The 288,358-nt window shown below is 39.6% G+C and overlaps 7 protein-coding genes across 38 annotated transcripts in view; 5 read left to right on the top strand and 2 right to left on the bottom strand.

Annotated features, from left to right (window-relative positions):
- Positions 1-49,467, top strand: part of JADE3 (jade family PHD finger 3) — a 64,002-nt gene extending 14,535 nt beyond the window's left edge. For 6 of the 12 annotated variants that reach the window (XM_021546699.4, XM_021546700.3, XM_021546701.3 and 3 more), the window contains 11 exons: positions 3,110-3,162; positions 16,991-17,050; positions 18,159-18,241; positions 28,800-28,957; positions 30,798-30,988; positions 33,110-33,321; positions 35,906-36,073; positions 41,677-41,793; positions 42,246-42,719; positions 44,421-44,538; positions 46,037-49,467. In XM_021546699.4, coding sequence (XP_021402374.1) covers positions 17,002-17,050; positions 18,159-18,241; positions 28,800-28,957; positions 30,798-30,988; positions 33,110-33,321; positions 35,906-36,073; positions 41,677-41,793; positions 42,246-42,719; positions 44,421-44,538; positions 46,037-46,929 — 2,463 coding nt within the window. In that variant the 5' untranslated portion in view covers positions 3,110-3,162; positions 16,991-17,001 and the 3' untranslated portion in view covers positions 46,930-49,467. Of the gene's footprint in view, positions 3,163-3,592; positions 3,675-16,990; positions 17,051-18,158; positions 18,242-28,799; positions 29,059-30,797; positions 30,989-33,109; positions 33,322-35,905; positions 36,074-41,676; positions 41,794-42,245; positions 42,720-44,420; positions 44,539-46,036 lie in introns of those variants that run through there. The other 6 variants (XM_021546707.4, XM_077781523.2, XM_021546706.3 and 3 more) reach the window with 4 other exon arrangements.
- Positions 49,468-56,537: 7,070 nt separating this feature from the next.
- Positions 56,538-68,036, top strand: LOC110479365 (regucalcin). 4 transcript variants are annotated; one of them, XR_014949564.1, is made up of 8 exons: positions 56,538-56,634; positions 56,874-57,039; positions 59,804-59,986; positions 61,269-61,484; positions 62,937-63,068; positions 64,070-64,239; positions 66,725-66,879; positions 67,620-68,036. XR_014949564.1 is itself a non-coding variant. In XM_021546630.3 (7 exons), the coding sequence occupies exons 2-7, from the start codon at positions 56,877-56,879 to the stop codon at positions 67,668-67,670; spliced, it is 900 nt and encodes a 299-aa protein (XP_021402305.2). In that variant the 5' UTR covers positions 56,538-56,630; positions 56,874-56,876; the 3' UTR covers positions 67,671-68,036. The 4 variants fall into 4 exon arrangements, 3 of the variants coding, with proteins under 3 accessions (XP_021402305.2, XP_021402303.2, XP_021402304.2); XM_021546630.3 differs by lacking the exon at positions 64,070-64,239 and having other exon boundaries at positions 56,538-56,630; XM_021546628.3 differs by lacking the exon at positions 64,070-64,239.
- Positions 68,037-68,287: 251 nt separating this feature from the next.
- LOC110479384 (regucalcin-like) lies at positions 68,288-89,542 on the top strand. Of its 4 annotated transcripts, none has more exons than XM_021546657.3 (7): positions 68,288-73,037; positions 76,346-76,514; positions 76,956-77,138; positions 78,354-78,569; positions 79,989-80,120; positions 80,737-80,891; positions 82,553-89,542. In XM_021546657.3, exons 2-7 carry the CDS (start codon positions 76,349-76,351, stop codon positions 82,601-82,603), a joined length of 903 nt encoding a protein of 300 aa, XP_021402332.1. In that variant the 5' UTR covers positions 68,288-73,037; positions 76,346-76,348; the 3' UTR covers positions 82,604-89,542. The 4 variants fall into 4 exon arrangements, with proteins under 4 accessions (XP_021402332.1, XP_085413453.1, XP_085413444.1 ...); XM_085557327.1 differs by having other exon boundaries at positions 68,288-73,088; XM_085557318.1 differs by lacking the exon at positions 82,553-89,542 and having other exon boundaries at positions 80,737-82,513.
- A 14,259-nt stretch (positions 89,543-103,801) lies between these two features.
- Positions 103,802-121,428, top strand: PLCXD1 (phosphatidylinositol specific phospholipase C X domain containing 1). 2 transcript variants are annotated; one of them, XM_085557338.1, is made up of 8 exons: positions 103,850-103,962; positions 107,517-107,659; positions 108,855-109,676; positions 110,900-111,036; positions 114,262-114,390; positions 114,937-115,092; positions 118,535-118,718; positions 119,953-121,428. In XM_085557338.1, the coding sequence occupies exons 4-8, from the start codon at positions 110,914-110,916 to the stop codon at positions 120,246-120,248; spliced, it is 888 nt and encodes a 295-aa protein (XP_085413464.1). In that variant the 5' UTR covers positions 103,850-103,962; positions 107,517-107,659; positions 108,855-109,676; positions 110,900-110,913; the 3' UTR covers positions 120,249-121,428. The 2 variants fall into 2 exon arrangements, with proteins under 2 accessions (XP_021402310.1, XP_085413464.1); XM_021546635.3 differs by lacking the exon at positions 108,855-109,676 and having other exon boundaries at positions 103,802-103,962.
- A 214-nt stretch (positions 121,429-121,642) lies between these two features.
- Positions 121,643-132,950, bottom strand: GTPBP6 (GTP binding protein 6). Its single transcript, XM_021546658.3, has 10 exons — positions 132,611-132,950; positions 129,775-129,912; positions 129,285-129,355; positions 127,629-127,759; positions 126,859-126,929; positions 126,253-126,411; positions 124,595-124,803; positions 123,115-123,263; positions 122,652-122,804; positions 121,643-122,355 (listed from the first exon to the last, which is right to left on the bottom strand). The coding sequence occupies exons 1-10, from the start codon at positions 132,948-132,950 to the stop codon at positions 122,214-122,216; spliced, it is 1,563 nt and encodes a 520-aa protein (XP_021402333.2). The 3' UTR covers positions 121,643-122,213.
- An 18-nt stretch (positions 132,951-132,968) lies between these two features.
- Positions 132,969-191,397, top strand: LOC110479395 (cohesin subunit SA-2). 8 transcript variants are annotated; one of them, XM_021546678.3, is made up of 33 exons: positions 132,969-133,122; positions 133,246-133,413; positions 137,591-137,675; positions 138,287-138,433; positions 139,865-139,961; positions 140,974-141,050; positions 145,048-145,119; positions 146,840-147,044; positions 148,108-148,259; positions 149,561-149,634; positions 150,066-150,189; positions 154,167-154,265; positions 156,305-156,384; positions 164,767-164,874; positions 166,800-166,908; positions 167,726-167,840; positions 168,691-168,794; positions 169,228-169,320; positions 169,407-169,496; positions 170,498-170,701; positions 172,248-172,324; positions 173,287-173,374; positions 174,403-174,480; positions 176,189-176,281; positions 176,943-177,108; positions 179,620-179,765; positions 180,636-180,737; positions 182,026-182,180; positions 182,283-182,411; positions 186,299-186,489; positions 187,586-187,760; positions 188,759-188,843; positions 190,377-191,397. In XM_021546678.3, exons 2-33 carry the CDS (start codon positions 133,370-133,372, stop codon positions 190,383-190,385), a joined length of 3,573 nt encoding a protein of 1,190 aa, XP_021402353.2. In that variant the 5' UTR covers positions 132,969-133,122; positions 133,246-133,369; the 3' UTR covers positions 190,386-191,397. The 8 variants fall into 8 exon arrangements, 5 of the variants coding, with proteins under 5 accessions (XP_021402353.2, XP_085413232.1, XP_085413224.1 ...); XM_085557098.1 differs by lacking the exon at positions 132,969-133,122 and adding an exon at positions 136,844-137,050 and having other exon boundaries at positions 133,264-133,413; XM_085557106.1 differs by lacking the exon at positions 133,246-133,413 and having other exon boundaries at positions 133,052-133,122.
- Positions 191,398-192,676: 1,279 nt separating this feature from the next.
- PPP2R3B (protein phosphatase 2 regulatory subunit B''beta) lies at positions 192,677-245,589 on the bottom strand. 7 transcript variants are annotated; one of them, XM_085557265.1, is made up of 15 exons: positions 244,756-245,589; positions 244,192-244,278; positions 243,127-243,489; positions 208,348-208,533; positions 206,560-206,663; positions 205,912-206,014; positions 205,103-205,177; positions 201,407-201,493; positions 200,805-200,961; positions 199,430-199,478; positions 198,240-198,329; positions 197,359-197,534; positions 195,322-195,440; positions 195,107-195,213; positions 192,677-193,867 (listed from the first exon to the last, which is right to left on the bottom strand). In XM_085557265.1, the coding sequence occupies exons 3-15, from the start codon at positions 243,472-243,474 to the stop codon at positions 193,723-193,725; spliced, it is 1,746 nt and encodes a 581-aa protein (XP_085413391.1). In that variant the 5' UTR covers positions 243,475-243,489; positions 244,192-244,278; positions 244,756-245,589; the 3' UTR covers positions 192,677-193,722. The 7 variants fall into 7 exon arrangements, with proteins under 7 accessions (XP_085413391.1, XP_085413363.1, XP_085413381.1 ...); XM_085557237.1 differs by having other exon boundaries at positions 244,192-244,838; positions 245,533-245,589; XM_085557255.1 differs by having other exon boundaries at positions 243,127-244,278; positions 244,756-244,838; positions 245,533-245,589.
- Between the last annotated feature and the right edge of the window lie 42,769 nt (positions 245,590-288,358).

Genomic DNA, 288,358 nt, shown 5'->3' with positions numbered 1-288,358 from the left:
AGGGGCTCCCCTGGAGAGGCTGAGGAGCCTCTGAAATGCTGAGTCTGAGTTCTCAGTCCTAACTCGCTGTCCTTTTTCAGGACCCTGGCTGATCTTTATTCTGTGACCATCTCTTGTTTTTGCAAATAGCAGAGCAGTGTGTGGGATGGTTGATGAGAAAAGCACAAAGCTCTAATTTTCGACCAGTCCAATTCTTGTTTTGGTGGCTTGGCTGTTGGTAAGCACTGTGGTAAATTAGAGAGAGAGTGATAGTATAGCAGTAGTGATAAATGCAAAAATAGATCTGTGTTCCAAGTAGCCTTCTGTTGTTATAAGTTGTATTTTAAGAAATAAATCTTGCGGATGCTTTTTTCCCTGGTGACGCTTAGTTTCCAGGCAGTATTTATGAAAAGCTACTGTGCATTTCCAAGTTTGTTTTCTGTGTCTACACTGTCCTTTAGCTCCTATAATTTTTTTTCTGTTTCTTCATGCCACAATTTCTGTTGCTGGCCCATTACTTTTTCAAATGCATGTGGAGAGTAGGAGTTAAGTCTATTGGCAGTCTGTGTGGAAGAGAGGGTGAGCATCTTCTGTGCATTCTTTACCTTGCTCCTGAACTTGCTGCTCACGGGGAGGTTAGTGTTCTTCCATTTTTTGTAATCTGTTGAGGAAGAACCCTCTGATCATTAATTTGAGGTGACTTAATTTAGTGTTTCTCAATCAATATGTTAAGACGTCTTTTAAATCTTTTAAAACCAGGAGGGGGAAAATAGTATTTTGTGGAAACAACTGTATTTTTCATCCCATTTTGCATATTTGTTCATGGTTGTGAAATAAGTAAAGTTGGGGCTGAAGATTATGACTGTATACTGTAAGGATTAGAGAAAACAATTTTTAGTTGAACCTTCCAATATTTCAGAGTTCATTTTGGCATTTGATTGAGCAAATAAGTGTGTTTTTAATGAAGAGTTCAAAAATATATTAGTTTTGTGGTTCAGCTGAGAGGCAAAAGCTGTGGTTTTGTTTGCACTTAAAAGTTGTAGGCTGTGTTGCATTTTAATGATGTCATTTGAGCTGCCACAACCAGGGCTTTGCTTGTGTTTCTGTGGAAAACTTATATTAAATGGGTTCAATCGGGGCATTAAAGAATTATCCCATAATTAAATATGTCATAAGAAAAATTCATTCAAAGTCATGTTTGGAAAACTTAGCCAGCCATTTATTAATTATTTACTTATTTTCTTCACTTGCTGTCCCTCCTCCATTGCATTTTGTGGGTGAGGCTCTTGGCATTTCTTAGCTGGAGGGTAGAGGCAGAGTAGTACCAGGCAGAGCAGCAGTGGGCTGTTTAAGTGAGCCTCTCTGGTCGCCCCCACTCGCTGTGTGCCAGGTGTTTCTGCTGCTCCTGAGCTGGATGGAGCCAGGAGGTTCCTGCACGGACCCTGTGGATTGCTTCGGGCCATTGTGTGGTGGTGGTGGTGGTGGCCAAGCGTGTTTGCTTATCTCAAGTTAAAAACCCGACCCACATAGTGTGATTCATGTTTCAATAGCCTTGGCTCTGGTGCTGCTTTCATCTACAGATCTTATTGTGTTGCTCAAAGTTAATTGCTTAATGTGTGGTATAGCCAGAGAATGTCAGGAAGATGGGAAGAGGAACTTAGGAAGAGTAAAAAAAACCGAAACAAACCCCCAGACCAACCAAGCACCTCTGCTGTTGACTTCCCCGTCCTTGCAAAAAACCCAAAACAAAATACCAAACACAAACACAAAAAAAGCCCAAAAGTGAACCTTTAAATCAAAGAGACTCAGTACCACCAAAACGTCAAAATTTTGCAGTCAACAGACAGGAGTTGTAATATATAATGTGTTCCCCTTCTCTTTCCCACCCCCTCCACCCCCTCATATTGTAAGGAAATGTTTTCTTTTGATGCCACAGCCTAAGTTGAGCAACAATAGTTGTAATAAGTAATGGGATCTGTGCCACTCCTCAGTGGATGGGTGGTTGTATCTTTTTCTTGTACACCAGATGGGTGGAGGAGTGCAGATGTTAGAGTATGGTGCTGACACTTTGGCCAGAAACTGCCTTATTTCAATTAGAAAAACACTGTCATATCCTCTTTTTAAATTATTTTTCTTCTGGCAGAGTATGCACTTATTGCTTCCTTGGTTTTTACTTGCAATTTTGCTCTCTAATACTTTCTTCCACACCTCTTAGCTGTCCTGTTTTTGTTAACTTTTTGCTCCGAGGCATGTGGCAGACTGCCTGCCAGGACAGCCCTTGGTCGGGCTGCTGACATCTCTGAGGAGTGCTGCAACTCATCTGCTGGGTGTGACGGCTTTAATGCCTTTGCCATGTGCATTACAATAGTGTACAAAATATACATGTGCATGATCCTGCAGGAGGGGAATGTGGGCAGTTGGTAGAGGGAAAAATTCCTTCTATTCCCATATTTAATATTGCTCAAGGCTCAGGACTAGATTAAAAAGGGCGAGTAAGCAGAATCCCTGCCAGGGAAGCTAAGCTATTCGGGATTGTCAAGGAGAGGTCTGGAGGAATGTTGTGGTGAATTAAACAGGAGCCACATGGAGCTTTCCCTCTATGCTTATTTTGTTGGCCTCCTGTGAATTTCTAAGCATGCGTGGTTCATAGAAGACCCTCTTGAATGAAGAAAGCATCGTGTATGAGGAGAAATCAACACGTTAAGCCAGCTGAATAAGTGTGCGTCTGTCTGAATGTGTTTGTTGAAGTGTTTTATTCCCAAAACAGAATAGAGAAAATACTAATTAAAATTTCATTTTGTTGGTACTGTTAAAGTTGGTTTCCATTCATGTTAAGAGGATGGCAAAATCAACTTTGAGCATATTCTTATAAATTTGTTTTTAGCTGTAGTATTTACTGCATTTCTATCATAGTATGTGCAGACATAGCTGATACATTTCATTTTTCCACATATCAAATGAGAATTGTGGAATTTAAGGCTTTATATTCTGGGCATATAATTTGCTTGGGAAAGTCGCAATAAAAATTTAATACAACCTTCACTTACTTGCCAAAAATTAAAATGTAGCTCAAACATTAAATGCCTGATATCACTCCTACTACCTAAAAGCACTCCTTTCATTTTTTTAGGAGCTTGTGATGTCATCAGCTGAAGCGAAAACATCTACCTCATGACCTGGCATGTAAGTGAAGGAGGAACTGATACTTAAAAATAAATGAATAAATGTGTCTGTTGGTGTTTACAATGTGTAAATTGAATCTATATACCTTCAACTTTCAGATATCACCTTTTGAATGAAAGCTTTCTGAACTTTAAAGGAATATAAAGTCTTTTAAAGGGGAGGAAGTCATAAAAGAAACTGTTAACAGTAACATTTCAGCCTGCAGGTCTCCTTAATAATCTCAGTTAAAATCTATCTTATGTATCCCATAATGCTTGAAATGCTGGTAGGCATTGATGGAATAATTTTATCTTACCTCAATGTTTACATATGCTGCTTCTACTCCTTTTTGTTCTGTGATCCTTTTCTGGATATAAATATTGATAGTTGTGATGAATGCTTATTATACATGGTGATACCCTTCCTAAAATTAAATACTCTTCTTGTGCAGAAGATTTAGATTCTCGATATACTCAAGATACTTCACAGTGAACTTTCTGCAGCTTTGTGACTCTTCTATTTTATTCCTTTAAGTAAGCAAAAATATTTCAATCCTCTGCAGATGCGTTTTTAGATTTTTTTAATCTGCCCACTCTGCTTTTCTTTTATGTGGCTTAGAGGATTAAAGTGCAGTCAATGCTTTGAGGGGCCAATGTCAGCGGTGAGCTGAGTGTTCCTAATTGGTGCCAACACCTGTCCCTCATTATGAAGCCTTGTTCAAGCTGTCCGGTGAACCGAGGTAGCCGGTCTCCCTTGCATGTCTCTAATGTGATTATAAAGCCCTCTCCTCATGCAAGTTTTATTACTTATTCAACTTTTGGACTGATGTGGAAAGTAAAGCTAAGCTGAGCCATTTGGCTGGCTACCAAAGATTATAAGGAGTGGCAAAGAGAAGGGATTCACTCGTCTCAATTTCAGGAATTTTAGATCAAAGCTTACTTCTGTTTTGACAGTTTAAAATTCTTTTTTAATGGGGGCAGGACTGTTTTTTGGGGTTTTTTTTCTAGTTTTCAATGTCAAATACTCTGAATTTAGAGACCAGATCTACAGACTCCAGCTGAGTTGTGAGCATCTAAGTGCAGCTGCTATTGTGCATAACCCATTGGTTTTTTTGCAAATAGAGCTTTGGCCTTGACTACTCTTGCACCGTCGCTTTGTCTTCGTGGGGTCATGGCTTAGCAATTCTTTTCTACACAAGTTGGTGCATCAGCCTTTCCTCCCACCTGATTCTGTACTGTTAGCAGGGCTGTGATGCATTGTGCTTTGCCATTGCAGTTGGAAAAGACGACATCAGATAGATTTCACCGATGAAATGAGTGGCTCAGATGAGATGGATCACTAACGTGTTTGGGCTTTACAGGCAGAAGTTTAAGCATGGTTACATTTTTTCCAAGTAGATTATGTAGGTTTTCAAGTGTTTAGCTTGCAGGATTCAAGTGTGCAGTAATACAGTGGTGGCTGAAATTTTTGGGTTATTTCCTTATGAAGGAGGAGAGAGGCAGAATAACTTCAGATGTGCATCTTGGAAAGGTTTGAGATACTAAACCTGTAAGAATCACATGACAATACTGTTAGTTATCCAGATTGGAAAAATGTAAGAAAATGAAAGTGTAGTGTATTCTTAAACTTGAGACATGGAGTTGGAAGTCTAGTTATTAAAGGGCTTGAATCTCTGCAGAATAGAAGAGAACCCAAAAGAAAATCCCAAGTGGACAGGGCCCTAAGGTTATAGGGTAGGCTGTTTTTGTACAACTGTTTATTTGATTTCTCCTTAGAAAAGAAAAACTAAAAATCAACAACTTGAGTAATCTTTTACTTAATAATTTTGGCCAGAATAGTTCTGTGAACAGCAATCAACAAATTTAATGGCAACAGTATGTCAGGTGTCAGAATCTCTACTGATTGTGCTCATCATAATCAAAATCTTATCAGATAAACATACTCTATTCAATATTTATCACGGTCTTATAGACACCCATCTGATCTGTTGTCCACAGAAGTCAGGTTAGGAAGTGATGAATTAAAACACAATTAAATCCGTAGCACAAGAAGAATTAATGGGTTACGAGTGTCTCTGGTAATGGTCAGTAGTGGATACCTCAGGAAAGAAAGCATTACAAAGTTCTGTTGATTCTGTTTCTCATAAAATTTTGATTTTGGGATTTCCAGCAGATTGACATGACATTGTGTTTAATAGCCCTTGTTTTCCATTTTGCCTATTTTTCTTCAATCTGTTTGCTTTCTAACTTCTGCAATATGCCGTAGCATTTTGTATATAATGACTTTTTTTTTTTTCTTCATTTAATTACTTTCCCTTGAAGTTTCCTCTGTAACTTTGTTTTCCTTATCTTCTGGGCCATGAGAAGCTGTATGTAGTCTCTTCAATCTGTTGCTTCTCTTTGCCACTTAAAACAGCTCTCCCCTCTTCTACATCCTCCTTTCACAGATAGTCTGTTTCATCTCTTACTCTAAAGCCATGGCAAACTTTCCTTAGAGCTGTAGTTGGGGGTTCACATTTTACAAATACTTCTCCAACACTGTTGAGGGAGCTAGAAGATCCTGCCTTGCACTTAGCCTGAATGAGTGACCCACTAAGGTTGTTCATCCATAAAGCTTTCTCTGTGTTGCTGCGTGGGTGTAGCAAATGAAACCAGACAGGCTTGTGTTGTTGCTTGTTGCTCCTGCTCCTGGGCCTTCCCAGAAGCATGCCTTTCTTGCATCAGTGTGCTGTTCTCCTACAGCAGTTTGCTACAGGTGATTTGGGAATGTCCAAGTACTGTATTTTTAAAGACATTCAATTTATGTGTGTTTTCATCTCCTTCAGACCCAGAAGTGTCTCACAGATGTGATACACTGTTGTGTGGCTGTGTATGTATTAACTAGAAACCACAGTCAATGCTGGAATAGGCCAATAGCACTCTGCCTCACTGGCAGGGATGGCTGCGGGAGCAGCTGCATGTGCCTGATCTGTGATCTGCTACCATATCACTGCTTCTCTGGGAACAGCCAGTCACTTTTGGTGTTGCGGAGCTGGGGAGGTGGATGGCCAGAGTCTGGGGTGGCAGTTTTATTCTGCCCCAGTCCACGTGCAGGCTTGATTGTGCCTTCTCTCCTTTGCAGAGCCCCTGGTAACTTGTACAGCTGCAGTCTGCCCCATGTCCTGCAGCTAGGTGAGGTAAGAGCCTGCAGAGAAGGCAGCTTCTTTGCAGGTCTATCAAAACCTCCCTGACCAGGTGGAGTGGCATGTACAAAACATACCAGCTGCAGGTTTTGCACTGCATCATGGAGTTTTAAGAGTGATGCTGCTGTAAATGTGGTTTTGTTAGTTTTGTTAAATTTCGTAGTTGTACTTTCAGTTGGAACTATTTTTCCCGTTTCTCAGCAGAGATTTTAGTACTGCTCTTGACAGCATGGGATTCACTTGCAGCAGCTGCAGCATCTTGTAGCTTTTATCATAGGAGTAAACATGTAGTGAAACACCTTCCTACTTCCATGGCTTGTAGGCATTTCCATTCTTGACAGTACAGGAGTGCAGACAAGAGACCTGCTCTGGAGGCAGACTCATTACCTCACACCTTGGCAGCTTTGGAAGGTCAGTTGTGATAGCTCCTTATCCCAGGTGATGGAGTGTGTTCTTCTCTACTTTGAGTCCACCCATTCAAGTCCCTATGTTCTTTGTGATCCACCTTGTAGGCTGGCATCTTTTCTTCTGTACCAAAAAAGTCACCTGCATTAGCTCAGCTTCAGCACAGCTTGGGAAGGACATGTTTTCTACTAGGAACAATAGAATAGTGATGGTCTAGTCTTATTTGTTTCAATCTTGTTTATTTCCACAGAACAGAAGAGGAAGGAGGAATTTAAAGGACTGTTAATGGTTAGTCCTGATCAGTGTGTCCCCTCATTAAAAATATGATAGCACTTTGGCTTCAACTTGGCCATTTGTTGGGAAATTGAACCTTACATGGTTTTCAGGATGCATCTCTTGACTGCTTTCCCAAACAAGATGTGTTATTTTTGAGACCTTAGGCAAACAGAATCGTCCTTTCCTCTTTCCAGGGTAGATCAGCCCTAGTGAACAAGTCTGTTACTTGTTTAGTCATTGCTGCAGCTTGTGTTATGACAGAGAAAAAGACTTTTCCCCACCTCGGTTTGGTGATACAGAGAAACCTGGAATGGTATTTATTTTTATAAATCTATTTTAAATTTTTGACTTAAAGACCTTCTGTGTCCTCTGATGTGTTGTATATTGCAGATTGTAGTACATAATATTAATTTAATTACTGAGACATTAAAATTGATTTTAAATCATTAGTTATTATGACAGGTGTTTTATCTCTTCAAAAGGATTTTTTAAACTAAAAAGTATTTTAAGAAACCTTACAATAAATGTTTTATCATGTTTGATGTTTTGAAATGGAGAACCAAATTAATAATGCAATTGCGTATATATATGTTGTGTGAAATGAAAATGTAGAAGAATGTTAGTGTTCAACCAGAGATTTGAAATATTCCAAATACTATTTAGAGTTCTGGCTGTGACAGTACATTCCCTTTATTGTTCCTATCCAATGATCCCCTCAGTGCACTCTTTTTATGTGACGAAAACTTTAGCATCCAGATTGTTTATTTCAACTTGTAAATGACAGCCATTTCTTGTCAATAAGGAAAGAAATTATCAACCTAATGGTTCCTGCAGGAAAATATTTGTGTTCTTACTTTCTTTGAGTAGGGTATAAAGATACATATTGATGTTTTTTGCCTTTTACAATCCTTCAGGTTTTGTTGGTGATGCAAAATTTTGCAGTGAAGTGGTTAGCCTCTTCAAAGCATTACAAGTAAAAAAATGAGTTGAAACAGATAAAATATTTAATGCAGGCTGCTGTTGTTGATTCTTTTATTTGAGACTTGAACAAAGCAAGAACAGCGAATCCTACTTTAATATATTTATTAGCAAGTACAAAAATTTAAATAATTATTTTAAGCAAGTGTTTTGTAGGATATAAGAACTCTTGCCTGTGCTATTAATAGAAAAGTTGTTTTTTATTATCCCAAATAGCACATACATTTCTAGATCCTTCCTTCTTTGATAGTATTTCCTGCCTGTGATCCTAGCTGCAATACTAGTTCTGCACCTGTATTTTGTCATGAAAGCATGCATCAGTAAAGCTGAAGAAAAGAAAAAGATAAAAGTGGGCAACTGCTGGCAGCATCAGGCAGATTGGGCAAAGTTCAGCTTTACTTGAACTAGTATAATACTGGTTATTGCTTAATTTTCCATTAAGTAATGACACTTCTATAGGGTTTTTTTTTGTCCCCATCTCCCCTCTCCCTGCAGTTTCATCATTGTCCAACAGCAGAACAATACTTAGTGCATCACAGGGATTTTTTGTTTTTTTCTACATGTGCATAAGCACAGGAAGAGCAGTGAGTGGCAAGGTCACAGAATATGTACTTGGGAGACCTGGATGCAGCTGCTTGCTGATGCTGGAGGCTCCAGTGTGATGTATGGCTGCTCTGCACTGCAGCTCTGAAATGTCAGGGCTTTTAGTGCTTGCTTAGTATGAGCTTATCATGAGGGTAGATATGGTGAAGACTGAAAAACACTTAGAGCCAAGGTAACGTGAATCATACCAGTTCTTAAAATAGAAAGACCAGCTAAGCACTTAGAGGTTTTTCTGCTCAGTCATATTGGTGGAGCTGCTGGTGTGCTGCTCCTGTTTCTTGCCAGTGCTTGGCATGCCCGTGGCTGCAGTCTCCTTGCAGATACAGGGCTTGTGGCTGTGTTTGGTTGTTGAACCCCCTGGGCAGCCAGTCCCTTGTTTGCTTAGTAGAGGGTGTGATGCCCTGTTCTGGTCCATTTTCAGTAGCAGTGCTCCCACATCAGTGTTTCTTCAAAGCAGATATTGTCCTTAGTTTCATTTAGTAAGTGGGCTTTGTGGGGTTTTCTTTTCTTTCGTTTCTTGGTTCTTGCATGTCTTAGTGTTGAGTCAGGTATGAGTTTTCTTCTAAAGAATCCATGTAAAACAGACAGAACATGTTCAGTATCTGTGGCTCGCTCCCCAGCTGAGGGCTCTTCTGAGCAGATGAGCTTCCAGAGCATGAGTAACTGGGGTGGGTGCTTTTCCATGGCATTTGGTGCAGTTAGAGGGCTGTATGTGAGCTGGCCCCTGCCTCCTGGGCCTTTCCTTCAGGGATCAATTATCTGCTGTGTTGTTTCCAGCAGCCTGACAAGAGACAGTTTATGTGATGCTGAGCAGAGGAAGTGAGAGCTGTAGTGGCGTCCCTCTGTTTGCAATGTCCTGCTGGTCACCTCGGCAGGTGGTGGTGCTTGTTTGTTCAAAATCACTGTGACTTTCCGGTTGGGAACTTTTTCCTCATTTCATCGTGCTGGGGACCTCCTTGCTCCCCCAGGAAAGGACCTAGAGCAACAAGATGGAGCTGGCTGGGGTGGGCAGGCACGGTACCCTGCTAAGGGCCGGGACTCCCTTTTCTGTGGGATGTACCCTCATTTTAGCCTTTTCCCTGCCTGGGAGTGATACCAGGAGGAAGGTGAGAGGAGCTGGGAGGTGGGTGTGAGGAGTGTTCACCGAGCTGGAGCCAGGCAGACGCACTTCAGGCGTGTAAGCGTGGCGATACCAGGCAGCACCAGACTGGTTCTAGGGAAGGAAGGGATTTTGGTTTTTTAAAATTTTATATTAAAAGCAGACTTGCATTCAAATGCAATATGGTGTTTTGAAGGAAATAATTTTGTGTGTCCAAATCTCTGCTGCTATTTTAGGAAAATTATAGTCCTGTTAATAAACAGCTGGTATAAAAACAGTGTTGTGCTCAGGAGTAGAAAACTGATAATGAGGACTGAAGCAGAGAGTAGCTCAGAAGCATGTACGCAGTGATGTATTTGCTTGAATTAATGACAGTCTGATGTTCATTTTTGTTTTAGTTGACTCTGCCCAGATCAGTATTATTTTCAGGATGCTAATGCTAAAACTGCGTATTTAATGGACAGAAATATTTCCATGTCAGCCTGGCCCACCTAGCTGTTCTGTGTACAGGCCAACATGTGTAGCTTCCCTCAAAGTTGAAAGTAAGGCCACTAAGTCACTTCTAGGTGTCAGGAAAGCACTAGGAAGACTGTGCAGTGTAATTTACTTTGTTGCCTCTTGGAGAGTTTCTGCTGAAGTACTGCTGGCGCTGCACGTGCTGCTGGTGATTTGTTCTTCTGAGGATTTCTGGTTTTTAACAAGCTGCTTAGTGTGAGGCTTGTTAGAAGGCCTCTGGTGTAAATCTATCTACTCCCCTGCCCTCACAGTGGGTCAATACATTGATGTGGTATCAGAAATTAAAAACTGTACTGTTTTCAAGGTAAGAAAAGTATTTGGGATGTGCTGTATTTTATCATTTTGTCAAAGCATGTTATTGATGTGAAGTAGCATCACTTAGCTCTTTTTATACTCTGAAGGCAAAGCGATGGTCATTGAGTACTTTGCACTAGACTGAATGATGGATCGTTGTGGTAGAAGGGCAAATGAAATGATGTCAGGGTTCCCTTTTGGCCCATAATCCACAATGAATGTATGTGTGTGATTATATTTGGGGTTTCTTCATCCTAGTTTTATGATTTATCAGATGACTGCAGTCCAGAATCTAACAATTTCAGGGGGCAAGTCATGTTGGAATGTGGTATTTTGGGCTTTTTTTTTTTTTCTCCTTTTTAAACCTACTGTACCTTTGAGGCAGATGCTGAATTGTTTTATATAAAGATGTAACATACAAGGAAAATAGAGTTTGAGACCATGTCTTGTTGCTACTGCATTTCATATAGACCCATATTATTAGCCAGATTCCTGTAATGTGCACTTCCTTGCTTGCTGCAATTACTTATTGCCTAATGACAAAGGAATTGGCTTTTGCTGGTGCTGCTGCTTCTATAAGCTGGTACATTTCTCCTTTGTTGAAGTACAGATTATTATGTTAATCAAGACTTAGTATGGAATAGTAGCAAGAAAAAATTTTGTTTGTGGTGGGCCCAGAACAATCTTCGCAATATAATTCATTAATTTATTTTGGGAGTTAGGAGAGACTAGGATAGATGTGGTCACTCTATTATGGACTTCCTGAGTAGAGTAGGTGTATACTATAAATTTTTAAAAATTTTCTGGTTAGAGTGAAATAAAAAAGCAATTGCAGAATTGTTAAGGTTGTTATTTTGTTTGCTGATCATCTTATTCTGTGAATTGATTAACCTTTCAAACCTTTTCAGTGTAGCAAATATTGCTGCACCAGGTTCTAAGTAAATTTTTTTTTTCAGTTTATATAGCCTTTTTGTGAGATTGGATAGGATAGTAAAATAATAATAAAAACCACAAACACGAGGGATCTCTCTTCCTCTAGTTATTTGAAAGGTTGTATTAACTCTATTCATATTTTGTAATTTCCCTGGCAGTTGACTATGAAATCTGACCTATTTAAATGGTTTTACTGTATTACATTTCCTGGAGACCTTTCAAGATAATTTGCTTCCTAATCTAAATTTAACAGTTACATAAACCACATTTTGGAGGCTTGGAAATTGCTACCTACTGCCTCTGCCTTTTTTTTTTTTTTTTTTTTTTTTTTTGACAAGCCATATTGTAAAAATGTAAGTACATAATTTTTATCTGAAATTTGCATGTAGCCTGTCATTTGGTTTTCATACATAGATGCTGGTTTTCTTTTTAATAAAATAAAGTAGGTTACTTTTTGTCCCACTTGAAAATTTCCATAGTGTTGTGGCCAATTCCATTTTTGTCAGGCTATTTTAAGATGTGAAGAAATAAAATCTCACAGGTCTAGGATATATTTGCTTAACCGTTTCTTGAATTTTCTGGTTCTGGTTTTTCCATCTCTGTAGGTCCTAACAGGTACTGAGTAGTGTGTATGGATGTGTTTAACCTTTGTCTGCAAGAAACTGAAGCCAGGGAGCACCGCTATTCCTTGGAGATCCTGTTTTGTTCAGAAATCTTGGCTGGCTGTAAAGATTGATTTTGTCTGCTTGTCACTGATGTCTTGCCTAATATGCTGTACAAATTCAGACTCTGTGATATCATCCTTGTGTCTGCTGTTACTGATGAACTATTCAGAGGAATGCATTAGAAAAAGAAGCTAAATGTAATAGTTTATTTGGTAAACTTAGTTGTTTGATGCAAATTGAAAATGAAAAAATATCTGTCTTGTTTCTGCAGGTATTTGAAATAGGTTTTTGTTTTGCATAAGGCTCTGAAATTTTTTTACCTGTCTGCTACCTACATGTGCTGCTTGAGTGATTTTTTTTTTTTTAGTAATCCATGGTAACTAGCTTTGAAAAGTGAGAAGTGCCTTAAGTCAGTGCTACATTGATTTTCCACAGGGGCAGGAGAGAATGGTGGTAGAGGCAAGTGGCTGCTGCTTGTTAACTTCAGCAGTGCAAATACTTGTGAATATTCAAAAAGGAACAAGCATAACTTAGAAATCACAAATTACAAAACATATCCCTTAGATTTTTGCCAATATCAGTGTTACTGTCTTAAGATTCTTGCATGTGCTGGCTGAGGAATTGATTCCTCTTAGCTTGGGATTTATGTTTTAATTTCAGCCAGGTGCTTGTAGGATGGCTTTTCCTGGCTTTCCTTGAAAGTGCAGCGATGTGTTGGATACAAGCATTGGTTCTGTCTGCAGGGCAAAATTCCTAATATGTACAGCAGCCTTGTGGAAGCTGGCAGTGTAGTGTTGCTGTCTGTGGCTGAGGCTTTCCTGGGGTTGTTTTCTGCTTAAACACACAAAAAGGTTCAGGGCATCTTGACATGCTTTCAGTTGTTAAGATGACTGCAAGGCAGTGATGCTGATTTCTCTTTTTTAAAGTTGCAGCTCATGTCTTAAACTGTTTCAGGCAAATTGGGCATAAATGTGCAGCCATGGCTTGGCAAGTTAGAAGTGCAATAGGTGCAGAATATGGTTCAAGTTAAGGAATAACTCTAGTAATTCATATTAAAAATGATGCCAGAAAATGTTTCATTGCAGTAATTGCCTGGAGAGTTGGACATCTTTTTCCTTGTGACATGATGATTTCTTACTGCTGCTTCTGTTTTTCAGTTTTCATTTAGAAGATCCCTGAAGGTGGGCATCTTTAGAATTTGTATGTGTTGTCATACAAGTAGATGAATAAGATGTTAGTCCCTCTGTAGATTAAAAAAAAAAAAAGGTGAAAAACAATATATTATGTTTGTATTTTTAATGATAATTTTTGAGGTATTCTGTGCTTGCTTGTAATGCCTGTGCACTCTTCAAGTCCATAGCCAAAGCACCCTACTTACTTTCTAAGGTAGTGAGAATCATGATCTAGTGATGAAGAAACAAGATTTTCTCCAGGCATTTTGGGGGGAGCGGGGCGGAGCCACATCTCTTCTGCTCTGCAACAACATTTCAGGCTTGGGTTGCTTTGCACTCCCTTAGCTTGTACATTGAAACTGCTTCAAAGTGTCAATGTTAAAACTTAAGTCTGTTCAATCAAGAAGTTCCGTGTTCCCATTTGCAAAGTGCCTGGACACAATGAAGGATGCCAGTCTGCTTTGGGGATTTTGGACTGAAGCTGGGAAAGGTTGGCATCAATTTTCATGGGTGGGGAGGGGAGAAGGAGATGTCCCCTGGTTTTCTGAACTGAGCATCTTCTGAGTCTTCTCCATTCTTCAAAGGCAGGTGAAGTGAGGTAGGAGCTTTCCTGCTGAATGGATGTTACTTTGGGATCCCTCTCTAGTGTCTGGGGAATGGAAACATCATTATCAGGGAGCCTTTTTGATGAGCCCTCATGGTTTGGGGTGGAAGTGAGCTAGTAGTTGTGTGGCAGTCCCAGTGTACAGCAAAGTGGCTCTCTGTTAAAAAGAAAAGTGAATCCTCCATAGAGGTGGTCTCTGCTGAATGGTGCTGAGGCTCTGGGTCCTCCTGCATTATGTGGAGACATAGGATGAACTTGTAGCCTGTTAGGCACTTAAATAACCTGACTTACTGTTGTAATTCTGTGGATTTTTATACACTGTTGATGTGGTTAATATTGCTGAAAAAAATCAGGCAGGAATCCAGTACTATTACTATTCAGGGCTTTTTGCCCTCAGTGACTACTTTTTCTGTTTCTGTCTGCTATCATGGAGGTGTAAGTCTCTTGCCTTAGCTGCTACAAACCGAGTTCTCAAATAACAGCTTGTTACTTTTGTGTAGTGTGTGTTTGTTTTTCTACTCTCACGGAGGTTTTGGCAGAGGTGTGCTTTCTGTTCCAAAGGTTTTGTTACACTTGACATTTCTATGTAAGCTGTCTTTGAAATGTAGGCATCTCTGCTCTTCTTTCCGAGTTGCCCAGGCAGAAGTCCAGGCTTCCTGGGTGTTCTGTCCTGTAGTTGTCACTCTCAGCCTCATGTTTGACCCTGCTTTAATGGAATGCTCATGTTATACTTTGCAGATAGCTGTCCTTAGTATAAAATGAAAAGGTTTTATTGCTGCATGTTTATATAGACTCTAAGAGAAGGGAAATACCTGCCATAAGCTTTCAACACCTTTTAACAATTGCTCAAAAATTCACCTGAACATAAAACCAAAGCAAATAGCAAGCACTTCCATTTCTTGCTAGGAAATGAAAGTGCTTCCTACTTGCTAAGGAATGGAAGTGGGGAATACTGCTTGGCTCACCTAGACATTTCTTTTTGTTGTTTCCCAAGGTCTTCTAACATACCTGAGGATCTTTAAGCCAGGAAGTGAAACCTGCCAGCAGAGCCTGCGTTTTGTTAGTTTAGCCCCTTGCATGTTCCAAGGGGCTGGGTTTGGCCTGGAGTGCAAGCTCTCAGATGGGCAGTAGAATTTTATTTGCTCTTGAGTAAAATCCATGCCTTTAAATTTTACAAGTTGCCAATATGAAAGTAGCCTTTCAGACCTGCCTGCAGTACCCTGCAGCAAACTTCAAGCTTGGTGCCCCCTAAACATGTACAAAGACCAGTCAGTCCTTCTGACCCTAGTGCCTTCTACATGTCAAACAGCTTTTGTCCAAGAGCTTAACGGAAGTTTCTTCATCTGTAACCAAGCTACATTACATTGGTTGCTGGAAGCAAATCCCTGTGGTGTTTTGAGTATTTAATTTTTGATGTCTTTTCTTGGACACTGGTCTGCACATATAGCATAGCTGCCTTGTCTCCTCTGTGTGCCTGAGCTGTGAGAAGGTGAATTAATATGAAATTACTCATTATGTAATGGAATTTTATACCTTGCTTAAGTGATGATGCAAATGACCAATGACCTTTGTCCTTTGTCTTTCTGTCTTGTCGTGTGTGTCGTCATCATCGTTCCCCCCCCCCCCTTAAATACCTGACTCAGAAATTTTGTATCTGCTTTCTTGATAACTGGAAGCATCACTTCCTTTGTCAGCTTTCAGGAGTGTGTCTTTTTTTATAACAGGTTGAAGGGATTGATTTAAACTTCGAGTGATCACTGCATTTAGATTCAGTAAACTCACTATTGTAAATACAAAGACTGCTATAATTTTCCACTAAATTAAACACTTGTGCTGTAAACAATTCAATTTCAATCTCTTCAAAGCCTTTGGGCAGGCTTCTCTTATCTGGAGATCTTGTTTATCCCGTGGTATTTGGATAATCTGAAGACCCATTGTACAGTAACTGATGTGGAGTGCTTATCAAGTGGGATATTCAGCTGTGTTGGTTTTTTTTCATGGCATGTGGTTATGTTTAAGCAATGAAGGTGCTTACACTTCAGGTGTAGCCAAGCTGGCACTGAGAGTACTGCAGACATTTCAGGTTCAGCTCTGTTATCTACTTGAGCATATCTTCTGCTTAAAAACAAGCAAAAAAAGATAGAGTTCTTGTATATTCCTGCAGAATTTCTTTCTACTTATTTTCTTCATTGATTTTCTCATTCAATCCATTACAAACATAGGGGCGATTTTTATTTACTGCTATTAATTGTAAATTGTTATTGAACCTTAGTTAACAAATGTAATGTTGAATATTATAGAGTGGCAGGACTAATAAGATATATATGGATTTTTCTTGGCACTTGTTTAGAGCATATAGCCGATAACTGTTTTGATTTTTCTTTTATTAAGTAGAGGGGCAGAAAGTTCTTCATCCCCTCTCTCTGTAGCATTACATGCTCAAAAATGAATTTGAAAAAGTTCAAAAACCTTTTTTAATGCAACTGGTGCAGTGCCATGAAGTATTTCTGAGTGATACTCTTGTACGCTTCTTAAGCTTCTGAAAACCACATTGCTTGTGAAATAAGTGATCAGATGACTTAAATGGCATCAGTCACTGCTTTCTATGATTGTCGCTATTTAAAATCTGCTTTTTGCTTTGCATGGATGCCTTAAGGTTTCTTTGTGTTTTGACTGTTTAGATTTTTTAAAGGTGCGTTGTATTTCTAAATCCTTGCTTTGCTGTGCATCCACCTTATTTCCTGGCCTCCACCCGTCTCTCAGCTAGCTACTGCCACCATGGCAACTCTTCCTCCAGCTGAACAGATGGGACATTGAGTGGAGCAGTGCACCACTCATGCCCTGCCGAGAATCAGCTGGCAGGTTGCACTTCTTTCTGCAAAATTAAAAGCAGGCTCTGCCCAGCAGAGGCCACGCTGGTTTTGGGGTGCTCAGTTTCACAAATAGTACTCTGATCTAATAGTTGCTTGCAGAAATAAAACATAGTGACTGAACTAGCATTATTTGTGTGCCTGAGACCTCTTCAGAGGAGCTTTGCCTTTAGTTTGAAGAACTTGGCATCAGCCAGGAGTCAGTGATTTTCTGGTAGAACGGTTGTCATCAACTTGGTTTTTTCCTCTTTAGGATGCGTCAGGATGAAACGCCACAGGCATCTAAGCACCAGTGACAGTTCAGACAATGAGAGTAAGTAATACCTGCTAGTTTTTTTTTGGTCTATCACCCCCTTGTGGTTTCCCTCTGTGGTTTGGAGGCAAACTGTTTCACCTCTTAAAATTTGAAAGAAAATGTTTCTTGATTGAATTCTTTTGTGGTCTTTGGTGTTCTGAATCATGTTACTGGAGGAAAATAAGGTAAAGAATCTTACAAGGGGAGTTTTGAGTATACTTAGAATTTCAAGAGAAACTTGTATATGTTTCTCATTCATAGTTGGCAAGAAGAAGTCTGTAAATCATGAGAAATTTTACTGCCCAGGGTTCTATTTTGATTATATTTTAAAAAATAATCCTGTTGTCTTATGGTATGCAGAGCTTCAACATTAAAACAGTTGGGGGTGGCAAGTTACTTGAGCGTTAATGTGTTAGAATTATAATCAGTATATTGATTGTTGTGTTATCTCATACTGATTCTTGATCTACTCCACTTCGATCTGTTCAACAGTGTAGTAAAGTTACACTTTGTTTCTTGGCAGACATCCACCTAAATATCTTCCCATTTTATCTGCAAGAAACCCAAAACAAAACAAACAAGGGTCTTGTTTGTTTCTTATAAACCTGTGCCCATCTAGTAGCTCTATATATAATAATGATTCATTGTCATATTCACTGTAAGTCATTGATGTATCCTCTGCTGAAATAATATTTTGCCAGAAACATCTAAGATTCCACACTGGGTTTTTTGCATGTCTTATACATTTTAGTATCATTGCTTTGTTCTTCAGGGTTTGTTTTTTTTTTTAAGCATTTTCAAGCTCTGTTTTACTCTTCCTTCCACTTTGTTTAAAGGGAACTAAATGAAAAAAAGCAGTCTGTCTGTGTGTTTCTGTTTACTCATGCTTGTATTGGGCACAGCAGAGTGTACCCATAAACTTGGTGTGCTGTGGTTTTATAAAGAACAAGTGGAACAGGAGGAGCTGAAATTAAACCTACAGACTGCCTAACAGGTTTTTTTTGCCCACATCTTGTCAAAAATTATAATTTAAGTGATTGGAGTGCCTTGTTTCACTGGAAAAATTAAATAAATTGAACTGAGCTATAATGATCCTTTTTTATTTCTTCTTTTTTTTTTCTAATAGGTCCTTCCACTTCCTTTTCTTCTTGTTCTAAATACAGGAGCAAGTCAAAAACACCAGCAAATGAACAAAAGAAGCCTGCTGAGGTAAGAACTGGGTTGGTCACTGGTAGTTTTCTTTCATACAGTTTTCATGTTTCTGAGCCTTGAAGATCTGAGCTATGAATCTAGTGCTGGTGAGTCCTTTTGTCACCTTTCAATTTCTCTGTGAACCCTCATTTTCCTCACCATGTGAGTGTTGTAGGAACTCTGATGTTTGATGAACCAAAATGACTTAGGACATTTGCAGATAGTAACACCTTTCCCTGGAATTTTAATATCATTTTGAAATCGGCAAAAGCTGGTATGTTCTTAAAATTTGAGAGGATGGTACAGAAAAGTGGCTCATATATATGCTTTTGGGAAGGATACTGTCTTTCTGCTTCAGGATGAAACAGTGGGACACTTTAGTGGGTAGGATATGTATATGCAGTGTTTGCTACTTCGTTACTATTGGCTTTTTACTTTCAGAGTAGCTTTTTTGTTTACTCTGCCATCTCCACTTGTTAGAACCTCAACACTTAGCACCACTGTCACTCAACCTGTACTGACCTATTTAATAAATTCACATTTATGCACAATCCAGTGCCCAAAGCCATCCTGTTGATCATTCCATTGGTAGCCCCTCTTACTGGAAGATTTGTTGACTGCCTTCTCCAGACTTTAGGCTTGCTTTCTTAAGGGCTGAAGTCATATACTAACTGCAAATTTAGGAACTATTTCTTGTAGCTAATTCCCCTTACTTGTTATCACATTGCCTCTGAATGAAACCTTCAGAATTTTAGCATGACTGCTGAAAAACGACTGACAAACCCCACTTTATTTCTATAGAATTTAAAGTTATTTACTATACCAGCAGCTTTTTACCTGAGTAGTTACTGCTGTGCAAGATTGTGTGAAATATATAGATTGTGCTCCTATAGCTTAAGCTATTCAGCAAACATGTTTTGTGCTTCTTTTCTAAATGCTGTTTACTAGGTGGGTTTTGTGTGGTAAGAACAAGGTAAATGATACAGAATGTGTCATTTATTTGGTAGCTTAATTCTTACTGCAAGACAATTCAAGAAAACTCACTTCTAAAAGAAAAATGCAAAAAGTTAAAAAAATAAAATCAGCTAGAACTAGTTAGCTACATTGTGTTTTATTTGCAGCCACCAAGAAGGTTAAGAAAAACCCACTAAGCTTTTTACCTTTAAGATGTTGTTATGAGGATTATGGTTCTGTAAGAATTTAAATCTTAAAGCAGCTTGTGGCTATTGAGGTCTTGTAAGTGTTGCTCATGTGTGCCTAGGCAGTAGCTTTGTAACCAGTCAAACTGTGCAAATGGGAGCTGAAGCACATATATTGCCAGGCTTGTTGCTGTTTCAGACACACCTTGGTGCTAGCCCTGTAACAATCCCTTCTTTCTCCCCAGCCATCCAGTTTTATTCTTGTATGTCTTCATCTTACGGATTGCCCTATTACAGCCTTCTTTGAGTTTGCTCTGTTATTTCTCTATGTGCATTTGTACATTAAAACAGTAATTATGAAGATGTGGTCCAGCTATGTAGCATACAAGTTTTCTGTTTACATAACTTCTAGGAATTAAAACAAGCAGTGTTTTCAGTTCCTCCTTTTGAGATAATTTTTGCTGCCTTTTACCACTTCTGAGGCAAAATCCTGATTCTTCTAGTGCTTAAAAATATGAAATTTTGAATAACAAAATCTGGAATATACACTTGAAATTTAGTAAGTCTATTTTATAATGTAATCCTTCTAGTAAAACTGGACTCTCTGTCATATTTGACTTAAGATTCTCCTCTTGGGAGAAAAAAAAAAGAAGGAGAAAAAAAAATCCCAAACTTTAGAACATATCCTCTTTGGAAAGAGTGTCCTGAGTATAATATTTCAAAGATCCCTGAAACAAACAAAGTTCTGGAAAGGGAGTGGAAGGGAAGGTGAAAGTAGTACTGTACCTCTTGTGGGTAAGACTTGTGGCTATTCTTTGTTTTGCTTTTGTTCTGCTAAAAGCAAGAGCTCCCTCCAACACCGTGAAAAGCATATGCTGGGAAGTGTATTATACAAAATGCTTTTGTCAGCAGAGCATTGAAATTGATTATTTATGCATCAAGTGGTGATGGGAGCAAAGCAAGTACTGAAAAGGGATCCCACTATATATCTAATATCTATTAGATAGAAATTTAAATACTCAGGCTGACAGCATCTCTTTAGCAAGGCTTCTCTGTAACAAGTTGGTATTGCTCTCCTTTCATTCACCTCTGCTTGCCAGGCAGCAGGCTGTTTCTTGAGTTAGTGATGCAGAAAATCTAGAAGGTCAAAGCTATAAATAGTTGTTTGGGAATATTTTTGTTCATGGTCTTCATACATTAATTTTTTTTCAATGCCAGTAAGCCTTGGTTTTTCAAATAAATTGCATGTGAATACATATACTTTCTTCCCCTTCCTCTACCATCACCAGCCCAACCTGAGTACCTTGGTTCTCTCCAAACAAAAGCTTGGGTTTGGTGCTCCAATAAGCATGTAGTGAGTATATGTCCAGTTCAGGACTTACCTAAATATGCTGGTGTCGTCTGAGGTTGCCTGTAAAAAGTGATGTGTGGCTGCATCTGAGGACTGATTGAATTGCCTTCCAGATGCTTTAGAATCCAGGTGGGTTTGGGAATGGCCTCTGTGGAGTGAGGTCATCTGGTGTTACTGCCAGGCCAAGAGGTGTTGTGATACAGTGCAAATGTCAAAGCCCATTTCCAGAGCCTGTATCCATCCAGAAGGGATTGACTTATGTTACTGAGTTGGACCTGGTTTCAACTTATTCCAGTCTCCTCCTTGGAGAAGAAGGTGAGAACAAGGGAAGCCTGTAATGATGCTTCTTCAGACCATGGTGCTTCTGTAGGTAATGTCAAAAGCAGGGCTGTGTCTGTTTCTTGCTGCTCGCCTTCTAGATTACATCACAAACTACTGAAATGGTGACTTAAAAATTCTGTTATCTAATTAGCTTTAGCATTTACTGTGAATAAATAAGCTGTGTTGAGATTAGAGGCACACCGGTAATTCAAAGTCATAGCTGGTTTAGAGATTTTCATGATGATGTTGACCACATACCATTTGTGGTGTTGCCCCTCAGTGGATTTAAACGTAGACAGGAGAGACTCACAGCCTTCTGCAGTAGGCTGTGTGGGAGCAGCAGGGTAGGAGACATTTGGATGTCTGGCTCAGCATGAAGCCTGTACTTGGCAGTTTCCTGTCTCCATGAAAGCTGAGGCAGAAAATGATGGCAGAGTAGTGAGAATCATTTTTGCAGGGAAAATGCATTAGCTGGTCTGGCCTGTATGACAGAACCATGTCTTCTCCCTTATGCTTGTGGGGGTCACAAAAGAGCCTAAGAGGTCTTTATGAAACTCAAATTCATGTATGTCTCTTTTCAATCCTGTCTCCTCCTTGAAAGTGCAAAGAAGTTAGGTTAGTGTTGTACTTTTGTTTTAAACCCCTTCAATATAACATGGTAATATTTTACTTCTCTTTGCAAATAGGGTTTCGAATCTCACAGCAGGAGTAGTTTTTAATCCCTCACTGCTGATTGTGACAGCTGTATTATCATGTGAAATGCAACTTATCTTCCAAAAGTGAATGGTCTGCATTCATTACTTGGGTACATGAAACTCTTTTTATTGGCATTTAACTGCCACATAAATCGTAGGTCTTGATCCTGAGAAGCAGCCTGTAAGACTAGACTCTTGGCAGCAAATGGGCTCGTTTTGCAGTTTGGAAGTGCTTTATTTTGTTTTGTGACTGAATAGGCAACATGGTTAAACTATATTGCTTTGCATGCACTATGTGTAATAAGAGACTGCCACTTTTATGTGCATTCTTACCTTAGAAAATTCTGAATTACCTGAGATGTGTACAGGCCTCTCAAGACCTCTGGTGAGCATGTGTTATCCATGAGCTACTTTTTAGCCTGCTTGGGTTAGTTAATTTAAAAAAAAGTATATAAGGTTGGAAGTGCAAACTCATCAGTTACTTCTATGATAGCTTTTTTTTTTTTTTTTTCCTTTGTGATACTGTCTCGGCTTATTTGAACTCTTTAGGAAGAGGTGACCCAAATACAGAAAGGTGTGAAAGAGCTTACTTGTGAAAAAGCTGAGCTATTTTACCTTTGAAGTGAATGAGCAGGCATAACAGTAAAGTGTGAATGGGTTGGAAACAGCAGAGCTAGAGTGCTTCAGTCCTGCCTGTCCTTGTGATGGAAGAACTGGACAGAAAAGGCAGCCGTGAGCATTGAAAAATGAGGCCAAAACATAGAAAATCTGTAGCAATTGAAAGGGTATCCTTTTCATGCAATTAGGCTGGGAAGCTCATCTGCTACAGGAAGTTGTTGAGACTGAGAATTAAACAAGATTAAAAAAGGAATTGGACAGATGATAGCAAGTACAGATTTTTTAAAATATCTGTATAAATTAGTACCACTTTAAAAATTGATTCTTGGGATTAACCCCAAAATCCAAAGCTTATGTCTGATTAGCAACCAGAAGGAAACTTGACATGTTCTTGCACATTCTTCTGGCTCATGAGATACTGTCAGAGACATGATGTTAGGTAGAATTGATTTAGTATCTAATTTCCTGGCTTTTCCTATACATGCTTGTAAAAGGAGGTTAGGAAGAATCATGGCTACTTAAATGAAAAGTACAATATTTAATTTGCTCAAGTCCTGGATAATTCATTAAAATAGTTTTAGAGAATAGGGGATTTTGACATCAGGATTTACTGCCTTGCTTGTCCAAATTGTGTGGATGTTTGAGAGCTACAAATTTATTTCTACACCTATTCCTGACTATCACTATAATTTTTAACATTTTAAGTTTCTCAGTCTAGTTGATATATGTGCCTAGAACTGTAGTTTCATTTGCATTTGAAATTTATGTTGCCTGTTATTTGCTTTGCTGCCAAAATTCCCACAACCAACCAAAACCCAAAGCAAACCTGCTTTAAATTTCTACTTCTCTATAAGGTAAATTTCTTAGTTCAGCAACTTCATGCCCAGGTTGCAATGTATTAGCAAGAAAAATTCTACCTTTCCAGGATAGGGTCACCAAATTCTGTTCTTGGAGCTTCATCCCCTGTAAATGAGCAGTCTTTTGCACATACTGTCAAACATCCATAAAAAGATAAGCTATGCTCAGATACTATGTGACTGTATTACACTTGTAATAAGTCATATTAGAATTTAATTTTTTATTATTATTTATGTGGTGATTTTAGGTGTAAACCTGCTGCTTCGTGTGTTTGCTGAGGGCCTGTTCTTGAGAGCTACAGTAGTAGAGTAAGCCTTAATGTTTGGGGATGCTTATGGGAATAAAAGTTACTAGATCATTTCAAAGGAGAATAAAGAAAGATTATTAGACCCTCAACATTGATGGAAAAAACTCTTGTGTAATTTACATTTCACATAAACCCAAGAGTTTGACAATAGAATTTTGAACTTGGCCTTTGAGATGGATTGGGAGTGGCACCAAAAATCTAGGAAAATGCTAGATATTGTCTGGTTAGAGAGGATGCTGGCCTTCATTCCATGCTGTTTGTTGTAAAAGATCTAATATCTTTTGCAGGGAAGTCAGGCCATAATAGTTCCCTTCTGCTTTTTAAAAAAATCATAGCTCTGTGTTTCCGAGCAGTGCGCCTCCTGACTCCCCAGGTGATGGGTGTGATGAAAGGCCTGAGTCACCGAGTCCTGCTGGGTGCAGGGGTAGCCTCACCACTGAAGCAATTACATGCAATCCAGCATAAAGTGGGCTTTGATTGTAACAGGAGCAGTATTAGTGGTTTGCTCTGCAGTAGAAGTTTACTTAATTTACTTTAACCTTGGAGGTGTGGTTCCCAGTCATGGCCTAGATGCCTGTGACAAGTGACTTACCTGTGTTGGGAGTTTGTAAGCAGTTGATCAAAGTACCTGAAAGCACAGAGTGTCACAAGAAGAAGTATTGGCTTACATTTCATTTTTAAGAGATGACACAATCCATTTATTTTTTCTCACATGTGCATTTGGGCAAGAGGTGGTGAATGAGCAGTGGCATCAGTCAGGTTCGGTAGTAGCTTACGGAGGGATAATGGAAAAGGTGTTTCACTCCTTTTCTTTTCTCAATGTGGTTTTAAGTTTGCAGTGGTCATGAACAGAAGGTGTCTGACAGTCTGTGTACATCTGATATTTAAATTGTTCATCAAAGATGGGGTTTGTAGAAGGCCATTTTATTGTCAAGACCATTCTCTGTTTTCAGTGCTAGTATTTTAGTGTAATTCTCTATAGCATTACTTGTATTCTCCCTGATATCTTGAATGGATAAGTATACTTCATGCAAAATCGTATTCTTTGTTTCAAAGCATGATTTATTCAGAATAAGCACAGCAGGGTCCACTGAAGAAGATTATATATTGCATTTCCATAGAGTGCTTCCAGAAGGAGTTTGGGTTCAAATCAAAGATGGCTTTTGGTGAAGCATTTAAAAATAAATTCCAAGAAGTTAATTTTTCTTGGACATACTCTTCTAACATAATTTCCAAATAGGACTCAGAAGTCTGAAAAACAAATATAATGTACAAACTATCTTTGATATAATTGTTTCTTGGTGTAGTAGAGTTTCTTTGGGGGAGTAGAGTGTCCATATTTCACAAAACTTTTTATAGAATTTGGCTTTTACAGGCATTATAGATGGTGATGTGTCTGCAGAGCTGACTGAAAGGTTCTCATTTCCTCACCAAAAGCAGGCAGACTTCTACTGCAGAGCAAATCACTAATACTGACCTGTCCTGGTTTCAGTGAGGGTAAAGCTAATTTCTTCTCAAGAGCTGTTGCAGTGCTGTGTTTTGGATCTGGAATTAATCTAGTGTTGATAACATAGTGATGCTTTGGTTATTTGGTAACTCGTGTTTATCCCAAATCAAGGACTTTTCTTTTTTTACATGTCTTATGCTCTGTCAGGGAGGAGGTGTGCAATAAAAAAGAAGCAAATCACAAAACCAAAAAGACTGCAAGGGAGCATAACTGGGACAGGTGACCCATACTGACCAAAGGGAATATTCCACATCATAGAACTGTTATATAAACTGGAGGAGTTACCCAGAAGAGGGGAGCTGATCTGGGTTTGGGAAGTGGGGTCTGGCATTGGTCAATGGGTGGTGAGCAACTGTATTGTGCATCATTTGTTTGAGTTTTTCCTTTTTATTATCATTATTGTTACTATTATTTAACATTATATATTACTTTATTTTTGATTATTAAACTGTTCTTATCTCAACATACAAATTTTAGTTTGATCCTACTCCTCATTCCACTGGGTTTGGGTGGGGGGAAGACAAGGAAGGGGTTGAGCAAGTGGCTGAGTAGTGTTTTGTTTCCAGCTAGGCTTAAAACCACAACAAGACTGAAGAACAAGGTATTTGGTTCTACTTTTAAGCTCCAGTTCTAAAGCGTGAAATACGTAATAGAAGTTCTCAATGAAGTGGTAATGATTAGATTATGAGACAATGATTACATGAGCAGACACATTTCATTGATGTAATTTACTCAAAGTGCTGCACTGTTTGCGGTTGAAGCTAAAAATTTCTGGCAGCAAAATACAATTTTAAGTTCAGACCAAGCAGTCTTCCGTGGTAAGGCTAAAACTCGTTTGTACTTTCATGCTCTCTTTGCTAAAAGTTATTTTTTTTAAATCCCACTGTCACACAGTAACTACTGTGGAATGCTCTAAATGGTGGGGAGTTTCCCACTTCTCTGTGGGAGAAGTGGGAAACTCTCTGGGAGCTGCACTTGGTTATAGCTCAGCTCTGCAAGGCCTTCTGTTGTGTGCTAAAGACACTTGGCACCAGCTGAGTCTGGTTGTGAGGAGTGATGTTTCTGTGTGGGAATAGCTTATAAACCTAGCCTTGGCATGCTCATTTTTTCAGTTATTTTCAATATGTATGATATTACAGGTGATGTTAAAATAAAGTTGAGTGGTTGTCCTTTATATAAGGTAAGAAGTAGAACTACTTTGAGGTAATTGAAAGATTGACCATTGAGCATCATGGGCTAACTGGAAATGCAGGTGTTTCTTGCCAAGACGGGAGAGTGTGTGCTGTGGAGCAGACTAGCTGTTGTTTCTGAACATAGTAAAGGAGCAGCATTTATTTGTTTTTAAAATAAATGTTGGAAAGAAACAACCGTGAGGAGAAGCTGGTTATCTAAATCCCGAAGGCGTGTGTGCAGCCCTTTGTGTAGATGGCTTAGTTCATGGCCTTGAGGCTGACTGCTGAAGTAGAATTCACTTGATTTGTCAGGAAACTCTCTTTGGGTCCCATGAGTGTTTTGGTTTACTGCCACAATGAAAGAAATACAGACTGAGTATTCTCATACGTTGCCCTCTGAGAGTATTTTACTGTTGGATGACCCTGCTTCACCACACGTGAAGAAATGAAGAATGACTAGAACCAAAGATTGTAATGATTCCAAGTGTCTGCAAGAAATCCTCAATTGCACTGTTAATCACAAGTATGAACAGGCAATTCTTAGGAAGTCTTAGCTGAGTTTTGGAGTCCCTTAAGGTTTCAACAGTTATCTTTTTATTGATTAAATCTTTGACCTTCGGTGGTACCTGTACAGTAAACGGTAGGAATCTGAAGCAGAGAACTTTATGTTGTGGCATGGTGGTGGTGTGGTCAGTACTTGCAACAGTCAAAAGAAACCCAGAAGTTCATGCTCCAGGGGGTTTGTGCTCTAAAAGTAGAGATACGCTTTGCATACATAATGGATGATCAGAAGATTTACTGCTAAGCAATGTAGTTAGAATACTGGTGCTTTTAATAGCATTTTTCATCTAGTGATTAAGAAATAGTGGGTTTGATAGGAAATACTTCACTTTTATATTCTGTCAGTGGCTTAAAAGGTAGTTTGTAAAGCACTTACCTGAGATAAGATTTGAGAAATATATTTTCTGGTAATTAAAGCAGTCATTGCACTTACCCTGTATCACACTTTTCCCTTCCAGTGTTCTTTGGAATTGTTCCCTGTTAGTGTTTTTCATAATTCTGGCTCTGTACCTGTAACATGGAAAACTAAAATGCCTTTTAAGTAAAGGCATTAAATAATATTACATTTTATTTTGGTGTTTACATATAGTGCTTGGGGAAGAAAAGGATGCTTGCAGTCTCAGTGCTTTCACTCTTGACATTCAGATTTTAATACAGGCCTGTTAGGTTCCTGAGGAGTTTTATACAGAAGGCAGCAGTGAACAGTCTGTTCTGAACCAGGGCAGGTAACACATTAATAGGAAATACCAGACACTTCAGTCTGTGGGTCCAAGTACCCTCAGTCAGCTCGCTCTCCTGGCCACCCATATCAGATGCAGTTGTAGAACATAATGAAGTAATGCTAATGTTCCAGGTCACCAGCAGCTATTTCAATACCTGTTTAGCACAGAGACTTTTTAAGTAGTATTTACTTGATTATTTCCAAGAACAGCTGAGAATTTTTGCAGTAGGCATAACTGGTCTGATACTGTGAAATTGAACAGGGCACATGAAAGTATTGGGCTCCGAGATTGTTTATTACTCTTCTGGTTATAAAACTGAATTAGTAAGGAGAGTTCAACCTGTCACAACTTACTGCAGGGATATTTTCTATTTTGTTTTATTGCCCTTCGAGGATCTGATTTCTTATTACAATAATACAGTTAATTAGTTGCAATGTGTCCCTAAAACCAAGTCACAGTTACTGTTTTGCTTTACTGAACATTAAGCTGGTGCAGTGTAGCGGTGGAGGAGAAAACCCACAGAGGATACATACTCTTTTTATTTAAATTGTAGGCATGCGTAGTTGACAGATATTGACATTGAGTAAGGTTTGAGATGACTGATAATCATGTTTACATGCTTGTAAAAACTTAAGTCTCTGGAGCCAAGTATTATGGCTGGAGATTTGCTGCTATGGTTTGCTTTGTATGAGGGTGGTGTTTCATGGTATAGGTTTGCTGAAAGATGCTGAGGCTGGGTATTGTTCATCACTGCTTACACACAGAGCAACACAGGTCTTGTGTTCCAGCAAAGGCAGCTGTTCATCTTCTATCTCAGAGATCCCAACCAATAAAACTTCAAGTGGTTTTAATAAATGAGCAAGTGCCTATCCATCAATTTTGCCATGGCAACTGTTTGTAGCCCATGATGAATATGACAGTTTAAAATAGCTGAACTGAGTGAAAGAAAAGGATATCCTACTTTGTGTCCAAGTTAGGATACAACCTACAGGCTGACAATAAGCTAATTGAAAATATGGTGAGGAATCTTGAATCAGATGCAGGCTTCCTTTCTCTTCTTCTCTGGTTACCTGTAAAAACTTTCTTCCTTCTGGTTAGCCTTTGGGCAGCAGCATGGTTTTGAATTAGTGTAAACTTCTTACCATACTGTACCTAAAGCACTAAAAATTAATAATCTAGGTAGTTTCAAATGGATTTGTGTTAATACTCTTTAAAAAAATTACCAATGTATATGCACTGTTTCAGTGTAGATGAGAAAAATACCTGCTGCATTCTTTAATGCAATGCTCTTTCTCAAATCCATCTTTGCACTCTGTTTCCTGCAGGTGTTCCGCAAGGATCTCATTAGTGCCATGAAACTCCCAGATTCTCACCATGTCAACCCTGATGAGTATTACATCTTTGCAGACACATGGAAACAAGAATGGGAGAAAGGGGTTCAGGTTCCAGCCAGTCCAGAAACTATTCCGCAGCCTTCTCTCAGGTATTGGTGATCAGACATGGATCATGTGCACAAAATGGCAACTTGGAGAAGATGGTCTCCCAAAACCAAGTTGTCTAAGTGCAGTCAGCTTTTCTCTGTTGGTATGTTTAAATCTTCAGTGTAGCAGCTTTCAGACATGTTCTTAAACCACACAAGTGCCAATTGGAAAACATTTCTGTGGTGCTTCAGTCCAGATCTCATTCTGTCTGCATGCTGTCACAGTATCTACATTGTGAGTGTAAAGAGATCTTTTTTCTTCAGGCACATGGTGCTATGGATTAAAAGCTGTTTTTTATTTGAGCATGGGGAGTTGAATAAATTAAAAATAAACCCATATCTTATGCATATTACTTGAAAGGCTTCCCTACACTGCATGATGATATAGAGCACTAGGCATGCAGTAATCACTGATACCTGATAAAATTACTCATTTTTTTTTTATGATCTAATTTTGGTTATTCACGATGTTTTAACCTTTTCTGCCTTCTCTCACCACAGTTGGCTGTTTAACATTATAGAAGTTCAGTGATCTCAGATTCTGAAGATAGATAAAGAATCTTCTGTTCTCTCACACTGTGTTTAGACTAGGGAAACATAGCATTGTAGTCCTGCAACCCTTCCTGGTGGAAACAAAGCATGTTTCAACAAAGAAAGGTTAATGCCAGTGCGGTCTTCGAGAGAAGATACATGAATTTTCTGGTGAAAGTGCTAAGTCAGCATAATTTAATTTCCACTGGTGCTATTGTCAGTACCAAGTTATTAAAAATAAGTATATTGCAGCTCATACCAGCAGTATTATATTAGAGGGAAAAAATGCTATAGATTTGGCTAAAACAGAGAAAAGTTCACAAGGGAATTAGAGTTAAAAATAAGCAGGGTGAAGGGGAATGGAGAATGGAAGAAGGACATTGCTTGCACTAACATTGATAATCCACATTGTCCAGTTAGAATTATTTGGGTTACAGCTTGACAGCTGCCTCCTCCTTCTTTGCTGTCTTATTTTCCAGAGTTTTTATCTTTTCCTTGTCCTGCGGAGGGTGAGCTCCAGAAAGCATGGAGAGCTGCTCATGCATAGCACTGTTCCATTCTGTATCTCTCTGGCTTCCTTCCACATGTAGGGCTTTTTGCATTAAATTCAGAGAAAGATTGAACTTTATCTAGTTAAGATTATTCTTTGCATTCCAAAATCAAACCAATTAAACACCGAGCTTTATCTCTGAAAATACTTGGAAGAAACAACAGAAGGAACACAAATCTTTTTCTCTGTTGCTTCTTGGATGACTTTTCCCTCTTTACATTTTTACTTGGCATCAGAATGTTTTTTGCATAACAAAAATAATGTATTTGTAATGTGGATAAGGTGTCATTTACAAAATTATGGACTACTGAGTATCCCAAATGAAGAGCAAGGATTTTTCCACCACACACACAGACACTACAGTAGAATTACTATAGTAAGCTTTTGTGAAAAAGCTGGTATTTTCAAGAGATCAGTTGGCAAGATTTCCTTATATCAGTTAGGAAGAATATAGGACAAAGATTGTATTGGTTTTGTGCATAATGCTTTCTGTGGGCTTCAGAAACCATTGCTTTGTCATACCAGTAGCATTTGTTAAATGGAAATCATATGGACAGGCTTACATTTTAAAAAGGGTTCTGTAGATGTGGTAAACCTTGGAACATTTTGGGTGAAAGAATGACATTTAGAGAACCTGTCTCCCTAGGCTGACTGTACTTACTGGCTAGTTTAAAATCTGTGAAACCCTAGCTTTCTTTGCACTTAGAGCAAATATTTTATGTCTTTCAAGGATGTATTTATTTTTTTTCTTTTCACTCACAGGGTTGTAGCAGAAAAGGTAAAAGAAGTACTGTATACACGACCCAGGAAATACATCCACTGTTCCAGCCAAGAGCCCACAGAACCAGGTTACATCAACATTTTGGAACTAGCCGAATCTGTGTGTCGCTATGACTTGGATGACATGGACATCTTTTGGCTCCAGGAGCTAAATGAAGAGCTTACAGAAATGGGTAATTCCACAATATGTTCTCATTTTAAAAGCTGCACTTAATTTCTGCTGTTTGAGTTGTAGTCTGCTATGTAAGGTCTCTGAAAGATTGCTGAATGAGAATTGAAGCGCTAAGAGAAACAGGAGCTAAAAAAGTAATTACTTTCTTGATCTGTTAATGTTTTATATTTTACCTGTTGTGTCTAAAAATTTCTTGATGTCCAAAATCATCTGCAACTTCTGCAGACTGAGGCAGGAGAGAAAAAGCCTACACCAGGTGGAATTCATTTTAGGACTTCAAAAGTTAAAGAATTTATGTACGGAAAGCAGATGTTTCCATTTTTGAACTTGGAACATATCTGCAAATTCAGAGTTCTGAGGAACTTGCATGCTGGGCTCTCAACAGAGTAATTAAGTTTCAAACATGTTAGCCCATTCAAAATTAGCTAAGTAAACTTTCTTTTGCCATGCAAGTTGGGGTATAGAGGTCTATGAGCAGGAGTGAGCTATGGAAAATAATACTGGAATTATCACTGGAATAACTGAATTGTGATGGAATAGCCTGTGTAGCTAGTATTCTTTCATGGGTGACTGTGTAGGTCCTTTAGGAAGGACAGGTTGGCATCTCCTGTATTTGCTGTTAATAAAATAAGAAATACCTATAGAGAAGTGACAATCAATGGCAGCATTGTCTGTAACAGCAAGGAAATAGTGGTGACTGAGATCCAGAGGGGAGTGAGGACAGGAAGTAGTTTTTCTGGTCCTGGACTTCAGGACAGCATGTTTCTATTTAAGTAACTGGGTGGGATCTGGGAAGCAGCTCTGAAGGGTGGAATTACTGAAGAGAGCTAGCAGGACTTCAAGAACACTGTCCTCCAAGCACGAGAAAGTTCCAATTAAACACTCAGGAAAACGAGTAGATGTGTTGGGAGACTGGTTTGGTGAAGTAGGGAGTTCATGACTGAGCTCCAGTGACAAAGGATGCATACAAGTAGAAGCAAGGACAATAACTTCCCAGGCATACAGGAATGCTGTAAGCAAAAGCTGCTAGCTTTTAAAGAGGGCAGATCTCCATCCATGGAGATTTTCAAGATATGACTACATGTATCTCCTGAGCAAGAGCATTTTTGGATTTCCTATTGACTCTGCTTGGAGCCTGGCAAGGGCTGAAGCCCTCTGTAGGACTTTTCCCACCTGAATGATTCGGTAATTCTTTTAATTCAGGCAATGAGAAAGTATTAGGGCATGGGAGAGAACACTTTAACTCTCCCTGTTTATTGTTGATAACAAGGAATCACTATTAAGTGGCGTTAGTTAAAATATTAGCCTCTGCAATTAATGTTACGTGAATATCCTAACATTTGAAGGCCTGAGTAAATCATAAGTGGTGACCATCATGATCATTTTTGAGCAAGGATTCTGATGAGATGCAGTTTGGAGATGTAGCTGTGAATATCACGGGGTTTCTAATGCAGTGCATGTCCTGAAGCTGCAGGCTGAGGGCCAGTCTCATAGCAAGTACTTTTAAAGGGGTCCTGCTTATGCTAAGTTTGATTAGTGGGGAGTATAGATAGCGTGTGTAGTGTTCACATGAATAGATAGTATGGATTGCAACAGTATTACCTACTATTTTATTTTTTAAAAACATGAGAAAAATAAAACCACTTTTCATAATCATCATGTTGCAATGATCACTTCATCGCAATGGACTTAGAGCTACGGGGTGGTGCAACTTTCATTATAAGTATTAAGTATTCTTGATAAGTTTTATTTCCTAGGACATTAGTCTTCAGAAGAACACTGAGTGATTTTTGGATTTCATTAATGTTTATAAAATTATGGAGTTGCAGGAAGAGTTGTATGAGAGCAGCTAGCAATTACAGCAACTGCTGTCTTTTATGCTGCAGTGTTTTCTTTCAGGTGCAACCTTGTGGTTTGTGTAAAATTCTTACTCAAGTAGTAGTTCTGCTTGTATTTATAAAACAATGTTATAATTAGTCTGTGAGTGAAAAATCTTGTCTATTTTTATTTTTAGATGCTATGTCTACTGCATTAGTCGGTAGAAGTTGTCTTTTTTCTCCTCCTTCTCTGACTCAGAAGCATTTGACTGTCCTCTAATTGCCCTTCCCTTTCTCTGTTGTAGGATGTGGGCTCCTGGATGAAAACACAATGGAAAAGACAATTGAAGTGCTGGAGCGGCACTGTCATGAGAATATGAATCATGCCATCGAGACCGAAGAAGGCCTGGGTATCGAATATGATGAGGACGTCATCTGTGATGTGTGCCGGTCCCCGGACAGTGAAGATGGGAATGACATGGTGTTCTGTGACAAGTGTAACATTTGTGTCCATCAGGTTAGTGCCTGCAGAAATGTTGACATTCTCCTGTGGTTTGAGTTTACCTGGGCAAATGTGGCATTTGAAAGGATGTTAAATGCTAAGTGTAGGACTTTGCGATTTTCTACGTATGAAGGATGGTGCAATACTGAGGTGAATTTTTGGACTATAACAATTACAGTAGATTAAGTGGCCTAGCATAGTTAATAAGTTGACAGCTACAGTCTAGCAGGAATGCAAAGTGTGTTTTTGGGGCATTCAAGTATTTCCTCTGTGACTGTAAATAATTGCTCCCCCTATTACTAAATCTGCTTTTGAAGATAAACAGGACAGGAAATACCAGCTTGCCTGTGATAAATCCAAAGATCACTTGTTTAAGAGCTTTTTTTTTTCCCCTCTACTGACTACTTATTTAGTCAGACTGTCCAAATTTAACCATCTGGAACCATATGTAGACACTTTAATAGAATGATCTTTTTCAGAAGCCATCAACACCTGCAAAAACCATGGTCTCAGTCTGAATGGTGCTCATGTTTATAGTGTTTCAAATGTAGTCAAGACTTTACACTGCCTGAGCTCCGCATAGTCAGGTAAAGGTATTCTTATAATCAGAAAAGGGATATGAATCCTGTGGCTTTTGTGCATCCTATTCTGGAAGACACTTTTGCTACAAATTGAAAAGACCAAGAAAGTTCTTTTTTTTCTTTTTCTTTTTTTTTTCTTTTTTCTTTTTTTTTTTTTTTAATGCATTTTTGTACTGACTGCAAGTAATACTTGAAAAATGTACCTGACTGAAAAAAGACCTGTCACCTCCCTGCTCACAGTGGGCTGGCTTCTAGCCCGGCTGCTTTCCTGACCTGAGTCCCTGTGTGAAGCACTCTGTGAGCCTGAGTTGGCAGTAAGGTGGCCAGTGACAGGAATATGGCTGGCAGCTGGGCTGCCTACTTCAGTCCTTGCTTGTGCCTATTAAGGAGTAATGATGGATTTGCAATCAAAGGCTCATGGTTGTTTGCTGACAGCTGAGCTTGAGTTGATGGTCTGCTGCCTTCTTGTCCCTCACGCTTCCCTGTGCTGGATCTGCTTGAAATAAACTGGAGAGTGTGTCTGGGCTAGAGCGAATCCTGACTATAACAGATTGTTTCATTTTTAATCTGGATCAGCTTTGGTTCAACAAGTAGCCTCAGGTCTGTTTGTCATCACAAGTTTGGAGGTGGAAGGGGGGAGGAGGAGTGTGAGAAAATTCCTCCTTCATGGTACCCTGTTGTGCTGGCTCAGACACGTTGTGGAATTACTGTTTTAGTAGTCTAGGCATCCTTTGCTTATCTGTTAAAATTAGAAAATATTTTCAGTCCATTTCCAACACCCTAGATAGCTTAGATATAATGCCACTTCTGCTCTAGTAACAGAAAGAATTCTGGTGGGAATATGCCACAGAGGAGGAAAAGAACACTTGTAAAACTTGGATTGCAGCTCCCCCTGTTGGGCTTCTACAGGAGTTGGCACATCAAAAAAAAAAGTTGGTTAGTCAGTCTTGCTGCATTTAATTCAGGAAAGCCTCCTTCTCTACAAGCTTGACATAAATGTGCAGTGTTTTATGATATTTTTTTTATATTAAATACTGAGATCTTGTACGCAGAAGACTGGAAAGGGAAGCATGGGAATTTTATAGTAGATTTAATCTGAAAGAATAGTTACAACTAATGATCCTGTTCTTTTGAGTCTTTTAATGTTATCATTACCAGAAATAGTGTTAGAAATTATGAGATTTCCTGTGATATTCACCCTTTTGATAAAACTTTTATTTGGAGTGGTTGAGTAAAATTAGACCTCTGTGGCAGCCAGTGCTTTCAGATACGCTCAGCTTCATGGAGGTAGGGGGATATGTATGTACAGCAGGGTCCACCATTGGCTCCGTTAAAAACCACGAGGAATTTGAATTGGAAATAAAACCATTTATTTTTCTTCTTTTTATTTTAATTCTCAAACCTAGCAAAACTTAAGAAATTTCTCATTTTCCATGTTGTTAAGTACAATACTTGGGAAATAGGTGTAAAACCCAACATCTTATAATTCCAGTATATGCTGTGATTTTTGTTGCAATATTATATAAATATTTAAAGAAAAAAGGTCACAGAAGAACTGTAAACACAAAAATTGCAGGAAATGATTTTCAGTCAAACAGCTCATATCCCTATCCCTAAATAAAATTATGTCAGAGCATTACATTTTTAGTAGTAGGAAGTGGTGATTTTAGAAAGTTAGATACAGAAGATACAGAAGATTAGATACAGAACTCATTTAAAGGAATATCATGTTGTTTACTTCAGAAGTTTAAAAGTCACTAATGCCAATGTGAAGGTTTGTAACAGCCGTGCTGTTGTGCAGTCCCAGTGGATGTTTTTTATAAACAGGTGTAAAAACTCTTGCTTTTGAGGCTGCTTCTCTCTTGGATTAATTGATTCATTTTAAGGTAAATTGCAGAAAGATTAATTGAAGGCCAGATTGTGCCTTTACTTTTTTAAATCTTTACTCTGTGTGATTATGAATACTTGTGTATGAAATAATGTCAGCACAATAATTCCAATACCTGTTTTTCTCCAAGGCTTGCTATGGAATCTTAAAAGTACCTGAAGGGAGCTGGCTGTGTCGCACCTGCGTCCTGGGAATACATCCTCAGTGCCTCCTCTGTCCTAAAAGAGGAGGTGCCATGAAAGCTACCAGGACAGGGACCAAGTGGGCACATGTGAGCTGTGCTCTTTGGATACCGGAGGTAAAACACTAATTTCTCCCTGTCCTCCTCTTTCTGGTTCCATCCTCTGCCTTTTGACATTCTTATGACTTAAGGTCTTGACATAATACTGGGCTTTGCTTTGATGGGCCTGCTCAGTCTGTGAAGTCTGGGAGAGATCCAGCTTGTATTCCATTAATGAGTCACTTTGTCACCTCCATTTCATCAGCAATCGCTTCTTGGTGTCATGGTATCTGTGACCTTCTAGAAAGGGCCACTGATATAAGCTGTATCTAACAACTGCAGCTTCATTGTTTCATATTTTTGATGAATTTGTGTGCTCAGATACATGTGTAATTTGCTTGAGTACCTCCACTTTTTTCAGAGTTATATTTGTTTGCCTAAAGGTCACCTGCACTGCATTATTTGTGTAGGATGTATGCTGCAATTTGTACTTAGATTCTTTTCTGAATGGTGGGGAGATAAGAATTTTTATCTCCATGTTATATACACTTTATAAATAAAGGCTTTTTTGATTTATCTGTGCATAACATATATGGAGCATTTCATAATGAAGTTTTACACTTCCTCCTCCATTTTGAATTAAGTTTAGCATCACAGTGTAGTTCTGTAAATCAAAAAGTTCACTTAGGTATAGATGGAGTTTGTGTTTAATTTTGCACTTGGGATATTTATGTTTTATTTCTGGTAAGATTCACATGGTGGGTGGTTTAATGTGAGACAGTAGCCAGATATGTCAGCACCATAAAATCAAGGGTACAGTATTTTCTGAGTTTTCTGCTCCTAAGTGCAGACAAGTCTGATGTGTGCACAATGTTGAGGAAGATGTTAAGATTTTGATTTGGTTTATTTTTACTTAGCAACTGGATATAATGTGTAATTCTTAGTTGTCTTGGGCATATATATCTGCTTCTTAAGGAGATTATCTTTGCAGTTGCACTTTTCCTTTCAGGCCTACCTGTAGTTTCTGTCATCTCTTTCATCTTCAAGGAGAGAGGAGTTGAGACAAAAAACAAAAATATTTCTTTTTTTAAAAAACCACTTCTCTTGTGCTTATGAAGTGTCTTGCCTGGAAGCTGTCCTGGCTCTGAGCTGACTATTTTCTCCCAGAGGTCCATTCTGCATGTGGTTGCCTTGCTGTTCTCATCAGCAGAAAAGGAACAGTTAGACTTGGGAAGGTGGTGATGGCCAGACAGGAAGCACACCCTGACTTCCTGCCTGCCCATCTCCCTCTGGCTGAGGAAGAGAAGCTACTGGGGGACACCCAGAGCTTGAATCCAGCTGTTTCCAGAGCCCATTCAGTGATTCCAGGTTTTGGACACCTCCTCCTCTCCACACCAACGCCAAGTGTGTCAGGCATAGTGAAGATGTGGCACATGCCTGTAGGCATGGGAAATGCCTCTTGGATCCATTCTCTCAGGCTTGTGTGTAGTCACTTGTAAAACAATTCAGTTACCAGAGAAGCCAGGAAAACCCTTTGTAAATCTCTACTAAAATGGCAGGTCAGTTCCTGTCTGGAGTGGCCTTATGTGCTGTGGGGGGCAAGAAAGACATAGAGTTTGAAGAGCCAGTAATGGATGCTTTAGGGGAGAATGTGTATTATCATATATCTATTTTTTCTTCTAAGGTACTAGCATGCTGGAACTCCATAAAAGAAACATTAATTATAAGGTCACTGGTCTTTCCTCCTGTGGCCCTAACAAAGTGAAGCATAGAAGAAAGCGGGGAGGAAGGGGCTATAAATGTCTGTTTTGTGGCAAAAGGTTCAAAGAGGCTTCATGAGTCAGCAAGTGTAGTCTAGCATTGTTACAGTCAATTGTGCCAGGTATTCTCCTGCATTAATTCATTCAGCAATGTCTTAAAATCTTTTTTCTTCCCTGCCTTCCTTGGGAGTTAATGCTGTTTAAAGGCTTTCTTTTTGCTCCCTTGACTGATTGGGACAGTTGAAGGCTTTTACTTTCCAAGGAGTACTCGTTGGTTTATATCCTCTTTTTCTTCTGCCTTTTACTTTAGTGTAAATGTGTGGTCTATTTAATGGGTTTTTTTTAAAGGTGTTCTTCTAAGTTAAAAAAATCAAAAAAGGAAACACTGATACCAGAAAACCTGTATTGAGTGTTTTGAAATTCAAGGTGTTTCTCTGCCTTAGATAATCTGTCACAGGTATGTTCTCTGCCAGTCAGTGTAGTGTTTGCTGAAGCAGAAAGTGATAACGTCCTGCTGGCTGTAGAGGAAAGATAAAATTTACTGTTTTGAGTGGCTGTGCTCAAGCCACTGGGGCTGCCCTTCCCAACCACTGATGCAGATCCTTGTGTACTGGTGCAGCTGGTGGTGGCACAGTTAGCAGGGAAGCAGAGGACAGCAAGGTGATTGATCATGTGCATAACAGGTAATAGACTTCAACAACCCATTGTCTTCACTCTCTCCCACTCTTAGAACTTCAGAGTATAACAGTCAAGATGTAACCTGATGCAAAGTGAAGAAATAGAGAAAATGACTACATGTTATGGCAGATGGATCATTTCTGCCTTGGAATGGGAGTTCTTGGGGGATGAAAAGGGTGGCCTTTGCTCTCTGGATCCCTTATGAGCAGCAAAGTTCAAACAGACTTTGCTTGAATCCTCTCTGCAGAAGCATGCAGGTGGCACAAGGCCAGTATAAATAAATTGCACCTGACTCTGTAAGTGCTTCTTTGTGTTTTTACAAAGTGGGATAATACGAACAGTCAGCATTACAAGCTGAATGGATGGTATTCCCAATATAAATGTTTCCTGACCTTATGAGTCTTCTCTGGGGAAAGATCAGGGAGAGGCGGGGCAGAAAGGGACAAGGAAAAGGTCTGTAGCTCCTGCTGGGAAGCTCAGTGGAAAGCTGATATTACTCAATCTCCAGGAAGAAAATCATTGCAGATTCTGGTTTCTTTTTGAAGAGAAAGTAGACAACCTGACACATTGATACACTCCCTTTTTTCCTAAGGGAAGTATTGTCTCTCAGTGTAGTAGTAACAGTCAATCTTTGTACAATATTGTTTCAGAAATACCTGTGTAATTTATAACTAGCTATTTTGAGCATGGTCAAGTTAGGTTCATGAAAGTCTCTTTCCTTTTGGAAGCACAAAAGCTACATTTGATGATACTGAAGAGCACTGACTGTGATTTTGTTGAACTACTCGGGCATTCCAGGGACAATCTTGTCACTTTTCCACCAATTATAGGAAGACCACAAGAGGTTAAATTGTTAGTTACGTCTGTCTCATGAGTGCATAATGTGTTGCCTGACTGTTCTTTAAAACCTGAACCTTCTGAAGCATCTCAATGTCTTCCTAATGAAGACTTCTGGGAATGCCATGCAGCTGGTTGACCTCAGTATATTCCAGATGTGGGCTTGCACTTGGCAGAGAGGGAAGTAATGTAACAGACACTATCTTATTTGATTTCATTTATGTCATGAATTCATGAACTGTTGGTCAGCTATTTTTTCCTAATGTGGAAATTATGAACTAACTAATCTCTTGCAAAGCTGTTTTTTCCACCTACTTAAATGATCCTTAAAGCAATGCATGATAAAGAGAGAGTAGTAAAAATACTCTGAGCATAGCAACTGTGATTTAGCACTGCTGTCTTTGGGTAAGTCTCCCTCACTGAGGAGGTCTCCTGAATCAAGGCTTTTCATCCTTAGGGATTAAACAGGTTTTAAAATGAGTATGTGCATCAAGTGACTGATGTACCTCCAAAGGGAAGCTAAAAAATTCAGCTTTGTCTACTGGCTCTTGTAAAGCTGCCAGTTTAATTACCACATATTAAGCGAATTCATACAACACAGATTTTCCTGGGTGTCCCTTACTGTGGAGTTAATATAGGAAAACAAAATAATTGTTGTTCAAATCGTGTCCTTAACTGCTTTTTTAAGCCATCAGCTTTCTTCTGGCCTCACAGTGCCACAGAGCATGATCTAGTAACCTCCTTTCTTTGAATTCTTAGGTTTGACCCCTTTGAGCAGAAGCCCATATTTGCACCACAGGAAATACAGGTCTGCTCTATTCAGATGGATTGTTTTTAGAAAGTGTGGAGTATCCGCATTGTGGTTTGGTTCAGCCAGGTAGCCCTCCAAGGCACACAGCTGCTGAGTTCAAAAAGTGTTGTAGAAGTTTCAAAATCCAAGCTTTTGGAGACTGGTGTTTTTGCGTCAGTTATCCCACTGAAATCTTCTGCCATGTGCCAGAAGATTTCTTATACTGACCCAGTTCTGCATTTTGTCATTCAGAGCTGGCCAATTTTTTGTTTCTGTGCTTGGATAAATCCTGTCAGGAGTGGCTCAGGGATGCCTACAGATATATCTATATATCTGTTTTGGTTTCCAAATCATAGAGGAGAATCCTCATTTCCCTGTATAGACAGCAGGCAACTGAGAAACTTCTATCACAATGGATATGTGGAAGTTAATATAACCAAGAATAGAAAAAGCTGTACTGTCTATATCTGGATTTTTTTTCCTTTCTTTTAGTAATACCTATAATCTGGTCTACTAGAGACAAATTAATCATCCAGACTTAGTCTGTGAAAACTAGCACAATACAATATATCCTGCTTTGCCATAAGAGAAGTTTGTTGTATTTTTTCTCAAATTATATCTGATACAGTCCATAGTTAGTAAGGTGTATTAGGATTATCTCTTGTGTTGGGAGTGTACAGTTGGGAGAGGCAGAGATGGGAAGCAAGGATTTTCCTGGCTGCTGACTGATAGATCTGGTTCTGTCCCAAATCTTGAGTTGGCAGAAGTAGATACTGTAGCAGGTCTAGGGATTTTATAAAAGGAGCTTTTCAGGAAAGTGTTTGTTATGTTTTGAGGGGTTGGTATTTTGGCATTTTTAAAGTTAGACCTGTGAAAGCAGCACAGAGGGGAAAAAAAAAAAAAAAACAAAAAACAAAACCACAAGGGAATGGAAATAAACTTAGAGTAACACTTGCTGCAGTCTCTCAACTGGTAGTGGTTTAGGAATGGTATTCCTCAATTTAGTGTTCCCACTGAAGCACTTCAAAACATGCACCACTCCCACGTCCCTTGCACCAGGCTGGAGAGGGGATTTGGAGGCACAAATGGTAAGAATCATGGATCAAGAAAAGAAGAATTTACTGGAAGCAGCAGTGAAATAAGAAAAACAAAGAGCAAGAGCTACAATATCAGTAACGGAGCCAGTGCTACCCGACCACTGGCTTCACACCATATTTACCTGACCAGAAGAGAGCCCTTCCTCCCACTCTCAGAAAATTTTGTGAGCTAGTACAGAATAACTTCTGGGTCCTAGCCATGCTCGCTCTTGGCTACTGCAAAAATTAACCCTGTCCTGGCTGGAATCAGGACATTGGTTAATAACAAAGGCATGCTGTAGGTGCCTCAAGTGTTATGAATAATTGCAACTTCAAGTCACCAGGTTAAACTGATAGTATTCCACACTACTGTCAGCATGTGGGATCTTTTGGAGTCCCTTTCTGAGAAGTATGAGTACATGGGAGATCTTGCAGGAAGAGAAATGAATGGATGGCTTTCTTCTTCTGGTATAAAGGGAGAGCTTGGGGTTTTTTTTCCCTTTGGTAACTGTTTTCTATGCTGGTTTTTTTTCTTTACAGGTTAGTATTGCTTGCCCTGAAAGGATGGAGCCGATCACAAAGGTGTCTCACATTCCACCAAGTCGATGGGCTCTAGTGTGTAGTTTGTGCAAACTGAAAACTGGTGCTTGCATTCAGGTATGTGCTTGTCTCATAGTGACTCTGCAGGGGTGAATTTGTCAGAAGGGCAATTTTGGTTTTGCATTTTGTTCCTCCTCTGTTCAGAGATGCTTTGCAATGGAGGCGACTGTTGGATATATTGTCTGCTTCTTCACAGCCATTTGCTATCACATTAGTTGATTAGACAGAAGAATTAGTCTGGGTTGCCGTCTTTTGAATAAGGCTGAGGTGTTTAAGAGCCAGTTCTATATGTGTCAAAGATGAACAGAAAACTTCCACTGAACACTCTGCAAACAAGAAAATACTATATTGGGTAATACCAACTTCAAAGTGATCAATATTTTTAAGAATGTGTGGGAAATTGGTTTTGGCAGGAATGGATTTTCATGTAGTTGATGTAGTTATGTCCCTTTTTTCTAGTCTGCTGCTACTGTTAGTAATTGAGGCTTTTTGTTTTACTTTGTCTGCAGTGCTCCGTGAAAAGCTGCATTACTGCCTTTCATGTCACCTGTGCCTTTGAGCATAGCTTAGAGATGAAGACTATCCTGGATGATGGGGATGAGGTGAAGTTCAAGTCGTACTGTCTAAAGCACAGCAAGAACAAACAGAATTTGCTGCCTGATGTTGAGGAGCACCCCAAGAGTGTGTCAGAGCAGAAGCAAACAGAGAGTGAAAAAACAAGCCTGCGAGCCCAAAAACTCAGAGAGCTGGAAGAAGAGTTTTACTCACTAGTAAAAGTAGAGGATGTTGCAGCAGAGCTGAGCCTTCCAAAACTTGCTGTAGACTTCATCTACAATTACTGGAAATTAAAGCGAAAAAGTAACTTTAACAAACCGTTGTTTCCTCCCAAGGAGGATGAAGAAAATGGCTTGGTGCAGCCAAAAGAAGATAGCATTCATACTCGCATGAGGATGTTCATGCATTTAAGGCAGGACCTAGAGAGGGTAAGAATTAACTTGTAAAGTTTTGAAAAACTGTTTGCAGGTGAGCAAGGTCTTTCTTTGTGGATGAAAGTGAGAATGGGGAAAGCAAAGTGTGGTGATTTAAAAAATAAAAAAAGTAAGGCCTTCAACTCCAGTCTTTTGATATGATGTACTGCCTGCTGCAGAAGCTTTCAGGAGCTGCCTCTCTCAGTCCAGTGAAAGACCCAAGGTGAAAGCAGTGCTTCCTGACTTGCTTAAAGGTTATTCCTTTATGTATTTTAAGATCCATATTTATATGCACAATGGACGTGTTTGGTAGTTGACTCTATAACTTCAGCTTCAGTTGAGTAAATGTTTAAAAAATGAAGAAATTTATTTGATCCACTGTAGTAGTAGGTAGTAATACAAATTAAATGAGAAAAAATATGTTACTTTTATTAAACAAAAAATAAGAGTAAGGCTTATTACCTCTTGGAGGCTGCCCATTAGGTTGGCCCGTTGGGTAGGGGTCACCTGCAATTTTCAAGTGCTTAGAGGTAGGTAGTGAATGTAAAAAAGGTAGTAAAATAGATGTGATGAGGAGAGGGGAAGTAAAAGCAGAAGAGAGGTAATAGTGTTGTAAGAAAAGGGGAAACAATATTGGGGAGAGAACAACACGAAAATACAGGATGATTGTTGGAGCCAGGATTTGCACTTGTTAGTGGAACTGTTGTCTTTATCATAATCAATCTCAGATCTTTTCCAGGACTGCTTTAGATATGGAAACTTTAAGAAAAAATATAAAACCCATAATATGCCTCAGATGGAGGGTTGGTACTTGAAGGTGGCTTTTTTTTTTTAATTTTTCAAGAGACCATGTAAAGCTTTTTGTTTGGTAAATGTTTGGTTTGCAGCAAATATTGTCGATATAATTTTCCTGAGTGGAGGTGATTCATAATTTGAAATGCCTGTTTCCAAGTTTATGAACATCTTGTACCACAAGATATTCTGATATATCTTGGGATAGATATAAATGTGGGAATCCTGGAATTTTGTTTCTAGGTAGAGAGATTCCAGTTTTGAACAGATGGAACTGAGTGCTGGAGAAAGTATGTTTGGCAGATACCTTTCAACCAGCTCCTATGCTGTTTCTGTGATTTGAAAGCACCTTTAGGTGTTTATCATAAAGAACTTTCAGTGTCTCTTCTTTATTGCCTTAGGTGAAAATGTTACTGTTAACTCAAACAAGTAGAATTATGTGCAACTGAATGAGAATGGTTTGAGTTGGAAGGGACCTTAAAGACTCTCTAGTTCCAACACTCCTGCCGTGGGCAGGGACACCTTCCATGAGACCAGGTTGCTCAAAGCCCCATCCACGCTTTAGGGATGGGGTCTCCACAACTTCTCTGGGCAACCTGTTGCAGTGTCTCACTTTAACAATGTCTTCCTTATGCCCAATGTAAACTTACCCTCCTTCAGTTCAAAAACATTACCTCTTTTTCTGTCACTGCAGGCTCTGGTATCTCTTTCTCATCATCCCTTTTCATATAAGGAAAAACTGCAGTGAGAGCTCTCCAGAGCCTTCTCTTTTCCAGGCTGAACATTTTTTATTAAAGTACATCCAGTAATATTCACAAGAACTTTACCAAGGGATTTTGCATGTAATGTTGTTGATACACTTTTTAAGCTATGTCTGGATTTATTTTCTTATTGCCTTTTATATCTCCTGTTATTTCTCCGTAGGTAAGAAATCTCTGCTACATGGTAAGTAGGAGAGAGAAACTGAAGTTGTCCCACAGTAAAGTCCATGAACAGGTCTTCAACTTGCATGTCCAACTCATTAATCAGGAAATTGCTGCAGGTAATCATTAAATATAAAATATTTATGAATCATGTCTGTATTTAAACTAAAGCAGTGTATTCTCTTTATGTTCCTGGTTAGTGCTTTAACATGTAAAATTGCCTTTAAGAATTTTCTTCAAGTCATATAATCAATCAAAGTAGCAACACAGAGAGGACTCTATAATTGCATAAAATACTTACTTGAATATTTCTTTATTTTATGGCTGTTTCTGGTATATGCCTATTGCTTATCACTGTGGCATCCAGACAGCGGAAATGAACTGGTGCTGAGCTCTAGGTTTTTGTGCTGTTTTGGCTGCTGCACTGTGTGGCACTGGTTCCCCACAGCAAGCTCTACCCTGCTGGTTGGTTCTCCAGCTGGGAAGGCTTTTTTGCTTGCTGTCACCAATTGGTTCCTTTAGGCAAGAGAAAGAGTGACTGATGGGAATTGCTGCTTTTCTCATGTGCCTTGTGCATGTCATGAGCAGCGCAGATTTCTTAGCTTGCCATCTGCATTTGCTCTCCTTCCTTCAAAAAGAGTTTAAGTACTCTGGGTATTAATAGGGACTAGTAAATGTTTGGGAATGCTGAGGTGCCAAACCCCACTCTGCCCTTTGCATTTACAGCAACTTTTTAAAATAAAGAACACAGCATTTGGAAAGAGGAAGAGCCTATGCATACCAGTGTAGTTACTGGGATTTTTTTTAATAGGAAAGGCAGCTATTTTTTTGTGTGAAATTAAGATCTCTCTGATCTTTCAAGATACATACTTGACCAGTGAAGTGTTAGTGCTTTTTTATTTTGACCCTGAAACATGGATAGGTTTTGTTAGTAAGGTGGTTTTTTTTTTTTAACTGTTTTAGATCAGACTAGTACTTCATGGAAGCAGTGGCACTCTGAAGCTTCTTGCTTTTGTGTAAATGCATTTTATTAGAAATGTCTACTAAGTTTATTTAATGTCTTTACAAATTCAAATGGTTTTTTAATACTTATAATAATTGCTTGATACTTGCAATGGGTGCTGTATACATGTATTACCATGAACAACCTGTATGTTGAGGTAAAAAGACTTTTAAAGCTTAGAGAATTTTATAGTACAAAGCAGAGAGTTGAATTAAGTCCAAATTGAAACTCAGTTTGAAGCATTGTTTTTTCTTCATCCAAAATGGAATATGAACCTTTTTTACAGCTTTGCTGGAACAACTTCAGTCGTATCTCAAAACTGGTTCAATTCACTGACTTAAAGCCCTGTAGAAAGGGCACATTGTTGTTTTTAATGGAAATATTTAAATGCTTACCTAAATTCCAAAGTAGTGGATAATTTGGAACACTTAGGTTATCCCAACTTCTCCTTAGTGTCCTGAAGTAATTTCACACTAGTTATTTGCAAATGCTTCTTACTGTTGCATGACTGTATAATGGACTATAAAACTTGTTATGGGTGACAAAAGAAAATAATGCTTTTTAAAAAAACCTTTTTTCTTTTTCTTCTGCTTCCTTACCTCTTTCTCCTGTAGGCCATACCCTGACAAGTGCACTAGAGAACACACTGTTCTACCCACCTCCCAGGATCACCCTGAAGTTAAAAATGCCCAAATCAGCACTGGGAGACTGCAAAAATAACTCGCTGAAGCCTGGCAACAGACCGCTTTCTCCTGACAACAACAGCACTGTTTACAGCAAACGGAGTGTGCCAATGTCAAAGGAATCGTTTGAAATTAAATCAAAATCTTACGCCAGGTACCAGCACGACAGCAGAAGTAATGGGTTGCTGGCAGGGATCGGCAAGCCTCGGAGCGAGGCAAAGGATCCTGGCCCCACACAGCTGATGGAGTTTCACCGGAGCCAGCCTTCCGGGAAGCCTTTAGCGCTCCAGGCTGCTTTGCATGGACAGTCTTCCATTGGGAATGGGCGGGTGCAGCAGGAGAACTCCAGGCTGGTGTCCAAATCCAATGGTCTGATGGGCAGGGCTGGAGATGTGAGTCAGAGAGACAGCTCCAGCCAGACATCCTATGAACAGGAGTCTGTGCTCACGGCTCACTTGGCCAGCCAGAGTGGATTCCGAAAATCCACCATAGAACATTTCAGCCGGTCCTTTAAAGAGGCTACCAACAGTCTGGTGAGGACCACGGAAGATCTGCGGTGCTGTGAAAAGCCAACAAGAAGACTTGCAACAAAAGATCGCTTGTGGAGCAAACAGACACTTGAAGGTGCTCCATACCAGGACAACGATGGGTACTGTCCTGACTTAGAGCTTAGTGACTCTGAAGCAGAAAGTGATGAAAACAAAGAGCAAGTGAGGTTAAGACGAAGTAGCTCAGAGAGAGAAAGCCCAAGTAAGGACTTTGGAAGAGACTGTCACAATAGAAACAAAAAGAATATGATATCTCACAGTTCGGTACAAAGGTGATTAGAAGCCCCCACGGGGTAATTCAGCCTTTATGTATTCCAGTGTACCAGTGCAAAGCTCAGCATCAAAAGGTTCCAGAAAATAGTCTAGGACCTATTTAGGAAGAGCTGCAGTAGGGGATGGGGGAGGGGAGAGAAATCAGAGTAGTTTTGTTCAACTGTGAATTGGTTTGCAGTCTTTGCAAGGTTAGCTCAGTTATCCACAAAGTCAAGTGGAAATTGTGTGTTTTATGAAAGGGTAACATCTGGGAGAGTACAAAGCAGTTAATCATGCAAAAATTCAGGAAACCGCTTCCCCTTTGCCAGCTTAAGTGCAAGGCACCATGTTCATGTGGAGGCAGTCTCTGGTGGTGGACAGGTTTTGAAAAAGTCCTTGAATTGCTCTAACGTGTAGCAAAAGACTGCAAACGGAGACACTGAAACTGTGTTGTTACGGCACCTGCAGTATGGCTTTGATCCAGCAATGCACTTGTGGATGTGTTAGGAAGTTAAGCACGTGAAAAGTCCTGCTGGTTTCCCCCGGGAACATTTGTGCTCAGAAATCCGAGCACATGCCAGTGTGCTCTGCTGGATAAGGCCCAAAGTGACTACTAACTGATGATCCCCTTCTGCAGGAGGCTTTGAACTGCAGTGGCGTTTGCAGGCTCCCTGCGGAGGGCGGAAGCAGGCATTGCTGGCGCTGCCAAACTCGCTGACCTCTAGACGTGCCCCCATTCCCTGCTTTTGCTGAAGGTCGTGTTTCTCTTCACAATAATTCGCTTATTTTGTAAATATACGACTTCTAGTACTTCAGTTTTTTTAATCTCTGTACATAGATGCTTGTTGTGGGATGCACTTGTAAATATTTTACCCAGCTAACAAGTACAGATGGCTAATTTTGTGGATAGTGTTTACAAAAGTAGATATACTACTTCAAAGAAAAATGCTATTTGACACTTACATTTAGGCAATCACCGGTGATGCCAGGTTCCTCTTGAAACAGATTTCATATCCAGAGGTGTTTTTACCTGGTATTTTTGAAGTCAGCTGAATTATTTTTTTCAGGTGCAAATTTTCAACCCTAGTTGCCTGAACACAGGCATAGGAGTCTTGGGGCATCTAGGTCTGTAAAATTTTAGCCAGTCATCATTTAGAGTATGATGGTTTAATTTAAAATGATTTTTTTAATTGCTGAAAATCTACTATTTTATTACGCTGCTTTTGAACCTCTGGATTAGTTGCTGTTTCCCAGTCTAACACATTTTTTGTACGTCCTTTAAAATCAGTAGTTGTTAAATAGTGATTAAATTTCAGGCAGCACTGACTGAGGAGTAGAGAAAGGAATTAATTCCTTTCTGTTTGTTTCAAAGACAGGGGATTTTTATTTGAATGAAAACTAACTTCTTAATTTACAGATGGTGTTGTGTTAATCAACAAGGCTACTGCACTACTTTTGTCTGAAATGCTGTACATTTCATAAACATGCAACATCCTCTGTCCCCACATCACTGGCTGGAACAATCCATAGGTTGTGTAGGGCACGTTGTACAGCTCTGTTGATGGTTCAGTTTTGTCTACAAACAAAAAAGGTGTTCCCCACACAGCATGAAGATGACTATGCAGGATCTGAACAGCAACTCAGTTTTGCTTCATAGTTTTAATTTATTGCTTTTAGGTTGGGAAATGGCAACGACACTTTCAGATTTGTTTTAAACTTTGAAATCTCCCTAGTTGCAATAGGACTAGCAGGTCAGGGGCTGAAGGACTCTTCAGTGTGAAATAATATAAAAAAAATTATACTTGGCCAATCTGCTCTGTTTGCTTCATGCATATTATTTTTTTTTTTTTTTACTTCTTGATTTTATGTATATTTGTGTAATTGATCTTTCTAGAGCTGTATCTTCAAAATTATTTCTTTTGGTGTAAATATGCAATAGCCATTTAGGTTTCCACATATTTTATTTTTATGGGAAATGCTTTGTGTTCTAAGCCATGGGTCATTCAGAATAAGTAAACAAATGTCTGTTCATTTGTATTCTGGTTCTGATTCTCTTAGTTCTCCTTCAATATTTATTAGTAATCCTCTCTCACTGGCCATTAAATTTTATGAAGTTTTTATTGGGAACACTTATCTGGGAGGTCAGCAAAGTGTTCATGTTATTTTGTGGCTGGAAGCATATGACAGAAGAGAGGGAAAATGGTGCTTCAGCAAAACTCAGCGTTTCTGCTCTTCTAGGGTTATCAATTCAGTTGTTTCCAGTCTGGCAATGGTTTTACTAATTTTTACATTATTTTAATAGACATATGAAGGAGCCCTTGGTTATGTAGTTCTCAAGTATTGTCCCTAAAGTGCATTTGCTAGTTTTTATTGTGCGTTCGGTGGCTAACTGTTTGAAGTATTACCTCTTAACCTTATTTGTCAATTTTTGGTTGTGTTTTTGCATTTTGTTTTATATATATAAATATATATATATTCAATTTTCCAAGATGGACTCGGTCTTTTTCAGATGTCCCCTTTTTACAAGTACTTTTTCATTAAATTATGAAACTGCTAACAATATTTTAATTTGTTGTGATTTATTCAGACCCTCTGTATCTGGCAGGTTGTAAAACTCATGAGTACTGTGTCTATCAGGAGTACATTATTTCTGCAGATTTAGCAATACTTTAACAAGTTAAGTATCCAGGAAAACCCTTCCCCTTCAGCCTCCCAAAAAAGAGTCGCTGAGCACTAATTTGCTGTGTATAGCAAATAGTGCAAGCCTGGCTTTTATTTCTGCCTAGCTGAGCAAGTGTAACAGACCATTTGCTGCCCTGGCCTCCCTTTTCAATGTATTTGCTTATGCTGTAGTATGGCTGGTTTTCCCTGGTCGGACAAAGTTAGAGAGGAACAGCTGTAGCCAGGCCTTCTGTTTGATCCCTCTTCTTGTACCCTGCAGGCGTGCGCAGCTGAACGCACCAGTCTGCGTGCAGAGGACAGTGGGGCCAGCAGGTTCCTGGGTGATGTCGGCTTCATGTCGCTTTTACCCGACCTTCTGCTGTAGTTCCCCATGCTCCCACAGGCTGGTGCTGTCAGGTACCTTGCTGGCACAGAGGAGCTCCTCCCTAGGCTAGAGCAGGGAAGAAGGGAAAATGAGAAGGTGGAGGGAGAGGTGCTGGGCTAGCTGCACACCTGATCCCTTAGCATCCCTCTTGCTATGACTTGCTCTGCATCTGGCAGCCTTCAAGAAGGATGGGATTTGCCATGTGGGTGTTGCAGGCAGCAGTGACCCTCCTGCCTGCGATGGCTCTGGCAGCAGCAGAGTGAATCAGAGCTGAGCAGCCAACAACACGCTTGTGGACTGGCTTAAGGACTGGAGTGACTGAGATGTGGCCCCAGGCAGGCTGGAGCTTCACCTAGAGAAATCTTGGGTGAAATGGAGCCCAAACCCCTCAGCTGAAAAGCAAAGAGGAGGTAAAAAAGGGGGAAAGGCAGTAAAGGTGCAGACCTAAGGGAAGAAAAACCAGCTCTAGGAAGAAGCAGTAACTGTTGGACTGTCAGTTGTTTTTCAGGACCAGGATTTCTTCTTCCCTAAAGGCATCTTGCAACACATACCAGCAACAGACTTCCTTGTTGTGACTTGCTGATTGGTGGCTTCTAATTCCCTCTCCACATACAGTCTGCTTTGGCTGGGATGTGGGAAAGACAGAGCCAAGGAAGGAGATTGGTGTCCCCATTAATTTGGAAACAGCTACTATTGGCTTGTAGAGTCTTTTCAAATAACTAAGTGTGCTTACCTGATGATAACATGGGCCAAGGACTAAAGGGGCTGCACAGTGGTTCTGAGCACCATCATTTCTGCATTTGTGTTTCTGCCCTAAAAAAATGTTTCTCATGTATAACTTGTGTATATCACTTGTGGAATGTTTTCTTTGCACCATGATTTGTACCAAAGGATTGAAGGAGAAATTACAAATGTTTGGCTATTAAATGTAAGCCTGAAACATTCCCTTGATTTTGCTGTGGTCGCTCTGGTGACCTGGCCTGGATGTACAGGCTGTACTGCAGACTCATGGTGTGGATCTGACACCTGGGTGGGAACCAAAGCCTGCCTCTGTGAGCTACGAAGATAATCCAGCAAAATCACTCATTCTGATCTTGGGAATTTGGATGATCCCAGTACTTGTAAAGGTTTAGCACTGCAGGGAATTGACACATCTATTACATCTATTAAGAAAATATGCTTTTGAAGCTAATTAAAGAACAAAAGCTGCTTGCACAACCAGGGAGCTTGGCATGCAAGGGAAAAATACCCGGGAAGGGCAGAGATGGAAAACAATGGAGTGCCTCAATGCTGCTTCCTTAGGAAGAAGTGAAGACACACAGACTTCTGGGCTCTGATTTCATGAGAGATGCCTTGGTACTGCTGCTTCTGAACCTTCCTTTTATACCAGCTTCATGGCTGAACACTTTTGCCACTCCTGAGGTGAAACTCTGCGGCATGTCCCTCTTGCAGAGATGATTCTGGGATAACTGCTGTCAGGCTCTGCTCCTAACCAAGTGAGAGCATCTAGTGGGACGCAACAGGTGGATTAAAGTGACTGCAAGCACAGACTTCCAAAAGGAAATGTTACATAGCAGTTGGGTAAGTTGTTTGAAAATAGCGGATGTGCATGACTATTTCTGTTCCTGGACTTCACCTCTCTGCAGAGAACTTGGATAAATTTGTGTGACCACATGGTTGTAGGAGAAGCAGCCCCGCATGTTTGCTCATTAATTTCCCTCCCTCTGTGTATGCAGATTCCAGATAATATTTATTTTTTCAGTAGGCTTCTTTTGTCTGGGACAACCTCCTGGATCCACCTTGCCCTGCCCTTTCTCTGGGATTCTTCTTTTGTTTCAGGTTAGGCAAACCCTTCCTGCCTTCCACTTCTTTTTCAGCAGACTTGGAGCTGGGTATCTGCCTCACCTTGGCTGCTTTATCTGATATACATTGTTTTAAATTCCATAATGACACCTTCATGGTTTCTTTTGGCTTAAACATCCTGAAGATATTTTTTTCTGGTCTCTGTTGTTTTTCCTTAGGTGCTGCCCCACCCACCATATCCGGAGGAAAGAGCACTGGGGAGCAGGACACAAATTGTATTTTGACAGTTCCATAGCAGTTCCAGAGTTGTTCTGCTCATGAAATTGGTGGGCCAGTGTCCTGAGGAAGAATTTAAAACTTAACAGCAGCATCATGAAATCTCCTGGTCATATGAGACCTCTTGACAGTCTTCAAGAGTAGTACCTATAAAAAGAAAAGGTGTTATATGCCGTTTGGGAAAATGCTTCTGGTTATACCTTGGGAGGAGCGCAGGCCCTGGTGAGGGAATGAGTCATCTGAAGGGGAAAACCACCTCTGAACTAGCCCACCCACTTCACCTGAAATTGCTGTGTCTGCTTGCATTCCTTTGTAGTTCCTTATCTCAGAAGGGTAGTGCTGAGTTGTTTGGGAACCCCTGTAACTGGCATTTTAGGCTCCATTTGCATCTGGTTGAATGGAATCTGAGCAAAGCGCTTCCCCTCCTTAAAACTGGCTCAGCTATTGTTGTGTTGTCCCCTCTAAAATGAAGTAGGGCATTGTTTCATCCTTTTCCTGATTAATCATTATGCAACAAGCCAGACATCTCTCCTGGTTAAAGGAAGCACAGAGGCTGAAAAGCTGAATGAGTGAGGTGATGCAGATACTTGTAAGTTGTAGTTTACACACATTACAAATGGCTGGTACATAAACCAAACTCCTCAAATTGTCTAGTTGAACATCTTAAATTGAAGCTCTGTGAAGTCACCCTAAATCTGCAGTTAATTTAAAATTTAATTTTGATTTGGCCAGAAGAAGGATTTGTATGCCTGTAAGCTGCAAACACTGAAAGCACTGTTGCTGGATCAGTTATTTAAATGAAAGATGCTGCCTTTGCCTGAAGTCTCTGTTGCATTGCCTCTGTTGTGACTATAATTTTGCAGCTGCTGTAGCACATATCAATGCTCTTTTTTTTATCCTGAGGCAAGCAAAATGCAAATCAAGGTCACATGGGGTACAAAGACCAGAAAAGTAAGGCATTAATGAAAAATGTCTTGGCTGTGCTCCACTGAAGAATGCTTTCTGAAGCACCCTGTTGCCCAGCTGCTCCCAGTACAGAGCGGACTTCTGGAGAGGCACAGGCTGGGAACTCGGGATTTGTGAGGCAGCTTCAGGCAGCAGAAACCTGAAATTGTTGGTGTTCCCATGACAAGGAAGTTGGAGGTGTATGTGTGACAGTGTGAGGGTGTTTTCATGAAGCACTGGGAGACTGGCTGCAGTGGGAAGGGTCGCACATTTGTTTAAGCATTGTATTCTTAAGTGAGAGATGTTTTTTTCATGAGCCTGTGGCCTGTACAGGAGGAATTGTGCTGAAAGAAAACTGTGTAATAAACTGTAGTAAGTAAAGGGTAACATTGTAATTTTTGTGAAAACTAGTTTTTAATGCTAAATATTTCAATATTACTTCATGATGATCTGGTGCAATCTCTTGTAGAAAAGATTCCCTGTCTGAGATTCTTAATCCATTCTGCATTAACTTGTGTGACAGTGGTGTTAGACAAATTAGTCAATGGGCACAAATCTGCTGGTGCCACCTTCTCCCAAGCAGACATTTTGCAAACAGGAAAAGGGAATACTTTGGCAAATGTTTTACTATGTTTAAATACGAAACTGTAATCATCCAGACTGGTAAACAATTGAAACTTTTCAGCAGTTTGATCTCTCTTGGAGTTACTTGTTGCTTGCTAAAAAATAAAATTTGATCTGGATACACAAGCCAATTCCAAGAACTATACTTGGCTGCAAAAAGTGCATGGCAGTGCCAACTCTTCCTTTCCAGTGAACTGATGGCAGTGACCGATTTCATGTTTCTACCTCTGCTCTTGCTCAGCGTTTTTTGCTTGTCCCTCCCATCTGTGTACCCCCAAATACAATATTGTCTGCTAGTGGAGAATTGCCACATGCCCACTCTAGTTGCCCTAATCGATTTAACATGCTTGCAGTGAGGTAGTAGCTCTTTGGGTTCCAAAGCCTTTGGCACAGTCCTCGCTCTCAGCTGTACCTTGCCCATCTGCTGAGGTGCCTGACAGACTCGGAGGCAGCTCTTGGGATACAGATACACAGCATTTGCACATCCACTATGGATAAGGCCTAGAGCTCTCCCACCTTCAAGAAGGAAGGAGGACTCACAGTAGTAAGGAAGGAAAAAAGACAAGGATTGCTCTGAAGATGACGAAGCAGCAGGATCAAGCTCATACAAGAAGACAAGAACAACTGCAACTTTCCAGGAATGAGCATTAGTAAAACCCAGTCTCAATAGCACCTGAAATAGTCCAGCATCTCTTCTTGCCTACCGTCGTTGAGGGTGGGGGGATTTTTCCAGCTCTATGGTGCTCTGGGTTGTTCTCCAGAGCTGCTGAGCATTTCCTGACTGGCAAGAAGGGTAGTGGCTTCTGGCAGGCTGGGGAACCTGCAGGCTGGGGGAGGGCTGTGACTTTACCATACAAGGCATCCCAGATCACAGATCCCTCTTTGTGTTCTTCATGGTTGTAGATAAGTAAGAATTCCACTTCCCTGCTCCCTCCTGCCATATGCTAAGCTACCAGCATGTCCCGTGGAAGCCACAGAGGTGCTGTTAGCTCCCTATCAGTCAGATTTGGCCACACAGTAGGCTCTGTGGCTGCAGTGCAACAGTGGGAAATTCCCAGTGGGTAGGCACGAGGCAATACAATCTTTGGCAGCCATCTCTTCCGTGCTCTTCTCTCCCACAGTGGACTTGTACTGGCAGAAGACTTCATCTCATGCTCTTTGTGAAGGCACCCCACCATGGATTCCTCCCTGCTCTACCTTTCAACAAACTTGGATTAGCCATTACAGAGAAGACAAAGCAGTGGTCCTGTCCCATGTAATTAGAGATCCAAGCTCCAAATACATGGCACAGAGTTTGTGTTGTAACCCAGTGCTTACAGAAGCTGTTAATTTTCTCCTGAGGTGTGTGCCAGCACACAGTTTGTTTTGATGCCTCCAAACCATGCTGGCAAATGCTTAAGTCGGCAAGGAACAGAGACTGCTGAGGTGGGTTGAGGGTGTATCTCCTGTTGCTGCTGGATTCAGTGAGCTCTTGCATTGTATCCCAAAGGCCTTGTAATGTGCAAAAAGAATCGGAGAGCAGTAGATGTGGCTAAGCTTTGTAAGAAGCAATAATTGTTCTTCATTGTACTTAATAAACTCTTTGGTTCTTTGCATTTTTTAAAAATTTTTTATTTCTGAATCTTCTTTCCATGTTGTGAAGTGTATGGAAAAAAGGAGAGATGTAGCACTTTTTTTTCTGAATCTCTGTGTTGGTTGTTGCTAATAATTTGTTTGCCTTAGGTCTGAGATGAAATCCTGTTATTTGTTGTACATGCAGCAGTAGGACAGAAAAAGAAATTAATTCAATGCTAAGCACTGAAGGAATACCGTGGAAGCCTATAAAACAGAAGTTTAACTGCTCAGATAAAGTGACAATAAGTTAATGAATATCACATCAGTACTCCGTCAGAACAAGCTACATGAAACACACGTTGGTAAGGTCATGTAGCCCGTGAACTTTCCAAAGATACCACTAATAGAAATAAGTGTGACCAAGTGAAGCAGGGCTGTGACCACCTGCTTTATGAATAAAGGCAACCAAATACTAATATTCAACCAGAGATAATTGCCAACAGGAGCGTGTATGATAAGGAACAGATAAAATCTCTAGGAGGAGCTCCTAAAAGCCCCTGCTGGATGCTGTGTGATCACTGGTGTGCAGTGCCCCTTGAATAATGGGGCTGCTACATTAGCTAGCGGGAAACCAGAGTCTGGATGGCGAAGAGGCAAAAGCTTTGGAGCAGCTGAGTTAATTCTGGTTTGTGGGAACACAGCAGCAATCCAGCCGCGCCCGAGTTCCCAGGTGGAGACATACAAAGCATGGAGCAGTGGGACTGAAGCCACTTGACGTCACTGGTGATCCCTCTGGGGATCACCAACTCCCATTCAAAAGGCAGTATGTCATGGGATGCTGAAGAGGAGACCTGGGATAAAAAAAGTACCCTCTGCTTTGAGACTTGAGGCCTGGGAGCTGTAGCAGCCTCAGAGACAAGGAGGCACAACAGACAACTGTATCTGCAAGTTTTGTTGCCAGCTGTTTGCTCTGTGCCTTTGGAAGCTTTTGAGACTAAACAGCATGGGGAGTAAAAGAGGAGAGGGCAAGCTGAAGGCTGAATAGCTGGATGACCAAGGTGCTGCTGCAGGAGCTGTGAAGGATCCCTGGTGCTGGAAGTCAGGGCTAAGTCTCTGTGGTCATCTACCCCAGAGCAAGGAGGCAGGGAGGAACCAGCCTCTCCGGGGGCTGAGAAACTTGGCCACCGCAGTGTGAAAGCAAGCTCTTCTCCCTCTCTTCCCTCCCTGCAGCTCTTGGCAGGGGGTGCCGGGCCGCTGCTGCCCGGAGCCGCTGTCGTGGCCTGGCGCCGCGGGGAGAGGAGGCTCGGCCGGCCCGGCGGGGCCCGCCCTGCCCGGGGACCCGCGCCCAGCCCGCTATAAGAGCGGCGGCGGGGGCGCCGGGGACAGGTGCGGCCGGGCGTGCGGGGCGGCGCTGCGGCGTTATTGTTAGTTACTGCTATTTATTATCGCTGCTCTTCCCGGCCGTGTCCGCAGGCAGGCAGGTACAGGCGCACGCCTCCTGTGTGTGCACGACACGGCGGCACACACGCTGCCCCAGCAGCCGGGCATGCGGGGGCGGGCCCGCGGCGGAGCGGCCTTTGCCTCCCTGCGCCCGCCTGCACCCCCATTTAATTCCCCCACTCTCTTTTATTATTCCCTTTTCTCTTCCTTCTCCCCGTTCCCTTTCGGTGCCGCCTCCGCGCAGGCCGCGGTGTGACCGCGGTGCCGGTTCCCTCCGCAGGCCATGTCATCTGTCGGCATCGAGTGCGTGGCCAGGGAGGGCTGCAGGATCGGCGAGTCGCCCGTGTGGGACGAGAAGGAGGGCGCGCTGCTCTTCGTGGACATCACGGGCAGGAAGGTGTGCCGCTGGAGCCCGGTCACCAGGCAGGCACAGGCCATTGCCGTGGGTAAGAGCCGCTGGAAAGCTGCACCGTGTGCGGGAGCTGCGTGCTGGCGCTCGCTGTGCCCCTCGGCAGCTGCACGGTGCTCGCATCTGGAGACCTTTCCCTGCAGCCTGGGTTTCCTCGGTCGCCAGCACACGGGGAGACACTAGATACCAGACCTAGTCCTGGGGACTTACAACTTATTAGTACTGGGTTATGTTTGATCTATTTCTTTTCTCTTTAAGTTGTCCTCAGCTCACTCTCTTTTATTCGTACTTTGTCCCAGAGGTAAAGTTCTTCTGTTGGTCTCTGTAGTAGTTCTGATTTGAATGATCAATGCTCATAACGTTTTCTATATTGAAAGGAGATTTCTAATAATGCTTTAAGAAGTTGATACTTTTTTAAGGTACTGGTGTCACCAGCTAGAGTCTCAGTGGTTCAAGTATTTTTTCCAGAAAGGAAGAGATGTGATAACTCACATTAAGAAAGGATTGCAGGTTTACTGCTGGATGTGCTAGAGTAAATATTTGTGTTGTGAGGCAGCTCCTTAAGTGATCTCAGTACAAGTTATTATTTTCTCATGTTCAGTAACTCTTGGTGAGAATCAATTTTGCCTCCCTATAAACTGTTTGCATTATTCACTAGAAACTGATCTAGGCTTATCTGCCTTTCAAATTACTGTAGTTGCCAATTTCAAGATGAGAGAAGGCCTGATAATGATTTTGAAAGTGTTGCTTCCCAAACTTCCTCTTAGCTTAGCTGAGGAAGTGTGCTTCTCCCTGCCTTTCTCCCAGACTGATCTAGCGTCAAAAGTGTTGTCTTTTACTTGTGGCCTCTCTGGAGATGTGGAAGGAAGAGCAGCTGAAGTAGTTCCTGTTTTTCTTTCTTTTAAAATTGTTTCCTCTCTTTAATAGTAAAATAGTTATAATTAATAGCTGTGTCTTTGGGAATACCGTGATTAAAAGAGAAAAAAACAAAACAACCCCCAAACAACCAAAGAATGCCATGAGATTACAGTAGCAGGCTTCCAAAGTGGAAACTAAGATAAATTATTCACTATTAAAGCTTTTAATAAGAGAATTTCACAACCCTATGCTTCGAAACAACATCAAATGCCCTTTATATTACAGGGGGAACACCATAGTTGCATAACTAGGCCTGGAGAGGAGACCTTATGGTCAATTTTCTCTTGGGTGCAAGATGGTGCTGCAGATCAATCAATTCCTGCAGATGCTGCATTGACAAAGCCCTCTGGGGTCACAGCAGACTGAGCTGAGTGCATGGGATGAGGCACTCCCGCGCTGGGTTTGTGCAGTGAACAGTAGGTTGGCTGTGTCCTCATGCACCCCTTTCCTCTGGGGAGATTTCTCAGGAAGGAGCTGTTCTTGTGGCTGTAGGGGCACCTGGATGTCCAACACCTCCAGTGGACAGCTGTGCCTGGGGGCTGCTTCCCCCAGGGTGGGAGGAACATCCTGGGTGCTGCCCAGGAGGAAGGACTCTGCTGAGCCATGGCCCCAGGTGTTTTCCTGGGAGAGCAAAAGTAGACTTGCAATCCCAAGCTCTGCTAGGAAAGCCCCTGCTGCTGATACAGGCAGAAAACCACTTTTATTAGTGTGGTTACTAGCAATCCAAGAGGAGCAAAATTACTACAAGTGGCAGGTGCCACACATGGCTGAAGAGACTCTGCTCTCCTCTGTGCTGGCATGGGAAGGAGTGGCACCCCTGTGTAAGCGAGCAGACCACCAGCAGCCTCAGCTTGCAGTCAGCTTGCAGTCAGGTGTTCATCTCCAGTGCTGGGGGCAAATAGCATTCAGGTTTCTGTCATGGTGGTACTGCGGCCAGGGCTCCAGAGGGAAGGGGCATCCTGAGACATGAGCAAACAGCTGGAAAGGAGCAGTTCCTCTTGTCATCCAGGAGTGGCTGGTGGTGGTTGTAAGTGTTCATGAAAGTATTGCCTAATTATAAGCCTGCAAAGCTATAAATACAATAAATGTTTCAGTTTTAAATTAGAAAATTAGTGATTAGTCCCATTTATGAAAAATACTATGCCAGACTTGGTTGCCCTGCCTAAAGTTATTATTCCTTAGATTGCATCTGATTGTAGGCTTTTGCAGAAATGTTGTCTTTGCACTCACTGATTTGTTTTACTAATTCCTTTATAATAACTTGTAATTGAGATTTTACGTGTAATAGCTCAAGTGAGTGTAAACTAATCATGGAGCATTTACTAGTTTTCTGTTTTGTTTTAGCTCTTGGGAAGCTCTGCCACTCCTTGGTGTGTTTTTGGTGCTGCTGGAGGTTTGTTCGAGCAGCACAGCAGAGTGTAGCGGGGGGGATGTCACTCCTGCCCAGTCTGACCTGTCCCAGTGCAGAGGTACTCTGCCTCCATCACTTCATGGCTCATTTGCACAGGAGCTGTGCTAAATAAACACGTTGCTCTAGAGCTATTGTGACAATTGATTTTTCCCTTGGAGAGAGGAGAACCCACACAGTAAGCTATTGTAAAAAGCATATGTTCCTGTCCCCCTTTTTATACTTATTTTTTTCAATAAAGCACCTAGCACAACCAGGTGCTGGAAATTATTATAGCTCCTAGTAGCAGTAGTAATACTCAAATTCACGTGATATGATCTGTTTCTATGTATTTAAACATCAGTTTTGGTGGTAGGAAAGCAGGTTGTTTCTCTTGCCTGTGGTTTTACTGAGTTCAGTTGGCATTTCTAAAGTGGGCAGGAAAGAAATGTCTCTTCATAGCACATCTCACTTTTCAATTTCACCCCGTTTCCAGATGCCCCTGTGAGCTCCGTGGCTCTCCGGAAGTCTGGGGATTATGTCATCACCCTAGGAACCAGGTTTGCTGCTTTGAAATGGAAAGAGGGGCTGGTAACCACCATTACTCAAGTGGACAAGGATAAAGCAAATACCCGATTCAATGATGGGAAGGTGGATCCTGCAGGGAGGTATTTTGCAGGTATGCTGCAATCTCTCTTCCCTCTGGTGCTTGCTGGGTTTTGGTGATAAGATGCAGTGATCAGTTGTAGATGCAGCAAGTTTTCCTTCATAATTAAATGGTGGGGATGATTTTTTTTTTTTTTTCAAACAGAGCTTAAATCCATTTACAAATTTGTTTATATCACCTGGGCATTATCTAATCTGGACTGTTTTGTTAAAAAGAGGCTGACTACTCCAGGGCTGCTTAGTTTAAGGTACTGGCCTTGACTCTTTCCTGTCAGCTGCTTGTTTTGAATACTGGAAGGGTGCCAAGAAAGAAAATACTTTTCCTGTGGGAAATTTATTATATTGTGTGGTTTGTTCTCTGTAACTCAGAATATTATTTCTAAAAACTAAGGGACTATTCATCCTGGAGATGCGAAGGCTCAGGGGATCCCACCTGTGTGTATAAGTACCTGACTGAGAAGGGAGTAAAGTAGATGGAGGCCAGGCTCTGCTCAGTGATGCCCACTGAAAGACTGGAAGCAGTGGGCACAAACTGAAACTCAGCCAATTCTGTATGAACGTAAGAAAACTCTTTTTCTGAGGATGACCAGACAGTGGAACAGGTTGTCCAGAGAGAGTATGGAGTCTTCATCCATGGAGATCTTCAACGCACAACACTGGTGGGAGGAACCTGTGGTGTTTGACCCCGCTCTGGGCAGGGGGTGATCCTAGATGATGTCCAGAGGTGCCCACCAGCCACAGGTGTGATGCTGCCCTCCTGATTTCTAAGACACCATTCTGTGCTTCTGCTGTGTCATTCAGTCCCGAGACCTACCTTAACCTGCATTTACCCAGCTGCTCAAGAGCCTGTCTCAGCTGCCAGCTTCAACGTGTAAAGATGAGATTTGCTTTAAAAGAGGCTTTAGTGTAAGACTCATTCTGAGGGAGTAGGTAATTTTTTTCCACTCTCTCAGCTCTACGAGGCATTAAGATTTATTGTAAGTTAAATGCTGGCCACACCTGTCTTAGTATATGAATGACTGAATAAAACATTTTGCAGGAATCATGCTGCACACCATTTCTGCTGCAGGAATGTTCAACAAAAGAGCGAAAGAGAAGGTGTTTTGCCACCTTCTGCTAAAAGCAAGCAATTTGGAGGTCTGCCTTTTGCTTTTAACTCAGTTTCTTCCTGAAATTTCAGAAGCCCCCCTTTCTACGCTGGCAGTGTGATCACCATCATAGTGAGAAGCTGCCCCCAAACCTGGAGAAGAATCCATTTGCTCTGAACCTGCTTTTTTCCCTTTGGCTCTGCACAGGTACAATGGCGGAGGAGATTCGTCCTGCCGTGCTGGAGAGACGCCAGGGCTCTCTATACACGCTCCTCCCCGACATCTCAGTGGTGAAACACTTTGACCAGGTGGACATTTCTAATGGACTGGACTGGTCGCTGGATCACAGAACCTTCTTTTACATTGACAGCTTGTCCTACTCAGTGGATGCCTTTGATTATGACCTCCAAACTGGAAAAATTGGTATGAATGGTTGTAGTCTAAAATAATTGTGCCTAAAGATTGTGATGTTTGTTTCTGCTCTGTTTCTACACAGAGATCATCAGAACTTTGGGGCATGAACAGAAGCCATATTAACTTCTGTCTGTGCCTGCGTGGGCTCCTGGCTCAAACTAGTCAGGGTCATTTGGTAATCCTATAAAGTATTTAAATTGGCAGTTTGAGTAGTAATCTGTACTACTGTTACTAAACACAAGGCATATCTGATCTTGAAGTAAAAAGGACAAAGTGTATCTCATCTGTCTCTTCCTGTGGCTGCGTGTTTCTTGTTACTGGCAGCAAAGCTTGTAGTCTTGCACAAAGCCTCTGCCAGCTTCTCTAGATATTTTTTCACTCTTCACCCTATTTTGTTTTTTAAAGCACAAACTACTAAAGGAAGATTGTGTAGAAAGAATGAGGCGACAATGGTAGCAGCAACTCAAAGCTTCCTTCATTAATTTAAAACAAAACAAAGCCTTAAGGGCTTCTACAAGCTTGGGCAAAAGAAGAATTCCGGTGACTTGGACTAGTAATTTGTTTTTGAGTACAAGGGCTGCAGTATTTTGCTTTAAGAGAACCCAGCCAATTTGATGTTTAGTTTTAAAACTCTGAATTTAAAGTAATTTTGGATATAGCACGTTGTCCTAATGTCTCTCTGCTATGGCTTACAACTGAATTTTTCCCTAGGAAATAGGGTACTTCTCTCTCTCACTCGTTCTCACTTGCTCTCTGTGGGCAGTCTGACAATCCCCAGCAGCAAAAAGGAAACTCATTAAAAATATTGCTGCATATGAGAAACATTGAAGTTGTCAGAGCATAAAATAAACAATGTTGGAAAGTTGGGTTTAATTTTCTTTAATAATAGTGGATAAAAGTGCAGATAGAGTTGTTTGTTTTTTGGTTGATAGTATGCCTTTGAAATTGATGCTTTACCCCCCCCCCCCCCCCGCCCCCCAAACTCTGTGTTTATGTAAGCTCTCAGTTTATAGATCTGAAGGTCAGTTTTGTGTTGAAACAGTGATTATTGGCACGTTCCAGCAAACTGAAAAGTCTCCAGCTGGAGCAACCCATACTTGAAATTATTCAAACTGCTTTTAAAACAAGTAATTAATTTTATGAATATATCTAACATTAATTTATTCAGTTATTAATTTAATATTGTAAGTAGGGAACCCGACTGGTGCGCTAGAAATGAGTGCCAGAAAGAAGGATTATACTTTCAATGGATAGAAACTGATCTACAGGCTTTCATGCTGAGAAACAACTGTCTCGGGAAACAAACAGGGCAGCAGACACAATTTATTTCTTTCATGGGAAAAAAACTCAGGGCTTCAGCACAGTTTTTGAACATAATAGGACAAACAACTCCAGTGGGCTGTGGCTGATAAAAATTTTAGCAACTATCTCACTCAGTTCTGTGGTTTTTCTATGCTGCAGGCAACCGTAGGAGTGTATACAAACTGGAAAAAGAGGAGAGCATTCCTGATGGGATGTGCATTGACACAGAAGGCAAACTCTGGGTGGCTTGTTATGATGGTGGGAGAGTGATTCGCCTTGACCCTGAGACAGGTAAGTCCTTGCAAAATATGGACTGGAATTTTCTGTTAAACAAAACAAAAGAAACCAAAAGAAGAAATAAAAACAAAGAGTGAGGGGTGAGGCTTTTTCACTTCACAGAAATGGTGTATCTGCTCTTTTCAAAAAACTCTGCTTTTTTGCCTTTTTTTTTTTTTCTTTTTTATTATTATTTCAAACAATTTTATGTCCCTGCTCTCAAAAATTACCTTTGTAAATATGTCTCCTTTGTTCCCAGCATCTGTTGTGTTGGAAAAGATAAAGTCACTAAGGAGACCATCATTCTGCTTGTGAATTGTTTGAGTTAGCATCCTCTTGCATTCTCCAAAATTAAGACCAGTCTTTATCTCATTGATAAATGGGAAATATGACTTAAACCATTTTTGAGTCTGTTTCTTCAGCTTAGTGTATTATTTTGGGCAGCCTTCTGGATTTTATTACAAGTCCTGCGGGACGCTGATGCCAGCAACATCTTTTTTATTGTTGGAAGTTACTTGCACGATCAATTATGCAATGAAATAATTAAAAAATGTTTCATGAATTCCACAGCATTTTATAATTCCCACAGTAATGTCTTGGGTGTGCCCATTGTCTGAGTCTGTTCATTGCTGCTCTCATTTGGACTCCAGTGACGTGCCAGGGATGATTTACTCTGGGTAGAAAACACATGTAAAGCACTTAAGGGAAACTGAACCATACTGGCTGCAAGTGGCCCTTGGGTGAGAATGGGAGCATGATTTTGTCAGATCCCAGACAGCACAAGTTTGCATCATGCAGGAGAAGAGCAACTGCACTGGGATGCCACTGGAGCCTAGCAGAAGGCTTGGGGTTTTGTGGGACTGCAGATTCAGGGATGCCAGAGCCTTGTGTGCAGCATGCAGCAGATCCTGGCATATATGCTTCTGCTTCTACTGGAAACCTCTTCTTGAGGCTCAGGCTGTACTTTCCCCCTCACCTTTTGATCTGTACCCATCCAAAGTCTTGCCAACCTGTAGGACGTCTCCAGTTCTGCAGAGTCTACACCCCAGCTCTAGGAGAAGGAAGCTCCAGTTGGGAAATGCCAGTAATGCTGGGACTTGTTTCTGGACTCACATCCTCTCACTCTGGTGGGCAGAGCACTCCTTGCACAGAGCACATCCACCAGCCGTCTGAATACCCTTCTGAGGTAGTAGACTCTGGTTCACTGTTTCTACCTTTTTCCTGCCTGGTCTTTTTTTTTTTTTTTTTTTTTTCTCCCTGACCTTTGTTTTTTTCCTTTCTTTTTTTTGATTATTTTCCTTTCCCTTCTCCCTTTTGGAGATGTTTTTTATATGGGAAAGCTAGAAGGAATAGTCTCCACAAGCAAGATAGCAAGAATAGCAAGAATATCGATGGCAGAGTACATATCCCTACTGCACTCCCAGTCTTTAACTATGCTCATGGATGGAGGAGGTACTGATGTTTTGGAAGTGCATTTCTCAGTGTACTTCTCTTTCATGAACCTGTGTTGTCTCCCCCTCATCCATGTCATAGCAGAGAACAGTGTTGTGAAGTTTCACAGGGTAAGTGTCCATGTCACAAAGAGCCAACTTTTTTTGTGAATATCTCATGCTTACCTGCCCTCTCATGCTATAATTTTGAAGTAGTATCTAAAATCTGCAATTTGCTGAATTCTGAATGAACTGTAATTATTTAGGGAGATAACCCAGTCAGGTTTGAAGAGAATTCTATGAAAGCCTCTTTTAATGCACAATAGCCACTAAGTGTGGCTTGAATGGCTGTCAGCCAGTTGCAGATACAACCACCAATAAAGAGCTCAGCTAAAGCACATGAGGGATTTTCAGGTTTCAATGATAACAAAGCCTGGACTTTGTTTTTAGGGCAATGGGACCAGGAAACTTGTTTGTTTGGCATCTTTCCTAAGTGAAGGTTTTGAGGTTCAGGGTGAAGCAGCTTTTCAGGTCTAGGCTTTTTTGGCAGAGATTGCTGCTGCCTTTAGATTGAGGATGTGCTACAGGGAAAGACTAATGGCTGATCCCATGGGGTTTGCAAAGGACTCAAGGGATGTCTAACTTACATGCTACCAAGTCTTGTCATAGCTTCTGGTCACTTAGTGACCTGCTAGTTTTATTCTTTAAATTGGAATCATAGAACCATTAAGGCTGGAAAAGACCTCCAAGATCACGGAGTCAAACCATCAGTAAGCACTGCCAAGTCTACCCCTAAACCATGTCTTTAAGTACCACATATACACGTTTTTAAATACTTTCAAGGATGGTGATTCCACCACTTCCCTGGACAACCTGTTTCAATGCTTGACAACCCTTTCAGTGAAGAAATTTTTCCTAATGTCCAATCTAAACTGCAATTAAATATTTTATAGTTCTTCCTAATGATTGTTTTTAATATGCTTTGTTTTTTATAGTATCAAAAAGATTTGCTATAGTTGTCTCTTCTATAGAGGCCAATAGTACTTCAGATAGATTGTAGACCATCCAGGTGTAGATTTTCTTGAAGCTCAGAGCTTTGTAAATTATATCTTCCCTGTTATCCACTGAGAGCACTCTACAACCGCAACCAGGGTCTATCCCCTTGTCTTTGGGGATCATGCCTCTTTTCCTACAGTCCATGTTTTTTCCTTTTGAATGCCCTTCCCACTCATCTTCTCCCAGACTTGGTGTCAATCACTTTCTAGGGTTCCCAGCATCAAATTTACTTTCCTGCTGTTTCAAAAAAACATCACTAGAGTTGATTACTAAAAGGGGACCAGGCCCTTTATGCATGCAATTGGGAGGACAGAGAAGTTGCACATTTTGTAAGGAAATTCTTGTGCATATTTCTATTTCTATGCTAAATTCTTTAGCGTATTTCTAGAAAGAGAGATTCACTTGTAGGTACATAAAATAGGCATAATGGGAATAGGCTATTATTGCCCAGGATTAGCAGAAATTTTGTAAAAAATCTGCTGCAAGATGTCTTGACAGCCTTCTGGTTAGGGCTAGAGGCAATCTGTTCGCTACCATCATTAAGACCACCTTTATTTGTTGGCATAATAAATGCATAGTGTTATTTATGGTAGTGCTAGTTTTTTATAAACATTGGACATGTCCCATGATCTCTATTTTATGCAAGCTTGATTCAAAAGACTGTTGAAATGTCAGGAAAAAGTTCTAGGAATTAATCTTCCTTAACCACAGGCAGTAGAGGTGTAGCAGGCGGTACGCCTCCATAATGCTGCACGAGGTCTGCTCTCTCCAGGCTGCCTTTGTAGTTAAAAGTAGAAAAGTCAGCAGGTCTAGGGCGTGATTCATGTGACCTGTTTTAGAGAGGAATTCTATCCCATCTCCATTGGCTCCATGGACAGCCTAGATGATGAGCTTAGATACATATTCGTACTGTGGATGTTAGCATTTAATTAGAGGACAGGCTGGGATTGAAGTGGGATTTGTTGGTGATACCTGAAACTGAAACTTGTCAAATGATACATCATCAACAACAAGGCTCACAGAAGTCTGGTTTCTCCCTTTCATGGTGCTCATCAGTCAGGATGGGACCAGCCTGGTTCTCACTTTTGCAGAACATTTGGCTCCACAACGGTTATTTGCAATAATTTGTTTAAATTTCTTGTTCTAAGTAGACAAACAGGAAACATCATGCATGTTTTCCTCCAGGAAAAAGACTCCAGACTGTGAAACTTCCCGTAGACAAAACAACTTCCTGCTGTTTTGGAGGAAAGGATTATTCAGAAATGTTTGTGACTTCTGCCAGTGATGGAATGGATAAAGAGTGGCTTTCACGGCAACCACAGGCTGGTGGGATTTTCAAGGTGAATTATACTTTCTCCTTTAATTTTAGAAGGCCATTGTTTCACTCCTGATTTTTTCAGATAGCAAAACTCCAGTTGGCAGTGGTGGGAAGCTGGAAAAAGACAGTTGTTAGAACACTGGTCATATATGTTAAGCTGTTGTTTGTATTTTTTGTTCCTGTTGCAGAAAGTTAAACACATTTAGAGATCTGAAGATACTTTGGGGTTTAAACTTCATACCAATGCTGACAGTGCAAATTTTCTATGCAATCATATCTTTGTCCTTCTCCCTTTCCCAACGCTGTTTACATTTTCTATTTATGGAAAAGATGGGTAAATACTTACATGTCTAAATCAGTGGTAGATAAAATCATCTACTTTTATTTACTTTCTAGTTAATTATCACAAAGTTATCTCTTTAAAAAATTGTTCCACTGGGATTTGTTTTAAATCCCTGTTCTTTGTGTTTGCATGCCAAAGGTTACATTTGTGAACTGCAGAATTAAGGCTTATTGGTATCTAAGAGAAGAGGCTTTTGGGGAACGGACTCTGGCCTGTGATTACTGAGCTTTAGAGAAAGAGCATGCATTGAAATTCCAGTCTGTGATGAGCTGATGTGTGCAAAATGTAGTAGGATATCAAGTTGGAGGACACAGTCTTTTTCTAAATTAAAGCGTGTCTAGTTGTGTAAAGAAACCAAGTGTCTAATAATGGTGAATTATCACTTTTTTTTTTTTTGCTCTGTTTTTTTTTTTTAACAGATAACAGGACTGGGGGTGAAAGGAGTTGCACCGTATCCATTTGCAGGTTAAATGCACTCTTCAGAATGGATGAGAGAGGGCTGACGTAAGCAAGACAAGTCTGAAGGTCTTATTATGGTGTTCAGCATCTTTTGCTTGGAAACCATAACACCATTATAATATTTCATCAGGAAAGGATGGAAAACTACTGAAATACATGGAATATTTTAAAACTGATCTTTTTTCTCCCTTTAAACTTACTTGAAATATATGATGGTACTTTTTCTGCTGTGCTAAAAAGATTCTCATCCTAATAAGCTGTTGTTGTAATTCTATTTTATGATTAAATAATATTTTAATATATTTTTATTGGCCATTCTTCTGTCTCATTTGCAACTTACACTATATTGTTTGACTGATTAAACTAGTTGTACTGTCTCTTTTGCATATTTTTGAAGTTCCTCATAAAATGCCCTTTGGTGGTCTTACCACTGTTTTAACTGTAACTTTGTTTGTCCTATGATGTTCTCAACAACTGAAACATGAATACCTCTCACTGGATCTGCAACTTCCTTCCAACAGGCCTCAGCTGTGGCTGTGCTTAAATTAACTCTGGCTGGAATTTATCACCATCTCTCCCCAGTGCGTGTTGCTCATTTTGTTAAATATAAACCCAAAATTCTGGAGTCTAGAACCATATCCTTTTCTATTCTTTGAAGATCTTGACCTGTTCTGGGGACATCCATGATGACAGGAAATTGGGCATTCTTGTCAGCTTGTGTATTAAGCACAATGTGCACATAATTCCTTCAGAACCAACTTCCCCCCAAGTACAGAGAGGCAAGGCAGGCCCACATGCCCCAAAAGCCACTGCTTTTACAAATATGAAGGAAAGGGAGGATCTATAGCAATTTCTTCACACTGCCTGTTGTGAATGAAAACTCTCTCACTGGATTGCATTTTTGCTTTTATCTTCAGGCCTGTATGTGCTGCAACAACTTTGATGTATCTCAGTTGGATTTTAAACTGCAGATTTTTGCTCTTGGAATGTTACATGTTTCCATGTTAGTGCACCTTCATCTGCAGGTGGAATAGCTGTGTGTCCCCATCCTGCTGTGTGAGAGTAACTCACCAAGTGACTGCCAAGCAAGCCTGTGGCAGTGCATTTTCTCTCCAGGTAGCTCCAAGAATCATCACATAATGGTTTCCCATTTCTGCAGGCTTGTTGCAGTTAGTTTCTGATGGATCATCTTGTGTTGGCTGTGCCCTCCAGTGCAGTGGATGACTCAGCTGCCCACCAAGGCCTGCTGCTTCGATCCAAGGTTTCAAAGATTATTTTGTGCACATTACTGTTTTTCCTCTTTAAATTATGCAGGGATCTGTCTTGGCAGTTGGGAAAAAAGGGAGATTTAAGCAGCCCGACTTCAGTGTGGATGAGCATAAGGCAGTGAAGGAAGCTGGGCCTTGTTCTTTGGAATGTCCACATCCTTCATTTATTTTGTACTACAAGGCAGTCTAAAGGCACAATCTAAAATCTGCTCAAGGCACAGTATTGAGAAAGCTTGAGTTGAGGGAGGTGGTGAATGTGGCATGTTCAGGGCTCTGATCTCACTAAAGTCACAAGCCTGGTGATATCTGCAGCTCTGGAAACCTGCTGTTGGGCAGCTGTGGTTGATCACTAGTGGAGATCCAGAGATGCAGCAGAAAATAAGTGGGCATAAGCACAGATAAGCTCCCTCTGCCATTGCTGTTGAGGTTTTTTACCTGTGCTTACCCTCACACCACTACACTGACAGTAGGGTGATTGCCAACACAACACAAAAAAAAAGGCCGATCTTTTTTATGTTGTTGCTGCATTAGAAAAGAGCAATAGCTTGTACAGGCATGAAAAATTGAGTCAAAGATTAGTTTATCAGAGCTGGCCAGGAAACACCCATGAAATGCAGGGAGGAGGACATGGCTGCTGGAGCTCCTCTTCGTGTTGTGGATGGGTGGCATTGGGAAAAGGTCTGAATAACATGTTTCTTTGTGTGTGTGAGAGCAGAGGCAGGTAAAATAAGTTGCTGCAGACATTTTACAAATGAATGCCACCTCCTCCTTCAGTAAAGGCACTTACTTGTCTTTGCTGCACAGGTCTCGTGGGCTTCACATGACCAGGAAGAGCCACCTCTGCCAGGAGAGTTGCATTTTTAATGCTGCCGAAATGCCCCGGGAGCGCGTCTCAGTGCAGCCTCCAGTGCAGAGGCTGGAGCTGCTTCCCGCGCCCCAGCCCCGAGGAGCCCAAACTGGTGCTGCCGGCGCATTTTGACTTGAGTCCCATGACAGAGTGCTGGATCTGGCAAACTGGAGCTGAGCCGTTGCTGGTTCTCTCAATTAGGAAGGCTTCCCGACTTTTGTTTAATCCCTCGCTTATTAATGGCGCTCACCTCTTTGATCAAAGATCACTGATTTCAATTAGGGTTGAGCAAGAACCCAGTGACAGGAAAGACTGTATCAGGAGGAGCATCTGCTGAGCCCTGAAGGGTTTCTTCACCCTCATGACCAAAATCTATAGTCATAGGTGAAGCATAGTTGTTCTCAACTGAGCTAGAGAAAGCTCTTGTAATCCTTTGCTGGCAAGATAGCTCTGCTGAAATAAAAGCAGGCGGCACTGACTGCCTGGGGAGCTTGAGTTCTTCCCATCTCAAGCACAAGGAAGGGACCAGGCTCTTCCTACAAAAGGGCAAAGCCACAAAAAGATAAGCTTTGGCTTCACTTTTGGACAACACTGTCAAGTGGGATATTGCTGGGGTGAGTAGCTATACCTGTATCTGCCTGGGGTTGTTAATACCTGTGTCTTTGTTAACTCTGCTAGTCAGAGGGAGAGCTCTCCTTCTAGAGGAGAGGGAGGCAGCTGCAAAGGTGCATAAAAGCTAGAAGAGATCAGGAAAACCAAGTAACAAGCCAAGCTGAGTTTCTAGAACAATGAATGATGGGATGGACCCTCAAGGGGAATAAGTAACACAAGTATATTTTGGGGAGTTACGGGGAAAAAATGGGAAGTGATGGATTTACTAAATATTTGCAAAGCCACAAGAACAAATTCTGAGCTACTATCTGAGCACATGCCTGTGGGGAGCAGAAGACAAGCACAATTTTAAGTACCACATTATGTGGTGTGATAATGCCTTGGTATTTCTCCTGACTACTCTATGTTGATAAAAACAATGGACTACAAAAAGAAGCGGGTAAGAGTTGCATCAGAGGACACCAAAGCAGTGGGAGAGAGGAAGCCACACCAGAAGGAGACAAGTGGTTGGGTATCAGCCAGGGGTACAGGGGTGCATGGCTGCCTTTGGCCAACTTCACTAGAAACTTCTGCTTTGCAACCCAGCAACATTAGAAACAAGCAAAGTGCATGGCAAGGCCAGGCTCTTTATGTTGCGGAAACAAAAGAAAAGCTGGCTGGCTAACAAATACACCTGCTATTGCAGAGCTGCACCACTCAGCAACAACACCCACAAAAACTGAGATGTGTCTCTTCCTAAAGTGACCAACTTTTGGAAAAGCAGACATGTGGGATGTTGAAATGGCAGAGTGGGAGATGTGGTAATTGTGTTGGTAGCCTAGAATTGGTCAGGGTAGGAATAAGAGATGGTGCAAAATGTGGCAGGGGCATCTCCAGAGCATTTGCAGCCACACAAATAAATTAGACAGACATGTTCTGGTATAATTTTCCCAGCTGCTGTCTTTTCTGTGCCACCAATGATCCAGCATCCAAGCTGCTCACCCAGAAAGCTGCATGTTTGGTGTTTTCAGCTGCAGAAAAGTGAATTCTTCATCCCTCTGCCTCACTTAGTTTTATATTGCTGCAGCCTGTGATGGGGAAGTCACTGGAAGTGAACAGCTGTGTGGAAAACAGGATTTTCTTCTCCAAAATCCATTTAGAGAGAACGCTTTAGGAAATATTTTGTAGAAAACAAGATAAATTACATTTTTCAGGTTTTGTTTTTTTTTTTAGATGAAAATTATTTTTCGGTGAAAATTATCATAAGCAAGAATTTTCCTTTTGAATATGTCTTACAGCTTAAAATGCTGCGGAAAACATGCATATTGTTCTAATTGAACCTCCCTTTGAAGTTATCACTAGTTTATAAAAAAGAAAGCAGAGAGTAGCGTAATTCTCTGAGAGCAAGCAGAGACTGAGGGTTTGTGCAGACATGAGATGGAGTCATTGGAAGCCAAGGAAATCTCAGCAGGGTTCTCGAGGCACCCAGAATCACTTTGTCTGTAATACAGGGATTTTGGAAGGAGTTTGACTTGGAAATATTATTGGCTTTTTCCCTATAAATGTTTGAATTTGTCTCTGTCTCAGGGCTGTAATTTTTTAATCTCTGAATGTGGATTGATGGTGACTATGGTAAGATAATACGTCTATCTTGTCTACTTGCTTATCAGGGAAAGATTCATCCTGTGAATCATTTGAACATCAAATTACAAATTTCATTGAAGTCTTTAATGAATAAAGAAAAGCATTGTTCCTGAATGCTAGACTGGGGCTGATTTCTCCCAAGTGCCTTCTGCCCTTGCTGAGTGTGGCCTTATCACCAAAACTCTGGTGGTCACTCTGGCTCACTGCCCAGCTTGGTCTCTGTCCCCATGGCAAGCCTGCCTTGTCCCCACCTGGCTGGTCCTGCCATCACCTACCTCTGCTGAGCAGCGCTGGGAGGGAGAAGACGCTTGGCATCTTCCACCTGTGCCTCCTACAGACAAATAAAGAAGGCAAATGCCAAAGAAGGAAGAAAATAAAAGCCAGGCAGGACATTGCCATCCTGCAGCATCCATGGCAATTGCTGAGACTCCCTGGTAAAAGTCCTTCCCTGTGAGTGCTACAGGCAGCATCTTGGAGCTTTTTGCCGAAGTGGGATCGGGCTTTGCATGCTCGAGGTGAGGAGCCCTGTGACTTCACACACAAGAAGGCTGTGGCAGAGCTAGGAGTAGGAGCCAAGTCTTAAAGATGATAATAAACCTTAATCACAACAATATTTTTTTCCTTATCAGAGTACTACAAAACCCTCCCTCACATCTTTAATTAACCTTCCCTTTTCAGCACCCTAAATTTTAGGAGACTGGGCTAGCCCTTGGGGCAGCTGAATGGTGCAACGCCTCAGTTTCCCTCTCGCACTTTCATGACACGAGAAAAATACTGAGCAAGGATTTTTCTCTATCACATGTCCTGCTGCTGGCACTGCAAACCAGACCATTCAGAAAAGCTTTAGTCCCTGCCTCATCATTCATGTGACTGCTGACTGAATACAAAATGTAAAGGGTTACCTGCTCCATGCAGATAACATCAACTGGTGCACATTTTTAACCGTCGCTGAAAACAGCAGCCAGTTTCATTGGACCAGTGCTGGAAAAGAGTCACCAAGCCAGGTCTTGCAATATTTTCCTCAGCAGGTGCGTTGGTGTGATGAACTGCAGAGTTTCGCGCAGGTGTCCTCCAGCTTGGTAAAGATATTCAGCTGTTTGACTGAGGGGAAAAGGGTTCTTAAAATTCTTTGGTTTATGAAGATGGTTGCTTGACTGTACATTAAAAGTTTTAGCTGTCTGCCTGCTTATTTGAAGGTTCAGTTTGACATTAAAAATGAAATTACATGTGTTTACACAGGAGGGAGAGAGGGAAAGAAACAGCAAAAAAAAAATTAAGGCCAGTCATTAATTTGTATTTTACCTGTCTCTTTTTAGGGTACCGAAATGACCAACTTCTGTGCAGATGATTTGAAAAGGAATGTGGACAGAGGTCTAGAAAGGTTATTTTCAAATGGCTGCCAGAGAGGGTTTAGTTTCTAGAGCAGACAGGATGTATTTACATTTACATTTTTATCCATAACAGGAAAATTTTCTTATGGTCTCAAAGTTCTGCTAACTTTTACCAGTTAAACAGTTTAACAGTTTAACATGGAAAATGTTTCAGTGACACCTGTCCATCCCTTGTGCATGAGTCCAGGAGGCTACAAAGCCAACAAAATGTTGGAAAGAGGATTTAGGAGGATGATTGATTTCTTCTGCAGGGATTTTGCTCTGGGAGAATACAGAAGTATTTGGTGATTTTTGCTTGGAATTTCTCATCTTTCCTTGCATGCTCATCTCTGATGGGTCAGTGCAGTACCAAGCAGGGTGCAAAGTGCCACAGATAAAGGTGCCCTGGATGCAGGATGCCTGGTGCATCCTGAATCCAGGTGCATCCTGGTGCAGGATGCCTGGAGAGTGATTATGCTGTGATATTTTGAAACAGGTTTTTGGGGGTCATTTCCTCATTTTTCCCTCTGAGATGCTGTATTTGGTGAAATGTTACTGCTGCATTGTTCCATGGGGTGTCAGCAGGGAGGGCATGGCAGGAAATGGGCTGAGCACTGAGCAGGGCTGGGGGGACAGGGACTGGATAGGACCAGGGCTGAGTCCCTCACAGCTGGTGGGGACTCTTGGAGGGCAATGCTGACACTTAGGGTTGAATGGTCCTTCCTGTTAAAAACCTCCATTTTCAGCTGCTTGTAAAAATTAGTGAAACCTCAGCTAGCAAAACACAGACCTTCCCTTCTAATTGCCCTCTTAAAAACAGAGAGGGGTGATGACGATTTGAGCCACAACATTCACCAGTACGGAAAACTCCACATCTGGAGTGACACACAGGAGTTATTTCTTTGGCAGAGGGGACGGATGCCATGGCTGAATGTGCAGTCAGGGAAGGTGGGTGTGCACTGAGGGCCAATGGGACAGGGCAGGTCTCTGCAGCATCGCTGGGGAACAGGAGAGGGGGAAGCAGGCAGCTGGTGCAAGCAGGATGCCTTCTCCCCTGCATATGCCTTGTGAAACAGCTGTCAGTGGTGTGATTGTGTACTCCTCATGTGGCATGTGGGATGGGTCTGTGAATCAGTATTTCACCATGACTTATCTGCCAGGCCCCTGTTTTGGTGTTGGAGAAGTTGGACAAGGGGAATGTAAATGAAACAGGAGCTGGTGGGAAAAGAAAGGTTTAATAAGGCTCGGCTGGGTCAATGAAGCAGCTGACAAGACAAATACACACTGGCTGCTACAGATCTAGAGGCTTTGTGCCTCTGCAGGAACCGCAGTGCTGCCGGGCTGCTGCTGAACTCTTGTTTTCCCACAGGGGTGAGAACAGCTCTGTGCTTTCCAGACCATGATACAATAAAGTCAGCATTGTGTCTCCAAGCTTTGAGTCCCACATATGGCAGCCACATGACACAATGCTTTAACCCACAAGAAACTCACTCCTCCAGCTCAAGCATTGTTTAACAGGTTTCTGGAGGCTCAACTTGGCATCTTGCTGTGTATCTTCATTTACACTTTAGGTGCGATTTGCCTACATGGAACAGGCAAATCGCTTGCTGCCCAGCCTCTTGTGGCCAGTGGATTTTGTGAGGGAGAAGACTATATTTGATGGGTTGTTTGAAACTTACCTTGGTGGTGTGACTCATTGCAGGAAAGATCCCATGTCCCTCAGCCCTGGCATCTCCATTCACACTGATTGACTGGCTCTTCCCACATATTTTGAAGTGCATTACTGCTAATTAATTATCAGTAAACCTTATCGCCAGCTCACCTACTAGGAAACAATACCCACTTGGAGACAGTAATCCCTAGGATTGATGTTATGTCAGGGATTGGCTGCCTCCCAAGAATTATCTCTCAATCTGTGGAAAAAATGTGCTGAGGCCAGTGGGTGCAGCAGCGGAGGCGGCTCCATTAGGGGTGACTGAGACAGTGAGTGGGCCTCTTTCTTTTGTAAGAGCTGAAATAGTGCAGGTTATTGCTCACTTCCCACCCCACAGCAAGGTCAAGGCAGGCACAGGATCCATGTTTTAGAGGACATCAGTGGGTACTGGACATAAAACTGATGGGATGTGCACCATGTGTGGGTGTCAACCAGCTGTGGCTGATTGACTGATGTCCCTGAGAGTCCCCTGCTGCAATGGGGATGGGGTAGCCAGGACATGAACAACTTCTGTCAGAAGTAGGCATATGGAATGGAAGCTTCACTGGTGGCTTTGGCCCACCAAGTAGCAACTGGGGTAATTGCATCCGGCAGCCTGGAAAAATTTGGAGTGTGCAGCAGGGACTGGAGATGAAGCTGGGGCACTGAGGGGGTAGATGAAGAGGAAATGCTTAGAGGGAAAACAAAGCAGTAAAATTCCAAAGGCAGGAGCCTTCCTCAGTATTTGCATATTCTCACTTACTTGGTGTGGGAACAGGTATTTGTTCTGCAGTGGCCTCTGTGGCAAAGTGGAGTTGGTGCTGTGGGTGTGTAAATGTCTTCCTGTGGAGGAAGTCAATGCACCTGTGTTAAATAGGGCAGAGCCTTGATTTTCCACATAAAAATTGATCCACCACTCATTGGTGCTGCTGCCTTCTGATCCCTCTTTGTGGTCTGGGGGACCCTTAGGATGATGGATCCCCAGACAGCAGCTTGGTTCTAGCTTAGGGCCATAGCCCCAGCACTCCTGTGCCCGAAGACAGGTGCCTCATCAGCAGCTGTGGTTTAGGAAAGTTTTGGTAAGGAGGAGCTTTGGCACCTCAAGCTCAGTTCCAGCCATGAGACCATGGAAATGTCTTAAGAACCTCCTAAATTACTTTTAGATGTGGGATTTGGAGTGCTTTGCTATTTACAATCTCTGTTTTTCAATATTGTAGGCATGAAAAAATCACATGAGAACTTTTAATTACATCCATTATTAATTTCCCCGCAGACCATGTCTTCCTCCATCAAAATTGAGTCTGTTGTGAAGGAGAAGAACCGGATGGGAGAGTGCCCAGTCTGGGAAGAAAGGGAGAATGCACTTGTCTACGTAGACATCAACTCGCAGAAAGTTTGCCGCTGGAGCCCCATCACCAATGAGGTGCAGAGCGTGTCTGTGGGTAAGAGTCTGTCCTCACTGCTTCATCCTGGGACCCTTCTCTGTCTGTCCCATCCACTCCTCCTGGTAGGAGTCCTGCAGGTCGGTGGTCCCTCTTACTTTCCATGGGACACACACCCTGTCTTCCCACAATGTGTTGCTGAGCACAGTGTGGCCTAAGCCAGCTGAGCAGAGAGGACCATGCACGTGTTGCCCCTGGTAAGTCTAAATGGGAATGCATGTTTCTTTTGGGACCTGCAGAGGAAAAGATACAGTCCTAATGGCTGTGCCATCCTAGAAGGTGGAAAAATCCACGGAACATAGAGCTGGTGAGGTGTGCTAACAATCCCAGGGGAGAAGGATCTTAGCATCAGCTCAGCCATTGTCAGCTAGAGATGTCCCTCGGTGAGGGCTGAGTGATGGCCCCAGAGCTGCCCTTCATCTTCTGCTCTCTCACCCACAGATGCCCGCGTCGGCTCAGTGGCTCTGCGGCAGTGTGGGGGCTATGTCATCGCCCTGGGGACCAGGTTTGCCTTCCTGGACTGGGACACCCAGGCAGTCACCACCATCCTTGAGCTTGAGCAGGATAAACCCAACAACAGGTTCAATGATGGGAAAGTGGATCCAAAGGGGAGGTTTTTTGCTGGTAAGTTCCTGGCAGAAATTTCCCCTGGAGCAAAGGGAAACTATAGTGTATTTTATATAAGGTATTTTTATTTATTCCCTGTCTCGTGAATGCTCTGCTTGGTTACTGACCAGTGGAGGAGGACAGGGACTCTACATCTTCTGTCCTAGATGAGGACAGATGCTGTTGACAAGGGCCACCTGACAGGAAGGCTCTCCTGCTTAGTGGATGGCATTATTCAAACTGCCTTAGTGGAAAAGCCAGTGAAGGGCTCATGGAGGTGGGAATTTTTCTGGAGATGTAGAGAAGGATGAAACTTCTAGAAAAGAACATGAGCTGCAGCTTGTACCCTTTATATGCAGCCTCTCTTGGTTAGCCTGTGAAAAACAAGAATGTGCCTCCTGAAGGCAAGAAGGAGGTTTAGGCTGTACATTGTGTAAAAGGTCTTCACCCGCAGGGTGGTCAGGTACTGGAACAAGCTCCCCAGGGAAGTGGTCATGGCACAAAGCCTGACAGAGTTCAATAATTGTTTGAACAAGGCTCTCAGGCACATGGTGCACACCTGTATTTTACTGGTCACAGCCCATTTAAATCATGAAATAGCCTACAAAGAGCAACAACAAAAACAGCATATGATTGATGCTTGCCTGCATCTCAACTTCTGCTGTGAGCAAAACCTCAACCCCCTGGTGCATCCTCGTGGTCCTTTGGGTCTTTGATGTTAATGACTTAAACCTCATGGCAATGCAGAAACATCCTTTCATTGGCCAGGATCTCCTCTGTGGGAGGCAGCTGCCCCTGATGTGCTCCTTTTACCCTTTCTCATCAATCTGACAGAACCCATTAGTCCCTTTCACCATAGGATTGCAGAATTGTAGAATCATATAATGGTTGGGTTGGAAGGGACGCTTAAGACCACCTAGTTCCAACCTCCCTGCCATGGGCAGAGACAGCTTCCACTAGACCAGGTTTCTCAAAGCTCCATTCAACCTGGCCTTGAACACTTCTGAGCATGGGGCATCCATAATTTCTCTTGGCAACCAGTTCCCATGCCTCTCCACCCTCACAGCAAAGAATTTTTTCCTAAAAATATTTTCTTTTTAGGAAGAAAAGAAACAAAAAATTACAATCCTGTGATTCTCCCTAGGACCTAGGACCTCTTGGTAACACCTAGAGGAGGTGCAACAGGAGGAGCAAGCTTCTACTTTCTAACCAGTGCTCCCACTTCCATTTCAGGTACGATGGCTGAAGAGACAGCACCAGGGGTTCGAGCAAGGCGGCAAGGAGCTCTCTATACCCTCTTCCCTGACCATTCAGTAATAAAACAACTAGACCAGCTGGACATCTCCAATGGTCTGGATTGGTCCCTGGACCACAGGACCTTCTTTCACATCGACAGCCTGTCATACGCTGTCCATGCCTTCAGCTATGATGTGCACACTGGAAGGATTGGTACACATGCTTTTAAATTTGGTGACAAGTAGTGCTATTGCTCTGTCTGCATCAAGACTTGGGCCTGTGAGATGCAGGGATTTATTTGACAGATCTCATATCTTTTGGTTACAACTTGTCAGTTGGCTGACTGTGATATTTCTCAAATTTAGTTACCAGGTGTATTTGGTGAACAAACTTTTGATAGTCTTTCAGCTTACCTTCATCTGGAAAGATGGCTCATACTTAGACCTGTTCCAAGAGTTGCAGAGAAGAAGCCATTTACACTGCAGAATAAGAAAGCTTTTAGGATGGTATTTATTCTTGAGTGCCATCTACTGGAATTACTTTGGTTGTACTAGCTCCATAAATACAAGTGGAAAACATGCATTTTGCAGAAAGGTATTTGGACAATCAAGCTGTCATTGTGACGGAGGTTTCCCAACTTCCTATCCATTTTATGGATAAACATTTTTTATTGTATCTGCAAGGAAGTAAATTTAAGTGTAAGCAAAATGGATCTAACTTAATTTCAAAACTCTTTGAAATATTTTCATCCTGTATCAGCCTGATATATTCCACAAGAATTTAAATGGCTGAACTGCCTTTGTACTTTAAAGAGTGCAGACTTTGGGTAATCACAGATGAAAATCACACAAAGTAGTTGCATTTACTCAGATTTCATTTTGTTGAGAACATCTCTTTCTACACATTCTAGCATATAAGATTTCAAAAGAGGATATAATGCAACATTTCCCTCTGCAAATATAAAAAGTAACATGTTTGAGCTTCCTAGGCTTGGCTTTATGTTCATAGCTGTCTATTTTTGAGTAGTGTAATGACCAGAAGGTGCTGGGTGGGTCAGAGCAGGTGATCTGTGACCCATGGGCCCTGCTCCATGGACCAGATGTGCTTATCAACATATCTGCACTGCATCCCTGACCATGAGTTGGTGTCCAGGTTTAATCAAAACTGGTTGTTTGGTTGGCCATTAGAAAGTAAATTTTTGATCCTTAGCTAGGAGAGATTGCTTATCAACAATGTTTAAACCCAGGTAATTATTTATGTGACATATCCAGGCTGCCATGACCAATAAAAGTCCAGGAAAATTTACTGCACTTGCAGCAGTTGTGATGTGGTAGGCAGCAGGTGGGTTAACATGGGAGATAGGGGCATTTTGTTCTCTTCCCTTGGTGAAATAACAGGAACACTTATTTGGTCCAATCCCAGACTGAAATGGCTGTGCTGGGGACTTGTTTCCGCCAGGCTGAATTAGGCTTTTAACACATCTGCAGGATGCAGGCGTTATGCACATTTTGCAGCATGCCTTTCTCACAGAAAATGAAGGTATGTGTTTGCAAGATGGAAGAGGTTAGACTGGGATCTGATACAGAATGGGTAGCAGCCCACACAGCATCAGCTTTGTAACTCTTCCTGCAGCCTGCCCCAAGCTTTTGTACCATCTGGAAAAGGAGGAGCAAATGCCTGACGGGATGTGCATAGACACAGAAGGGAAGCTCTGGGTGGCCTGTATTGATGGTGGCAGAGTCATTCGCATAGACCCAGAGACAGGTAAGGCCTCCACCAGTTTGTGCATATAAATGTGAGGGGAATGGCAGCAGGAGGAATGGTTTGAAGAGGAGATAAGGTGACAAGTATTGCCCATTTCTGCCCCATGGGATGCCAAGAGCATCGCTGGCTTGGGCTCTGATCATGTAAAGAATGCAGCTCCCTGTGCTGCCTCCCAGTGTCAGGTACCCCTGCTCCCATCGTTGGCTGATGAACTGCACACTCTTCTTAATAATACCACTATCAAAAACCCCCACGAAATACTGCATATAAAATTTCTCAGTGTTGAAGTTTTTCACTGGAAAATGCTTTAAGGAACAACATCCATCCTATCCCAGATGTCCCTGCCCTTCCTGACCTCACACACAGTACTGCTTTGTTTTGAGAAAAGGAAATGAAGCCTTGCAGATGCAGGGGAGAGCCTGAAAAATAGTTAGAAATGAGGCAGATGAAATAACTTGATTTCCCCACAAACTGTCCTTTAGGATACGGTCTCTGTCTGAAGGGAAGGTACCTTCTGAGTAAATGTCACATCTGTACCATGTGTACTGACAGTAAATTCATAATTACATGCTTCCTAAAAAATGAACATTAGAAAACAATTGCACATTTTCCCCAGGAAAAAGAATCCAAACTGTGAGGCTGCCTACTCCAAGGATCACCTCTTGCTGCTTTGGTGGAAAAGACTACTCAGAAATGTATGTGACTTCTGCATATGATGGACTGGACGAGGCCACCTTAGCCAAGGAACCTCATGCAGGAGAGATTTTCAAGGTGAGCAGATTTTATTTATTTCTTTCTGGGTATCAGACCTGCCAAGCCTCACGTTCTGAGAGTGAGGTGGTCCCAGCCGCCCTGGCTCATCCCACTCACTTCATGAGCTGCTCCAGGTGCATAGCTTGTCCCCAGCCAGGCCCAGCTGCTTTTGCAGAGCTGCTCATGCACTTGGAAGGAAGACTTGGAGAAATTACAAGTTTTAGTGTTGATAGCTGGGTTGGCTAAAGTTGGGTATGGGTCTGCCATATGGATAACTTATTCTGTAATACACTGCAAGGAATTGCTTTTATCTCTTACTATAATTTAATAACTTTTGGAAATTTAATTCTCTTACTTCTCAGTTTTTAATTGTGCCAGGAAACAGAAATGCTTTAAAAATTAAATGTTTTAATATACCAGGGCAAAATTTTGCATCTCAATCTGAAAACTTTTAGGATTTTGTCTGTTAAAAATTGTGAGGATCTGAAGGAATTTTGAATTACTTACAAATGGGATTTCTGAGTTGTTTTAGATGATGTGATTTATTTTTTAAAGTTTCTATATAGGTAGGAAGGGTGAGTTTGACTCACATCTTCACCACATGGTTTAGAAGGTCACGAGACTTTTAGTTACAAGATCTTTTAAGGATTTATTAACTAATAAAATACTGTTAACAAGGATATTTATGCTTTTGAATTAATCTTCAAATATTTCATTTTATGGATTCATGCTACAGTGAAGCTTTCTTAACTAATCATGTTATGATATATAAATACTGAATTCTAAAACTCTAAACTTTCCTCTACTTAGCTTAACATGTCTCTGCATTAAACTATAAATCCACATTCTTACTTCTAGCCCTTAAGTTTGGAAACCTTTTCTAAGGTCTCAAATAAAATTTTGTGTTTAATTCTAAGCTTTAGCTTACAGGCCTAAAGTTCTGAGAATTCCCTGCATTGCAGATTTCAACAAAAAATGACTGTTACTTTTTAAAAAAACATTTTTGTCTGGGGCCCTTGAATCTGAAACTTGTTTCTCTCTTAATATTTTTCACTCCATTAGCAAAAGGCACATCAGGAGAATAAAAGTCAGTTCTTACTCAGCAATTGCCATCAACCCAAACCAAACTCTTTTATCAATTTGGCTACAGGATGAAGACATGTTACAGGAGGGATGGAGATCTATTCTGGAATCTGGGACACTCCTGTTGAAAGCAGTGCTTAGAGCAGATATCTCATGGCTGGGAACTGATGTAGTCAAGCAGCACAGTTTAGGAACCCACAGGAGGATTAAATAAGAATCTATTTGGTTTTGTTCTTGAGTTCTCCAGTTCCACAAGGGACTCAGTGTTTTCCAAACTAACATTTGTCTTGCATGGGCAAAGCACGTTAAAAATTACTATGCATTGTTTTGGAGATAAAGACTACATACAAGGGCCAGAGATAACGTTAAATTAGCAAAATTATCTAGTAGTGCTTGATAATCTGAGTGATCTTAAAGAGTTTGGAAGAACTCCAGGTAATGACTCCTTCTGGGCTCCCCTTGAAGCAGGGGACCCTCCACATAATAGTCTGTTGCTATGATATTTTTATATAATGTTTGAATGTTTTCATTATACTCAGTTGGAGGTTCATCTGTTTCCTTTCTTTTATCTTTTAATTTTTAACTTTTTAAAACAGATAACAGGCCTGGGTGTGAAAGGGATCCCACAGAATTTCTATGCTGCTTGAACCTTGACACTAAGGAGCGAAGAAGAAATGCTTCCATCTTGTAGTAAATCTGACTGGAAGAAGTCATATGAACTACAGAATTTATTTGTGTGAAGATTTCTAAGCCCACATTTGTGAGTGTGCTTGTTTGGAGTTGAAGATATTTCTTCTGTGGGCCTGTGGCTTGATGCAATAGGTTAGAGAGGTAAAGTTAATCTGTGTTACACCTTGGTAGCTTTTGTGACTTTCCATAAACCTCTAAGTGCTCAAGTGTAGTTTCAATGAGCTTTCTGATGAGCAGCTCTGGATTTTCAAGTCTGTGCAGTTCCCAAAGCAGAATCTGACTCCTCATGTTACAGTGATGCACCAGCAATGATACGGCAGATTTTAATAAACATTTTAAGAGTGGTGTCTTGAACTGGACTGCTCCTCTGCTGCAGGATTCCCCTGAGGTGTTTTTATTTTTTTTTTTCTTTTGTTTTTCTTTAATGATCAGATATATTTGTAGTATCTAGGTTCCATTTTTACATCCTCATTAGCCTTTTTCCAGGCTGTTCTTAGGCTGCTGAAAATAAACTATGCAACTACATTTAAAGAAATGCTTACAGATGTTTTTTTCTCTGCATTCAGGTGTTACCTTGAAAGCACTGGCTGACCACACACAGTCAGTGTGCAGACACAGGCTGTGAGCCACGAGGACAGCCTGGAATACCAAATATGGATGCTTGGTGGAGTTGTCTTTTCAGGGGTGATATTTAAACATACACACAAAAAACTTCCCTTTGCTTTACATGCCTTGATGTACCCATGGCCTCACCATCTTGTTCACCTTTCTTCTGGTGCTCATCCAATCCCATTTCAAGTATTTTCCCCCTTTTTCGCTTTAGATCCTACTCTCCTTTCTCCTCCAGAAAGCACAACATCAAGGTGTATTTTTAGAGGCTGCTTAAATAATGACCCAGCTCTACTCTGGATGCACTGAACCAGTGTGATACTTTCAGGATTTCAGAATGCTCGAGACCTGTAGATATGCAGTAAAATCTAGCCTTTGCATTGAGTTTGCTATCTTTTTGCTGCCTGGAAAGAGACACAGCACATAATACATTTTCAGCTCTTTAATGCTGACATCTCGTAATGTTGCTAAGAAGGCAATAATACACATTATTTACCAGACCAGATGTTTCAGTGTTTTCCTCTGAGGTATTTGACCTATTCCCCCCTGCTGTTCAAAGCCCTCAGATATTACGAGTAGAGAGAAAGTACTCAGTGCCTCATGAGGATCATCTCCCCCAATAACCCCTGCAGAGAGGAGCAGGGAAACTGTGGTTAGCTATGCAGAAATATTAAACACAGTTTCCATGGGGCTGTACGCAGAGTGCCTCTAAAATGTTTTCTCCAAACCCAGCATCCCTCTCCTAGTCAAGGGGTGCCTCACAACAGTTTTGAAAGAACCAAACTGTGTTGATTTTTTTCCTTTAAAAATACCCATATTTCCCAATTCTGCTACGTGGTAGCCTTCTGGTCTGCTGAGAAGTAGGAGATCTGGTGCTGATATCTGATCAGGCAGGGGGTGGTCAAGCCACATGTCTTAGGAAAATGTTCTACCCATTTCAAAGGTGACAGGAGAAGGTTAGATGGTATATTTGATCCCTCAGTTGAACTGGGCCACAGTATGGAAAGAAATCTGAGATCCAGAGGACCAGGAAAGAAACTGTATTCACTAAATACTGTTGTATACATGGCCACAAACAGGATTTTCCAAATTGCATTATTTCAATGCAGTTACCTGAAGTCTACTCTAAGACCCATGTTAGGTGTTTTTCAGACACTTATTGTAAATGGTTACTTTAGGCCATTAGAAAGCACTTCATTCCTGTGCTACTTGACTGATAATATGTATAACAGGATGAAAGACTTGGCCTATCACTCCTATCACTCCTTTTGGCCTGGAAGGGAGGTGAGTCCATGGAACTGGACAGAGACAACTTGATTGAGAAATAAAACATTCAGCTTATTGTAATGTTTGCTCAACAAATGGCTGTTGTTTTTCTTCCTAACCCACAATTCCAATAGTAATTAAACTGCTGGGGGTTCTTAAGAGCAGAGGTGCTAAATGCCCTTTGGCACCATGTCAATGCCAAACTGGTACAAGGAACATGGACAATTATGCAAGATTTCCTGTTTACCCCATCTGGAGAGGAATGTGATAGCAGGGTGTTTGGAGGCAAGTCGAGTGTCCCAACCTTTAATTAAAAAAAATATAGGAAGTAAGCGCAGATACTTTATTTAACAAAAAATACTCAGTTACTTGCAAAATTGCCTACCTACTAGGTCCTTTGCTCTGCCAGAAAAGCAACGTAGATAATTTTGAAACAATTTACACTTGAGAAATACTTACTGACACTGCAATTTTTTTGATAGAGCTTTCCCAGGCATGTAAGCTGCAGTTGCTGGTTTGTTATTCTCCAGCCACTCCTTCTCCATTTCTAAAGGTGTGAGTTCTTTGGGAACTCTCTCTTTGTAGCACAGCTTCTCAAACCAAAAAAGGCTTGAAGATAGATGAGTTTCTCTCTGCTACCCAAAGGCTCACTACTTTGCTTCTCTTCAGATTTCAGAAGATGCTGTTTTGTGATTTTGCTTTCTAAAAACAGTGCTAATTGCAAACCATGTTGGGGCTGTTCTCCAAACTCAGTTCACTGAAGCGAGGTCAAGGCCCCTTGCCTTGAGGCAAGAGATGAAGGCATGAAGGAAGTGGGTACAGGATGGGGTTCATTCCTTTTGTGCATATAGGGAACAAGAAGGTATCCACAGTCCTTGCTGAAGATACACTCTGAGGTGGTTACTCAGTGGCTGCGTACTTGGCTTTTGTGGGTCAGCCCTACATAGGGTCAGCCTTACCCCATATGCTCCTGCCCAGGGGTAACTTACAGAAAATAAACCAGCTAGTCAACAATATGGCACAGACTGATGGGAGCTGGCTCCTGTTTTAAGGGATTGCTCTGAACATCCTTCCTTTTATAAGTATTTATTATGTTTTATCTACATTTAACCTATACCACACTGGATGGTATTAAACGAATGGTATTTTAAGTTAGCCATTCAATGCTTCACCTTGTGAAGCATATAAAAAATGTGCTGGTGATGACTGGTTTTGTAAAATTGTCTACCTAACTGCAGCAAAATTTGGTATGAGCTCCCTCTTAGTAACCAGGCATTGGTTAACTTTGTTTTTGAAATGCAGCAAACTGGAATAAAAATACATACAGAGTTTGGAACTTAAAGCTTTTGCTTGATACAGGTTGTGATAGCCTGCCTCTGATGCAGCCCAGGACACAGCTGGTTTTCTAGGCTGTGAGAACACATTGCCAGCTCATGTCCAGCCTCTCATCCACCAGGAGCCTCAAATCCTTCTTGGCAGGGCTGCTCTTGGTCACTGCATGGTGACTGATACAGGGTCTTGCAGATAATCTGTGTCAGGAGTAGGAAACTCCGTTTCCTCAATGTCAGTTCAGCGATTTACCTGCCACAGAATCAGTGAAAAATGAATTAAATTACAGTGTAATCTGAAATCTGGGGAAGCTTTCCAATGACTCTCTGGGGCTCTAAAGAGAGGAGTTACTTCATTTTTGGCATCACATCTGTATAGTTGTGTTCATGCCAAGCATTTGTTTTCCACTACAGAAACTGCCTCAAGGCTCAGTGGTTTTTTGTCAGCTCTTCCTTTGCTGATGTACACTAGCCTGACAAAACAGTTGTCTTTCTTTTTTGTATTTTAACATTAACACAAAAACCCACATGAACATTAATCAATAACTTTGGGAAATTATTAGGAAAAATTTAGGGTGCTTTGTTTCTTACATGGAGATGTGAGAAGAAATGAGAAATTTTGCAAACCCTCAGATAAAGAATATGTAAATAAGAAGATGTAAAATCTTTATTAAGGACTTTAATTTTAGTTTTTAATGTTGGAAAGATATTTATTTCACCTTCAGTTTTTGCTTTCCTACCAATATCTCTAGGGACAAGAAAGCTTGGAAATAGAATAATGGAAAATTATTTTGTTCTGCAATGGTGCCAGCTTGATGTTTTCATTTTCTCTTAAAAACCTTTCCTTAATTCTTGCTTTCTCAAAGGAAGGATAGTGCATGGAGACCTATTAATATAGCTCTAGTACTTGTATCTTCATCCTGGGTGCCTAATGATTCCCCTAGTAACACTCTATATACAAATAATTAAAATGTAAATAAATATATTTTTAATAATAAATAAATAAATTCTCTTCCTAGATGTAGGAGAAATGTTAGATGCTTTTGACTTTTGACTTGTATCTTCATCCTGGGTGCCTAATGATTCCCCTAGTAACACTCTATATACAAATAATTAAAATGTAAATAAATATATTTTTAATAATAAATAAATAAATTCTCTTCCTAGATGTAGGAGAAATGTTAGATGCTTTTGACAGCCTCCAATTGGAAATCTACTCCAACTGAAATGATTTTTTATATTTTGTAGAGTCAATAACTAAGTGCTTACTTTTGGTAAATTGGAGCTTTTTTTGGACATCTTCAAAACACCTTCTTCCTTTTATTGCTGACTCATTTACTTGAGAAAGACTGGTCCAACACGTAGATGCTTAACCATTAGACACAACCAAATCCCCAAATCCCAAATAAAACAAAGGCAGAATTCTTTGCATGTGGGACAGCTCCTTTATTTTTACATCTCTGTGTGGTATATTTATCACGTACAAACCATATTTATCACATGCTTTTGACCATCTCTACTAAAATCAACATTGCTCAAAGATCTCCTATAGCTGTTTCTGCTTATGCAAAATTTCATTCTTCTTAGGCTACAATAGCAGACCAGGTCAATGATTCAAGTAGTAGAAGATTCAAGTAATGCTGGAGGGTATAAATTCAAACCTTTCTTATGTGCCTTAGAGGCAGAACTCTGAGATCAGCATACAATAGTCAGAAAAGATTGGAGAAAATGTTTATTGATATAATCTTTAATACTAGCCAGACAACAAGATTTTCCAGTGGTACATTGCCTGAGGGTAGCCATCCCTAGGCAGTGCTAAAATATTCCTTCATTCTGTACTGTGTGTACTACCTGTGTACTGAATGTTTGTGTTATCTAACCAGGTTTGGGGAACAATAAGACTTTAGTGGACATTTTATGTATTTTTTTAAATAAAAGAGTACTTACTGCAACCTCGTCTAAGTTTTGCACCTGTTGACCCACCTCCGTCCAAACTGGATTAAATTGTCTAACCAGCGTCTATTCTGTGTGACAAAGAAGAGACCTGAGATTAAGGACTTCTTACTTGTTTGATGTAAAGACACCAGTTTCTCAAGCATTACCTCCCCTGGCAATAGGACTAGGGGGTACTCCATGAGGACAGGAAAGCATCCCCCACCTCAGTACCATATAATTGCCTATGCTATGTCCCACTGCCTTCTTGCGGTGTGCTCCTCTCACACATGCAGCAAAGAGAGTCTCTGTAAACCTGTCATTTCCCAGCAGCCACTCTGATAAATATAATAATCCTGCCCTGTGGCCATTGAAGAACCAGAAATCAACAGCAGAGACACCAAGTGTCTGTGACCTAGCAGGTGAAAATGTACCTACAGTTTTTGCCACACAATACAGCAGACAACTGAAGAATAACCCAACACTTAAGGTATCAGCACAGTTAAAGGAAGGAGATTCCTACTGATGGAAGACAACTTGAGCTAACTTAGTAAAGATTAAGCTAACTCTTAAGTTCTTATGAGTTCCTGATGGCACTTGCGAGGACAGGTTTCTCTGTGTTCAGTGCAGGAGGAGCCATTTTACTTTGAAGTGTTCTATTCCTTTAGCACTGAGCCCATCCCTACATCCCTAAGACAAGTGCAGATACCTGTTATCTGCTGTTGAGCTAGTTTAAGTAGTTTCTGGAAAACACTAGCTCATCTCTTTCATCCTTCCCATTGTTCTGTTTCCTGAAAGAAGTGTTTACCCTAAAGAGTAAGCTGAGTAAGTTGAGGCCTCCATGATTCATGGGGCAGGTGGCTATATGCTCTTAAATTCTATGGGCCTCAAGGTATCTAGAACTTAAAAATCTTCTTCAGTTAATCTGTCTAAAACTTAGAAGGTCAAAATGATGAATTTACCAGTCTTGAAAAGAAGACCTTGTAATGACATAGGGGTGATTTTGTGCTTTTCAAATCTCTTCATTTTGGATCTTTACAGGTGGAAAATGATGAAAGAAATCAAGATGTTGATGAAACAATTAAATATTCAGAATGCCTGAACACTTTGTTGTACAATGAAAGCTGAAATGCTAAGGTATGATCCCAAGCCCCATATATGATCTGATAGAGAATAAATTTTTTTCCTGCCTCTGCAATAAAGCCTATTTATGATACATATATAGTAGAAAAAGGAAGATTCTTCTTCCTTGTGTTCTGTTTGAAGTCTGACCAGGATATAACTTCAGCTTGCAAGCTTTACGTTTTATCATTTGCATTATGTTTGACTAGTAATTATTTGAAATGACAAATTCCACATCAGCATCTTCTATGGACATTTGGCCTGTGTGCTGGTACATGACAAATATAATATTGCAATATGACTATTTTATTCTTATGCTGTATTTTTATGAACTATAAAAAACTCCATGCTTGTTTAAATAAAATGGAGTTTGCATTTAGTGTTATAGGATTGCTTTATTTTTACGTTGTGTGTATGTATATATAAATTTTTAATATTCTTTCTGCTCACAGCACTGAAAGTAGTATAATTACCTAGACTGGGTATATTTGGGGAATTTTATATAAAGAAATGTCATATTTTCAGGGAAATGTCCAGTTGTGTTGGAAAAGGCATGCTTTTAATGTAAGAGGTCTCCTCAGTATTATCCCTTTCTGTGATTCAGTGATGTTATCATGACTTTAAACAGGACATACATGAGCAGCCAGCAGCCTGGCATGCTCCCAGATCCACTCATTTCCAGTGTTCAGATTCTTCAACAATGTAGGCAAACCCCAGATTGACTGGAGACAAGTGCATGGGCTGTCTAGACATATCCACTCTTGTTGTCATATCAGTAGTACATGGAATGACCTTACTTGCAAGATCTCATGTTCTCTGGGTTGTGCTGTTGATAACTGAAGCTATCCTGAAGTTGACCTTTGTGTTCTTATCAAACAAAACATGTGCTAGCCATAAATTTTGCAAAATTTGGCTTTTGAATGCAAGATAGACCTTTAAATTGCATCTTATTCCCAAGGTTTGTAGCATAAACAGAAAAAAACTGCAGGGGGGAAAAAATTGTTATCTGTTTTACAAGATTACTTGGGATAATGAAGAAAATCTGCTGGGAAAGAAATATAGTATATTGCTTGGAAAATTTTTGATTTAATCTGAAAAAATATTTCTGATTCAAGAAGCAAAGTGAGTGAGTAAAGGAGAGATTTTTGTGTATTAATTGACAATTGTGAGGAATGGATGAGAATTTGAGGCTGGAAGGTCCATTGAAGAGTGGCCATTAGAAGAATGATTCATGATTATTCCAGTACAAGATGGAGGAATAGCAGCTGAGTGACACAAGGTAGACTTCAATAAAAGCTGTTGAAGGGTTAGTGCTTTACAAAAAATACACATAATAACACAATATCCATCCACAGGCATCTCTTACCCCACTGTGAAAAAAGAGAGAAAGTGGTAAGAGATCAGCTTGATTAAAGCATGAACTGTACATGAACCTTAAATACAAGAAAGGATCAAGCTGGAAGCAGAAACTAGGTCAGGCTATTGAGGATGAGTGATAAATATAACATGAAGATAGAGGAACAAACTCTTAAAAAATAAAAGCTCAAAACAAGATGCATCTGCCAAGAGGTATAATAATATATTTTTTTTTTAACAGAGGGAAGGTAAAGGCAAGGATGGATTAGTGAGCTGTTCAGAAGAGAGGAAAAGATATTTCTAGATGATACTCAGATGGTAAAATTCTGTAATAACATTTTTGTCTCTGTCTTCAGAAGAATGATCAATTTAAATGGAAGGATATTATAGTCCATACCAGCAATATAAGTAAAGATGTTAACTTTGAACAGGAAAAGAAAAATTTAGAGTTTTTCAAGTCAGCAACGAATTATGAGTTTCCTCATGAAGATATTAAAAAACTTCACAAGGAATTTTGGATAATAATGTTTTACCTGAGAACCTGTTATAGGTAGGTAATGTCTTGAAAGGTTCAGGAAGAAAAAGATAGCAATTGTCTTTAAATAAGGAGAAAGGAAGATTAGGGTATGATTTAGCCACTAGCTTAATTTCTGTATTCATAAAATATTTTAAAAACTGACAAAACAAATTATTTGTTACTACTGAAAGAAAACAAGGATGAGCAGCAGCCAATAAGAAATTATCAAATCTATGTAATTTCTTCCTACAGCAGAACAAGATCTAAGAACTGTGCCATGCCATGTCATGTCAGCAAGGCAGCAACCTCTTTATTCTGCCATGGACCTGTCCATCCCCAGTAGGTACCATTTGAAAGAGCTGCAGATTAAATTTATCTAAGATTGTAGCTTGTTTGAGCTGCATGAAGCACCAGAAAGTTTGTTTGTGTAGTGTGCTGCAGTACTGGCAACCCTAAAGTCAAAGAAACAGTTGGTGTTGATGTTGTGTTCTCTTCCTGCACCAAAACAAGACTCATGCAAGCTCTAAAGGGTGGGTGGGCTTTGGGCTATCTACCAAATGCTTTGCCAGATTATGCACAGCAGGGAACAGGCAGATTAACTTTGGCTTTAAAAAAAGAGTACTATGGACACACTTGACTGTGCTATCTTGTATATTTGCTGGCCTTGAACAATTTGGCATCTGGAATTGTGTCTTCCAGTCTGAGATCTCTTAATACTTTGCAGACAATACTCCTGGGGTGACTATCCGCAGCAGTGTGCTCTTGTTGAAGACTCTGCCAGTCTTCAACCTGGGCCAGAGCTCTTTTCACTGGAAGACACAGTTCCAAATCTCAATAACCTTCAATAAAAGGTTATTGCTTTGAAACCAATAAATTCTTCACTATGTGAAGAGAAACAAGCAGCTTTAGGGTGTAACTCAGAAGACCGATTCTAGAGGCTGATGAACTGCACACTTTTGATTAAATACTCCCTTTGATTGCAAAAGGAATCTTAGCTGTGTAGTGCTTAGCTGGATAGTGCATAAGTAGAGATCTCTGCTGCAGGTATCTATGAAGCTTATTGAGCTGAATCCCACTTCTGTGTTCTGGTGATATGGACTGGTCCCTCAAATGTTGGTAGCACTGGTCAAAAGGTCAGAATGTTACCTGGGAGATCACTGAGTGGTGTCATAGGCTTGTGCCTTTGGGTGGTGAGGCTGTCTAATGGCAGTGGTCACTTCTACCTTCCCAGTGCCTGGAGGGCTTCTCCAAGTTCTGTTCTCAGAAGGAAATTTATGTAGTTTGGCACAGGAATCATCTCTGTCAAGAGATGATGGAGCCTGACATTGGTCCATTTGTTCCCCCTCGTTTGATAAGAGGTTTCTTTTCCACAATTAATAACCCTCTCTGCAGCTTGTTATGTCCATTACACTGCTGGTATGAGAGTGGGGTGCAAAGGATACCAAGGACACTTGATAAGAGAATCATTAAAGGGTTTGTGTTGAAAAGGACCATAAAGATCATCTAGTTCCTCCTCTCCTGCCATAGGCAGGGACACTTCCCAGTAGACCAGGTTACTCCAAGCCTCACCCAACCTGGCCTTCAACACTGCAAGGGATGGGGCAACCACAATTTATCACAGAACAATAGAATGTTAGTGGTTAGTTAATGGTTAAAAATAATCTGATCTGACCCCCTCCTGCCATGGGCAGGGACACCTTCCACTAGACCAGGTTGCCCAAGGCTTTATCCAACCTGGATTTGAGCACTGACAATGTTGAGGCATTCATAGTCTCCCTGGGTGACCTGTTCCAGTGTCTCACCACACTCATGGTAAAGAATTTCTTCTTAATATCTAACCTAATTTTTCCCTCTTTCAATTTGTACCCCTTACTACTTGTTCTATCATCACAACCTCCCTGAGCATACCCTTTTAGAGAAAACTTTGTACAGACACACAAGGAGCATCTTCCTGGAAGAGCTCTAGAGAAATCAGCATTATCACCTTGACACTCTTGGGTAGCTGGTGCACACCAAAGATTGTTTAAGAACTCTTTAGCAGATTTGAAGAGCCCCAGCAGAGCCCCATCTGCTGTCTCCTACTTCACAAACACCTGATGGGTTTTGGTGACTGGGGACTGCAGTAATTTGAATTAGTGAGAGTAGCAGCTGAGAGAGGGGAAGGTAAAAGTTAGTGTCCAGGAAAGCTGCTAGCAAGCCCTTCAGACTTCATCCTTCCTGCTCGGGCTGCTGCTGATGTTGCTGCACTCTCCCACTCTCTGCCAATGCCAATGAGGTCTGTTTGCATCCACATTCACAAGAGTGAGTGGGAGTAACAAGTCAGCTCCTTACCACTTCTTCACTGTAGGTGGTCTCTGCTTGGCATGCAGGCTCAAAGCTGCCAGAGTAGTTTTAGAGTGGCTATCCTAGGAATTTGCTCTTGATTTTCCATAACAAGCAATTTACTGAGAATGGGTTGCTATTTTCTACAATCTGTCACTAGGGACTTTCCAATAGGGTGGGTAGCAAACTTTCTGTTTAACAATTGATTTTATCCATTCCAACCACTCATTTCCATGCACAGTTGATTGTTGATGCAAAGACAGTGTCTTAGGGTGAACTGTAGCTCATAAGGTATATTTCCTGTCATGTTAGTGACTTTTTTTATAATTAAAACCACATAGGATAATTTTACAAACTTCTCGTTTATTTTCAGCATCTGCTTTAAATGTTTGTGTAGTTGAGGGGTGAGGGAAAAACTGATGTCAGTAAATGTTAGATTCATAAAAGTTCTTTATTTTTTTAAAGTGAGGAGTTTTTGTCATTCATTCTTCCTCTATCATAATTCTCAGGATGAGCTAGTGATTAGGATGATTCCTCTTCAAACATGTCACTTATAAATATTTTAAAAATCACTTCCCCGTTAAAAAAACTTCATAATCTGCAAGTTGAACTTTTTTTACAATATGAAAGAGGTTGAGTATGGTGATGCACTGACCTCTGCTGGCATCATCTTTTCCTACTGAAACTCCTTTTAAATCCTGACTTTGATACTCCAGAAAATAGATGATACATCTGAGACAAGACCTGAGTCAGAATCAATTAATGATGAAGCTACATTCTAATGCTACATTAAATCTAGCACTGTGACTCTTCAACCAATCCACAGTCCTTGGGCATAATGACACACGGTATTGATTTCCTAAAGAAACTCTCAATCTTATGTTTTAAATATGCCATAAGAGCTGGATTATTTCTTTTGTACCAGCAGGCTCCGGGCTGGACCAGGTGTTGGCTGTCTGTCCTTCTGTGGCAACATAACGCTGGGATGTAAAGAAAAGGTCTGTGCAGGTTTCTGTCAGATGCTCTGGCTCGTGATGAACTGTGTGCCCCTGCCTGACTCCAGCCTGCTCGGTACAGCCACAGACCCGGAGCCAACAGGAGCCACCAGGCACATCTTCTCACTCACTGCTGGCTTGTGTCAGCGACCTTCTCTGCAACGCCCTGAAGCAGCTGCCACCAGTTCGCTCCCATTGGAGCTGTTTCTCTCCTGGAGATGGGGCACTAGTTGCCGGGAACATTAAAGGAAGCTGGTGGAGACAAGTGGCAATTTCAAGGCTGTTGTCCTTCTGATTTTAGTTTGGGATGGAATGACTTTCTAGAAGTTGCTCTCTACTGTAGTCTCTGCTCTGTGGCTCTGATGGGAATGATTTCCAGGTGTAAACCAGGTTTACTTCAGATGAAATTCCAGGTGATACAAAGAGCTGATGGGTAAAGCAATCAAAATGCTGCTGAGGAGCACAATACCCTCAGGAAACTGAAGACTGTGTGCAGGGAGGAATGACAGTGGGACACCATTATGTGAACTACGGCTGTCCTAGTACAAGGAGCTTTCCTTTGCTGTTTGCCCACACAAGGACTAAATACCTCAGAATTTACTGTCTAGGAGATATCTGTACTCCTTTCCAGTCCCCTTGGGGCACCTGCATGACTTGTGTGTCTTTAAGAAATTCCCTAGAGACTTCTGGCCTTACTGAGTAACAGTAGGAAAACCCATTAATCCATATTTTGTTAGTACTCCTGTCAGTCTGCACACATTTCAAAGTGAAGCTGTGCCTATTGCCTGTGAGCTAACCTTTGGAGGTAGGTTTTAAAGCAGAGTGGAGAAAGAAACAAGTTCCCCAGCCCTTGTTTCTTATGCAGTGAGCAAAATGGTTGGCTTTGGTTTTGGAATCGAGCCAGAGGGACAGGAATGAAGGGACACGCCTGCTCAGGCGCTGCTCAGAGTGGAGGCTGAGCCTCTGTCAGAATATGAGTCATGTTTTTATTTGTGCTTTTCTGAGCCTCAGTTGAGAAAGCTTGTATAAGAAATTTTACAGCCCTTGACATCACTCTGCACTTTTGCAAGACAATAGCCTGACATTTTGCCTTAGGTGTTGGATTAAATAGTAACTGGAGATTGTGCAAATACTTCTCTTAGCCACTATTATCATGCCAAGGTCTTGCACAAACTGGGGACTTCTGCGGCTAGGGTGGTTACTCTAACGTGTGACATTAAGATAACAGCTCTGTCTGTTGGCTGGCTTTTCTTTGAAACCACCAGCAGAAAGCCCACACAGGAGGACCTGAGAGAAGAACCACATCCTGACTAGCAATGCTTGTCATCAGGGTGAATCTGGGTGGTACACAGGGCCCATAGTGAACAAAGGTAAGCTGCAAGCACACCAGTCCCCTGCTGTACACCAGCATTTTGACACAAGCATATAATTGGCTTTGGGTCTCTGAGGTGTCACACTCCAGTATGTGAGGCAATGAAAAAGAACTTAGACTTCTGTATAAATGTGCTTGCACAGTTGTGTCCTGTATTTTCTTTACATTACCCTCTCCTAAACTCTGTCTGTGAGAGCAAAGGGAGTTGAGACCATAAGATCAAACAAACTTGCATTTCTCAACCTCATGCTAGTAGTTGCAAGCCTGAAATAATTTGAGGATTTTTTTGCTTACACAACAGCTGAGATCTGTTGGGTGAAGAGTGAGTTTCACATGTTTTGATGCCTTATGAACATGCTCTCAGAAAATTTTTTATCCTTTTAGGACCATTGTTTTCCCCTTCACCCAGCCCTGCAGTGATTTATTAACTTAACTAAATAATCTCACCATCTCTTTTCAAGCTGCAATAGTAGGCACTATTGTGCCCACTAATGTGCACCAGCAGTACACTTAGAGGGTAAAATATGAATGCAAAGACAGCAGAACTCTGTTTCCCTTTTAACCGCCCACTTGCTCTCCAGCTGCTAAATTTTGGTTCTTGCATGGTGGTGTCTTGTGACTTCTTTTCTTCACAGTTGCCTTACAGTGCTGATGTGAGCCATTGTGGGTGAGAATTTCAAATTTATCATACTTCCTCTCACAGGCAAAAAAAAAAAAAAAAATGTTCAATGTCTTTGCCTCTGTGCTGAGGTTCTTCTCTTCTGGTTGTCCAAACTGGGGGACCTGCTTAAGCCCCTTGTACAGAAATGAGAAGCACAGAGATTTGTGTGCATGAGACAGGTCTGGAACATTCCCAGCTGTGCTCCTCAACACCAGAGCTGAGACACAGCTCTGTGCCCCAAGCAGAAGGCATGGTCCTTGCAGATCACAGGATCCAGTGGGAGAGAGCAGGTTTGGAAAGGAGCAGCCTGACATGTAGGAGGCTCAGCTTTCTGCATCCTTTGGTTGAGTGTATTAAGGAAAGCAGGTGTTTTGAAAGGTGACTGAGTTTCCTTGCTGAGATGATCATCAATGAAAAGGAAAGAGACAAACAGCAGGAAGAAAAGTGGGGTTGGAGACTATGATCACACCACTGAAAAAGTAAGGGCACCTGAAATGTGCCCTTTAGCAATGTGGTGTCCTTCAGAAGGAGGTAGAAATCAACCAGAAAGCTTTGGTAGCAGTATGTCTCTGTTTGAGCCCCAATCTGAAGAAGGTTAAATGGTGAGCATGCTAGATGTGCTTCCTTCCCCCTGTTGACTTTAGAGGGTTGTTAGCTTGTATCCAGAAGAAGCTGGGAAGAAGGAGAATATATGACGGGAATAGGAGCAGGTGTACAACAGTGTGGCTGCATACACTCTACCTGCTAGAAAGAAACCCAATTTAAAATATCATGTTAGTCTGGCTAACTGTATGTCCCATGAAGTTAGGACTGTTTGATTCTAACTGTGTTTGCCTCCTTCTAATTCTGTTTTTCTGGTCACATCTCCTGGCCTGGAATGTGGCTGCAGCCTCAAAGCACTGCTGGGGCTGCAGGACCCCCTGCAGGGATCTCCTTTTCCACCTCCTGCCAAAGTCAGGCAGCTCTGGGATGGGATGGGCTGCTCAGGGCTTGCTCCACTTGGTGCTGCAACACAACTACATGAGGAGATGCACCAGGACCCTCTTAGACAAGGTACCAGCAGCAAGTACACCCTATGGTGTACAGCCCTCTGCAAAGGTATCTGCCTCTACCTATGACAGTAGGAAGAAAGTGAAAAAAATCCCCTTTCTTGAACTTTCTGCTCTCTTGGTCTGTGAATATGGCACCTGGGGACATGGTTTAGAGGTATTGCTGGGCTAAAGGCTGGACTTGGTGATCTTAGAGGTCACTTCCCCAACCTCTAATTATTTTAGGATTCTATGTGATCTCCACAAGAGGCAAGCAATGTCCATTCCTTTTCATTTTTCCTAAAATGCAAGGGTCTGTTAGTCAGGTTATCAAAACATTGAAGAGAAGCTTTGAAGAACCTCATGATATAGTTGATAAGATTTTGCATCAATTTAGCTTGTGGTTTAAAAAAAATGCTGTGGGTAAGAAAATAGGAAGAAAAACTGTACCAGATTAGGCAACTGCATAAATCTTACTTCCCTAAAAAAATTCCTTTCCCCTCCTAAAAACCCCAAACCCAAACCTAAAAAGGAAAAAAACATACCAAAAAAAGAAATAACTCTCCTAGTTGCCAGGTTCTATTTCCTATAAACCATCAATTGTTTGGTTTTGTGTTAACCTCCTTTCCCCCCTAGTTGAGCCCTGACCTTGCTTTCAATAGGGTGCAGAGACTGAAAATATGGGTCAAACCCTGCAGGCTGATACAAAGTTTTGTCTACATCAGAGGACCTGAGGACCATTTCAGGACCAGAAATGGTTCAAATACATTTAGAGCAATGTCTGAATTTTTAGTTGATGGTTCTTATCACACCCATGAACTTAGTGAAATTCTTCCATCTTTCTAGCACAGCTGTTCATATAAAAAAGTCAATAAGTGCAACAATGAGCAATGGATGTGACATCATGTTCTTCACTTGTAACCAGAGAACAGGAAAAACTTGCACTTCAACTTGCTACAAATGTCCTTCCTTCCTGTAGTTTTTAACATGTGTACTTTAAAAAAATGTGTTTATATTCTCCTGTAAGGGAGATTTATTATTCAGCTTTACTAATAGAAATCGATTAGTTCCCATGCCACGATAATTTCAGGTAAAACAGATATGGAGGTATATATCTGAAAGAAAAAAAAAAATCCACCTTTGTTTTTACAGAAAAACCTGTCAATCAGGAACACCCTAATCCATGGAAAAGCCCTTGTGAAAACAGTCTTCACATTTAAGTCTTGTATAGGATTTATTTTTTATGATAGGCAGTGGATTTTTTCCCTGGTAAAGCATGGTGTGGTTACAAGAGTCTTACTGCATCTGCAGTCCAACAGAAAGAAAAGGAAACATAAAAACAGCTACAGTCAGGTAGGGTTTGGTCACTGCTAGAGCTTCTCTGTGTCTTGCTTGTGACATTCATGCAGTCAGCTGATGAGCTTCCAGTGCATTGGAATGGCTTCTTAGCACTGCTTTTAGTGGAAGGTGGTTTTTTAACATTTTGGGGCTTTGGTAAATATGTTTTTATGGCCAGACAACATTGCAGGCTGATGTTCTACACAGTGATAGCAACACCCCCTAACTAAAAATGCTATGTGGCAGCTTGAAGGGTACTTATTATGCTATAACAGAGTTTTAAGATAGGTGTATTTAGTGTATGTCTGAATACTGATTAATTAGCTCAGGCACAAAAACCCCATAACACAAACTTGGTGGGAAATGTTAACTGGAATGTTTGTACAAACTCTTCCGGAAAAGCTGCTATCCTGGGTGTGCAGGAGTGGGACTACCCTGGTAGCTGCAGCCCTTGTGCAATTTTTCACCTCCACATTCCTGACACAAGTACCAGTGGAAAACTACCAATGGACAATGGAATTTAGGAGATGTGTAATAGAAAAAAAAAAAAAGAAAAAAAAAAGGCCAAAAAGGCCCAGTAATATGTATCAAGTAGTTTATAAATAACTATGCTATTAGTTACTGCCTTGTGGTAGTGTGGTAGTGTGGGAGGTCAGCATGGTGCTTTGTTACCCTGCAATAAAATAAGTAAATGTAATAAGAGATTAAGTACTCAGGTTATCTGTCCCCTTGGGAAATGTATATAATTTTTCTGTTGTAGATTTTAGCATCTAATATTAGCAATGTCTGACCCAGACTAAGTTCAGCTTCTACCAGCCCTGCACCTAAATCCTCTGCCATGGATGACTTGTGCTGTTTGCAGAGTGAAGTTCTGTTGGAAGATGAACATTTACTGCAGATCACTGCAAATCATGCCTGCATTGCCCAAGACATCCATCCTTGCCTGCTGTTGCTATTGTGCCCCAATAGGTGTGAAATGCAGGCAGAGACCAAAAAGAAGCACCAAGTCTATGAAACTGCAACAGATGCAGCTCTGCAGGTCACAGAACAGGACTGGCTCTGCACTGAGGCTCCAGTTTATCTGATCTGTATCAGCTTGTGAGTCATTGTTGCTGAAGCATGGACCTTAAAAGGTCTTGCTCCATGGCAGGTTACAGTTGACAGTACAAATCAGCAACGCATGGGAGGAAAAGAACTTACCATCTTTAGAAGAATATTCAGTTATTTCCCAGCAATCCACTGTCAACCCAAGGTCACCAAGGTTTAACTAACATGAGAACCACAGGAGTTAAAGTCTGGATGGCTTAAAGACCCAGACATTGTTACCTCCAACCTTTGCCCAGTACTGGAAATTTGTCCCGAAGGACATGGGAGCCTAATTTTCACAGCTGATCACAGGAAGAAAACGAGATGCTATTTATGGTGCTGAAGGACACATGACTCACTCCCTCAGCTTCATCAAAGTGATGAATTTAAGCGCAAAAAGAGTCCTTCCTCCTCCTGCCCATTGTGTGCCACCAAGTTAGAAGCTGCACACAGGAAAGACATGGACAGGGAAGTATGTTGTTGGTCCTGCTTTTCCCAGGGAAATGCTTCAGCTTCATCCTGCCCAGGCAGCTGTCTCTTATGCTGAACTGAGAGCTGCCTTTGTGGATGAAAAGTGTGAGTCTATAGTCACTTCAGCTTCTCCAGGGATTGGGACATCAGAGTAGAGGGCTTTGTTTCTGACCTGTTCCAATTAGGAAAAAAAGACAGAGATTCATGCAGGACAGGGAGTTTCCATAAGTTTGAAGGGTTAGATAACAAACTAATGGCAAAGGGAGGAATGAGGAGGTTTCCTTTCTAGCTATAACTTGAAATCCTTTCTAGTGGACAGGAATGTATTTAATTTTTTGTGTCTGCTCAGCTTCTCTGTTAGGTTCTAGCAACAGTTCTCTTCCAGCCCAGTTCTCTTCTTGCTCATGTTTTCTCAGAGGAGAGTTTTTTTATCACCCCCTTTAAGTTTCTCTTCCTAGTAGAACATTATGAGCAGCCCTCCTGTGCATGTTGGAAGGGCTTTTTTTATCTTGTTTTAAACACTGTTAGTACCAGACATGACGTAAGCTGGCTGTACCAAAAGTATTTTAGGGCGTTTTAACTCTTCTTGTCAATAATGATGTAGTTAAGTTGAAATTAAAATCTCACTTGCTTCTGTTTGAGAGGAAGATTGTTTTGCCTGCACCTTGATCCATGCCCACTGAAGCCTCTCTCATATTGGTAGGAATGGATCACAAAGGAAGAATTTGAGGATTTTTTCCTCATGTTTTTTTTGTTTTAAAAATTTAAATTAAAATTTTTGCTAATAAAATTCAACTCTATTTTTTCCTCTCAGCAACACTGTACCCCATGTCTAATCACCCCAGCAGTATTTTTATCAGCCACCAAATTTTATCACTGGCTTTGCCTGTTGCAAATAAAGTCAGGGCTGTTTCTTCACGGTGGAATTGGCATGCTGCAATGTGTTTGGGCGACCTATATCCCACCCCAATTATTCTGCCTAAGGTTTCCTGCCAGCTGGTGCCCGATTATCAGAGGCACATCACTGATAGGCAGCTCCGTGCACAAGAAGGGCTCCAGACCGCCTCCCATCCTCATCATATCCTGCTCACTGCATTGCAAGCTTGAGCAGCCATTGTGGTCTCATACTCTGGAAGCAAACACAGACAGGCAGTTTCAAACTCTCAGCAGGTTTGGGCTGTATTTTTCTTCCCAGGTCTTTTTATTACCCAGAGTGACCTCTCTGGTGCTGCAAGCTGCCTCCTCGATGGTTCCCCTGCTCTTAGGAAACATCGTGGCTGCTGCCCCTAGATATACAACCTCCTCTCAGAAATATTAAGCTGCATGTTTGTTCCAAAGCCAGAAATTAGGTGAAGGTTGAGAGGACTTATCGGTAAGTCAGGACAGGGACAAATACACATATTGCCCAGGGCGTTGCAAACATCCTCGGAACAAATACCTCAAATCCAGGCAATTCAGTTAAAGCTGTTCAAATGCTGAGTGGTATTTCTTTACATTACAGCATCGCGTAAAGGTGTTCCATATCTGAAAATAAAGAACTGTGTTGGAAGACAAAAGTCTTATGCAACATCTCAAATACTGTACAGTAAAAAAAAAAAAAAAGTCTTAAACCTCTAATTCATCTGAACAAACGAACTGATTTCTCTCAGACTGAGAACATCATATTTTGGTATGCTAAAGTGTTTAAATATACAAAATCCAGTTTAAGGCTGTATGACTCCTGCCTCTGTGACAAACCAACCAGAAATTTCCCTCTGATCCACAGCTGTAAATCAGACCTGCACTTCCATCAGTCCCACACTGATGAATCTGCCTACTAAGAAGCTACCAACTTCAAACCTCTTCAGTATTGAATACTTCAACACTGATAACCTCCTTTTGGGTAAGTTCTTTGTCTTTTGAAGTCTGCCACTTCTTTTTAATGCAGACATTTATTCTGTGAGGAGGGTAAATCTTGTGCTTTTTCATGTCCCTGCTTCCCCATCTTGAAATTTGTTTATCGTTATTTCTGCAAATACTGCTAAAAATTATCCTTGCCTTGACTTGGTCCTCAGAAGACAAGCTTATTCAGGGCTTTAATCATTTGCTGATTAACTTCCTGTCATTCATTGGTTTATGGAATTCCTAAATCCCTCTTGAGAGATTGTGATCTCAGAACTAAACCAAAAGCAACTGTCTTGACATCTCTAGTAATTCCAGTGCAAAGAAAGAACTGAGACACAAACTGAGACTTGAAAGCGTAGGTATTAGAAGGGTCTGGACAGGGCTAGAGATTTCCTGATAGAGTATTTCTGTTGAGGTGAGACCTGCAAGATCATACCCACATCACTCAGAAGACACTTCACATTACTATGGTGTAAAGTCCTGTGTTAAGGCCCTCAGAATAAAATGGGGGATTTCAGTTTCATGGTTCTTTTTGAGTTTTCTGTTACTCATTTCAAATTCACACCAAAAAAGCTTTAAATTTTTTCTTTCCATAGTCATGTTTTGCTTCTTAGTCCAAGCAATTTCACAAGACTGGAACCATGTCTGGCTGTACTGTATTCATCATGGTGATATCCAGAGACTGCCTGTTGTTTTGTCACACCTTCATAGTCTTAACTTTTTAAGAAAATGAAGAATTAAAGTTGACTTTGATTTTTACTCCCAGTCTTTTCTGATTGAAATACTTTCCTATTTATTTTATTCCACAAAGGGCACAATAATACTTCTCTGTAACTGTTCTCAGCTACTTTCTATCATGGTGGTGCAAAACCACGCAGCCATCAGAGTGTCTTTTTTTCCTACCTTCTTCTTCTTTGTGCCTAATGCTACACCTTGGTGCACATCTATTCTGCATCTATTGACAGCCACTTTTGTGATACTCTGTAAGACCTGATATATAAACAGAAGCCTGGACTGATATAATGTAAGCATCACCCTGAAGCCCAGGCAGCCCTGCTGTCCTGGGATTCCCCCATGGAAATTACTCACTGGGCTGACTGTTAACCTGATCTTGCCACCATTGGTACCACAGCAAATTTTGTGTGTACATATACACTGATCTGCCTCATGCAAAAATGAGTTCATGAAAAAGGCCTATCTGGAAAATACATCCTTGCATTAAGAAGCAATCTGAAGTATTGCTAATCCTGGCTACAGCATGATCCCAGAACACTTAGATCACAGTTCCATGGTAGATGAGCCTCTAGGAATGCTGCCCTGTGGAGAAAGGAGAGCTAATCTTCTCTATCCATTCTTTCAGCTGGACTTTCAGCTTATCATTCTTTACTTAGGGAACTGTGCATTTTAGTGCACTTTTGGAACACTAAGGGGTAGGAGAGATCCTTTCTCCATCTCTCAGAGAAGGCTGAGAACACACCCTGCTTCAAGAACAGCACAGAGGACTTGCATGTTTGCCTCTACATGCCATTCACTCATCTAATAACCTCCTGCCTCTTTACACAGAAAAGCCTTTTGAAGAGCTTGCCAAGATTTCTGCCAGGTGGCATCATAAGTGAATTTCACCACAGCTGAGGGCCTGACAAGCTTTGCTGGACAGGAACGTAAGATACTTTAAACACATATATATACGTAAATTTTTATTGTAAGCCTTCTTGCATTAACAGATTTCAAACGGAGCAGCAGCATGGCATACCTGGCGCTTCCCCCGCCTGTCCCTGCCTGCAGGCTCCTCCTGGAGCAATGCCCCATCAGCCCAGAGAGCGGCTCTGCGCTCCGGGCAGCGCCACTCCACCAGAACCACTTCCCCTCCTCTTCTTCATCCCTCCCGCCCGCTCTTCACCTTCCTCAAACCTGCGGCCACCTGAGCCGGGCGGGGCAGCTCCGCCCCGCCTGGGCGCGGGGCCCCGGGCGAGCTGGGGTGCGCACGGCTTCGCGAGGAGCCGGCATGGAAACGGAATCGTTCCTCGGAGTGAGTAAAGCAGCGGCGAGGGAGGGAGGGATGGAGGGATGGATGGAGGGATGCGGCCCCTCGGGGGGTCCGGCCGCGGCAGGCGGGCAGCGCAGCCCTGGTCCCTGGCGGCCCCCTCCTCGGGCACTGCTCCTCACAGGCTTTCCTACAACTCCCGTGAGGGATTTTTTTTAGCTTCTGGGTCGGCTGCAGCGTATGTGTTACTGATGTCATCATGAATGGTTCTTTAATTATATCTGCCTCCCGGAACTGCGTTGGCCGGGGTTTGGCCATGTCCCAGCGCTCGGGGCCGGCGGGGCGCAGCTCCTCCGGGCGAGGGACAGTCAGCGCGATGCTCTCGGTGTCCTGGGGCTGGAGGATGGGGATCTCTAGCGGCTTTGCACGTCTGCGTGTTGTATTGCTTGTTTATTGCATGTGTCCCGGCAAAGTCTTCAAAATGTAATTGCTGCCTGTATGCAGAGCACCCAGGGAATGTCAGGCAGCTGTTATGAACAAGGGAAGCGGGGGGTAGTTAGGATAGGCTGTTCCTGATGGAAGCCAAGTGCCCACCAGAGTCTCTCTATTATTCTCCTGCTCAGCAAGAGGAGAGAAAAATGTAATGGCAGGCTCATAGGCCAAGATAAGGACAGGGAGAGATCACTCACTAGGTATCATCACAAAAAAAGGCAAAGCAGACTCAGCTTGAGGAAAATATTGAATTCATTACCAATGAAATCAGAGTAAGCTAATGAGAAATAACCAGCAAATCTTAGAACACCTACTCCTCACCCCTCCATTCTTCCAGGGTGCAACCACTTCTGATTTCCTGATTTCCTCTACCTGCAGTGGCACAGGAGGATATAGAATTGGGGCTGAAGTCAATTCATCAAGTATTGTCTCTGCTAATCCTTCCTCCTCAGGGGGAGGACCCCTCACACTCTTCTGCTCCAGTATGGGGTCCCTCCTATGGGAGACAGTCCTCCACAGATTTCTCCAATATCAGTCATTTCCAAGAGCTGTAGTCCTTTGTGATCTGCTCACATGTCTGTGCTTGCAGGACTGCAGTGTGTCTTGGTCTTGCTGTTTCTGCTCTCTGCTGGCTTTCCTCAGGCCCACCAGGACACTTTTTGTGAGAGTTCTGGTCCTGCAGAGGCTGGGGCACTGATGGCAGCTGTGCTACCCATGGGCTCTGTCTGGATAATGCCAAGGGATCTCGTGTACAGCTCAGTAAAGGCAATTGCAGGGCTTGATGCCTCTGCAGGAACTTCTTCAGCAGCTGCTATCCTGTCTCCGTGGTGAGCTGGAGAAAGGGACCATCATGGCAGAAACCCAGCTTTTTTCTGTCAGCTGTGAGGCTATGCCTGCGTTAGCCCAAGCAAGGCAGTGAGAGCACATGGCAGGAGAGTGGCAGCAAGCAAACCTGCACCCTTGGATGCATCCCAGGGGTGCTGTCAGTGCAAAGGAGCCTGGGCCAGGACAAGGTGTGACTGCCTGCCAGGGCTTAAGTGTCTTGCTATGGGTCCCTGGGGTGATGGGTGCCTGCTCTGGGAGAGCTTGGGTGGCTTTGGGGTATTGGAGAGCCCCAAAAGCTCTGGAAAAGGAGCTGCAAATCTCCCTACTCAAAAGAGGAAAAGCAATGCTTATAGTCAGGTCTCTATGTCTTCATAAGCACCTGCACAGGACCTGCATAAGTGCTGCCATATGCTGGGGTGTTGCAACCTCACAGCTGCTGTCAGTTTCAGAGCTGGAGAAGAGAGACCATCCAGTCTTTAGAAACAGAAGTGCTGTTTTAAGCACCTGCAGCCCCTGTCCACGCTGATGCTACAGAGTAGCATCAGTAGCATCTCCTCTGGTACAGAGACCAGAGGAGAGCAGCTGTGGGTGAGCAGCGGTGTGCAGTGTGATGAAGCATGAAACAGCAAAAGGTGACAAAATGAGCTGCAGACATCTCTTGTCTGAACAAGGGTCTGTGGGGGACAGAAGCTCATCGCATTGAAGTGCAGAGCCAGAGGATGTGTGAGTTGATCTGCCTGAGATCTGAATATTTTTCCAAGAATAGGAATAGCTGACATGGCATATAGAGACCAGATGTTTCTTTTAGCTCAAAGATGCACTGAAGGCACAGCAAGGCAGGCTAGGCAGGTAATGCTTTGTGCATTGGCTGGTATAAAAGCAAATTCTATCTTTTTGTGTGGTATGGACATAAAACTTTGGAATGCAATTCCTAAAGTTGCCTTTCAGATGACCCTATGGAACTGTCAAAAGAAAAAAAAAAAATGCACCCTGTTTAAGGAAATGTTTTTCACATAAGCACTGTGGCTCCTCCACTATATGAGGGAAAAAGAAAAAGAAAATAAAAAGAAACCAAAACAACCTCCAAGGAGAAACAATCTTGAATTAATGTGCTAAGATGCAGCAAAAGTGACCAGGGACCAGTGCTGGTGTTTGCAGAGTACAAAACCTCAAAAATACATATCTGACTGAGATTGCTGTAGCAGACAAGAAGGAATCATTTACATTGGCAGCTTTTAAAGACAGCATTAAAAAGGAAGCTGTGATATTGGTATTGGTAATCGCTGTGCCATCACTGTGCCAGAAGAAACTCTCACACTAGCTGTGACAAAATAAAGCCTTGAAAGCAGTGAAAAGAAGGAAGGCTCTAATTCCCAGACGACCACCTGAACTGGGGACATCCTAGAGAAAAAAAGCCCAAAACACAGAGAGCTTATTTTTGTGTTCTGCACAATTCAGGAGATCATAAAATGAAAAATGGACAGGAAAACTCTAGTAGGCCCTGGTGATGCCATGATTTCTCATCTGGGTTTCCTCCTCTGGCACTCCTGCATGACCACTGCAAATTTTGCAGAAGATCTTAGAGAAGAACAGTTCCAGAGTAGTTTCAGGAAGGTCAGATCAAACTGATATACTGAAAATACTGAAATACTTATGATCATGGACTTGCAGGGGTGATAAAAACATCTCTGGTGTTCTCCAAAGCAGGACTAAGGAGAGGAAAGTTTCCCTCTTTAATCCCAGATGCTGGCATGATCTGCAAATCCAGTGCCCTGACATCTTTGTAAAAGCTTTTCATAGAGGTACTCCTGTGGCCTTACCTTCGAGGTAAGTGTTCTGTAGGGACCTGAGGGTAGCAGACTTGTCCCAGCCTTGCCATCAGTCCCATTGCTGTGCTCCTGGGACTGCAAAGGGTAAAGGAATGCATGCAGTTCTACACGGGAGGGAGGTAGTCCTTGTGATTTCACAATAGCCAATACAGACAGCAATTTCTCCATACCAATTAAACTGTGTATATTTGTCTTGGCTCAGTTTTTTCTTTCACTTGGTCAGTTTGCAAACCTGAAGCTGGAATCCACCCTTTAGCATTGTTCTGGGAGACAGTGTTATCAAAGGCAGCATATATTGTGGCTGACAAGCTCTTGACATTTTTCTGTAACTACTTGAGAGAAGGGCTGGCATTTTTTAACATCTATAAATTCTTCCTACGCAGGTGCAATGTCATTAATTCAACTGCAGTATATAGAATTGTTTATTGGATTTCTTTTCTTTTTTCCTCCCAGAACACCCTATGAAATCCCAGAGCACATACCAATGGAAGGCCCTTTGCAAACCTTCGTTCACGTGTGCCATGAAAATGGTCAGTGGATGTCACGGTTACCAGAGAAGCTCTGGGATATTCCCCTCTATAACTTAGCACTTCCAGGTAAAGATTAGCTTTTGTTCTCCACGGTTTTGTTAGCTTGCTGTTTAAGCATTGGAATATCCTGTTTGTCCCATTTCAGGATGGCTATGTTTATTATTTGGGTTGGTGTGTGGGGGAGGGTTTGTGTGATGTTATGTGAATAATGTTGGTCTGCAATGTTTGAGGTTTCTTAGAGGGTAGGGGTAACAAAGGAATTTTTTATTGTTTTTTTAGAAATGAAAAGAAAGAGGCACTTTGCATCATCTTGTCAGATACTATTAATAATCTAAGGAATAGCTTATTTGGACAATAATAAAATTTCTCTAATTAATTCTTGTGATTTTCTATGTAATGAAATGCTTCCAGGAGGGGAGAATAAATATTTTACATTATTATTTTTCTTTGTACTGCCTAAAAGAGGCTGTGAAGCTGCAGAAAAAGGAGAAACGAGACTTGTAATTAACATGTTTTTATTAAAGTAGACTGTTAGTTTTCTACAAGATCCAGCTTATAAAAACTGTATTTATTGTATTATGTGAAAATGCATTTAAATGATAACTGTATATTATTAACCTTTCTTTGGTCCTATTATTGCTTCTTTCTGGTGCCTTGATTTTTTTCCCCTCTCATTCTGTCCAAAAAATTTATGGTATAATGTGATTTCACTGACACATGGGGAGGCACTGAAGGACCATCAGCTCTTGAGTGATTCCCTTTGCCTCCACATCAAAAATGTCACTAAAGAAAAGTCTAGCCTGTGTTTTCTCTCACACCTGCAGATGTGACAGGTAGATTGCGGGGAAAGCAGCACAGTGTGTAGATGAATGTTTTATGTAGGCCACAAGATCATAGGTTAATTAATTTAGAGATAGTGTAAAGTTCTTGTCTTCAGCAGACAGAGCCCTGGGAGAATCCAAGAATTGTAGTGTTTTGGCTTTTTTCTGTCTGTTGTGAACTAATGGAGTGTGGAGTTCCCATTAAGGTTGTAACCAAGAAAATGATTTCATGGAGGCTTCTTAGATAATGTAATTTGAATTGATGTTAACTTAAAAACAAGCACATTTCTGTTTAGGATAAAGCCTATGTAAGGCTTTATATATTTAACTATCAAGAGAGGAAAAAAGAAAATACATATCTGTCTTATGACTGATGAAAGAAAGTAATAGTCTTCTCTTTTCTATTTTTGTTCCTATTGCAAAAATCATTCAATGCTCAGTGGGATTTTGTTGTGCTAGAAAAGGAGCCATATTGTTTCTATAAGACTTTCATCTGGTGTTTCTTGGCCATCATAGAAAGTGGAGAACCTGCTGATGGGTTTGTTTGCCTTCCTGGCCCTTTTCCGAAGGGTGACCATGTTATTCTTGAAAATGTTTGTTGTTCTTGTGAATATGCCTGCAGGGAGAACAGGCATGAAGAACAATTGAAGGCATGTCCATTTCAGCAAACATTAGAGGACTTTTACAGAGCATTGCAGGCTATTGGCTTGGAATATTTTGGTGTCTGTCCAGCTGACCTACAAAGCTGATCTAGCCCAAGTCAGAACACAAACAGATCAAGACCAACCAGGTCAAGACAGCACTGGCAGGTTTCCAGAGGGAGGAAACCCAGTTTGGAAGCTTATCTCATAGAAGGCATGCAAGAAACATGACAGAGTGGATTCTGACAGCCTGATGATGAGACAGTGGCACATCTCATTAATTAGTGTTGTGCTTGCACCAGATTCAGCACAGTGCTGCTGGGGAGGAGTGGATTCAAGGTCTGGAGCTACCTGGCTTGGTACTAACTCACTATCTTTGCATCATATATGTTGTGTCATGGATGTACCCATCTTCCTTTCATTACTGTTACTCATGACATCACACAAGACTAATGAGTAAAAGATTACTATCCGTTGGCTGGTTGGCATCCACAGATGCAACACCCATCAATGGAATCCTGCTCATCTCTCTCAGACATGGATATTTAATAGTTTGACTCGTACATCTTCTAAAACATACTTCTTTTATTGCCTGCCCTCAATACTGATCTTCCATTTGCAGTAAGTGTGTTTTGGGTGTTTAAAGCAGCAAAATAAATAAAAAATGGCTTTTAGAAGGTGAAAAAATTGAGACATCAAACTATTATTGACAGTTCCAAAGAATTTTTACTTCCAAACCAATAATTTTTACTTTGTTTGCTAGAAATATTATCGCTGGCACCAGTAAGACTGACAATTCAAGAAAGCAGTTCCTAGCACCAGTGAACAATTAATTTGACAGAAGACTTAAACCCCAAAATGATAAGCAAATTCTTTGCAGATACTTTGTTAAGATCCAAGCAAGTCACTTCACAGAGTTGTTAGCTTTTCTTACTGATGCTTTATAAAACTGGAAGAAATAATGGAACAGAAAAGCTAGCAAAATCACTGGTTTCCTGTCATGATGAAATTGTGAGTTGCAATAGTTTCATCTAAACATGATGCAAGAGATGTGTCAGATTTATTAAGACTCCAAGGAAATAAAATATTTGGGCAGATTGGTCCTGGCTCTGATGCCTGCATAATTCCCTGTGCTGGAAACAGTCAGGTAACTTTTCAAGTCCATCAAATGAGGATCTTGTTCATCTTTCACTCTTAAACTTAGACTTGGATTTGCCTCAGAAACCATCAAGCACCCACCTTGTTTGTTGTTTTTGTAGGGGTGGTGGTGTTTAGTTCAGAAGGACATTTTTAGATATTTAAGATATAAGTAGTTAAAGTGCCAAGTTAAGTACTGGTCCAGTCAAAGGTGTAAGAAGATGAATTTGTTATTTCAGTCATATTTTCCTGTGCAGAGATGAGGGTATTGGACAATGAAATCCTGCATTTGCACAACTCTGAAAACAGGACAATTTGTAGATAAATTCAGCCTTCAGCTGAATTTTTTCACTATAAGAATGTTTTCACGTCAAGATAATTATTTTGAGGGAAGATACCATTTGAAACAGACCATTTTATTGTGGTTTGGGGCAAACAACAGCGATGTGTAATTTAGATGGTTTACTGAAAAGTGTCAATGCCTTCCTTTCACAAAGATTTCACACTAAACTTATTAATGTTACGTGAACAACCTCTGTAGACAATTCTACCTTTTCGCCATAACTACAGAGGCTATCAGAGAATATAGGTGTGTGGCTTGCAAATGTGGTGGACTTATCAGGTGTGCACATGAAATGTAGCCATGGCATGTGGTCTTAAACAGTTAAGAAATGAGATTTCTGTACATTCATTTTTGTATTCTACAGGGAGTCACGACACTATGACCTACTGTTTGGATAAAAGCTCTGCTGTTAGTGGCAATGAGTCCAAGCTGGTGAAGTTTTTAAACAAATGTCTGCCCTGCATTGTGCACCCCATTATCATGAAGTGGTCTATAACACAGGTAACCATCGTCTGGCGCTTCTTGCCTTGGCAAAGTTGAAGCTCGTGCAGCAGGGCTGAGAGTGTACAATGACAGTATAGCCTGCTGCCCAGAAATCTGTGCTGTCATGAGATGCTATGCTTGGGTGCTGTGGTTTAACTGCAGCAAGCAGCTCAGCCCTGCACTGCTGCTTCTCGCTGCCCCTGGGTGAGCTAAGGGATGGAATTTAAGGATAAAAGCTGGAGAACTTGTGGGTTGAGATAAAGACCTTTTAATAGGTAAAGCAAAAGCCACATGTGCAAGTAAAGCAAAATAAGGAATTAATTCACCACTTCCCATGGACATGTAGGTGTTCAGTCATCTCCAAGAAAGCCAGGCTCCATGGCGTGTAACAGTGTCTTAACAGGACAAACACCATCACTCTGAACATCCCCCCTCTCCTTCCCCTAGCTTGATATGATGAGCATGACTCCTTATGATGTGGGATATCCCTGTGGTCAGTTAGGATCAGCTGTCCTGGCTGTGTCCTCTCCCAAATTCTTGTGCACCCCCAGCCTCCTTGCTGGTGGGGTGAGTGGCAGAAAAGGCCCTGACTTCATGTAAGCACTTTTCAGCAGCAGCAAAAACAACCCTGTGTAATCAACGCTGTTTCCAATACAAATCCAAGCCACACTTCCATTCCAGCAAATATGAAGAAAATTACTCTTTCTAAATCCAGCACTTTGGAGTATGAGATAGGAGCCATACACATCTGATCATCTTTTCTGGGGAAAAAGCATGCAAGGGGATGCAGGGATGATATTTAAAGTTGTTTAAAGCTGACCACTTGGTACTAGAAGCCATTTTTCATGTTTATTGTGGTGGTCAATAACATTCAATATTAGTGAATAAAATTAATGAATAAGAAAAACAGAGTTTTTTTTTCCTCTTGAACTTTGTTCATGAATTTTGCTTGTCATTTTAGCTGTCACTGTTCTGTGAGATGTCAGTTGTTCAGTTGTTCTCCCCACTTACACTGGGTGTTTCACCAGCAGCAGAAAGAGAAGAATCCCTTATTGAAGGGATTTTTTTTTTTCCCATAAAGATTAAGAGAGTGAAGATGTGGTCCATCGCATAAGGTTTAGTTAACTTTTTAAAATGTGCAAATATTAAGCTAGTAGCTATCTCTTTGTTCCTCATAATTGTATGTTAAAGACAAAATTGCAGATCATGATTTAAGCTACAGCTTTTGAAGATTCTTCCAAAGAATAGACTTTCCTGAAGTCAAAGAGGTACGAAAAATCTTTCTATTTTTGTTCGTATTGAAGGAGTAGTTCATGATTAGATAATTAAAGGGAATAATTAGCATGCAATAAGCATGCTAAGGTTGCTTTTGTTTGTTTGAGCAGGTCTGGCAAACTGGAATCTTAGACACTACCAGGTATCAAATATGAGCTGGCAATCATGAGCTGATGTTGAAGGGCACTTGCTTAACACAGATCCTTGTTTATTTTGAGCTGCTTTTTTGGGGGGGCTTTAGCCAATGAAAGATTTAGAAACCTACTAATGTGTGGGTTTCTGTCTGGCAAAGTGACCGTGTTGGTGACAAACAATCTCTTAACATCATTATAATAATTTCGTGGTCCAAACCCAGTGTGACATGCAGGAAGTGGCCCAGTGCTGATAAGGAAGAGGCACAGCTACAATCCTGCCCCTCCTTAGCTCTGCTGTGCTCCAGTTATCTATGTGGGGAGATGACTCCACTCATTGGAATGCAGAACAAACACTGGGGAGCCCTTCTGATGGTAGGATGCACAAGTTCCTGGATGGCCCAGTGCCTGGGAGTTGCCTGCTTGAGCTCCAGTTGTTATGGCTGTCAGGCTAGAGGGCCAAATGTTTCCTTTGTAATGGCCATGTAACTTCCAGTCATGCCCTGGATGCCTGGTGTGAGATTGCTCCTCAGGGCTTCTTTTTGAATTTTGCCCTTTATGGGGCAATGTTCACACTGCCTAATTCAGTATTCAAACCCAGGTCACTAATTAGAGACTCTAATTTGTTTGATTTCCCTGTGTAGTCAACAGATAAGAAATGAATTAATCTGAAGGGCAGTTCAGAACAGCAATTTCATTTGGTGCTTTTTCTGGCCACAGAGGTTATAAATGACCTACAGCCATGTACGCTCCCATCTCCAACATACTCCAAGCAAAGGGATGTGGATCATCCCTCCGACTGCTTCAGCCTGGTGGAGACCAAGCAGGCCCAGGAGGAGCTGTGCCCAGACCCACTGCACCCCCTGAACTGGGGCACGCAGGGCTGCTCTGGTCCAGCCCAGCCCCTTGGGCACAGCCTGGGCAAGCTAAATTCAAGTCCAAAGAGCAGGAAGTTAGGGGGTTAAACTAAGCAAGGTGAGCATCCTGCCATGTGCCTAAAGCTACAAATTTGGATATTCAAGAGCAATGCCTTGTACTGATTTAGCTTTCACTGAATCCTTTCTAACTTAAATCAGTATCATGCATGGTTTCTGCAACATAAATTTTTATCCCTAGCAAGTTGAACTAAGATGAACTAGTGTTTAAACATATTTAATTAAATTGATTCTATTTTCTTTTGCTAAGAGAGTCTTGATATAAGGAAAAGACATATAATTTGGAACTTCATGCCTCAGAAGCAGCTTTATCACCTGTTCTATTCAGCCCTCAAATCCAATGGAAGTGCTCTGAGGGAAGTGGATTTATAGGAGTGCCTCTGTTTTGTAGGACTTCTACAGGTTAATTCAAACTTCATAAGAAACTATATCTTGAAAAAGAACAACAGCCAGTAGCTTTTTCTATTTTTGTTTTTCCTTCTGTTGCGGATATGTGAGGTCTGCAGAGACAACCATGGTAAAATCTTTGATCTAATAAGATAAATACAGCGTTTCTAACTTGCTGATCCTGCAATTATTTTTTAAATGAATAGTTGTGTGAAGAGCAATCATGTATTTGTGCACAGGTTAATTATCTTTAACTTTCAGAACACAACAAGGGCAACTGTCTTAAATTAATCTAATCTGTACTTGCAGTTTGTGCTGCAGGGAAATTGGAATCCCTCTTGTCAGAGAGCAAAATTCTTCCAAGTTGCAATTTGGTGCCATACAGTGACATTTTAAAGATGAAAGACGTGAAAAATGCCAGAGGTCTAACTTTGTACCCCTCTTTTAGATTTCTAAACTAAAGAAACAAATCTCTTTCAAGCTCTCAGGACCTTTGTCTTCTGTTTCACTTTCAGGTCCTGACTGTGACAGAGCAACTTGAGGCTGGAGTTAGATACCTGGATTTTAGGATCGCCCACAAGGCTAATGATCCTTCTATGAATTTGTACTTTGTGCATATGGTTTACACAACTGTTACTGTTAAGGTATTTTCCTTACCTTTGTGATGGCTATAAAATCAGTGCTATTTTTTCATTTAAGGGCCATCATAATCCAGAAATGCTGGCTCAAGGTCTTCTGAGTAGATTATTTGTTTTTCTTTTGTGAGGACTTCAAACTAGAGAAAATCAGCAGGGCTGGAAGTTAGTTTCAGCACCTGCATGTGATACTGGAGCACCAATCTTTTCTTCATTCTCAAACCAGACTCTTTGTGCCTGCTCTCCACTGCCTATCCCCTACCACATGCCTGATGTTCTGGGGTTTATCATGTGTTGTCCCAGGATGATACACATGGCATTCCTGTTTCCCTGTGTTTGGAAAACAGGGAAAGGAGAGAAGTTGTTAAAGGGAAGAAGGCATTAAAAGCCCTATATAATTACAGAAACTGATTTTTTTGTTTGTTTTTTGAGAAAACACAGTTTTTCATTATTGTGATTGTGAGTCTGCTCCACCATCACTGCTCTGTTGATTGTATGTCCTTGCCCCTGCATAGCACAGATAACTTTCTAAGCTGCCGTATCTCTTTCCTGTAGGATATTCTGAGGGAAATATTGAGGTGGTTAGAAACTCATCCTCAGGAAGTTGTTATCATAGCCTGCAGGAATTTTGATGGATTAACCAAAAGACTTCATAATCACCTTGTTGCCTGTATAAAAGAGATTTTCCAGTGTAAATTGTGTCCTAGAAATGTAAGTATGAAATCCTTTTTTTCTCATTTTAAAAGAATGATACACCACAGTGAGATCTTTGATTGCAAATTTTTAGATATATTCTATTTTCACCATGTTTTTAACCTCAGAAAGGTACTTTTTGCTGCATCAGAGATAGGTCATTACCTAATAGAACTGAGGAGATAAAGCAAACCTGCATTCCACAGTGTGGAGGAGGGAATTAAATTTGATTGTTATGTTTGTTGAGTTGTGGGACAATAGTAGAGACAACTGTCATCCATTGTCCTGTCTGAGTTTTCTTGGAAAGGAAAGGGGAAAGAAGAGAGAAAAGAGAGGAAAATGAAAGAAAAAAGAAAGGAAGATAAAAGTTGTGCATCTTCTATATTTATAGAATCTAAAGAATCCATTTTCTGCCTTTTCACAGCAATAATTATAAATAAATTTTAAAATTAATTTTTATCTATTTAATTTTTTTCTATTTAAAACAGTTTAGATTGGAAGTGACCTCTGAAGGTCATCTGGTCCAACACCACCATGCAAAGTAGGATCAGCTTCTAAGTTACGCTGGGCTGTGCCCTGTTCATTCTTGATTATCTCCAAGGATGGAGATTTCACAACCTTTCTATGCAAAATTTGACTGCTCTCCCAGTAACTGTGTTTTCCTTCTCTATCTGATCAGAATCTCTCTTGTGTCTGCTGACTTCCATCCTTTGCTGTGCATATCTGAGGAGTCTTCTCTAAATTTCCCACTGCATATTTGCAGATGGCAGTAAAACTGTCCAGTCTTCTCTTTTCATGCTGGACAGACTCAGCTCCCTCAGCCTGCCCTTGTGTGTCATGCTCCAGCCTCTGCTCCAGCCTCTGCTCGCTCTGGTTTCACTCACTGGTGTGCTGCTGGATTCACTCCAGCTTGTCAGTGATTTCTTTGTACTGGGGAAGCCCCAGCTGGAAACAATACTTGAGTTGCAGTCCCACAACTGCTGAATAGAAGGAAAGATCCCCTTTTTTTCATTTGCTGTCTGTGCCTTTGCTAATAAAGCCCAGTTCACAGTTACCCTTTGCCAGGTGAGCACTACTGGCTCATGTGCAGCTTGATGCCTACAAGAATCTTTAGGTCCTTTTCTGCAAAGCAGAACCTTGCCAGCTTCCACCAGTCTGTCCTGGTGTGTGGGGTTAATCTGTTTAGGACTGTGCATTTGCTTTTGTTGAGCTTCATGAGGTTTCTGTCAACTTATTGGGGTCCCTCTCTGCCCTCAGTGAATTTCTGGTGGCATTGACTTTCCTGGTGCTGACCTCCTAACCAGTCTTACAGTTACCCATATCTCCAGAAAAGCCTTAATTTAAATAATGAGAAAATATTTGATTGCTAGATTTTAGAAGTTGAGACTTATAGCTTCCTCTGTTTTTTAAAAGGTGTGGGAGATTTTAGTAGTTAAACAATTAACATTTCAAAGATGCAGAGGAACAGAGGGTGTTCTCTGGAGAGCTCAGTGGTACAGGAGAATGATGACCCTGTTTGTGATTCAAATTCAGCCTTTGAAGCTGGTGTATCAGTAACATGTGAATATTACCACTTCAAAGCAATTTGTAAAGCAGAGTTAAAATAGAACAATTCTCAGCAAAACTAGGGGATTCTGAATATTCAGGCCTTGGCTGAATAACTGAAGACCTGAGTGACACTGTTCTATTGTTTCCCCAAATAACTTGAGTGTGTAAGTTGTGGATGAGCAGAGATACTGGAGAAGGTGGTCAAATATGCTTTCAGACACACGGCCAGCTCTTAAAAAGGAGAAAGGTACTGCAAAAGGGGCAAGTTACGGATGACAATTTGATGAATGAAAGTATTGAAAGAATGGTCTGAGATCACTTCATGGAAGAAACAACATTTCTGAGTTGTGTCCAGAAGGATGGAGGAAGAGAACTGAAGAAAAGACAAGCCAAGTACTTCCCTTGAGTAGGAAAACTTTATATCTATGTGGTCTGTGACCAGCACAATGGATCTCATAATTTTTGCTAGTGGTACCATTGCACATTAGGCATCTGTGGGGCTTTTCAGGATCACAGATTTAGATTTGCCATCAAATATCCAAGTGCTTGCTGACTCATTAAAAAATAAACTGCTACCTACTGCCTTTCAAGACTGCATCTCTGTTGTCATACAGAATTAAGTGTCAAAGTGAAGCAGCTGCTCAGGCAAGGTCTGTATGTAGTACTGGCACAGGCCACAGCGTGACAATATTACACTGCATTTAAAATTTTAATTGTCTTAACTATTCGAGGTGTATTCCTTTGATCTGGATTACTAGGGTTTAAAAATCCCTTGTTAGACTTTCATTTCTGCTTTGTTTGCAAAATAAGCACCTGTGTTCACATACACATCTCTGGTAGCTTTTTTTTTTTTTTGCTTTTATTGCACATTTTTGCTTGTTTGTTTAAGAAGTTCCAGTTTTAGAAAGACAGCTGAAGTAAAGCAAAGGCTTCAGTCAACCACAGAATTTTGTAGCTTAAGAAGCTCGTGCCTTAATTTTGCAATATTAACCAACCTAATGGAAGCTTGCATTCTCTCTTTGTGGATGAACTGAGAGGGATTAATTAAACTCTTAGCTTTCTTCAAATATTTACATTATTAATTTTCAAGTGCCTTTGGCTTTTATTTAAGTTAATAACTTAACAGGAACATCAAAAAGCCACCATTTCTTTTTCACAACAGCAAATGTAGTTTTTAACCACAACATTCTTAGAAAAAACAATGCCCATTAAATATGTCGGTTTTGCAAATAAAACTAGTCAGAGGGCACCATTTCTCTCCAAGGGTAACTTCTGAGGTTGGAAAATGCAATTTCATATTGAGACAGCTAAATTTAACAGCTGTTTTAGCCCATCTGTTCTCTGATAGAGAATATGTCTGACTCAGGTCTTCTCTCTCAATTAAAAATGTCTGGAGCATCCCAATTTCATAAACTTTCCACTTAGAGAAATGAGAATTGATGTAGCTTTTGGTGACTCACATTTAGACTTACCAAGTTTTAAGCAGTTCAGGTTTCTTTGGAGGTTACTGTGCTAAATTTGCATCAATGTGCGGAATCTGCCGAAGTGATTCCTCCTTTCTCTCTCTCTCTGCATTCCTGCAGCAGATGGTCTCTATCTTCCTCCCCTAACAAACTTTCAGCAGTGGCTTGTGCATGAGGGCTGACACAGGGATGTTTTCCTATTGTGCAGGTGTAAGACCTTGAGTTACATACATGATCACAGTTGTATTATTTGAGGAAGGGAGGAATTTACTGAAACTCCTAGAGTCCTATTGCTCTGCAGCTTGTAAATCAGCCCATCACCTACTGGGCTGCTCATTTAAAAGTTTTATCCGAACTGAATCTGTGCCAAGGTGATGTCACACATCAGTATTTGGACTTTGGGAACACTGCTATGTTGCTGATTTCAATGTGGGCATGCTTCCTTTTAGGTGGTGCCAACACTGCGGACCATGTGGCACCTCGGCCATCAGGTTATAGTCTCATATGAAGAGGAGGTGGAGCTGGGAAAGCACTGTGAGCTGTGGCCCCCCATCCCATACTGGTGGGGAAACAAAACATCCACTCGTGCTCTTATCCGGTATTTGGAGCTCATGAAGCGCGTGGGCCGGCCAGGTAGGCACGGGGAGTTCACTCGGAGGAGAGAAGGGGCACTTACAGCAATGCAAAACAAGTAGGAAGCTGGGCAATTGTTGCCTTATGGGATATAACCACTCAGTGTGTGCTGTGTGCCCATGGCTGCTGAGTGCTCTGCCCGCCCCTGGGCGAGTGCGACGCTGTCCTTGGCAGCGTGGATGCTGTCAGTGTACGCGCACGCAGACTACAGAGATTGCGGCGGCCACCTTGCTCGTGTGACCCACAGAAAGGGAGCCCTCAGTGCAGACCCATTAGTTGGCCCAGTTGTGCCCACCTCATGGGCAGGAAGCTGCTTCTTCAGTCCAGTCCTTGTCGCTTTAGGCAGCAGAGACGGTGAGAGGAGTACATTCCACTAGCCTTGTTGTTAAAGGAAGCCCCTACAAGGTTTCTCTATGGGGAGACCTTATCACTCTCTACAGCTACTTGAAAGGAGGCTGTAGCAAGGTGGATATTGGCCTCTTCTCGCAGGCAACCAGAAGAGGGAATGCTGAGGTTGGAAATCAAGAAGAATTTCTTCACTGAAAGGGTGGTTAAGCATTGGAATGGGCTGCCTAGGGAGGTGGTGGAATCACTATCCCTGGAGGTGTTCAAGAAACAATGGGATGTGGTGTTGTTTGGTCAGATGATGGACTCGATGTTCTTGAAGGCCTTGTCCAACCTTAATGTGATATAAGAGCAGTATGAGAAGGGTGTAGCTGCACATTGCACAGCAGCACTCAAGCATGCTGGTGTAGTGTAATCTGACAGAGGTTCAGTTCAGAACCCCTGGCACGCGTTTGAAGTGAAGGCACAGCGTGGTGACGAGGGAGCCGTTTCAGAAGCACACTCCCCAGCCGAAGGGTGCACCCTGTGCTCCCATCCACCGCGGGGGAAGGCCAAGCATTTGGAAGCAACCCTCACAGAAACAAACAGAGGAGTAATTTACAGAGGAGGACTAGTCAGTGGAGAACCTTTAGACTGCAATGATTAACTAGACAAATTTAGCTAAACTGGAATGTTTGGATAACCGAGCGTGGCTCAGGAATTGTTTACTACAGCATGCAGCTGCCACAAGGGGAAACAGTTGTAGGGACATGCAACAATACAGAAAGAGTGTGAAATTAGTATTTTAATGATTCCCAATGGAATAAGATGTGAAGGTAATACAATACTGAAAAGTTTCTCTTCTCCTCAAAAGAGTATTTAATGTGTCACTTTCTGATTTTTGTTTCAGGAAAATTCTTTGTGGCAGGGATTAACCTTACTGAAAATTTAAGGTATATTCTTGTACACCCATTTGGTTCATTGAAGAAAATGACACTCCAGAGTCTTCCATGTTTGAAAATATGGATAAGGCAGCAGTATCCAGGACCAAAAAAAAAATGTATTAACATCATTGCTGGAGACTTTATAGGAAACAATGATTTTGTCAAAGATGTGATAGAACTTAACACAAAAATTAATCCTCCATTGCACTGTCAAAGTGAACTGGAACAAATAACATTTAATTCTCATCTTCTTAATCTGTGAAAAGTAAACAAGGCTTTGTCTGCATTTATTGTGCCCTGCTGTAAACATCCTGACTCTCATAAAGGTCCAATTAACTAAACCCAGGAATGTCTTAGTAGGAAAAGGTCTCAACATCATCAGGGTTTTGAGGCCTTTGGACAGAAAAGAGGGCAGGTACCTTGCTGAAGTCTCTAGAGAACTATGGCATAGGTGTAATTTTTTTGGAGATGCTTTGATTCTGTAGCAGCTGTCATTACTGAAAGTCCCAAGAACTCAATCTTATTTTACATAGGACTAAGAAGGAGGAAAATGTCAGTAGTTGCATGATTTATTGGTAAGATGTTCTCATTCTGACAATTGTAAGGATATTCTGCACTACTTGCCACCCAAATTCTTACTCTTTTATATCAGTCTGAAATTGACTTGTTGGTTTTCATAGTTTCTGTTAAACAAAAGGAACAATTAAAAATATTTTTGATGTATCAGAGATGCTGCACTGACAATCAAGTTTGGAATTATTTTTATATACATACCAGTGTGCTAAGTATCAGTTGTGAGCTACCTTAAGAACATGATAGCTCCAAAATTATTTGGAATTTTTAAGAGGTAATTGAATTTGCACTTAATCATGCCAGTTCTGCAGGGATAAAGATACCAAAATGAAGCCCTTACACAGTTTGTCTGTGGTAGTTAAACATTTTACTAGGTGTTGACTAAGTATGCCTTACAATGAAAATAAACAAGAGGAAACAAATTCCTGATCTTAACTTGAACTGCCCTAGAAATACAGATTCTTGGCTTCTATCATGCTCATTTGGGGTTTCACACCTGGTCTTTTATTTAGCTATTTTAGTAGCTCTGTAATTACTTTTCCTCTCACTAAGTAGTTTTTGTGTATGTCAAAACTAAGAGGTTTATGCTATTTCCCATCACATAGTAATTCTGTTTTTCTAAATGAACTGTGTAATAACAGATCATCATGAAGGCAATAGAAATGTCAAGCATCAGCACTAAAATAAAACCACTTATTGTGTAAAGTTCACTATGCAACTTCATCCATATACCTCACTATTTAGATGCACCTTATATATAAAAACTAAATTCAGATGTCTGCTAATGTTTGCAGAAGTTTTTCTGCCTATCTTTTGTGCCCTCTTTTGTGTCCTTGTTATTCTCAATAAAACTTGATCTCTCTCTGTAATATGGAGTGAAATAGTTTCATTATCCTTTCTGTGATATTGTTTTATTGGTTCTTAGTAGTAATTAATAACTGAAGAAATGGATTTGTTGTGGTTGTGGGTTTTTTTCCTTTTGTTTTCCTCTGTGAAAAGTTTTGCTGTACATTAATTGTTTTCTTCTAGAACTGACGTAGTAATTAGTATTGTGGATAAATTACTGTAGGCAAGAAAACTGTATGGGTAAAAGATGTTCACAGCTAACTTTATTTAATTCCTTAATTGATTTTTTTTTCTTCACTGCAATAACACATTGCAGTTATTTTACTTACATTCATGCATTCTGCTTGAACACATATTTATCTTCACTATTTATATATAACCAACAATATTTTCTTCACTAAGTTTAATTTTCCAAAGACCATCTGAAACACCTGAACTATAATAAATACTATTTTCTTCTGAAAAAGGCAAAAAAAAGCTTTATTGATGTGAAATAAGAAATTTGGTACTTTTCTGAAGGTTAAGTCAGATGCCATTCCATGCGTTTGAGGTCCGCAGCTTATAGCCAGCAATAGGTTTAACATAAAAAATTTAGTGCTGTCCTGGTATTTGCTGACAAAATTAAGCTCAAAGCTCTTATTGTTTCCATACAGAAGTTTTCTGAAACAGCATCCATTTCTAAAATGTGCCAAAAACATCAAGTAGGGAAGAAAAATAAACTATTCAGCAGTGAGACTTAACAGGTCATTCACTTCATTTCACATCGTCTTGAGGAGATCAGTTTCTTCTCGTAGAACAGGATGCAGTTTCATGAGATGAAAATCTCACTGTTGGGAAAGAGGTTTTTGTATCTGCCAAAAGCAGAACTGCTGATTATCACCTTCACCCTGGCTCTGCCGTCTTCAGGCATGACCTCTACTTCCTGAACTGTTGCTTCTTTATAGAGCCAACTGTAAATGTAAAAGCATATTAGCATCTTAAAAGTATGACATATTGCGCAAAATGTGATCTTTGCTCTAGGTCAGAAGGTTCCTATCTAGGTAACACTTTAAAAGATTAAATGCTTTGCTTCACTTCTCTAATGGGGCTATTTTTTATCAATAGGTCACAAAAAATTGGTAATTATCTCTGTTATTCTTAACAGAGGAAGCAGATTAAAATCAATATGATATGACTTGAAAAGCTTCAGACATGAATGATTGTTTCATATTTCTCCAAATCTTTCACATGATTCAAAATTATTTACCTTAGTTGAGGTCCCTCTAAATTGATATTAACTGTTAGAATCTTCTTCCCTGTTGCTGTCAGTATTTTTTTCTCTATTTCTTGTTTCAGTTCCTCTAAACCATACCCATGCAGAGCAGAAACAGCTAAAGCATTTTCTTCAGTGGGTTTATACCTGAAAGAAAATTAATTGCTAGCACATTTCTTCATAAAGATTAGGTTGTGAGAATATTCCAAGCACGGACAATTTAACTGAGTTACTTTGTACTGACACCTTCTACAGAGGCCACTTCTTGTACGACTCAAGTGATTTCTTTTGTAATTAAGAGATAATTAATTCTTTTTCAGACCATAGTTACATATGTAAAAGACTGAGAAACACTATTAAATATACTCTGAAGTGTGGGATCTCTTTTCTACACTAAGAATTAAAAAGATTCCAGAACATAAGAAATGTTTAAGTACACTTAGCATCTCTTGCTTACCTTTCTGTCAAATCCACTTTGTTATGAACTTCTACTATTGAGTCCAGTAAATGGCTAGGAAGATTGAGATTCCTCAGAACTGACAGAACAGTTGCTTTCTGGAGGATGGTTTCTGGATGAGTAATATCCCTCACATGAACTATCAGATCCTAGCAAAGATCAATATACAACACCAGTTACTAGGTTGTAGCGACTGTATACCATTTTTGCATTGCTAATTTTTGTAAAATATCTTCCTATCCATTTGGTAATACACTGGCAGATTAGCACTGTAAAATTAACTACTAAAACAATATTAAACTACTCTTTCTTAGACCATGATGGAAGAAAATCTGCAGCAGCTTAGTCTTCCACCTCTAGTCAGAACAAATTGCTTCCCACACACCTGACGCAAATGTTGTCAGCCAAGCTAGTTACAGAACCAGATTTCAAATAGTAACTGATACATCTTCTTCAAAGCCAAGGCTTTGAAACAATAAGGCTTCAAAACCACTGGAGATTATTAAAAAGAGCGATCTCTTGAAAAAAAGCTTTCAGAAGAGTAATGGCTGCAAAACTGTTTCAAAAACGAAGTGGAAAAAACCTCAATTTAACTTCTAATTCTATTTTTACATTCAAAATATAGAATATTATCCTTATGCTTAGCTTCTAGGATACTATTACTGATGCTTCACTAAAAAGCTTTATACAAAATTTGCCAGTTTCAAGTATATATATGTTTGCCATGATAAAAATCAAGCAACTAAACTCACCATTTGCATTCAAATTGTTTTATCATCTTTGCTCAAGACATTGCTTTAAACATTTGAAAAATAATTAGAAGTGACAAACAGGATGGTTTCAGCCAGCTTTTGAAAGCCCTGCTATTACATGGTTAAATCTAATCTTTAGCAGCATTTTGGTATCTAGCTACCACTGAATTCCATTACCTTTCATATACAGGGTTTTTGTTTAAATCTCTGTGTGTATGTATGCAGCTTTACACTCTGTTATAGCACAGGAAAACAACTTTAATGAGAAAATAACTGCTAAAGTACATTTCTATTTATTACATGCTGCCTGCATCACATCACAATCACCCACTTCTAGTTCTACAGGAAACCTTAAGTTAAAAACAAGGAATTTCAGATGCTTTATTTCATTTTTAACTCCCAGGAAAGCTAACCTTGACTCACTTAGATGCACTGTTCAGATATTTTATCAGAAAAATCTGCTTTATCTGGTTTAAGTATCATGGAGATGGACACATAAACTCCAAATAATCTCTTTCTGAAATCCCTTCATAGCTGTATTTTCTGCATAAATAAAGTATCAGAAAATTAGTTTAAAATATTTACATCATTATTTCAGGAGTATACTATAGGCAGCCAGATACTTTGCTAAGAACAGAATGCAAATTAACTTCCCCTGTTTTGAAGGGGTGAGCATTACCTAAAAGGAAATTAATTTGATGCCTCAATTTTTATAGTTGACTACTTACTGAGTAAGCCACTTCTTCTAGTGTAGCTGAAAATGACTCAACCAGATTATGTGGAAGATCAGTCAGAAACCCAATGGTGTCAACATAAATAACTGCCATATGTGAGGGCAGATAGCCAGCATGGGCTGTAATATCCAGAGTGGCAAACAGCTGATCCCTGGGTTGAAGTCCTGCTTCCCCAGTCAAGGCTTTGATCAAAGTAGTTTTTCCTAATTAAATAAAAAATGAGAATATTTTATTGGCTTCTTGCAAGTAAAATTTAATTTGCAAGGGTCAGGTGAAATGTATGATGTAACATTTATTTTTACATCTACTTGAATTCTTTAATTGTAGCTTGTGATCAGTTACCTATATGATGTTAGCAAATCCAAAGACAGTCTTACATTTTATAACTTGGAATAGGGTTTAAGGTCATGTATGTAATCACACACTGGTATCTACAGCTGTGCTTTGAAATCACAAGATGATCAAAGACTCATTCGACCTGCAAAGTGACCTACCTACATCTCTCACCTGTAAGACTCTCTGAAGAGCACTGCCATGACAGCATTAGGAAGCATGCACTTACACACTCCTCAGTGCTTCTGTTGTCAAATGAAATAATTTACTTGCTAAATAAAAAAAATAAAGACAAGTGCTAATAATACATACCTTATTAGGCTGAGGAGTTTATTGGGCATTTCCTCATGAACATAATACTACAGACATTTATTTGACTCAATGAGCATTTCACATAATTAGTCATTAAAGTGCTCATTATATAGCCTAATTAAAGTATTTCAATTATGTGTATGACAAACTGTTTTATATCTATCTATATCTATCTATATCTATATCTATATCTATATCTATATCTATATCTATCTATATCTATATCTATATCTATATCTATATCTATATCTATATCTATATCTATCTTCAGTTGGAAAAGTGTGGAAGTATAACATTTAAGAAAAACATACACTATAATCCAAATTTTTGAGTGCTCAAGTCATAACAAAATTAGTGCAAGACAGGTTTGTTTTTTTAAAGAGGTTAAATAATAAAATGAAATTGTCTTAAGATAATCCAACCTGAAAAAAGTGTCTAGTCCAAAGTCTATTTATGCCTTGAGTAACAATTCACTTGTGTAAGCTAAAAACCAAACCAAACCAAAAAAAGTAGGAAAAAACCCTTTATCTATATTTAGATTCTTCTAGGAACGCATCTCAGAGTGCTACAGATAATCCATGAAAAGCTACATTGTTCCTTAATCAGGTTTCTCAGATCAACAGCCAACTCTTAATTGTTTTCCTATGCCTCAAGTCTTCATGGTGATCTAAACACCCGTGTTCTTTTCTGTATCCATTCTGATCAAGTAGTAGAGATACATATAAAGGGACATTAACATTACAGTCTTCAGCACTGTATATAAAATCTTTTTGGCACAATAGGTGCTAGGCATAACTTCAAAACTTGTCTTGGAGACTGAAAAAAACAAGGAGCTTAATTTTCTTTCCTAACTACATCCTAACTGACAAATATTCATTCACAATTAAAAAAAACTAATTAAAATACAAGGCCTATACACACACAAATGAGAATCTGGCTAGAGTTTCTAATTAAAAATTAGACAATATATGCTCTTTTGTGCTATGATTTCAGGAGGTTTTGCTTACCAGAGTTGGTATAGCCCATTACTGAGACAATTGGGAACTCGCATTTTCTGCGCTGAGCTCTAAGTAAAGCTCTTTTTCTCCTTAGTTTCTCCAGGGCATTCCTAATTTTAAGCTCCCTTTCTTTTAAGACACGATTCTGTGTTTCTAGAAATGTTTCACCTGAAAAATACAAATGAGTAATTGGCAGAATAGTTTACAAGAGAACCTGTAAAGCAAGCGATGTATTTGGAAATCAACTGAGTTAGCACTAGGGCTTCTGAAGTTAAAAATAAGCCACTAAGCCTATGTATTCTTGCCTAAAAAAGTGAGTAAGTAATTATAAAACATATGTTAACCACTCTAAAATATCCACGTACACTTATGAAAAATCCCTGTGGCAGCAAATAGTTTATCCTTCACCACTTACTGACGAAAAAGCTTGACCAGTACAGATCCAAATCTTATCATTTAACTTACTTTCCAAAAGATTTTTGTACATTTGTTTAATTAGATGCAGAACACTGCTTTTCCTCCTGACCTCCTCCAAATAAAATAAGATGCAACTAATTTTGTTTAAAAGCCATGGAGAAAAAAATCTTCTAAATCATGAGAATATTTAGACTTTACCTGAGCCCATGATGTATCTTGAACCACCTCTCTGCTGATCTCGCTGAGATAGCTCATTTTTCAGATTTGACCTGGCAGCAGAGTAACAGTTAATTAGAAGCAATTTTTAAAATCCAGTTATACCAAAATACCTAAAAATTGTGAAGCAGTAGTGTTATTCTGATAGCACATATAAAACCACTAAATGATTGACCTGTAAATAAAACCTCCTCATGACAAGAAGCCTGGATAAAAAAACCCAGATTTTTCTGGCTCAACTGTAGCTTGAAAAAGCATACAACTCTCTTGGTAAATTATAATTGCTACTCTGAAATTTCAGAGAGCCAAATATACCTCAAAAACATCCACATAACTCACACCAACTGCCATGTACACATTTCTATGCCACAACACAGAAATATGGAGAATTTAAATACAAATTAATCTTTCTTGTTTATAGCTTTCTTTATTAAACTCAACAATTTTATATATGGGATATACATATCCAATTCCTACATAATCTTGCAATCCATCTTGTGTCTTAGAAAGAACCAGGACCTTTTAATGAAAAATACATTTTGTAAGATTATTGAACACATTCTGGTTTTGCCTGTCAGCACTGCAGAAGCTTAAAATAATGACATTATAGTAAATAATTCTGTGCTCTCATCAATCATTGAACACCCTATGTATTTTTTCTGTACAGTAAATATTGCTAGGTTTTGTTACTGTAAAGAAAGAGTCACTAAAACATGTAGATAGGAGTATGTGATTTGCACAGCCCGAGGTACCTGAGAAGTGGAATTTCAGCCAGTGCTATCTGCAGTTTTGCTTCTTTCGTCCGGGCATTGCAGCGAAAAATGTGAAGTACCACGGTGTATCTATCAAAGACTGGCACGCCCCAGGCACCTTCCAGTTCTTTCTTTAGCCATGTAAGACAAAATAATCGAGATGTCTTCTGTCCCCCACAGTATCACTAGATCAATTCCTACACAGCAAGTACAGTTAGTTAGCTGATGGACACTTGAACTCAGAGGATCTCAGGATTCCACTGCAATGGATGGGCAATCATTATGAGCATGCAAAGTAAAAATCTGGTTGACTAGAAAGAGAGGAGTTAAAGAGAGTTTAGAGAGTAGAACTTTATGTCTAGACCCATCAAATTCAGTGAGAATCCTTCCACTGCCCTTCATGGATTCTTGCAACAAGTCTTACAGCGTGTCTCAGAATCAAGAATGTCAGTAGCTAAATCCTTGTAAAAAATAATTATGAAATATTGGAATAGGAAAGACTAGGACAAGAAAAAAAGATTACTAAGACTTTCAAACAAATAGAGAGGAATACAGGAAAATTACTTAATAGCAAGCTTTTAATGAAACACTTAGCCCCAAAGCAACCTGAACCCCTCATTCTTGCTCTAATTCAGCAAAAGACACTTAAAATATGCAGTAGCTCCCTTACACCATCTCTAAAATCCAGAATGCTTGTATACATATTCTCAAATACTTTCTTGAATCAACCCTGTTTAATTGCTCTTAAGATCTATATTCGTGAAAAGAAAACAATTTTTTAGCAAATCTAGTACTAAAAGAAGAACTCATACTATAGTTTTCCTAAGAACTAGGAAATTGAAATGAAACATTTTCAACTTCCCTTTATCAACAAATAGAAGCACTTGAATAACCATCTGTTAGAGATATTTGTCATCTCTTCATTTTATAATCAGAGAAAGCATTCAAAGCTACCAGCAAAGCATTAACATTTGCTTGCAGAGTTTGCATACACTTTACACTTCGCATGATGCTGCACATAATAAAAACCCAAAAAAGTTTTTATTTTGGCTTGTCCAAGAATATCTGTAGTTCATGTACCACATAATTAATTCATGTACTAGTTGTTTACAGTGTTAAAATACTGGAGCATTCTGCACCTCTCAATGCTTCTCAAGTTAGGATTGAAAGTTTAAGTATTTGAAACATTCAGCTCTAAGCTTGCTCTGAATTTACACCTCATATTCAAAATACAGTTCAGCATCCACAGTATAGGGAAAAAAATATGCCATCCATTATAAATATAGAAACTTGAGTACATAGATAATCCAAAATATTGACATTTTCCATAACAAAAGCTGTGTTAACACCATAATTTTGTAAAAAACCACCTTGAGTAATGTTTCCAACATTTTAAATAGGGCCAGTGTCAAATGTGGGAGCAGAGTCTATAATAAATTATACTAAGCTGCTGTGAAATTTCATGCACAAGCTGGAAACATATATCAACTGGACAAATGCAATAGGTATTAAGATTCTTTTCAATAAAACTCAGTCCTGGTGCTTTATATATTAACATGTACAAATACAAAATTTTAAGTGACCACTTCTCCTAACACCAATAGCTTTCAAACAATACTGATGCAAATAATATGATTTGGTATTATATTTAATTACCTTTGTTAGTGAAGATATTCTTTCCACATTCAAGAAGACAGCTGTCACATGGGGTAATTTTTTAATCTTTTCTAAAAGATGGATAATGATTGCAAAATACAGTGTTAAATGTCAATTCTCTTTTTAAAATGCCCAGACTATAAACCATTTTGCACTGAGCAGAATGCTCATAAAACATCAAGTGACACCATATTCTTTGTTCATACAGCAGTTGTAATTGCTAATTTAGTACTGTGCCAAGAACAGCATGAGTTTCACTTATGCCAATCACGTAAGTTTATGGACTAAGTTGCCTCACACATTTTCAGTGACCAGGGGTTATGTCTAGTCTGCATTGCTTTTGTAACCTTAAAAATTCTTTCAAGTTTTCCTGCAAACCTACATGATAGATAAACAAAATTCTCCCTCTCTTCAGCTTTCATACCTATCCTTGAACTTTTTGGCTGCAAAAAAACTGTTTAGAGTGATGCTGAAAGATCTCAGTCCTTACCTGTCAAAACCTGAAAGTTTCCTTTGCCGAAAACAAATTTCTTTTTGGGATTTTTTGTAGGAATAATTATTTTATCTAAAACTGTCCAGTTCTGAAGAGTATCTACAAGAGCAACAGCTTCGGCAATCTGTAATTCAGCTTCAGAAACATAATAAAAAAAAAAAAGAAATATATATTACTATGTACCATCATAAGTCTTCTCAGATAGTAAATAACTACAGTACATGCATGAACATGGAAAGACTATGCTATACTGAAATTCTTTTAATCTCTAGCAGAACGAGCAAAGTGTTTTAACCTCTATGCAGAGTAATTGATCAGTTTGATGCAACTTTATCACACAAAGCATCCTTCCAACAGTATAAATTATTTCTGTGGTTGTTGGCTTAGGAGAATTTTTAATTGTATTGTCAGCTTTTCCCCTCAGTAAGTGAAATTAATAACTAGTTGGAAAATCTACTATTTCAGATGAGCACAAAGCTACACAATTAACACTTTGGTGTTTTGCAGCAATAATTTGGAAATTACTAATACAGCTATATCCTGCTGTAACTTCACAGCCACTTTTTCTTAAAGGACCTAAACTGGTTTGTGACTTGCTAAAACCAGTAGATGTGAATCCTCCATTCTGGTTCATCAATTACTTTTGAGTTTTTAACATCTACATTGCAAAGCTATGATTTTTGAGGACTTTGTAAAATCACAAAGACTACACAAGAATATCAGATCAGCAATTCTAGTCTTGGTATACCAAAGTTTTCCTCTTCAGAACAAATTTGTAAACTTTCCCTAGACAGCAAAACATAATTTATATACTAAATATGTACACTGGTCCAAAAGAGAACATATTTTTAAAGATAATCATGATCCACTATTTCCTCATATTGTTCATGTTTTTTTGTAAAATACAGAGATGTCCTGTTGTATCTGTGGTGCTTCAAAAATCATTCCAAAACATTTGTTCAGACTAAAGGCTCTTCATCTGGAGGGCCGAAATAAATGGAAAGGGACCACTGCTATTCTGTATATTTGGACAGAAAGGTGCCTTCTTATTTTACCTACTTCTCAGTTGTGAAATTATGTCACGTCAATCCTAAAAAGGTTAAAAACTTTATTCTGCAATTTGAAAATTTGTTGGAATTAGCAGCACGAATAAAACTAAACAAGATTTAGGTTCATCACATAATAAATTGGAATAAAAGAATAAGTACATACAAACTATCTCTTGCCATCCAGAAGAACATGGACAGGCTCAAGAAGTCAAGGGAAAACATGGAGCAAAGAGGGCAAGGTCTTGCATCTGGGTCAGGGCAACCCCCTAGGATATTGATACAGGCTGGGGGATGGACAGCCCTGCTGAGGAGGACTAGGGGGTGTTGGTGGATGAGAAGCTGGACATGACCCAGCACTCTGTGTTTGCAGCCCAGAGAGCCAAACGTGTCCTGGGCTGCAGCCAAAGCAGCGTGGGCAGCAGGGCCAGGGAGGGGATTCTGCCCCTCTGCTCTGCTCTGGTGAGACCCCACCTGCAGTGCTGTGTCCAGCTCTGGGGTCCCTAGCACAAGGTAGTCATGGACTTGTTGGAGCAGATCCAGAGGAGTGTCACAAAGATGATCAGATAGGTGGAACCTCTCCTATGAGAAAAGTCTGGGAGAGTCGATGTTGTCCAGTTTGGAGAAGGCCTTTTTACAGCCTTTAAAAGGGGCTTATAAAAAAAGATGAGGACAGACTTTTTAGCAGGACCTGTTGCAATAAAATGGGGCAGTGGTTTTAAACCAAGGGATTTGATATAAAAAAGTTTTTTACAGTGAGAGTGGTGAAACGCTGGAACAGATTGCCCAGAGAGGTGGAGGTCCTGTAAACATTCCTGTGAACATTCACAGCCAGATTAGACAGAGGTCTAACAAGCTCATCCAGTGGAAGACGTCCTGAATCATTGCAGACTGGATGACCTTCAAAGGTTCCCTCCAAGCCAAACCATTCTATGATTCTATACATAAAAAGCCAATTTACAAGGTGCTTTAATCCTGTATATTGCAACCTTCTAATTAGAGAGGTCTTCAAAGAGAAGCATCAAGTTCATAATGTGTCTTAACTGTGTGTGATTGTGATTAATGCTTATACATTAGCTAGTTACAATGATTTCTGAGAGAAACCTAATAGTAGTCCTACCGAAAGGTCCTTACAGGGGAATTACTAGTGCATCATTAAGTACGTGTACAAAAGAACTTAAGTCCCCGAGAGGATTTATACAGGACTTCATCTTCACTGCACTCTCCTCTCTGGACAGGAGGGTATTGCTGCTCTCCAGCCAACTTCTGGGCAACCCTAAGGCCAAAGGACTCCAGCCCACTGGACAGGCAGTACGGCTGAGGGCAATTAACATTGTTCTAATAAGGGGGACACCCGACTGTTTCCCTGACCAACCTAAAATACACTCAAATACAAAATACACTCAGCACGGCTTGCAAGCCAAAGCACAGACCTGCCAACCCTCACTAATGAATCCTTGTCCTCTAAAAAGCTGACAAAGATGGCAAGAACGCCCGAGACCTTCCACCCAAGGTTGTACTTTGCAAGCTGCACGTCGCGCTGTAACAGCGGCTCCAGCTCACACTAGCGGCACAGGCACAGGATCAGCTGGGATGGAAAAGACCTCTGAGATCCTGGAGTCCAACCTGCGACCGCACACCACCGTGCCAACAGCCCGCGCCATTCAGAGCTACTATCAGTCTGTTGTTACACACGCCCAAGACCAGCGACTCCACACTCGCAGGGCAGTGCATTCCGACCCCCTGGGTGCGCAGCTCCCCGGGACCCGCCCGCCGCAGCCCCGCACCCGTGGTGAGCGGCGACTTCTGCGGGCCCCACTTGACCGCGGGGTGCACGATGGCAACGCGCTGGGCGCCGGGCCCCGGGGCCAGCGGAGGCGGGCCCAGCAGCGCCTCCAGGGCTGCCTCATCCTCCTCCTCCTCCTCTTCTTCCGTACCGCGGCCAGCGCCCGCCGGCCCGTCCCGCGGCGCCCTGCCGCCCGCGCCCGGCGGGCGCAGGGGGGCCCGGCGCGGGGCGGCGGCGCTGAGCGGGCGGGCGGGCAGCGGGCGGCACCGGGGCGCGCCCAGGGCCGCCGCCGCCCGCCGGCAGCGCAGCAGCACCGACCACGAGAGGCGGCCGGGCCCCATCGCACCGCCAGCCCGGGCCGTGGGCAGGCACCGGCCGCGGCCGCGTCTTTCCGGGCGCTGCGGAAGCGCCGCCGCCCATGTGACAGCGCTCCCCGCCCCGCCGGGCCCAGCGCCGCCGAGATTGACGCCGGGCCGCGCCGGGCAGCGCCCGGGAGCCGCTGCGGGGTTGTCGGTAGGTTTAATTTCTTATTGTTTCATCCTCTTCTGCAACCGGGGGGAGGGGGGGATGGAAGGGGGGACTGTTTCTGCCCTGGTTTGCCTGGAATTAAGTCTCTTTGTGTGCCTTTCTTGACAGTTTTCGGCCTCTGCTCCGCCCGCAAAAGCTGAAGGGTTGTTAAGTTTTTAACACACTCGATTTCGGGGAAGTTTCCTCAGAAGGTCGTGACAGCTTGTTTGAGCTGCTGAAATATGTAGCGGAAATGATAGCCGAGCCCACCGCAGCCAGTAACCTTCCCAGCCAAAAGTAAGACCCGGCGCAGGTTGCCTGTAAAATCTATTGGCGAATTCGGGTGCTGTCCCTGGGGTTTGTGCCGTGCAGATACCGCGGCATTCCGTAGTGTGCATCTCAGGGAGAAAGGGGAAAAAGGGGTTTGCTGTGCATTGTGCTTTGTTACTAATAGCTTAATTTTATTTCCTTTCCTGTACTATTTAACGTCTTCTTAGTGTAGCGTTTTATGCTGTTGGACAGGGACCTTGGCTTTGCAAGCTATTCTGTGCCTTATTCGCCACAGTGCACCTTACAAAAAAAAAAAAAAGGGGCACATTCATTGTCAGTGCATGTGTTTCCTTCATTGGAAAATCTGGGGATGCTGAGGGGGAAGAGTGCTAAGTAATCTGCAAGCTCCCTGTAGGCGTTATTGGGGGCATTGCTTCTGTACATTTTGTATTGTTTTTATCAGGGATCCATCATCTCTTCTTCCTTTTATAATGTATTTGTTAGTCATCTGTTGAGATGAGATAAAGTATTTATATAATTGTTTACACAATGGCAACTAGAAGTTACACTAGAATAAATATAAATATATAAAAGGTAAAGTTAAAACATTTGTGCATTTCTTGTTTGGTTTCAAAGAGTGAAACTTCTTAGGTGTCCACTGTTGTGCTTTGAACTCATTGCAGCCTAGACTCTTCTGATCCTGTCACGTTCTGGGCCTGTTTGTTCCACGTGTTTTGCTTCATTATGCTCTAATGAAAGCTGAGAGTTGTAGCCCATGATGACATGTATAGCTTCCCATATATTCCAGTGTGTTTCATCTGAAACCAGCTTTTCCCTTCAGAAGTGTTAGGCAGGCACATGGCAGTTGCTTAGTGGAGCTTCTTGTATTGCTTCTAAAAGATGAACCAGTTGTTTTGAAATTTATAATTTAAAAAATTTACAGGTAGTATTCTTTCAGTAGCATAGATTAATTGTGCATAGTTTCTTGTACATAGCAAAAGGAATATATTGCCTCCTTGGTACTTTTCTTTTCAAGTGTGAGTCACCAAATTATTCTAAATGTTTATTAGGATAAGAACACTGAATTCAGACGTTATCACAGTAGTATTGTGTCTGAGTATTAGGTGTGAGACTTGGCTTCCTTTGTACTTCAGGTGTTTTATCTGTAATACTTCAAAGGATAATACTGTGGCAGGAACATAAAGTAAAAATGAGTCTCTGAGCCATTCGTAAGAGGGTATAAAGGTAGAAATGGAAATGGCATTCTGCTTATGCTTTCTTACTGGTTTCTGATGGAAGCAACTAAATGGCTGAGAGTTGTTTCTTCCAGTGCATGGAGCAGTGAATGTATGCATGCAGAAGTGCTCAATATGCTGTAGAATAACAAAGGGAGGAAAAAAAACACCCAGCTAGTTCAAAATTTGTCACCATACCATTGCACACCTATGCTTGAGAAGATGTTAAATGGAGGTATGTATAGGGATTGCTGCAGAAGTGACCCCTGTGTCTTCCCCAGCTAGGTACAGTAATAGCTATGTTTTGCTTAAGAAGATTTGAGGATATCTGAATTATTTTAATAGTTTCTTCAACAGAAATGTAGTTGTGCAAATGGAAGTTCCATTTAAATATTCCATTTAATTGTTCCATTTAAATATCCCATTTAATAGTGGTTTCATGGGGTTCAGTTTCTACGTGCTGGTCAAGTTTCTGCAAATTGTTTGTATATGCTGTGGTGCACTGATAACCAAAACAGTTAAGAAACTAAATGGCTTATTAGTATTTAGTGCTTAGTTAAATTTGGTAAATGCTTAAGATAGATGTTTAGCTGCATGTGTAACAGGTACTCTAACAGGTTTCACCCCAGATATGCTTTATTTGGCTCAGCATGATAGATCTGTAGATCTGTGGTCTTCCCACTCTTGGAGCTTTGGCTAAGCTTTGCTAAAATACTGTTCCGTATGCCAGGCATTTCCTTACTTTATTGGGCCCCTTTTGCTACAAGTACATTTTTTCTGGCATAAGAGACTAAACAAGTAGCACAAGGCCAGTAGATACTGTCCAGAGTGCTGTCCTTCAGGATATTTTTGGGAAAGAGAGTTGTGAATTAAACCTTCAAAGAAGTATGTTCTAGACAGAGATACTAAAAGCAGTACATGATCAGACAAGTCCTTGATGGAACTGTCCTGTGGCAGTTCTAATTCTTGAATTATTTAAGTGTTTTAAACCAACTTGGACTCAAATATAGTTGCTATAATCAAATTAAGTGCATTTACCTTCATTATGGGATGGAATAAGTTGCTAAACTAGTACTTGTAAACAATTCAGAAAAGGTTTTGAAGGTGTGGTTGAGTGTTATGTTGAGGTACAGTGCAGAAACTGGTAACCTGTGTTACTATGGTGCTGGCTGGCACCTGAGTTGTAGTTCCTGCGAAACAGTGCAAGTAAAAACCTGTTAGTCCAGCCCCACAGTGATGCATTCTGCTTTGAAATCGAGAGTGAAAGGCTTTAATCACATAGGAGAAACAGCTCCTTGCCAAACATGATTGCATTCTTTTTGGTTTTGTGGTCCGTAGAAGGATCTGAGAAGCACAATCTGGCCTGAGAAAAGTAATGCATATTGCTGTCCCTTGCTGTTTGTCCTTGCTGTTTGAGCTGGGAAGTCTCTGGTAGTACTTGGGATACTTAATCTCTGTGGCTCACAATTTTAAATCAAAGAAGACAATTGTAAACTTTTGTGAGTAATTGCTTATAGAATGCTGACTCAGCTGGGAGTATAGTTTATCCCACTCTTCACATGCAGAAGTCCAGATGGCTGGTATAAGGATTGGTTCATTCTGAATTATTTTCTCTCTTTTTGTCTATCAAACACTGTGGCATGTTTTGAACTTTTCTATAACTAGTAATTAATGGAGTTTAACTTTCATGGGACATTTCTCTGTAAGGAAGGTAAGCATATGCATAATTGTATTTAGAAATTTTGTGGTTTTGTGCAATATTATATAGAATTTTTATAGGAGTCTTTGGAAGCCTCATTCTACATCACTTCTTGATGTGTCTCAGTAGATAAAAAATGTAAACAGAGACATGTTTAAATAAAACCTATCTGCTCTTACCAACAAAATAATATCACGACCTTGGTTCTGCAGTTGATGCTATTCAGTCTTAGAATTTGCTTTGCAAAACAATTGTGGGAAGAAGAATGATAAAAATGCTTATCTGACATTGATAAATCTAGGTGGAGTTGAGCTGGCTCTGCATCCATAGAACAGTTAATTCTCCATCTATGTTAGCCAACACTGGATACTGGAGAGTTGACTGTATCTGATAGTGTAACACGCTGGTTTTATATTTGTAAAGTGGTCACTTGTGTTAGTACACTCTCTTGTTGCAGTAGTATCATGAAAATAGAAGTAATTGTACACTGTCATATTTACTTTCTTTCTGTGCCTTCCTGTAGTACAAGTCATCTGGCTTCATGTCCTGGCCACTGTAGTTTAAAGGAGGCCATTGCAGCCAGCTTCCAGTACTGGACCTGCTGCACAAGTGGGATCCAGCTCGTCTACTCAAACATGGCCTTTGGCAAAGCACATTGCTAGCATTGGGAATGATGAAAGATGGCACGGTTTCATTGCAGATAAATGTATGGCTCCAGATCTCCCAGAAGGTGCATCTTTCTTTATAAAATTGTTCCTCCATGATGTTAGCAATGACCTGAGAATGAAGTTTTAATGTGTCTTTTTTCTTCAGCATGTTTTATAAACAAAGTAAACCAATTTCTTCCTCCCATTTTAAAATGTAGATCTGTGAAATGTTACTGCCTTGTTTAGCTGAGGGCACCCACAGAGTGAATGCCTACTTGTGTTACTGGTTCACTGTGCAAAGCTCTTAAGTCAACAAAGGCTGCATTAAGTCAACGTCAGCTTTCTTTTTCATTTACTTACTTTATACTTCCTTGATACGTTTGATAGCTTTGCTGTTTTTTAAATTATCTGCATATCTTACAGGAAAGCCAGTAGATTAAAAAAGGCCCCAAATTTCTGTTGTACTTTTAAAGTTAGCTGTTTGGCTTTTAGTGACAAAATGTCACCACTTCCAAACAACAAATTAAAAATACTAAAATACATGATATTTTTCTAGTTTGGCATGAAGTGTGTAGATCTGAGTGTTCACTGCTAACCCCTTCAACATGTTTGTTGCACCTTAGAGAGAATGCTGTCCATGATGAGCCAGTGCTCGAGTCTGCTGCGCAGAATGGTACATATGTGAGAAATGGCAACCTGAAAACACCAGTAAGTCAACTGTAAAGCTTTTAAAAGTTTTAATTCTTTTAAATTGTGGAGTTTATTTTGTGTCTTATTCAGTTGTTGCAAAATTGAGTATTGCATGTAGCAATCATGCTGCATCTCAAAGTTGGACACTGAATACAGCTTGACCCTCAAATTCCATTGGCAGCCTCAGTCCTGGCTTTTGAATGGTCATTTCAGCATTACTCTTTCTTGCTGTGCTTTGTGTGCAGCTGATGTTAATTTTCAGGTAGTGAGCTTAACCTGTGAGTGAAAAGATGTAGAAAAGCTTCTGTGCTTGCTTCCTATTCTTCAGAAATGACAGCTGCCACTGGAAACTGCCTTCTGGGTAGTGTGCAACCATACAAAAACTTCTTTCCTGTTACATTTTCCTAAGCTTATGACTCATTGTTAGGATTTACCAGTTTGAATTTTACTCTTTTCTTTCATCTCCTTTTAGTATGGTTGTATTTGGTAAGGCGTTGTTGGGATCCTTGGGGCATAAGACTGAGCAGCCTGGGGAAGTGATTGCAATAACAGCAAAATAAACTTGTATCTGTGAATGTCTGTTGTATGCTGTGTTTTCTCACATGCTTTGTTTACTTGACTCGTTTCAGAGAGAGAAGCGGAAGGTCAGAAAGCAGTGTGAAAACATAAGGGGGAATTCTACTCCTAGCAGAAGAGCGAGCCAGCTACAGAATGGAGAAGTGGTTGAGGCAGTTACCTTGTTTGAAGTGGTTAGCATGGGGAAGCAGGCCATGCAGGTATTCCCAGCACTGAGTTCTGAAAGCACTTGGTGGAGGGAAAGTGAATAAACAGTGGTTATTTCCATTAATTGTACTGTGGAACATTTAAATTTTGGGTTAGCTGGGGAAGAAACATGTTTGATTGGAAGACTGCTGTGAGTGTGGCTCTTGGAAAGTTTCAAGAAATTAGTGAAGATGTAGCTGTCAGATATTTAAAAAGAGGAAGGAAATTGTACCTAAAACAGTCTACAATGCCTTAATATAAAAAAAGATAATTATTTTTAAAAATGTGGAAAAGATTAATCAATAGCAATTTTTAGTTGTTCAGAATTCTGAAAAATCAGGTTTTTTTTTTTGTTTTTTTTGCCCTCCCCATGCTTGCCATGTACCATTAATCTTTTACCTTCATTCCAATGCAGTTTGCCAGCAGCTTGTATAATAGCCAGGTTCCCTTTTCATCTATATAGTTAGCAATTTTCTTCAGTGTGAGGAAGCCCACCTCCCCTTATTCTGTGAGCACATGTGTATATTATCTTTGTATATATGTATGAAAATCTGGAGCCCCAAATAGTTTTATGTAGAGTTATAGATATGTCTTTGGTGTGTAGTGTTTCTAAGCAGGGTGTGTGTGCACACATGCATGAAAAGTGTGTATTTTGGATGTGAAACCTTTGTGATACAGCTGGGGTAACTTCAGTAGAGCTCCCTGAAGAGCTTGGCTTCTGCTGTGCCAATGATCATGGGAAGGTCTTGGAAAGGCAGCTTTTGTTTCTTGACAAAAAGAAACAAAAGCTTGAGTTTTGCTGCAGCTATAATTTATTACTCCACTGCTGTGTGGAACTACTAGAGGGTTGAAGCCTGGATGGCCTGTCCCAGGAGACCCATGTCACTTAGAGGCTGTAGGCTGTACTGCTCTAGAAATGAAATGAAATTTGGAGTTGTTTTTTGGCTTATGTTAGTATATGAACTGTTTCAAACCTATTGCACAAATCAGGTGCTAGAGAAAAAGAGAATTTCTAGGGTAAATTGCTAGTAGAATTTGATGCTAATTATTAAATGGTGCAGAGGATAAATGTATGTGTTTTTTTTTCTGTTGTTGTTTGTGTTTATTTATTTGTTTTTAAATTAAATTATTACCTCAGTGCAATCAAGAACTCAGGAGGACAACTTTCTAATTTTTTTTATATTGCGTTTATTAAAACTGTGGTAATTTTCCATGTTAGCAGGAAAAAAAGCATCTGTGAAAGGCAGCATTGTCTAAAGCAGTTTAAGACTTGAAAGAGTCTTTTAGAACTACTAGAAATGGAAGAGAATTGCTTGGAGTTTATTCTTGGTTTTGTAATTTAATGGAGATGGAGCAGTGTTAGTTTTTGTCTTTATTGTGGGTATCTTCAGTGGAGTGCAGATGTGTTCGTCTCCTGACTAATGAGATTCTTTAATCTATTCTAGTCTGTGGTAGTTGACTGGGTTGAAGCTTATAAACAAGACAGGAATGTGGCACTTCTGGATCTCATCAACTTCTTCATTCAGTGCTCAGGCTGTCAAGGTAATTTACCTTCTTTGCAGCCCCTTCCACTGTCTGTGTGTGAAAGGAGTCTGAAGTGTGCTTTTTGAAATTGAGTTTTTCTCTCCAGTAAATCATGAACTTATGATCTGTACAGTTCGTTAAGATGAACTCCAGATGGGCAGACGAAATAGAAAGGAATGCTGCTGGTTAAATTCTTTGTGCTAGCAGCATTCCAGCTCTGAGAGTTGTATTTGAACAAGGTTTGCCAAGGTCAGGTTTCTGAAGTGGCATGTCACATTGCTTTGGAGAATCCTCACATAGGGACAGTGCTTTTTATGAGTGTTCTAATTAAAATGCAGTGTTTCAGTTGCTATTTGTTTTATATTTCCTGGTATCTTTTGTTTTGCTAGCATCCTTGCTTGAAAATAAGCAGCTAGCAAATTCAGCTCCCTGCTTTGATGGCTAGAAAAGCAATGTCTTGCCTCATTGCAGCTGCTTTTGCTAGAGGTGTGAAGCTATCTGTTTCATAACAAACATTGAAGCACTGCCTTCTGGGGAGAGTCTGCTAGTGAAATGCTTCAGGATGGCAAGTAAGAGTTTTAAGAAGACTGCCCTGTTAGTTTGAAACTTCTGAATGTATTTAAGCAGCTAGAAATGTACTTTTTATGTGTCTTTTTTTTTCCCCCTAGGTCTTTGACTAATATAACTTCTCTTAGGAGAAATACTTTGGGGTTTTTGACTAGTTTTGACCTATGGGCAAAATTTTAGTCAATCCTTGAAGTAAATGAATGAACAGAGAAAATAGCCTTTCCAGACAGCACAGAGCAGACTTACCTAATGGGAATTTCAGTTTTGGTTCATCAGTACTTTTTCCTATCAATTAATTTACATGTCTCTTTATATATATATTTCCTGTACCAGTGTACAGACATAAAACAGAATTCCCCTGTCTTTGGCATGTCTAAATTTAATGAAGTCCTTAATGTGGTTTGGACTTGATTAATGTTGTAGAGTTGTCAGTAATTCTTCTTAAAACACTACTTTTTTTTAGGCATGGTAACAGCAGAGATGTTTCAAAGTTTGTACAAGAAGGATGTAATGCAAAAAATGACAGAGACCTTTGATAAGGTAGGTACAACCTTGATTTTGCATGTCTTTTTTATAAACAATAGGATCTACCTTAATAGCCAACCAACAGGATGGAATTCCTGTTACTTATCAGGAGCTCTGTACCACTTAATTTATTTAGTAAAATAAACTTGGTTTTTTTGCAAGAGCAATTTGTTGTTGTAATGACCCATTTTAGCAGCAGCAAGATATGTTTTTTTTTAAGCTATTTTTACTTTGAGAGTTTTATTAGGGCTGTCTGGCTGCAGCCTTCCTGAATCTTTCTCTTAGGAGTTCTTTTGATAATGACTTTATACAGGTAGATATAACTCAGCACTGCAACAGGTAAGTGATTCCTTTTGGAACCGTAGATAGAAAGGATCTATCAAATGGTTGATAGATCCTTTAAAAATACTAATATGGATTACTGATTAATTAATTCAAAGATATTTTCAGCTGATATTTTATTTGAATATATTATTTCTGCTTTACTGACACTTATGATTTTTGATAACACTATTATGTCATATGGAGGAAGGAAAATGCATTTCAGATTGTCAGATAATTGTGAAAACAGTAGTGAGCATTTTATTTTTGTGAATTGTTAAGAATAGCACATAGCTGTACAATGCTGTTTCACTGCTTGACTGCTCCTTGACTAATTATCACAACATTAAATTTTCTGCAGTGCTCTCACAGTTGCTTTCATGCTTTTTTCCCTATATTTGTCACTTCTGAATTGATTTATCAAACAGCAGCCATCAGCCTTATTTTAATTGAGCATCTCTCAAAGACCAGCTGCTGTCAAAATTCCCACAAAGGGTGAATTTGTCAACATGGTTTTCTTCATTTTAGAAGTGTAGTAGCACTTGGGCTAATTTTTTGACAGAAATGAACCTATATGTGTCTGGCCATATGAATTAGTAGTCTGGCAGTTCTTTGCGAACTAAATTAGCCCTGAATACACTCATGATAGTGCAGGCATTCTGGCAGATACAAAGATGTGATTATTTCTACCATCAGCCTAGAAATATTACAGCTCTGTAACCATTTCACCTGTCCTGGGCAAAAAGGCAGGTTCTGCAGTTGCCTTAGAAGCTGTATTCTCCATGCTCTATGAAGAAAGTAAGTTCTCTCTTATCTTTTTCATAAATAAGATGGAATTATAAGTTACTGGCTTTAGTTAGGTGAGAAGGAGTGCCATATGGGACTACTGTGATTTCAAAAGCATTTTTTGAAAACTAGTGACAGTAATAGTGAAAGTAGTAATGAGAGTGGAAAATATCGCCCAATATTTGCTGAATATCATCTTGCCTTTGAATTTTTACTGTTTGTTTCTAGCGTTCAAGGAATTAATTCATGATAATTTCAGTGATTCAACCATGGCATTGCTTTTCAGTTATTGCAGCATTATATCCTTGTAGCAATGCTTCCTCCTAGAATTCTTACTAATATTAGTGGGAAATGTTAATGGAGTTCAGTATGGCAAGAAAAGAGTTCCTAACATCCTCATGGACATGGTGGTGAAGTATGAGTTAGTGGACAGTGAGGTGGACTGAAAACTGGTGGAACAACCAGGCCTGTGGGTGGCAAAAAGTCCAGTTGGATGCTAGTCACTAGTATTGTGCCACAGTTTGATACTGGGGCCAAAGCTGTTTTACATATTTAATAATGACCTGGACACTGAGGCAGAGTTTACTCTTAGCAAATCTTCAGATGTTGCAAAATGAGGAGGATTAGCTGTCAAATTAGGTGGTTGTTCTGCTTTTCAGAGGGACCTCAACAGACTGGAGAGTTTGGCAGAGGGGAACCTCATAAAGTTCTACAATAGGAAGCCCTAGGAACCTGGGAATGAATAACCCTGTGCACCACTACACACTGGGGGCTGATTGACTGGAAAGCAGCTCTTCAGAGTAGGATCTTGGTGTGGGTGACAAAAATGAACATGAGCCAGCAATGCACCCTTGCTGCAAAATTGACCAACAGCCTCCTGGCCTGCATTAGGTAGAGCATTGCCAGCAGATCATAGGGGGTGATATTTCCTCTCTGCTCATACTACTGAGACTCATCTGGAGTGCTGAGTCATGTTCTGGACCTTACAGAACAAGAGAGATGGAGTGAGGTCAGTGAAGGGCCACAAAGATGATTTATGATCTTTGATACGAGGAGAGGCTGAGGGAATTGAACTTGTTTAGTCAGGAAGGAAGCTGGCTCAAAGGAATCTCACTTGTGTTAAAATACTTGATGTGACAGAAGGAAGCACAGCTCCACTCAATGGTATGCAGTGAGATGGTGAGAGCAAAGGCAAACCAAGATGGGCAGTGGGTGCAAACTAAAATAGACAAAATCTTACCTGAACACAAGAAAACTTCTATTGGGAGAATGGTCAAACAGTGGAGCAGTTTGCCAAGAGAGGTTGTGGAGTCTCTGAAGATGGTATTTGACTGCTCATGGCATCACCTGACAGTGAAGGAAAAGACGTATACTTTGAGGGATCCTTGACAGAATGATGATGGCATCAATTGTAGTTAAAATTAAAGCTTTATTTCTTAACAGTATGTTATTATTAGTATAGAGCAGAATTTATGATTAAATTGGCACAGGATTTCTATAAGCAGAATCACTATAATAACATAATATAGAATTTGTGATATAGCTCAGGTCTCACTCTACAGCAGGAGTTCTGGTCAGAGTTCACCACTTAGACCTTGCAGTACCTTGATTTTGTTGGCAGTGCTCTGGGTGCTATGATGTTTCCCTGTTCTCTGACTGGGTCATTGCCACCCCCGGCCTGGCTGAATGCCTGGGACCTACAGGGTTGGTAAGGAAGGGAGTAATTAGTCTGGCACCCAGGAACCATGAGGCTATGAGGGAGGGAAGTTAATCTGTTTGATTTGTCTGCTTGGTTCACAGGACCTTCAGGGCCTGGTAACGAGGGAGAGGAATGAATGTGTGACCTGCTTGGTCACAGAGAAGGGCTGCTTGCCTCTTAAAATTAGTTATGCATATATGCATATATGCATTAGTTATGGTAGCCACATTTCCAGGAGTTGAGAGCAGAGGTGCAGGTTGCACACTGCACTGGGAAGCCTACGCTGGCTGACCTGGCTTGAGCAGGTGGGGTTGGATTAGATGATCGCAAAGAATCCCTCTCAATTTCAGTCTTTCTGTAATTCTGTGATGCTGGAAACAGAGAATAGCTTTAATATGGTCATTGAGGCATTTATCTCATCTTTGTGAGCCATGGTATTCCTCAGTTATGAGACAGTCTTTACACTGTTTTTTGTTTTTCTTTTATTTTAAGATAATCTGTTTCTTCTGCTTTTGTTCCTGTTTGTGACATTTACTTCTCGCAGTTCTTTGCTCTTATGTAGTTTTTCTTTCCTTTCTCATTTGTTGCTCAGACATTTAGGAAGGGAAGAGCTAACTTTGATGCTTAGCTGTACAGCTAGATGGGGATTGAAATACTTGTGCTTCACTGAACCTGATAAAGAGCTCTATATTTAATGCCTTTTGTTTTGGAATAATTGCAGAGTTGAGAAAACATCTTTTAATCAAGTCATACTGGTGATGAAAACATTTCTCTCTAATTTGAAAAGCTCAGAATGGTTTATTTTTTAAGGGTTTAGATGTTTCACATCTAGATACCAAATGTTGAAAATGGTTTTATATACTTGGACTTGCTGAGGAGCCTAATTTTAGGATTAATAATGAGGGTTATACTTTGTATATGTTTGCTTATAAATTTGGAAACAAGTCGTCTCATATTAGTAACAAGAAAATGCAGAAAAGTGTCTTTCCTCTGTCGTTGGTTATTAAAAAAAACCCAAACAACAAAACCCAGATAAGGATTTAGCTTTTCTGTATTATTTTGGCTTGTGTGGGTCAGCTCTAATACACATTGGTTGCAGTTCTAATGGCCTTTGAAATATGTTGCATGTTTTGTAATGCTTTTAGCTCTGAATTATCTGTGCCATTTCATTAACAAGCTTTCAAAATTTTGTCTCCTGCATTACAGGAAACTGGGTTGCAGTATAAGAAATTCATGGCCTATCCTTGGATCCTAACAGTTACTTGGCCGGTGGACATGGTAGGGCTGTCGTAGTTATCCACAACTGTAGTATAGCTTTTTCTGTGGGAAATTTATCTAAACTCCTTGTTGGCACTTCATTTTGACTTTCCTCCCTTTCTGTAGACCCTGTATGAAAGAAGGAAACATTTCCTGGTTGAGTCACAGCAGGAGCTCACATCACTCTGTTGATTGATTTGAATAGTTCTCTGGAAGAACCTGTGTTAAGGGCTTAATCTGACTTGATTTCTGGAAGCAGAGTTATTTCTCTAGTTATGAAAGGAATCTAAGGGAATCTCAAGTTAAGTGCCTGAATTTAGGTGATGTGTGCTTCATGTTGTGTATATGATTACAGTGTGCATGTTATCATTAAAAAGTATCCCAGTGTGATAAACATGGGCAGTAGAAATGCTCTTAAAAAGTGAGAAATCTTTGTGTATTTTGTGCTCCTTTTCAGATTGAGGTGTAAGCTATGGTGATAAAGTGGGTATTTTCTGAAGCTGTAGATGGCCTTTCTACTGTCCATGTCATGATCAAAGAGCATTAAATGAGGCTTTCTGGAAGCTTCCCTTTCTGTTTTGGCACTTGCTGCTACTGTTAGGCTCTGAACGGACTCTTACAGCATGGTCAGGAGCATATTCCAAATTCCTGATGTGCTTTGGGTTGCAGCCAGCCCTGTGATTATCCTGTATTTGTATTTCTCATGGAAGAAGGAGCAGCCCCTCTGCATTGGAAACATAGTTACAAAGAAAAGGGCATGAAGTATACTTTATAAGCACAGGAGGTTATGCTGAGTGTGATGCCGTGTTAGAATGTGGCTGAGAAGGTGTTTGCCCCCTGGTGAAGGACCAGCTGAGTAGTGGCCAGCCTTCCGGAAGAGGTTTTCCACAGTGAGTGGAGTTTTGGAGTTCCTTGACTTCACTCACACATGGAAACTGTGAAGATGCAAATATATTCTAAGCCATTCCTGGGATCTATGAGGTATACATGAAATAAATGTTCACACTGAGGCTGCCATTTACAAAGTCTGTCTAGTGTGTTTTCCACTCCTTTGTGTGAGAAGTCATTTCACCTTCCCTCTGTCTGCTTTCCTCCTGGCAGTATCAGCCATACTGTGGACACTTATGTTTTTATTGTAACTTGCCTTTTGCATGATGTCAAAGGTATTGCCCACTTACTGTTTCTGTGGGGGTTTTTGGAGACCCAGGTGCAGGTCGTATAGGTGAATGACCAAGTATTTGGCATTAAGCTTTAGCCTGATAAACTGCTCAGGCTGGCAGTTCACACCACAGTTGTTTGTCTCCACTTTTCACTTACTTAATTTTCTGCCTGGATTTTATCATACTTTTGCAGGAAGAGGAAGGATAGGAAAGTGGGGAAGCACTGCTACCTGTGCGAAAGTAGAATAAGCCAAGAGTGCTCATAGTTTATGCCAGTGAAAGTTACTTACTCTGCTCTGCCTTCACACACTTTCTCCCTCCTGTCTGTTTACAGCTGCCTTGCATACATTGCTTTCAAATGTGAGCTGTTATTTTGTGTAGCTTGAATAAAGCTATTTTGTCTCTCTGCTCGCTTTTATCCCAGTTGTTTGTCAATACTTTGGGATACTAATCATGCAAAAAGTTACGGGGAATGAAGTGAAACTGTCAGCAAAACTCTCTCTGATGTTCAGTGGGAGAGATGGGAATGCACAAGCTGAACTAAGTAGTGTGTTTTCTCTCATCTTGTCTTTCTTGTGCAGGACAATGAAGACTACCCACTGATCAGAACAGGACCCTATTGGAAGAAGTTCAAGGCCAATTTCTGTGAATTCATTGCAGTGCTTGTCCAGCAGTGCCAGTGCAGCATCCTGTATGATAACTACTTGATGGACACCATCATCTCACTGCTTACAGGGTTAGCAGATTCCATGGTCAGAGCATTCAGGCACACAAGCACTTTGGCAGGTAAAATCACTTGCAGAGTTGCTATAGAGGTGTTGAGTTTTATTGACTTGTATACTAACAAAACTGCTCTAACCTGAAAAACTATTTACTGGAGCAATTCTCTTATGCACTGAGAGTATTTTCCTCCTAGTATATGTTGTATGAATGTTTGTAATATAAACTGTTCCCATGTGTATCAAAATTGGATTTGAATTTAAATGCTTTAGATATAATAGCTCTAACACAATTTTTTCTTTATAAAGCAATCTTTAATGCTTGACATGACCGACTTCAGAATTTTGCTGTTCTGAGTATTATATTTTTCAGTAACTGATTTTTCAGTTTTCTATTTTGTTGTTTTTCTCCCTCCACTAACTAATGTGATGAGGTTGCAGTAGATGCTTCACCTTAAGAAGCTTCCCTTGGAGAACTGCTATGCTTGTGATCTCTGTGCTAAAAAGAACATTGCTTGTTGCACATTCTTGTTTCATGCAGTGTGATGATACTAAAGCTGCTACCTTTTTCCCCTAAAGCCAGTAAATACCCTCTTTGCCATGCAAAGAGCACTTAAAGTGTAATTAATCTAAAGTATGTTTGCTTTGAGGGCTCAAAAAGCTGACTTGAAATCTGTTTAAACCATCCATCAATCCTTAGAGGAATATGAATTGTTGTCCATTCCAGTAGTATATTAAGATTCCCATCCATTTCTGAGCCAGCTTCACTGTTTTTAAAATTTTTTTTTTTGGTTGCCAACAATTGGCTGTTCCACAATTCTAGATTCTTTTGCAGAAAAGTCAGAATTACATAAACATACAAGAGAGTTGCCCAGTAAATGATTTCTTTGAACAGAACTCTGACCAAAAGTTTTAAATCACCAGAAATAGAAGTTAATTTTCCCTTTTTGATCATTGCCTTTAAAATAAGCACTGTATTTTAAAACAAATCACTATAATCTAGTAGTGTTCATATTTCCAATATGAACTAGATTTGGCTAAACATACTCTTTTTGTGGTAAAGTGGTGAATATATTTATGCTGCATATCTCTGAGCTAAGCTAACTGTGCTGGGTTTGTTTTTTTTTTAGCAATGAAACTTCTGACAGCAATTGTAAGCATCCATCTGAACCTTGATATCAGCAAACACAATGCTCAAAGACTGTATGAGGTGGAGAAGAAGAGGCTAGGTGGCAAGAGGACCAGTTACAGACTTGATCAGCTAGAGAGAAAAAGGAAAGAGGTTAGGGAAATGTCTTATATGGGAGATTTGTGAAAGTGTAAAAGGATTGCTGGCTGCTTGCTTTTGGGTCTGTGCAATTCTTTGAGGTTTATATGTTTATCTAATGCATGGTGCAGAGCAGGTGTGACTGGCTGGATTAAGTGGTACAAACATGACTCAGGTAAAAACTGCCCTATGTACTGTTAACCTCTGATGTCTGTCCTACTGGTTGCTTTTCTAAATTGGTGTCATTAGCTCTTGTGATGTCTGTCCTACTGGTTGCTTTTCTAAATTGGTGTCATTAGCCCTTGATTGTCACACAAATATGGATTTACACACAAATTTAATTGTCTCAGTAGCTCTGGTGTTGTGGAAGTGCAATTTTGTATATATTTGCACAAATTACAAGCCCAAATTTTAGTGATGAATCAAAAGGGACACAGGCTGAGTGTCATCTTGAAGTGCTTTATAAAAATTGATTGAACATCAGGGATGTCCTGTATCATTTTTACTTTTCAGTTTCTGTTGTTTCTTCCCTGCTCAAAGTCAGCTCCTTGTTAACTCCCAGAGGCAGAGTTATAACTGTAAATATTAACTCTGGCTTGAGGGAGAAGGTGACTTGATGAATGAACATCAGGTGTAGTTCCTTGTATCCTGACCTTAGAATTGCATATCTCTGTTCTGAGTTTTAGATGTCTGTGGGATTCTCTGTTACAGAGACAGTACCCTTTTTGTGGGGAGGAGTGTTTGGGTGAGACAGGATATTTTAGTATCATTGTAAGTCTGATCTTATGGGAAAGACAGAGGAAATGAGTGTGTTGGACGGAAAACCCAAACTTGTCACCCTTCCTGATGCTGTTGATGAGAGAATATTTTTATTAGGTGACTTGGATTTTCAGAAATTCCTACCTACATTTTCAGGATTCAGTTTTTTAATGCACTCATTGTGTATTTTGAAAATTCCTTTGCCTTTTTTCCATCTCTGTTTAAGTACATGAAAAGAGAATTTGGATATGTATGTGAAGATCGCATAATACTTGTGCTGTATCTTTGTGTAATTTCTGATAGATTAAGACTCACTGTATCAAACTAGTAGCTTGTTTCCCAAGGCTAGCAGTTGGTATCCAATAAATCTTTCCTCAGGATGTAGCCACAGAAAGGCCAGTTGCTAGTGCAGATACAGGCCCCTCATTTTATGTTGGTACCATGTGTAAACACCAGCAGTTTGCATCACAGTAGCATTCCAAGGGCCCTAATGAAAATTCTTCATGTGTAGTGAATTGTGGGACCAATATTAACATTCAGTTCTTTTTGTATTTCAGTATGAGCATAAACTTCTAGAGATACAGAACATGATGAATGCTATTTTCAAAGGGACATTTCTAAACCGTTACCGGTAAGAGTGAAAACAAAGCTGTGACGTGTACTGCATTCCCCAGAACTCTCGCTCGGATTGTACAGATACGAGAATCAAGTTAAACATCCTGGAGGCACTGATGGTGTCAAGGAAAGTGTAGCAGTTAAATTATTTTTAAGAATCTGGGCTTCCAAAAGGACCTCTCTGGTGTGTCCTTTCAATTCTTCCTGCTGGCTGTAGAGCAGTGCATTCATGAGTGAGAAGATATCCAGAATTGCAAAATAGTTTGTGGCTAAAAGTAGCCTTAGTATTGACTGAAGAGTAACTTATAATATTAATACAGAAATACTTGGAATAATTTGAATTATATGTGCTTTTGAAATTCCAGAACATAAAAATATTGCAAATAATAAAATCTGTTTTAAAATTAATTTTTAATGTATTAATATCATGATTTTATAATTTCACAGTGATGTTATCCCTGAGATCAGAGCAACTTGCATTGAAGAAATTGGCAGCTGGATTAAAATGTCCCCAGATGCTTTTTTGAATGATAGCTACTTAAAATATGTTGGGTGGATGCTGTATGATAAGGTAAATTTTAATTTTTTTTTTTACTTAGTACATTAGGTTTTTTTGTTTTAAATTTTTTTGAAAGAATCCTGGCATTTAAATTCTTGAGAGTAGATCTTTAAGACTGTGGTAGTACAATAAGAATTTACTTTCTTCCGCATTTCGAAGTCTATTTTAAAAGCAATTTTAACACTAAATAACCGAGAACACTTTTTCCAGTCTGTGTGAATCCCTGTATGTCCAGTTATATTTATGTTACTGAATTGGGAGTTATTTCTGAACCATAAAATGGCTTATATCCTTTCAGAGGGTTAAATGTTGACTGAAGTTCTGCTTTTAGGCTTGATTGACATTTAAAATTTTGTTTAGATTTATAAAAAATGAATAAATAAATATTGCCTACTACAATTCTATTGTAGTAGAATAGTCTTCAATGTTGCATTTCTCATGGGCAGTTAGATAGATACACAAAATATTTACAGGAAGTCCAGCCATTTCCCAAAGGGTTTTTTCTCATTTACTTATAGTTTTTTTTTTTTTTTTTCATTTATTGGTAGAGGCACTTTTAAAAATCCTCCAAATACCACCAAAACAGACAAGCAAAAAAAACCAAAATAAGTCAGTAAGTCCAAAACATCAAGCAGTAGAACAATAGGCAGTGGGTAAAATCTGATACTCGGGAAGTTGCACTGGAACATGAGGAAGAATTTCTTTATTGTGTGGGTGACTGTTCCCTAGAGGAGATTGCCCAGAGAGGTTGTGGAGTCTCCCTCACTGGAGATGTTCAGAACTGTCTGGACACCATCCTGTGCTGGGATGACCCTGCTTGAGCAGGGAGGTTGGACCAGATGGACCAATCAGATGGACCAGATGCACCACTGTGGTCCCTTCCAACCTGACCTGTTCTGTGCTTCTGTGAAAATACACTTTTTCTCTTGCTTCGAAAAGGCATGAGAGACTTCAGGGGGATAGGAATGTTTATCAGGAACGGCTAATTAGCGAAATCGACACGCTGTAGTTGTGCAGGCCGCCTTTGAAGGTGTCTGTCGGTGCTGGGCCGTGGCGGGGTTGGTGTCGGTGCTGGGCGGACCGGGCTGTACTCTGCCAGGGCGCCAGCAGGGGGCGCGCGAGGCTCCCGCTGCCGTCCCTCGGAAGGTGCCATTTGGGATTTTAGGACAAATCTATCAAGAGCCGTCGTTTGTTCATACATAGGTTTTGTCTGATCACAGTGTCTTTTTAGTACGTGCTCAGTTTGGAGAATTCTCAAAAGAAAAAAAATCTTTTTTCTGGAAGATGATGTGTCTTCATTTGCAGTACTCTGCAGTGAAAGTTAACAGCTGGTGTCTCTAATTAATGCACACAGCTCACCCAGCGCCATTTACTGGAAACTGGAAATAGTTGGCTTTTTTTCTAAGGCTGTTTTTATCTGAAAGCAATGCAAATGCAAGAAGAGTGAGATAAAGTGAGGTGTCGTCCATATCCTGCATTTGGTTGAGACCTGGTAGTGTGCCACTACTGGTGGCTGCAGTCCTGGCTGTGCTTTGTGATTTTCAGCCACTGTAAAATTGCCTGATTTTAAAATGAGAGCACCAACAGGGCAGCAGTATTTTTTATATATTGTCATTGATTTTTTTTTTTTTTTTTTTTTTGAGGGGCTGGGGAGGGAGAGCAGTTTTTAAAATTGTTTTGTCTTGAAATACAGTTGGGTTGTCTTTGCTGTCCAGGAGTAACTCAGAAGTAGACCTTCCCAGTTCATAATCTGGGAAGTGTTGACTCAGCAGTCCTATCAAACCATCCAGGTCCCAGCCTGTATCTGTAAGGTTTTATTGAACAGCGCCATCTCTGTGATAGTAGTGGGGCTGAAATCTCATAACTGAATGTGTTCAAGCAGTGCTGGAGCCTGTGCAGAGCACTTTGAGGTCACTAGAGCTGTCCACCACTTTACTTATGTTTTCTATCATCAGGTCAGGATCAAAATGTGCTATGATGCAGCTGAGGGATAGTGTATGTGTTCAGAGTATCCTGAAAATGTGCTTACATAATTCCCCTTCAATCTGTCACAGCTTCAAAGGACCAAACAAGCAGGTTTTTTGTCGAGATTAGAATGGTAGTTCTGGTGAGGGGAGTAAGTGGCTGGATGTTTTGTTTTTGCTGATTCTGCTGTTGAAAGAACCTTAAGGTAGTGAGATATTCTTGATCATTCAACATTACTTCACATCCTTCCCCCCTATGGGGAATGTTGAATTTAGAAACGGGGAGGTGGTTGAGAAGGAGATGCAAGGAAAATGCAGATGAAAACTTAGGAAAAATAACAGAAGTAGTCATAGATTAGTTATATGTTTCTGTTTACTAGAGTTAATTTTCTCAGCACTTAAAGAAACATACATGTGTGAGGTTGTGACTGAGAGCTTTTGGATGGGAACAGGATGCCTCAGAAGGGGGATGGTACACTTTAATGTGTTACACTTTTGAAGGTGTATGCTTGACTCCACCTGGCTGAGAAATGACATCACCAGGCATGTGCCAAAAGCTATATGAACATTCGGCAAAACAGCGCACTGTTGTTGCTTTCCCCACACAAAAATTCAGTCCCTATTCACAAGAATGTTGTGACAAAGAACCAAGGGCATCTGAAAGAACCAAAGAACCCAAGCCAGTTTTGCAGTACGTTGGCTGAGCTGAGTTTGTGCCAGTGTGCAGTGATGGGTACCACCTTGGGACTGTCTGTGAGTGAGTTCTGTGCTGGTAGGAAGCAGCAGGTGTGGGCAGCAGTCTCTTCCTCAGAGACTTTAAAATTAAAGTACAGAATAAGTACTGCTGGTGTGACATGGGCAGATTAGAGAGCAGTGTACATTGTTACTTGTTGATCTTTAATTTTGTATTTCTAGCCAAAAGCTGTCTTAAACAAAACTGTTAGTCAAAGCCTGCCATTCGGTATCATCCTTGGCTTTCCATCTAAGCAGGTGAACAGGAACTTGTAGCAATGGATAGCCTGTGTGTAGGTGGTCTCCTTTCTTGGATTTCCATGTTTATTCTTATTGCTTTTATTAGCAAGAGGAATTAAGAAAGAAATATGAATAGACTGATTCAAAGCCTACAGTTCATCTTAGTGTCTCTGCTGATATGCTTAACATTATCAATTTCAGAACACATGATTTTTCTATGTTGGTTCATCAAAATCATTTTCCTAATTCCATTTAAAGCTTTGTACCTTGAATGATGTAACAATATACATGAGATAATTGAAAAGTTGGCTAAGGAAAAGTCTTCTTTTTGAAGCATCTATGAAGCAGTAGTACTAATAGTATGAAATAACACCTTGTATGGATAAGTATATTTTGCCTAAATTAAGTAATTAGGCTGAATTAAAAACAACCCTTTTCCTACAATTCTTAAAATACTATGTTCTAGTGTAAAACAGAAATAGGGAGAAGGCATGATGCTTAACTCTATAAAAATCCACAGTGATAAGCCAGTGCATGTCTAAGTTGTACCTCTTCCTCTGGGAATCTAAATAAATCTGTAATGTCTTGGACTCCTTGTCTATTTTTAACAATTGTCCCAGTCAGCTGTTGAAAAGAAACAAGCAAAGTCTGATGTATGGGAGAGTGCTGGTTGTATACTAAGTAGGTCATCCATACACCTGTCTTTGTATCTTTAACATGAAGAGCACAATCCTTGTATCTTATGCATTCTGTTGCTTTTATTAACTGTGGTCTGTGAGAGTTCCTTTGACTCTTAGGGAGCCTAACACAAACTTTGATGTTACCTTTGAGTTTGGCTCACTGCAGGCTTCCTCTGTGTGTGAGGGAGGGAGATGAGCGTGTGTACACACAAACAAACTGGTACTGATGTCACTAATAAAGAAGATGAGGCAGCATTTGGGTAGTCTGCTGTAGGCACTCACAAAGAGCTCTTATTTACATTATATAAATGCTTATAATGACTAAGAAAGATACATGTATTTTACTGTTAGCCAATTTCTCTTTGTCTTACAGCAAGCTGAAGTGCGGTTGAAGTGTCTGCTGGGACTGCAGGGAATTTATAGTAGAAAAGAACTTGTTTCCAGGATGGATCTCTTTACTAACAGATTCAAGGTAAATAAATTACAGTTTGCTGGTTTTTTAAGTCTAGGTTGGGTGTATACACAGGGACTGATGTTTTGATCAGAGCTGATCCTCCCCACACTGAGAGGATCTTAGACTCTTGCAGAAACAGCCTTGTTGACTGAATAGATGGAGTTCTGCAGGGAGGGATGTTTCTTTCTGTTCCTATGAACTCTTCCATTTCACTTCAGTTCACACAAAATGCTATTGACATGCACTGTGGTCAGTTATCTCCACCATTTGTCCAGATTAGCCCAGGTATTTTTACAGGATCTTTGCCAGATGACAAAGATTTTCCTATGCTAAAGGTCCTCTTTTTGCTGCCCCTGATAATGGGTTAGCCTTGTAGATAGTGGACTGTCTGTCCATGTATCACACTGATGTGGAAATGGCTCTCTTGATCTACCATGTCAGTATCAATCTTGAAGAAGAATCCTGTATCTCCTTTCTGAACAAATCAGGTAGTTTTGAGAGCTTGTTTCATGGCTTCACTGACCCTGTACTCTGCCTTTATCATATTCCAATATCCTGACTCATTTAGGGAGTAAACCCTTTACTTTTTTTAACCTTGGCATTGCTAAGGATTTTATCAGCTGTTCTTACCCTAGCAGGGTTGCACCTTCTCAGTATTTGAGTAAGAAAGCTCAAGATTATGTGATTGATATCTCAGTCCCTGTGAATGAGGACATTATTTAATGTCAGGGCAAATCAATGCCTGCATATGGTGGCAAACCCATGGCCTTTGTGCAAAAGGTGTAGGGCTTACCTGTGTGACAAAGCAATTCCTAGTAGTGAAAAATACCTATTACATATCCTCAAAGAACATGAAATTGATTGATATTGGTATCCTAGTAATAAGTTACTCAGAATTAAACTCAGCTAACTAAGATTGACCCCTGTTTTAAATGATTATGTGTTAGTCCCTTATCTTTCTGACTACTGTAAGCTCTGTAACCAAATGCAGGATTGGTTTTCAATAAAGAATGATGAAATAGCTCCAGGCTGTTTGTGCTGCCATCTCCCTGTGTGGAGGATGCAGTATAAATGGATTATTGCTAACTCCATCTCCCAGTTAATAAACCCCCACCCAAAATCAACTCCTTCCCCTCTAAACAAAAGAAATCCACACAGCTACACACAAAATACCAGTTTCAAAGTTTAAAGCAAGCTTTCTCAGTGGTGGGGAGTGTAATCATATAACCATCAATTAATTTCTTTCAAATGGGAGTTACATGTGCTCCCTCCTATTACCCTTGAGTGTTCAGACTCAGGATTTGTAGATTTAGACACCTTCCATCTGGACTGTGAGAAAAAGGAAGGTGCAAAGGAAAATGAATGTAGAGATTTAGAAACCATGTGTTAAATGGGGAAACTAAAATTGTTCCAAATCAAGCAAGTCTAAAGGTGTAATATGTCTTAAAGATATAGGCCACACTGAAGTGTGCAAGTTCCTGGTTTCATGGGATGGGAAAATTTTCAGTGTTTTGAGCTGTTTGCATGTGTACTAAGTTAAAATATTGTGAATTCTGGAGGTCAGCAGTATTGCTGATATGCCATGAGGTATCTTTATGACTTAAACTCTGTCTTTTCAGCAAGGCACTGACTTCTGTAATGTGTAGGTGCAGGCACTTTACTGTTAGGGGGAGAAACTGATTAGATAATACTTGTAATTTGAGGCTTACCTTCATTTAACATACTGAAGTGCTAGTAGTAACATCTTAGAAACAAGTTGTCAGTCACTTTTAATTTGTAGTGTGTAGTTAATTTCTTGTGAACGCATACATTGCATGTATAAAAATATCATATTACTGCATGATTAATTCAGTTAAAAAATTAACATGCTGTTAACTTTCAGGGGCTGGGGAACTACTTGGTAGTAATCAAGTTGCCTTATGTCTCTTAGGAAATAGCTGCTGAAATAAAAATAAATCTCTGCTGTACTAGTGTAGATGATCTAGCTGTAGCAAAAATACATGTTTATTGAGAACAAACCATGTTACATCTTTTTATTGTCATTTTACATCCATTAGGATCGAATTGTGTCCATGCCTCTGGACAAGGACCATGAAGTAGCAGTTCAAGCCATGAAACTCTTGATGCTTATGTCACAGTAAATAATTTCTTTTTTAATTTACTGTATTGTTTTAATGCCAACAAGATCCAGGTACAAACCTGATGAATCTTCCTGTAATCACTTACTTGTTGGGAAACAGTTTCTTCTGGCAGGATATGCATTACAGTTAAAGCTGCTCAAGACATGACATTTTCCTTGTGTGGGAAATGCCAGTGTTAAGAAAACCCTTGTGCTGAGATTCAGTCTGAAAACTACATTTTTATATCTTTACGTTTCCCTCTGAAAGGAAATTCCACCTTTTTTTAATTTTGGCTTTTCTCAAAAGGAGCATTTGACTTCCTGGGGGAAGTTCCCACTGAAGATGGGATTCCCACCCCATCTTCTGTCCCAGGATTGTCAGGCTTTGACCAGGAACTTGGAGAACTCTGCCCTCTTCCCTGTCTTTGCACCTGATGCAGGAAGCTTTGAGCCTGTTGCTAGAATTTGGACTTTCAGATTCTTGGCTCCAGGGCAGAGAGTCTGGTAGCCTTTGAGCCCATAGCAGACTGACTGACAAGAAATGAGCAAGTGTGTGATTTTCTGAGGTAGAAAACTAACAGAAGAGTTGTTTTCTTGGGAAATTTACCTGCCAGCCATAGATTGGTAGAATAATGGCAAGCTGGAAGTGTGGGGAAGAATTACACTTAATATTACAGAAGTATAAATCTTTTTCTGATACATCATTGAGCAGCATGTTTATTTTAGAAATGTCTTTATTCACAAAATATGTGTAGAGTAAATTTTCTGTCCCTCTTTTTCAAAGCAAAATGGGAATAAAAACTTCACTGCATTCCATTGATAATACAGTTGAGACGTTAAGACTTAGTGTTTCCTCTATCTGAGAGTGTAAGTTGAATTTTGGTGATGCAGATGCTTATTTCCATGTACAGCATGAGACATTATCCAATAGCCTTGTAGGATCTGCTTCTCTATTTAAGTCTGAAGTATTATTCATTGCTAGAGGATCATGTAGGCTGTGGTGGTCCAACTAATATGGTGCTGTAGATATTTACATTAAATTTCAAGTATGTTTGTATATTGAGGTGCTGCTTTATTGTCTTTTGTCTCACTTCACATTCTACTGGCTTGAATGGCATTTTTCCAGGCCTCCTTCAATAGGCACAGCAGAACAGCATATGATGCTGTGAGCACTGCATCCTCTTCTGAAGGTAGTGCTGTTGTTTGGGCCTCACTAGTAGTAGGGACAGCTGTATTGTTCCTGTGTTCACAATGTCCATTTCTACATCCCTTGGTTCCCCATGGTGCCTAGCTGTAGGAACAAAGCACAATGGTGTGTCCATGGATAACATGTCCCTGTGCTAGGAGGAGCAGCTCACCATTGTTGAAGTACAAAGATTCCATACACCAGTTATGGCTGCACTTGTTCTGTATCTGAATTAACAAGAGCTATATTGGCACTGCAGCTGTTTATCATCTCTGGCTTTATTATAAGGGATTATGTTCTCATTAATGCAAGCTGCAGCTATAAAAGTTTGATTAATGTTTCTTTTTCCCTGAAGCAATTTTTTCAGAATTTTGCTTAAATATGGTTTCCAGTGTGAATAAATGCCATCTAAATTTTTCTGAATTATATTTTCCCATCATAAGATGCAATTTTCATAAGTAAAATTAACACATTATGAAATTGTTTTTAATTAAGCTATGTAGAAACCTAACAAATACATTCTTTATTTTTGCTCATTGGTTGCATAGCCATCTTGCTTTCTCCCACTGTACCCCCACAATTGTTCTGAGCCCTGCTGATTTGGCATAATTATTGGAGTGGTGAAAGTATGCATTGGAGACTCAATAAGCAAATTCAACAACAGCTCTTCTCTTTGATAAGAGTAGTTCTGACCAGTCTATAACTCTGTGTGAAGAGAATGCAGACAATATAGCTGTCACATGTACAGGCTTCTTAATAAGAGCCTCCATCAAGATCCTTTTCTAGCAGGGGAAAAGCTGATGCCTTAGTACCTGCAATAGTGGCAGAAAGGACTTGCTGCTGGCACTGCAGAAACAAAGACTTGGAGGGCTAATGTGTCTCAAATAGGTTTGTCTCATAGCTCAAAAGCTGTGTCTGGATATTGAGCAGTGGTGCTGCTTGTTACATGCAGTAAAGCATGAAATTGAGCTGGGGACAGCAACTCCACTGCCTCAAAAGGGATGATAAAGTAATACATGACAGCTTGCATAAATGGTATGGCTACTAGTATGCATTGGTGTAATAAAATTTTTGCCACTTTTGCCATGCTGTCTTGTCTTCTCTTATAATGACTAATTTTTGTCATCTTCAAATTTGGCAACTGAATTCAAGTGGCCCAATTTGGGTTTTTAGTGAGATGTGTGAGACCTTTCAGATCAAGTTTCTGAAAGCTATTTTTAGAGCTACTGGAAAGAATCTCTATCTGAATTCTCTCTATTTGATCTGGAATCACTAATTTTTTAAAAAAATATAGTCTTCACTGGTGAGGTACAGACCTTCAGAACATGTCTCTAATCTTGGAGTAGATATTTTGTTATGTCATAAGTCATCCAGTAATAGCTTTTTTCATCCAATTACTCAGTTGGGTAATTTTTCTTGGGAAAAATACGTTATGTCAGTAACTTTCTTTGACTGACTTCCATAGTTGTCTTTTGGGTTAGCGTAGCAGCAAGACCTAATTGACCATTGCTAATTGGGCATTTTTCTGATGTTTTACTGTGGCAGCAGAGCTGTGCTTCATGTATGGTAGTAACAGGTTTGATCATCTCTCAACCATCACTGCATTCCAGTTCTGTATACACTGACTATGCTGTGTACTACTGCCCCATAAAGTTGCTCTGCCTTTACATTCTCTCTCTTGATAGCTAGAGAGGCAGTGAAAACACTCATCTTTTCAATTCACTTATATGTGTTACATTATTAAAAAAAATCCCAGTGTTGATTCAGAACTCTCTTGCTATGCATATACTTAGTTTTTCTCAAATTTATATTTGTATTTTCTTCTTGTGTATCTCTGTGAGGTGAGATTTTTTCCTTCTTGTTTGTTGCATGTTGTCTCAATTGAATGCAGTCTTTGGGCTAGTAGATTTCTGGGTTTTTTTCACAGCATGATGTAATCCTGAAATGGAAATGAGCGTATGAGGTTTAGCATAATAGAAATTATTAATGGTACTGAATTATGCATAATTGTTAGCATTAATGTTGCAAAAGATCTGACAGGGAATAGAACTAGGAAGGAACAAAAGAGGAAGAAAACGAGTGACAATGAGAGACTAAGGTAAAAAAAGCATTGCTTTTTAGGAAGCAAATTAGTTCAGTGTACCTACTGCTAGACAATTCTGCTAATTTTTGTGAGCTTAAATACCTAAAAACGTAGAGGGATTTTGGAAAAGAGTGGCAAAAGTAATTAGGTAACCACAGAAGATGCATGGGGAAAGGTTGCAGGTGGTGTGAGTAGGGGCACAAACCTACATTTAGCTTGAATATATAAATAGCCCAGGGGAAAATTACTTTGATTTACTTTAGTGAAACGTAACTAGAAATTAAACTGAATTTTAACACAAAACACATCGGTCTGCCACAGTATAATCACAATGTATTGCAACATGCTAATCCCATTGTACAGTGGGTGGGAAAGGAGTATTGTTACATTTTAGTGGCAACTGTATTGTCATTTTGCTGATCACCAAAGTATGTCTTGAAATAACCTGCAATGAGAGCAGAGGAGCGAGAGTGAGATTGCAGAGCAGTTTAGTAGTACATGATTTTTTGTACTTAAAATTTTTATTGCAGACATTAGAATACGTTTAACATACTATTTTTTTTGTTGTTGATAGTGCTCTGTGCACATATACTGCTTTTACAAATACATCTGCAGATTTGGATGTTTAACTTGACTTAATTTTAAATGCAAAGTGACGAGATTCTTTTTTGATTGAGATGCTATACCTTGGACTGTCATAACCATAATGTGTACCAGATCTTACCCTGCACAGCCACTAAAAACAAAGACTAGTGTAAAACTCTGTAAAGTGCATCAGGCATGTTTCTGTTTTACTCTTGTGATTTTGATGGTTGTCCTTGGTGTGAGCAACAGCAGAGAGCTACTCCAGCAGTCATACATTTTGCATGCAGCAAAATGAAGCAAAAAGCAAAATATGAAATCTTTCAACTGGTGCCAAACGCAGAACAAAATGGGTCTGTGATTTCTTTCTAGAATGTCCCAGTTTCTTCTCAGACATGAAGACTGGGACATGTTCACACTGAAGTGCAGAGAAAATGGTATGTCATGAGATTGGTATGTGGAAGGCCATGGCTGTTTATTTTTAGGCACCTAAACACTGGCAGGCACTTCTGGCTTAACCTTTATTTGTTGCTCAGCATTCTGAGGGCTGTAAATTTGCAGCAGTATTACTGCTGTATTTGAAGTATTCTTTGTGTGGTTAATGATTGCCTGATGGATGTAAAAAAGAAAGACACCCGTTTAGTAAAGTAGAGTTAGTGCTGGTGGTTGCAGGTGTAGTCAGGTGCTGCTGCTTGCAGAGGCAGGTAAAATGTGTGAGCGCTCATTTCAGTGGGAGTTATAGGCCTAAACCTCATCATGGTCAGAGAGTAGAGGTTGAACAGTAATAGTAGTAGCAGTGCACACAGGTATTCCCTCCCAGTCAAGAAAGGAAAAAGCAGATCAGGTGCTCAGGTCATGTCAGGAGTGTCTGTCAGCCTGTGTTGCAAAGGAAATGGATTCTTCTCCTTTCCTTTTCTTTGCTGTTTGGGGGTGCTTCATTTGCAGCTGGAGCAACTTATGTCTCAACGAGGGAGGAAATAATACTGCACTAGATTAATGTAATGGGTAAATCCCCAACCTCTTAGGAGAAAAAGTTAAAAATGGAGAGGTTGGGATTTTGGAAGTCACAGAATGGCTGAAGTTAGAAGGATTGTCTGGTCCAGCCTCCACTGAAGAACAGCCACATAGAGCGCATTGCCCAGGACTGCATCTGTATGGTTTTTGAGTATCTCCAGCAATGGAGACTCCACAGCCTCCCTTGGCAGCCTGTGCCAGTTCTCTGTCACCCTCACAGTAAAAATGTAATTTTTTGTTTTCTGGTTTTCAGAAGGAGCTTCCTTTGTTTTTGTTTGTGCCTGTTGCTTTTGGTCCTGAGCACCAGGAGCAGAAGCCTGTCTCAGTCTCCTTATTCTCACCACCAAGTACTTACACACATTGCTAAGATTCCCCTGAACCTTCTTTCTTCCAGGCTGAGTCCCAGTTCCCTTGACCTTTCCTCAAAGGAGAGATGATCCAGATCATCCTTGTGACACTTTCTTGGTCTCTCCCCAGTCTGTCTTTTGTACTGGGGAGCCCAGTCCTGGACACAGCACTCCAGGTGTGGCTTCACCAGTGCTGTGTAGAGGGGAAGGATCACCTCTCCAAACCTGCTGGTAATGCTTAATGCAGATTGAGATACCATTCACCTTCTTTTCAGCAAGAAAACATTGGTGGCTCATGTTCAATTTGGTATCCATCTGTCAGGGTCACTTGGCAAGAACCCAGCAGTGTGAAAGTCCTTTTTTCCCTAGCCCGGCCGCTGAAGAAGAGGTCTGGAATGCATGAAACCGAATTTTCAAGGTTGTTTATTTTTTCTTATCTAATAGTTTCTCTCTGACCTGCTGAGGTCCAGCTAGCACAGAAGCCATCGCAGTCTCCTTCTCACCCCAGGTGGCTCCCACATTATATACCCAAAATTACATGTACCATGTTTACAGTTCCCGTACCAATACCTGAAATCTACGTTGGACAATGTGTCCCTATCCTAAACCAATAGAAAAGTGTCACCATCACACCAAGACATGGAAGATGAGAAGAAGGAAGAAGAAGCTAGGGCATGCCCAGATTCCTTCATCTTGTACCCCTGAATTTCATTCTAAAAATCCCAAAATTCTACTTTTCCACCCTGTGTCAATTTCTCTATTACACTACTCCAACCCTTTTTGCTTGTAATTCCTCATATAAGGTCGGCAGCCTTTCCCATGGGCTGAAATAGAAGTTTTTGATTTGCTGCAAAGGTTCCTGGGCTCTTTGCCAGGGGCTCAAGTCATCCAGGGCAGCCAGAGGGATACTCTGGACTCTGACATCCACCAGCATTCCCAGGTTCTTTTCTAAGGATAGAAAATACCTATGGAAAAGCAGTTTCATTATTACTGGAAAGGAAGGGTCCTTAATTTCTGTCCAGAGAGATAGGTATTGCTGAGCTCTTCAAGCTATCTGAACAATTTAGTCAAGGAACTCTTTTAAAATATAAACATTTTTAGATATTGCATTCATTATTTCTATAAATATGCTAAAAAGAGAAAACCTGAAATATAAAGAAGAAAAAAATTAAATATAAAAAACGTGTGCACTTGACTGGCATGTTCATACAGGAGATTTCATTTAAGCATAAGAAAAAGGTTTTTCACTGTGGGAGTGATCCAATACTGGAACACATTGCCAGAGATGTTGTAGAGTCCTCGACTTCATGGATTGGACACATCAACCTGCTGCAGCAGGGGGTAAGAGCAGATGATCTGCAGAGGTGTTGACCATCCTCAATGCTCTTTGATTCTGTATTAATTCAGTCTAGATCACTGTGTGCTGGTGAAATTTCTTATAATCCCAGCTGTCCACTGGTTTTGAAAAAAATATATATAGAGAAAAAATGACAAAGACATCTTCATGGAAAGTAGTGTTTTCAAAGAACTCAATAATAGATTGACATTCAAAAGAATGACAGAAACATGGTCAGACTGCAATTTTTTTTCTGTAAATTCCCCATAGCATTTTAATATTTATTACATCATGTCTTTTTATTCCTGTAAGTGCTCTTTGTTGTCATTCTTTGTTTTACTCTCACTTGTTAAACTTGTAGAAGTTTAATAAATTTGATTATTCATGGCTTCACAGGATACATCACTGCTTATTCATGTGCTCTAATGCACCATAAAACCATATTACTTCTTTCATTTTTTTACTGTTTTAACATCAATAAATACATTTTTACTCTACTTTCCCAGTTCTGTAGATAGTTAAATGAGTGACACAAATATTTCTCTTTATGGCAATTTCTTGATATATATTCCTTTACACTTCCTATATGTTGTATTACTGTAAATAGATTCACAAGGTAATTTCATGTTTAAAGAGTTCACCACAACACGCATTAAGTATGTAAGGCAGCTTTTATTTCACATTATCCTGTGAGACTGATTCATCACTTTTGGAGACATACCATTAACACTTTCATTTAAAGATCTTTTTAATGGATGCTCCAGTGATAATCTCACCTAATGTGAGCTCACTTCTTTTCAGTCAGGTTGGAGGATATTCTGGGGCTTTGTGACTTGTGAGGATGCTAAAGGATGCAATGGATTGGAGACAAATAGGCAAGCATAGGAAGGACTGCTGATTTTTTGTAGACATCACTGTTAGTAGGAGAATAGCATGAGTCCTCAGTTGTGGAGAGGGTGTTGGACCACAGCTGTGGATGGTTTTATAATGTTACTACTTGAGGATAGAATGCAGTGATCAATAAAAACCCTTTCCTCTCACCTGGGTATAGTAAGTGTAAGGATCTCATATGTTGCTCTTTCATTCTCTGGAGTAGCCTATTCCAGTGACATTGTTGTGGCAGCAAGAAGCAGGTATTTGGAAACTGTAATCCTGGCTTTGGACTTCACTGCTCTGGTACCTCTTCATTGGGTTGTTCAACTTTGATGCTTCAGTTTCTTTCCTGTAAATATATGAATACCATTTCTACCTCTCAGAGAGTGTTCTAGGTGTACTATTTGGCATGTGGTGTTCTCAAGATGTGTATCTGAATGAAAAAAGTCATGACTTTGAATGTGTTTGTGCAGAGAGGTCACAGACATAAGCATGCCATCAAGAATGTGTTTTGATTTCTTTTTACATGGGACTCTAGTGTAATAGAATATAGGTTTTAAAATACGGGAAGAAATAACTTTAAAATAACTTATACTACAGAACGAAGGTTTCTAATTGTTGTCTTCTATGATGAAAATCTAAGCATAAAGGCATGATTTTCCTGTTTTATTGCTATTACTCTTTTTACCATGATCACTAATAATCTGTAATTATACTTTAAATTAATGTTCGTGTCTATGCAGTGCACCTGATTTGTCATGGGTTACACAGACCTCTGTTTCTCTACACAGTGAGTAAGAGAACGCTGCCAATTTTGTTTGAGAGCATTTTTAGAAATGCCCTACAAAAATTCACACATAACTGTGTGAACAAGTTGCACGGTTATGAAGAATCGAGTCTAGTAAAAGCTGGACATAGAATTCATGCTATTCTTTGCAGATAAACCTGGACTATAACTTCCGTTGTTATTTTTGCTTAGGAACTGTGAGGATGTGTTATCAGCTGAAGACTGTGAAATGCTATACCAGTTTGTTTATACCACTCACCGTCCACTTGCAGTAGCAGCTGGGGAATTCCTTTATAAAAGGTATCTCTGCCTGCCTACTTCTTGCATATTCTCATTAGTTTTGGAATGAAGGTGGATTTATTTGAGGGGGACATTAAGCATTAATTTTTCTGCTGAAAGTGTGTGTCACCTTTCTTCTGGCAATCAGAAGAGAAATGCTGTCTGGGGGTAATTGCATGTTTTCCTGTGAGCCCTGAAACAACAGGCATGAGAAAAGTTGCAAGACTAACAGAGGGAATATGAAACTAATTGATCCACAAGTGCCTTGCTATGTTGAGAACATACCCTCTTTCTCTCTACTTTCCCATTGCTTTGCTTCTTACAAGCTAATCTGTCACCTGGCATCTGCTGGATTTTCACAGTTTGGTGATTAATCACAAAAATGGCCTCCTCTTCTCCCTTTGGAAGTTGCCTTATACATTGTAAAGGCTTTGAATAATGAGAGATGCAGCAGATTAAAAAGACCTCCCAGTTTCCTGTTAGATTAATGGAATACAGGGTTTATCTTCCCCAGGAGCAACTCTTATAAATGGGCTTCTTATAACAATGGCTGTGTGAAGTTGTATGGAATTGGTATGCTAAAAAGGGAAGAGACAAATATTCTGTCTTTCCTGCTGAGAGAAATAACCTTGACTTACAAAAATAAATGAAAATAAAAATATTTAGGCAAGGATTTTGTGGAGGAACATTCAGAAATAATGATTTTGTTTCCAGACATACAGAATCTCTTCCTAGTTGTCTTTTCCTGTCTAACTGAAATGTTGGCATTCTGGAATATGTGGAGCTAAGTCCAACAGAAAGACAAATGAAGAGAAATTTCTGTTTTGATTAATCTGACATTACATTTGCTAGACTTTGTACTTTGTGTTGTTCCTAATATGCTCTCATAAATTAGATGTTTCTCCTCTCAGAACTCTGCTGCATTTTTCTACCAAAGTGATTGCCCTGGTGACTTCACTTTTTCTGCCCAGTTTGCCAGTGCCTTGTGGACACTTTGACCCTGTAAATCTTATCCTTGCTCTTGTTTGCCCAGTGCTTGTCTCCAGCACTTTTCCCAGTATAGAATGTTCATTTTGGTGTGATAAGAGATGTTAGTGACACCCTCCTTTTCCTGGTTATACTGCTAAATTTTAGTATAAATGCTTACGCTTTCCACCTCTGCTGCCCCTTCTTCTTAGTTTGCCCAAAATCTCCTCCATGTCTGCATATTTTAACTGAGGTTACTTAGCGGGTGTAAATTATACCAGCAGAAACTCTTCCTGAATGCACAAGCTTTTGCTGACATTTAGTGGTGTGGTCCAGGTCTTAAATCCAAGCTGTTTGGGCCTTACATTAATCTGCATGGATGGCCTTCCTGTATTTATCTTGGGATTAGCACTTTTTGTGGGTAGTAGTCAGAGTCATTTTAGCGAAAGGGGGAAATAGATGTGTCGTATGTGCTTCATACCTCAAACAGAAGAGGAAGAGCAGAGTTTCCAATGTATTTGTGACAGTAATTGCTTCTTATAATTACAAGATACTGTGCTTTCCTTAAGAAGCTGTAGTTCCAAGATGCACTGTGATGTGAGTAGTGGCTGTGTGGTAATATCTCTGCTGTGTTATTAAGGTTTTATATTTGGCTTAGAGCAAGCCTCTTTTCAAGCATGAGCAAATGTCTACATCATTGTATAATCAATTTGTGGAATCTGGAATCATCCAGAAGGGTCGCAGGGTACCTGTGAAACTGTTAGAAATAGTCTCTGCATCCACAGGGATAGCATATCACTCATAATGGAAAGCAATCTGTTTTCCTTTCATCTTATAAAAAAGTCTAATGAGTTGGGGTAAATAAGTAGGCACTTAAGAGAAATACAGTCCTTGTGATCTTGACAGAAGTAGTGTTACATTGGTAAGTGAGTGTAAGGAGAATGTGGCAGAACTGGACTGACTTACTTTTCTTTTGGCAGGCTGCTTAGTCATGAGGGAGATAAAAAAGTTCAGCCCGGAGGAGGAGGAAAGTTTGGGGCAAGCACTGACCAATTGAAAAGATTAATACACTTTTTCCTGAAGGGTGAGGTGAGAACTGCCCCTGCAGTAAGCCTTTTAAATCCAGTGTTGCATGTTAAATCAATTATTTTCTTGCTTTTGAAAGTAATTTCTGTTGGTGAGCTCTGAAATATGTGGTGTTAGAAATGTTTTTAGTCTCTAGATTAAGTTTTTAATGAAGCCATTTCTGTCCTGCTGTATTAAACCTAATTTACAAGTGTGCAAATGGAGAGAATCAGTGCTGAGGCAGTTTCTGGAAACAGCCTGAAAGACTAATGCCACCAACTCAGGGTTTTTTGGTATGTCTTTCTGGAGGAAGATGTGGATTGCTGTACCATGGCTCCATGCTGACCAAAAACTGTAGTTTTATGAGAGTTTTATCAGCTGAAGTGCTGATAAACAGTTCACAGTTTAGCTTTTGCAGTGGTGCAGATCTCTGTCTGGCCAAAGTGTCTCAGGCATAGCAGTTTTGAATCTTCCTGCAAAGAATTGGATAGATTACTTGTTTGTAGTCCTGTAACTGGATTTTGGCTGTTACAAACAGCAATATAAAGCAATAGAGAAACTAGTTTCAGAGATTGTTTAAATTTAAATTAATATTAAAAGAGAAAATTAAATTTTATTGCTGGCTTTTCCTGATTTTTCACCCACTTTTCTGCTTTGTATCAGACTGAAGACTTGGTGTTTAAATGTTCATTGGCCTTGAACTAAGTATGTTGAAATACTGCATGTAAATATATATGTGAATGTCAGAGCTTAGTCATTGAACAAAGGGAGAGGAACATATGCAGCTGTATTTCTTCGAGTGATGTATTTTCTTCTATAAGCTTGTGTTTTTGATCCCTAGCTACACAAACATGTTACATATCTAGTAGACAGCCTGTGGGACTGGGCAAGCAAATTCCTGAAGGACTGGGAGTGCATGACCTCTCTTCTATTAAAAAATGAAGAAGTTGGAGAAGGTGGGTAAGCAAAGAATTTAGTTTTGCCTGAATGAATCTCCATGCTATTTTTTGAACTTTGCCTTAGCTTTCATATTGAAGTAACATTTGGTCCCAAATTGAGGTCCCCAAGTGCCACAAAGCTGAAGCAGTTCAATGCACAGCTAGTGTAATATTTATATTAACATACTTGTTTTATTCAGTATTCTGTATTTATGTAATGTTAGTTTAGAACCTGTGCAATAAATACTTGTGTAATTAAGCCATAATGCTTATGTAGTGTTCACTTTGTTTGTCCAAAACTTTTTAATCTAGAAGTATTAATAGATTGAAATGCAGTTTTTGTCAGGTTTTTACTTCTTCCTCAAAAGAAAATGAATAATGTATTGAGTTCACTGACATCTAACACTAGAGGGATTTTTTTTGTGGAATTATTTTGAAGTAAATGTAAATAAATCTTTAAAGTCCCTTCCAACCCAAACCACTATATGATTCTATGGATAGTTGTAGACCTGGAGCTGGCTGTGTGATTAAAATCAGTTTGTTGACCCAGTGAGTTAGAGCATTTTGGTACTCAAAGAAGATTTGTCCTAAATGAGACACTAGTCAGTAGGAGACCTCATTAAAACGGCTTGTGTTTTTGCAAGCCCAGCTGCCCCAAAAAGTTTAACCATTAAGGGATTAAATGCAGTAAATGCAGAAAATAATTTCCTTCAAATGAAGTCAAACACTCTCTAGCTGTTTATTTAGCAGCGCTGCCTCTCCCATTCTTTAGTGTCCTTCCACAGTTCTTCATGCAAATGAGTAGGCTTTACATCAGTTGTTGCTGCATCTTCACTATTGTGTGATGCTGAGACTGATTTCCTTCCAGCACTGAGCGATGCCCAGGAAAGTGTTCTCATCGAAATCATCCTTGCAACAGTCAGAGAAGCAGCTGAAGGTCATCCTCCAGTGGGCAGAGGTGCAGCCAAAAAAGTCAGTGCATCTTAGGCTTATTTGTTGTCCTGTCATCACATTATCTTTGCCTTATGTACTTTGCCAGACAGCTTGTTCCTAGTTGCAGATGTATCCTAGGAAATAAAATAGCTTATTTTCCTAAAATGCAGTGTCTTTTCACCTTTAGATCTTATTAGAAGTGGATGTTGGAGGAGATGAGTGTTAAAGGAGGGTAACTTGAAGCTTGTTATTGACAAATGATGAGCATTTTATTCATGACATGTAGCTGTTCAGCAATTTGCATCTAATTTAAGGTTAAAAAAAAAAGCTTCTGGTTTTCTTCATGGAAGAGTGTCTCCATCTTAGCTTGATATGCTTGAGACAGTGCTATATGACTTAAGCTTGGGTTATATGTAAGATTCCACTCAAATCCCAGAGATTTTATAATTGAAACCAGATGCTTTGTCTGCAGATTTTGTCAGTAAAAGAGAAGAAAATCCAATTGGAAGATTGCACAAAAATTACCGAACACTTTATTATGGTGCTTCCTCAGCTCTTGGCAAAGGTAACTAACAGCTGCTCTGTGAATGTATGTTAAATATTTCATTAAAATTCCTGCAATGTACTCATATCTTGTTTTTTTCTCTGCAGTATTCAACAGATGCTCAAAAAGTGGCAAGTCTTCTGCAGATTCCTCAGTATTATGATTTAGATGTTTACAGTACAGGACATCTGGAGAAGGTGAATAGGAATTGGGGTAATTGGTTCATGTGGAATGTACTAAATTTATGTGATAGTGTAGGGAGTTTAATGGGATTTGGAACAAGTAAAAAATAGTTGAAATACAATGAAATGGTATAATACCTTAAGAAAAGTGGTCTTATTCAGGATTTACTTTTTGATTTGGAACTGCAAAGAAAAGCCTTAGTGCTTGTCAGTTCTGATAATGCTGGGTCTAGCCTTGATGGATAACGATTTGTGGTTTTGTGTGGTAGACCCAGCCCTGGGTTTTTTCATTCCTGGCTGGAGGGAGGGTGGATTCTGCCATGTGTCTTAAGTTGGTGTCTCTCAAGAGTTTACTACAGAATAGGTTTCATTCTCCATGAAGGCTGATGCCCAGCTGCTGGGGGATGACAGTAACTGAAAGATAAGAATGGAGATAGTATGTCTGCTGATGGGAAAGGGACGGTCAGAAATGGATAGATGAAATCCTTGAAATAGCTTAATGTCTTCTTAAGCAGGGATGTTTACAGGGAGGCAGTGTTAGGCAAACACTCTGAGGTTAATTTCAGCCCAAAACTTGAACTGGAAGAGAGCGAGTCAACAGAATGGCTCAAGTTACCTCTTCCCACTAAGAGTGAAGACCCTGTCACTGACATGATCAAAAACATTCTCCATTCTCCATTGTTGAGGGAGACAACTTCCATTGTGTGAAGACAGACTTGTCCTTTGGAAAGGCATCTTTTATTCCCTATGTGGTGCTAGCCATGTATTGCTAAAGTAGAACTTAGAGCAGGTGCTTCATTCTTTAGGAATATCTAGAGACACAAAGATGAAAGAGAACTATAAACACAGAAAAAAAAAAGTTGTGTCCTTTAGTCTTACCCCTCTTCTGCTTATACTGGCATTTGTTTAATCTTGTTTATATGACCCATAGGGATATATGGGCCTAGTGAAATGATTTAAAGTGTGAGAGGACTTTTGTACAATTTACCTATAAATACTCCTTTTATCACCTGCAGCATTTGGATGATTTGCTGAAAGAGATAAAAGACATTGTGGCCAAACACTCTGACATGTCTGTCCTCGAGGCTTCCTCCAGGACTTATTATATCCTTTGCCGTGAAGAAATTGCCATCTATAGCCAGGTGGATTGTGCTCGAACTCAAATGATAGATGAGTTGATGAAACAGCTTAACCAGCTACTAGATTGCTTCTGGCAAAAGGTGAGTGGGACTCGTTGAGGGGTAAGAAGACTGTTTCCCTAGGGAAAAAAAGGAAGACAAGGAAAAATAAGGGGATATGGAACTATTCTTTGCCTGCCGTTTCTGCTTGAAGGAGGCAGAACTCTAAAAGATGGGGTTGCACCTCTTAAAAGAATGGTTCTTCACATTTTAATGAAGCATATATATTTTGGCCATATATTTTGGCAAGGAAAATAATAAACAAGGTAGTCCACACCACCAACAGGGCATTATATTTCTTCTGGTAGGCTTTTATTGGATGCTAATATTGTAAAATGTGTCAAGCCAAAAGGTCCCCTAACCTCAGACTGGAATTATTTTTTTAATCTGTGCCAGTGTGGGAGAATGTGTACTTGTGAGGAACAAAATTGCTACACTAGATATTCTGGACCTAAGAAAATCCTTTGTAGTTACTCCAGCACTGTGCCAAAGATACTATGTGCAAAATCAGCTAGTGAGTGCTGTCGATCTACAGGTGATGAGGCTCTTCCCAGAAAGAAACAATTCTGTAGTTCTCCATATTTGACTGTACATCAGATGCCTTTTGTGCTATCACTTTGGATGTAGTGAAAAAACTGATCAAACAGTAGTCTGTAATGCAGATTGTATAGCTTTGAGGGTCTTGGAAATAATGACTTCCCCCTTGAAAGAGGACTGCAGTCTCCCTCAAAGCTTTTCATTAGGTCTAAAAAGCAGAAACAGCTGGTGGGGATATGAATAGCTTGCTGGCTGAGCTGAACAACAGAAGCCTGCAGCTGACCTGATCAACTGTGCTGTCATGAACAGGTGTCATGCCATGGTATGAGAGTTAACACTGGCAAGTTTTTATTGGACACGGGGATATTGCAAAATGTGTCAAGCCAAAAAATCCCCTAACCTCAGATTGGATTAATTTTATTGGTCTTAAATAGAGATCTATGTCAATGTGGGAGAATGTGTACTTATGAGAAACAAGATCAGTGCAAGACCAGGGATTCTTCGACTCCTCCGTAGTGTGATCTATATCTAAATAAAGAGATTTTTCTCCTGGAACTCCTCCCTTCTAATTCCTGGTTGTATATTTTGTTCCCCAGAATCACATAGTATGCTTGTGGAAACTACAGCAATTGCATCCATGGGAAAGTATTTAATATATTTTTAGCTGTCTTTGAATGTGATCTGGCAGCTGGAAGCAAGGAAGGTCAGCACCATGTGAACACTTAGCTTTCCAGAGATCCTTAACAACTGTGTGAAGGACCATGTTAGATTAATTGCTACTTTTTGCTCTGTGTTAGCAATACTGCAGTCTAGGGAGGCTGCCATTGGTTTATTAATATCAGGGATTTTCCCTTACACAAGATTCCTGTGCAGTTATATTGTTTTCTTTTGACTGTAGAGCAGGATATGAGTAGTGTGGTTAAAGGTAAAGGTTAAAGGAGGGCTGGAGGAGAGTGATCCAAGCTTGTGGGTTGGTTGGGAAGGGAACACAGTCATTCCTTTGGCCCACACTGGCTAATTCCTTTCTCTTTCCCAAACTTTCATGATTTAGGAAGGAGGATTTTGTACGGACGCAGGAGAAATTTCCCAGATGCACTCTACTTTGAGAAGAGTAGCAGCTTTTCATAAGTGAGATCCTTACTTATACAATTTATGATCCCATATACTTAAAGTATCAACTTTACACATGCAAAATGAAAATTACTTGTTGGGTTTATTGGGGTTTTTCACAAGAGAATGAAAATGAGCCCTATGAGAGGTGCTGCAAGTTCTACTTTCTTAATAGAACTGTACTCTTGGATATGGAATTATTTTTGGACTCATTACTGAGCATCAGCCCTAATGTGGCTGAGAAGTGTATGCTACAGAATTGAGGTGTTGCAATGGACACAGGGATCCCCTCTGTGGTACCTCTGTCCTAGCTGGATGTTTTTCTACAGCCTTACTGACAATACTGGTGGTCAGTCTGAAGAGGGTATAGTGAATGCAGTCGTTCTTTGCAGCAGGTGTAATCTGCTTTTTATTTTTAATTTTTTCTGATCTTCTTTTGTTAGAAGATGATTTATCAAAGCCTTGGTTCTCCAGAGATTAGTAAATTGTCATGCAAATTGTCATGCAAGCTAGAACAGAGGTTAAGGGAATTGGACCTTCTTCTCAATGTGTCTTTTACCTGTCCAACCTGCTGGGTCTACTGTGGTTTTGCAAAGAGAAGTCTAATGTTGAGTTGAGAATATTCAAGACTATTAGAAACAGTCTTTTAGAGTGGGCTGAGAAAATTGTTCTTTAGACCTTTTTGGGTACTTGAAGACTATGTATAAAGTATAGCAAAAGATACAGAACTCAAGCTTCTTTTTTCTCTCCTCACAACACTGCAGTTTTGTGGTAGGAATGCAGACTATGTGGTCTAAAGGCTGCAGTGATAGATGATGAAAACTTAATATTTCCCCTTTATAATTAATATTTAGTTGTTTAATATTGTTGCTCTATATTATATGAAGGTAGAAATAGGATACATTTAACCTGATACATTTAACCAGGTGAGTCTTTATTTCTTGCTTAGTGTATCATTATTATTTCTTTTTCACCTTCAGTGCCCATGATCTCACCAAGTGGAATCTGTATGACAAGACTTTAAGGTTCCTGGTGTTTGAAACAGAACATGGCAGATTGCCTGTTCTGGTGAGTAGTTAATATTTAACATTGAAAGATGTTTTTCTTGATGAAAGCAGAAAGAAATAGAAAGTATTAAATAATCTTATATATCAGTGTCCTGTGAGACAGGAAGATACTGTATCCATTTCTCAATCTGGGAAATGGAAGCTGTCTTGGGTTATTGGAATCTTTGGTTATTGGTCATATAAATTCATGCCTTTATATGAATTAATTTTGGATCTTTTTCAAAACTGTGATAATCAGGACATCTGGATTGATCCTTTGTCATGTTTAGTACTTCCAATGATAGCACAGTCTAAATTTCAGTACATATGAAATTGTTGGGATCCTTTGTTGTGAGGGACCTCTTTTAGATTGCATGTAACCAGAAACTGGAATACTTTGGATCTATTGCTTACATGTTGACTCTTGTTGTAGTGGTTTATAATTACCAATTGTCTCAACTGCAACCTTTTGGTTATCTGGTTGCCTCATCTCAAACATTGTGTGGAGATGGAGTTGTGTATTCTAGGATTGCAAAGTGAAATACTTCAGCAGTTATGAATGTTAACCAGCCCCTTTTTGCAGGAAAGAACCTGGGGGGCTTTTTGGCAAGGGGTGAAGTTTAGTTGAATAGAGAGAGCCTGCAGCCAGTGGGTAGAAGTGGGTTCCTTTAGATGGAGCATTGGAGGACCAAGGTTTGGCTTCTGCTCTGAAGGAGTCTGCCTTTCATGAAAGCCTTCAAAGAAATCCCAAAGAGCTAAGCTAAAGTGAGCCTCTGGGAATACACTTTTTGATATGTGGGTTGCTTTCTCTTGAACTCATCAAGATGTCAGAGAAGTTCTGCAGAAGCAGCACCTTAGTAATGAAGTTTCTTAAGGGGAAATGCTTACTTGTATGTAAATCTGTTAAATTTATTTTAAGGATCTAAATACAACTGGGAGGTGTTCATGCAAACAGCATACAGAATGTCAGGCTTGAATGCTTTGTTTAGTCTTAAGCTTTTTGCTGCTGAGCCTTTAATGTAAATAAAAGACATGTGTTTTTATTTGCAGATTATCCTACCGGCTCTCCAGTGCACATATTTTTCTCTCCTGTGGCAACTAGCTGCAGTTTCGGAACATTCTCCCAAGGTTGGTTACTGATGTAATTTTGAAACCTGGAAGTGTGCTTATAGAAGTTAAAGCTAATTTTCCTGTTCTGAGTTTTCTTGAAAAGCAAGCTTATCAGAATATAGTCTGTTTTCTTGAGGAAATCAAATCAAATTGAGGCATTTTCTCTCTATCGTGTCCTTTTTTTTTTTTTCTTTTAATCTGTGTGTGCTTTTTCAGTCTGCAGGAACAATGGTTCACCGCTATTTTTACTGCAAAACATGTGCATCAAATTCCTAGGGCTTGATGGAGATAAGGAACTTGTCTCACTGCCAAAGAATGTGTTGTTTTCTTGTTTTAAGCAACAAAGAATATTAAATGAAAACTCCAGGACATTCTGTAACTTTGTTTCTTTTTTATTTCCTTGATTTACCTACGTACATATTTCTGTCATAAAGGTTGAGGAAAGTGGTAATTTTCTCATCGGTTGACTATTTACTTTCATAATATATAAAGTACCAAGTTTAGCAGATATTTCAGAAGAAAGTCTAGTTTAAGACACCGAAAAGGAAAACTCTTTTATGTTGTGTTTCATATGTGAATGTGTACCCTGTGGGGCTTCTCCTCTTGATGATTCCTGACTCCACTGAGTGCTGCTTTGTCATTCTGACCCTTCCCTGGCGCTCCTGTGCACACAGGACAGGGCGCTGACACGGGCATTCGTGTGAGAAATGCTAGCTGGGACATTACCCATTTGGCCACTGATTCACTGTCTATTCCCGTCCCGTTCCATTCCTGCGTGGATGTCCACACCTCTCACTGCTCCGATGTTTTCTGCCTTTCACTCCAGGCATGGTTAGCTCAACTTGGTAATGGGGCAGCACATTTTTTAATTTGGCCTTTCATACAAGAGCAGATTTTGATTGGAAGCAGATGTGACAGCCCACTCTGCAGGGCCAAACCTGGATGTTGGCAGATAGAGAAGTTCCAAGAGCAAAAAGAAAAATTTTCCTCGACAGCGCTCTGTTATTTCCCCCTTGCTCCTCCCCTAGCAGTGTTAAGACAATGAATTGCCCCACACCTGGTTCTCCTCAGCATGTCCTGGGATGAATCCCTTTTCTTCTAGATGTAGAGCTGCATAGCATGAAATCTAGCTCTCGTGTAAGGGCAGTCCTTTTATACTGGTGGCTCAGAGCTCAGTGCAGTGCAGCTGGGAGCTGGTGGAGGATCAGAAAGTCTTTTGCATGCTTGTGAGCAAACCAGTCTCCCATACTGGATTCATCTTAGCAAAATGTGGTGTCTTAAGTTTATGAGTGCCACAGTTAAACTCTATTCCCTTTATAGTCATTAGTGGAGGAAGGGAGAAAGCCAACTCCACAAGGCAGTGCACATTGAACATTAGGTGGGATGGACCAGAGATTTTTATTACTCTAATTCCATTGTTGTCACTGCTTCATACAGATAAGAAGTGAATAAGAGAATACATGCTGCTCTCCCTACAGATGGAGAAACAAAGAGTTTGTGACTTGCTGCATTCCACTGGCCTCAGCAACTGTGACAGATGCAGTTGTTCATAGCTAGTAAGCTGTTCTGTGAAATGCCAGCTACTTTCATCATGTCATCAGCTGTGCTATCTTAAATTAATAATATGAGTGGAAGAAAGATTCAACTGTTGTTTGTTCTGTAATTCTCTGTTGAATCATAGTCTCTAACATATTGCTCCTTTTGTTTTTCCTAAATGTGTTTTTAGGAGACTCTATTTCCACTAAGAAAGCAGCTGAGACATTTCAGTCAGATTTGCACATGCTTTCTCCACCATAAGGAAAAAGATGTAAGAGAAAAGGTTTGTGTTTTTCTATCACTTAATGAGCATTTGTGCTCAGATCTTCCTTTAAATTCCTGCCCTTTTTTCATACTGGTGTTTCATTCTATTAAATTTTTGCTGTGTTTTTGTCTCTTAGCAGAGAAATAACACATAAAAATCCCAGTCTTCAACTATTTATTTTAAATAAAAGCTAAAGTTAAGTTAGTCAAAATGCTACAAGTTGGTGCTGTCTGCATGAGTCCATCTGCAGAATCAAGGCCTCAATCTGAGTGAGAATCATTGTGTTTTTTGATTAGACCTATCAGTGTACTGGTTGCTATCATTGCTTCATTAAATGTTTTGCTATGACTATTACTTAAAGAAATGGAGAAATTGTGCAGTGGTTCATGTGTTAAAAGAGGGGTATTTCAACATAATGCAGCTCTTCTTCTTGCCCACGGAACTTTGAAAATCTTTAGGTATTCGTGCATGATACTTGTATACACTGCATCCTAACATACAAGTTTTTGAAGGATTTAGCTGGGGCATTTCATCACAGCTGAGGCAAAGAGAAATCTTTAGTTTGCAAGGAAGACGTGGGATGGAAACTTGATTGTGTTTGATGGAAATGCAAAATGGAATTGGCACAAAAAGTAACATGGTCTCTAAATCTTTCTTTGGTTTTATTTGCATGGTACAGGCCTTCATGATACTCTGTGACTGGTTGCTGATTCTGAGTCACCTGTATTCAAATAATGAAGAAGCAGTTGGACTTCTAGGTTATCTTCCTAACACACAGCTTCAGGAAAAACTGTTTTCATTTATCCAGGAACACGTTTTCATGGATGGAGAAGAGGAAAAAAAAGGTTAGACATCTTCATCACTAGAGAAACAATCTACTGTTTTTGATATCATTTGTCATCTGTAGAGAGTGTATCAGGGAAAGGGCTCGCCTTTCTTTTGTTCTTATTTTGTGAGTTGCTTTATTTTTTTTTCTGGTTGGGCCCCTTTACAAACAAAAAAACCTGTAATTCTTTGATCTGTACAGACTGTGATCTGTATGATGAAAAGGGCCGAAGTAAAGCAGGGCTGGGTGAGTAAAAGTGTTTGGTGGACTGACTTCTGTGGTCCAGATGATGGTGTTAGAGGAAGGCCTTGCAGTGTTGCAGTGTGTCAGTGCATGGACCCTTCTAAGCCATCAGAGTAAAGAAACAGTAGATTTTGATTTTGGGGCTGTGGGGCTGATTTCACAGAATTATAGACTGGTTTGGGTTGGAAGGGACGTTAATGATCATCTACTTCCAAACACCTCTGCCATGGATTGAGACACCTTCCACTAGAGGAGGTTGCTCAAAGCCCTATCCAGCCTGGCCTTCAACATGCAATGGGGCTTCCACAGCCTCTCTGGGCAACCTGTTTCAGTGACTCATCATCACCACAATCAAGAATTTCTTCCTTATGTCTAAGAAATAAATCTGCCCTGTCAGCTTAAAGCCATTCCCAATTGTATCACTGTACATGTACATTGTATCATAGTAGCTGCTGTTGTAAGAAGTCCCTTTCCACTCTCTTGTTGGTCTTGTTTAGGTACTTGAAGGTGCTACAGGGTTTCCCAGAACCTGCCTTTCTCCAGATGGGAGAACCCCAACTCTCTCAAGTTGGTGGTGCTCTCACTAGGCAAGGTGCTCCAGCCCTCTGAGCATCTTCATGACCCTCCTCTGGACTCAGTCCAGCAGGTCCAAATCCTTCTTATGCTGGAGGTCCCAGAGGTGGGCACAGCACTCCAGCTGGGGTCTCACCAGAGCAGAGTAGAGGGGCAGAATCACCTCCCTCACCCTGCTGGCTGCGCTGGTTTGGATGCACCCCAGGACACAGTTGCTTTTTGGGCTGTGAGCACACGTTGCTGGGTCTTGTTGAGCTTCTCATCAGCCAACACCCTCACGTCCTTTTCGTCAGGGCTGCTTTCAGTCCAGTGGGAAATAGTATGTGTTACTCTAGTACCTTTTTTCAAACATTTGAATGCTGTATTGAGGTTGCAATTATGAAGGCTGATTTCTTTTGGGAGTGTTCTGAAAATTCCTTGTGGCTCTGAGGACAAGTTCAAGTGCCATGCTTTGAAAAAAAAAGTGTTGTTCTAGATTTCTCAGTCTTGGCTCCTCTCCTTCATCTGTTCAGATGGAGTTCTCTGTTCAGTGTTGGGCACCACACTTCCTTAGGTCATGGTGTATATGCAAGAACCACTGATGGGGAACACTGCATAGCTAAAATTGCAACAGGGAAATAGTAAGAGAATCTGAATTAGTAAAGATACAGTAGAAAAGATTGCACAAGTAAGTTGTAATATCCTACAACCTACAACCTGTGGGAGTTACTGAAGCAGGTTATGTTTCAGGTTGTTTACGTTATATATCTGAAACTGATAAAATTGATCCTGCTTTGGGTTAGATGGCCTGAGATCTTTTTCAAACCTTTATTTCTGTGATGCCTTCAATTTCTCAGTTCTCCCTTCAAAGAATCCCCTTTCACCCCATTGCAGATTCCTTCCTGAACAAGTGATTTTGTGATGCAAGGTGTGCTTGTCTGTGTGCACAGCTGGAAGCTGTTTCACTCCAGTTTAAACTCTAACTTTCAGATACTTCTGATCAGTCATTTGTCTTATGTTTGTTTCCAGGCCCAGAGTCATTCTAGAAGCAGAAACAATCCACCTCAAAATTATAGGTCAGAGACTGAAGTCTTATGGTAGCTTATAGCTTGCATGTGCTGGAGGAGAGAGTGTGTCCTGGCTCTCCTGCTGTAAGAAACTCCCCAGGCACCTTTGTAGCCCTCCCGTGAGTTATCCAGCTAGTAACTAACTCATGTTCCAGACACTTGCTCTTAATGCTATGAAGTGACTGTTTTTACTTTCACTCTTGTTGATAAGCACTTGGAGAATTTCATTGGAACTCTTGCTGACTGTGTGTGACAACTTTTGTATGGTTTCCAGTGAGTTATGTGTTCTTTTCTACCATCTGTTTTATTCTACCAAAAAAAAATGTGGTTGCAATTTTTCAGGTCCCTTCCACTTGGTGTGTTGGTGCCTTTTATTCTACTTGCTGGTTCAGTTCTGTAGCTGTGAGCAGTGTTGTACTTAGAGATTCTGACTAGTAGAAATGCCAAAGTCCTATGAAGATCAGAGTAGGAGATTGTGGAAGAAGACTGTTTTCAACTGGAGCTTTGAAATGGGAATAAACCTGTGTTTTCTGATGTACACAGGCATGAGTGCTGGCATCTGTTACTGAACAGCTGAATCTGTGCTATTTAGGTGGAAGTTGGTCATTTACACTGAGATACCTTGAATAAAGTAATAGAACAAAGCTTCAATGCTTTTGTTTCCCTAGATCTGACAGAAGAGGGAAAGGATGAAACTTGCAAACTTGATGACTTGCACAAAAAGCGGAGTCTTCTGGCAGCATATTGCAAGTTAATAGTGTATAATGTGGTAGAGATGACTGCAGCTGCTGAGATCTATAAGTATTATGTGAAGGTAATGTTTTAGATAAGGTAGTTTTTTCTATCAGTGCATTTTGGTTTTTTAAAGTGTCTCCAGTGTTTGTGAAAGACAGGGTGTCAATAGTGTTATGACTCAGAGTCCTGGAATAATCAGAAAAGGGCTATAGAATCCAGCAGGAGTGGGGTGGATCTCCTCTCTTAGTTCCACAAAGGTACCTCACTACAGACAAAACAACTGAAAATTGAGGAGAGGACGTGTGTCCATGTCTGTCTGGACATCTGCTCCTCAGCTTCTGCAGAGAGGCCACTGCAGAGCAGCAGTTTATGGCTGGAGAGTGATTCATCTATTGAGATTCTCACACTGAATTGGTCAGCTTAATTCATACAGCTTACACAGTGCATATGCTGGTGTTTACATTTCACTTGAGTCCCAGGGTTTAGATGACCAGGGTTTAGCCACTCTGAAGGGGGTTTCAGGAGGGCCAAGAGCATCAGAGTGGCAGCTTCCTTGAGTCAACTCAACTTTGGAAATATCTGAATATAAATTTTGTTCTTTGCTTCATTGGCAAGCATTGGTAAAGTTCAGAAAACTGTTTGTCTATTTGATGAGGCTTTGCTCTTTTTAAAGAATTACAATTAATTATGAATTAAGAATTGACAATCAATTAGTTGTTAATAGTTAACAATTTCAGTGTAACTTTGATCCTCACATTACTCTTCAAGGAGCATGCCATTACATATGAAATATTATAAAAGATCCATTTTTCATAGTTTAACTTCGGTGTTCTTATATTGGGAGTGCTTTAGGGACTTCTTGTGTCACTTGAAGAGTCATGTGGTTTGTGTTCTCCCAGTGCTAAAGAAGGGAAATGATAACTCTCAGTTGTTTTGTTGCTTTTAATAGACCTACAGTGATTTTGGAGACATAATTAAAGAAACATTAAGCAAGACGAGGTGCAATAACAAAATTCAGAGTGCCAAGACACTGATTCTCTGTCTGCAGCAGGTAAGGTTAAGATTAAAGCAGGAGGCTAGGGGCTCTTATGATAGCTGTATTCAAGTGAAGATTTTTATCTCCCATGCCATAATTATTCAAAATCATTAGAAAACCTAGTGACAGAATTTACTTCCTTTCCTGCACTTTCTATATGTATGTTGTTTTTGCATGTCATAATGAAAACTCCTTTCAAATCATTGCATCTATTTTAAAAGGCGCTTTTTTCCACGATTTTTTGGTCATGATTTTGATCTTCAAGTGCATAGTATGTTAGAACTGATGTGAGATTATGAAGTGTTTCTTGGAACATGGTATCTCTAAGCTTAATGAATATTAAGGATCTTATACTGTGTTTTATGGACTATCTTAATTCCTTCGGAATTTGAGGAGCCATGGATGTGCCTGTGTCACGTCAGCTCCAACCCCCCCTGTATTTTCAGCTTTTTTTTTTCCCCTCTGGAGGAAAGTGGGTTGCAGGTCTTCTGAAGGGTCTCAGTTGCAGCTGCTGACTGATAGCCATTTAGCTATTTTAGCAACTGCATTTGCCAGCTCTGCCCGTGGCCAGAGCTGCTTCTTACAGAGTCCTGCTGTAATCCAGAGAGCAGGCTCCTCCTGGAGATACTGACACATGAGCTTTGCTTATTTCACACACATTGCCGGGGGCTTAGATCTGTGAACCAGCCCTTGAAATCTGAGCTTAGATGAGTCTAAGCAGCATTTGGCTACATATATTCTGCTGACATAGTCAGGACTTTGTGTTTAGGTATCACATAGACAACAGGCCCTTTTTGGCCTTTGCCTGACCTTGAACGTTAACAGGTTGATGAGAACAAGCTACTTCCATATTCTATTAAGAAAAAAAACCCAAAGCACAGTTAGTTGAGCTCAATATGTGCTTTTGGCCTACTCTTACTCTCTCTTATGGTGCTGCCAAACTTGCTGTTTTGTATCTGCACTATGCTACTCTGAAAGCATCTCAGGCAAATTAGGCTTCTGGGGCTTGGTTCAGAAGACCCAAGAAGACATTGAGGTCATTTGGCCCATCATCTTCAGGAATCACTTTTCTGTTTATGCACATGACCTTTTATTTTTATTTTTTAATGTTTGCCTGTCTTACGAGCACAGCAGTGTCCTTTGTGTCAGTTCCTTGTCATTGTTCCATTCAGAGAACATGACATCTTGCTCTTCTGTGAGACCCCTGTCTGTGTGAGGTGACTGTGCCTGTCTCTCTGGCTGCCTGGTGCTTTGTTTGCCTGTAGGATTACCTGTGTTTGCTTATCTGCAACTTCTCTTGCAGCTGTTTCAGACACATGCAGAAAGCCAAGACAGCAGTAATGGTGTGGACTTCTCCTCTCCTTCCTTTGCAAACATCAAAGAACTTGCTCGTCGCTTTTCACTAACATTTGGCTGGGACCAAGTGAAATCTAGAGAATCTATAGCCATGATACACAAGTATGTGCCACCTAACGTCATGTTGTCCATGGTCATTGCTTTTGTTAGTTGTCTGTTTTATCTGTTTTATTACTCTGTTCTTTTCTGGTTTTCTTTCAATAGGGAAGGGATTGAATTTGCTTTTCAAGGAACTACTGGAGTAGATGGAAAATGCTTGCATCCTAACTTGAGCTTTCTGTTAATCATCAGTGAATTTTCCAACAAGCTGCTAAAGCCAGACAAAAGACTAGTGTAAGTTAAGTTCTTGTACACCATCATACACAGTTTGTGATTTGTGTATCCCTGTACAAAGGACACTTGAACTTCAGTGTGGCAGAATTTGCTCAAGGGCTCTTCAGAGAACCTCTGAAATTAGTCTGCCCTTCAGGCTGTTAGTTTGAGACACAGTTGTTGAATTCTGTAGTAGTATTTATTTCAGATTGTATGTGCAATAAGCATTCTAGATTTTTCTTACATAGTTGTGGCCACATATGGCAATTCTTCTAAAGGAAAGGCTGTTAATTTGGTGGAAGAGATTTGCGACTTGACTGGTTAGTGGAGTGGCAGGAATGCTTTTCTGAACAGAAAAGTAAATCAAAAGGTTGTGGAAGAAATAATGCAGGGATCATTATTTTGTAATTATCTATTTCCACAGCTTCAGGCCTCAATTATGTGGATTCCATGGAACATATTTGGAACAGAAATACATGTGACACTCTTCATAATATAGATACTTAAATCCAAGAATTTACTATTTACACAGGAATATGCCCTGATCCAGTGGGCCCATGTTTTACAGTGGTTTAAATATTTGCATTTAATGATGTAAGAGTGATAGCCATCTTTTGGCATCAGTGGGGTATTATGCACCTGAATGGAGAGATATATGGGTATGTATCTTATTTCCTTCTTCACATGCCTCAGCTCTGATAATTTTTGAGATGGAAGTAACATTCTTCTTTTTGTTTGACCTTTAGCATTACTTCCTTAGTCAGTGCTGTTCATTTTGGATACAGATCTCTGCACTTCAGTATTGTAGTTACAGATACTGTAAAACCAGGTATTTCCATTTTCCTGAAAGCATATTTGAAGATGTGGGACAGTAAGACACATCTGCCTTTTTGCATTTCTGAGCGAATCACTCCAATACCTGACAAGAGAAGTTTTACTTTTGAAAGGAGGTCAGCAGAAATGGAGGAAAACCATCTGTCATATCTTTCTGAGCTCTGTGTAACTTGCTTGTTCCCATGTCACTTTATCTTACTTTGGAGGAGAACTTCTGTGCGAGTTATCAACTGGATTTTACGTAATATGGGTCAAGAATAGTAAAATGTCTATTTCCTGTTACTTCACATGACATAATTTATTAATGATTGCCATCTACATGGACAATTCGTTTGAAAAAATTGATTCAAAGATGGCATGCAAAATGCAGAAGAAAAATAATCAACATACACTGATTACAGACCCTGAGAAACCGAAAGTGGATAATCCATGGGTATGGATGGATAACTTAATTTGTGATTCTTGCATTTTTCTCTGATGAGAATTTTTGAGATCTACTACTAAAATTGGTTTTCATAAAATCCATAGGACCTCAAGGATCATCTGGTCCCAACCCCCTGCTTTGGGGAGGAACACTTTCTACTAGACCAGGTTGCTCAATGCCTCATCCAAGCTGGCCTTGAATACTTCGAGGGATGGGGAGTCCAGGACTGCTCTGGGCAGCCTGTTCCAGTGCCTCACCACAATCACAATCAAGAATTTCTTCCTAATATCTCATCTAAACTCGCACTCAGTTTAAAGCCATTTAAAGCTGTGTCCTAGCTTTCCATGCCCTTATGGAAAGTCCCTCTCCAGCTCTCTTGTCAGTTCTGTTGAGGTACTAGAAGGTGCTGTAAGTCCTCCCCAGAGCCTTCTCTTCTCCAGGCTGAATAATGCCAGCTCCCTCAGCCTGTCTTCACAGGGGAAGTGCTCCAGGCCCAGTTTGGACAGTTTCTGTATAACTCTGTCCACATTGTCTGTATTTTAAAGAGCTGTAAGCTTCTGTGGTGACACCCGTGCAGTAAGTAGTTTCCTGTTAAACCATCCTTGAAAAACTCATTTAATTTACCTCCTGGGAATAGTTTTTAACTAAACAAAAGGAAAATATTTAATTGTTGATGGAGCAGATCAAGGCTAAATCCTGATATTTTTTTTCCTAGGACTATATTAAACCTCTTAATCAGAGGATATATTCTGGAAGTATATTCCTGAATGTATCAGATACGTTTGATACATTCAGGTAGGTTTATTCATGGAAAAGTTTCATGGAAAATAACAGAACCTAGCAGGGAATGCACTTGTCTCGTTGCTGCTTTGGGCCTTCCCTCTGCTGCTGGGAACAAATGGGAAACAATAAAAGTTTCTAGAAGGGAAATTTCAATTTATCCACAAGTACATTCATACTATATTTCTAGAATAACAGTTTCTATTCTGGGAGGCCTAAAGTGCCCTGCAGAGGCTGGAGATTATATTTCCTCTTAGAAATATTCAGGTTTAGCTCCATCATAAATTATTGGATAGAATGTTTTAGGTCAACATGAACTTTGAGAAACAAACATCTGGTTATTTTCATTTTTCTTATTAATCATGGGATTGATGTCCAGGTCTATATGTTAACATATGTGAATGTACCTGTAACAGATGAGATACAGAATGTGAGCATTTGTTAGAAAGGACTATATTTCAACACCATCAAAGTATAAGGACTTTGACCCTCTCCCCTATAATTGCATAGGCTGTAGCAGTAAAATACTTGGCTTGTCAGTTGCTCTGTGCCACAAAATGCACACAAGAAATGAATTGCTGAATAGCAAGCAGCATGAAGGGCCTTATTCCTGAATCAGTAGAAGTCTTTCCATTGACATTGGTAGCAGTTGGATTAGACCCTGAAACTGTAGTTACAATACATGCTTGTTTGAAACCAACAAATTCCATTACCAGGGTTTCTTGATCCCTGGGGCCCCCAGAGTCCAAGACTCTAATTGTTTTGGAGCCGGTGCTTACCCTAACCTCCTCTCAGCACTGGTTTCCTTGTTTTGCAAAGCAAATGAAATGGCTGATATTTTCCAGGCCACTCTCCTAATCACAAAAAAAAAAAAAAAAAAAAAAAAAAAAAAAAAAAGAGAGAATAATATGTTGCACAGTCTGGTGTTAAAACTGTCACTTCTGGTATTTGCTAAGGTGGGGTCTGTTTTAACCACACTGGGCTTGATTTTAAAGTGATGAACTGTAGCTGAAATGTGGTGAGTATCCGCTTCCTAATCCTGAGTCAGACTTTGGTTTTGTTTTCTATTGTTATTAAGTAGGAATGGGTCAGAAAGACTTTGTTGGAAATGTCCTGTTTTTCAAATAGAGTGTTTGAGGAAAGTCTTTTTGCTCCAGGGAAGGTGATTCAGGCAAAGGGATTCAGGAAGGCCCAATGTCAAATCTCTGGACTGAATCAGACAGAACAGGGATGTGAGACAATGTTTCCCACATCCCATGCATTGTCACAACTGCAGAGCAATTATCTGCTTCTTGAAGACACTTGACATTTTACTGAGAGAATTGGATTGAGTTTGAGATGATAATACATAAAAAGTGGTTTAACTGGTTGTTCTTATTTTTAATTTTGACAGAACAAGCATTTATGATATAAAACCCCCATTGTCTCGCCTGTACTGTTTCCTGTACTACTGATCACAGGGAGCATCTCTTGCCTGGGATCTCCTTTGTCTCCATGAGGCAGAAAAGGCCACCAGATGAGGGGAATCCTCACAGAATTCTGCTCTGTTCAGGTTGCTACTGGCAGCAGCAATTAGCAGACTTTCCCTGCACAGGAAACTATAGAAGCTGATGTAATTTTGTAATTTCTGTGGATCTTGTGTTGTTTCTAATGCTAAAAATTCAAGCACTCTTTTAGCTTTGAAGACATTTGCATTTTAATTAGGTACTTCAGAGATGTCAGGTGTTTCACAGAAAAATAGTGCCCTCTTCAACAGTTTTGTTTGCACCTTTGGAGAGTAAAGTGAAAATCCTTTCTTGTAATACCTGCCCCAGATACTGAAGGGGAAGAATAGTGAGTTTCCTTATGATTGCTTTTGTTTTCGTCCCAGGTACAGTTACTTACAGAGGTACATAACAGAGCCACTGTCCTGCAGAAGAGACAAATGGCAGCCTTTGGTCTGGTACAGAAACTCTTTATTGGCAAATGAAGATGAGGAGAGCTCTGTCCTTGGCAGTTTGGGAGAGTGGCACCCTGTGGGCTCATCTAAGACATCTTCTTTTAAAAGGAAATTGTCTAATGGTATGAAAACTTCCCAGTTCTTGATCAGCTGTATTTTCTTTATCTGTCTGGCAAAACTGCTGTATTTGCTATTTTGCTTTGCTGTAGCAAATTTGCATATGCTAAAATGTATTTCATGCTTTGCATTAGCAGTAGAGTACCATGGTGTGCTGGGTGTTGAGGACTTCCCCGTTTGAACTGTGGTTTTTGCCTTCAGCCTTGTGGTTGTTCCAGGTCCCTTGATCACTCAACAGCAGCAAGGTTGGGCTGAGAACTCCGAGTGAGGAGAATTCAAGATTATTTGAATTCTACTGTGTACTAACATCTGGCATTTGTCTGAGCCAGAGACTTGGTTGATTGCTTTTAATTGTTAACTTAAGAGCATTGTTGCTTTAGGCCCTGTAGATAATTGAGACAGGAGAGGTATTTCCAGAACTCAATTCAGATCTTCATGCCAGATTATCTGGGCCAAATCATCTTCTAGGGTTTTTCTCTCTGTTGAATTTCTAGGGAGCCAGTAAGATTATACTCCTACCTTAAAGAATTCTATTTAGATGGTCTGCATCCAGGCTTTGGCAGCATTTATGGACTGCCAGTCTGTAGTGAAGTATTCACTGCATGGATATGATAGGACTTAGTTAAAATGCAATAAAGCCATTATGAAAACAATTGCTAATTAAAAGCTAAGTGTTATGGACATGTGCAGTTGTGTGTGGAGGAAAGGAAATTTTCCCACAGTGTCCTTTAGTTTCTTTCTCATTCTTTCTCATAAATCTTCTTTTCAGTGACTTGCCTTCAGAGAGCTTGTTCCTTTGTATCCCCAACGGCCCTCCTTTCTTGAGCATAATACAGACTCAGCAGTACTGATAGCAGTTATGGACCAGGGCCAAGTTCATAAATCTAGATTGCAGAAATGACCAGTGGGCAAATTAAATGGATTTTCTTTTAAGTGGCATATAGCTGTCTCTTTCAATAAAGGAATGCTTTGCTCCAGATGTCCTTTTGAGCTTGGCCTGATTGTTTCTCTGCTGTGGGGAACATACTGGAAATGTCTATCTCAAGACCTCTGAGGATGAGGCTGAGGCTGAAGAATGACTGTGTTCACTCTGTGTTGCAGGGTCTTTGCCTGAAACCAGCCAGACTGAAGCAGAAAGCAAAGCCCCAGAACAGCAGTGTGCTTCTCAGCTTCCCTCTGCAGCAGGGAAAAGCAGAAAGAGGCTGAAATCTAAAGAGATGCGCTTGCAGGAACATTTGCCATTCCTTTGTCCAGGAGGGTTGCGTAGAAGATACTGGTGAGAGTTTGATGTCTTACAAACCTGTTCTGGCATTGACACTTGGGGTCTTCCTATCCACCTTCTGGGATTTTTGTAATACTTCATGAGCTTAGGGTGTGTGCCCCTCCTGTCTTTTTTATGGGCTGTGTCCCATGGACAGGTTGGGTTTTTTTGTTTCCTTAGTCCAATATCTACATTTGCTGCTTTCTCCTGCCACTGTCACAGGGCTTCTGTGCCTTCTTGGAGTAATATCAAGTGTGCAGAGACACAGTGGAAAAAGACAAGGGTGGAGGAAAGTTCCCTGTCCCACTTGCCGTGTCCATATTGAAGATCTGTGGTGCTAGTTACTCTCAGGCTGCTTCCTGCAGCCAGTCAATAAGTGTTTTCTCCATCTCTGGAAATGAAAGAGGATTCTTGTCTCTGCAGATCTGCTGTTAACCACTGTGTACCCTGTGGCTTTCTTTTAGAGACATGTTGGTGTGCAGCATGCAAACATGCCCCAGTGAAACCCCATACAACTTGGATGTGAGAGAGGTGTTGCAGAAATAGGGAGTCTGCAGTCTACTGTTGAGCAAAGTGCTCAGTTGCAGTGTTTTCCTTTAATTCAGTTAATTTATTGAGGTGTTAGGTGCCATTTCCCCTGTTAGTAGGTTAAAAGGTGAAACACAAATCTTGGGAAGATGCATACTTTTCCACGTTTTGGGACACTTGTTAAATGGACCTGGTGAATACAAGTAAAATAGAACAAAAATTTATTAAACGTGAAGGCAGCCCCTGTTTAAATCAGTGTTTTTCTGAATGGCTTTATTGAAAATTCCTCAGAGCATAGCCTGTTTCATACTGGGAAATTCTGGGCCAGTAACTTTAGGCTACCTTGCATGGCTATGAGCAGCAGATCTTACTAAGTGAAATACAGTGCCTTAAGCACACTTTTGCCATGTGCAGCCTCTGTTATATCTCAAGACTTAGGGGTTTTTTTTTTTTGTTTGTTTGTTTGTTTTTTTTTTTGTTTCCAGCAAAGATGAGGTTAAGACAGAAGATGTCTCCGAGGAGGGTCCAGAAGACACAGTTGAAGATGTTGATGTCATTGGTACAGACCAGGTAATTCTGGCTGATTTTCCAGCTCTGAGGACAGCTGTAGTTGGTGGGTCAATGTCAGGTCAGAGTCTCCTGGGTAGCTATGCAGCAGCAAAGGGGGTTGCTCTTTTGTGACCCTTTTCAGGATGAGAAAAGGTGATTGCCCTCTTCCCTTTCCGGCTTCAACTGTAGTTTCCTCCTTCAGCTCAATCTACATTTTAGAGGCAATCCTTTTTGTAGCATCTAGACATCCTTAGGTAATTTGTAAGGATTGAATGTCACTTAGGATGCATTAATAGAAGGATCCCCTTTCTTTTTCCCCATACTGTGAAGCTTCTTTATTAAACAGCTATTTGCTGCAGTTGCTTCGTGTTGCTGACACATTGCAGAGATGGCACTGCTGCATGGCCTGCAGGGAGTATCTACTTCAGAAATGGTGTTTGCATTTTCTCTTTAAATTGAAAGATTCAGAATGTGTCTGATCACTGGACAGCCCTGGGCTCTTGCTGGAGTATCCCATGTGTCTTTCCCTTTTCCAGTCAAGGCTGTTGGGCAAATTAAATTGTCCTCGAACAAACTGGGGATTTGAAGGGAAGCATGAGAACATTTTGGGCTTGGAGTGGCAACCAGCATAGCCAGAGGCTTGTCTCCTGGGCACTGATTGCCTTTGCGATCCAAGTTTGGCAGAGCTGCAGCTCTCTGCCTGGGCCTCAGCTCAGCCCTGGACTGGATCCTTGCAGCAGGGAAGGACTTCTAGCCCTTTGGGCCCGTGGAGTGCAAGGACTCAGACAGGATGTTGTACAGCAGGGTCTCGTGCAGTGACTGTACAAGGAAAGGGGTGGAGGGGAAAGGAAGGCCATGATTTTTCCTGTGCTGCAGCTAATCATAACCCTTCTGCTCCCTAAAGTTTTCTGTGTCAGCCACTACAGGGGGCTAAGCAGTTCCTTCAGGTTTTTCTTCTGTATTTCCCTCTGTTGTCTGGACTTCAGAACATAACTCAGTGTTTGGCAGATCGTATTTTTGCAGTGAGTCAGGCAACCCCTTGATTTCCAGTGACTGGTTATCTGGGATCTAACCACCACATTCAGACTTTGCATGATTTTTGTCTTTTTAAATGAGATTTTGCTGTAAAGTTCAGCCAGCGTTTTTTTAAAACATGCTGGGCTTTTCTTTTTAAAGAGGACTATAACGGGGGAAAAAGGGACTTCTACTTTTTCTTTCAGTCATATGCATGTTAAAATGTAGACAGCTTGGCCCAAGTACTTGAAGCAGCTCCTACTGCAGTTAAAATTAGAAGATTTTAAAAATTAAAGCCATACAGAAATTGCATTACTTATGCAGTATGTTGCCTTTCTCTGTAGTGCCTTTTCTGGGCTTTTTGGGGTACGGAAATTATTCTTTCCTTTTGTGGAAGCTGTAGTTCTTTATAAGAGCTGGCTCTGTGGCTAAGCTGCTGAATGGTTAGATGCTACAGTTACTCAGATTCCTTATGGGCTCTTAGATGATGTCTGCCCCATAGTAGAGGACTGACTTAATTTCTGTTTTCTTGTGATGTAGGACAGTTAAAGACACTGAGAGGATGAACAGAAGTGAAGCACACGCTGTTTTTTCTGCAAATTGTTTAACTTGTCAATGTGGTGTGAGAACATCAACTGAGGTGGCAGGAGACATGGATCAAGTTGTCTCTGTGCCCATGGGCATCGACCCAGAACCAGTTTGTAGCACGGTGGTTGATTTCCCACCATTGCTGGTTGTGGGCATTACTGAGGTGGCTGCTGCAGTTCTAGGATAGAGTGTTCTGAGCATCATTACTCAGCTGCATCCTGATCCTTGGTGCTGCCTTGGAAAAGTTCACAGCTGCAGGACTGGAATCAGGGTATTGACAAACACTGAATCAAAGACACTGTGAACCAGGTGAGACAAGCTCATTTGAAGCATGTGGGGGCAGTGCTTTGCTGGCTGTGTTCTTTACTGTTTGAAATAACCAAATGGAGATCTGTGTCTTTCCTTGCACCTGGTGCAGGGAAGAAAGGAACCTGGCCCAACTGTGAGCACTGGGACCTGCTGGGTGATGGCAAGTGCCATTTCCTGCCTGTAAAATGGAAAACCTGGATCATTCATCTGAAAGTATCTCTGAATTCTATTGCTTAGAAAGATGTGGTTAGAGGTCTGCAAGCATCAGGACATGATCAGGAAAACTTGTGTCAAGGCTTCAGAGTAACAAAGAAAGAAACAGTGGACCAGCTGACTATTTTCCTCTGGAAGAAGTCCTTTGTACACTGACCATGTGGTATTTACTTGGAAAAAGCCTGGAAAGACAATGTAAATAGACTGTAAATATGGCCATTCGAAAAGAGGATGTTTTTGCATTAAGAATTTGCAAATGATTGTCACTCAAGAGTGTTTCAGTGGCAGTGGGCTGGGGAGCGTGGGCTGCTTTCACTGACCCTTCTCACTGCTTCCTGGAATTGTACATTGCAGTAATCATATCAGCTTTATTTTTTATTTTATATATATATATATCTATATCTATATTTTGGATTGTAATTGTGTAAAATAAACTACAGAACTATTGCTATCCGTTAGTACTGAACGTGTAAGTGATACTCCTACACCGTGTCTGGAGAATGACAGCAAATGTTTGCTGGTCTTTGCATTTGTTGTGTTATTTCACAGGCTGAGCAGGGAATTCCCATGAAGATGGAAATGAAAGCCATGACTGTTGCCCAGGTATTGTGTACACTGAAGTGGCCACAGTGAATCCATGATTTTCCTTGTGCATGGTGTGGAGGCTGCCACAAGGGAGGTGGTTCTCAGGTTCAGTAACTCCCACTACCTTGGCTGGGGTACTGATGTTTCCCCTTATCCATCTGTGGATTAATTTGTGGATCTAGGCCTAAGCACTCACCAGGGAGGCAGAATACAGCTTAACTGGGAAAATAGTCATACCTGAAACCACATCAAACATATGGATGCTTTAATTTTTGTAACAGTGGGCTTGGGATGGGAATTTCCCCGCAGAGCAAGGTCCAGTAATCCTCATAAACTCATGTATTTTAAGAAAAAGGACTTCTACAGAACAGCAGAATATGTTCTACTTAGGAAATAAGGGACTTGGTTAGCAAAAGTATAGTAGGGAGCAGGATTTGACAGGCACTTCGTTAAACACAAAGTGGCAACAACAGCTACAGGCTCTGCAGAAGAGATTGACCCTGCACCATAGTGCTGTGTGACAGAGATGTGTCACTGCATGCTAGGAAGGCCTGTGGCTGTTTGCTGCCCAGTTAAAAGCCCCCTTCTTGAGAAAAGTTTTAGGGTAGGGAGATGCATCTCTTGCAGTGGAACAGATATTCAGAACCATGTTCTGCAAAGCCAGTTGGTCATTCTTTCCCTGAGGGAACAGAGCTTAGCAGAAATGCTTAGTGTATCTGTACTGTTTAAAAGCCCCAAACCATTGGCTGTTAGTGAAAGGTATCCAGCCAAGCCTGGAGAAATTTGACATTGGTGAGTCTGTATTAAAACTGGAATAATTAACCAAAATCCTTCAAATGGTATTACAATTACTTGAGTTTTCCTCAGTAAGGTTCACCAGCACCTCAGCAATGAGTTTCTTGATATACAGGTGTGTAGATTTCTGCAGGAGCTTGTGTGAGGAGTTAAGCACAAGAGGTTTCTCCCAGCTGCTCATCAAATACTCTCTTTTGGATGAAGAAAAAGCTGCTAAAGGGCTGATTGCTTTGCATATGCAGCTTGTTGGAATTACCCAACCAGACTGCATACCTGTGTTACATCCTATCTGAGTGGTTCTTTATTAAGACATGAATTGTATGCATTATGTAAAAATTAGAACTGTTAAATTACATGTATGAAAATCTTTATTTGAAAATACAAACCGGTTTTTAAAACATTTTAAAAGATCTACACTGCAACCAAAAAAATAACTTACATCTTTTTGTACATTTTTTTCCCAACAAAACCTGTTTAACAGTTAAGAGTGAGGCAACAATTTCAAGCTGCTGTGACACTGATGAATATCCATGGAATGTGTCAATAGCAAACAAGCAAAGGGGAGGACAGACAAAAGCACTGAATGCCCACAACAGATTAGTGCACATCACTGATCAAGTAACATTTATACAAAGGGTTAAAAAAAAAATTGGTTCCTTCTGCATGAATTAACACACCCATTTTGGATCAAGTATGAATGCTCAGAATTAATTGTTAAATAATCTTTTTATGATTAACATAAATGAAAAGACTGAAGTTTAAAAGGGCATGCAAAATTAAAGCTGGGGCAAAGAAGGACTACACAGAGAAGAAAAACAACTTGTCTTGGGTGTTCACTTTAGGGTATTCTAATATGCATAGCTTGTCAGACAAAACTCTGCTTGTAAATGAGGGCTGAACTGTGCACTCATTGTCACATCTCTTCCTTGCCATGGCATAAAACCTGAAAGAGGGCTGTCTGTGAGCATGAGCAAACTGCAGGTGTAAATTGTTTCCTTACCTCCCATACCAGGACAGAAATACCTGTTCACAGGTGAGATGGAGATGGTCAGTGCACCACACATCACCCAAGATAATTATACAGTTCTCTTAAAAACAGTAGATTACTTTTCTCTTAAGTCAAATATTGTTATTCTTCCAAAAAGGAATTATGCAACATCTGAAAATAAATATTTTAATCTATTTTACAAACGATAAACTATTGAATAAATACAAAAATCTCATCATTTCATATAAATGCACTTCTTTTACTTAAAAGGTAGTGTAGTGATTAGATATTTTTAGCACAAAACTAAACTGACTTCCTGGAAAGAAGCCCCACTGAAACGTATCAGTGTGTAGCAGACCTGCTGCAGACTGTCCCTTCTCTTCTGCAAGTGCTGACCATGAGTAACCTCTATTCAAAATCCTCATCATAGTCATATTCATCCAAGTCTACATCAGCCAGATGGGAAGGCATTTCAAAAAATGGTCTTTTCTCCATTTGATACTTTAGAACACTGGCTTTCTGATGGTCTACAGGATTCAGTTCTGCTTCATACCTAGAAGCAGACAAAAAAGAAAGGATAATTAAAGAGTCTAACGATGCCAGGAAGTGCCTAAATATTGGAACACTAACAAGGCTATTGCAGGAAGATTATAGATCCCAATATTTTCTAATAAAGAAACATAACCCGAACAGCACCAGGGTTCTGTAATAATTCCCTGAATTTAAGTTAGCTTACTCTCCTATCACATGCTGAACTTTCCAGCGTGAAATGCAGCTCTGCTGAAAGGATTCAAAGCACACACTGCTCCAGTGGAGTATTTATAGGCTAGAAATGGTGAAATGCAAGACTTTTAAGTACTTGCCAGAAACCTCTCAAGTTTTTTCAAGAAAGCTGAAGTGAGGTTCAGTTAAGAAGAACGAAATACAGCTGCAGTAGGTATGATAAAAGAGAAGGAATACTGGATTGAGGGTCTTACTGACATGTGCATGAGCACCAAGAACTGATAGCAACTGTACTTTTAAGCAGATTCTGGAAAGCAAAACCCAGGTGTTAACCCAGAAATTATTGATAACCACCTGCTGCTGATGCAGATGAATAGATGGATAATGAAATATAAGTTTAACTAATGCAAGCCAGTGAAGGCTGATATTTCAAAAAGGTTAGCTTCAACACTTTAGGTGGGATCAATCTATAATTCATAGCTGTTAAAAAACTAACAAAGTCTCAGTGGAGATTTATGGTAGCAGATTAAAAAACTGACCATTTCCTGGGTAGGGTGACTCAGGTTCATGTATGTCTTCCCAACCAGTACTGAATTTCATCACATGTTTTTTTTTTCTATCTACTTAACAAGACTGTGCAGAGAATGAACTTTAGATACTGCAGTTCTTGTTCTTTAAAATTGCTTTATAAAGGCATTATGTGCTTATCAGCTCCTCTTTCAGAGAAAGACATAGGGCAAAGTAGAGTTAAATACTAAGAATCCACTACGAACACTAAAAGAGAGCAGCACCTTGGGTTTCTCCCATGAGTTCACCACCGATTTAAACAGAAAACAAAAGTCATCTGAAAGTTCAATTCACCAAGTTACAAATTTAAAAATAAGGGCTTGTAAAAAGAGATGCATATACTACAATAAGAGTTTTGGCTCACATATGTGTACTTGATAGTCTCATACACCATTAATCACACATTTTTGAGAAGGATGTGTTTATTCTTTTTTAAATGAATGGTGATGAGGCTGTACTTTAGTAGAGAGGATTCATATCAGCTCTCCTGCTGCATTCTTACCCGTCATTCCACTGGTCACTTGCTGCCTCTTCTGCTACCAAGATATCATACTCTTCAGCAGCGTATTTCTCCCAGTCAGAGACCTCTTGACTTTCACCTTCACCATCCTAAGCAATCATGTTGCATGTTACACAAAACAGTATTAATTAATTAATTAAAACAGTATTAATTGCTAAGCACGTAGCTATAAAGACTTTTAAAGCTTCAATACTCACCCGCAACATAGAAAACTGATCCTTCTGTTCATGGTCAAGGTATTTTTCAATGTTGAAAAAAGTATCAAAGAACACATTTGTCAACTTACATCGCTTTAAATCATGCAGAGTAATTTTTCCTGTAAAGAAGATTATGAGATAAGAATATTAAAATTATTAGAGCTGAAGTTATCCTTTCTCAAAAGTGGAGAAAGGTGTACATTATCTTTACTCGGTCATCACTGCTTAACAACATTTTTCACTGATCCTCAATCCAATGGGAGAGATGCAAACAGATGAAATATACACCTAGAGATGTATTCTTCAAAGTGTTCAAAACTTTGAAATGGTTCAGATTTTTTTCCTTTCCGTGGTTGTCATATCCCACAGCCTGTCAGTATGTTGAAGTGAGATGCAGTCTACCTCTCTCAGCTAGTAAAAATCATTTGAGGTATTTGTTTAAGTTTCCTTAACAGATAGAAGTCTCCAGTGAGTTAGCCATTCCTTCCCAGGGAGTGCTTGGGCAGCAGATAGGAATCTCCTATGGCAGCAGCCCTCTCTCTTCCCTGACTTGAGCAGACAAATGTATGACAGAGATGACAGTGTGTGACTATGCTTCATACAGATGAATTTTTCATAGAGTCAGGGTTGCCACACTTGTCCAGTCGGATCAGTATTTACTGCTTGAGAGGAAAGCTAAATGCTTAGAGATGTTTTGTTTGATTTTTACAGTGTGATACTTTAAAGTCTCCAATCAATGGATATGTTAAGCTTTAGAAGTATTTGTCAGGTTGTTCAGAAATGTTACCTATTTCAAAGCTAAATATTGAAGTTTCTGCAGAAAGGCTAAAAAATATGAGATACACAAGTGAAGACAGATGACTATCCTTAAAACTCCCCTTTATTGATTCACTGGAATACAGTCTTCCATTGTTAATCAAATAGGAGCTAACTGAAGATGTTATGGAGGAGTTGAAAAAAAGCCAGACGTGGAACAGTACTTCCTTAGCTTACTGTCCCAGCCTCTAACAAAGTGTAACTCAAGGACATCACAGGGAAGCAAAATCCAAATCCTGTTTGTACATGGTTGCCACGCTTGCATCTGTCACGAAGGGCCCCAGTGTGTTCTGCCTGGCTTGTCACTGGTGCTCCAGAAGGGCACAAATCCCCCGTGGCACCTGTGCTGTATCTGTCAGACCCACACAGATGTCTGATGCACTGCGCCATTTCAAGTGGCAGCAGCTCTCCACAAGCAAGCAAATTATTTGAATCCTAGTTACATAAGCTCCCAGTTTAAGTAAGTTAGACTCCTATATTTGGTTCATTGATTTGTCCTCCAGTTTCCATTTATTACAATGGGAGCTTAGACATGTAATACTCATGTAGATGCCAAGCACTGTCTCAAACACCAACAAAACAGGAGTAAAATTTAATTAATTCAGGACTCCAGAAATTAAAGTTTACTTTTTAGCACACAGAGCATTCTATAGAAACTGTATCACAGTTTAGTGATAACCTTATGAAAGTGTCTTCTATTGTTTCAAAGCTACAAAGTGAAACATCAGTTTATGCTGCTAGTCTTTTGTATTAGAAAACCAGATTTTTTTCTTAATCCACCTTTTAAACATAATTCAGTTTTTACTTAAAAAAAAACAAGAAAACAACCCTTCTCAACTGGCTTTAATTTTTGCTACCCTGAATAAACTCATCTTGGTTGTGTTCAATAGCCTTCTTTTATCATCCTCATGACATAGAGGAGATACATTAATCTTGTTTCATTTAAAATGCAGAACAGAAATATTATAAATGCCTTTTGGAAGCATAACATAAGACTGGAAGGGAACTACTGAGCTCAGGAGGTGATTGTGAGCAACCACATAACATAAATGTGCTTCTCAGAGCTTAGCTCACTTCATTTTTAATGCCCCCTAGCTCCCATGCATTACACATTGTTGGCCTAAGACTTCATTCCACTGATACCAACTGAGTGCTCTTATGGCTACACTAACTCCTAAATCCAGAGAAACAGAAGTTAAAGATGGAAAAGGAGTTTATTACCTTCATGTTGTGGCTTTACAAGGTCCAGCATCTGGCACAGACAGTCTTCAAAGGGCAAAGGTTCTATGGCCATGTTATCTAATTTTTGGCATTGTTCTTCATAAAAATATTCCAATTCATACATAGACAAAGCACCATCCCCATCAAGATCCATGCAGCGGAACCAGTATTCAATGCTGAAATTCAGTCATTAACAGCAAAGAGACAAACTTACTACAGAATTTCAAGAAGTCATATTGCCTGTTTCAAAGGCAATACTAAAAACTAGACTTAACAGTACATTCCACTAATCCATGGAAAGTCATTGAACACCACCTACTGTGGTAAGAGTTGCTGGTATTTGCTATGTCATCCATCATTGCATTTGAAAACACAAAACACATTTGTTAGTGGTGTGAAGGAGAAGACTAAAACACACTAAAACAAAAAATCAAGGGAGACAATGAAAAATTGAATTGTACATGAAAACGCCAGTATTTTGGGTATGTTCCCATATTGCACAAGCTAGTGACATGTCACATGATAGGTTCCTTATCAGTACCATACAGCTGATAGTAGCTGCACAGCTTCCCAAAGTCACTGGCATCATGAAACAGCTGCAACATCCTTAACATATGTCCCTGTTCATAAATAGGCCACACACAACTTATGAAACAATAACATTGAATTAGCCTCTCAAAAGTCATTAAATTAGACTTCTACAGCTACAACAACAGGAGACACTGATAAACAAGGATGATGCAAAGAACTGGGCCAGTTTTCCACTCGTGTTTTATAGTTTAGCTTCTCATTAGAGTTGCAGCTGTTCATCAGTGGACCCCGTTTAAGGACTGGGAAAACAAAGTAATTCTTTATTCATGCTGAAACAAATTTATTCTTACCTAGTTGGTGTTTTCTTGTCCTCTTCAGATATCAAAAACCAGACAAAATCCGCATAGCTAATCTTCCCATCTTTTTGTGCTTTTCTACCTCTTGGAGGCCAATGAGGAAAAAGACAGAAAATTTATTTTAGAACACCTAGCTTGTACTGACCAAAATTAAGGATTATTTTCCTTGTTGGTATTAACTATTTACTTCTAAATGATCCAGTGTTCATAAGGTGCTTAATAGTTAACAGAAAAGCCATCCCAAAAATTTTTTGCTGGTATATTATATACAAATACATATGCTTTTTAGAATTTCTATTCAGGTAGAAGTGATGAGAACTTAAAATCTTTACAGAACTCCACTAGCTAAAAGTTTTTGAATGAAAATATGAAGATAAAAATGAAATAAAAATATTCAGGAAGTGTCCATGGCAAGAACATAATTGTCTGTTTCTACTTTCATAACTGCAGCAACCAAGTAAGCTGCACATAGTCAACCTGTGTAGTAAAAAGTCAGGTAGGCAGTTCCTAGACATACTATATTTCAATAATGAAATTAATTTTTTGATCTTTTATCTTCAAGATGTGTGGGAAAATATATGTTTTGTCTTGCCTAAGAAACTCAGATAAAGGAGTAAGCTCTAGACATAGTCCTGCCAAGTTTCTCATTACAGCTTTTACTTCTGTTTATGAGTTGCTTTCTATCTCAGATACTGTGCTAGAAAACATTTCAAAAATTAATAAAATGCCATAAATACAAAAAAAGAAAGTCAATCCCAAGGGCAGACATGAAGAATGACTGTCAAAACTGTGAACTAATTCAACTGGAGGCATTTTTGTAAATTTATTGATGCAATAAACATTGATTTTACAATTAGTACTTAAAAGCTCAGTTCTCCTTGAACATTTTACAGGTTTGAGGGATGGAAAAAGAATGATGCTAGCATTTATTCCTTCTTCATTCCCAGTCCTGCTAAATCATACAATATCCAGTGGCCCATGATCATATGGGCAAAAAGAGTGAAGAACTTGAACTGTGCCAAAGGTTCCAAGACTGCTCTAGTACTACTACAGTTTAAATTACAATACTAATCTTGGAATTCACTGTTCCTTTGTGAGGGGGAACCATCTTTTTCCCTTGGAATACCACACAATTTAAGAGGCAAAAATTAAATGGAATTTAGATCAGCATACAAAAGAAGTACCTTGTTACTGCTCCTGAGAAGATGCGCTCTATCATCCTGTTTGAAATTGCTGTGAAGAAAAGTTTGAAACAGTGTCAACTGTATGCAGGTTATTTTTGCTTTGTATTGTGTTGTTGAAGAGTTTACTGGAACTCTCCTCTTATATATAAAGATCAGTGAGAAAGATCAAGTGTAGTGCTCATTAATCCCTTTAAGTCCTTTTAGAGAGGATCACTTAACACAAAGTCTCCAAAGCAAAACTACAACTACCCAGCTTTGAATCCAAACTTAATGCAGAAATAGTAATAAAATTGCAATACAAGTAATAAAACTTGCTGATTAATAAAACTGCATTTCTCAGTTCTTTGACAGGTAAATCATCTTTTCCAGTGGCATTGAGTCTTACATGACCTTGGCAAAGAGCCAAAACAAAACTGGCACAATCACACATAATAAACATACCTTACTGATTCTGACAGGGGTCTATTTTTGACATGGTTTTGACCCATGCTTCTATTTTGAAACCATTTCAGGGATTTTACAGACATGTCTGAACTAAACACTACCTTTGTAAAGGATATTCAATGCAGGTGGCACTGTATGAGTTGTGCTTTCTTTCTAAAATGTACTAACTTAATAGAGCAGCCACTCAAATGAAAGCAGTTTTCCTTTCTCACTGTCCTAAAGCATAGTCAAACTTTAGCAGGCAAATTTTCAGAAGCAATCAGAATTGTGTTCACCCTTTTTAACGTGGGGTAATACTCCATAATTACTTTGTGCTTAAGTAAGCTTTCCAGTCCTGATAGGAACACTATTAAGATGGACATGAGGCACCTAACAAGAGCCAACAGTTCCATACAAGCTACAAGAATATTTAAAATAGGAACAAGCCTCCAAGACTACAGAATCATGGTCATTGCATATTATACATGCAGCAAATGTAAAGCTGCTAACTAGTGCTAAACAGTATTAAAGCAAAACACACTGAGCTAAGTTAGCAAAACTCCAAAATAAGCCAAGTACCTAAAGTTTCCCTTTTCTATTCTTTCCATATCTTGCCATAAAAATAATGCTACTTGAAAAATAACAGTAAAATGGATTGTGCCCAAGATAACCCAAAACTGACAAATAAAACTATTTATAATACACAAACATTTAAGTGATATTTGCTCTACTTCTTTGTCAAGATCAGAATTCAAATTCAGAATTTTTCTCAAATGTGGTATTTGTAGATGCAAAGTAGCATCACAGATGACTTGTCCTGATTTAGTTCACTGACTCAGCAGGACCAGTTACACCAACAGACTCATGAAACTGGTCTTGGCATTAAACCACTTCCTCAGCTCAAAGTTTAGTCATTTAATACATGTAAACAAAGGTGCTTCATTTGTCATACCATAATCATTATGTCGAGCTAAATCCTTCCGATCAATATAGAGGTCATGGTCTGTATCAAGCTCCCAAAATTTGCAATAGATAACATAAAAATGTTCGTATGAGAAGTATTCTGTCAGCTGGTTAATATCTGCTTCCTCTTCCAATAATGCCACATTCTATTATCAGAAGGATAAACAGAACACAATAAAGAGTTTGTAAGACATTTATTGGTTGAATAATCTGAGTTCTCACAACCAGGTTAATATCTAATGCTATTTCAGTGGAACAATTTTTTTTTGTTTGGTTTTTTTTTTTTTGTTTTCAGGGACAATGCACATCACACAGTGTGACAGTGAAACCAAACACACAGCATGAATGCATTCACAGAAGAATAAGTAGATCGGCCCAACTTCTGCTAGACACATTTACATGTATACATCTCTAGATACAAAAAGTTACATTTAAACATACTCTGGATGTATGAGAATTAATGCAATTGGGTCTTCATTACTTTTTGGAAAAGGAAGAAATGCTATTTATGTTATTCCCTTAAGCCTTTAGTTAATGCAGTTTTAAAACTTCTAGAAATATCTGTCTAGCAAAGTTTTAGATATTACGTACCTGCAAAAAGTTGCTTTTCCTAAGCTCATTACAAGTTATTTTCCCTGACCAGGACCTATTTACTGTATAAAATATTCTCTGTATGACCTGCAAGAAACAGAAAATGGAAAGAAACTTTAGCTATGGTAATTAAATATACATCCAAATATTTCTTAAAGATGCTTTAGTACAGACGCATTAGAGAGCTCCGTCTTTCCCCTATTTCTATTTTCTCATTAGTTAGAACTTCTCTTGTGTCATATTATCCACTACTCAAACAATTTCTAAATCTATATCTAACCTCATCTAGATAAGTTTTATTTCAATGCTGCAGTACCTATATTTCACTCAGTAATGGTGCAGAATATTCATGTGCTATCCAAAATATGTATTTTGGTGATTTCACCACCTCAAGTCTTCCAGATCTACAGAGTATAATCTAATGAACCTATTAATGTATCTTATTACTTCATATTAAAGAGCTGCATTTGTTATAAGACTTTTTTACTTCATAATTGAATTTACAGAAATAGAATTGGGACTGTTTAAGGATCAGAGTACAGCAGATGTTCCTACTTCTGAAGTCTACAAACAACAAATCTACATCTGACAAAAATATTTCCTGCGGGAGCAAAGAGAATGTTTTTCCCCATTTAACTTCATTCTATTTGGAAGTTCCTTGAAAAAAAACCCTATTAATAGCATTAAAAGTAGTACATTAATATTTTCCAAGTGAAGAACAAAACAAAACAAAACAAAACAAATCTGTGCAGACAAGATGACTAGTTCTTGTGCCATGACTGATACTGGAACTAGAAACAAATGCATCCATGAGTACCCAACACTTTTGTTTAAATAAATTTTACATGTACATCAATTCAATTGTCTTACAGGTCTTTTCCAAACTACTGGTTCTATGGCTATTTTAGGCAACTCATGCATTCATTATAATTTTCTTGGATTTCGTTTACAAATTAAAGACTTTAAGTAGGACTTTAAAATATGTTTTTTCTGCTACTTAACTGAATTCAGTATTCACCTCAGTTAGTTTGACTTAAGACAACCAGATGTACATTTCAAGTCAGTCATTCACCACTAAACAAACAAAAAACTTAAACCCCTCCCAAAAAAACCAAAAACAACCCCCAAGCGTATTATGAACTATAACTGCTCAACTGGTGATTATACCTTCTAATTGGCAAGACTCAGTATTGCATGTGTAGCGTTTCATTTGCAAGAGAGCAGTTACTAATTAAAATCACCTCTTCTTAGGAACTCCTTTCCCGCAGTTAATATGTCCTCCCAACTACAGGCTAAGCTTTTTTTTTCCAATATCAATTGCAGTAAATAAATAGTTTAAACTAACCAATAATTTTTAAATAACAAATAGAAGAATAATGTACTGATGAAGTTTTGAAAGAAAACTTAAACTGTAGAGCAGCAAGCTCCTCAGTTCTTATTATGAACAAGAACAGCTGGCTCAATGACTCCAGACAGAAGAATAGATTATCCTGCTTCTGAAACTTAATTAACTTAATACTAATTGTGAATTTATGGAAGGCCCATTTTTGGCTTATACTACAAAGCAATTTTTTCTAAAAAGCTTTTTGCCTTAGCTTTGCAACTTAATCCTTCTGTATGTCATTATCTCATCTGTTATACATTTAACTGGTCTAAAAATAAAAACAAAATTGAATGTTTGGTAAAGATTACTGGGAACAGACTTAAACTGTTTTCTAAAGTAAACTGATGCAGAGTATAAGCAAATTGTCAGAGAACTGCCTTTACTATTCTGCAGAGTGCTTTGTCCAAAAGGAGAAGAAATGGTGCAATACAGAGACTACAATTTCAAGAACTCATAGTTCAGGTATGCACCTAACATCCTGGCATAATAAACGTAGTATCTCATTTGTCATAGCAAACATTTTTAACTTATTTCAGCTCTATCTTGGCCATATGTAACTAGACCGACCAACAAACCTACAACATATCTTAGTAGATAGAACAGATTGCTTTCATGGCTTACACAACATGTGCTAAAGAGATGTATGTAATGTATATGCACACACACATACATATATGTATGTCTATACAAAAACCCAGCAGAAGAATGGCTCATCTGGTTTGCAAATGGACGTATCCTTTAGATAAAACTTCATGTAGAAAGGTTAAGCTGACTGAATATAGGTATGAAATGGCTTCTTTCATCATAGGTAAAATAATCTATTATTATCATTATTAACTTGCAGGACACAATTTTAGAAGACTGTGTAACAAGCTCAGTTGCAAAGCATGGTGCAAATAATGCCAAGGTTGTGGGTGTGATCCCTGTATGGATCATTCACTTAAGAGTTAGACTCCATCCTTTTGGGTCCCTTCCACCTCAAAATATTCAGTGATTCCATGAACAGTTACTCCATCCTAAAATACAAGAAAAAGGCAAAGTGGTCCTGTCATGTCTTAATCTGCAGAATGGCATTCCAAATATTGTTGATGCTTTCATACTAGTTTACTTTCTGATTTAATACCAATTTTTTGATTAAACACCAATTTCTGTTGAAGACTACATTAAATTTTGTTAATAAAATACTTCCAGTAATAATTTATTAAATACTGCTAGGCTCAGACCTACTCAAATAAGCTGTTCCTCCAAAGAAAAGTAACTGGACATGGCAGGACCTTTCCTTTCCTTCCCTAGTGTTCTTCAGGTCAGGCAGCAAGCTTTCACAATTTTAACCAGAACAGGCTTTGACACAACCAAGAATCGTTTAAGAAACAAAACAACTCACAGGAAGAACAATTCCTTCAATCACTGACAAGAAAGTTCTGTGAGCTCAGGTAATCATTATAACAAGAACCAAAACCTAATGTAGCAGGACATACTTGATAGGCCAGCAAGTCTCTTTAAAAAGGATGTAATGAACAAACCCCAAATGCTCTCAAAAAAAAACCTTCCACAATTTTAATCTGGGTCAAAGTGTAAGATGGATAAAAGATGATCAACACTGCATGGCTTTTTTTGTTGGAGTATATTCATTAAGCTAGTTTTCATATGCACAAAGAAAGTGAACTGAATGTCATTTTGAAGAATTTTAATCTTTTGAGACTTCAGTGGAATTGACTGTCTAGTCTACAGTTGAGAAAATTCAATATCACTGATTGTTCCCTTGGATATAGAACAAATACTTCAGTCACGTAACCCTGGGAAGACAGGAATGAAACTTTTCATGTATAAAAACCTTCCTTGGAAGAAAAGTCCCCAGAGGAGAAGACTGGCAAGCAGCTTCAATATTATCATTATTTCACTTAATACTGAACATAATCATATTAATATAAATGTTTCATTGAAGATTTCATTTAATTAATCCCAGACTAAGGTCAGGATTCTAATGAAAGCAGTGTACAGCCACAATCAAGTGTTTAAGGTAACAGCCTGCTCTTCATTTAATGCTCATTAACTTATCCAACACTATTACAATTCACTGTTTCTCTTACTAGTATTAAATTCAGCAATTCCTTAAAAATGTTAAGAAGAACTATCATGCCTAAGAAAGACTTTTCTTCCACAAAATTGCTGGTTATGTGGAAATGAAGACTGACAGCCTGCTGTAACATTACTCTTCCCAAAGGACAAAGATACTTAGACATATTGACTAATCTTAATTTTGATTTTCTTAGTTAACCAAAAAATAGCTCGTCCAGAAACAAATCACTTACTGTTGTAATATACCGAGAATGGAATTCAGATGCTTCTTTTAAAAATGAAAGGCCTGGATGACTATTCACCACATCCTACAAAAAAAAAATGGAATAACAATATCCCAAAGAGTATTAATTAGTGACCATATTAGACAATTAGCAAAGAATAGCACACCTGCTTCCTTAACCAAAACATCAGTCGTTACTGATAACTTCGTTTTCACCAAGGCTTCAGACAAATCACATTACAAACCTTTTTAAAAATAAAATTATCTTTTAAATAAATCAGAAAAACAAAAGCTTTCCTATTTTAGAAATATTACAGGATTTTTCTCCTATATTTTAGATAGGCTGAGGATTTTGAACACTGCTGACTGTCATAGCTTGTAATTCTGTGGCTATGATTCACTAAAGCAAATTCAACTTTTATTCAGTCATTTCTATAGGTGGTGTTTGCTGCTCTTCCAACAAAGATTTACTAGGTTTTGAATTCATATCCCACTTCTCCTTTGCCCTCCAAAGGGCTACTCTGACTTAAATAACTTTAACTGCCTTATGAAACATAAAAGATTCCAATACCTATGTTATTCCTACAATTGATTTTAAATCTTACCATGGTGCTTAAAGAACACCTCATCTTATACAAAACTATTAACTGTAAAACAACTCACTAGCATCTTAGTGGATCATGCAAAGTCAGTTGCACTAAATATTATCAATAAACTTTAATAATGATCATGAAAAAGTATGTTTAGTTCAAACAACTCAGGGCTTTGCCAGTTCGTAATTTTGTTGTGTTCCTAGAAATAATTTCAGTTGCAACTTACTTGTAAAAAAGGAATGAAGTCTTCTTGCACCAAGTAGTTACATCCAGGGTTCATCAGCAGGTGAACAAACTTTGCAGCATCATCATAGCAGGTCTGAAGTACTCTGAAATGTAAATATTTCCATTTAGTATTCTACACAGAAAATTGCTCATGCTACCTCATTAGGTACTTAGATCAAGGCCTATGAAACAATATTTATTCAAAAGTTCATTACAACTGTCAAACCATGCTCCAAGGAACTTACCAAAGCAGTGGTATCTCTTAAATTTATGTTAAAAGAGGTGGGTACACCATGTAATCAATTACAGGAATGGGCAATTTGAAGTTAGAAATAGAAAATAACTAAAAATTAAAAGCACTTTGTTCAGAATTGGCATCTACAAGTATGGGCCATGGTTTTCACTTCTCATGAACTGTCAGTCATTTATCCATTTATTTTATTTTAAAATCCATAAACCCTGTAAATGAAGATTTGTTTATATTCAAGTATTACTGAGTTACATTTTCCCATGTACAAGCTTGCTGACAATAGCTGATTATGGGAAAGCGTTTTATTCCCCTTTACAAGACAGGATCACATTCAGAGCTTAAAAGATCACATTTCAGTGAAAAAAAATGCAGTACTTCTAAAAAAAGTAATCTACTCACTTCCGCCACATTGCAACAAATTTATGAACTGACACGTATCCTGTTCGTTCACCTCCAGCACAATAAAACAAAGGACCTTTCCAGTACAGTGGGCATTCACAAGCCTACAATTAAAGTACACATCAAGTCAGTTTATTGATTGCTTATCTGAGGGCTACTCTTTTATTTATCGATCCTTCAAAAATTACAAATGTTAAGAAGAAAGCATTAGGGAAGAGATTTTTTAAAAAAAAGTTTCTGAAACCAGCTTCACCTTCTGAAATACTCCATTTAAAGCAACTGCTTTAGGCTGAAATCCAAAAGTGGAGAGCAAATCACAGGGCAACTAATAGACTAATGCAGTGAGTCATGTGGCTGTCCATGCTCCAAGCATCTGAACAGAGTCCATCTTAAGCTCCACTCAGGAGCTGGATACCTTTAAGCTAAACTCATGACAGCACACTTACAGCCCGTCTGAACTGGAGCAGATTGACATTTATCTGGCTCAGAGGATGGCTCAACTCATCTGCATCCTTTGCACATGCATTGCACATCCTCTATCCAGTTTTAAGTAGCAGGCTAGCCTGCCCTGAGCAGCAGCATCTTGCTTTATTTAGGGTACTCAACAGCTACACATTCCCAACTCCAGTGTGACCACTGCACCTGAAGGCCAAGCATCCCAGCAGTAACAGCCAAGAGCCCAGTTTGCCTAAAACTGACTCCAGCTGGGAGCAGTCAGACATGCTGGCATCCCCAAGGATCTCCAAAACTACTGCGAATACTGCATGATGTGTAAGGTCACTGGAGCAAAAGTACAATTACCTCTCATGTAATAGTTTAACTAGTACTTTAAACAAATTAAAATAAATGGTTTTGATGAATACTGTCCTCAGACAGTATTCTCCAGGAAGTGCCTTTCATCACTGAATTATAGGTGACTAGACCCTTTCAGCTTCCTTGCTGAGAGAGAAGGATCTCTTCCCTACCTCCCCACTTCTGTGTTGGAAGGACCTGTGGAAGACAGGGATCCTATCACTCAGCTTAGTAGTAAAAATGTTTTGGTGAGGCAAAGCCCCAGTCCTGCTCTTGTGAGCAGTCGCAGTTTCTATTTTTTAGACCCTGGACAAAGTGACAGGAACATGGATGAGAACCTAAGACTCATTACCAAGAACGTGACTTGCAGGGAGATTTCAAGCATTGATTCAATATAACAAAATGGAAATTCAAGTTCATTTTAACTAGTTTATTGTCTTTAAACTTACATAGAAGTTTAAAAATATTTGCTGCTTTCTAAGCCAAGTATTTTGTTACTCTGCCATAACTCTAAAGTAGCTCTTCAGAAATAACTTGAGAGCTATAATCTCAAGTTACCAAACCATGCTGTCTTTACCAGTGCCTTTACAATGGAGGTTTAGCAGAATGAGAAAAAAAAAAATCAACCTGTGTGAACATCTGAAAACAAAACATATATAAGGAATGCTTTTGCCTTTTTGCCTTATCTTGGTCAATATGGAATAGAGAACAACATAGAATGTTGTTCTTTAGTATCTGGTTGTTTATGCAACAAAAAAAAAGTAGTTCAAGTTTTGGTTTAATGTTTTGTTTCTTTTTATAAGGTCATTTGATACAGAATGATATCATATGTTAATGCAGAAAATTTCACATAACTGCTATCAACAATGTAGAATATCATTAATACTAATGTGTGGGAGATGGAAACACACAATACAAGAAAACCAAGCATGAACAACTCATCTTTCCTTTCCATAGAAGTACAGTACTAAAAGAAGATGGCCAGCAAGTTCTCACCTTTGCAACCTTACCCATGTCTTCTAACGTTGCCCTCTCATTTGGAAATTGAGAAAAAGTCTGCTCAATTTTGGCAATCACAGCATCTATATTTACTTTTTCCTTAGGACATCCTCGAGGAAAATAAAAAGTTGGAATGTTTTGACTATGTGATGGTGGCAAAGTTTCTTCCTTCTTTGTTTGAACCTAAATAGATAAATACACATTTGACAGTCAAGTACCATGAAATCACATAGTCCTCCACAGATGTCTTAAATGTCTTTGTATTCCATGTTTCAACCCACCTTCAAAAACATTTCAGATTATAAATGAAATAAACTATTACAGAATAAGAGCACATTGGAAAAATGAATTACTATTTCCAAAAATGGTCATTTAGAAAGACTTCTAGGATGTTAAATATTTAATAAAAACAACTTTAATCTTTAACATATCAAATTTCAAGACTGATACATTGGATAGCTTCTTGGGGACATCTGAAATTACTCAGATTCTATTATCTGCTTCAGAAAAAAGCCTTTCAACCTCTATGTTAACAGACATTATGAAATAATTTATTTTGGAAATACTTCTAGTTTTACAGCTTCAAGCTTTTGAAATAAGTATAATGATTTCGTTACAAACCACCAACCTATTTATTGAAGTTATGATGAAGGGTTTCCTTTTTTTTACTATAAAAAATGATAGATTCTATAAAGGTAGTAAACAATGTCTGCAGAGGGATTTTTTTTTGGGCAAAGTATATACAATGAGAGTTTAGAAATCTGTTTTGCAAGAATTGTGATACACCATATCACTAAAAAATCCCCCAGATGGCCTTTAACAAATGGAATTTATTTAAAAGGATTTAAGTTCAGTAAAGAAAAATTTACCTTGTAGACAGTTTCCAAAAGAATGTCAAATAGGGCAGAGAAGCAAAGATAACAGACAAAGTAAAAGCAGAATTAGGAAACAAACTTAGCAAATAAAACAAATTAAAATCTTTATTCCCAACACTACTATTCAAATGTAAAAACATTGCTATAGGGTGACTTGTTCTAATGATGAATGTGTTCAAGATCCTGCATCTAATCTCTCATTTTCAACCAGAATTGGGGGAATATAAGCCCAAAATCCCTCCAAAAACCCTAACCCTTGTTTTACTCCTTATCACCTTTGCCAAAATGCCTGCAAAGATACCCAGCTCTGCTACCACAATTGAAGTCCTTCCTTATGTAAGTGGAAGATCTAGGTGCTTATGGACAACAGATTTTAATTTGCAGAGTTCCAGTCAAGGAGCTTTCACTAGAATACTGTAACATATGCAAAAAAACCAAACGAAAAACCCCAAAAAAACCCCACCTGAACTAACCTTTCCTTCCCCTCCTCTGCATTTGAGCCAGAATTCCTGTTCACAGCTGTAGAATTACCTTAACTATGTTACAAGTTTTATTTCATAGAGGAATATGAATCTGTGACACCAGGAGTCAATGTCTGTCACTTTCTAAGAATCCTATAAGTAACAACTTTTGATAACTTATCATTTGTTCAGCAGTCCAGTTGATGAGGCAGCTTAAAATAAGACTGCTACAGGGTATCAAAAATTCCTTCCAACTTCAGACTTCCAAAATTTTAGGAAGTCTAAAGACAGCAATGTTTTATTCTCTAAGTAAAATCACCACCAGCACTACAATGTCTGTAATGGGGTGAACCTTGTTTCATTTTAAAAGCCCAGCTCTACCCATCATCACTTTACAAGAGCCCTTGCAGTTACCCCATTTCCAAGAACTGCTTGGCCTGACATAAGATTAGCTCAGCTGGTCAGAGCATGGTGCTAATAACACCAAGGTCATGGGTTTGATCCCTGTACAGGTCATTCATTTAAGAGTTGGATTTGATGATCCTTGTGGGTCCTTTCCAATATTCCTCAGAATATTTATTTCATGATTCTATGACAACCACTCCCATGTGAGCTGCTCAAATGGCCACAGAGCAGCAGGTGGTCCAGTTCTTCAGAGATGCCCGATGAAGAATGCCTCATCCAAGAAAAGGGAAAGTGCAAATCACAGACAACTAACATTCCCTGAATGTCGCACATATCATGAGGTAAATCAGCACTTTAAGGAAGCTTAGTACAGAGAGGCAAGGCATTTTTAAAATCCGCAACCAGGGAAATTTAGAGCCTCAGATGGGAAATTTCTTTTAAAAGGAAAGGCAGAAGCAGAAGGAAGACTACACTGGAAAAGATCTCAAGAGAAAAAGAAAAGCTATCATCAGAAAAAGTCTTCTCAATTTGATCATTGGATACTATATTTCTTCAGAAACTACTAATTTAGATATCTCAGTTACACAATACATGATTTCCATTGGTCCAAGTTAAAAGTTGTTCTTAAACACATATGGAAATACCAATTCAGGATTTGTAGTAAGACCTATCCAAGCACAAGTTATTATATGAGGCTTTTTATTAATTTTTCATCTTGTAATCTGGAATAGACAAAGATTATAAGGAAGAAGTTCAGCAACCAATTCAGAACTTAAGATAAACATAGAGTTGAAGAAAAATTATTTTTTCTAAGATGAAAATGTTACATTGCAACATTTGAATTCAGCATGCTTACTGTAAAAATATATAATATTTAATCTATAAAACAGAATATTAATTCTAAGACCAAATATAGACTACAAATCTGTAATAGCAAGATAAATTACCTCTCCCTATACTGAAAGATGTCTATTTTCACATGCTGGTTTCTCCAAGTTGGCAAAAGAAGAAATTATAAAAGGGCTTCATTTGCATTATCAAGTATACGATCACTTCACAATCATTTCTGCTAGAATTATTTGGTGCCTACATATAGGCATCTAGTGAGAATACCATCTAGGGCACAAAACATAATGCCCTTGAACATTCCTTGTGGTATCTAGCAGGCAGCTCCAAGCACAGCTCTCACACTGCATCTGCCACGTGGATGTTATGAGCACACTAATGCTTCTTAAATGCCACCAGCAACTTGGAATGGGACAATTGAATTGTGCTGTTAATGTCAGTCAACACAGGGATAGGAACTGTACCAAAGAGAGAAGCACATCGTCCATCACCATTAGCTCCAACTAATGCACTACAAAGTTGATATTACATCTCCTCCCTCTTCTCACTGTCCCAAGAAGGGCCAAAGATTCTTCTCTCAGTCTGAATTCTAATAACCAAAATGCTCCTTGTACAACTGAGGCTGCTCTACTGTATGTGTTCTAATGAAGGAATGTGTGATATTAAAAGGGCTCTAAAAATTTCACTATTTTCTGTTCAGGTGTTAGTTACTTCTGTAGAGGCATATATTGCATAGCTGATGAAGAAGTGTCATGGTTCTGTTATTTCAGGACAAACAAAATGCACTAATTGTGTGAGATTAGGCTGTTCTAAAATTAATTATAATTTTAACTGGGGAATTCCTTCATTAACAAGAACTGCCAGAAATCTGCTAACATTAAATCTTTGACTGGAAAATCTGCAGGAACAGTTCATTAATCTTTTTGCAAAACTACTCCATTTCAGCGGTCTATTTAACATTTAGAAAATGATCTACATTTTCCTGTGGTTTTAAGTTAAAACCTTTAAAACCTTTACCAAGAAGCTAAACTCAAAAAAAGAGACTCATTTGGTCAGTGAAAATTTTTCCTGCAACTTGCTGAGAAAGAGTATCAACAACAGCATGCTTGGAATTAAGGAAAACAGCTGTATAAGCTTGTAAATAACTCAAACAGATGTGTGCTGAAGTGCCAGTACTGAAGGGAGTATTAAACTTTGCAGTAAGTATATACGAAGCCCAGGATCTGTAAGTGTACTGCAAAGTTGCTGCTGCAGTTTAGGTTTTATATAATAGATGGGAAGTGAGGATTCCTTGAAAATGTCTTGTTTGCAGTAATATAAACAAATTTCTGTAAGATTTGTCTATAGGATAATTCAAGAAAACCTTTAATACACAACCAGTTTTCATTCTTGACATACAGAATTGTAAGGACTGTCCACTACCCAACACTTACCTTGTTATTTACAGTGGAGGAAATGGAAGTTTTCATCCCACTGAGGTCCCTTTTCAAAGGGCAAAACTTCTAGTTTTGCAATTAATTAATTTTGAAACTTTCCAGATATTTTTCTAACCATTCTTTCAGAAGTTGTTTATGGTAGTAAATAGTACTAAAATCATAGCATAAAATCAATATTATAATTACAATATATTTGTAATTATAATGTATTAGTACTATATTAGTATATACCAGAGAACATGGATACACCATATTCCAAAGAGAGAAATTAATTCCTCAAGCTAGACAGTCTTCTTCCATCTACCACCTGATGAGTTACATTCAGCAGTTAACTTTGTTATAAGCAAAAAATAAAGACAGTGAGAATTTTAAAAGTGTGGGCTTTTCCTTCTCTCTTAACTGTAATAGCTGATGCTATGACACAATCATTCATTAGAACTACAGGATATATTGCTGAAATAACAAGGAAGGGAGGAATTGTTCCCAGATATTTTAATAATGTATGCTCAGTCTAGATCTAATATTGCATGTAGCAACTATCAAAAATACTGAGTCGAGGAAGGGGTTGAATATGTGGATTCAAATGCAAGTGAGTAAACCCTCACTTATAAAGGACTTGCTGGAAAATGAAGCAAGGTAAATACATTTGTGAATTTAATACTCTTTTAGACATCTCTGAGATTAGGATATGAACTTGGGTTTCAAGGGACATCTAGTTCCAACCCCTTCTGCTGTGGGCAGGGATGCCACCCACTAGATCAGGCTGTTCAGGGCCCCATTCAACCTGTTCTTGAACACTTCCAGGGATGGGGGAACCTACAACTTCTCTGGGTTGCTTGTACCAGTGCCTTCCCACTCATAGTAAAGAATATTTCCTCTCCTCTTTTAGTTTAAAACCCCATTGTCCAATCACTACCTGGACTGAACTAACTGGTATTTATATTGTTTTGACAAGACTACAGAATAAGATAACTCCATTCAGAAATGATGATTATACCAACATTTTTTCTGCCTGTTTCTCTGAAAAAAAGCCAAACCCTAAACATTTAAAAATATTTACAGAGTTCACAGTCATCTCTTGCTGTAGTATTTGACAGGAAATTCCATGATAATGTGCACACTAGAGAAAAGTCATTGGAATGCATAGAACAGAGTCAAAAAAGGACCCCAAAAAATTATAGCTCATATTTACACCCAACTTCACATTAGGATTTTACTAAGTGATGCACTACAATCTATCCCACTAAAAAAAAAGGGCATTAAAATACTGAAAATACTATAAAGGGATTTTGCCTATCAAATAGATAAGTCTGGTTCAATTCCTAGTTTTTAATTAGGCATTTAAAAGAAAAAAGGTCTCTTACAATGCTGTTTACAATGTGCAATACGTAAGTTAATCTAGTTCTTCAATCGACTAGGTCTTCTAGTCTTATATAGTCTACTTTCTTTTCAACTTACCTGGATGAACTGAAGTGTATAATAAGCTAAGAGGATTTTCTGCAGAGATATGCTATTCAGCCTTTTAAATCCTAATATTCATGCAACCACCCATGTATAAAGCTCATCAACTGCCTAACAAGGAAAACGGATAACTGCATGAAGTTCCCTGACACACAACAGAAAATGGAAGCTAACACGGGATTCAAAGGGTAACATTATTTTTTTGTGTGTGAGTCTTTCCTTTATTAAATTCAGTGAGTTCTTAAGAATACAAGGTATATTACTTGATCAGTTTAACAGTAATTGTGAATGCAATACAGTGTTATCAGTAAGTAGGCTCACAAAGAACACCTGACCAGCCTTCTCATCCCTCTGCTCTGTTCTTGCTGTCAATCTAAGTCTGACCAATAAAATAACAGAACTGTTTCTTTTTTTAAACTTACTATCTAATTGACTTCAAAGTGAAAGTCAACATTTCCCTCTAGATAATCAATTGACATTATCAGTAGTTTTATGGAATTTAAATCTTGAAAACATCCCATAAAAGACCCACACTACTATCATTTAGAAAAGAGTTCATTCTCATTTGCAAGAAAGACAACAGTTTTGAAAACCCTGTTCTAACATGTCAAATACTTTAACATGCTGAAGTGCCTTCCAAAAATCTGTTTCAGGATAGACAAAGTAAGGTTATTACCAGAACCTTCCTCAGAAGAAGCCCAGAGAAACACGTCCTCTGTAACATAAGCTCTTTTGACCGTGTGGTAGACATTTACAATTATTTAAGTTGAAGTGTATTGCTTTCTGTGACATCCTCATTAGCATCTTTCCAGCCAAACTAATGAGATTTTTTTTTACTGCAAGATTTCACTGATTGTACTACTTTCTATTCAGCTTAGTGTGCTAAACAGTACTTTTTCCTCTGTGAAAGATGATCCTTGGATGACTTAAAACTGAAAATTTCTGGGTTCTTCCCCTAGCCAAGTTCTATTACTCTAAAATGAAATTACTGCACTGGAAATCATCTTGAAAACAGTATGTTTATCTATAATCTTAATAATGAAGTTTTACAGCATGGCATAAGGTAAGCTATACCACAGCACACCTGCATCTTCCCCTTCCCCCTTAGAATTTACTCACTTCACTAGTGACATTGAAGCAATATGGTGAATTGCCTCAGGTCACCAAGACAGCTAAAGAGCAAAATTAAAACTCCCCATTTGTCTTCATCAAGTTGGTACCACTTAGAAGCAACATGGTTCTGCTGCTAACATAAGAAAGATCAGGGAGTACTGCAGCAGGATTATTTAAAATCAGATTACATTGGTCTTAAAACCATGCTAAGATTGTGATTAATTTTGCATAGCTTAGTCAGAAATATTAAACTGATCAAACCCTGAGAGATACCTACAGAGAATGAACCCATGCTAAACCAGTCATTAGGGTATACATGTAAAAAAGTCTTTCCTCTGGCAACAATCATTTTAGTCCCAATTGTTTCCTTCTATCCTGGACTTCACCCTGCTATCCTTCAGTCACTGTCTGGCAGCTGTTTTTAGATGAGCTATAGAGACTAATTTTATCATACATGCTCCCCTTTCCACAGTACAAGATAAATATCCATTAATTTTAACCCTGCTGCAGTTTTATACTAGCATACTTTAGCTGTTAGCCTTAACTCTGAAGATTTCATTCATCTAGTTTGGTCTGTAGTCAATATTTGTGCTATGTGAGGGGAAGGAAATGGAAAAATTAATACACTTTCCCATAAAGTTCTAGCAATATAACATTAGAAGAAAAAAGGTACTTTAACCTACACTGTTTCAAATTTTATACGTGTGACCTGAGTTAACGTATGAGAGCAGAGTTCAGCAACTCTCCCAATGCAGTCTATACTCCAGTTAGCAATCCTGTGTTCAGATTCTGACCAGAAAATATGGTGGGAGTCTCTTTCCTGCATACCACACTGTGCACTCATCTCTGTTTTAAATAAACGGACTATCATTACCATCTCATTTATGCATATTCTTGGCTATTTACTATCAAGTCTATTTCTGTAAAAAAGTATATGGTAATCTGGTCTTGTGCTCAATGCAAATGTTAATCCTCAGTGCTAAATCAACTTTACTCTAGATTCAAAGCTGTACACTGCTCAGTCCCATTTTGGGATCGCTGACAATTTACAGCATGTAGCAATTCCATAAACAAATCAAAAGAGACTCAGTGATGTTTAGAGCAGTCAAGAGTAACATAAGGAAGAATCCTAGGTAACAGTAAAATGAAACCTAAAGAAGATCCTAACTTTTGATTCTGAGGTAAAAAAAATTGAAATTTTTTAAGCTGTTTGCTATATGAAGCTAATTTCTCCCCTTATTTTAAGTCTTAAGACAGCAGAGTAAATAGCAGTACTCTTAATTTTGTGATAGCCTGGGAAAGAAGTACCCTGTCCAGTTTGAATGAAATTGTTGTGCTAAAGGCCACCACTTGGACAGTCTTGAAAGTCTTAATATAAGGCTTATATAGACTTACCATATTATGGTGAACCTATCATTGATGATTTTCCCCTTTAATTTAACCAAGCCAAATTGAAATAGCCAAAATGACCCTCAAGAAAAGGCACTGAAGTGTCTGCACTGCAGCAGAGCATTTAAGACTTTGGACCATCTACACAAACCTATCTGGGAAAGCATGTTCTAATGTAGGAGGAGACAGTAGGCAGTGGCATCCAGCAAAAGCTACCACCTGAAACTACAAAATGCATTCCATACATACTATCTGAGGTATAGAATTTAAAACCACATTCAAGTAAAAGCATTTGTGAATGGCCACCACAGGCAAGTCATATCACATACACACAAACAAAAGTAGCACTGGGAAACTTTGAAATGGTTAAAATCTGATTTTGACTTGATAGAGATGGCTGAGGTAAATTGGCATTTTTCTGCATGATACCTAACCATTATAGCACACACCAACCTCCTCTCTTTCAGTAATGTATATGCTGCACTAACAGATGTCTCACTCAAGGTCTTCTATAACTCTGATTTTGGAAATACTGGAAGTCTCCCAGTTTGCAGCTTGGTAGAGCTGACACAGGTAAATCATGCAGTCCTGTTGGGAACTGGGAAGATGCTATTGCAAAAACATTATTGCTGTAGAAACATCTCCAAATATGGCTGCACACTTTTTTCTTTGTACAGTCACACAGAACTTCAATATCCAAAGTATGCAGTATGAAGAGCTTATTGATTTATTCAGAAAACACTTGGGTGGGGACAAGATGGAAGATGTAGTTACCTGTACCCCCCAAAGCCATGAACACAAGACCTTTCCACATTACATCCACATCTATTGGTAACTTGATTTATTTGTTGACAAAACTTTTACCGAAGGCTTCTAAAGTGAGGTTTCCTCTGAGAATTTGGCATCATTGGTAGTGATGACACATTTTATCCAGTGAAGATATTTTTTCTCTTTCACATGCCTTACTAATTTAAAAATGGAAAAGAGTACATAGTATAAAATGGAAAAAAGCAAAATTCTTCAGAAAAATCTACCCCATGAAACATAATTTTCTAAAATTTTCTAATTTTCTTCTAAATTTTGTGATAAGACAAAAGTAGTGGAATAATATTAGTCACAGCTAGTATGACTGCTAGTGCCTGTGAGTTGCTGTCAAACAGGCTACAGTTTATGAATTATGTCAAATTAAGTATTCCAGTCACTAACATATGGTGTTTGTTATATAGTTGCAGCTTCCTCAGAAAATACTCTGATCACAGATTAAATCAGTTCTTTTATTCCTTCCCAATGTATTCTGTTCCCCAACTGTTTCCAGGGCATAAGCTGGTAAATTCCTCTCAGTACATGATTATTTTGATTGCACACAGCCAAGGGACTGACAGGTACACCTGAGGCAATTCCAACATTTGTCTACAGAAAACAGCCCTTGTCAGGACAGGCCATCAGTTCAACATCAAAAGTAACACATTCAGCTAAGACAGACATCCACTTAAACTCTGCAATAGCTGTTTATCCTTACATGTTTGCAGCAAAGCAAGCTTCAATCACTAGATGCAGTTGACTTCAAGAAGAATCTTCTCAAACAACAAATGTCACCAAGTTCAGCCTTGCTACAGAGCTGCAAAGTCAACAGCTGGAGCAAGTATTCTGTCAACTGCTTGTCTGCTGATGCCCTGAAAAATTCTGATTTGGACAATTGTGAAAAGTCTCATATCCCTCTTGCCATGTAAAAGTTGAAGGACATTTTATATGAAGATGTGCTGAACTAGGACTACCAATAGTCATACAACATCAACTATTAGTAGTGTTAGTTAAAATGGAGAAAAGAATAGCAAATCTTATTTCAAGAGAAAAATAAGTACATCTGAACTCCTCAATGTATGAACTGCTGCATCACAAAACTTAACTGCAGAGGGAACCGACATCTACACTCTTAAATCATGAAAACATGTAAGCTGTAACAAACTTTCACCATATTGTCTTTTCTGTAGAAACAGTACACATTTTCTGTAATAATAATTTAAAAAATAGATTTATCACCAGACATGAGCAGGTAAAGAAGCTGCTATCACAGGCAGCCAATATATTTTACGTTTGAACAAGGAGTCTCCATTACAGAAGTGGTAAAAATGTACCAGCTTGCTTACAGTTTCTTTTCAAGAGACTAGTGCTTAAAACCTGGCAATATAGTAGCAGTGAACCATTTCTAGAAAACCTCATCTTAACTAGTAAGTCTCAGTGGGCAGCCTATATGTTTTAATTCTGTTTTAAACATTGGCATCTGCTCTGGAAAACTGGCATTATATCAGCAACCTAGCACTGAGTACCTATTTGCTATAGTCAGAATGAGATTTGTATTCCATCTCCAGCCCTCCCAGCAAACACTTGTGTTCTTTAATAAGGCATTTATGTGCCTGATGTACAAGTATTATGTAAAAAATGAATATTGGATCCTCCCCCTGTGGTGTTAAAAGGTCTACAAATTATGTTAAATCAGAAAACTGATGTTAACAGGAAAGCTGTCATGCCTGAAGCCTCTCATTGTTACACAACCTTCTTCTGAGACTATATCTGTAAACCCAACAGCCTCAATTAAACTTTTTGAAAGTAGTTTTGCATCAGAAATGAGACTTATCTTCATGACTAAAAGAATTACTGTGCGCACTACATCACAAATATACCAGCCCAGCACACATTAGTACCTACAGACTCTGTGTTCATTACTGTCTTGAACATGCCACAAGCATTTATGTAGCATTCTGGTAACAAAGGAATGTAAAAATGATCAAGAAGCACTAAAGTCTAAAGCTACTTCACCCAGAAGGCAAGCCAATCCTGTGAGGCACTGCAGAAGCTGAAGAAATAGTTCTCATACAGCTGACATAAATAGCATGTGTAAGCAGCATTTAGTATCATTAACAGGTGGTCATGAAATGAGTAGTTCTCCGTTTTCACACTGAGTTGTGACGCATACAACTACACCGCGGAATCACCCAATAGGCACAGCAGATAAAGACATAATTCATTAAAAGTATTGAAAAATATGCCTGCACAGGTCTGTCAGTAACATTGAGAAGATTAATTAAAAACATAGGCCAGGTTTTGTTTTTAAGCTCCTTTTAAAAAGTCATTATATTCAGCATGAATTTGAATTTTTAAAAAGTCTAGTTTTAAAGTTAGAACTCCACAGTTTTGTAAGGTGATGTGGCCTCTAGGTAGCAAAAATACCCGTTTTCCTAGTTTAGCTAACACTGAGTTACAAATGTATAAGCATGTCAGTGTACACACATGTATTTTATTCTAATTTTGGTTCAAACTTGAAGTATATTTTCCTCATATAGCACACATAATGGTGTTCCTTATATTCCAACTCTGACAGGTAGGGATGTCACTAGTTGTTGGCTAAAACACAGTTCTCAGCCTTTCAGTTCACATCTAGAAGTTGTCAATACATTTGACAAGGTAATAGTTTCTTCTCCATCCAAAGTTTCAGATAAATTGACAAGCAAGTTGGACACAGTGACTTTTCAAGTGCTGCATTCCCAGCTCAATATATCCTATCCTGTAGGTATTAAGTACTTAAGAAAGACCTTGGTTTTAGAATCAACATCAGACTAAGATGGACTGAAGCTTTACTTCATTTTATGCAGAGATACCTACTAAGAAATTTAGCTCCCTAAGGTAATATAGAACATTTAAACAGTTATATATTGCTCTTTCTCCATAAAGCCCTGCTTTGCTCAGGTTTTTTCAATTTTCATGAATAAATGAAAAATGAGGAACTGCCTATTCCACCACTTTCCAGAACAACCCACCTCGCTACTGATGGTCTATTTAAAGATTTTCAAGAAACCTGATGTGCTATGCTCTAAGATTATTTACTTACATGGCCCTATATGAAAAGCCACTGCCTTAGAATTCTTGGAACCTGTGGAAGACCCAGTCATTCCAACCTGCCTCAGAGCAGATTCTGAAGCATATGTTATGTCACCATCCAGCACCATTACTAATTTTTTAAGATGCTAGTTTTAATATCACAAAGCTCTTAAAGAGAATCTGTAATTTTTTTAACAAATTATAAAATTACAAGATTGTAGTAGAAATACAGAAGAACAGATTGGCTTCCATTTCTGCTTAACTTCAGCATTCAGTGGAATAGGAGGTTGCAAACTCCAAAAGCAGCAAAGCTTAGCAACTGAAGTGATAAAGTTTTGTTTCAAGTTATTCTACCAAATATCTAAGCAGTCTTCAATTTTAACATGAAATTTCTTCAATGATTATTTATCTGATAAATAACTATTCTTTGAAATGCACCTAACACATGAGGATAAGTTGGAATTAATGCTAATATAAAAAAGCAGGTAAATAATACCCATCTTCTACATCAACAGCTACTAGCACCCATATTTAATTTTTATGATACTTCCAAAAAGGTTCTTAACATCATGAAGTAGAAGCAAACCACCATCTAAAAAAGCAACTTCAGATAAAATACTTGCTATCAAACTGAGCAATGACAGATCTCATATTCTAGTTTCATACTACTATAATTCTGTTTTGCTCAAAAAATTTTGTAATCTATTTCATTTATTATACATTATTCTACAGTTGCCATTTACCCAGGAAGTGCAAGACTGGTTAGAAATGAAAAATATTTGCTCATTGTCTTCACTGCAAGTTTATAGCCAGCAGCATCCTAGAACAGATAAAAACCCCTACAGATTAGACAAGCTGTTTTCTTAAAGTAGTTAGCAGCTTGGAGGTATGCTTAACCATACTACACTGAGATGTTTTCTAGGTCAACATAAAAAGGCCCTGTAAAAGTACAAGCGATCCAACTATCGCTCGATGAAAGACAGATCAAGTTAAGGGGCACCACACAAGGTAATGCTGTGTTTGTTTACAACAAGATGCCATGACTAGACTGAACTTGCCTCCTCCTCTGAGGTGCCTAAATATTAACTGCTACCACTACTTCTGGGCAATTAAGAACTTCTTTTCTTGCTATCTCTAGTCAACAAGTTCTGGTACCTGTTTCCAGTTTAGCACTGAAGACACAAGTCAAAATTCCTTTAACTCACATGTCTATGCTGAATGGTGTAAACCAGCACAGTCAACACAGGCACTCTGCTTTGCATAAAGGAATAATCATTGCTTATAAAGATCACTTGAAACAAATTTTAAATAATCAAATAGAAGACAGAAGGCTAGTACATTCTTAGGGTCATAGGGCTCTATAGCCCTCTCTTGAAGGTCACCTGAAAGGGACACTAGTGCACTGAATTCAAAAGTAAGTAGCAGGCTATATTTAGAATAACTAACAATGCCAGAAATTCTATGTTAATGTAATTTTTATTCAACTGCTAAACTTTCCTTAATTAAAAAAGGGTGAAAAAAATTCACACATGCCTTCACTGACATACTTTTAGTATATTAATTAGAAGTGAGGGTGAGGTAAGGTCAAAGTGAATGCCTTCAGATACTACTGTATATCTGAAAGGGTATTCAAAGAAACACTAAATTTCAGTTTCTAAAAAAAAGTTGTACGCTTTTTCTCACTCTAAGAGATAACAAATCTCTTTGAACATTTACTGTATAAGTAGCTTCCCTTCTCATTTTACTTTTCAAATACTTCTATTCTCAGTTTTAAGCACACTTTAAAATTGTACCTTTAACTCACTGCTACAGAACAGCAGCAGTACACGTGTGAATCATGCAGCAGCAACTGATTTCATCCAACTAAAGAATTCAAAATAAACATAATCTAAAGGAATTCAGGATCATCATACAAGTATGAAAGCGCTTTTTACCATATTACGTTTGAGCTAGTGAAGTTACAGCCTATTTCAGTATATTTTATATGCCCAGTTCCAGTAAGAGGTAAATTAAACCCCCCTGGGAAATGCATGTAGATTACAATTCTGCAGATTAAGGAAAATTGTCTTTAAAAGTCTAATAGCATTAAATGCATTACTGCATATACCTCTGTGCAAACATCGTACTTTAGCTGCACTATGTGCTGCAGCAAACTCTCACCTCTTCTTTGCACAAAACTACATGCACAATCTTTTAAAACACAGAAAAAATCAACATATCTAGAACAGACTATCAAAACGCTGCTAGTTGAGTAACAGCTTCCACCTATTGCCTGCAGTTTGAGTGGTTGCAAAGGTACAACTGACAACAATAACTTAATTGTATAAGAACAGAAAGACAAACCTGAATCTGCTGAAAAGCTTTCAGTCTTTTCTTGAATCTAGAAGGTAAAACAAAATCACATCCTCGAGCTAGCAATGCCAGCTCCTTTCTTAGATCAGGATCTTGTCGCAAAGAAATCTCCTTTATCCTCATGCTTTCGGATTTCATATAATGTCTCTGTGTGCCAGTCCAGGCACTTGAGTCCCAGTAAATAGCAGAGCTGTTGTATTATCTCTCAGTGCCGCTTAAAGCAGCAGCTGCACCCGTGTTCTGGGATATTATAAGAGTCAGCTCAACTTCGCCTGCTCCATACATTAAAGGGAACTTGGCTGGAATTGCAAAAACGGATTGGGAAGTCACTTTGGGGGCCTGCCCTTTCATCCAGGCATTCCAAAGTCTAAATGGGACAGTATGGAAAATGAAAACCGTGTTTGGAGGAGCATCTATAAAAGCAGCTTCCAATTTTAAAAAAGGCAAGCCCTACAGGAATGCAGAGAAGCCAGTCGTGGTTTTTTCTAGCTTCCTCCTCCTCCCATCCCCCTCAGCTTTCCTTTCTGTCACAAAACACTCACTGTCTAGCTTCAATGAAGTACCTCACCGAAGGATAAGGCTTATTACACAGCAATTAATTCCTTTTAAACCTCTTTGTTCTTTAGTGGGAACCCTATTACACTGGGACAATGAAGGCAGTGACAGAAAAAGCTTCAGACAGGCTTTCAGAATGGCTCACGTAATCAATAAATAATTTTTTTACATTGATCTATATCTAAGTTACTGTATTTCAAGAATCTAAAATTTTGAATGTTAAGACAATACCATAGCAGAAATGAAACTAATGTTACCACACTGAAACACTGCTTTAAATCATGTTTTACCAAAAGGTTACATTAGAAATATAATTGATGTCACAAATTTGAAAAAAATTGAGAGGATACTTTTTTCTTAGTTTTATAAACATTAACATCCACATACTAGATTGCATACCTGTCACATTTCACTAGCATTAGACTCCTGCTACCACTCTATTTTCAGTGTATTGAATCTCAAATACATTTTATGGGGGTGTTGAGGCCAAGTTTTAGTATACATCAATATTCTTCATGGAAACAGAAATCTGATAAGCTTCTGTGAAAATTAAAGTGACCTTCAGTTCCTTCTCCTTTACGGTTTTAGGTATATTAACTTATAAGTAGTGGAGTTTTTATATATTTAAATGGATATACCTTTATCATAGCAATCTCTAGGAAATGCTGCTATTTGGATGGATTTTTTCCCAAATATCACCATTACATTTATGACAACTTTTACTATTCCAAGCTGTGAACACTGTTAGCACCTCCAAATTCTCTAACGATAGAGGTATTGGATGTTTCTTACCTGTACCTTGTCATGCACAAGTTTACTTACTAACAGTGTAAAAGGAAAGACCTGGCCAAATATACTCTATTTTCATCCCTCCTACTTTAAATAAAACCATTTTTCTGATTACACAAAATGTACACAGCCCGAAACAACTCTTTCACCACTATGTCAGAGATTTCATTTACTGGATGTCACTATTTTACTCCCATATAATCTTTAGCCCTATTAATCCATTCACTGCCATTCTATATGTAGCACTGCATTAAAACCCCACAGTAAACATTCTTGTTCAATTAAGGAAAGGAAACTATGAAAACATCCTAGTGAAACATTATTTGTCTAAATTGGAAAATTTTTTTTAGTTTATCACACATTGTTAGAAAGTAAATTATGGCAAAACACCTGCTTTTTTGGTTTTAATTTAGTATCCAGTCCTGTCCCCGCCTCCTGCTTCTTTACTGTAGCTCGTTATGAAGATATTTATTTCTTTCGGAAGTGGGAGAACAAGAAAGGAATTGACAAGGCAAGAGTCAGACATGTTGTAGTTGGCATGACCAGACTATCCAACTGCATTGAGCAAATCTGGCTGTCACTCACTGTCTTTTAGGAAGACTAAATCAACTAACCTGGGATAAACCTTGGCCACAGGGAAGTCAACAGAAAACTGGGCATGCAGTACACAACAGCAGCATGCCTGGAACTTGAGATGAAGGACTGAGGTGTTAGAGTAGGAGAGGAATCCTATTCTGGCAACAGATAACCATTCCAGACCAAAATGTGGAAGGTCACGAAGGTTGTATTGCAAGGCAGATTGTGTTTCAGGTTAGGCAGAACAGGCCTTACTTGAGGTAAGGAAAGGCATCTTCTCACACAAATTGCTATTTCCATCCCTTTCAACCAGGTGATGCACTCCCATTTGCTGCTACATTCACAGTCTTATTTGATATGGCTGTATTATGTCATTAAGGTGATGGACTGTCACATGGAGAGAACTAACCTAAAAGAGCGAAGTGCCAGTCTGGAACCCAAAAGGCCTGGAGCTCCTGAACCTGCTGAAGGAGGCTCAGTAACAAAGACATGTTCTGAACTCCATTTTTGAAGGAGTTGTGTATTTCCCTCCTTTATTCAAATGGAACTCAGAATCCATCATAACTTAACCAGCAAACCAGGTTCAGTATTTTGAATATTCTGCAATGCTTTGTCATAATATTACTTCATTGTTCCAAGTCAATCCCATTGTTAGTCTAATATGTTTTAGCACTATGGTTTCCAACCTAGTGGCCATTTATATACTTGGGTATTTGTTGTTCACAGGTTGCAATTTGTTGTTCTACAGATTGCAACTGGCTACTAATCACATAATTTCTACCATCTAAATGGAAAAGAGGTTTGTATTGCCACATTTAAGGAGACAGAGCATTTATAAAGCAATGTGGTCATTAATCCCCTAAGATCTGTTTTAACCTTTTCTGTCATGAATTAATCACAGGGCAAAGGCAGCTTTCATTCATATTGAATTGGAAGTGTTCTAGTGTTACTTTTATTCTAAATCTGAATTCCCTCCAGTGAAAGCTACGGCAAAATCCTTTAATGGGTGAAGGTCTGGGTGCCAGCCATGAAGCTGTTAAAGTATCCTGGGAGATTATTATTAGCTAGATAAACAAACAGGGGGAAGATGCACACTCAGAGCTTCCTTCCAAAGCTAAAGATACACACTATGAATCGATTGGACTCAAGGTACTGTGGCCAAAGAGTTTACCACTTTAACAAAGATCCGAACATACACAAGAGTAACACAACATAAATAAGACAATATTCTTGGTATTGTAGAGGAAATCCAATCTTGAAGACTACTTTAAAAACCCCTTAAGTATTTGCCTAGCAAACCAGAATTTCTTGTCAGAAGCATATACCAACAGTATGTTAAAGTCTTAAGAGATTAAGTGGAAGTGACCTCAAATATGGAAAACAAATCCCAGCATTACAGGAAGCCCCCAAGAAAATAATTTTCAACCATATAAAAACTTTAGTTGCTAAAGTCTAGTCTTCGACCCAATAAAACATGAACCAAGATGACAGAAAGCCTGTTTGGCTTTTCAAGTTCAAATAAGGAGGAAGTTCAAGTAAGACTGAATAGCCAAGCCCAATGGCAACAGCATGGAACCCAATGTCATCCCTAAGCCTATGATGATGCAAAAACTAAGAGCGGCTTCTGGGTTAACTGTAGAAAGAAAATAGTTTTATCTCCAATGTAATAGTTTTATCAGCCAATGTAAAGGGCTGTTATGCAACTAAGGCAACCCTTTACAGAAATAACTTAATAGTGAAGGGCAGAACACAGCAGTTAAGAGAAGTAAGGCAAGGTGGCACCTTTTCAATACAGAAAAAAAAATATGGCACGACCAATGTAGTATTAAAGATATATTCCAGAGGTTTAAAGTGGAAAAAAGGCACTAGTAAAAACAAATAGTTCAAGAAGCTATACAAGAAGTCAATCAGCTAAGGATGCTTGCTAAAACACAGCTGCTATGAGGCAGGAAATATGAAGAAGAAATTACATAAATATACTAGAAGAGAAAAAAAAGAAACAATTCTTTGCTAGACTAAGAGAACAAGAAAACCCAAACCAAACAACCCTGAAATGCAGAGTTCGTTTTTTTCCCCCTCAAAAAACATTGTGACTGAACTATCACCATTATTTAATATTATCAAGAATTATTTCTAAACTAGATAATCCATACCTGGCCTTTGCTATACTGAAAGATCATGAAACTAACTTTTTGCTAACAACTTCCCATTTTTAACTGCTGTGCATAAAAAGAGAACAAGAGGACAATGGATTTGTGAGCTGAACAGAACAACAAAGTACTACCATCCATCCCTAAATGTCCTTTCCATGGGAGTCATCCCTTTTCACCAGTACACTCACAACACCCAAGGGAGCTAACACGTACAATGTGTACATAGCAGAAGGTATCAAGTTATTAGGCTCATATTGAACAACTAGTTATAGAAACTGATTGCTTTAAAGTTATGGACAGTGTTGCTGGAGCAAGTATGACGTAATGATGAACTTCTAGATATTGACATTGTGCAGTTAAGAAATCTACCTTCACAAGAAGAAACCAATCTTTTGCCTTTGGAAAGGAGTTCATGTGCATTTGGGCCTAGATACATTATTTTTTTCTTGTAGGATGCAATGCCTCCCCACTGGAATGGGAAGTCTTGCATGTAATGCCTTCTTGAACGATTATTTAAATTTTCCAGTACTCTTGGATTAGACAGAATAATGACTGGCAGTTCTTTCCACAGCAGTTAAGAGAATCCAGAATTTTTTGGAGGCAAGACAGTGAGTAAGTAAAAAGACAGAAGTTAGATGCCAGATGTATGGTCATGTTAGAAGGCCAGGAAGGAGGGGCTGATCAGATTTTCTGCACATGACTAAAAGAAAGCCACGTATGAACATAATGGTATGGGCCATTATCAGATTACAACCAAGATAAGACACATGTCACTTTGCTATGATTACACAGCCTCCAAAGACATAGCAAGGGCCTTTCTCAGTTTGTTAACTGCATCTGACAGACTAACTTCAGCAAGAATCAATAAGTTATAAAACCAATGCTGGACAATAAAGGAATGGCTTACAAACCTTGAGAACAATTCTCATGTTCTCTGCCAACTTTAAAAACATTTTATTTACCTGTGTACAGCATAAACTGAATTTTAAGGGAAAAAGGTTGTTGGAATAGTTCTGCAGATAGAGCCTATTTACTATTCATGATCTTCACATGACCCTATTCATCAGATCATGAAAACCAGGACCACCCAAATAGATGCTAATGAGGTAAGTATTAAAGAGAGAAAGATATAAACAAAAAAATCTACTATGGATTACACAAATTAAAGTCATATTTCATCTAATAAGATGCTGTATTTTTACATTTTAGATTAACTGTAAAGCTAAAGAGACTATCCACAACTGAAGCTACAGTCCACAATATATGCACTTGTAACTTTAACAACACAAGCCTCTGAATGGCAGACTTAGATTGAAATGAAGAATCAGTTCAGGCAGATTTGGAATACCACAGATTTTCCTACAAGAGACAGCTGCTTTTACAACCAAGTCTAATGATATGCATTATGGAACTTTTCAAAGTCAAACTGGCCATTTTGCATATTTAGTAGTTTCTAGATTGTTATTATTTACATTGTGCCACCTTAATTTAGAAGATGACAGTAATTTAGAAGTCTGGTATTAAAAACATAAATGACATTTTATAACTTCCAGCAATTTATTTAAACATTGTATAAGCTGTTCAGTACTTCCATTTTTTGGACATTAACTGTTCAATTCATACTTTCAAAAGAATCTTTTCCCAAACTAGAAAGATTGGTGTGTAGAAGTACACTACTACTTTAAATCCAGCATCAGAGGCTAACTTCATGTGTAATTTAGTCCCTGAAACAGGACAATGCGCCTGGCTCTCAGCGGCCACAGGATGGAGGTTTGCCTGCAGTTGTCCCACGAGTGGCCGGAGGGCAGACACACAAGTGGCCACTCCCAAGTCTCTGCTGACACTGGTCGGGTGGCGGTGATCGCTGCGGTGTGGGGAGCACAGCAGAGCACAGAACATGGGGAAACTGAGGCAAAGGAATAAGGGAAGGGCACTTGTCTGAATCTCCAAATCTTTAAGGACAAAGTGTCAGGGCAGAACACGTGAACCAATCTGAACCTGAAGGGGCTACTTTTAAGGCATGGGGGGAACACGGGGAGGACACAACCTTTGACCAACAGGAGGGCATTATGGGAGGGGTGCAGGGTAAGGGCTCCCCAAGAGAAGCCAACATGGGGAGGGAGCAAACCTCACAATGCAGTCCTGCTCCAAGGAAGGGATGAAAGACAGGGAACACTCCAGAACCAAAAGAGTGCGCTGACTTTGACAGATAGGGGTGAGACAAGAGAACAAGGGAGGTATACAGGTGGGTTGACATGTGGATTGACATACATTTTGGTGGGGAAAACTGGTAAACAACTCAAGACTGGACCATTAGGGAAGCCAAATGGGGTACAGAGACTGAACCATTACAAACTTATAACAAGGAATATTAGCACATACTACAGAAGAACCAACTGTAAAATAACAGACTACCACATCTCCCCGTAGTTTGTTTTATAAAGTTGAAAAATGGCTGAGGAGAGGTACCAACTTCATCCTGGAACTTAGTTCTTTAAACTTCCGTTCTTCCCACCATTCTTGGTTTGTGGTGGTAGCAGCTACCACAGTCTTTGAAGAGGATGGGTTGGCTGTGGCAGTGGAAATAACGTGTTTTAAGATTCCAAAGACAAAGGAAACTAAAAATATAACAACTATAAACCAACTAATGTCTTTTACAACAGAAGGCATCCAGCCTGATAGGCCCCAATTCTTAAATCTTCATAGCTGGGCAGGTGGATGTCTAGTAAAAATGACAACACAACTATGAAATACAGGCAAAATCTATGTGCTGGGAAAAAGGGTCAGGGTCTTCCTCCTCCCTTGCAGCGCTTTAGGTTTGATGCAACTGCATCATTGGTGGGGTTGTTTTGGGGATTTAAAGGGACAATTTCCAACTCAGTTTCCTCTCTTATGGGAGTGTATGGTTTCACCCGTTTCTTGGGGGATCCACTTTACTCCTGAGGGTGTGGACACACATGCGTATCCACAACACCATGTAACTAATTTAAAGGGACCCTGGATGTCATTAGAGTCTGGATCTCTCACCATAACAGGAGGTCTTTCCTCAACTGGCAGTTATTGGTGACGGTAAAAATTCCTCAGTACCGGTGGGTTTGGGTTGTCAAAGGAGCAATTAAGAAAGTTGGTAGTAAACAAAGCTTTACACAATCTGTGCTGTGGTGACAAGACCTGGACCTCTCCTCTCTGGTGGATGAGGACTTTTTTGAGTGTTTGATGGGTCCTCTCTATCACTGCTTGGCTGGTGGGGGAGTGCGGTATCCCAGTACAAATTTGAACTCCCCATTCATGCAAAAATTTGCCAAATGCCTTGGATGTATAGGCTGGGCCATTATTTGTTCTGATTGTTTTGAGGACCCCCAAGGTCACCAAGGCCTGCACAAGATGTTTCTGTGCATGAGGCCTTTTCCCCTGCATGGGTCAAGGCAAAATCTGCTCCCGAGAAGGCATCCGCTGATATGTGTACATATTTCAGCCTCCTGAATTCAGGCACATGGGTCACATCAGTGCACCAGACCTCATAACTGCGGAGTGCTCTTGGGTTTATTCCTGAATCCAATGATGGTAAGGAGGACTCCTGACAGTTTGGGCACGTGGCCACAATCGCCTTGGCCTGATCACGCCTCAGGTGGAATTGGCAGATCAGACCAGGAATGTTGTCATGGAATTGCTGATGGCTAAGCTTGGCCTGTTGGAAGATGTTAGGTTGGTCAGCCAGCTGCAAAGGGGTGGCTAGGGCATCTGCTCCACTGTTCTCTTCACTGATGAACCTGGGGAGGTCAGTGTGTGACCTCACATGCATCACAAAAAAGGGCTGCTGTTCTCAGTGGGAAACTAGATATACAAGCGTTGAGAGCAAGCCAAAGATGACTGGATTGGAGACTTCCTTCAAGACAGCATGTTCTGCTCTGGACACCACTCCTGCTACATAAGCTGAATCAGTAACAATATTAATTGGTTCTGGGAATTTCTCAAAGACCCTGATACTGTATCCAACTCAGCAACTTGAGGAGAGCCCTCTACAATTTTAATGTCAGCTTCTCACTGCTGAGTTTGAGGATTTTTCCAAGTCATCACTGACTTGTGGGACCCTCCAGATCCATCAGTAAAAACTGTCAAAGCCTTTAATGGGCGTCTACTTTGGATTTCTTCTGGAATCAAATTAAACTCTGTGTTAAACAATTTGTGAACTGGGTGAGGGATAGAAATTTTGCCTGGATAACTACAGAGCGAACTGCAAATTCTCGTTTTCGCAAAGCAAGTGCTCTAAGGTCTCCTTGGTTAGTTTCTCAGCTGATGTTTTGATGGGGACATGGATACATGTGAAGTCACACCCCACCAACAGTTGCAGACAGACTCTAGCCTTTATGACCAGCTGAGCTATCAGCTCTCACGGCTGCATGATGCTTTTGGACAACTGATGACTGACGAACACCCACTCTATGATTAGGAGGGGATCCTTCTGGTCCGTGTCCCATTGAAAAATGAGCCCGTGAAGGTGTGGCAACTTACCTAGGATAATGTAACAGAAGGGAAGGCCCTCACAGCAATAGTGGGCTTGCTGGCCTGCCAGTGTGGATTGCACCTTCTCGAGTGCTGTCTTTGCCTCCTGGTTTAGGCCCTCGGAGAATCTAACCCCTCTTCCCCCTTCAACAAGTTGAAGAGGGGAGACAGATCCCTCATGGTGAGCCCCAGCCAGGGCCTGATCCAGTTCAAAGACCCACACAACTGTTGGAGGTCTTGCAGGGTCTTTGGGTTGTCATTTATGACAACCCTCTGGGACTTGATGGTCCAGTTGGAAATTTCGAGGCCCAGATACTTCCAAGGCAGCAGCTTCTGTACTTTCTCCTTTTGCAAATCCAGCTGCTGCCAAGGCAGTGATAGTGTCCTCAAGCGCTCCTGCAAGCACATTGTCATCAGGGCATAAACAAGAACATCATCCATATAGTGATATATGATAATTTCTTGCCCCAGCATGCACAGGGGACAGGATTCCGGCAACATACCACTGGCAGATGGTAGGAGAGCATTTGAGGCTGTGAGGCAATAATCTCCAGTGGTAGCACTTCATGGGAACTTCTCTGTTGATGGAGGGCACATAGAAAGCAAAGCGTGGAGCATTGGCTGGGTGAAGGGGAAATTGAAAAGAGTAATCTTTTATATCGATAAATATAAAATGACCAGTTTTGGGGGAGCATTGAAGGGGGTGGCATCCCTGGTTGGAGAGACCCCATGTCCTCAATGACATAATTGATTTTTCTCAAATCATGGAGGAGGTGCCACTTATTCCTTTCTAGCTTTTTGATGACAAAGACTGGGGAGTTCCAAGGGCTATTGGTTTCAATGATGTGACCCTTGGTGAACTCCCTCAGCAATCTGAGTAAGTGCACTTAATTTCTGTTTATTCAGTGGCCACTGTTCTACCCACACTGGTGTAACTGTCAGCCAATTTAGTTTCTGGGTAGGGCGCTCCTCAGTGACCACCACTAAAAATCCTGAGGGGCTGGGAGTTCCAATTTGGCCTCCCACTGAGACATGGCATCATTCCCCCATAGGGTGAACTTGGAATTCAACACAAATGGGCATATAGAGGCCAATTGCCCATTTGGTCCCTCTTATTTGTACAATACTCCTGGATCTTTTAGCTAATTGGGTGCCCCCAACACCTAGAACTTCGCTGGGTACGCTTTGCAGCTCCCACTGTGATGGCCATTTGTGTGGAAGAATGACTGTCATGTCTGCCCCCTTGTCCATCATGCCTTATAACTGCATGGAATGCCCCCCACTTTTCAGGTCACACCATACAAGGGGCTTGTCCCCTCCAAGAATTTCAGTAAAATAAATGGAAAGGTCCAGGTCATTGCTGATGGCATAGGGTACTGGAATGGCCTGCGTAATGACTCAGCCCTCCTGCAGGAAGAGCGGGGGGAAGGACACAGCGTGCCATGAGACTGAATCACTCAGGATCAAGTGACAGGATCCCTGGGGTGATTTCAATCTAAAAGGGAGTGTGCTTGGTGTCCCCAACAACAAGGTACTTGCTGTTTAAAGATGGGGATTGCTTATAAGTCTCCACCTGATGGATATGAGGGAGAAGTCCAGGTGCAGCAGTGACTACTTGCCAGTCCTGGTCAGGAAAGAAAATAGAATTAGTTAGTTGCAGCCAATAAGGTTTTCTTCTATCTGAGGTTATTACTTGAGCACTGGCATTACCATCAGCGATCCCCAACATGGCCTACTCTATTTTTATCCACACGCGGGGCAGACCTGCACTCTGTATTTAGTTTTTTTGTGGCTGGGAAGCTTCCCCCTCCTCTGTCCCTCCCCTCCCTGGAGGCACCCTTGCTTTGAAAGGGCATTGACTTATAAAATGTCCTTGATGGCAGTGGAAGCATCTCCTCCTAGGTGGTTGATTCCCTCGGGTAACAGCTACTGGAGCTGCTGTCCATTCCTGCAAGGCTGGTTTCTTTGGGGTGTTTTCTACAGTGATCATGGCTTTTTTGGTGGACTCCTCTATAAACTGGTCTAGGGTGGGAGCTGGATTTGAAGGGAGTGACTTATCTGCAGGCTTCATTTGCATTGCTGGAGACTATGTCTACTATCAACTGTCCTTGTATCTCTAGGTTTTCCCCTCTCTTTTCTACAGCAGACCGAACCCGTTCTACAAAGTTCATAAATGCTTCTGAAAAAGACTGCTTAATAAAAATATAGGGTTGGATTGGTTCTTTGGGTGGCATGGTCAAGAAAGCTTTCTCTGCAGCATCTTTAACTCGATCTAGAACTATTTTTGGAATCCCCCCAGCCTGTTTCTGCACCTGCTCCCAGTCACCCTCACCAACCACATGATTAAAGGTGGTATCATTCCCATCTGCATCAGTGGAGCACTCACAGTTCTGCAAGAGCTGTGGAAGGAGGTCTCCCACTAATGTCTTCCACACTGGCTCCCATAACCTATATTCGAATGATATGAGCAAACAATTAAAAAGCCTTTTTATATCTGCAGGAACCAGGGTGTTTGAAGTAAATGTTGCTTTTAAAGACTCCTAAAAAACTCACTTTTCTGGTTGAATTCATGCTGTGTTCAGCAAAGTTCTTTGATGCTCTGATATGACAATGGTTCCCACCTGGGATGGTCTCCCCTCGCATTATAAGTGACTGGGGCTAGGAAAGGTGAGTTATTTTCCACCTCTTCCAGTCTCCCTGGCACTGCACTCCCGGACCCCCTGTTACTGTGGGAATCAGAAGCTGGAGCGTGGGAAACAGGAGGCTGCTGGGTGGAAACCCGGGCAGAGGCAGACGAGGAGGAGGAGGAGGGGGCTGGTGATGTCACATCAATGGGAGGAGTGGTGGGTGGAACAGTAGGTGGGGTGAAACTTCCCCCCCCCCCCCCCCCCCAAAGGAGGAGGAGGGACCCAGGGAGAGGGGAGGATCAGGAGTCTGGGTGGGAAGAGAGAGGAAGGGGTTCTGGGAAGAAGCAGCATCTGCCACAAGGCCGAGGCCATTTTGTGGTGCTTCAGTGGACTGAGAGAAAGAACCGTCTTGGAACTCAGAACTAGGATTTCTAACAGGGATAAAGGGATTGGATTGAGGGATCGGAGTGAAGTCTCTGACAGTGTGGCCGTCACTATCAGAGCAGAGGTTCCGAGGGGACCTGGGGGAGCCAGGGAGACTGTGGCAACCCTGTGTCTTCTGAGGATGGGCTGCTCCCCTCTGTCCACCTTGTGTGAGGGAGGAGGGAATGGGAAAAGAAGGTGGGGAAGAGGGGTTTCTGGGGAAAACTGGGGATAAACTAGCAGTTTGTTTTTTAACTGTGTTTTCTTTCACTTTTAACACATCACAAATCAACAGAAACAATTGCAAAAATCCCTCTTTAATGGAGGAATCACCTCTCTTTGTTAAATCACTCAATTTAGCACCCACTTGTTTCCAAAACACAACATGTTGCACATGTTGCACATCTTGTGAAGTAACATTTGGAAAGTTAAAAAACAATCATCTCACAAACCTTTTAACAATGCCCTTTGAAAACACAACACCCACCTCTCCCAGGGACTCTTGGTACTTGGAACTTGGTAATAGACCTCCCTTTGCTGGGCGGACAGCCTGGTGCCCATCCTGTCTACCTAGCTTAACTTCCACCCACCATCTGCTGGAAAGAAAGAAAGGGAAAAGGGCCCTGAAAGCTGATGGGGATAAACTGAGCACACCACGTGTTGTGTGTCCCCTTGCCTTGGGAAACAGTTGTCAACTCCCTGAGCCCCTGGCTGAGTCCCTCCCAGACCCTCAGAGAACTCACCAAACCATTGACTTCAGAAAATAAAACTGCAGAAGGGGTCCTCGGTCCCAGAGACACCTTCCCAGACGCCAAGGGCAGGCTACGTCTCTCTCCGGGAGCACTGCTGACTAAAACGAAGCATGCTCACACAGAGGCAGTGGCACAGCACGGCTTATAAATCTGTACTGCCCACAGTACAGCCTGTCAATTGGGTTTCTTCACGCAGAAACCGTGGCACCGCTCCCTGCTGCCGCTTTTTTGTGCTGAAAGTGCGACGCTGCTGCTGCTTTTTCGCGCTGAAAGCACAGCGCCGCTTTTTCGCGCCACGTCAAAACGGAGCACTGGTGATCCTCACAGCAGCGAAGATGCGCAGAGAAAGCCTCATGGCAATGAAGAAGCCCCACATTGGGCACCACCTGCGCCTGGCTCTCAGCGGCCACAGGATGGAGGTTTGCCTGCAGTTGTCCCACGAGTGGCCGGAGGGCAGACACACAAGTGGCCACTCCCAAGTCTCTGCTGACACTGGTTGGGTGGCGGTGATCGCTGCGGTGTGGGGAGCACAGCAGAGCACAGAACACGGGGAAACTGAGGCAAAGGAATAAGGGAAGGGCACTTGTCTGAATCTCCAAATCTTTAAGGACAAAGTGTCAGGGCAGAACACGTGAACCAATCTGAACCTGAAGGGGCTACTTTTAAGGCATGGGGGGAACACGGGGAGAACACAACTTTTGACCAACAGGAGGGCATTATGGGAGGGGTGCAGGGTAAGGGCTCCCCAAGAGAAGCCAACATGGGGAGGGAGCAAACCTCACAATCCAGTCCTGCTCCAAGGAAGGGACAAAAGACAGGGAACACTCCAGAACCAAAAGAGTGCGCTGACTTTGACAGATAGGGGTGAGACAAGAGAATAAGGGAGGTATACAGGTGGATTGACATACATTTTGGTGGGGAAAACTGTGGTAAACAACTCAGGATTGGACCATTAGGGAAGCCAAATGGGGTACAGAGACTGAACCATTACAAACTTATAACAAGGAATATTAGCACATACTACAGAAGAACCAACTGTAAAATAACAGACTACCACAAGACAATAATTCTGAGTCACTGACAACTGCAGGATAGCTTCTTGCTTATGATTTAATTTGGGATTTCCTTCCCTGAAGATCTTAACACAAAACCAACAAATCTGAAAGCTTAAGACACAGACTTTGTCCTACAAGTCTGTTAATAAAATCACAAATGGCTAATTTACCAACCCAAACCAGGATTTCTCATAGAATTTCCATGAAGACTTAATCTGAATCTAATAGTATTGTCTTGTTCTATCAGTCTGAAAGCATTGCTGATACAGGAAATGGAGGCAACAAAAAGCAATATTGATTTCTAGAGAACTAAATTGAAAGCTGTCCAGAATTGCAAGCAGCGTACAGCACCAAAGTACAAAGCCAAGAAAGAACATAGAGCAAAGAAGGTGGTCACTGTTAACCATGTGATCTTTAGCTTTCAGAATAACCAAAAGGGCAATCATTACATATGAAGAAGAAAGACCCAAGAAATTAGACGTCTTACAGAGGCTGACCATTATAAATACATTGCCAGAATGGGAACAGTACTCCTAACTTTCCTCCAATCTCCATTACTTTAAGTCTTATTGTGAATTTTTACATATTTTTTCAAACATTCTAGAAAAATTGTTCTAAAATACTAGGCCTAAATTTGTCACTTGATAAATAAGCAAGGAGTCAAAATTTTAGGTGGAGTTTTTAGTATGTTAAAAGCAAGTAAGAGAAGAAAACTAGTGATCTATTGTTTAAAATCTGATATTAGAACAGGAGTCTTACAGCATTTGCTGTCAATGACTATTCTTCCACCTGCTAAATCTTCATGAATAATCTAGCTCATCATTGTTTTCAATATTGCATAATTTCAAATAATTTGCTTTACCTTTTGGTAAAGTGTGCCACAAGGTTTATTATTTACAATGCATCAGTATTCATCATATCTACTAGAAATATTTGCAAAACTTAGAAGACTTATTGTTTATCAATATAAATCTAGCTTCTAAAGGAATAAAACTCATTAGAAAGTGTTCCCTAGTTCTGCTGAATCAAAAAAACCCGATCAAGTCAAGCCACTTGACAAGTTCTACAAGCCTTGTTCTGTCAATAAGGTCAAACTGAACCTAATTCACACTGAGCACACCTTGCAAATATTTCGCAATGACTTCCTCAGCACCCACTCAATGTTTCTCCCTACATTTTCCCATTTAGACTTCCAGTTCATCCCACTTAGCTTGAAATCAGCCAAAGTTACTAGCAGGATCTCCATAGAACAAACATGCAAGGCTAGTTACATATAAAATGAAACTAAACAGCATGCACAAGGTTAATGGGACACATATCCCAAGAGCTTATCATTCCTGCAAGTACCTGTGGTCAAGAAGCAGTACATGAATGGCTCTACAGTTTCTAGCTATTTTTCACGATTGCTATGCAAAAGGGGCACATCTAACATTAAGTACTGGAAGACATTTTTAAAAAGACGTCTTGGTCACTGTAGGTTTCAATGGATAGATTTTAAGTTGTATCTGTTGTTTGTAGGATACAAATTAATCTTATCTACCAGACATTGGTACCATGTGGTTAACTGAAAGACAAGAACACCACACTAACAGCCCAACACAAAGGAGTTCTTTATATATTATGCCACACTTAAAACACTAAATTTAGTAACCATTTGTTGCTGACCGTGAAAAACAATGAGTATGCTTAATTAGTATCTTCTTGAATCAATGCAACAACTTAAATATAATGAAAATAAAGCAACTTATTTAAAACAATTGGATGTGCAAAACCTCTTAATTTGCCAAGACTCATCATCTGATTTTAACACTGGCATTTTGAAGATTTTTCTCATAACTTGACTTGCTGAAAAATCCTGTGCTGCCATTGACTAGGAAACAACAGTAGAAAAACTAGTTCACTGGATGAGCTGCATTTATGATTTTATACTGAAGTAACCCCATACATACTTTTGGCCTCTAGTTTATTTCTCGCTCAGAGTAAATGTAAGGCATATGAAGAGGTTCTCAAGCATCCCTGAATGGAGAAAAAAAAGGGCAAAAAGGCTATCACCTCTATATCAATACCTAATTTCCTCAGATTAGTTATCTGTGAAAAAAATACACTAATGTAAATGACTGATGTAAAACTGTAATTAAGTGTACTTGTTTTAAAAGACTGAACAGAGAAGCAACTGGAAGTAATGATCTGTAAGCTGTGATGATATAGCTTTGAACATTTTTTTGTTTGCTTTTAAGTGTCAGTTACAAAGATGTAACTATCATTAATAAATGTCATAATTCAAAACTGAATTAATTTTAATCATTCTGGATCAGGATTCAGGTGAGCTTCAAACTTGAAGAACGCCACACAATTCTGATTTCCATTTCTCAGTACTAGAAATGTCAAAAACTTTAAAGACTGGATGCAGCATATAAAAATATGAGTTTCCAGTAGGATACAAGTGCAACTGCCACTTTGGAAAAGGACAAAAGTTTACTATTTTTTAAAAATAAAGCACAACGTGTAAACAAAATCAATATAACCACTAACAAGTGTAACATTTACATGCCAGGGTAACAAGATACAGTTAGAATAAGGAGCACTATCAAAACCCTGCAACAGTGAGTAACTTTCAGTTTCCCAATTATAAATAAAAAGAACAGTTCTTTAATTAGGACAATGGTTCTTCTGTTCCAAGCTATTCAGTACCACAAAGCTTAAGATGAATAACACAACATACTACCAGTGCTGCTTATGTTGAATACTATTATGGCACCCCACTCAAAACTAATAATGATTTTACAGGAACACCTATAGCTGCACTCTTCCAGACTTTAATAAGAACTTTTGGCTGACCTTCCTTTGTTGGCACCATAGAAGGAGCTTTATTGGGATCACACTAATGCTGACATCTCTCATAGGACCCAGTTATCATTGTAAAAGTACATCAGTTTGATACCAGGTTATTTACAGTCTCCCTTTAAGTCACGGGCTTGAGTTGAAAGCCAAGTCTACCATCCTCCCCACTTAGTGATGGGACATGGCACTACTAACACTGTCTTTGCATGATACAGAGTTAGGGAGTGCTTGTGTGGGACCACACAGCACAACCTGGTGTGCAGAGCAATGCTAACACAGCTCACACAGCCCAGGCTCTGGAGTTAACAGTGCTCTGGTACAAACGTGTATGAGGCAGCAATTCAGATGCAGACACCTTGCAGGATGATACCGTCTCCTCAAACTCTCAGAATTAATTTGTTTCAAAAAACAACTGTTAAATGTTATTCAGGCTTCAGTCAAAGTTAAAAGGTTTCATTCTAAAAATGAAACTCCCTTTAAACTAAAATGGATCATGGCAGTATTACTATATTTAAATCAAGTAACTGATTACAAAAATTTGGCAAGAATGTTATTAATGATAAAGCTAAGTGCCATATATTAAAGAAGTAAAAACATTTACAAGTTACAGAAATCAGAGGAAAATGAGCTTTAATTGCCAGAGGACAACAAGCAGGAACAGTATCAAATAAAGGATATAGTGAAACTACTTCAAGAAGTACCTTTATATCAAAGGTTGACCCTGCAGAGAAATGGAAGATAACTTTGAAGTATTACTGATTATATCACATTCTCTCTGCAGCACCAGCCCACAAAATGCCCATAGGGAATTCTGTGAATTGTTTCCCCAGATGCCTTGCACACCAGCTGGTCAGGATTAAACATCTTGCCCATGGCACCTTTTAGGCCTTGAGGAGTGGCATTTTTGACAGTGTGATGAACAGTGTACAATTGTATGTATACACTGTTCATCACTGTACACATGTATGCCCCATGTGTTTAGGATAATCTAGAGTGCCAGAAACACTGTTAAATCTACAGTTGTGATAAGAGTTAGAAGAAATTCACAGCAGCTATCCTTCTAGTTTGAAAGTTACAGCCCTGGAATTTCTTCAACAATACACTCAGAAAACATTTGAGACTTGAATGCTGAAGTTTTTTTATGTCTCTAAGTTTTTGTTATTTGAAGCATATAGTACATAGAAATCACAGGCCTACTTGCAGAATACCCAGTGCTACCAAGCACTTCACATCACATAACCAAAGTGACCACAACTCTGCAATTAACATGTTTACACAATGGGTACAGTCAGATATCTGCCTCACTGTGAATGGCACCATGCAAGCGAAGCAAAATACCTCCCATAAAGGAAAAAGAAATCCCTAAACAAACACTGTTTTGTTTTCATTTGCATTAAAACACACTGAAAGATGAATTTTCATGGTAGAGTTCTGAACAGATTTTAAAATGTGCATTTGGATTAAGTTGTTTACTACTAGCATAGCTTTAAGTGACCCGTCCAGATGAAAAAATTCCATACAGACCATGCAGGTTCTTTCATTATTGGAATAAATACTTTTGATTTGCTAATCAGGGGAGGGCTTCAACTGTCTTGAAAGACAGCAAATTCTCCTCTGACAAGACATCAGTGTTTCAGCAAAATACATGCCAACTTCTGAATTTTGGATAAAGTATAACCCATAGGCTTCAGTTACAAGCTAATCTCTTGAAAAAAGCAAAGATCTCCTTGAATACAGTAGCTGACAGCTACAGTACATTTGATGCTGTTTAATGGTCGCCATCAGCATGCCAACTTATTTTCCTCATATGCTACTGTTTAAAGTATAAAATATTACATACCTAATTAGATTCTAATTAAGAATGCTTCCTGTTCAGACAAACGCGTTTTGCTAACAAGTACAGAAACCTGTTGTTTTTCTACACTTTCATATTTACTTCCTGGTAATTACTTAAAGATGGTGGTTTTCTGTAATCAGCTTGATTGTTTAGTATCCTTCAAAAAAGTCGCAGGAGCATTTTAAGAAACAGGAAAATGGGATATAGCAGCCTTACCCATAATCAAATGCAGTGATTTAGCTCAGTGATACGGAAAATGTATCATGCCAAAGTAAGTTAACTGTTTGTATGCTGCCTTATTAGACTTCCAGTGCACAATGCAGAAAAGTTTAGTAAGATGCTTAAGTTGACTTACATAGTCCAAACAGAAATAATTCTCCATCTCTTTATGTCTGGATGTAAAAGTCTTTTCCTATTAACACCCTCATGCACACAGAGCTATGCACATTAACTTCCACCATTTTCTAGGACTGCTGTTTAGAATTTAAATCTGTATTAGCTTGTACTGTAGAAACACTCCAGTATCTGAAACATTTTCTTCCACTTACAGAAACAAGTTAAGGGCCTCAAACTTACTTAAAACTCTTATGAGGTAGGTAAAACTATTGTGGTTTGATCTGAGAAACATAGTAAGATGCACAACAGCAGAGGCATTAGTTTTGATACTGCATGAGGTAGTTTGTGGAAGAAAGTGGGGTACATTGTGCTTTCTAAGAGAAGATACACTGCCATGGCAGAACATGCCATTCTTGATGGTATTTAAGACCTGACACCAGCTGCAAATGCAATTTACACTTAGATATTAAGAAACATTTGGATGAAGATTCAGTTCACCTAAATAAATTTCTCACTGCTTGGAAATTCTCCCTCCCCAATCTACTCAAGCAACCAACAACCAACCCCTCTAGGTTCTCTCTCAGCACTATACAAACAATTCCAGTTAAGTCAAGGATGTTACCCTTCATTAATCTCTTCTAGTTCTTCTTTATGGGATTTACTTCAAGCAGTCAACCAAGACACATGAAGAGAAATTACAGTACACAAGTTAGCGATCAAGTATAGTAAATAACAGTGGGTTTTCACAGAAACTCTTCCTTTGCTTGCTTTTATCTGATACAAGAATAAACTGAGCAGCTGCTGACTGGCTTTCTGCATTTCATTAGAACAGGAAATATAACAGTGTGAACAACAACAAAAAAGTAAATCAATCACCATGCCCTGCTGTCTGGCTGGTAATTAAACATAAACACAAGTTGCTATTATTGTAAAGTCAATCAGCTGGCCAGCAGGGCATGGTTGGTGATTCTGCCCCTCTACTTTGCTCTGGTGAGACCCCAGCTGGAGTGCTGTACCCAGCTCTGGGGTCCTCAGCATAAGAAGGACGTGGATCTGCAGGAGCTAGTCCAGAGGAAGGTCACAGAGATGACAGAGGGTTGCAGTATCTTGCCAAAAAAGACAGGCTGAGAGAGTTGGGGTTGTTCCACCTAGAGAATAAAAGGCTCTGGGGAGAACTTAGAGCAGCCTTCCAGTAATTAAAGGGGACCAACAAGAGAGCTGGAGAGGGACTTTGTACAAGGGCATGTAGTGACAGGACAGGGGGAAAGGGCTTTAAACTGAAAGACTAAGTTTAGATCAAATTATTCAAATTCTTTACTGTGAGGATGGTGAGACACTGAAACAGGTTGCCTAGAGAAGCTGTGCATCTCCCATCCATGGGAGTATTCAAAGCCAGGTAGGATGGGGCTTTGTGCAACCTGGTCTAATGGAAGGTGTCCCTGTCTGCGGCAGGGTGGTTGGAACTAGATGGTATGGAAGGTCCCTTGCAGTCCAAACCATTCTATAATTCTATATTCATTGATCATTCATAAGCAACACTTTGTCAATCATGACAACATTTTCTATCCAGTTTTGTTTTTATAATTTATGAAAAGCACTAGAAACTAGATTGAACTGAATTGCAAGATTAAAAAGAATATTTCAGGTTGGGGGCAGGGTTGTTATCCTTGCAGAGAGGGCATTGTCTGTTCTAAATAAAGAGCTCATTAGGAAGGAAGTGCTGAGTGTACCATGCAGTACCAAAACAATTACTTTGTTAATATGCAAATCCAGTGAAGCCAAATTTGAGTCTTGTACTAACAACAGTGCCTGGTATCATTAGACAAAAGAATATTTGCAGTCAAGGCAATATGTTATAAAACGAACACAAACACAGGACTTAAATTCATCCACAATTAGATAGCAAGGACCCAAGATAATCTTATGGAATCTCTGGCCACCTATCCACTAACACTAATGACATACAAACATTGGTATTTTAAGTTCAGTGCAGCTGCTTCAGTCCACTCCTGATACCTCCTCTGGGGAAACTATTTACTTACACAATTTGCCAATACCACAAACACAAAAGTCAGTTCCATTTAAACAAATAAATCTAATAAGAAACAAACTTACTTCTTTGGTCCCTGAGGATCGATGTGTTGCTCTAACATTAGAAATGTTCCTTGAGCTAGCTGGAGTCGCCAATGGAAGAGTAGTAGAAAGCTGAGGAGGACTCAAAGACATCAAAGGCAACCTGGTATTTCCTAATATGCACTGCTTGGAACTGGAATTTTTACTGGTGAAGCTCTCATTTTTACTGTTTCCTAAATCTGCATTACCAAACTCTGTTTTCTCCTTATTCTTGATTCTTCTCAAGCAGTCCTTCAGTATTAGCTGAGTTGCAGGCTGACTCAACCAGCACAAAAAGAGTTCATCCACCTTCATTTTCACTGCAGGTTGCAGAACTTTTCCAGGTGACATTTTCTGCCAGTTCTCCTGTTTTGTTGGTTCAAATTCAAAGTAAATATTTGACAATCATATAAATATTCCATTCACCTTTCAGTGTTTCACAGGCATTATTTAACAAAATGTTAATATTTATTCCTTCAAGGTATCAACAAAAGTTGAGAATTATATTTTAACATGTGACTTCAACAACATTTTATAAGTGTAAGCCAAAAATCAGAGTCAATTCCAACAAAACAATTTCTTTTAAATAATGGATAACTTCTTTTAAAAGCATACTATGTAAACGGTGGAGACTAGAGACCAAGAAACTGCACTTGGGCTTTCTGAAAGAGATAGCTAACAAATATTACAAATATCCTCTAAGAATATGTGTTAAAAACATATGTATTATGAAAAATAAGACTTGAAAATGCTTATAATTGAACATACTAAGAAGTAAATATCTAAGCAGTTCATGCTAAACCCTGGTGATAGAACAAATAAGATTTAATAAGCAAGTCTTTCAGTCAAGAGATTTAGAACTAAGACTGAAGGCTCAGCTTCCATTCTGAGGTTGTGACAGGGACTTAAAATCTTGCATCCCCTCATGTGAGTGATTCCCAAAGCTCTGTAATTTGGTATTTTAAAAACGTCCTATTTGACACTCACTTTTGCAGTTTTTCAAAACTAATGTAAAATCCAATGTAGCTCAAGAATTATGACAGTGTGATTTCAGGTTCAGTTACTCACCTGAAACAAACAGATTTTTAGTAGTTTTTTGGCAGGTTTTTTCTTTTTTTTTTTGGTGTTAAAAAGACAGAGGACTGGAATGAAACACTGAGAATAAACCAAAGTTACCATAAAGATTTTCAGCATCCATTTACTTAATGATTTGGTACAGTTCAAATGAAAATATATCCTTCCTCATGTTTGTGGTTTTTTTAAAAGCCCTTCACAGAATTTGATCTATATGCATAAATCATATAATAAAATATATATGATTGATGATCTTAGATATCTCTTCCAACCTAAATGATTCTATATACAAATACTTGGCCAAACAAGCTTTAAAACAAGCACTTCAATTTGGAAATGAGTAACAGTGTGAAAAATGCATACTTTATGATTGGCTTATCACAAATATTAAAATGAATATTATATGTGTAATGTTAGAAAGTTATGCTGCATTAATTTTCTCAAATAGTGTGTTAAATATAGTTTTAGGTTATAACATAAGGTTAAAATAAAAACTATGTATGTGGGGTTTCTTTAAAGGAATGAGATACTCGCTTCAAGATAACAGTCCCAGAACACCTAAATCTTCCAGAGAAGAGGAATTTATGATTCTCCTATCAGAAGAAGTTAATTTCTTCAGGCCTTCCTCAGACTCGAAGATGCTGTGAGGATTAAAGGAAACAGTTGACATATAATAGACAGTTTCTTGTTTTAAATAGAATGTATGCATAACCATGAAGTATATATAAATATGCAATAGTGTATTGTTTTAAGTGTGATTCCTTTTTTCACATGGTATGCTTTTCGTGACTTAGTGTCTGAGAGCATCCGGACGTCCGTAATTATCTGCTTTGTATTGTCTTGTAATTGTCCTAACTCTAAATTTTTATTACTCTAATTGTATTACTATTTTTATAACCATTTTATTATTATTAAACTTTTAAAATTTTAAAACCCAAGTGATTGGCGTTTTTCACACCTAGCAAGCGAACATCCTACTAAAACCTAAAGCTCATCCTCGTCCCACGGAAGAACTAGAAGCCTTTTAACACTACTACACCACCTAAACTTTCCAAACCGCTGTAACTTCTCAGTTGAGTTATTCTCTTTCTGCCAATGAAGTCCACCTCGTTTCCTTAGTTTTTTAAGCTCAACACCTTCACGGCACTGGCGGCTGCGCTCAGCCATCCTTAAGCGCCATTCGCCTGGAAAGAAACGGTCCTGGGGAAGGGCCAGCCCGGCGCTGCGGCCACAGGCTCGCTCCCCTGGGGCGAGCCCCGCACTTCGCCTTGCGGCAGCGGCGCGGCGGCAGCTCAGGAGCGACGTGGCTCCACACCAGGAGACAGCCACACTCACCTTCCCCGTTCCGCCTCCGCCGCCGCCCCTTCCCGCCGCCGCCGCCTTCAAACGCGCGCCTCCTTCCGGCCCGGCCCGGCCCGGCCCGGCCGCCGCCATCTCGCGAGAGCGCGGCCCTTCCGCCCCGCGGGACGCGGCCGCCGGTCGCCATGGCAACGGGCCGCTCAGGGCCGCCGGCGCGGCGCGGCGCGGCGCGGCGCTGCCCTTCCCTTCCCTTCCCTTCCATTCCCTTCCCTTCCCTTCCCTTCCCTTCCCTTCCCTTCCCTTCCCTTCCCTTCCCTTCCCTTCCCTTCCCTTCCCTTCCCTTCCCTTCCCTTCCCTTCCCTTCCCTTCCCTTCCCTTCCCTTCCTGCCCTGCCCTGCCCTGCCCTGCCCTGCCCTGCCCTGCCCTGTGCGCAGTTTACAGCTCTGACGAGGTCTCGGCGTCTCACTGCCTCTCTGAGAGGAGCCGGCAAAGTGATGAAGGGGCAGAGTGTCTCCTCAACAAGGTTGCTGATGACACGAAGCCCTTCAGAAAGACCTCGACAGAAAAAAAGGGTCAGAGAACTGTGGAATTCAAAGGCAAATGCAGAGCCCTGCACCTTGGGAGGAATAACCCTGGCACCAGCTGAGGCTGGGAATGACCTGCCGGGGAGCAGCTCTGCTGAGAAGGACCTGGGGGTCCTGGTGGACAACAAGCTGTCCCTGAGCCAGCAGTGTGTCCTTGGGGACAAAGCCAGTGGTATCCAGGGATGCATAAAGAAGAGCACTGCCAGCAGGTCAAGGGAGGTGATCCCGCTCCTCTCCTCAGCCCTGGTGAGGTCCCATCTGGAGTGTCCAGTTCGGGGCTCCCAACCCAAGAGACGTGAAGCTCCTAGAGAGAGTCCAGCAGAAGATGACAAAGAGAATAAGGGACAGGAGCATCTCTGTTAAGAGGAAAGGCAGAGGGAGCTGGGTCTGTTCAGCCTCAAGAAGACATGATTAGGAGAGGACCTTTTTAATGTGTATAAATATCCAAAGTGGGGGTGCTGAGGAGATGGGTCCAAACACTTCTTGGTGGTGCCAACCACTAGTACATGAGGCAAGGGTCAAAAACTGATGCACAGGAAGCTCCACCTGAATGTGAGGGAGAATGTCTTTACTGTGCAGGTAACCACACATGCTGGAACGGATTGCCCAGATTGCCCAGACAGGTTGTAGAGTCTCCCTCATGGAAGATGTACAAGAACCATCTGGATGCACTTCTGTGCCATGTGCTCTAGGATGACCCTGGATCGGATGACCCACTGTAATCCATTCCACACAATTTACCCATTCTGTGGTTCTGTGAAAGTGAGCTTGTTCCATCTGCTAAATGCTGTTAAAAGGAGAACACTAAATGCTCTTTCTACAGAATGGCTATGGTTACCACTAGTGTTACAGGATTGTAAATGATAGGATGAAAGAGGAGGTGGAGGCAGTAACAAATAGAAGGATAATCCTCTTACTAAGAGAATGATGTGCGCCAATCTGTTTGCAGCCCCTTTTTTGTACTGGAAAACATACACTGGGATTTTGTGGTTGTCAGCTTTCAGGGGCACCCCTTTGAGTCTCCCTGGGTGCATTTATCAGTGGGGTTTAGGTGGTTGTCTGTTGGCCCATATAGTTTTTTTCCTTTGGTATTTTTTACATCAGTGACTCATTGGTATATTTACATCACATTCCCTATTTCCACTGCACTGAGTTTTCCTCATATGGCTACACTTCACTTTTGTTAATCCATTTTACATTCTGCCAATTCCTTTACCAGCAGAGACACTACAGATTTATGGCAGGTTATTATTACAAATTGTTGGAACATTAATGTTGTGGAAATGGGGCTGTACTGAACCGAAGATGATACAGTAGTTTGAAGGGAAGGCTTGAAAATGCAAGTAAGAATAAAATGGGGTAAGTGAAGGAATGGGCTTGCTTTCTCATTTTTGGAAGCTTGTAGAAAAGATACAGAGATAAGAAAGGGCTGAGGAGAAACAAAAGCCAAGATGCTGTGAGAGAAATCTGGTACAGTCCAGCACAATTATGTTTGGGTAATACCAGAATGATATTTTGATAATAACAGTCATCTGGAAAAACCCAGTATTACTCTATCAGAAGGCTTTAGCTTCCAGCTGTAGACACTGAAATATATTTTCAATATATTTTCACAAATCTCAAAATGAGATTCTGCACTTAAAAAGACATTGAAAGTTCTTGAGGGAGTCTCCACTTTTTGAAGTAGGGGTAGTATTATGTTTCCTGCCCATTGGTTGGTGAAGTTAGAAAATATATTTTTGGAAAGCCACAGTGGACAAAATGGCATTTTTTAAACTGGAGTAAAACATTCAACATAACACAGCGGAAGCAGATGTCGAAGTACGGATAAATCTGTATATAATATGGAAGTAGCTTTTAAGTAGAGAAAAGAAATTTAAAACCCTATGTTATGGATAGCAGCAAGATTTTTGGCAGAGAACTGAAGGGCTGAATTATGAAGACTGATAGCAGAGCAAGAGACATGGAACAAAGAGGACTTTTAAAACATTTTGAATGCCTTTGAAGCATTCCTTAGTGATGGTGTAGCCATCTGTTGATTGACATGTTGAAGACAGGTGGGAAGAAGGGGATCAGAGACTGACTTGACAGAGTTGTAGAGTTGGATATCATCTGCAAAGAGATGATGCCCTTTGTTGAAACTGGCAATGAGATCTCCCAGAGGAACATGAGAAATAAGAAAAAAAGAAATTAAATAAACCCTCTGAGAGATGCACACAGTCATTGTGTTCTCTCATGCATGCTAGTGTAGATTCAAAGCATTTCTAGCTCTGACGTCATTAGAGTGTCACGGATAACACTGGTGTGAGAGAGGAATCAATTACATCTGCCTTCTGTTAAGAGGAAAACACTTTGGTCATCCTCACCAGATTGTACCAGAACTGGTAATTGAGACAGATGTTTTGAACTTGTGTCTGGATGAATCAGCTCTACTCAGCAGTGTGTCTACTGGTAGGGGTGTGTGTTTGTAGAGATACAGGGGCTCAAACTTGGGCAAAAGTGGAGAAATACCTAAATTGAACCTCTTTGTTCAGATCTTCCACCGAGAATTGAAACTTGAAATCCTTTTTGCTGCTATTTCCTTTTGTTTGCTTGACATGGTGACTACAGAAGCTGAACCTTTTTTACATTGCTTTCAATGTATGGAAAACAAAAATCTGTTCTAGGGTCTTACCATTTTAATGAAATGTATCCATATGGTTTAAGGATGGTCACCTTTAAAAATCCACTGAATAATTATTAAATATTAAAGTACTGAGCATGCAATATCTAACTGATACCTGAAAGTTTAGTGATGGAGTCACACTTAGCATTGCTGTAAAAGACACAGACTATGCTTTAGGTGAGGCACTTGTTTAATAAGTGCAGCAGAGTGGTGCATTGATGTAACTTGAGCCAATTAATAACAGGAGTGCTTGGGCCCAACAGCCCAGTGCAGTGGAGTTAGGATACCATACAGGTGTAGCACGGTACCTCCCTTCATGCTGTGTGTGGAGGTACTAACCCCAGTGCAGAAACTGAAGAGCCACATCCAGCTCTTGTTGGCTCTGCTGCCTACAGCTAATTTCTCATTTTGCTTCACTAGTATTGACTCAGCAAGTGTGATATTAGCAGTACTGTCAATATATGTTCCTGGCTAAATATCAAAGTCTTCCTTTGCCTTTATTTGTCACTGTGTACAGTGGCACAGGACAATGGTGTTCATAAGGAATATTTCCATTCCTTACCAGCATTTTGAAGTGAGAGCTGGGCTTCTTTCTGATAACCTAGGGTCTGTACAACTTAGACATACAGGTAATAAAGAGATGTCTCCAATCTCTCTGTGCTAAAGCAACATTTCTAAGGCCTGATAAATGTTATCCAGAGGTTGACATCTAACCTAGATCAGCTGTAACATGACTTAAAAGTGTTCCTCTCCACTACTTAATAAGAATCTCAATTAGAATTTGAGGTACATATAACTACATTTTAGAAATCTAAAATTAGATAGGATAAATGTGTTTGGAGAATTATATTTACTTGCTTGCACAGGGCTATGTCAGATGTACTCTCATCCCATCTCAAAAGCAGTTATCATCCTTAAACAGAGTGGCAGGTTGAGGTGGAACACGTCTGAGATCAAAATACAGTTCACTGCAGGATCTTTCTGACTCCTTATTCTGGAACATTTCATGTGCCTTTGTGCTGGTATATCTGGGCTTCACAGGGGTAGTATGAGCTTGCTTTGGATTTCTGTTGAATATGGGGTTGGTAATGGAGAAATGTTTTTGTCATTGCTGAGCAGGACTTACAGAGAGCCAAGGCCTTTTATGCTTTTCCTACTGCCAGGCTGATGAGCAGACTATGGATGCATGGGAGACTGTGAGCCAGGACAGCTGACCCCAACAGACCAAAGGGATATTCCAGACTATATGACATCATGATCAGTACATAAAGAGGGGAGAAGAAGGAGGAAGAGGGGGAATGTTTGTTGGAGTCATGATTCTTGTCTTCTCATGTCACTGTTCTGTATGATGAAGCCCTGCTCTCCTGGAGATGACTGAACATCTGCCTGCCCATAGAAGCAGTGAATTAATTTCATTGTTTTGTTTTGCTTGCGTGCATAGCTTTTGCCTTTCTTCTTAAACTGTGTTTATCTCAACCCATGAGTTTCACACTTTTACCTTTCCAATTCCCTCCCTGATCCTGCTGGTGGGGGAGTGAGTGAGCAGCTGTGTAGTATTTGGTTGATGACTGCGGTTAAACTATGATAGCCTGTCACTCAGAGAAGAGAACTACAGTACCGCTTTTGAATGCTGCTTTAAGGACATTATTGCATTTTGATTTGGCTTTTACTTTTATAATTCTTTTATAATCCTTTTGCTGACATAGTTCACAACTTTGAAATTTAGGCATGTGAAGTCCAGTTCTAACCTGTATATAGGTACTAAAATAACTATGTCTTGATTTCCGGATGTGCTAACTTAGTTGGAAGCAGGTGTGCTGAATATCTCTGACAAACCAGTCACTTTTATTTAAGTTGTTGTTATTGGAAATTTTAGCCAGATGGGTTCATTGAGGTTCCTTGTAAACCTGCTTATGGTATGCAGTCAAGGAGACTTCAGGGGAGTGTATATGTTACTTTCCATCAAGTGAAGGATAAAGTCTAATGTACTGTCACTCAGATTCCTAGTCCTGGTAGTAATTTGGGGGAATTAAGAGGATTTTACATGCCTTATGCTGCATCAATTAAAATGAAGATAAATATTAAGAAAACGGTAGTAACTGGTAATCCACTGAACTATGTACCCATACCAGCTAACCATACCACTCCATGCTTTCTTCTGGCAGCTTACCAAAAATAGAGCTGGAATGGTGAACTGTAGGTCATATGGCCTCCAGAAGTAGCATCATAAGCAGGCAAAGATATGTCAGCAATGCTGACTTGGTGCACATGTTTGGCAGCAAGCAATGCTCTCTGAAGAGCCTAATACTGGGATCTGAGGCTTGAATTTTCTCTGTCTCCTACCACCTTGAGGTAGAATACTGCAGTAATATAGGATCTGATTGTGCTGGTGCACAACTCCTTTAAGAGCAAATAAGAGATATAATTACAAATTCTTTTGTAACCTGCCAGCTTTCATTGTGAGTAGAGGCATTTAAATGTTCTGTACTTGCAGACACATTTTGTTTCCTCCTTATCATATGCACCATGTAGTTAGAATAAGGCCTTGTCCCTGGCTCTCTCCTTACCTGAGCAGTTGGTTTAATGCAGGAATATTACATCTCTGCAAGAAAAAAAAGAGTATGAAATGTTGATTCTGTAAGAGCAGGTGCACTACAAGCCAAACAAAAAAATTTATTCAGCAGTTGTTTGCATTATGTTTTTAGATTAATTCCTACTGCATATCACTGTAGAGCTCTAGCAATGAGCAGTTCTTATGCATTTTACTGAATTACTGTTGGTGTGTTGGTTTTTTTCCATGGGGGCCTTGGACTGAGCAATGTTTACAGCAGTCCAGATGTGAAGACTGGTTCTGCATTAAGTCACCCTGATCTTCTAATCCCAGGTTCACATACTTCTAGTGCTGCATTTTATCCGATGGTTTTATCTAGCATTGTATCCAGGTCACATGGAGTTTATGGAAACCTGCTTGAAATGCAGTCTCTGGGGTGGTGTTTAACAAGGTGTGCATGAGGATGTTTATGGGGTGTGAGAATGGGAGTCCATTCATTCTCCACGTTGAGTGTTACTGAGCCCAGTTCTCTTCTAACCTTGTCCTGGTGCAGTCATTAAAGGGGAGAGAAGACTCTGAGCTCTTGTATCCAGCAGCCTGCAATGTCTGCCAGCTACTTGTCTGCTACCATGCCCAGGTGCTTGGCTCCTGCATCTCCATCACCTGGCTAGGACCCAGTCTGAAGAATTGAGACCTAAACTTGTTTTGGGATAGAATCTACTTTCTTTATTTCATCAGATTATCAATGGGGCACCTCTACTCTTTTTCTACGTTGGCAGTTCTAAAGAAATGCAAATCGTGTAATGGACAAGTATATTTTCATTACTTGGTATCCATAATTGTTTCTGTAATAACATGACTATTTATAGGGCAGGGTCTTTTGAATATCCACATACATAAATACATGCAATAAATAGAAGCTGCAGTAAACCACAGAATTTTGCCAGCTACCACTGCTATGATCGCTCATGGAACTAAAAATAATTAATATAGTTACTTGTTGGATTACAATACAATGAGAAGTACACACCTAATAAATCACATTTTTTTATTATTATTTTCTAGGTATCTGGCTGCTTGAGTAATATTTTAAAACTTTGGCTGAATTCACCTTGTGCTCTTCAAAGTCAGTAGCAAGATTTCCAGTTTTCATAATGCTATGAGATCAGACACCTATGCTCTGGGGGGTTTAATTCACTGCTGCATTACTCCATTTACAAGATCTGATCTGCTATTTGACCGCTATTTTCATTCAGCAAAACTAAAAGATTAACTATTTCTAAATTTATGAGCTAATTAGTACACTAATACAAACCACATTTATAATTTTCCTGAGTTTGTTTAATCCTTCTTCATTATGAAAGTCAGTTCAGATGTCCATAAAAGCTTACAGAAAAAAAGAGAAAAGTATTTGTTTTCATTTTCATTAGGGAAAAGTGAAAATTCCAAAAGATTCTGGGCAGACAGAGCCACATTCTTTTGCTCTCATTAAAGTCCTTTTAGTTACAGTAGTTAGAGGAGGAAAACACTGTGCAGCTCTAGGCATATGTCTGCAAGGTTGCCAACACCAATAATTTTATCACAAGTTTAATAAGATATAGTGTTTTTCTTATAAAGCTCCAGAGTCCCATGATTATGTAATAATATTATCTTCCATTAAACGTGCATGTTAAAAGGAGTCCTTTTAGTTGCAAAGAAAGTATTGGAAATACAAAATTATTTGTTCAAAAATCCTAAAAAAAAAAAAAAAAAAAAAAAGAGCCCCAGATAATTTCTTTAAAATCAAGATTTTAGAGGAAATTTCAGACTTTTAAAAGTGTTTATTAATCAAATATTGTGTCAGTAGTGGCACTAATTCCAGCAGTATTGGTCTCTGAGTATTTTTGTATAGAATCTGGTGCTACTTTCTTGATATTCTTCTCCTACTCTAGAAACTTCACTTAAGACACAGAAACCCTACACATTTTTCTGATTTAAGTGCATCAGAATGCTGAGACGTAGGGTTAAGAGCTGGCTACATATTTTAGATATTGGAGCCAGACAGCAATTCAGTCTAATAATGTGCATGTCTACTATTTCCTGAAAATTTGCTGGTACATGACCCTTTATATGCATATATGTGACCCTACAACAAACTCTTTTATGTGGTGCCAAAAAATGGCATTAGCTTCAGCTGCTTTATTAAATTGCTACCCAAGCTGGCGTACATTCAGAGCGTATCAGCAGCTCACGCGTGCTGTGCCAGCTAACATGGGAACCTCTGCTCCTCTCCAGACTCCCTGGGGTTAGCACCACAGACGAAGAACAAAAGCCTCTTGAGCGCTGGGCCAGAGTATTTTGCACCCTGTCACAACCATGTTTGTCCTTTGGTCTGAAAAGAGCACTGGAGGAGCACTAACAATGGCTATCTTGAGCTGCTTTACTCCCCCAGTCCTCAGTGAGGCAGCATATCCAGTAGACAAGGAGTCTGGCTTTTAAGAAGCATTTATCAAATAGGCTGCAGCTGTGATGAACCATACTGTTACCAACTAAATATTCTGTCCCAGAGACAAGGTTATAGAAATAGTCCCTGTAATTAACATTTACCTTTTAATACTACCAACTGAAAAAAGAAGTGAATGTGACAGCAGTCAGCAACTGCCAAGGTATAGATCCAATGTGGGACTATTATGGAAATGAGAAAAGTGCACATTGAAAGAAGACAAAGCTTGCATAATGTTCCACATGAACCCGGGCAAAATAATTGCAGCTACAGAATGTAATTTGAATGTATGAAGAGTATTCACAGTGGCTCAATTTATCTGGGTGATGCAGACTCTGGGCTGGAGCTGGTTTCCTGATCTGAACTGCCCTCCAGAAGAGCCTGTTGGTATCCCTTGGTTGTGAAAGTTCCCCCGTGGGGCTTAGTGGCCATAGGCTAATATGGCCTTTGGGAATAGTCCCCATAGTAACCTGAGACTAGTTTGTATTAGTATTTCAATGCTGCTGTTTCCTGACTTTTAAGCACTTCCTCACATAGCTTGACTGTCCTGACTCAGTACTTAGTGCTTCTGCAAGCTCTAAGAACTCTTCTGGAAGGAATAATATTGGAATGCAACTTTTCAACAAAATTTAAATATTTTTCTAATTTTCCTTTTTACTTTGTAGTAAAAATTGCTGTCATATATGTCTTACACTTCTAATATTCCCATAGAGGTGTTCACAGAAGACATTCCAAATAACTCAGCAGAAGTAAACTCATGCAGCAAATGTCCTTAGTTCTGGATCTTGAAATGCAGATAATAGATTTGTCAGAACTATGCACTTGTTTTCTATACTGTTAAGGACAGTGGACAGGCTTCTATTTTAATTACTTGAAAATCACATGCTTAAATCCTCTTCTATCTTAAATTAATTTTTGTGTTTCTGATTATATAACACACTCCAAACTGTGTATCTATTTGGTATCTATTCACTTTTACCTATAAAATAGTTCATTTTAATTATTTATATTCCTGCAAGTCCTGAAGATGTAAGGGACCTGGGAAGAGTAGTTTGGCTCTTATTTTCTTGTTCATCAGTGTACCTATTAGTGACTTCCATTGCAGAACCACCTTTACGCCATATGGTGCTGCATGTAATGTTTGGTTCCTAAATTTCTCTTATAGGAAAGGCTGAAAAAATGTATATATATATATTTTTTTTTAATCTGGGGCTTGAGTGAAATGAATATATTTGTGTGTATTCTTAGGTTCAGCTCTTTGCAACTGCTGGTGGATCACAGGTTCTTGCTATCATTCACCATTTCCTGCCAATATCTCTTAAGAGAGTTAGTTCAGCATTAAGAGCTTTAACCTGTAAGTTAAAGTTCTTAACTTGTAAGTTAAGGCTCTTTTTTATTTCTAAAAAAGCCATTATCCTTGATAGTCAGAGCACTCATCCTGCTCCTCAGAGTGCTTCTGTACATACTTTTCCCACTTCCTCTCACTCCGTCTTTACCCTGTGGCTGTGAAGCTGCATGAACTGGTAAGGCAAACTGCACCCATAGGTTACTTAGAGAACATAAATTCCCTGTGAGCATACCCAGCATCATGCAGAGCTCTTTCTCCAGGGGAAGATGAAGTCTGAGCACTGCTTACTTGTGGTGTGGAGGAAGGAAAATTGATGCAAAATGTTCTTCCCCAGTTCTGAAGGTGTGTCTACATGACACAAGATATGGGGAAGTTTCTTTGACTTGGAGTTTCCCATATCATGCTGTCCTGGATAATGCCTATACACCAGGCTTGTATGTGTGAGGTGAGAGCAGAAACACAGAGGAGGCACAAACTCTAGTACAGTCACTAAGGGCAGCCTAGGACTTATTTTTAAGACAGTGCCTTAACATTCAGGTTGCTGCATCACATTTTTGATTATGTGTTTGTGGTGCCTACAGTTAGGCATTCCTTATGGCTTAAATACTCAAAAAAATTAGTAAAGAAATAAATGGTATGCAGTATTTGAAAACCAAACAGTGTACTTCCGTGCACTTATACAAGGGAGAAAAGTAACTATTGATGAAATTTTTAAACCAAACTAAATTTATGCAGTGTCATTATAGACTTGTTTTCCTGAAGACATCTTGTCCAAGCCCAAATGTCCAAGTCAGTTTCATCAATAGTGTGGTGCCACGCTGGCATTGTTCAAATCAATTGTTGTTTTGGGATTGAACTTCACAAGTAGCAAGAGGATTTTCCAAAACTAAATGATAGTCCTTGGAAAAAAATGAGATACCTGATGACATTTGACAAACCTTTCAGGGATGGAAATTAAACATTTCCATCAATGTCAAACAACTTGAAGTGATTAAAGGGTTGTGTTTCCTTCTCAAAAAGAATTTAAGAAATATTAAAAGGCTTCAGTAACCCACGATTGAACATTGCAGGTACATACTGAGAACAGGTCTGTTTTTTCCCCAGTTTTGTACTCGTTCATTTGAGCACTCTTACTTACAACGATGCCTGCATTTTCCCCCAAAGGTGGCTGCTTTTCACGTCTTCTAACCTTCATAAATTCTTAATGTTTTACTATACTTTTTGTGGTGGAAATGTTATTGGTTAGATAATAAGAAAAAACCCTCAGTTCTACCATGTAATGTGTATTTTTTTGCACCTTATGAGAATATTGAATAGACTTCATTATTTTTTTCAATACAAGTCTGAATTCTACCATTTGATTACCTGAACCAAAAGCATTTCAATTTGCCATCCATCACCCTGACCAGTGTAAAATGCTGAATATTCAGATTAAATTGGAACTTTTTTTCTATGAATAAGGAATTTGATTCAATTCTATAATATACAGTGTCTCTGGGGAGAGGAAATTGAGCTGAAGGTCGCTGAAGGCAAGTGAGAAAATTGTATTATCCAAATACAAAATTCTTTTTCTTATCATCAAAACCTGAAATACAGCCATGGGGAATAAGGGGGTCAGGAGAGAATTCAATTAGAGATGAAAATGGAAAAGGTGCATTTTTCAACTCACCTTTCATTTTTCCAAACAAGTGGCAGCAGTGAGCTGTATAGGAATAATGAAATATTTGTCAAGCTTTTTTTTTTTTTTTTAAGCACAAACTTCTAAAAAACTTTTTTTTTTAAAGTATAAATCAGAAAACATTCTCAATCAGAGACAGTAACATTCTCTCAAAAGAGACATTAAAAGTCCATATGAATGTGGAATGGCCAATTTTTCATAGCCTTAACCATTGCAGTTTTAGCTTGTTCGTCAGTGGTGGGGAGAGGTAATGAATATCTGATTATGACAATTTGTATGGATAAAATTGTCTTGTTTAGAAAGACTTCTCAAATGTTTGTAATCAGTTCTCTCTCTAAGACAGTTTGTGATAACAATTTTGGCCCTTTTCCCTCAACTCCTAATTTTAAATTATAAATGTTCAAAATCATTGTGAAAGTGTGATGGTGTTTTGCCATAATGATGCATAATTTTCTCTTTATTTTGAAGTTTCTCTTTATGTGTTTTAGTGCAGATAGCAAGCACTTATGAAATAAGCCAGATCTTGCCCAGTGTGGGCACCTGTGAATCACTAACAATTACAGATACAGGCAGTGATTTAGCCAAGAGCTGCTGTGCTTGCTCAGTTCTCAGCTGCACAACTGGATCACTGCACTGTGTCTGCAGGGCAGGAGGTCTTGATAAAGGCCTTTGAGCTAATGCTGAAGATAATGGTAGAGGAAAGAAGATTTCCAGTGAGATCCTGGAACGCTAATTTATCAACTTCATAAGCTCACTCTGTAAATTACAGTGTGATTCATAAAATCAGCTTGCGATATCTCAGGAGTTCTTATTCTATGTCTGTACTTGTTAGTTTAGTTTGCAGTCATTTCCTAAATATTTATTCTTTCCAATAAAAAGTCACTATAATATTTAAAGAAACCTTTATGTATTTGGTAAGGGATTATTTTTAATAATTATGCAGTCAACTCTGAAATGGCCTGGAAAGAAAATCTTCAAATTCGGTGTAATAATTAAAATCTGATAATTGCCTTTTTGGTGTATTTGTAATAATGTATAATTATTAAGTTGTGAATGTCCTGGAAGTTATATATATATATATAATATATAATAATATAATTATTAAGTTGTGAATATCTCTGGAAGTGTTCAAGGCCAGGTTGGATGGAGTTCTGAGTAACCTGGTCTAGTAAAGGGTGTCCCTGCCCATGGTAGGGGGATTGGAACAAGGTGGTCTTTCAGGTCCCTTTCAACCCAAGCCATTCTATGATTCTATGATTAAAAGCATATTATATTGACTATTAAGCTATTCTGCTCTTCAACAAAATAGTTGCCTTTTAAAAATCTGAACTTAGCGAGCCCAGCCTTGGTTCTTTAGTATGTGCAGATGCAAAATGAAGCCTTTTACCTCTTTGTGAGTACCTGCAGTTGGTATTGTTTGGAAGTGGAAACAACACATTACCCACCACATCTCAGAACACATGACAGAGTTCAGAGAGATGAATTGTTTTCTCACAGATTCAAAGGTCATTAAAACAAATGTTCTCTGAACATTCTCTAAATTATCGTTTCCTTGTTCATGGGAGAGAAATTTCAATCTCTGTTTTTTTTTTATAATGTAAACCAAAATTATGTTTCAAATTTTTTTGACCTGTTGAATACAAAACATAATGGGCTATGTTATAGACACAGAAATGAGCTGGAATGAGAATTCATTTTCTGTACATCTTTTAAAAGATTTTGTTATGAACTGGTCTGCATTTTAAAGTGCCAGAACACCTCTATAAGCCTAGTGCCTAATAGATTCACTGGCTTTCAGTGGAAGTGAAAGGGCTCTTCTGTTCAGATTGGATTGCAAGATTGGGGTCTTTGTAAAATAAAATGCCTAGTAGATAGATCAGGACTGTCTGCATGTTACTTATATAATGCAATATGAATAAATTTTTTTTAAGTGACATACAGTTTTATATTTTATATCTAATGAAATAAAGCTGACTCTAATTTTCATTTCAGCCTGTCACAGGAACAAGAATTTCATCTACAGTTGCTGAATTTTTCAAAGTGAAGGAAAAAGGACATTACATAGGTAAAATTATTCAGTCTGGTTCTGTTTGAATCTACTGAACTTCCTTCTGTTTGACAAAATGTAAAATTAATGTTTTTGGAATCTGGGGACTTTAGTAACCTAAGAAAATTAAAAAATAAAGGGAGTTTTACTGAATTGAAATAGGTTGTTAGAAGAAAATCAGCCTCTGGTAAAGGGAAGGGAAGAAAATGATAAAGAGAAATCACATTGACAGAAACCTCAAACATTATGGAAAACAAGTAGGTCAAAAGAGTTGTTCAAAACAATATACCTTTGGAGTATATATATTATCAGATGCACCACTAATTCTTTAGGCAGAAAGCCACCTGAGATCAAACAAATGCTAATTTGTATCTAACCATTAAACAGTTACTTGAGTGATGGGAACAAAAGAATATATATATAGTGCAGAAAATGAAACCAAGATGATTCAAATGAAAAGGTATTATACCAAAATAATAGAAAAGAAAATATATTAAAAATATATTTTAAAAATAAATTAAAACCTCAGTGTTTGGGCATCAAGTTCTGTTGGATAGATCTTCTGTAGAAATTTGATTATTAAATCCTAAGGTATGGGAATGGGAACTAAAACCAGTGTCAACCACCTGGACTGTAGAGAGGAGCTTCCTTTTTAAACTGACTTTTATGGTCTGCTGGAGAATGCAGTGAAATAGAAGTTATGCACTAAAGTGGCAGTCAGGTAGAAACAAGATGTATCAGCAAACCTCCACTTCCCCTCAGAAGTATCACTTTAAAAACAGATGGGTTGGAAGATGTAGGCAACAAAGAAGGAAAAGGGCTTCACGAAGGCTCTAAGCATGATCTGTGAGATGTTTTAAGATAAATGCTGGCAATCTTCAGCTCAGGTTACCTCAGTGAGAGTTGAGGCTGGGTACCAACTTGTACTTGCAAGGCCAAACCAATGATGTAAAAGGCCACACACATTTTTTGTTTCCTTAATGAAGATAGATAATTTAAATGGGAAAACACTGCTTGAAACTGCAGCCTAATGGCTGTTCTGTAGTAAAGTGAAGGAGCTGTGTTGACTAGGTAAGAGACTGACCTACTTAATCAAATACCTTTGGGAAGAATTTTTAAGTATCAAAACCCTTTTCCACACAGTGTTAGGGTTGTGATATTAGGCATTCAATAGTTAGGCAGCTCCCACTGGGTAGGGTGGTAAGCTCAGCTCAGCCCTACTGTTTTTCACCATGTGGAAAAGCTTACACAGATGGAGCAGGAGACAAGTGCTTTGCTAGACCAACATGTTTGGATGGAACTGCCTGTCCCCAAGGTTCTGAGCATCATTAGAGACAAGTTGCTTGTTCAATTGGTTTTGAACATTCTACATCTGCTTTTGACCATTCTGCATCATGGACTACAGCCCAGGGGATGAGCCAGGCTCCTTAGAGCTACTCCAACTCTAGTCTTTGTCCTCTAAGACTATTTTGCTCCTGGAGAAGGGAGAGAATGGAGGAATAAAAGTACAAAAAGAAGTCACTTTCCCTCATGAGTTCTGCTGGACTCCCATCAAATAAGCATCAATACTTAAGAGGACAGGACTACCCCTTCTAATGCAGTTCTTTAATTTGCTTTTGGTTTATCTGTGGCGAATTTAGATAAGCCAGATATTTAGAAATGTCCACAAAGAGTAGAAGAGATATTTTGGAGAAGGACACTTGGAACTCACTTGAGTAGGTGAAATTTTTTTATGACTGCTGGAACATGTGATACAAATCTGTTTTTCCTCTGAAGATTTCAACTTTGGCAGCTTACAGATACTGTTGGTTTTGCGGGACAGGATATGCTGGCCAAAGGAACCATTCCAGCTCCCCTTCATATTGCTGGAAGAGTCATCTTTAAGGGTCTTTGACTGCCTTAGCCAGCAGTATGCAGTTATAAACTCCTTGGGTACAAAAGAATTTCCTAGCCACAAGTCAACACCACAATTTCTGAACAGTTGAGTTCAGTGCAAATGGTGTAGAGCATTACAGAATACCTGGTGGAAAAAGAGCCTGCCCAGGTGATTGTGATGTGATTGTACTCTGGTAAGAGAAATGCATCAACTGATGCATTATCTCAGTATATTTTGGATCAGAGTCTAAATAAGATGTTGAATACCTTGAGATACCAATGATTTTAGCAATACTTAATGTTTTGACCAGCAGGATATTGCTTTACCAAGACAGAGGAGAGGCATAGTAGAAGATAATTTTACTCAGTAAAATATAAGTGGAATAAAGGCAGTCAGAAGCTTCCAGAATTGGAAAGCCATACTTCATGGACTTGTTTCATCTATTTAACAGAAATTTGCACAGTGGAAATCCCCTTCCTGTTTCTCCATTTTTATAACTTTATAATACCAGGGAAATATGTTAACGTGAATATGTCTGTGTTTCTTTTATTTATAAGAATAAAACTCTTTTCATTCAGCTGCAGACTCATTATTGCAACAGTAAACAAGAAAAGAGGGATCAATTTTAAACTGATAAACAGTGAACATTTTCACTGGGTAGAATAAGTTATGTTGAGATTACATGCCAAGAGCAAATCAGGAGAAAGTCAGCACTTGTGTTTATTGAGTTTTTCTAATGAAAAGTAAACTCACAAAGCCTTGTTTATTAGTTTTTTTTTTAAGAACAACAAATTGGGTCCTGTGGTATGCACATATACATATTGACAGTTAAATATGAACTTGTTCTCCCCCATACATGAATATGTAAACATGTACTAATCATTTTACATACAGAAACAGCTGAATAGCCCAGAGAGTCTGTCTCCAGCAGAGCTTTTCCTGTTTACTTTGTTTTCTGCTAGATCATGGGCTTATTAAAATACAACTATAATTTGGTAAAGCTCTCAAGTAGAATTTGTCCAAGAGGTTGCTTTGCAAAAATGCACAGTCTAATGATTAGTTAGAATCATATAATTGGGTTACATGATTGTATTGCAGAACAGTCCATTTTAGAAAAGATACCAGATCGGTAGATACAAAATTTCAACACTAAATTATTTCTTTTGATACCCAGCTCTTACAAAAAGAGAAGAATAACCCCTTTTTTTCTTTTCTGCTTTACAAGCAAGTAAGAACCAAAGCAGAATCCTCTTTAGGCCATACCTTTTATTTACCACAGTCTGATTGCCAAAGATAGAATTCAGCTGAGAATAATACATATGCATGATGATGGACTTGTCATCCTTGCCTAGTGGGAGGGGAGGTTTTGAATGGGGAAAGTGAAAGGGTAAAATTAAGCACCAGCTGAAAATTCTTTGAATTTTGAACACCAGGTGATGCTGTATAGGATAAGGCTTTGAAAGCATCCTCTTTGGACATGAGAAGTGGGAAAAACTAGAAAACCTAAAGTAGATCAAACCTATACTTGTGGGTCCATAGTCAAGTACAAAAGCTTGTACTTGTGGGCAAGGTACTGATAGATGTAGAAGGCAGAACCTTATTAAGCTTTGGAAAACTCTTTCTTGTATTCTCTAATGACCATGCTGCTGTCTGATGAAGAAAGAACATGAAAATTATATTGCTAGAGATGTGTGCAGGGACTGCTCAATGGTAACTCTGTGCAGTTCATCAAGTAAAGCCTCCGTTCTTGCCATTCCCAAAGGCTGAAACACAGTTACTTGAATGGGCTTTTATATAAACAGAACATAAAACACCCATCAGCATGTATGCTACTGATACAATTTTAAGTGTTTTGCTAAAAAATACATAACTGTGAATATTGAACTCCTTAGACAACTCCTCTGAGGATGAATAAGGAAACTTCAAATTAATCTCTTCTAAATAACTTGAGAGGTAAAGGATGCGTGTATGTTACCTCTACCTGTTCCTCTTCATTCTGTAGAAACAAGATGAAATACTTGTAACCATATTAAAGAAGTGAAGCACTAGAGTCTCTAAAGGCCTCACAGGTGAATTTTATTTCAAGAGAGTAGGAGAAAATTCTTCTCCATTTTCCAGGAGTCTTCACTTAACACTTGGACACTTGTATTAACCTCACTTTCGATCTTGACATCAGGTGCAAGACAGCTCTTCCAAATCCTGAAGCAAAGAAAAACAGTGAGTCTCCCATTACTGCTACAGCTAGAGGACCCTTTTTGTTCCCTTGCATTGTAGGAGCTGGTGTATGTGTTTATCCTGTCTTTCAGGAAATGGGAATGATGTGAATGTGCTAAAGGGAAAGGATTTTCTTGCTTCTTCTCTTTGGCACCTGCACATGCTAGAGGCTGTGCACATACTGTATCTGCCATGTTGCAGTGCCTCTAGGTCACATTTGTTGAGATACATTATGTCATCAGCACTACAAAATTCCTGAAATTTTACTGGGGATATTAGATTTGCGTTTTCTGAAGTGAAGCTTATAAACTGCATCACTAGCTATTAGAAGACATGCTAGTTCAGAAAAATCTGTATATATCTATGTTTTCTATCCACTGAAGGAAGAATCACCTCTCTCCTTATCAAATCTGATGCATCAGATAAATACCTCTTTTTCCTCTTAAATGATAATGACATAGTACAAATACTCTCCTATCATATAAAAAGACATATGCCTGCCTCTCTTTTTCCTTGTAATATTTCATCACTTGTAGTGACTTCAAAATCACAAGATAATTTTTGTATTATTTGTGATGGGTTAGGCAGCATTAAAATGAGCAATTCCAATCTAGTTCTTTAATTATTTTCTCTTTTAATAGAAATTTCAGCCTTGAGCTACTTGTGAGGCTGTAACATGTGTATCTTCATTACTGACTGACTGTTCTGTTGGGTTTTGTTACTGTTTTCAAGGTAGTTGAAACAGCAATGTATTTATGACAAATCAGGTCAATGATATGTTGGAGACACATAAAACTGTCTTAAAAAACATTAATACATTATTTCTTTCCCAGTAAAACTAGTGGTATGTATATTTCATACAGTAGAATATTCCTTGCTCTGAATGTCTAAATAAAACCTATGACTGTGCAGAGGAGCAATTTTTGAATGCTGCATCGGTCTGGACTATTTATTCTGTAAAAGTGTAATACTGTCTTGGTGGTCTACTGAAAAAGCATTTTCCTTTCCTTTTGCACTATTTCATAATATAGCTATAAAAGGGAGTATTACAATATTCTTGCAATGTAACTGTTCCCTGTAATTCAGTGCATATGAAATGCAGTCTGAAAAGATAGCATGAAACAAGAAGTCCATTTTCCATGTGGCAAAACTTACTGTCACAGTGGGTTTAGTTGTTGAATTTTGCATAGAAGTGTTATGTGTATCTGTCTCACAAGCAAAGAAGCAAGTTTTGTTATTCCTTGGCCTTGTACAAGTGAATGCAATATTTGTATGAACAGAAAACTTTTTCATGACCACTTGATTCACATAAAACAAAGATGTGTATTATTCCATCTCAGCACTGTCTGGTCTTAGTGTGAGGCCCTGCGAGGTATGTAAGAGAGAAAAGGGGGAAAAATTATAAACTGCATGTCTATGTATCCAGAAGTAATTGCAAATCTAATACCCCTACCACCCCGTAATATCATGTAATGATATTAGTATCAATTGATTTTTGTGATAGAGAGAATGCCAGAGGAATAGTGCATGGAAAATAAAGAAAAAATAAGACAAAAAAAAGATCACATTTAAAAGCAATCTTGCTTTTATAGAGTGATAGAGGGAGGAGAAAAATTAAAGATGCCAAAGTCCTTACCCTTAAATGTGGTAGAAATTGACTATCTTTTCTTTCTCACACATACATTGCACATAGCAAATACCATACCAAACCACTTTTTCCCCTCTTTTGAACTCCAAACAGGGTTTTATACTGATAGACTCAAGACTTTGTTGAAGGTAAGAGGCAGAGAAGCCCTAAAAAGCCCTAACATTAGTGTGCTGTAATGCAAGAACACAGCTCTGTTGGTATCTTGTTTTCCTGTGGATTGCATTTACTGAAGAAGGAGGCAGGATACACATGATCAGTGTTTGAAATGCAAACATGGCTCACATTGGATTCCTACAAGGGTCTGAAAGATCTGGGGATTTTGGGTAGCATGTGTATACCTGTGCTTCTACAAACACATCCAGAATGGATCCACCTACGTTATCCACACTGGTTTTTACCAAGACCGTCAGTTGAAACCCAGTTCAGAAATATTGCCTGTTGATAAAAGAAACACTACTCCGGAGCTGATAGCCACTGATTCAGCAAAAAACAGTTCACTGTTTGTTTTAAAATAAGAAATCTCCAGAACTATGTACCTCTGCCTGTAATGCAGCTGATTTCTCTACCACTGACATCACTTACTGTCTTTTTTTGCTTTTGCTTATTATCCTCTAGTGTCAGACTGTAGTCCTGTATTTGGTCAAACTTTTACATTTTATACCCTATTTACCTTCTTCTTCTTAAATGAGCAATGATCTGTTTGGTTTGGGTCCCCAAGGGCTGTGGCTAATGCTGCTTATGTTTCATTCAGTCAGTCTTCCTCCCTTGCTGGAAACACTTTTCTCTTCATGCTCATAGAAATGCACATATATTTAGTAAATAGTCAAGTGCAATTAATTCTGAGTCATATATTGGTCTTCATTTCTCCAGCTTTTTGTTTAGAAATATCTTCAACAGGGATTATTTGATACTTTGTTTTTTTCATATTTTTCCTCTCAGTCTTATATCCTCAATTTCTTCTTTCAGATGCTCATTTGAACTTTAAAAATATGGGGTAACATGCAGGAGATGACCAGGTAACAATACATTTCTATGGCACAGCTCTGCATACCTAGTAGTCTTCATACTTAATTCCAGTTAATATATTTTCTGTTGGAAGTCATACCCAGGTGATACTTTAATGAAAGGAAATCTCTTGCAACAGCTGTAAACAAATAAACAAAAGGTCCCAATAATAAATCATTGAGATAATCTTACATGTTAGCTAAATATTTATTTTTTCCCCTCACTTAGACTGTCATGAAGGAGAGAAATAAGAACATGATAGATTGTAAAACATTGCAGAGGACAACATGTACAAGCAGTTTAGTTATGCTTTTCTACAGTCCTTCTTTCTGCTGCACTTCTAGGCAAGTAGTTCGATCTCAAGCAGAGAAAAAAGTAATTTTGTCAGCTCCTGTGGACCAAATTCCAGCCTCAAGCCAACTTGTGCCTCTTTGAGCTGGGGTTCATGTGGTCTGAATCAAGGATGGCAGAAGCAGCAGCCTCCTCTTCCTGTTTCTGGGCAAAAGATGAATGGCTGTGGTACCAGATGAAAGGCAATGCTGAATCTAATGCAATTAGTTTATGGGGAAAGCCCCACCCAAAAGAATTTTATTTGTCTCCCAGCTATAAATGAAATTCATTTGTTTTGCACTTCCTGACAGATTTAAATGTGTCAAAACATTAGGGTCATGAAGGTGGGTGGTTTGTATTGGCAACTGTGATTTTTTGTAACACACTGGTTTAAATCAGCAGATTTCAAACAGATTTTGTCTTGAAGTTTAGGACAGAGTTGAGCCCAATTTTCATGAAGAGAGTTGTGGTGTGTGAACAGATTTATATGGTTGGTCAGTAGCTGGAAGCAAGGCCATTAATGTTTGAACGTCTCTGGATGTTATCTGGGAAACTGAAAAAGCAATTAAGTATTTAGAGAGACATTTAAGGGACAAAAATTAAACCAAATACAAAATTAAGGCTTAGGGAATTCAGTGATACAAGGCAAGAAGACTGAAGAAATGTTTGAGGAGAAAGCTGCAGTAGAGTGGGAAAATACTGTTTAGAGAATATGAGAATTAAACTGAACAAACTTGAGATCAGCCAGATAACTCCAAGCCCTTCATCTTTAAAGCAGTTATAGGTTAAGGGTGCAAGTGCTAGGCATTTTTCCTGTATCAACAAGAGATTCAATCATTTAAATTTGGCAGAGGTAAAGATGTGCTAATTAAATGCATGCCTTGCATCAGCTGAAGAGTGTGTGCTTGTTCTTTGTAATTTTTCAGATGAGAATCTTAGCTTCTCTTGCAAAGGCCAGATGCCAGAATGATGGTTCTTCCTAGGGATAACATTAGACATTTAAATAAATTATCTGTGAAAATTGTAACATAATGTATAAGGACAAGAAGTAAAACTGGATATATTGTTGGTATTTGCATATCAAATGCAAACTGGACATTTGGTATCACATGGGATTTCTAGCATATTGATAAACTACAAGATGAAAGAGAAACACAAGACTGCTGGTTGAATTGGATACACCTATTCATAAGTGATGTTTATCTAATGGCTAGTGGCAAGGAACTAATATATATTTATTTTACTTGTTTGTGTTTGTGTGCATGTAACTACAGCTTGTTTTGTTGACAAATACTAAAAGCTGCGGTACTTTACCTCTGAGTGTTAGGTTCCAATAAGGTGCAAAAACTAGATCTTTAAGGGGAACTTAAAATACACTTTTTCTCCGGGGATATTAATTATCCAGATTTATGATGTATATAATTTATAAAAGTACATATGTATGAAATGCTTTAACTACACTGCTCATAGAAATTTGTAATTATAGCATACAATGAATACCTAAATTTTGAATGCTATGCTCCCATTTTTGATACTGAAAACATTTTGTTTAAGGAAAACTTCTCTTATACTAAAACTGATTAACTCATTGTAGCAACTTTACTTAGTCTCCATAACATTTATAAATGCATTTACACTATGGGCCTTTTTTATATTGGGATGTTACGGTACATATATTCAGCTATCTAGGTCAAATCATATTATTTATTTATATTTAATAGGTTTAAAAAGAGTTTGAACATTTGGTGTGTGTACATTTTTCCTGAGATAACAAGCTGAATGGCAGTGGAGATACTGGGTGGGTCTACTGGTTGTCATGGCGCTCAGTGCAAAGGAGCAGAGCTATGTCAGCTCCATGCTGAGGGAATTAAAAATGAAAATGAGAAAGATTAGGTAATGTAATGTTGGTTTTTCTTGTAATTTCTGCTTCCTCTGAGAAAACAAATGCAATAATTTTAATGAGAAAAAAATATCTCTCAGATACTCTCAGTATTTAGAGATGTCAGCATTTTGTGTGACAGTTTATTTCTAGCTTGACCACATTTCTGTTTATAAACCATCACTAGAGGTTTATATTGGAAGGAGATGATGCTCCAGATGATATGTGCACACTGCCTATAGTGATACTCTAGAAACTAGCCAGATTTAACTCAGATATGTAAATAAGATTACTTCTATACTCTGTGGTGTTTTACTCTCAGTCTCTCTGACCCCCTTCTGTGACTTCCCTCACGCTAGCACAACCACCTAAAGCATCTCCAGAAGCTGCTCCCATGCTGCAGCTGGTGCTATGTGGCATGTGTACTATGTGGGGGGCTCCAGCCCCCTCACCTTCCTGCTGCTGCTCAGCCCTGGGTGCAGCTCAAACCAGACACTGCACTCTGCATGCACACTGTTGTTTTCTTGCCCCTTATTTATGAAGTGCAGTTAAAGGAGCCTCAGATGATGTTCACTAATTTTTAGTAATCCCTCAAGAGACACACATGGGTATCATGAAGGGAAGAAGAGTTTTGGGCTCAGTCTCCGGTGATTTGAGGTGGGGAGGTGTGGAGATCCAGCTATTTGCAGATCATGTATCCTGTGGAAATTTTTGTCAGCATGAAAGCCTTTTTTTTTTAATCAGCTGGGGACCAGTTGCCGAAGAGTAGGTATAACCTAAGCATAGATGCCAATCTGAAAGCTCCCAGATAGAAATCAGGTGCCAGTCCAGAGGGCCTTCAACTTCCACAAATTTTCTATTTTGTCTGCTGGCCCTGGTCTCATTTTTTGGATATCTGCTGTCCAAAACACCAGTTCTCCCATACATGTAGGGATTGCTGTCTTGATGTCATGTCATAGAACAAATAGAGAATAAGTGGGCTAGGCTGGGAGTGGTAAAACTTTTAAAAATCTTCATATGGCTGAGAGTAACCTGCTCCTTTCCCTCTCTGTGCCCAGCACCTCATCCCCAGAGTACCATCCTGGTCACTATACTCCAGATATTTAGCAGTCTGTGGACAATGGATTAGGGCCAAAGAATATGGAAACAGTAATCTTGGTGGTTTGTCTACAATACTCTCATAGTCTCAATCTGCTGTGCAGTACAAGAGAATAAAAATGTTAAGTGTTAACAAGTGTTCAGCTCGTCTTGAAATTACCAGCAGCATGATCCTACAGGATTTCCTTTTCCCCAGGTACATTTGCAAATTTGTATTTACATTTACTGGCTAGAAGTCAGTGACAAAAATGATCTGAAATGAAATTGTGAAAAGTGCTCCTTAGAACATTTAGCGTCATAGGGGAAACAGAATAAGCAGAGAGCATTCTATCCAGGATGCTGCCAGGCCAGGCTGCAGAAGAATGACAATCTATATTCATTAAAGATATTTAATAATTTTCTAAAAAAAGAAATGTAAAAAATAAGTCAGGAAATATGAATGTTATTATTGATCAAGCTTTTGAAGAGGAATTTTTCTCAATAAAAGAAACCATATTTTCTACTCAGTCTTTTTCTTGTGTTTTCATTAAGCAATTTAATATGTCTGAATCTTATTTTACGTTGTATTTCCTCTTTATTACTTTATATTACATCTCTGTGTTCAGAGATTGAATTATATAATGCCTGGCTAGAAAGAAAGTATGCCTTCTGTTCAAACGTATAATAATTTCTGACCAACTTTATGGTTTTTATTGGGGAAAAGTTATTAAAAAGCCCATAAGGTGTATTTGTTTTCTTTTTGATCAGAAACTTTGGTACTCACGTTTTTCTATTTCCTATCCAGAAATAAAAAGGTGCTCTGTCTGTTCCGTATGGGCCCTCTGTTGCACTGTTAAAGTCAATGGGAAATTTGCCCCTAACTTTGATGGGAATGCTACCAGACCCCATATTTATAGCAGAGGGCAGTATTCATCTTGGTGTAATGGAAAAGATGTACATTTCAAATATCTGGCAGTCATTCTTCCTTGTTTTTTCTAACCAGTCAAAATGCATGTATCAGTGCTTCCTCAAGACAAATTAAAAAAAACCAAAAATCAATAGAAGTCTTGAAGAACACCAGATTTCTAAAGAAAACAAAATTTCAGATGTATTTTTTCTTACCTTTTTCTTGCAGAGGTATTGCTGTGGTAATGACTATTTAAAAAAAGAATAAAAATAAACAAATGCTCTGGAAATTTCTTTAAACCAGCCTAAGACAAAATCTCCAAAGAAAAATCCCTCTTGCTTAAGAATCTTCTCTGTTGGATTGTGCACAGTAGTGGCAGAATGTGTCTTGTTTGTGCCATTCTGCCATAGCAAATGTGTGTGTTTCCTCAGATATCTCTGACAGCTTGATCATCCATATTATTAATCAGTGGAGGGCAAACCTTAGAATCAAAAGAAACCTTAGAGTCAAAAATTTCCACCAAATTCTTTGGGATTTTGCCTGGAACAGACCATCAAAAATGATGGAAGATTTGCTTCTGGGAGATGTCCCTTCATAGGAAATGGAGTTTCTGAAGACTGGGGCTACTTCATGTTTCAAATTAACTTATTTTATTGAAAGTACAATAAAAAACGTGGTCCTTTGATAATTTTTTTTCCTCTAATCTATTTAAAATCAAGGTATTTTTATGTTAAAAATCTGGGTATCATAATAGCAGGAAGAGCCCAGCAAGAATAGAGACAGATATGGTGGTACCTAGCAGTGACAAACAAGAAGCCTGCAGATACTAATGTGCAGCTTTAAAGTTCCAAGAAAAGCTGTAGCATCTGAACTAATTATCAGTCTTCTGTGGTATCTTGAGAACACCTATGGGACCTTCTAAACACAGTTTAAGTACATGAATGAAAGGCTGTCCGCGCTGGCATGCAGTGAAGGGAGTCAGATGCTGAACATTTAACATAGAATTCAATCACAAATTTGCTGTAGATTACAACAGGAATTGAGTGTGTGTCTTTAAAAGTAAGCTTATATGATTGTTGCAGAGGGTATCACTTTATAAAACAATGTCTGTATAGAAAAGTACAATAACCTGTTAAAAATATGTATTAATGATTTGGGAACCTGGAGAGATTCCCTCATCCACAATCATGGTCCTTCACTGAAAGAGGTATTAACAAATGTAACATCTAGTCAAATTTATGGGTTTTCATGCTAAACACATATTTTATGGAGTTAAGCATACTTTTTATTTCTGTAAAAGAATGAGATGATAGAAGACATTCTGTGACTGTTTCAGCAAGGAACAGAAAAATCTGGATCTTTTCCTAATTAAAAAAAAAAAAAGAAATATGGATTTGGATTGAAAAGGAAGATCATGCTTCTTCTGACCTCCGTTCCAGGAAGAATTCTAGAAAGTTGCTTTGCAAATTCAATAATTTACTTGTCTTTGGGTGGAGAGTAAAATCCCACTTCAGTTCAGCAAAGCAACTGAGCCTATGCTGGACTGCTGTTAAGAATTTGTGAGGTATCATTGCTGGAACTGAACTAAAATGATGAAGTTACATAAACCATTTTCATCAACAAAACATCATCTAATTTAAAGTGTTTAACAAATAACATCTCTAAGAATACAAATGTACTTCTGCTTAGAAGAAGTGTTTTTCCATTTGTTATCAGAAACTGGAAAATTATGAAACAGATGGTGTTTGAGCTATGAAATTGCCTATCAAAACCCAGTCTCTAGTAGCTACTCTGCTTTCCACAGAGATGGTAGGTCCTGCAGGTGACCTGAGTTTCACCTTGATTTCTCATTTGTGTCTAAGTGCTTTTGAGTGTGATCAATACCTTCTCCTGCTACTCATTGCCGTAGTTTCATTAAATTCACATCAGCTGAATATTTACCCCTTCATGCTTTTGAAGGCACTCTGTCTGCCTCTCTCACAGGCAACAGCTGCAGCCTTGAGCGTTTGATGTAGCATCCCATCCTTGAGACAGTAGCAGTGACATTCTCTCTTTCCCTCCCAGATAAGTTTGTTGGTGCCCCCAAGGTGTTCCAGTAGCAGTACAGGAACTGGAACCAGAGCAAAGGGCTGGATATGAGTTTCGGCTGGGGCAATTGGGTGCTCTGCTGGGCGACCCAGTGTCTTCCTGGAGCTGTTGCCATGTGATGATTTGGACTTGGTTATCCTGCTTGGGGAGAGTTTAATGGTGGGGATGTGAGAGAGACTAGTCCCGGGTCTGTTTTATTTAGGAGTTGAGGCAGGACAGAATAGGATGGTTTCCTGGTCCTAGAAGCAGTGCAAATGTGGCAAGAGGTCATTTGCATTGTAGAAAATAATCTATGTGTAATTTAGATAAATACATTTGTTGAGGTTCTTATGATTAAGGAGCCAAATTCTTCCATTTGCTACAAAATGAAACCCACAAATACTGAGTTGTCTAATATTTTTGTTCCTTGCTTGTTGCTGAAAGAGAGAGTTTTTGTCATCAAATACTTGACAAATTGCACTACTTGTGGCTGTTTCTGTGCTCTGCAGCAAGGCTGCATCCCTCACAGGTCCCCTGGGAGCAGAGGCCTCATGTTGTCCCTGTCCTGTGCCACCTGGCAGCCCATGTGACCACCAAGTGTCATACAAAGCAAGTGAATTTGGAAACTTGCTGTGTGTAAATACCTTCCCGATGGCTTACCCCAGTAATTGATACTGCAAAACTTCTGAGAGGTCCCAGAGCACAGATTAGGCACAAGTACCTGCTTCTGTGTGAGCTGCTTTGCCTTGCTGGTAATGGCCTGTGCCAGAGGGTTGGTGTTTTATTGGTGGTTAAAGCTCAGTTGTGGAAACTCACTTAATTTCCTCGAGAGGAAAGCAAAAAGCATGAGAATGCATTAGGTTGGGCAAGGGACCTCCCGAAGCAGTGAAGGAATAGTGTACTGCACTATAAATTCAACAGCCTTTCTCTTTATTATTTTTCAAAGTTAAATAAAATTATTTTTGAAGAAAACACCAAAGGGCAAGTGTGAGCAGAACAGTTTAGGAGTGCTTAAAAACACTCTACAAAAATCCCTTGATTACTTAGAGGAATGGAAATAACCACACCAACCAAGCTGCTGTAATCCATACTAGGATAAAAGTACATGTAAAGCTCTACTTTCCCAGTTAATAAGATGACAATGACATTACAGGGCAACCTTGTTACAGATAAACTGATTAGTAAATGACAATCCATACTGGTAAACGGTATTCTTGACATGAGATGATTTCAATACAATCCAAGTGAAATTTAAGTATATAGACAAGGAAAGTGAAGCACAGATTGTTGAGTGATGTACTCAAGGTCATTGAGGAAACATTGTCAAAACTGGCAGTCAAATTTAGGGAGGCAAATCCTTCTTAATAATTTCAACTACTCACAGATAAGAAGCTATGGGTTTCCTTGAAGCTAGTTACAATGGATTTGAAGATTTTGGTTTTAAAAAACAATGCCAAGACCAGGTGGCTTTAGGCAATTCCTTGTGTTTAATTGTCAGTTTATTTAACCCTTTCTTACACCTCCATTATGAACCTCCATTCAATTTGTAAGGAAAAAAATGCCTTTCCAAGTAGAAAATATCAGTGTCTTACTTGGAAAAAGAGGATACAAGGTCCTGATGTTTCTGAAAAAAAATAAGAAGTGTTTTGATGTTTTTTACATTCCCTCTTCATATTTTTGTGTCTAAAACAGTCTGTAAGAATTGATTTGACTTGACAAATACCCTCACTCCTTAGAATATCAGTTTATGCCAAATTTACTGTTTAATTATGCTATTTCCTGCAGATCTATGGCTATGCAGCCTTATTTAACATAGTTAACAAAAGTAAAAGTTAACTATAAGACAACACAAGTTAACCATTGTACTTTCATTAAATCTGTCTGTCTTAAAGCCTTAGATCCTTGGAGCAAGTGTCTGTGCAAGAGAACCTGTTTTCAGTTACAAAAGCAGAATGATTTTTTTAAGTCTTTGGAATGAAACACTTAAAAATGGGATGTAAGTAAATTTGATTCTGTGGTGTCTAAAGTCCAGAATGCAAACATCTCATCTTGTTACTATTTCAAGACCTTGCCTTTTTTAGATAGAAAATTATTTTTTAGAAGTCATGGAAAAGTTTAATGAAGCTGGCATTTGTCATCATACAATTGAAGGGTTGAGCTGGACTTTGACTCTAGAGAAAAGGAAAGTCAATGCTACACTCATCAAAATAAAAGGAGATTTTCAGTGTCTCAGTGGACTCTGGATCAGGACCCTGAAAGTTTTTATGTGTGAGTTTATTTTATGCATAACAGAGGCCCTAATAAGTTTCCCTGTAAGAGATTTTTAACCAGCTCCAGAGGTTAAAAAGAGTTGACTTAAAGAGTTGACTTTATATGGTACCTTTGTACCAGCAAGTATCTCTCTCATAGCCCTGGGTGTTCATCATGCCCTGCGTGTTCAGTCCTGCAAACACATGATGTGAGAAAGAAGGTACCTGATACATGAAATTATTCCTAGAAGCTATTACATTAATATGTTTGATATGGTCTTTATTGTGTCTTCTAGAAATAATTTTCATGGATGCTTTCCTGTGTCTTCTAGAAATAATTTTCATGGATGCTTTCCTGTGTCTTCTAGAAATAATTTTCATGGATGCTTTCCTGGCTTGTATTGTGCAATACACTTTTCCAGGAGTAACTGAATATAAACATAAACACACAAATGTGCACACCATCCCCCTCTTTTCTTATGAGATCATTACTGTTACTGTTTTATGGTGGTTTCTTATAAGCTCCCCAGGCACACTAGCTTATTAATTTTATTTCTGTAGTCCTAAGTTCTTAATTTTATGATTTTTGGCCCTTATTCAAAAAGGTACTTAAGGAAAATCTTTAGTGAAGTTTCTGCAGAAATATACTGAATGAGTGTAATTTTTAGGTGAAAGGAAAAGAGATAGGAAAAAATGTGACCCTTACAATTCTGTGTCTCTGTGCCTTACAAAAACCTTGACTGTGTATACAAAAAACCTTCTTTTATTAGAGATACCACAGCAGTCTAGGCTAGAGCTGTTTGGATGCTGCAATGTAAGAACTTGAAAGAAATTTGGTTACACTCATCTTGCATTTGACAATGTCTGCTAGCCTCTTAAACTGTGGCTTGTCAATTACATTGGATCTGTTAATGTCTGGGTTTGGGGCTAAGTAATGTGTAATGCAATATTAATGTAAAGAGCTGTTATTATTCATTATCTATTTGTATCTTCTCTCATTAAATTTTATCATCTAATCAAGAAGGACAAATGTCTGACTATTGATCTAAGGTAGGAATCACCCAGTGTAAATTACAGATGTCAAATATTCAAAGTAAATGATCCAGGCAAACCACCTCCTGTTTGTTCAAGCTGTTTGCAGCAATTTATGAACAAAAACATCAGCAGAAGTAAGAGCTGGTTCATGAGCAAGGAAACATGCTTAATGTATCAGATACTTTATTTGTAATTAGAATCAAGTTCGAAGGGACCCATAAAGATAATCAAATCTGACTCCTTGCTCTTTGCAGGACTGCCTAAGACTAGAACATATATGATCAGTTCTTCAGGAGACATGATTTTGGTGATTATTAGAATATAGGTAGCTGTGGAATGTGTTATTTCACTAGAAGGGCCTGGCTCAAATCTTCTCCATGCCTTGGAGGGACCAGATGAATCTGTGAGCTCTGCATTAAGAATAAATCCCTTTGAGCATACTGAACAGTAAATGCAGCCCAAGGGAATCTGACATCCTTCACAGTCAGGACCAATCTCCAGTTAGTAACAAACTGCTGAGATCCAGCCTTTACATATACTTAGCTAAAGTCTGGAAATTCATTAGAACAAAACTTCCATAAGGATGTCACTTAATGTCTCCCTGGAGTATCAAGAGAAAAACAGTGCACTAACCATTAGGATCTAAATCTATACCAAGCATTCACTTCAAAGACACATAATTTATTAGAACAATAGAAAACTTATTGCAATCAGAGTAGGGAATAAAATGAAGCAGCATCATTATTTTCATGGCCATACCAGTCTGGGATTCCTAAATAGAAAGTGCTATTCCATTTTCTTTCATTAGCAGGGTGACATTACATAGCAGAGTAAGGGAAACCATCAGCAATGCAGAACACCTGCCTACACCATTCATGTGAGACATGGCAGCCAACAAGATCCTGCTCTGTGGAAGAATATAGGTTCCTAAAGAACACTTAAAGGAGAAGTATTTTGCATTCCCACAGTGCAGGGGAAGTGACAGAACAAGTGTAGAGTGCTTCACTCTGCATGTATGGCCAGTATTAATGTCACCTGTGGTTCTGCTTCTTCTCTGCCATTACTTCTCAATCTTCTCATAACTAAGATATTGCTGTTCCAGATTGTTCATTCTTGTCTAAATGAGGACAAGTCTTGATATACTAGCACACAATTATGGCACATTAGTTTCATCCCAGCCTCAGCCAACTGAATGCTCTTTAGTTTCCCGTGGCTGGCACTGGTGCCTAGCCAAGAGGAAGTTGTGTGCCAATGACCTTCAGCAGAAGTTTCGCTGTAGCGATCTGCACTGGACACAAGATTGAATTATTTGTTCTCCTATTAATTATTTAAATTGTGTCAGTGTTTTTATATTCAGGTGTAAAATTTAATAACCTTTGCAAATGAGGCAAATTATAAAGTAATTTTGTACAATTAAAAGACAGATATATTTGTAGGTAAAGCTTCAAATCAGGTTCAGGAATATAAATTGGATTTCTAATTCTGTGTAATTTCAGACTTCGGTTTCACATTTGTAAATCTGGAGGACATTTCTCTCATCCATTTTGATTGTAAATTCTTTGAGATTATATCCAGCACCAGGCACATTTCCAGTTTATTTCTGAAAATTTGGAGCAGTGCAAAGAAATAAATCTGGTTCATTGGGAACACCCAAAAACTCTTGAAGTAAACAAGTTTTTAGTTTTTTTAAAATTATTATTTTGAGGGGTTTCTTTGGTTTTTTTGGTTTTTTTTTTTTTTTTTTTAATTTTCTTTTGTGGTGGGGGTCAGAAACTAGAAGGAGCTCTTGAATTAAGTATCTGTGTTGCAGACAAAGCCTTGAACTCTAAAATCTTCCAGACTCACTGATCATGTGGCACTTTCCCCCTGTCCTTCTCAGTCAGTATTGAAAACAGGCACTGTGTTCTTAAGTTCTCTAATTTCTTCACTGGCCTTGTTTTCTAGGGTTGGCCTTGGGGATCAGGGCTTGGATGGGACATAATATCTTTTTAAAATGGTAGATTTTCAGAGCATCTTTCAAAATGTCACAAAATCTCCATGACTTTTCTAATTCTATTACTTTTACTTTTTTATTATAATAAAATTCAGAGCACCACAAACCCTTCTGTGACTGCAGTAGTAAGACAGAGGAACTACTACCTGTTGGGGCAATGTTTATTGTTTACTGTGGCAGGAAAATGAAGTCTTTTAATCTTATTTTTCCTTAAGAAGTTCTGAGGGAATAAAACACAGCTTGATTTTGTAGAAGTGCCCCAAAAAATGACTGTTTAGCCAGTCCAGTATTTGTCTCAGTCCAACAATGGATGAGAATGCTTTGAAGAAAGTGAAGCATACATGTGCCACCTGAGAGCTGCCTTCCATTATTTTCCATCTCCATAGGTGTGTGGACTACTAGAAATCTTATATCCTGCAAAGCATTAGTTACCAGTCATGATTTCTACTGTCACTAGCTGCAGTTTGAGAAACTATATCCATGGGAGACAAGATGTCCCTTACAAAGACAGATCAGATTTCAATGTTTTACCTGTTTGCCATAGGCTTAGGCCTAAGCAACCCAAGGACTGGAATTTTTGATCAGAAGAGCAGCAGTGGAGCTCACTGCAGGTGTAAACATGGACAATCAACTTTTGATTACCTGTGCGAAGACTGAGTTGTAGATTAACCACTTCCACTTGCTACTTCATTTTTATTATATTTACTGCATCATTCTTCATATCAACTTTTTCAAAATTGAATATACTTACTCTGACTCTTACAACCTAATATATATCTCTTTTGTATTCCCCATGTTATTTCTTTATCTGGATTATTCTGTCTCCAGCCTTCCCCATTGCCCTGGCAAATGAAAGAGAATGATATATAAAAGACAATGAAATATAAAAAGATAATGAAAAAGTGAAAGGCATGATCAGTACAAGATTATAAGCGTGTACAAAATTAGCATTAGGCTGGTCCATAAGATTGTAATTCTTGTGCTGTTACAGCAGTTAAAACTGAAGTTATCTAGTAGTGTGTCTTAAATGATAAGCTTATAGCAGAGAAGTTGTGTTGCAGGGCTACCATCCTCAGCAGTTAAGGCAAGGGGCTGAGAATGTGCACACTCAAGCCAGACCCCTGCTCTGTCATGAGCTGGGCAGGGCACAGAATGTGGAAGAAATGTATGTGTGAACAGCTTATGCTGAAAGGCTTTTGTTTTCTGGGCATCATCCCTGCACAGTTGAGGCAGCCTTGTGGGGTACCACAGCCTTGCCTGACACGCATCAGTACAGCACAATCATCACCATCATCTGTATGTGTAAAACTTGTGCTTATTCAAGGAGTATTTTTGCTGAGATTGTCTTGCCATCCATGAAGTGGAGACAATTCATCATACTGTCCCTTGTAGAGGGTGTTATTAACCTTGATTAAGTGCTGTTCTCAAAGTGTAGAGTGGAGCTGGGCTGCCCAGCTCTGGGACTGGTCCTTCCTGCCTGGCCCTGAAGTCCTTGCAGAACATGATCTATCTCCATCCATCTGTTGTCTCCTGTATGGTACCTAAGGAAGGCCAGTGCCTTTCTGTGCAGTGCCTAGCACAGGAGTTTCTTGTTCAAGAAACTGCTTGCTTTTGTGGCAGTGAGCACTGGTAGCAGTAACCATATGATAATACAGTTCTAGAAACACAGGATAAAAAAATTACCCCTCCTTTTGCACTTCTCTACAAACCTGAGCTACAAATACAGTTAGATGACTGAGTTGTCAGCCCTTGGTTTTGATTTTTTGGTCAAGCCTTTCTGATGAAAAGATAATAAATTTTTCATTAAGTAAGAGTGCTGTCAAATTTACAACGTGTTCTAGTTCTGAATATTTTGGTCTATTGTTTGTAATTCCTTATGTTTCAGATCTCAATTAACCGTCTTGCAGAGCCAGCATTGTTAATTCACACCAAGATATTGCTTCTCTTATTTCTTCACTGATTAGCTAATGTAGCTTAATTTCATTGAGGGGTATGCATGTTAAGTGGCCTGCTGCAATCAAATTGCTTTTTAGTTTTGAAGTTTCTTTAATGTTGTTACAAATGTGTTCTTTGTGATAACATGTGTTTATACTACTGAAAATCCCTTCCTGTAGATCATTTCATTTGTGCAAATTGGAAAAATATAAGTGTAAATAAATTGTGGAACACTGCCATTTGTCATGTTTTGCAAAAGCCAGAAAATTTACTTGTTACAGCCATAAAAAGAGAATTCACTGGAGAACTGGATGGTTTGGGAGAAGGATAATAGGTAATGGAGAACACAGGATTTCACAACCAGGACATCTGCACAAGTCCAACACAAAGTTCTAGTCCAGCAAACATTAATATCTTTCCCACAGCAAGCCATAAAAGCAAACAAAATATCAGAATGTGCAAGACATTGAATATTAAATAATCTGGATAAACAGTGTAACCATCTGCCAAGAAAAAATCTCAACAAAAATTTACCAATAACAGGAACACATCTGAAAACCTCCTTCTTGTTAGATGTTATTTTTCATGCCTGCTTTTTCTTATACAGACACTTTAAAAGTGAGCTATGGTTATAATGGCACAGTGCTGCAGGCCAAACCTGACTATAAGAGTCATGACCTGTCTTCAAAAGGGCTAGTTAAATCTGTGCTATGGTGAGCAGAAAAAAGGTGCTGCTTCTTGGGTGTACAAACACCTGTTTCCCTGGGCAGATAGAGCTTTATCTATGGGAGAGGTATGCAGGGGGTCTGTGTTGCAGGACAAGGGCACAGACAGAGCTGTGCATCTTCCCTTCCCCCAAGCCTTACTCTTCCCTGTCTCCGGACCCCAGAATGATTGAAGAGCAATTACAGCATCTGTGTCCACACTCCTCACTTCCAGTCAGCATCTGGCCCCAAAGGTCTTGTACAATTTTCCCTAGGGCTCATCCTTCAGTTCTTCCTCAATCTGCTTGCTCTTTCCTATTTTCCCTCTTCTTCTCCTTGGACTTCTTTTTCAGATCTCTTTCATATCTATATTATCCTTCAGAAAAGTAAGAGATAGCAGAGTACTATATGCTTTGGCTGGTGGCATAGGAAAATTGAAAACTACTGGTTTTCTCTGAACATACTGGTCAGTTCTTTAGCTTGGCAAACTGTTTAATGCCACTGTGCTCTTTCTGTCTGGCTCTGTCAATAGTGGATTGATTCTAACAATCATTTAATCAACTATTTTATGGGCCGTTTTATCTTAGAATGAGGTGGACGTTTAGAATTATGGCTCTTAAACAAGCTTGTGGTTTTTTAATCATGCTTAAACCACTGCTCATGTTAATCTAGTAATGGTTTTGTCTTTTTCCTTCCATTTACTTCTGTTCTCTGAACATCTGGAAGTTCCTGTGAAGGAAAAAAATGAGTTTATTGCTTAATCTATTTCCAAGTTAGTATTTGACTTTATGCATTCTTATGTCAGTGACATCCAAGTAAAATGCATTCCTATTAAAAAAGAGTAGAATAGCACCTGATAGTTCCTAATGTGATGTGTTAGGGACTAGTATGTTTTCATTTGCACCTTGATAGAGGACTCTGGCTTTTCTCTGACTTTCAGGTTTTTTCTCTGACTTTCAGTTTTTTACCTTTTTTCAGATTTTTACCTTCCACTATTCAGGTAAGTTTATGGGGGCTATGCATCTTCTGAGATAGTTTCTAGGGGCTTTTTATTTTCAATGTGTGCAGGAGGATCAAGGTCACAATGTATTTCTGTCTTCCATTATTATAGTGAAAGACCTTGAAAGTTTCCTTGAACATTTGGCTGGTTTTGAGAGATGGACAAAGGAAAATTCCGTGGTAGGAATTTGCAGTGTGTAGACTGGTCTCCAGTATTTTGGAATGCAAGTTAAGTAGTTGCCACTAGATGACAGTATAATCTACTGATAGGATACCTAAATCAGCATTTCAATACATTATAATACTGAATTTGTTTGCACGAGCAGTTTGTTAGATTTATTTCGCTGGATCTAGTCAGAGCCCACTGGAATTCAGAAAAATGTGAAATTATCTTCTTTAATTTTTTTCCACCCTAAATGCTATTAGCTGGAAGGGCAAAAATATTATCCACAAGTCCTGGGCAAGTGCTTGAGGAAGAAAAAGTGCAAGAAATAGACATTCCTAATTACTTAGATGTAATTAATTTCTGATTCTCTCCCTGAGCTCCTGGTAATGCTGCCTGGCATCTCTAGGAGTTATTTTCACTGAGTGTTGTCCTCCTGGCTTGATGGTGCTTTTCTCAGATATTACTGTCTGAAGGGGAGGAAGAAGTGGTGAATCAGGTCCCTTTTAACTAGCTGCAGTACAAATAAGATTCATGCCAAGGAAACACTGGAAGTCTGGTGTAAAAAGATACTGAAAGTATATGACTGTTTTTAACCTAACCTGAGTAATGAGTTTGTTATCTCCTGCTCTTATTTAATGACTTGTTTCTCAAAGAGTTAAAGAAAAAGTGTTTCATGTGAAGTTGGATTTCTCAAATAAACAGAAGCAGTGATCATCCTTGTACTCACCTCACTTGTTTCTCTACCTTGTGCTCTGCAAAAATATTGGATAATATAAAAAAGAAGATAATTAAAGAAATCTTTTTTGCACTCTTTTAATATATATGTTTACCTTTCTCAGTTGCAGCTTTAAGATTGCATTGTTTTTTCCAAAACATATTGAGCTGGGACTTAATGCAATGAATATGAGTTTGTTTATGAGACAGAAGCAGCCTTGCTGTTACTGATGTGGTTGGGACAGCCACCTGTGGATTAGTTTGCCTTCTGCTACACAACTTTCATACAAAGCATTACTTTAAAAGCCAAGAGATTTTTGTAGTTTACTTAATTACTGCATCTTTGTATATAGCTGACATTTGTTTCTAGGCTGCTCAGCGCTGTGAAAAAATGAACCGCTCTATCACAAGAGTCAGCTATCATGCAGGCTTTCATTGTATCATAAAAAGCAACAGAGAATCAAGCCACCCAAATACTACAAAATAAACCTAAGATTTTTTTCCCACTTTATAATTTCAGGTTTGTTCAGGCATTGTGCAATAAAGAGAAGTGAATAGCTGAGAAGTGGCACATGCAAATCCTCTGAGGGGAATGAGAGTTAGCAGTACAATAAAACAGTCTAGGCAGTCTCCAGGAAGAGCTTCCATTTCCTAACACGATCTTTTAGAAGTATACCTTTGTCTTTCTAAGGTCACCTTTAAAATTTGCCATATAATGTGGTACTGATAACGGCAGTCTCCGGTAAGACCATTTTTGGAGCAAAGTCCTAGCCTAACAATGACACAGAACATTGACATAAATGCTCACCACTACCTTGAGAGAGTCAAATGTTAGCCTAATAGTCACATGAATTTATTTTTCTTTGTACCATTGTCTAGAAGAAGTCATGGTTATGCAGATATCAATGCTACAAATGTATTTAACTAGAATGTTGGGAAATTATCAATATGTGCCCATCAAACTGAGTGGAAATGGAAAAATGAATATATTGGACAAGAACAAGCAGGGATGAGAGTGCACCCACTGACTGTTTATATTGTCTGCTTGCTTTCTGCTGTGGGCCTGCATTTGGCTGAACTGAGAGATCCTTCAAGTAAATCACTTGAAATAAAAGTGATCAGAGGTAAGCAGTGGTGTTTCAGAGTCTGTGTCAGAGATGATGCAACAGTGATTTTTTTACCTCTTGCCTTCCTGCTAATTTTGTCTTCAACAAGAACCTGTTAATGTAACCTGTGTTCTGCTGTTTGTGTGTTGATTTTAAACCAGGTTCAGCAGGAGGGATTTGGAAAATATCTTGTAGAATATCTGTATGTGCAGATTGGGGCTGGGGGAGGAGTCCTCTGTGCATTCTTATACTTAAAATCAAGTTACTGTTACTCCAAAAACTTTGATGATGTATGAGACTGAGATGGAGTGACATGCAGATCTGCATTTTAAAAGTTTTCTTTCAGAATGGAAAGAAGTTCTCCTCCTTGTCAGCTTCTCAGCTTCTTGTCTTCCATTTGAGATGCCACAAGGAAATTTGTGTGCAGTGTCTGCAAGTGGCTGAAACAGGGCAGTGATAATTTCTGTAGCCTCACGTGCACAGACTCTGCCTCACCCTGGGTGCATAAACAACACTTAGAAGAACTTTTTTTTTCTTGAAAAAGTCTAGCACAAAATTCTGGCTTAAAACATACAGCAACTGCAGCAAAATGAAAACATTTTTAAGCCAAAAGGCCACACACAGCAGAGGCAGGAAGGGGTGGGCCTTGGTCTCTGAAGGGCTACTTGTCACAATGCTGGGCTTTTCTTCTGTGTGAGCTGCAGCAAAACACCATTGATCAGGCAGAAGAAAGATGTTGACTGCACTAGAAGAGGGGTATGTGCTTTGCTTGTGCTTTCTGGAATGCCACAGTACCAAGTACCAAGGATTTTTTTAACTGTTAGAAAGGACTGGTATTCAGTAAGTAGCAGTGGGGACTCAGGGCAAGAACTGAGACAAGAATTAGTAAGTGATGACATGATTCACAATGTGTCCCCTTGTGCATTCATGGGGAGAGCAGAAGTGCTAGTATTATTTATTTCCATGAACTATGATTTTCTTGATAGCACTCCTGTAGGTATTTTGCATACCTGTCCTCACAACTCACCTGCTATTCCTGCAGGCAAATATGACAAGCAGAGCTTCATCACATGAAAATGGTGGAGAGCAGAGTGGGAATTAGACCAACAGAATGTTTTCCCATCTTCAAGCATGTTTGCTTTTATGTGTGCATGCCACCCAGCCTATTGAAGCCATCTGCTCAGCTCTAGTATGTGTGTCTATGGAACATTTTCCTCAGCTTCATCTTTAACCTACACACTAAAGTCTGAGAGAAAAAAAGTAAGATCTCATGCCAAGTGATGTTTGTGGGGATGTTAGAAGCTGGAAGAGAACACAATCACATGGCCTTGACAAGCCAAGTGTGCAGGTGGGTTGGTAGTAATTGAATATCCCATAATGCTGGGTGTCACATCCCGTTTTCTTGGTGAATTCAGAAGTGCAGATACGCACTACTCTGGTTCATGTTGATGGGCACATAAAACTCATTTAAAGAAAGCACTTGAAGAAAAGGCTTGTTTTATTGAGAAGCTGTGCTGTATGTTGATGCCTGTTGGGACCTGTAATGTAATGTTATGGGTCAGAATTGGAAATCCAACAGATGAAGAAGCACCTTCCATAACTTTCACTGCCTCTGGATTAAGCTGACAAGGCAGAAGTAATTCTTCTTAAAACAAACAGGCAACAAAGGAAGGAGTCACCCATAATTTAAAAAAAGAAAGACATTAAAAAGTAGATGGCCTCGTTTCTCAAAGCACCAGCCTCTCCTGTTTTTAGGGGTTCCTTTGGTCTTCTGCCTTTGTGGATAGCATATATTGCCTGAAGTGCTTGGCTTTTCTGTCCTTTGTACATGGTGCATATCTTTAGGCTTAGGTAGTGGGCACTGACGGATTTTTCTGAACTAGAAGTTTGCTTCACCATCACTTGCATACATGTAATTCCTTACATGGGAGGGGACTGAGAAAACATCCCACTATTTCCAGGTGTCTGTCTTGTTAGCCTTGAACTTACTCTTCCAGCTAATTGAACCAAAAAAACATGTTGTCACACAGAAGGAAGCATGACACCTTCCAAACCCTATTAAGTGTGGACTGAAAGGCTGTCTATTTTTAAGGGGATGTGTAACACGTCTTTACATGCTCCTCACTGAGGAGACTGGAGACTATCTTATGCATTCCTCATTCTGACCACACAGGTGCAAAATTGCACTTATGTTGACCATATTGCTCTAAGACTTCTGCTCTTTGAGTCCAAGCCCTACTGGATCAATCAAATGCATGTGAGCTGTAAACCTTGGAATCAAAAGCCACACACATCCTCATGGGAAAGGCACAAGATCTCCCCGTTTCTGACATGTCATGAGAAGAAAGGTACAAGTTAAAGCACTGCAGATGAATAAGTCACAAGGTGTTATTGCTGGTCAGTGTAATAGGAGCAATTGGGGATGGCAGAGACTGCTGTGGGAAGTGAGAATGTCCCTAGTTTCAGATTGTGAAAACCCCATAAAACAGCACTGCTGTTTCAGTAATGCTGCCCTGCATTAATATCTTCCTATTTATGCCTCAGTCTAATCATAACAAAGTTCTCACTTCCGCCTTCTTCCACCCCCCTCCCAAATATTCTCTGGAGAATTGTCTAATCTAGCTTTAAATAAGTAAGAGTACTTTGATAATTTATCTTTGGAGATGATTACTTGGCCTAATAGCAATAATTGTGAGAATTCTGTAGAGTTTGGATCATGATGATTACAGACTGAATTCTGCAATTCTATTTATAAGGAGTTGGTCATAAACAAAAGCATTCACTGCTTTCTTGATGTTCAAATACACCAATTCAATTGCCTTACAGTTTATTTAGGTCCTTAAATAGCCATAATAACCTGTCCCTATATAATACTCACAGCTAACAAACCCTTCCTCTACTACCCTGCCCTGGTACAATATTGTGTGGAATTATCCTACTTGCCCAATGACCTCTGTGTTTTTTTTTTTTTTTTTTTTTTGGCAGATGACTGATGGCCCCATAGATAACCCTTACTATTTATGTCCAGATATAGCAAGAGTGCATAAGAAGGGGAGACTTTTTAATTTTTATTTATTTTTGTTTGTATCTCCAATGTTTTATTTGAGGTTGACCAAGCAGGAGTTAGACTCATATTCAGTACTATGGTGGTGAAACAGTGGCTGGGCCTCCTGGTCAGACTTTGTGTTCTTCAGAAGAAGTGCTAAATGGATGATCCCTTCTCCCTGTAGTAGTGGTTGTTGCTTTCAGCAGTGATTCCACATTTCTGGACAATGGTCCACTATGAATCCTAAAACAGCACAGACCATCTGCATTTCTTGCAGATAAATGTCTGTACACATGCTTTTCATTGAAAATACCAACTTGCTGATATAATTCCATTAGCTGGCTAAACATCGGCTACCATCGTCTTTCTTCTCAGTCTGCAGCTGAGGAACAAAACAGCCAGAATTACAGGCAGAAATTTTCTGGTTTTAAACCAAAAGAGATTGGGTTCCTTCACTAAGGCCTTAATTCAGTCTTAATACAAATAGTATTTTCTTTCATCTCAGTGAGCAAGATTTGAGATACTCAGAAGGATCAAGCTCTGTTAGTGATTTTAATAAAAGGTTCCCTTTGGTAGCAGGGATAGCACAAGTTGTCTGTAACCCAGGAGCATGGCTCCTGCCCATTGGAACTGCAGTTCTTTACAAGTTTCAGGACAGAGTCCATGAAAAAGTAGAGTCTTCTAATTGAGCTCAAACTGAAGAAACAGATGAGTCTGGCCAAGGGCCAGTGTTTTCAGAATTGTTGATCAAAGATAAATTTTATCACAGTTGGACTTTAAAAAATACTGACATCTCAGACAAAAATGAGCTAAAACAGATGGAATGTGAGCCCTTACAATATAAGCTGATCTGGCTTTTTCTTTCTTCTTCCCTTTTTTTTTCTTTTTGCCCTGTGATCACAAACATAAAAAGATGGAGGTAATACAGGTGTAAAATTTATTATCACTACCAAACTCTTGAGGGTCTTTAGAGAGCAAAGTACATACAAAACCTGCATTTGACCTTAACCATTACTTGTTCCTGTGGTGGTTGGGAATGATTAAGTCATTTTTAATGTAGTGGAAGCTGGGGTCATGCTCCACTTCTCCTAATTCTCTTTAAAGAACAAGCTGCTATAATTACTATAATAAATGTTGTAACCTATAGAAAAGTGCAACCCACAGAAGACATGCTGCTCACAAAAACACCCAAGTTCTGCTCTGGACATGTGCTCAGGATTGTCACTGGTTTAAACACCATAGTGAGTGTGGCAGCTGTTAGGAGAGCAGAAAAATATGTAGGAAAATGTAGACATTTCTGTTAACTACATCGGACTTTTGGCCCAGTCAATTTCTTTTTCCATTAATATTGAGGCTGTAGAGTCACATATTAGAGCCATGTACAGATTTAGGTCAGAAGGGACCTCTTGAGGATGTTTAGTCCAACCCCCTGCTCCATGCAGACCTAACTTCCAAGTGAGATCAAGCTGTTCAGAGCTTTTCCAGTCATGTTTTGAATGTCTCTAAGGACAGACAGATTGCACAGTCTCTCTGTACAGCCTGTTCCCATTCATAACCACTTTCACTGTGGAATATTTTCCCCTTATGTGCAACCAGAATTTTTGCGATCCTACTTAGCACTTTCTTCTTAAAGCCCTTTCTTGATTTTTAAAAAATGCAGTCAACTTGAGACTTCTCAAGCTACTGTTCTTTCTATAAGAGGGATGTCATCTAACAAGGAGAGAAGAAGCAAGCCAATTGACACTATCACCACTTACACAACCTGGGATTTGAATTCTATATAGAAAAAGCCTTGTGGTACACTCATTATGAATTCTGGAGGAAATCTGTAACCCCAAATATATTAATAAAGCAGTTAGTAAAACAATTACAAATAGCATACAAGCTTAAAAAAAAAAAATTCTTGCTCCATGAGTGGAGAAGTTGTGAGGGAGAAAAAAAAGGCCCCAGTACAGGAATCTATTGTTTGCAGCTCATTTTGATAAGGGGTGAGCAAACTGAAATCAGGGGGAGCCACATGCAGGTCCTAGAAGGAATAAATTTGACTCAAAAAAAGAGCTTTATATTAAAAACTTATGATTTTTTTGCTTTTTAGTTGGTTATTTATTTGTGATTAGAATTTTACCCTTGAAAGAACTGACTCTTTCTTTAGTAATGGATTTCTGCAGTAGTCATGCTAGCCTACATTTCTTTTTGCTGTGACAATTTCAGGAATATGTTGCTTGCACACTGGCACAAGGAAAAGAAGGAAGGTCTGGCAAATCAGTGGCAAATGAAGAGATGGCAGCTTGCAAGAGGAATTGTACAAGGACAAAGTGATCTTTTAGATGGGTGACTGCAGAATAAAAGCTACATAGATGACATACTGAAAAAAAAGTCAATGGATTTACTGTCAAAACCAAGAGACATGAGAGTGTGAAATTTTTTCCATTTCTGTTTCATCTGGTAAAAAAAAAACAAAACCTTTTTCCAGTGCAGGATATGTGAAACGTGCTAAGCAAAATGAATTTGAAAAGTATTGTAAAATACACAGGCCTGTGCCTGACTAAGACTGTAT

The sequence above is a fragment of the Lonchura striata genome, chromosome 1 (assembly GCF_050655825.1).
Source record: "Lonchura striata isolate lonStrDom1 chromosome 1, ASM5065582v1, whole genome shotgun sequence".
Taxonomy (NCBI): domain Eukaryota; kingdom Metazoa; phylum Chordata; class Aves; order Passeriformes; family Estrildidae; genus Lonchura; species Lonchura striata.
The sequence above is the reverse complement of the archived record's forward strand: the minus strand, read 5'-3'. Positions and strand labels throughout refer to the sequence as shown.

Excerpts from the sequence above, each read along its gene's own strand:
- LOC110479384 (XM_085557318.1), top strand. The coding sequence starts at position 76,349 with ATGTCTTCCTCCATCAAAATTGAGTCTGTTGTGAAGGAGAAGAACCGG. Across the intron at positions 77,139-78,353 it reads AAAGGGGAGGTTTTTTGCTG|GTACGATGGCTGAAGAGACA; the intron begins GTAAGTTCCTGG and ends CTTCCATTTCAG. Across the intron at positions 80,121-80,736 it reads TCGCATAGACCCAGAGACAG|GAAAAAGAATCCAAACTGTG; the intron begins GTAAGGCCTCCA and ends CATTTTCCCCAG.
- PLCXD1 (XM_021546635.3), top strand. The coding sequence starts at position 107,548 with ATGGAAGGCCCTTTGCAAACCTTCGTTCACGTGTGCCATGAAAATGGT. Across the intron at positions 107,660-110,899 it reads CTATAACTTAGCACTTCCAG|GGAGTCACGACACTATGACC; the intron begins GTAAAGATTAGC and ends TGTATTCTACAG. Across the intron at positions 111,037-114,261 it reads TGAAGTGGTCTATAACACAG|GTCCTGACTGTGACAGAGCA; the intron begins GTAACCATCGTC and ends TTTCACTTTCAG.
- LOC110479395 (XM_021546678.3), top strand. The coding sequence starts at position 133,370 with ATGATAGCCGAGCCCACCGCAGCCAGTAACCTTCCCAGCCAAAA. Across the intron at positions 138,434-139,864 it reads TGGGGAAGCAGGCCATGCAG|TCTGTGGTAGTTGACTGGGT; the intron begins GTATTCCCAGCA and ends AATCTATTCTAG. Across the intron at positions 173,375-174,402 it reads ATGGCAGATTGCCTGTTCTG|ATTATCCTACCGGCTCTCCA; the intron begins GTGAGTAGTTAA and ends TTTTATTTGCAG.
- PPP2R3B (XM_085557231.1), bottom strand. The coding sequence starts at position 244,317 with ATGCTGAAAATCTTTATGGTAACTTTGGTTTATTCTCAGTGTTTCATT. Across the intron at positions 243,490-244,191 it reads TAAAAATCTGTTTGTTTCAG|GAGAACTGGCAGAAAATGTC; the intron begins GTGAGTAACTGA and ends CCAACAAAACAG. Across the intron at positions 195,214-195,321 it reads ATCAGTTTTCTATGTTGCGG|GATGGTGAAGGTGAAAGTCA; the intron begins GTGAGTATTGAA and ends ATGATTGCTTAG.
- GTPBP6 (XM_021546658.3), bottom strand. The coding sequence starts at position 132,950 with ATGGGGCCCGGCCGCCTCTCGTGGTCGGTGCTGCTGCGCTGCCGGCGG. Across the intron at positions 124,804-126,252 it reads AATGGGCTATACCAACTCTG|GAAAAACTACTTTGATCAAA; the intron begins GTAAGCAAAACC and ends TTATTTAATTAG. Across the intron at positions 122,356-122,651 it reads TTAGAGGGACCTCAACTAAG|TTGGCTCTATAAAGAAGCAA; the intron begins GTAAATAATTTT and ends TTACATTTACAG.
- LOC110479365 (XM_021546630.3), top strand. The coding sequence starts at position 56,877 with ATGTCATCTGTCGGCATCGAGTGCGTGGCCAGGGAGGGCTGCAGGATC. Across the intron at positions 59,987-61,268 it reads TGCAGGGAGGTATTTTGCAG|GTACAATGGCGGAGGAGATT; the intron begins GTATGCTGCAAT and ends GGCTCTGCACAG. Across the intron at positions 63,069-66,724 it reads TCGCCTTGACCCTGAGACAG|GAAAAAGACTCCAGACTGTG; the intron begins GTAAGTCCTTGC and ends GTTTTCCTCCAG.